This window comes from Colius striatus, chromosome 13 (genome assembly GCF_028858725.1).
Source record: "Colius striatus isolate bColStr4 chromosome 13, bColStr4.1.hap1, whole genome shotgun sequence".
Taxonomy (NCBI): domain Eukaryota; kingdom Metazoa; phylum Chordata; class Aves; order Coliiformes; family Coliidae; genus Colius; species Colius striatus.
In genome coordinates, this window is record NC_084771.1 from 21453315 (window position 1) to 21741672 (window position 288358).

Genomic DNA, 288358 nt, shown 5'->3' on the forward strand with positions numbered 1-288358 from the left:
CTCATCCTTCAGCACCTCACCTACGCAGCTTTGCAGTATCTCCAGGGATGGGGACCCCACCACCTCCCTGGGCAGCCTGGGACACGGGCTGACAGCCCTCTCAGGGAAAAAAATCTTCCTAATCTTCAACCTAAACCTCCCCTGGTGCAACAAGGCCATTTCCTCTTGTCCTGTCACGCTTTACTTGGGACAAAACACCAACCCCCACCTCACTACAACCTCCTGCCAGGTAGGACCCTTTGTGTCCCCACCACTGCGGGCCCAGAACATCCCAAAACAACCTGAAAGCTTCCACCTTGTAGGGTGGTTTAGGGGCAAGTAATTGCTGTTTATTGCTCATAGTTCTCCCTTGCTTATTCCTGAGGTCATTTTGCCACTGCTGAAGCTTTGACTGAAGCCACTCAGCCGGGCTCAGCACCCGTCCCCCCATGTACCAACACGCACCTGTGGCTGGTGGCTGCTGGAAGGAGCCCAGGGGCAGCTGGTTGCTGATGGGAACCACTGGGCTGGTGGGAGTGTCAGGAAAATACATCTGTACAGTCAACATTTAAGGGATTTATTTACCCATGCTGCTGCTCACTCCTGGGACAGGGCACAGCATCTTTGCCCGGCCATGGGCCCAGGGGCCCTTCAGCTCTGGCCAGAGTCAACCAGCTTCACTCACCAAGAGAAGTAAGTTTGCAGGGCAGCAATCCAGAAACACACATTTCCCAGCAGCATCCTCAGTTCAGTGTTGTGGGCGAAGCATCTGTGGCACCTCTTGGGCCCGAGGCACCACCTGGTGAAAAGATCCTCGAGCTCTTAAATTTTTCTTTACAGTTTTATTTACAAAATGTATTAAAACTCTTTGTACAACACCTCATTAAAATGAGGCTCAGTAATTGATGCCCACACATGCAGTTTATGCTTTTACAGCCATTAGTTTGCTTGGCAATTTTTTTCTGCTCACTGAAGTGCAGTTTCAACGACCAAAATTAGGAACTTAAATTACAAAAAGGAAAAAAAAAAAAAAGAGAGAGAGAGAAAAAAGAATCCAGAACAAAGCCCCAAATCCCCCAAAGCAAAACAACTGAAATGAGATATTGAAACAAATCATCGTGAGACTACTGCCGAACTTCCAATAGCTCGAAGTTGGAACTGGTAAGCACTCAACACGTTTTTGTTTTAGCTTTACATGCAAGTTTAAAAAATATCAAACCATTTACCAAACTCCCTTCACTGCTGTGAAGCCTCCACTCTTAAAAATTGATTTGATAAACATACATCTTTTATACAGCTTGTAAGTAAAATGTGTGTGTTTTAAATACAACTCGTGACCGCACAGCTTTAGCTCGCCCTTGCTGGGGACGGGATCGCCTGCAGAAGTTGAGAAAAAACAAATCACAGTTTCATGAAAAGAAAATGAAAACAAACCAACAGGTTGGTGTGGTTTTGTTTCTGGTTTTTTTGTCAATACCATCTTGTTAAAAACTCGAACAATAAATTATCCTCCTATGAGCTTTTAAAACGATCGTATATTACATTTTGTTGGAAACACTTCTTTTAACAAGACTTTCCCCATAAAACCTTTTTGTTTTGTTTTTGTTTTTTTGTTTTTAATCCTATTAAAAGTTCAAATCTATCATCAGCAAACTAAACGCCTACGGGTCAGACTGGTTTAAATGAGTTTCTTTTTCGTTGTATGTTACTGCTGAAATAAAACTCTACAGTAAACTACAGAAAACACACCTTGTCGATTAGAGGTAATTAGTATGCAGATATTCTGTTGACTGTTTCCCAGATGACTGACAATATGTTTAAAGGGTTTTGTTTGTTTGGTTGGTTTTTTATGGGTTTTTTTGTCTTTTTCTTTTTTTTTTGTTGTTGTTTTTCTTTTTGAAGATGAAGTTAAGTAGTTTCCAGGCAGAGGTTCAAGGCTGAAATGCTGCTGCTGCTAAGACGCTGGATGTGAGTAACAGTGAGCTCTGACCCGGAGCAGGGTCGGTGGGTGCGCAGTGACCTCTTAGAGAGGGGAAGGATGGGAGCATCCTCTCACCAGTAGCTGTGGAACGAGGGTTGGCAGGAGCTGGCATAAGATAACAGTACTAGCAGGAGTCATGTTAGATCGCTTAAAAACTGGACCTGCAGCTCTAATTTGAGTTACTATCCTCTTTTTTTAAACTTCTGCTTTAGAATGAGGGTTCCCAAGAAGCATTGGCTGAGCAGAGTGCTAAGCTGGGAGAGAACTGAGAGGGCCCGTGGTGGGGCAGAATGAACCTGTGCTCCTCTTGCTTCCTCGCTTGATATTAAACACTGAGTGCAAATGCAAATGCACAGCAAGAAAAGAACCTAAACAGCAAGTAGCTTTTCTTTCTTTTTTGTTTTTAAAAGCCACCCAATGCCATTTTAATAAAGCACCTGTAGGTGTGCCTGATGAGAGGTACAAACAACACAACAGCAAGCAATGCACTGTTCTGCCTGCGCTCTAGCTACCTCCTCCAGGAACTCATTTCCTGGTCTGGAAGCCACACATGCAGTTCCACAAATGACTGTCTGCTGGATTTACAGGTTCACAGTCATTGACCTGAACTGGCTGTGATGCACAGATTCTTTTCTTCAGGTGTTAACCCTTTTACTGCCATACAGACCGCTCAAATTCATGGGAGAGTTTAAAGTGGCTTGGGAAAAAAAACAACAACCCAAAACAAAAGTCACACCACTGGTAAGTAAATACTGAAATATCTTGACATCAGCTCATACAAGCAGTGACAGGCCAGTCCATTCGCACGCAGCAGATTTCTGAGGCTTTGTGTCAGGAGGACTTTCATAATTTGATACGATTGGGGTGGCTGATGAAACCGGCTGCGGTTTGCGCTCAGGACACAAGTTCATTTGCTGTGCAGTGGTATCAAAGAATGGCTTTTGTTGCACTGATTTTTTTACAAGATTTTTCTTTTCACATACTAATATCTTGTTACCAGTCCTTTGTTTTTCCCTTTTCTCCATTGTCTTCTTTTCCTTCTCCTTTTCTTTTCTTTTCTTTTCTTTTCTTTTCTTTTCTTTTCTTTTCTTTTCTTTTCTTTTCTTTTCTTTTCTTTTCTTTTCTTTTCTCTTTTCTTTTCTTTTCTTTTTTCTTTTCTTTTCTTTTCTTTTCTTTTCTTTTCTTTTCTTTTTTCTTTTCTTTTCTTTTTTCTCTTTTTTCTTTTCTCTTTTTTCTTTTCTTTTCTTTTCTCTTTTCTTTCATTTCCTTTCCTTTTCTCTTTTCCTTTCTTTCCTTTTCTCTTTTTCTCCTTTCAAGCAAAGCAAGAATATTTCGGTGATGGTTTGCATTGTTGTGAGTCTCAGAGTCTTCCATAAGGCACTGAAGGAAAAAAAAAATCAGTTTTTCCTATTAAAAGTACATTGCACCATCATCAATGTGTGTCACACCTGACACCTCGGAGAGAGTACAACTGGCTCAGGTGGTCCGAATCCATGAAGTAGCCACATTCTCTGCTGCTTCTCCTCTTGCATGCTGCCAGGGCGAGGACCTATAATGAAACCAGAAAGATGTCATCACTGCCTGGCAGTGAGGGGAGGGAGGGTCAGTCTATGGCTGATGGGCTAACCAGGCTTGTCCAGAGTCCTTTTTCAGCAACTCCACTTTTCATGCTTTAGAAACCATGATTTCTAGTGCAGACTTCTTTTGGTTCTGTTGTAGACATTCTGAGACTTCCTAAAAGCACTTACCTGACGTGATTACAGCTTAAAAAACAAAGGGGAGAGGTGCCTAGCAAGAGACACATGAATTCTGATTACAGTATTTTGTTAAAGCAATTAACACAAAGCTTTTACAAGAAAGTAGTGAAGCAGCTGGAGAGAGAAGTTGCTCACTTCAGCATGAAGCCAGCACTCCCTGTTTGCAATTCAGAATGGTACCAAGCTTACTTCCATTCAGGGAAGAAATTGAAATCACTTATACCCCAAGACTGACATTGGATGATGCTTCAAAAACCTTTTTGCTGCAGTCTGCTGATGCACACCTCGAAGGGGAAGGGAAGGGAAGGGAAGGGAAGGGAAGGGAAGGGAAGGGAAGGGAAGGGAAGGGAAGGGAAGGGAAGGGAAGGGAAGGGAAGGGAAGGGAAGGGAAGGGAAGGGAAGGGAAGGGAAGGGAAGGGAAGGGAAGGGAAGCAACCGCAGAGGGTTGCAGGTCCCGGCCCGTAGCCGTACCCCTAAATTTTCACACTTTCTGTGCCGTACACATTGTAGCCTTCTCTGTACGTAGCATAATTCTGGGTGTTGGTGGCGGGGGCAGGTTTGAAGTTCTGCGTGTTCTTGGTGAGTTTCATTCGCTTGGACTCAGCTCGAGACTTGTAGCAGAACTCGATCAGTGCCACCATCATGGCCAGCCCGAGGCCTCCCACCAGGATATAGAAAACCCCAGCAACATTGCTCAGGCTCAGGGCACTTGTCTTGTCCTAAGAGAAACGAGTCAGGCCGTTAGTTTTGCTGCGAGGAGCAGACAGACAGACAGACAAACAGGCTATTCCACACTTAGCCCCGGCTGGAATAACTATGCTTGTGGTGTCCAGCGTCCTGCTCGGGGCTCAGGGCTGTGCCCCTGTCCCTGGCAGCCCAGGCTGTGCAGCAGTGGCTGCTCTGTCTCTCACCCTTTGGTGGGTGAAGCCCTGGCTGATGCCAAGGCAATGGTTTTGGTTTTTTTGGCCACTGACTTTGGTGGCCCAGAGCAAAAATCCACCTATGGCTGAGCATCTCTGGTGGCAACAGCACCTCGGGGAAGGTCTGACTGGGTCAACCCCAAGCTTTACAGAAGGCCACTAACATACTGGAAAAAGAAAACCTCAAGTTTTACAGAAGGCCATTAGAAAACTAGAAAAACCCCAAACCACTACACCCTTAGTGAATGCAGATAAAATTATGGAGATGCTGCTAAATTGATCTACTTCATTTTCTTTTTAAAAACAGTTAGGAATAAAAAAACCCCACCCTAGGAAGATGGTCAGTGAGTCTGAGGGCAGGCAACACAGCCCCTAAACTAGCACCTTTGGTGACCAAGGGAAATGGGCTTACTGAATAAAACCAGTCACTGTAACACAAAAAGTGCTGGCCAGGGTTTCCCTTCAATACATGTCAGAGGAGCGAGAAGGCTTGCATTTTTAACAAGAGGATTCTGTAATCAGATTCAATAGAGCTGCAACCCTTTTGCTGCTGCATGGTGGGCTGGTGGCAGGGCAAGCACAGGGCAGGGGCCAGAGCAAGGGGCTGGCCCAGGGGAAGGCCTGGCTGATGGAGGTCAGTTTATGAGTACCTCCAGGGACAGCAAAACTTACATATCGTTGGAATAAAGTATTGTCTGCCTTGTAAGGGTCTGTGTGTTTCACAGGCAGTTTGGATGGGTTCAGCTGTAGCAAAGAGCCTGACTTTTAAACTAAAGATACGACTCATTTGCACCTCTTGTCAATTATAGTTTCCTTCTGCAGCTGCTGCACATTCAGATGTCCCATGATCTCCAATTTATCTTGTACAACAGCTACAGGGTTGAGCCCAAAGCAACTTTCAGTCCAGCTGAAATCAATGACTCTTTCTTATTGGCTTTGATGGAACTTGAAATTGTCCTCTGACACTGAGAGGGTGCTGCCAAAAGATACTCTTGTGTTTGAATGATTGCAGAGAGCACTTCCAAAGGCACCAGGGGAGTTAGGCACTCGACTGAGAATGGCTTCAGCTGGAGCTGGATTCCTCCTCCTTTGGTGCCTTCGAAAATGCCCTTTACTGCCACAAGCCCAGCACCCCTACACTGTCTTTTCTACTCAATGGCTCTATGAGCATTAAAAAAACCCCAACAACTGTGTTTTCATTTAACTGAATGGTGCAAATCAGTATTTCTTGCAACTGAAGTGTGCAGGTACTGTGTTGATCCCCCTGTCACCCCAGGGGCAGGATCTCCATGGGGTCCTGGCTGTGAAGGCTGTCTGGGATGGGGCAGTACAGCAGCAAAATGGTTCAAAGCAGAATAAAGATGAATATACAACGTTTCTGTAATGAGCTGATAATAGTATTTCCAGATTTTCTTTTTTAAAAAAAATCAAACCAGCTTCAAACTGAATTGGGAAATAGGGCAGGAAGGATGCTTTTTCCTTATCATGGGTCTGTCCTGAAATCATCCCCCCTTAGCAAGCATGTGACTGTTTCCCAAACTGACATGTAGAGAACCTAAGTCACAATTTTGAAAGGAAAATGTGTTTTTCCAATAAAACAAAAAAATAAGAGAAGCTATTAGCTGAATAAAACACACTGACTGTGCTGAAACTTGCATGTTTAAATGAAAAGACCAGCCTTGGAGGCATTGGGGGCTTCTCCTTCCATATTTTTATAGCAAAATACTCAAAGAGTAAAATCCACTTACAACTACAGTCTGCTACTGCACAAAAGGAAAATGCTGTCACCTTCAGAAAGTTATAGGGTTTTTTTTGCTACTCTTTTCTTTCAACCTTCAAAATGTAAATATCAATTTTTGAAAGTCATTCTTTGTACAAACAAACAGTGGGTCAAAATGTGATTGCTAATCAGTACAAAAAGACCTTCAGTGACTGACCTTACTTCCGGAGTCCTTGGCTCCACATTCACCCTTATCGTACCACCATTTGTTTTTCAGCTTGTCTAAGATGCCTTGTTCACTGAGTTTCAATACTGCAAGGTTTACAGGAGTTCTTCACGTGGGAAATAACATAAATAACATTATATTATGTTATTTTATGTTATTCAATCTTTAAACTACTTTAAAACTATACAAAGCGATAAAGCAGGGTTCCTGGCCACAAAGAATTTACACTGCAGGCAACTGGATCATCCCCTTAAGTTAACGCTAGAGCAACGCTACATTACCAGGTCCTGCCCATATCGCTTTGAGTAATCGGCACCCACTGTTAAATGAAGGCAGCAGAAACAAAGCAAAGCCAATTTCCCACTTTGGTACAGTCACAGGCAGTCACAGTAGCTCTGTGGGTCACAGAGGGTTGGATCGAGCAGGATCCCTCATATTGCACTAACAGACATCGAGCCCCGCAAATGGGAAAGCCCCACGGGGCTTCTCAGGGTAAAACGGGGCTGGCTGCCCCCGGGCAGCCCCAGCACCATCAAGTGCTCTGTGTGTGTGTATATACAGCTGCAAAGCTAAAACCCCAGGGTGGATGATGGTGGCATCATGGTTTCCTGCTCACAGCGTGTTCTGCAGCCCAGCTCTCGCTCAGGGCGGCTGCTCTCCCCTGGAGCAGCTGCAGCCCACACCACTGGCCCAGGCACCTGCAGCAGAGAAGCAGCAAATGCAAACCTTTACAGAACAAATTAGTGACCTCATGGTGGTGCTGCTGAAAGCCTGCAAGCCCACAGGGACCTGAGCCTTCCCTGTGGGGAAGCAGAGCTTGAAGAGCTCTCAGTTGGGTTTCATTGTTACCGTTTCCTCCCTGTGTGATGTCTTGGGGATTTTCTTCCCCGTTTCCATGAGACAGGCTCCAAGTGTTAGGGGCACCTTCAGCTCCTGCCCCTGTTTGGACAGCTTCAGTTCCCCCTCCATGGCCATTCAGGGCAGCTGGTGGGGTAGAAAGGGACGGGTCCTTATCCTCAGTGATGCTGTGTCACTGCCCAGGATAACAGCAGGCAGACCCATGCATGTACTGCGACATGCCCTGCTGTGAGTCCTTCCACACCTGCTGCCATGGGAGAACACGCAGGAGCTCAGCTGCCCTGTTGCCAGCCTCACTTCTCACTGCTCCCTGCCTTCCTCTGCACCCTGCAGAGGGGAAGAGACTGGGGAGAAAGAGCAGTACAACCTACACAAAGTACCGTAATGACAAGCTTAATTACACGGTGGTACTTAGGGAAACGTCCCCAGGCTGGGTGGGCTCGAAGAGGCTGAGCTCTGCCATGCCTGGAGATGGAAGAAGCAGCTGGTGAAGCAAACCCCAGTTCCCTCATTTCCCAAGAAGCTGCCCCCACGATGGCTGTGAGAGCTGGTGGTGGCTGATGCCGAGGTGCTGCTCTCTACGAGCGCTTTGGGAGGAGGTGAGGTGCCACCCTGCACTCAGCTGAGCCCATGGGCTACTATGAGACAAACGAGCATGTTTGAGATCTCCTAAGCCGAATGCCCCATGGGCTGCACCGGTGTGACCCAGTGGGCAGTAAGGAAAAGCCATCACGGTGGGCAGAAAGCAGCTGGTCCCTGCTGCCAGTGCAGCAGAGCTTCCCAGATGGGCAGGCAGAGGCAGCACTGCTCCTCCTGCTCTGCACAGGCCTCCCTCTGACACCAGCCAGCGTTTTATTTCTGTAAATGGCTATTTTAAGCAGCAGCTGTAATCTAATTATCGATCAGGGAAGGCTGCAGCGGACACAGCCGACGGGCGGCGGTGGCGGGCCACAGGAGATGGGCCGTGTTGGCTGCCTCGGCTCGGGCAGCAGCCACCGAGCCACTTAGCCTGGAGCCAGACACATCCTACAACACTGCATATGCTCTGGGTGCCACAGGGAATGCACCACCCTGCTGGTTTGTGGCAACAAAGCCTGGCCAGGTCTCGGCCAAGCCACCCCACGGACCCTCCTGGGCCATGGTGTGACGAGGCTCACTGACAAACCTGCTACAAGAAGCCACACGTGAGAGCCTTCACCCACCCCTCACAGGGCCCAGCACAAACAGTGCCGTGGATCATTGCTCAGAGAACAGTGCTCTCATTTTAAATTTCATTTAAAAACCATCCAGTTTGGGAGCGATTTTATGCCATACATCTCTCTGCTTTGAAAAGCACTGTGCAGCTGAGAATACACAAATGATGGGGAGAAGCTTATAAACACTTTTTCTCCTCTCTGCATATTTTATTGTGCAAATTTTCCCCTCCCCCCTGTCCTATTCCAAACCCTATTTTTAATCCTCAAGCGTTTACAAACCCCGTATGGAGTACGGAGCATTTGCATAACATCCAATACATTATAGATTAGCTTTCACAACATTATACAGTATTGGGAAATGAGGAGGCTTAACATGCTAATTAGGGTGCTTTATTTTTTTTTAAAGCAAAGATTGCGGTTAATTGTGCACACGCAACTGCCAGCAGGAAAAAAAAGAAGTAGTAAACTAAAATTATCTTAACTAAACAGATGGGAATTTGCCTAAACTGGGGTTTTCGCTATAGTTTGTCACAGACCTATTTGTCGGGTGAGGTACTGCACTACTTCAACCCAGGTAGGAAAGAGGCAATTTGCTCTGTCCATCTGTCCTGCGTGATAGACATCCTGCCTGGCACTGACCAAGGGCAGCTGGGACAAGGTGGGCAGGTCATGTAAGGAGGGGCCAGGGGAAGAAGGTCTGACATAGAATCACAGAACAGTCGAGGTTGGAAGGGACCTCTAGACATCATTCAGTCCAACTACCCACTAAAGCAGGTTCCCTTGATCAGAAGACACAGGAACCTGTCCAGGTGGGTTTGGAAACCTCCACAGAAGGAGACTTCACACCCTCCCTGGGCAGCCTGGGCCAGGGCTCCCTCACCTCAACAGCAAAGAAGTTTTTCCTCATCTTCCAGTGGAATTTCCTGTCCCCAAGTGTTATCCCCTGTCCTGTAACTGACCAGCACAGAAAAAAGACTAGCCCCATCCTCTTGACACTCACCCTTTAGGTATTTACAAGTGTTGATGAGGTCCTTTCTCAATCTTCTCTTCCACAGGCTAAACAGCCCAAGGTCTCCCAGCCCTTCCTCATAAGAGAGATGTTGCAGTCCTCTCAGCATCTTCTGCTGAACTCTCCCCAGAAGTTCTCTATCACCCTTGTGCTGGGGAGCTCAGAACTGGACACAGGACTCCAGATGAGGCCTCACCAGGGCAGAGTAGAGGGGAAGGAGAACCTCCCTCACCCTCCTGCCCACACTCTTCTTGCTGCATCCCAGGCTGCCATTGGCTTCTTGGCCACAAGGGCACATTGCTGGCTCATATTTAGCTTATTATCAATCAGCACTCCCAGGTCTCTCTTTGCAGAGCTGCTCTCCAGCAGGTCAATCCCCAGCCTGTGCTGGTGCAGGGGGTTGTTCCTTCCCAGATGCAGGACTCTGCACTTGTCCTTGTTGAACCTCATGAGGTTCCTCTCTGCCTGTTGAGATCCCACTGAATGGCAGCACAGCCTCTGGGGAATCAGCCAATCCTCCCAGTTTGGTGCCATCAGCAAACTTACTGAGGGTACACTCTGTCCCCTCATCCACATCATTGATGAATATGTTAAGTAAGACTGACCCTTATAAGGGCAGTAGCTGGTGTTTATCCTCCTCTGCCTTAGCCCATCCTGTCCCCCAGCAAGCAGATGACCCCGAGGTGTGCCTGAGCGAGGTCCTGGCCTCCCTCACTCTGCTATATTGCTGGCTGGGGCACTGGGATGATCAGTGCATACCTGAGTGAAGAACTCTCAAAGTGCTATAAAATTTCGTTTGTGGAGCATGAAATGCACCTTGTTTGATCAAACTTCTAATGAACAACTTTGCTTCCAGGAAATGAATCCTGGGCCCTCTTCACGCACAATCTGCCCCCACGCAGCAGGATTTGAACAATCTGATGACGGGAGGTGTGATGCCTCTGCACCCCCCAGTCCAGCACTTCACTGTGAGGATGCAGTGTCAGCTGGTGAAGGATGGACTCCTTAGCTCCCAAATGCCCGAATAAATACATTGAAAAGAGGGTGTGGTGACTGGTACATTTTCCAATTGCTCACCTCTGTGCAGCCGTGTAGCCTTGTCCAATTTAATAGGCATGGCTGAGGCCGAGATCCTGATGGAGGTGCAGAAGGGCACGTCTGGATCATTTTCCCCACTAAGGGCTTATTGAATGTGACTCCCCCATACCATGCCTTGGCTTGCAAGTCAGCCTGTCCCCAAAAGAGCCCTCAGACAGCACCACAACGGCAGGTTCAAGGATACCACGTTGAAAAGTGTGTTGTTTGCTATACAGAGGGAAGGGTAGGACTCTGCTGGGAGCGAGGGCTGTTGGCTGCAAGAAGAGGATTTTTCACAGCTTCCTCTGGCACTCTGTTTGAGGAGGGATTTTTTTTAAATTGCCTTAGAAACAGAGGAACGGGGAGACTAAATAACTCACCCAAGTCCCACGGCAAGGCTGGGTCCCGGCCTCCTCCTGCCTCCTTGGCCAGCCGCGCCACCCTAGAAACTGCTCAGAGGACCATCAGCTCACTTCCCGTGTCTGTCTCTCACAAGGCTTCCACTGCTTCATCTTTTTTTTTTTTCATTGTACATTCCAGCTGCTTTTTTAATTAGGTTGCTGTTGTAGGGCTGTACAGGATATCCTACGAGGTCCTTGTCCCTTTCCTGGGTGGCTTCAGCTGTTTTTCTTCTGCCTTTAATTTATGATGGGTTTCTTTTTCATCTCCTCCCCATGTGGTTTCCAGCTCAGCTCTCCAGTAGTTTGTTTTTATCAAAGTAAAATGTTCAGAGGTTTGAGAGCTTCTGCTCTCTTGTGCTCTGTATGCCCAAGAAAACAAGCCAAGGCAATTAGGATCAGGATGTCAGTGTTCCAGATAAGATGGTATTCTTGTGCAGAAACTTGCAATGTTTTTCTTCCTCACCATAACAGAAGGATTATTGTTGTTTGTTTACTTGCCTGTGCTTTTCATTCAGATGTAGTAGGTCTGGCTGATCCAGGCAGAACCACGTCAGGTTGGATGTACTAGGCACTTTTACCAAACCCTGTTAAGACTTTTCACGGTGACATCTACAAACGACTAGAAGACTTGAGTCTAGAGAAATGGTGCCAGTTGCCCCATATTGAATAATACTGTCCCCAACAGTAAATTAAGCTATTCACTACTACTAATGTATCTAAGAAAGGCATAATGTTAAGAAGATTGGTGCTCATCTATTCTCGCAGGCTTCATTTGATCTGTGTGCTGCAAACATGGTTTTACACCTAGGACGGAGGTGGGTTTTATCTGTGTTCCAGCAGTCTGGTTCCCCTGCTTCCCTGTTATAAGCCCCTGCTCGTGTGCTGCCAGCATTACCTCCCCTCTGCAGCCACTGCTAGAAAACAAGCTGTGTCAGTCTTTGTCCATCTCAACAGGAATCTCCTCTTCCCTTTTCCCCCCTTGGCCCTGGGGAGCCTTCCCTGCTGCCCTTGTCTGGGGACACCAGCCCCCAAAAGTCCTGCTGCATCCCTTGGTGCTGCTGGCCCCAGGTGACAGGACGATGCTGACACAGTGAAGTGAATTTTGAAAACTGATGTGACACTCATTAAAAAATGTCACCCCTGAAGTAGGTTCCAAAAGCTCTGGGCTCAGTTTAAAAACTCCTGCCAACTGTCCCTCCAAATTCAGGAATCACTGTTTTGTCACGAAGGTTGATCTTACATAAGACACAGCATTGCTCCCAGGCTATGTTCCCCACAGATGTGTGAGATCATACCCACAGATGAAAGAGCTCTTTGTAGAACATCCACTATGGTTCTATTCCATTATTATCTATTTTCCATCTACATCATTAATATGGAGAAGAGGGAACACAATGATGAGAGACTATCTGCTCTCTCACTCTCTTCCTCCCTTTGAGACATCCTCATGCTGTCTGAGGGACCTGCCCTGCCTCCTCTCACCACAGCACCATTTTCAGCTTAGCTGCAGTAATTTCATCTCTATTGAGAAAACTGGTGATCTTGTGATATTTCTGGCCAGAACAAGTTTGAAGTGGAAGAAAAGTAAATTAATCATATTAAAGAAATAGTTCCTTATCAGTACAAATATGACAGAGTGTGGCTTCTGCCCCTCTCAAATCAAACCATTAACAGGTTTTCATTAATGACCTTTTGGGTTCATGATTTCCCTTGCACCTACACAAAGCAGATCACTTGAAAACAGATATTTTTGTCTAGTGTTATCACTCTAGCTTCCACTGGCTTCAGAATGAGACTCAGCAGGTTAAAGTCCTCAGTATGACTGCAAAAGCTGCCCAGGTTGCTTTTTTGGCAATCTGGGTCCAGTTACTGGCCATCATATTTACATGCCAATGCTGCAAAAAACAGGATCCTTCCCTGAATGAACTGTGCAGAAAAGACTGAGAAACTTCTTGGAAAAGTGCTGTTAATCTATGAAAAGAACATTCTGATCTTGCCAAGAAAGGGACATTTTTAAGGAATGAGTGATAGGATGTACTGATGCTTGTGGCTCCATAGCCTGTGTTTGGGTTAGTCCTCACGAGTCACAGCAGATGACACAGAAAAAAGCCAGTGATCACTACAAGTGAGATTTAGGAGCAGAACTCACTTTGGGACTTGAAAATCTCACTCAATAACACACAGACTTTCATCATCTGTGTGTAACCAGTGTTTGAGGGGCATAAAGTCTCAACAACACCATAGTTATGTTTATTACTTGCAATCAATAAAGATTTAAGTGGTGATTGGAACAGCTCTGGATAATTCACATTGCATTCTATGCTTTAATGGATGTAATATAAATGTTATACCCAAAAATGATCATTGCCAAGGAGAGCAAGTGAACGTGGCAGACAGCACACTGCTCCCTCAAACCAGAGGAAGCACAGCTCAGAATTAATTTGGAATTTTTAGATGCAATCTTTCAAAAAAAGGGAGCTGCAAAGAAATGGCACAACAAGTAAAGTCTTCTTGAAGCACTAATTAAAGTGCCTCTCGGAGGTGTGCAGCACAGAGCAGGCAGGGCATGGGCTGCGCTACATCTCCCGTGCAATGAGGCTGCCCAGGGGCTGCCCTGGCACCTTTGGCCATCTGGGTTTGAAATACTACCTGCTGCAGGTGTTCCTCCTCACATCACCAGCCTGTTCTCATGTTCCACAGAACACCTGCTGTACAGGATGTGTAATGTTCTCGCCAGGCTCTGGGTCAGACACAGCTGCATCCCTCGCAAAGGGATCGTCACCCTTTTATCAAAACCCCAGTGACGTGAAGGAAGTGACAGACCATGGTGGGACCAGGACTTGGTTGGCACGTTATAAAGTGGGTTTTGACCTGATTTATTTTTAATCCCTGCTATTTTTCACCTAATCTCTTTAATTTAGGTATCTGACATAATTAGATCACTCTCACTTCTGCAGCAGAAATTGGTTTTCTCTTGTTTCTTATGAACAAAGCTGACTTTGCTGGCTGGAGCATCCCTGGGATTGCTGACATCAGCACAACCCAACGTTGTAATGTCAAAGAATGTGGATGTTAAGTGCTTGGGTTTCTAAAGTCCACCTCTTGGTGTCAGAGGAAAGGCAAGTGGACCAAGGTGCAAACAAACCAACATTTTCTTAATTCAAAATGCTTCCTAAAATCCTCCAGGGTAAAACTCCTGATAACACCAAACTAATTGTTCCTATTGGTATCACTGGCAAATCTCCACTGACTTCAGGGGAAGCAGAGTGGGAAGCTTGTTGCGGACATGTGGGAAGTGTCACCTTTTACCATGCTCTGAAAGGTAAATATCTAAAGGGGACAGAGAGAACAACCCCAAAGGACTGCACTATGGTTTTGCACTGAGATTTCAGTCCCACACATCCAGCACTGCCCGAGAGAAACCCCTCAAAGCCACCCATCCCCAGAGCCAGCCTGTGTGGGGGCATGGCAGCACAGGGCTCCGGCAATGGAGAAATCAAGCCTGGGCACTCTACTTAATTTGACAGGATACCATAAAAATCTCACTAACAACCATCTTGGTATCATTAAAATATAAAGATAGAAACAATCCAGGAAGAGATACCAAATCCAGCATTATTCTCTAGAGGGCATTGCTTGAGGTTAAAGATCCATCTAAATCTAATAAGGCACTTTATTCCCCCAAGCTCTATAAATCCCAGCCTGATCTGTAACTATCAAATGGACTTTTTGTCAGATCTTGTTACTGAAACAACTTCTGACTAGATACAAAACCTGCGGGTGAATGCATTGTCCAAGGGCTCTGCTCTTTCCAACATCACATCTATCTGCCTGTCATCATTTACCAATTCAGCAAAGTCTCTGTGCCACGACTTCATGTCTTGCTACGCAGCCATGCGTGAGGGATGGGGAAGATTCTGGATGGAAATGGGCCCATTATTAAACCCCACTATGTTTGCTTTAAGACTCGAGTTACCTGCTACTCCAAGCAGGATTGAACAGAACCCTGAAGATATGGGCAGAAAAAACACACAGTCACTCTATTCCTATTTAGAACAGAATGGAATCATTTAGGTTGGAAAAGACCTTTAAGATCGTCAAGGCCAGACATTATTTGTTACCTTCTGTCTCAAAAAGTGATCTTGTGTATTTCACACTAAACATTTAATATTAATGGAAAAAGCACTAGGCATTTCTTCCTTAACAAATGAACACTTGGTTGCTCTTTGCTACCCCTTCAGACCTGCCCCATTTTTTCCCTACCCTGTGCTACCAGCAGTTGCACATCTACAAGATTTAACATTTGAGGGACTGAAATGCTTTATGGGTGGGCAGAGGAAAGGACAAAAGCTAAAGCCATGTGGTTTAAAGAGCTTTAAAAACTAGAAGATTAAAACTTGGTGCCTCAAGCCCCATTTATCGCCCAGCCACTTAAGAAATACGCTGCACTTTGGTGGCTGGGATGGTGCTTGGAGGCCTTGGGCACAGACATAAATCCCTTGGCAGAAAGATGTTGTTTTTCCTCAGCTGCAGAGGCTGCAGGAAAAACATCTGCAGCTCTTTTGCTGTGCAGGGCCAGTGAGCAGGTCCCTGGGACCACAGCTCCCCACTGCCAGCACTGGCCACGGGGTCCTCCGTGGCCATTAGCTCCTCCAGGAGGACACTGCACACCTTGCCTCTTTTGTGCCTTTTGGTATGGAATGCTGCTGAGCTGTCATGGGATGAGAACAGTCTTACCCGTGACATAGCACACAAGGCTGTTCTTAAAATTTGCTGATGCTGTGGTATTGCCAGGAACAGAGTCAGCACCTGTGGAGACGAGGGCAGGTGGTGGCTCTGGACACGCTGTGTCAACCTGCCAGGACTGTCTCTGCTCAGAGGCATCACAGAATCGTTTTGCTTGGAAAAGATCTTTAGGATCATCAAGTCCAACCACTAACCTCATACTGCCAAGCTCACCACTAACCCACATCCCTCAGCACCTCAGCTACACGGCTTTACACTATCTCCAGGGATGGGGCAGCCTGGCACAGGGGCTGGCAGCCCTCTCAGGGAAAAAATTCTTCATAATTTCCAGTCTAAACCTGCCCTGGTGCAACTTGAGGCTATTTCCTCTTGTTCTGTCACTTGTTACTTGAGACAAGAGATCAACCCCAACCTCACTACAACCCCCTTTCAGGCAGTCGTACAGAGTGATCACGTCTCCTCTCAGCCTTCTCCAGGCTAAACACCCCAGCTCCCTCAGCCACTCCTCATCAGACCTGTGGTCACATCAGTGCTCAGTACAGAACAATCACTTCCCTGGTCCTGCTGTCCTTCCCTGGACACTATTTTTAACACAAACCAGGATGCCATCAGCCTTCTTGACTACCTGGGCACACTGCAGTGATCCCTGCAGAGGCACACAGGCTTCAGTGCCACTCTGATGGCAAACCCCTGTCAATGAGAGGCTTTGCAAAGGTGCTGAACACGAGTTTTGCAAGGCTCATTTGAATCCCATGCAAATAATCTATCAGGGGATGGGTTTCTTTAATTACTTTTGAGCATGTAGTGGCTGCAGCACTTCTCAATAACAGATGGAGATGTTCTAGTCTTGATGACTGCATCTTTCCACAATAGCATTCTTTTGGTCAGGCCAAGGTTTCTTGCCTGGTTCTTTCAGAGGCAGGTTGGAGCAGACATTGTATCCTTCTGGATTCTGGGGGCTTTTCCTCACAGTAACTCGGTATGCATTTTAAATTCAGGTGTTTCAACCGATGCTGTATTTGCCACAAAGTAGAAGACATACAGAGGTGCACAATGCCATTGCAACAACTACACTCACACTGAACACACCAGCACAGAGCCACATTTGTTACCAGCTGAGACTGCAAGTTCCTCCAGTCTTTGCAGAGAGATTGCAGCCTGTGTTTGGCAGCAGCAACTGTCTCTAGGAAAGTATATTTATATGTTTCATAAATGTAGCTCAAACAAATGAAAATCTGTACTAACAGGATCATAATTTAATAGAAGTGCCAAACGCTAATGCAATAATACAAGTCTATTGGATTAGGAAATGCAAGCTGTAACAAGTCACTCCAGTTCATCCACAGCAGTGCCCAAGACTTGACGTACAGATGTGTCGAGGGGGTGGGAGAAGGAGCTACCCAAACTGAGAGGCAGAATATGTCAGGGCAGATGCTTAATGTCATGCTCAAACCTAGATCATCTGAAACAGCAACGCTGACCGTTCCTGTCCTTGCCTGTATCCTTTCTAACCTGGATGGATATGAGCAAGAGACTCAACTTACCTTGCATTCAGGCCATTCCCTCACCTCTTTCTCTGGCCTCTAGACACATCCATTTCTCCCCCCGTCTTCTTTCTATGATTTATTTTCCTCTTGGGACAGCTTCTTCTGTGACTCCTGCTCTCGGGCTCTTCACCAGGTTTCAGGTAGGTGCTGCTTAGTCCAAGGGCTACATGAGACATTCAAAGGCTAGATGAGAACAGCTACGTGGCTTGTATAAAGCTAGAGGTGTTCAACCCATGGTTGCAGTGCCAGCGAGCACAGAGCAATCCATCAGAGCAGCACAAGTGCCTGCCTCCACCTGAGCTCAATGCTGAAACACTGAAATTACTTTGAAGAAGAAGAAAGGCATTTACTTTTCCCTTTGTACGTTAAGTGACAGCATTTACCCTTACAGAGGGAAGAGCCAAGCCCAGACCCCCAGGGAAATGTTCAAAGGAAAGGCCCTGCTCCTGCTGCTGAGAGCCCAGCTGCTGGTTTCCCTTTTTCCTTTTCCAGTCCCGAGGATGCTGCAGTCCCACACTGTTGCTCACAACACAGGATAAATGACTCATACAATCAATTTATGGAAATTAACTGCTAAGCACCACAGATATTACCAAAATAAGTGCATGAGTTACAAGTCCTTCTCTCCCATTTCTTGTGGCCACACAGGTAGGCTGCAGTGTCCCTGCAGAGGCCCGGCTCTGCTGCCTCTGCACAAGGATGTTTCCTTGCACACTCAGATCCAGCCTTGTCAGGGCAGCAAAGCTGGTCCCCACGATGCTAAAGGTTTTATGGGCAAAAAACAACTGGCTCTCAATGCTTATATGCCAGCCATGACTCCAGCAGCTCCTTCACAGTCTGGGCAACCTGCTCATCCCAAACTCTTGTTGTGAGTCTCCCAGTTACACTGCCAGGAAAATACCTTCAGACAATCTGCACAACAGCACAGGCATTTCCGTGAAACAGAGCAGCTCTCTGCCCTTCTTGACAGTGCTCTAAGCGAGATGCTCTGATGAACTCCTAGAGCATTAAGACTTCATTATTGGCACAAAACATACACAGTATTATTTCCTAATACGCTATAAAGGAATAGCTGTCAATTAAACAAATATCCTGATGTCTTCCTTCTAAAGTAGTATTTTGTCACTCATTTGCACAATACGATAATTTCATATTACCTTCCTAGCTCTGAGCATGAATTATCTCTGTGCTCCTATCCCTGGCTCTGACCAACCATTTTATCTTTTTCCAGCTCATAACCCAGGCCCATGGAATGGATGGCGAGTAAATTCACGCCGACGAACATAACCTCAAACAAATGGCTCGGATAAATTGTGCTGCATCTTTTTAAGATAGCCATTTCCTCAAACGTTCTCTTTAAAGCACAACACGCTTGGCAATGGTGCTCTTTAGATGTCAGGTATCATCTAAAATAATGCAGAACAGATTTCTTCTAAAAATATGCCACTCGCAACAACATTACGCCGCAAATGCCAACGGCTGTGCTGAAAACACAGCGAGGCAAAATAGCACTGAGGAGCGGGGGAACAAATCCCATCTGCTAATGGCCACACTCACAGCTTGGAAGGGCTAGGGAAAGGAGTGTGGCTCTGAGGGCAGGCTCAACAAGCACACCAGGAAAGCAATCCTACGATTAAAAAGAGACAACTGAAGAAACAGTTAGCATCACACCACGTGTCATTTCACAGATGTACTCCCAAAGAGATATCAGCCTAAAAAAAGAATATATTAATGAAATGAAGTCAAATAATTAGCAAGGAATCTTGGCATGTGAAGTTGGTGAGAGGCTGCATTCAATCACTCTCCTCCTGTGTCGGTTGTCCTTAAATGCTACCGTGAAGGTATAAGAATACAGCAAATGCATCAGCAGCAGAACTATAGAAATTTATCTTAGCAGAAAATTGTTCCTATGCAACTGAATAATTAGTTTCACTTAAGTCACTCAGCCTGCTGCTACTGTATGCATCCCCTTTTGTCTATTTCTTGTTAAATTCCTATTCAGCCATCACTCAGCTCTGAGATGACAGGACTGTATAATAAACAAAATAATTAGTTTCCAAGCTCGTAATGCACTGTAACATATTTCCTGATTTCCTGCAGTACTTTTTAAAAAAGCTCCTGTTTTGTGTTTGCTCACAACTGGAACTCAGGTCACATGCACAAGACAATTTGAAGACAGTATAATTTTGCCATGAATCCAACAGATGAAACTGAATCCAGGCTCGTTTAGGAGAGCTAATTGAACAAATTTTGATGCACCTGCCAAGTCAGCTCACATGTACTGACATGCATCACAGACAAATTACATATGGATGGAACATGCTCCACTTCAGACTTCTTAAATAAGGACTGCTACTGAAATGGGGTAACTCCCCTTGCCAGGGCAGGACCGACAGCCAAGATGCTGCAGGGCAGACTGGCACCCTGTGCTCCACACCAGCGCTGGCAGACACTGGTAGCACTGAAAAGGAGACATATGTCAGCCGAGGCCTTTAAAACAATCTCATTAAAACAGCACAAGCTCTTTAGTCTTAAATTACAGTGGACTCCAGGAGCATGGGGTGCTCACAGGACTAACCTTACAGTCTGTGTAACCAGAGATTAAAAAAGTCAGTCGAATTCCTCTTCCTTTTCCCGCTGTAAGACTTAAAATCCTGGTGAAATCTGAAGTCACTGTTTAACTTTCCAGTGGCGATGAAGAGATGATAGCAAGAGGTGAACTCACAACTCAGAATCACTCCTCTCCGAGCACAGGTGAACCGCACGCTAAAGCGCAGGGAGGATCAGCATGGGAGGGCATTTCTGGGTGACTGGGTCCTTCATGGTGCAATGGTGGGCACTGGCACAAGCATACTTACCTCTGGCTTTCAGCACAAGCTGCAATATCAGATTGCACAGAGGAATTCAGCTTAAGAAACTGGCACCATCAGTCTGCAAGGACCCGCAGCTACACACACGCTGTTGGCAGTAGGTAGGAGGTGGCTGATTACAAACTCAGAGCAGCCATTTCCCAAGGCTGGGTCTCTACTGGCAAAGCTGAGAGGTGATGTGTCAGCTCAGCCTGTAGAGAATGCTGCACTGAGTGAGTAATGGTCCCTGTGCCACCCCGTGTGACAGTGTGCAAGGTCAGCATCTCCACCTGAGCCACCTTCACCACCCTGTCCTCTCTGATTCAGTTTCCCCCTCCCCTCCTTTGAGGGGGAAAAAACAGGAACAGTTGTGAAGTGACCGCTCTGAAACACCATGTACGTAAAGCTGTGTTCATACAAACAATCAACAGGAGAGATGGGATAGGATGAGATGATATGAGGAGGGCAACTTAAACTTGTGGTGGGAGGAAGGAGAGGAGGAGCGAGAGACCAGTGAGACTGCAGGGCTGTAATGTCTGGAGGGCACTATCCGAGAGGGCAGCAGGGCTGGGGCACAGCCTGACCTTGGCCTTCGTGGGGGAAGGCACCAGCCTGGCAGGATGCAGGACTGTGGCATCACAGCCTGCAGCATTTGCTTCCTACAAAGTGCCATCTCAAAAGAAAAGGCACTTAGTAACAAAAAGAGCTCTTTGATTTACATCTCTATAAACAGCAGCTAACCCCTTCCCTGCCTCCCCTAGCTTTGTCTTCTGTGGGAGGTCTTCTCTGCCCCATGTTCTGCTCCCTGGGGGTTTCTGCCAGCTGAGCTGCTGTCTAGCTCAAACAGACAAGTAGTCCTTCAGCACAGCCCGTTATGACAAACTGCAAAGACAGTACTTTGTGATTTACAGATTAAAAAGGAAAACACACATCGTTGTGTTTGTTCCCCTTCCCTCTTCACTGGATACCTCTCCAAGGTATCACAGCACACCTGGCTCTCTCCCCTCAGCATTCACTGACCAGGGCCAAGGGCTTGCTAAGGGATGGGAGTGCTCTTGGTAAAAGGTCTTCCAGCACAAGCACAAATACAAGGTTGGCCCTACCCTAATAATGACCATTTAAAAACCCCTTTTTAGTATCCCCAGGGCCGGTGTGCACTGGTCAGCTGGGAACAATTCAATGAACTCGAAGCTATGAAGTTCACTGAAGCTGGTTTGTACAAAGAGTTAGTTTTCTTTCACAGAGGGAGCATTAGACAAGGAGGTGCTGGCTCTCAGGAGAATACTGAACGTTTAACATACTGGCAAGTATCGCATTACATAAGAATGTTGTGTGAAGGATGAGCAGCAGAGCTAAAAAAGCATAAAAAAGCTCAGGCTTGTCTCTAGGCTGCTGCTGAGCGTTGCAGACCTCCAGTTATTGAACAAACCTGAATTCAAGAGCTTTTCCTTCCTGTACTATTGCATAGTGGCTTTTGCTAACATCAGAGAAGAGAAGCTGAGCAACGTCCTACGTATTAAACTGTAAGCAACTCTTATTAAAAGAATGCAGCAGTAATTTGCAGTAATTGTCTGAAACTGCAGTTTACTGAAAATACTGTTATTATTGATTTTGGACCAAAGCAAAGCATTTTTATAAGAGAGATTAAGAGTTATTGCTCCCCGAGGAACTGGTTTTACTAGCTGTAGGAGCATGTCACTATGAAAATTAATCTCAGTACTTTTCAGTATAACAATGTGTTTGAAATGAATTTCCTTGGTACCTGCACTCACAGTGACCAATAGTGCCCAGCCTACTCTTCACTAGCTTAAAGGCTGCAGAAATTGCACCTTCACAGGGTAAGGCTGGCAATATGACAGCACGCTAGTTAACTTCTGCAATACATGAGCTCATTAAAGCTACTGTACAGGCTGCCTGAAAGACCAGGGGAAGTCTCAGCTTCCCCTGTGCCAGCTCTGCCACTGCTGTCACTGGAGCTAGGGTTTTAATCCACATCTGTAGCAAAGGCACAGCAAATATAGGCACGGTGTGTGCAGAAGAATGGGCAGTGGCATACAAAAGGGTACTTTGAATATTCTAGGCAAGACTTTCTTTCCAGTTTAGTGCATCAGTCACTTCCCTGTTCAAGCAACAGAGCTCATGTTTTAGTTTTGCCTCCTGCAAGCTCTAGTTCCTTACCCATTACCAGAATTGATATTATTTAATCATTAAAGGTGATTACTATCTCTGTGCAACATCAATGGTGACTACCAACTCTCATATGCCTTTGCTATGATGCTTAACCGTTATCTCTTGATATCACACCCTGCAATGAGACGAGCAGCCACCCTTTCCTTCCCTGGACTACAGATCCACGCAAGCATCTCTTCTCCAGAGACCAGACATCCTCTCAGTTTAGGCCAGCAAAACACTGTGTGCTGGTACTGGTTTGTTTAACCCCTCCTCAGAAGAGCAAAGGAGAAAGGAGCTCTCTCACCTCCAGGTCTGCGCTGGCACAGCTGATCCTGGCTAAAACCACTGCATCACAACTAAATCATGGAGAAGGACAGAAGCCTTGTCCTCAGGGGTTGGTACAGCAGCCAGATGGGATCACTGGTTTCTTACACAGTTACAAGTACTGATTTGCTCTGTGCAGGTCTCACCAACACTGGGCTTTCTATCTGTTAGTTAAACAAGGTTTCCAAGCGTGACCAAGCCTGAAGTTGATATTAAATAAGACCGTTTCTTTGAAAGAGCTACTGGGCCAGCAAATGGCTCTTTTTTCCCCTCCACAATTATTCAAATGGCTTTAATCTATGTTTTTTGATGCTTTTTTTTTCTTGAGAAGTAAAATAACAGCCTTGCCGATTACTCTTTGCTAAGGTACCCGATTGTGGTGACATTGAGGCTGACCTTGGAGTCACCTCCCCCGCTGCCGCACTCTCCTTTGTCGTACCACCATTTGTTTTTCAATTTGTCCAAGAGGCCTTGCTCATTCAGTTTTAATACTGCCAGGTTAACAGCATTTCTTGAAACGATAAAACATAACTTGTAAGAAAAAATGCACAAATGCTTAGGAAATCGTAACGTATAAAAAAAGGAGCACAAGAGGACAAATTGGCTAAAATTTCACAGAACGTGGAGCTATCAAAATGTCTGTACAGCAAATACAGGGTTAAATATTGGAAGGTGGCATGGAGGATAACACTTGCTCAAAACTGAAGTGTGCGGGATGGGGAAATCGTCTTTGAGAAAAAAAGTAACAAGAACACCACATCATGCAGTTAACATTCGTCACATATGGCAGGTTAACTCGGCTTTTACCATTTAAATTGAAAAAGCCACTGAACTGTAAAATTAAAACAGCAACAAACAATCAGAAAGGACAACACGAAGAGAACACTAAAAAAAAAGGATGCATTAAAGGAACGGAACCATAATTTACCGTCTTATTTAACTCCATGGAATATTGAAGGTTTTAAACTTTAAAGTTACCTCAAAAATCCACAAGAAAGAAAATGACAACACAATACATCAGGGTAGGTGGAATACTATAACAACGTGGATATTGTTATATTATTCCACCCACCTTAATGCTGAGCCTTTGGGGGTTGCTACACCATAGCCCTTGGAATCCAGGTTGCCGCCAACTTTCATGGTGTCGCAGGGCTTGCGCTGCTCGATGTACTCGTTCATCGTGGACTCCAGCAGGAAGGCAAACTTCCCCTTGGACTTCCGCACCCTCGCCACCCCGTCCGCTGTCGTCTTGGTGAACACCGAGGGCTCGGCCGACTTCATGTACGACCACATTTTCTCATAGACGGCTATCTTTGACCTCTGGCAGAGAAGAAAGGAGGGAAACAAAAGAGTGGGCGTCAAGAGGATGAGGTGACACTTTTTTTCCTGTAGCGTCCAGCGACAGGACAAAGCGTAACAGACACAAGCTGGAACACAAAAAGTTCCAATGGAAGATGAGGAAAAACTTCTTTGCTGTTCAGAGGAGGGAGCCCTGGCACAGGCTGCCCGGGGAGGGCGGGGAATCCCCTTCTCTGGAGGTTTCCAAACCTGCCTGGGCACATTCCTGCACCCCCTGATCGAGGGGAAGCTGCTTTAGCGGGGGTTGGACTGGATGACGTCTAGAGGTCTCTTCCAGCCCCCACCATTCTGTGATTCTGTGATATGAAGAGCCACTCTGACAAGGGCACAAGACTAAGCTCCTTGGGCTTAGTTGGCTTTAATGTATAATTAACACTCTGTAACTGATTAAGGCAAACAAATCAAAAAGTCAAGGTAGCTCAGAGAAAGACATGTTGCCCCCTGAACAATAACAAAACCAGAAAATGGTTGGGGAACGGGAAACATATCCCAGACATTTATTCTACTAATTGCCATGTAATTGGCAGCCTGGCAGGCAGAATGAGAAGCAGCAGGTGCCTGTCCCAGCACCTCAGCTCCTGCTCTGCAGTGTGTTCATCTGCCAGCGTGCTGCTCTGTTTTAGAACCAGAGGGAGCATGTTAAACCCTAGCTCATCCATCATGGCCAAAAGATGCAAAAGAAGCCTCTCCTCTTTGCACAAATCCTCGGCATTGCTTTTTTTGTGCTAACTCACAGCCAGGAAACACCAACATTTGCCTATTACAAGTTCCCAGCAAGGCAGGAGCCTGCTTTTCACAGCAGTGACGATAGATCTACGATACAGGAGACCAGGACAGTGGCTTCTAACACTAACAGTGGTGCTCATTGCAGGGATATAAATAATCATTACAAAAGCTTTTATGAATCAATACTCAAAGTTTCAAAATTAAGTTTGACATTTTCCTCACACAGAGTTAACACAAATATTAGCAATAAGCTGCAAAAATTAGCACTTGCATCTCACAGATATATTTTCCCCCACTTGCATTTCACACACATTTCCCTATTTTCCTCATTTTGAGGCTGAGCCAATCCTAACAGCCTCTAGCTCAGCATACAGGTTTTGTAAACCTGGAATGTTGAGAAATGTGTTACTTCCCCTTCTCCCTCTTCCTCATCACTAACATTTAAACCAGCTTCTCATCTTAAAGCCACCTCCAGACTCTTAAGCACTTGTATCCTGGACTACTGGTTAAACTTTCCTGCTTGGCTGACAGAAAGAAGTAATACCAACTCTATTTCTCTAAAGTCTAGAAATTCAAAGGATTTATATAAGGCTTTCGGTCCAAGCTGTGGGTATCTTGAATTTATGCCTCCTACTCCTTGCCAGTTCCCTGTCCACAGCTTTCCTTGCAGAAGGGGAATGAGGCAGGCAGGAGCTAAATCTAGTTCAAATTTAACAAACTTGTGGCAGAAGACGACTAATGTCCATCAGCTTGATGACTGAGACACGTTTCCTCCTCATTCAGGACAATTTAATGTGTTTTGAATAATGTAACGCTTAACAACCAGCCTCTAAACATTTCACAGGGACTAAGTCCAGCCTTCCCTGTTCTTCAGATTAACAAGCTCTGCTAGTGTCACTGCAATGGATGGAAAGGAGCACAGAGGGCAAGATTTTATTTTAATTATCTTTCCCGATGATCTGAAAACCAACTGCAAATGCAAACCAATTAAATCAGTCCAATCAACCACGGGAAATCACAGAGACAACAGCACAGCTTCATTAGGAGCTGGCTGCGGTAGGGTGCGAAAAACAAGCACGAGGGATTTCAGCTGAGAGCATTTCTCAGCTAAACATGGGCGTACAGCTTTGCCTGTCTGGCAGCAGGAGTGAGGATGAGGTGGGAGGAAGCAGGATATAAAAGGGCCGTACACAGGTAAAAGAAGGATTTGGGGGATTTGTCTGGCTTCCCCTGCAACAGCAAACACTGATTAACCTGAGATGGGGAGCGTGGCTCTGAAGCCATGGGGATGAGCAGGGCAGCCCAGGTGCTGGCAGGGAGGGTGTGCTCGCTGCTGCCCTGGCACCCACAGCGCTGTCTCCTGCCTCTGCCAGCCCCCAACAGCTGACTGTGGGGCTCTGGCTGATGTCCATGGACAGACATCTCACTGGGGCTCTCAGTCAGGCACCTACAGGCCAGCTGCCAATCATAGAACCACAGAACCATAGCCAAAACCTGCTGCTGGCTGCTTTATCACCTGAGAGACCCTCTCCCAGCACATTGATCCATGTCTCACTTTTCCAACTCCCCCTTGATGCAAGTGGGCATTTGCAAACGAGCATCGAAGGGACAAAAGGAAGATAAAAAATACAGCTTTACTCTTCTCTCTCAGCAAGCTAAAGCGGTGAGCCTTCAAAAATTGTGCATGCACTATGTGTTTTTGCTTGTTTTCCTCTGCAGAGTGTGCCTTTAATTACACAAACAAACCAGAATTTCTTTCCATCTTCCAACTCAGGGTGCAATATCTATCTTTAATAAGTTCTTTCATACTCTTTCCAGCTGGCCTGACTACCTAAAAGCAATTGCCAATACATCTGTGCATTGTTAATAATAACAGTTATCTGATGAATGCCAACAGCACACTCAGGGCTGCAAATGGTCCAAACAAAGCACGTTCCCTGCTCCAAGGGCAAAGGGTAAATATCATCATTCATGCTTCAAAAAACCAAATTCCACGACTCAAAACCAGATCTCTTTTCAACTTTAACAAATATCCTACGCTTTGCAGTTTGCTCCCTTCATTTAGCTCTTTGGGATAATGTGGCTAATAAAAATCAGTACATTTCTGTATGATCACTGCCCACCTCTTCTTCTGCCAAGTGGGATTTTCACAGTATCTTGTCATTATCAAATTAACTCAATGAGTACAGCAGTCTGATCTAGTAGAAGCAGACGAAAATGCAAGATAGAAATGAACACAGCAGGTGTTGACCGGGAAAAGTTCAAATAAAAAGCATCAGGGACGTGCTGGTTTTGGAGTGGCCAGAGACCCTCTGGGAGAGTCTGGGAAAGGACCAGAGCTATCCTGGGAGCAGGGACCAGGGAGGTGAAAGGCTCCAGCCACTGTGTCCTCTTTGGTTAGTGCTGCTCTTTGCAGACCTTCTGCTAAATTCATGAGGCCAAAACAAAGATGTACAATCAGGCCTCTCAGAGAAAGGGATATTGCCACCAGAGGAGCTGTGAAACCTGTAAAGCTGCTCAGAGTGCTCCAGGGGGTTTTTTGCCCCAGGAACCACATTTTACACCTGCTCAATGACATGAAAAGACCAGTTGACAGAAGCTCATCAAAGATGTAACGAGATGAAATGAAAGATGGTATTTTGAGTAAATATTTTCCCATTTCCAATTTTCCAATTGCTTCAAAAAACACCCCAGAAGCCCCTAAAAGACTTCAGGAAAATGAAAATGTCTTCTGTTTCTAACTACAGAGATGCAAATCCTTTGCTGAAAGACTGTTTTCACCCATCTGTCACCCTCTTCACTGCCCTTCCAGCCCCCACCAGCACCCGTGTGCCCCCCAGGAGCCTGACACCCCTAAGAGAGGGGCTCGACAGCAGGGGCAACCACAGAGAAGGGATTTACACTCCAAAATAAGGTAAGGTCTGACAGATCTGCACTGCTGAGAGAGTTCAGCTGCAATAAAACATCTTCCCTCTCATTAAAGTGTTACTTTTAAAGAGATGTTTAGAAAAAAAGCTTGAAAGCAAAGATTTAAACCAATTCAAAGCCCATAACTGCGGTAACTCCCTATGCTCTGCAACCCCTACTTCATTTCTTTGATATCGCTCTCCAGAAGTCTGTCACACACATTTCCTCAGCATTTCAAGGGGATATTATTATCATTTTTTTCTTAAAAGCAACATTTTCAGTGTTTCATCTAGGCCTTGGGACACATTAAAGTGTCTTTTCATTATCGCAGCCTCACTGCAGATATAAATAGAGCTGGCCTTTGCTTTGTCAATAGTGCTGGGCTTTCTCTGTATTTGGAGATATTTATGCAGGAGTATGAGCCACACACCCCCCAGTTAAAGGGTGGGGGCTGCTCCCTTCTTGTCAGCAGAGCCAGCAGCTCTCATCCTGAGGAGTCACCTCACTTGGCCCGTCACTGGCCGGCACCTAAATACACGTTGCTTCTGGGTGGCACTTTCAAAGAAGGTGCCAATTCAATCAGGCCACAATTTTAACACAGCCTTTGATTATAATTTCCCTAATATTGATGTGTGGTTGGTTCCAGCACTGAAATGAATAAATCAACCAAACTCAGGCTGTGCCATGGCATTGAAGCACGCTGGATGGGGCTGGGCGCGCGTCACGGGCAGCAGGGAGGAGGCAGCTGTACCTCTTGGTTGCAGTTATTTCTGCCATCCCTTCAACAGCTAAACCCAGCACCCACACACCTGGCTCCAGCTGAGCAGCGTCAGGTTTCACTTTTGCACATCCTCAGCTGCCTAGAAATACGCTGCAAACCCCAGCATGTGGACAATTCCTTAACAGAGGTTAAATTTAGCTCTGAAATATCTGTGACTGAAGCTCTCTTCCCTTGGCCACATCACCTTTCCCCTCTGCACACGTCTGTCCCTGCTACTGCTAAAAGCGAAGTTGAAGCTTCGTCACCTCCTCCACTTCTGAGTAGCTGTGAACCTGCTACATCTGAAACAAAGAGCATTCTTCCTCTACAGCTGAAGTATGTCACAGGGATGCCCCTTGTTATTTTAGACTCTTTTGCCCGGCCACCTTCTCTGCAGCTTGCAGGTCTTTTTCATGCCTGTCTCATGTATCCTGTTGGGATATGTTACTAAAATGACCAAAACGGTCCTTTGTTTCTTATGACAGGCACCAGGAGATTATTCCCCAGCTGTCAAGCTCAAAATGTTCTCTTATAGGTGGTTACTGTTGGTCGTCCAGTCATGAGCCAAATTCACCCAAATCAATTTAATATTTAAAATCCCTTTATATATTTCCCCCTTTTTACTCTGTGTGTTTAAAACTTTAGATTATACTGATGTTCATTTTTTTTTTTACCTCTGTCTTCAAAACTAAGAAAGTGATAAACGAGCTTTAAAAGCAGAGGAGGCGGGAGAGGAAGAGATAAGCCTTCCCCCAGTCAGTAATCCAGGATTTGAGGTATGAAGAAGAAAAGGAGAATTCTTCACACTGGGCAATATCAGTGTAAGAACTGGAATGGGAATACTGAAGAGGGACAAGACCCAGAAGGAAGCCAGCTACAAGCTGCTTGGTCTCAGGGCTGGGTCCAAGCTATGTAAACTTCAATATACTTTGGAGTATGTCAGCACTGAAACACAGTAAATCCAACTGGGAAGTGTGGCAAATGGGAGTGAGAGAAGTGCAAAGCAGACAGAGCATCCTGACTGCAGCACACACACAAAGGGAGGCAGAGATATCCATAAAGGACCTAAAGCAGCAGAGCCAACACACTCTTCTGCTACACCAGTCCTACAACCACTTTATAGCTCTTTAACAAGGGAAATTTATAACCCTAAGCCAGACAGATGTTGCTGATACAAAACACAAAGGTCTGTACTAAAACCAGTGCAGGTATTTAATCTGAATAATACATGCTGCCTTTATACAGATGCATGCCTCACTGATATGAACTTAGGTAGTTAAGTATGAACCTTAGCTTCATTATCATCACTCATTGCTTTTCCTCCACGTGTGCAATTAACTCTTCTACAGCAGCTAATGAATCCAGTAGCTTATGAACCATTGAAAAGTAAGTTATTAAACAGGAGTGAAAAAATGCCCAAAGACCGCCTCGGTACCACTGCCGTTGCCTGGCTTGGGCATCACTTTGAGATCCATCTGCCTTAGGCAGTTGCTTTCCCAGACTTTCAATGTGGCAAACTGCAAGGAGTGGCTACGGCAGGATTTGATGCCTTCCCGCTCCTCCACAACCCTGGCACCAGTGCCCCTGCCACAGCTGTCTCTGGGAGGAGTGAGGGAGGGCGGTCGGAGCCCCCGGCCCGATGCCAGCTCTGGAGCACAGGGAGATTGGCCTAATGCTGCTACATTAATTATAAGAATTTGATAAATATTACCAGTAAGGTGCCTCTGCCTGAGATTTCCAAGGTCTTTACTGAGAAGGAAAAAATAGGTCTCCTGAAGACCAGAGGGCACCATTAGCCCCTTTCCCAAGTGCAGACACGAAAGCAGAAACGTCATTTACTGAAGGTCATAGGACAAAGTCTAATAGATCAATGTCACAGCTTTTAGCCACAGATAACTTGTGATGCCAGCAATTTACTTACCTATATGGGCAGAAAAATCAATCCCATCATTATGTGAACCTCTTGTTTTTATTACATTCTCGGCAGAAGAAAGTAGGTCAGATGCCATGAGTGTGAGCAGGGCATTGCTCTTTCAGCAAGGCCAACCCCAAATCTATCAAACTCTGTCTACAGCTTATGAACTTGTGGGACACATAAGCACATGTATGTAAAGCAGTCTGCATATTTGTAGGGATACACAAATCTTTGATAAAACACACACGAATGCAAAAGAGAAGGTGAAGTGGGGGATACTTCACTTTCTGTCAGTGCTTCATAAATACCTAAAGGGTGGGTGTCGAGAGGATGGGGCCAGTCTTTCTTCTGTGGTGCTTAGTGACAGAGCAAGGGGCAATGGGCACAAGCTGGAACACAGGAAGCTCCACTAGAACGTGAGGAAAAACTTGTTTGCCGTTCAGATGAGGGAGCCCTGGCACAGGCTGCCCAGGGAGGGTGTGGAGTCTCCTTTTTGGGAGGTTTCCAAACCCGCCTGGACGTGTCCCCTGACTGAGGGGACCCTGCTTTAGCAGGGGGTTGGACTGGATGATGTCTGGAGGTCCCTTCCAACCCCGACCACTCTGTGATTCCATGATTTTCCTTTCCCAGCTGGGGTAAATGAAGCTGAGAGAGCTGAGATCAGGTCCACACAACCTAGGGCTGCCTGCTTTCCTCTTGGCTTCCCTAAGCCAAGACACAGACAATCTCCTCTGGGAGCTGTGAAGACAGTCCCTGTCTTCCAGAGACAGACTTTTGCCCCCATAGGCAGGATTTCTACACTCCAAGCAGGGCTGAGAGCCCTGCAGGGAGGTCAGGGAGCAGGCAGTGGTGAGAAGGAGGGTCAGTGCTGTCTGCAGAAAAACCCCTCCAGGCTGCTTCAGCACTAGTTTTTCCACACGTGGCCTGATTACAAAAGACACTTTTATCGTATAAAGACAATACACCATTGTAGGAGTTTTCTTTCCTGTGGATCATGGCCATTTTGAAAACTTGAGCTTTGGCAGCAGGCAGGTAATGTGATGTAGTTCCTTAAACAGACTTTTCTGGAGTGATCTCTCTGCTCACACAAACAGGCAAGCGAAGAGTCACTCTGTCTGTAACTAGATGTTGCTGACATGTCAGCAACAGTCTGAGCAGCAGAATGTAAATCAAAACTTTAAGATGTCCTTTCCTGGCACAACACTGAACTTGAGACTACGCCTGTGTTCATCTCCTCACTCTATTGCTGCCATCCATTCCTCCCCATTGCAATACTGATGGGGAAATTAAAATGAGAGTCTCTCCCAGGAGACAAGCTGCCTTTGTAAATCCTCTGTGATTCACTGACAGAGCCAGCACTCGGCCAGCGCTCACCCTGAGGAGGCTGAGGATCAGTACCAGTGTCCCTCTGTCTGTCTGTCTGCCTGGGGAGCAGGAGGCAGCACCAAGCACAGCTGGCTGGAGGGAGGGATTACGTCAGCCTTCAGGCTATGGGGCATCTTTCCAGCAGTGACATATTTAGCAGAGTAGTCTTGTCTGGGCAACTGAGCAGCTCATCAGCCCTGCTCTGGATTTGGCCCGTAATAAATTAACAGAGAATGGCATTTCCAGCACATGATCTGAACACTGTCAGGTCTGATGAGTTTCCAGCTCCAGACAGAACAGGCCGATATACAGGCAATGATGGAGAAATCCCAGTGGACTGCAAGAAGGGATGTTTCATATTCACATCATTAGAGTTTCTAAACCTTCATGTATTTTCCAATTATGCAAAAGTAACAGCAGCAGAAGTGTAAGTAATTTAGCAGCACCCATGTATTTTAAATGAATCCCTAACAAGCATGTATTAATGTGACACGGCAGCATTACGTAAAGTGGGAGAGACTTGAAAAACCAGGGTCCTCGCTGTCTTGAGCAATGTCATTATCATTATCATAGAGCTGCTCTCCAAAAAGTAGAGCATTCAAACAGCAAGTGATTTTTCCCCGAGGCACTCGCAGACACAGTTCTGGCGTTAACCCACTGCTAGCTGCTGGGCCAGGCTCCTCCACACACACTGCCCGACCCAAGGAAAGTCACCTCTGCACTACAGCCAGCAACCCTGTCCTTGTAGAGACTGACTTCTGAGCAGCACTGAGACACAGGTGAGCTGGAAAGCTTAAGCCCCAAACACAAGCACAGCTGACAGACAAATGCCATCTGTTATTGAAGACAGCAGAGAGATTTATTCAAATATTTGTTGTTGAGTGTTGACTGAAAGCTTTCTTAAATTTTGGCCTGACTGCTGAGATTAGTAAAATGGTTCAGCCACTTTAACCCCAGAACCATCCAAACGTTTCCTTTCCAAGCACTGGATGATGGATGAGCTGTTACTTTGAGTTCCCGTAAGGATACATTTTCTTCTCCAATCTATAGGCTTAAAGACATTAGATCACTTCATAGGAAACCATTTCTCTTTTAATTATGCCACGTTTGATTTCCTGCTGTCTTTCAAACCGCCTGTTAGCCATGTGGCAGAAAGGAGGTTCAACAGATGAAGAGAAAGCCCCCTCCCAGAAGTAGATCACCTATCATTCATGCAACGGAGAGGCTGTGCTCCCTCAGCACACAACACATTCACGTTTTAGTACTTGTACACACCCCCACCTACATCAAGCACAGAAGGGAAAGAGAGTACACAGGTGAGGAAGCTTTCTGTGCTTTCAGTGTTGAAAAATAGTTTAGCTACGGTACTTTTTCTGACTGATGCCATGTTGCCTATCAAAGATCCATACAGCTCACATCTGAAGCTATCACTGTTCTGTGATGTTCTGTACTTTAAAGCCCATAAATACGATCACACCTCAATATTTTTGTCAGGCATTTGTTATGATGACTGTCTTGTTTTGCTTGATGCCAAGAACAAGGAAAGCTTAAAACTGCTAATCATAGTTTTATCCAAAGGCAAAAGCAAAGCGTTTGTAGGAATGCTATGCTGGAAACAAGTCCTTCATCCTCACTAGCAAAATAAGTTCTGAAATTAAAAATCAAAGTGTTTAAGCACAGCTGAAGCCCTTTGCGCTGCGTGCAGAGCTCACTCTGGTGTTGTTAATAGGCTCTGATGCTGATCCCAACACTGTTTGATTGCACAGAATGCATAAAAATCTCATGGCAGCTATTGGTTCATAATTCAAGGCTTTTCCTTACCTAAACTGCTTGCTGGGAGAATTTATTTCCCTTACCTCTTGTCTTCACACAAGAGGTCTTATCATCAGAGGAAAGCAATAAGCTCTTTATCTCCCAACTGGGTGTAACACGCTGGTGCTTCAGGATGCATTACAGTCATTATTTTTGCCTGTCTCCCTCGAGGGCCTGGGCTGGTGCTGAGCTCCTGCCCTGGGATGTGATCCCATGGTGGTGGATCCCTCTTTGGAGCTGGAGGCTCTGGGGTCTATCTGTTCATTTGCTTTCAGATAGATGCTTATTTTCTGCTTCGGTGCTAATGTGCCTGGTGTTTTTTGTCTCTTGAACAAATTGCTTTCTAGGTGGGCTTTAGTTTCACCAGCTAAGCAAGTTGTACTTCATGTTCTTTTCAAGAGATCCCACACCAGTCTCCTTACCATATTTAAGTTCTTTTTCTGGCACTTGTTTCCATGTCAAAGCACCTTTCCTCAGCATGGGCAACCAGAGCTGCAGAGAGAAACACAACACCTTTCCACAGGGCACCTCATGCTCTTCTAGCTGCTCTTGTTGAACTACTCAGACTCGATGAAACCAAACAGAGAGAAAAAAAGAGACTATCTTACAGGTCATCCTCAACACGACTTCCTGATTCCTATAAATTGTAGTTTTTTATCCTATTTTATGTACAGACAAAGTCCAGAAAGGCTCCACATCTGAACCTGGTTTGGAAAGAATCACTTTTTGAGAAAACTGATGAATAGGAGTTTCCAGTGCTGAATGTGCCCACAAAGGCATAAAAGAACAGTATGGCCTTCTTGCAAAACATTAATTAAGAGCAAAATCTTATTGAAGTGTCTGGGCAGGCTATCCAGGTGCAATGAGAAGGGAAGCCTTCACACACAAGGCACAAGGAAAGCAAGTCAGCCATCACTCTCGTGTCCTGAACTAATGCTGACTTTAGCCTTAGCTGTGAATATTGTACCATGTTGAAAAAAAACCCCTAAAAATAGTATCTGAACTGTCTGTGCTTGAAAGCCTTCAGCCTGTTTGACTCCTCCAGGCACCGTGCCTGAAGTCTTTTATCTACAGCAGAAGCTATGTTAATGTCAAACTCTGCATCCAGTACTCATGAACATCCGTGCCAGGTAGCAGTAACCAACTGTACGAGCAGGAAGCACCATGTCCAAAGAATCTTTAGTCTTTCTACAGCAACTCCTATCAGGCCTGGCAATTAATGTCATTTACAGGAGAAAAAATTAGGAACTGACTTCAGAGTGGCGAGTCATTTAATCTGAGGCACGAGGGAGCCATTGCCCGGCAGAGTCGTTTTGTCAGGGACATCCTTGAAACTGCTACTGAGGAAAATACAAAGTACTGCAATAAAATACAAGTCCTTTGAGGCCTCCTTCTTCCTTAGTTTTAGGTAACAGTGATTAACTACACTGTTAATGGTGGGATATGACTTGCCTCCAATTTCCCACAAAATTAGAAGATCTAATGCAAGACCTTGCTACATTTTGCCCCTCTCAGTGTTTCAACCTGTGAAGCCTTATCACATCAGATCCGTTTTAAGGACACTTTCTGAAATTTCAGGTTTTCAGTGAAGTGTCCTAAACTGTGTTTGTCAAATGTCAGATACTGACTCTGCAAGCCAATTTACAGAAACCTCTTATAACAGGTATCTGCTATCAATTAAAAGAAACCAGATTAAATTCAAGAGCAAGTTATATTTCTAAATGTCTAGTAACATGTTCTGCTTCTACTGAAGTTTAAATACAGCCAAGTTTACATAAGAATTACTAATTGGTTGTAAAGGTCATGCCTCTTGAATATATGCATATTGGAGGTGTGAAAGTTATTATACTGGTATTATACTCAGGCTTAGTGCTGAATTTGGATTAAATGGTGTTATATTGATTTGATGAGCTGCTCAGATATGCTGATGCTTTAACTGAATGTATTAGAAGATGTTAATTCTGACATATGCACCCTTAAAAGCAGTAGCTTAGAGATCTGAGATCGCTTTCTAGTACAGGCCTTTGGCAGTTTTCAAGAAAGCGAAAGGTGTTTTGGAGTCCTTAATCTGAGATTGTATGTTAACAAATATCTAAGGAGAGGTTCTTTCTTGTCAATATGAATGAGTGCCCTTTACAAACCAAAAGGGAATTGATGTGTTCTATTGATTGCCACTTAAATGCCTTTTTAACCCAATTAGTGCAAAATGTAAAATATTTCTGAGCAGAAACAAGCAACAACCATGAAAACACAGGGAAGCTCATTCAGTTCTTAGACATCCTGGGGGCACAAATGCCCTGATGCAGAGAGCCATCAACAAGTGGGAAGCATGAACAGTGTGCCTACTGTGAATGTCATAACTGAGAGAGCAATGTCATACTGACGGCAGTCACCGTGCGTGCCTCAACCAGAAAAGGTGCATCCAGCTTTAACCTGCATAGCTGAGATAGTGTCTATCTGGGAGACAAGGTGATGTTGAGAGAAACAGCCAAGACTGTAAAATAGGTCACTACCTGGAGTCTGCCCAGGTCTGAAATGTCTGAAAGTCATTACCATCTGTTCATCTGAAATGAGGTGCTGATATCAGTCCAGTTCCTGTCAGATAGGTATCTACACTGTAAAAGAAACCTTCAAAAGTGATCCTAGTTGGAAAGAGGGTTGGCAGAAAGGAGCCATGGACTGAAGGCTCTAAAAGAGCTCTTTCTAGCACATGCAGACAAGACGGTGGGTATTTGAAGTTCGTTTATGTGTCATCACGCTATGATGCGCTTGGAGGCAATTCTTCCCTACTGCCATCAGTGTGACACCTTTCACTGCCCAAAAGCAGCCATTAAGATCAACATCTAACAACTTTGAGAAACATTTTAGCTCTACAGCTCTAGAAAGAGATATAACCATACAAGCTTCTGTATGGGACCTTGGAGAGACTATCCTGCGCCTCCTGCATGAAGTCATTGCCCAGTTACAAAGCCAAGTTACTGTTCTTGCTGCCTCTACACGTGTGCTGACCTACTGCACACAGCCAGGTAAACTCTCCCGTCTCTAGGGGCAATGCCACCCCACAGCCTGGATGTGTGCACACACACAGAGGCAGCCAGCGTAAGTAAGGACTGCATTGATCTGCTCACACAGGATCCCTTCAGACAGAAGCTACCTTTCTCACTGTGTAGATGATACTGACCCACCCAGCCGATTGCTGCCTAAACTGGTTAAACGCTAGTGGCGAATGGATCGAGGATGACATTCCCCTCATAGAGGGAATAAGCATCAGATTGTACCCAGGAGAACTCATGGCTTTTCCTGACTCAGATCACCTATTACTCCCACTGATGCTCTACAAGTTGTGAAAAAAAGAGCTTACAGGAGAAAAGCATCCCAACCCACAGAGCAGGCATAGTTTGTGCAGCAGGCACTCAGAAAGCAACTGTTCTCTAAGAGTTGTTTCAACTTTCAGCCATCATTACCACCTTATTAAATAGCTAATAAAGACTGTACAATGAAGTATTTATGTGAACATATGCATTTAATCTGAGGGAAAGCTTTCATCCTTCTCAAATCATCTGAAGACGACTCTAATTACAACAGTTTCCTGGCTGCACCACTATTCAAATTAATTACTCTGCAAAAGTTAATACAACTGAAATTATGTTGTGTGCCTTGAGAATGCTGAAGAGAGAGAAGTACCACTCAGGGCCCATTCTCCTTCCCACTTGGCCCATCCAAATCACCTAGAGCAGGCACTACGCCCCACTCCACCACTACCAGGGCTCTGTTCTCCTCCCCATCCGACCCCTCTCTCTGCTTGATGGAGCTGGCAGCTCCTTACAGATCATTCTCATGGTGCTTTCTGCAGCACCAGGAGAGCGTTGCAGCTCATTTTAGGACTATTAACAGCACAATAAAGTACTCATACACTTACTAGACTTTGTATCCTTTCACATGAAACACTCATTCCTTTAATCTCTTGGTGAGAAGGGATTTCCATGTTATGTGAAACTACTAAGGAAAAGAAGAAACACCCCCATAAAATCCTTCTTTCTGCATTAACAGTAACAAGACATTCAAAAGATTTTTTTCCCCTGAAGAAGAGCAGAGTGACCGTGAACAGCACCGGTATTTCTAATCAAGTTGTGCTACCTCTTCTGACAGGTCCTCTCAACCCCTTTTTGCTATGCAGATAATACTGCCAGAGGCTGATAATTAAACAGAATACAATTTTTTACACACTCCTGTCACCTTTACAAGGTCAGTGTTTATCTTACGGGATTTTAATACAAAGAAAAGCTGTTGTAATGCACCAGCCACCACACTTGAGAACTACTGAGTATTTTTATATGAAGACATTACATATAAGCCAGGCAGAGTACAAAGACTTCATCAAATGCCTTTGCATTCACTTCCAGCTCTACATCTGATCTCTACACCCACGTGTGTGGGTCTGGTCACGTATTGGAATTTTAAGCAAGTTCTAGAGGCCGTTGGTGTCTGTTCAACCAGCCCTCAGTATTTCATCAGCCTACAGCAACAAGGCTTTATTCTCTGCCTTCTCCCTCACGCATGCACCTGACCAGTAAGCAAGACAGGCAGTAATTAGTCCTGCAGCACTGACCACTTTTCTATACAACCCCCCCACAAGCTGGTTTCAAGGCATCTGATTGGCACCACTGTGAGAGAACTGAGAGCTCCCTGAAAGGGCTTGAGCACTCCAGTGCTCCCTTGGAAAGGCCAGAAATGAGAGCTTTTCAGGTCACAACGTTTTTAGATACATGAATGTGGTCTGAGGTCATATTTAAGAGTTTTTAATGCCCCTCACCAAACTCTCTGCAGTTCAGCTTGCGGCTTGGTGAGTACAGAAAGAAAGGATGATCTTTAAGAGTTTATACTCCCTTCTACCCCCAAATATTGCAAACGCAGCATTTCCCTAACCAAGGTGAACACACATCAGTGTTCTGGGGTACAGACATTACACCCCTGAATATTTCATACAGTCACAGCCAGAGGCTAGTGAGCAATGAAGGCAGAGCAACAACGATTGCAGCGATCAGTGCACCACATAGGAACGAAGGGCAACACGTGCCTCCCATCCCCTTTCTCACTCTGGCAACTGAACACCAATGTTGGATGGTATTAACGGCTGCCAGCTGGGCAAAGACAGCAAGTAGGTCAAGAGCATCACTCCTCAGGAGTTTTCTTTGCTAAATAGGATGCTAATGACTGCATAATTGCTCATCAGGCCGAGGTCCTGAAACTGGTATTAAAAAACCCCTTTCCATAATAGCAGAGGTCAGGTTTTCATTCTTGAGATGTTTCAGGTTGAGCAAAATCGCCCATTTTTGACAAAATGCCTTTTGATATTAAAATATGCACTCAGGCCTGTCCTGATTGCACAAAGCACCTTTCACCAGAACAACTATCACAGCTGGGTAAAAACAAATGACTGAAACTCACGTATTAGGCACTTACAGTTTAGAAAAGCTCAAATGGAGATTTAACAGACTTACTCTGAAGAATTCTTTGGTTGAGCCTGAATCCAGAGTGCCATAGGCTATTTCAGTTTGTTTAGCCAGGTCCTCTGCGCTTTCTATGGGAGAAACCATCCTCTCCACCGTAAGGAAGGCAGCGAGATTAGCAGTGTAGGAAGAGATAATGATGAGAGTGAAGAACCACCAGACTCCTCCGACAATTCGCCCTGAGAGAGATCTATGGAAAAACATACATCATTAAATTGCTTGGCAGACATTCTTTTATTTAGTTTTTCTTCACTGGAGAGAAATTCATATGCACAACCCTTTTGTCCAGATCCTCTAGGTATCATGAACAGGTGGACTACGAAGCAGTTCCCAACAACCTTCCTCAGGAGAGCAAACTTGGTGTGCACCTGGTCCTACCTAGTTCAACTCTTGCCAGTCTTTCAGTGGAAACAGTCAATTACAAATTAATTCATGTGAGCCAACCCTGCTAGAAGCTTGGAGAGAAACAAGCTCTCCTGACTCCCATGGACCCTTTGCTGAAGAAGTCTTTTGCCAGAAGACTCTTTCCTGTCCCGATGGGGGCTGCCCAGGTTGCAGGACACAAATCTGCTTTTTACTGCTTTGGCTCTCAAAATGTAAAGATGTAGTAAACTGAGAAAAGGAATCTGTGTAAACATGCAGAGGAATAAACCAAAAACGACCCAGTATCCTTCTCTCATCACAGCCTAGCAGGAGTTAAGGACTGAACCTGCATATTGAAGTGAGGAGAGAGGCTGGTTTGTTTGATGTTAATTAAAATTTGCATGTTGCACTGTTCCAAGTCAAGCGTGTTCTTGCTTTATAACCACCAGAGCAACACAGAAGGAAGCAGAAAATAATTAATTGTGCTCTGTTTCTGTTGTGTTGTAGAAAAGGATACTGTAAGGACTAAGAAAAGCCTGTTTGTAAGCATATCGTTCCAAAATGCCTAGCGGTCAGGAGGCCTAGACCCCATCAGTAACAGGTCTTGATGCTTTAAAGCAGTAGAACACCAGGCTCAAAATATTTGTTTGGAGCTGAGGGATGTCAGTGCCATGCTGCTCAGCTGGGTGGGGAATTCCACTGCCACGTACAGTGCTCATTCTTCACACACAGCCTGTTGACCAGGATTCATTTTGGGAGCTGAGACAATTTTCCCTTAACTCTACTTATACTGGTGGAAGAAGAATCCATCTCAGATACATGAAATCCATGGAAACTGGGTGCTGTAGTCCTCAATTTGTGTGGAGGGAAGAAACAGAAAGCAAGGAAACTCTTACCTGTTGGTTTCCTTCAAGCCCCTCAGTGCCATCCCCAGGCAGTGGGTACAAGTTGTCCTACCAACAGATGGAGACAGGAAAAACGCAAAAGTCTCACGACATGCCCCCACCCCATCCCACAGGGGAGCTGGCTGATAAACTGCCCAGTCTTGGCCAGAGCCTGAGATTGCCTGAGCCATTAAAAAAAAAAACAACATTAAATTATTTAGGAGAAAAAAGAAAGGAAAAATAAAGTCTCCATTCAACATTAAAGAACACAGCAAGGGAAAAAAAATCTCCAACAGAATAAAAACAGAGAGAGGAATCTGGAATAGATAAGAGGAATGAGGAGAAACAAGTGATGAGGTGAAGCATTACAATTTTCCACCCTCCCCTGCCAAAGACACTGAAGCAGCAGCTTGCTCTGAGTGGGAGGATGCAGGCTGGTTTCTGTGGGTTACAGCATGTGCCCCTTGCCAGCACAGTGAGCACACCAGGCATTGCTGCACCAAACCCAGGTGGTTCAGGTGGTTACAAAGCTTAGGGAAGCTTGAGGAGTAAAGCATTACCTCTTTGTCCATCAGGAAGCAATGACTTTTGAGGTGTGAACACTGAGAGCCATCACTCTAACCTGTGTGTGCTTCCTCAGGGTAGGCCACATCCACCAGATTGCTGACAAGTGGAGAAGGCTTCCCTGCATCTCCTGAGGGCCTCCCAAGGGGATAAAAGGCTTCCAAGTTTCATCCTGGGCTGTGTTGCAGCCACTAACAGAAGGCTACTCTGCAGCAGCAAGGGTAAGTTGCATGGATATACATCCAGGATAACACAGTAAGTCAAGGAATCTCTTTACCTCACTCTGCATTCTCTGTAGGTATCAAGTGAGTATCTTGTGATTTTACAGATGGTTAAAGTGCTCCTTGGCCAGCTCCCTTACCAACTAGTTAGGGTCTTGGCTTTAGCTGCTCTCTAAAACTCAATACCCTACACACAGTATCAGCCTCTTAGATGGGCCAATGTAATTTCAGCCAACTGCAAAGCAGTGCCTGCTGAACTCGTCATGTAAGGCTCCCTTTGGGGGCAGTGGAGGAAATGAGAGGAGGCAGACACCCTCAGAAAGAGATTTATCTCACTTGCTGTAGTGTGGGAGAAGTCTGAAAGTGCCCATATGTCTCATGACTTTGGAGGGAACCAAGATGCCTCACTAAAACAAAGCCTACTGCTTTTAGATGTCTACCTCAGGTGAAAGTCATCTCCCTTTTGTTCATTCCTTCACTACAAATTTCCTATCTCCTGAGAAGACCAGGAGATTAATTCCTCCTCCCTGCAGCAAGGTGGGACTGAGCAGAAGTCTGGCTAGCAGGTACAGCAGATGAAACATCCCCTTGCATACAGCAAGACTAGTTTTATTTGGGGTTTTCAGGTTCCCATGGCCCTCTTGCTTTGCAGTAGGTCTTGAAACAATAAGATGATAAAAAGACTGGACAGGGTGTTTAGATAAATTCCAGGCGAATATTGGGAACAAAATAGCATGTGTTCATTCTCTCTATAGTTTCCCATGAGAAATGTCTTTACTTGCATTGGTAGCTGCTCTTTATATTGGCAGGAAAGTTAGGTTGCTGGGATGAAGCTGTGCAGAAGACAAGCCTTTTTTCAAACCAATGAAACCTCAAGCTCCCGCTGTTTGTGTTGAGCTGCACACTCATAGAGCATATTACCCAGAGAAGGGTAAAAATATCTTGCCCCAGAGATCTTGCAACCTGTGTGAACCAAGTCAGACAGATACAGGACAAAAACCGGAGAAGAGATGAGAGGCAGAGGAGGGTAAGCACAGCTGGACCATTTGAGGAAGAAGGCACATCCCTGAGGGTCCTACATGTAAGAGAGGGGTCTTGCTAGATGAGCACTTGAGCTGTTCTCAGAAGAGTTGAGGTCACTTGAAAGAAACCTGGATGGCACTACAGAGTTGTTTCTCTGAGTCTTCCAATGAGCATGAAAAGGAAGATTCAGCATCTGCTGCTATGAACCAGTGTGGGCTGACACAGCTGTAATTGGTGATAGCACAGGATGGGGCAAAAGAAAACCAAAACAAACCACAAAGCTGACAATGAGGGAAAGACAGACACAGAGAGAGAGTCGAAGAACACGGATGAGCATGGCCTGGCAGTCTCCTCATCCAAAGGACCCCAGTTCCCCCCAGTCCATCTGCTGATGTGAAGACTCCTTCTACCCACTGCAGGGGCTGGTGTAGAGGGATGTGGGAGAAAAATGGTTAGTACATAAACATCAGGCTGGTAGTAAGAGAATACCTGTATGGTTTGTACTGTGAACCACAGAAATGTTTGTCCATTACTCAGATAATAACCTCAGAAAAATCAACCACAGCCTTTAATAGGAGCAGCACTTTTTCTGATCAAGACATACCTGTACAACTGTGCAGTGATGTAATTTAAAAACAAATCACTAATGCTTTATCCCGACATGTCATTTGCCAAATTACCTCAATAAATAGGTATTTTGCACCACATGATTTTAAAATGAGTTAGCATGTTAACGAATGAGAGGAGTAACAAAGACCTGGAATAACAGAATTATAACTCAATTATCAAAACAAGGTCAGATGGTGTTTCCAAAAGCAAGTAAACAGGAAGGATGCGTACCTTGAGAGGAAATTGAAAAGGAAGCATGCAGTCAAACGAGAGCAAATTAGTGACAAGAGAAAGGCAAAATAAATATTCAAATTCACATTCCGTTTCCAGGACAATAACACATTCAAATAAAACCTCACTTATTTATCAAAACAGCTTCAATTTTGTTTCTACTCATGGCCATCAAACATTTTTGATTTCCTATAGTACACAGGAATAAGTTTCTCATGCTGCTCAACTTTTAATTGGGCTCTTCTGATCGATAGGAGACGGCCGTTATATTGACAAATAACCCTGAATGGCTTTGGTGCAAATTCTCCTTGTCTAGAACCTCGTCTCATTCTGAGCACACAGCACCTGGTGCCCACCAAGCCGTGAGCTCCATCCCTCGCTCCCAGGCCCTGCCAGCCCTCTGCCTCCTGCCAGCCTCGTGTGGCCAGCCCGCCCTCACCTCGGCTACCCCGACAGAACACAAGAAACAAGAGCATCTAAAGCGCTGACTTGAGATGCTTCCATCACAGGAACTGGCCGTGGGAGTTTCAGAAATACCTAGTTGCCCAGGTCTCATTGCTCTTTTGAAAGTCCCACAAAGTCATTCCCATGGCCTTTAATAGGAGTCTCTTGAGCCTTCTGCTGTGAAAACAGGGATCTAGAAGCACGCTCTCTGAAATGACCAACCTCCTGAGATAATTTTTAATGAACTCTGTCTTTTTCCATCAGCAATTAATTAATCTAGCCTCTTTGTTCCACATGAATAAAGAGCAAAATGAAAATACATGCTCTCACAGAGATTTCAAAGACGCCTTCGCTCAGAACAATGTTACAAATTTGACCGTGTTTTCTCCCGATTCCATTTGCTGTACACATCTTACATTAAAGCAAGTTTGATAATCTATTTTTGATCCATCAGCAGAGAATTTTCAATGCTTTAGCTCACTATGCAGAAAACACAGCAGCCTTTGATAGCAGAACAAAACTGCTGGAACAAATGTTGATTCCATCAAGGGAGGCACTAACCCCCATCCTTTGGCTGCTATCTGATTCCATTTAGACGACTCCTATTAAATACAAAGAGGAGAGTATAGGGATATATCCTCTGGAATATCCACCCAGCATACTCACCGAGGATAGATCTAACTAGTCATTAGATGTCACAGCTGTTCCACACAAAGGCAGCTGAAAGAGCCTTTATCAGCAAGTACAAAAGTGATCTCTCCAGACTGCTTGTCGGCATCTCTCTACAAGTGCTGTACGCTCTCATATAAGAAATTTATTCAGACAAAACTCACAATGGAAGAATGAAGCCCCTTTTAATGGCAATAAAATAGTATGAAACATTCATATAGGCAATGTACTGTGAAAGGCATAACCTTACAAAGATAGGGATTGAGAATGGAATACTTGGGAATAGCTCCTTCTACGGAAAATAAATTTGACATTTAATCAACTTAAATCAACATATCGGTCACAGGAACAGTGCTTCTGGAATCTCAACCGAGGTATTACATTTCTCCTTTTCTTCAGCAGCAGTGCACGGAACTGCCTGGAATCTGTTATCCTGACAGATAACAACATAACTGGACAACGTCTTCAAACAAGGGCCATGTTTTAATACTGAGCTAATAGCTTCTGATGGATGGATAAAATAAATAGGTTTACTGCTGTTTCTCTTTCTTGGCGGGGATTTCCAAGGCACTTATCATGGCAGCATTGTGGGCTAACAAATATTATCTTCCACTAGTTATATAAAGCAAATGGCTGAACTTGTCAAAGGTTCACACGAGAGCTTAACGAAAATCCTATGCACTTCTATTTAACTGTCAATAAACAGACCTAGTGGAAACAGTGCAATGCCTGCAGCTTTCCATGTGATGTCCCAGTGCTTATTTCCCGGTCCTTTGTATTGGGCACACACATGGTCAACAGCAATTTAAACGTTATCACTACTCATCACCTTTAACAGGAAGCAGAGAGGCAAAGTTTCAACATGGAATTTCGGCATAAAGCAGGAACACAGTGTTTAGACGAGAGGAGAAGGCTCAGAGCTAAAACTATACAGCTAGGCAGCACACCCAAACACTGATAACTGCAAAAACCAACACAAGGTCAGAGTCAGGCCAAAATGTGTGCACCTTTTACCGAGGATATCTACCTGCATCTGTCCGTAAGTAGGGAATCTAATTGCTGCTGTCAAGACTTTTAAAACATGTGTGTGACTTGCATCAAATACCAACAGGCCTATGCCAGTCTCTCTGAAAGCTCTGGATTTCGAGATTGGAATGTACAATGACTGTGATCTTAAGGGATCATGATTACATTAGAACAGGTAAAACCATGACTCCATGAAACTTCACAGAAGTTTTGTCACTTGCTTCAGCGAGGCTACTCGAGATTCCCACCACTATATGCATATTTAGTTGGAAAAGATATGTCTCCTGTGCTTTAATTTGCAACCTTGTTAAAGGGGAAAACTGCTCCCTGTTTGTACTAAGCAGGTACATTCGGTAATTAAAACAGCTGGAAGCTGTTTTTCAAACCATTGTTGTACAAAATATAACTAGTGCTCCATCACTAGCAAAGTAGATAATTTCACTGCTTATCACAGGCACATCACCAAAGTACTTTACCAGTGTAAATGTAGAAACATTATCTATGATTATTATTCAGAAAACATTCCTGGTATGTGTTGTTCAGACAGAGAGAATTTTGCTACTCTCAGATGTTTTTTCAAAATGCTTCTTTGGAAAAGAAATACAATTTTAAAACAATACCAGTGCTGTCTCTCACATTGGAACTAGTATTAAATATCTTTTACTACAACCTCATTCAGAAAGACTGTTTTCATGAAGAAGAAAAACCTCGATGGAAACTGGCAATGCTTATTAGACCATATTGACTATGAACACAGGGACAACAGACAAGACTGGACTGAAATAACGATAGATATACAGGGTAGTACGCACCAGCTGTTAGAGGGGCACATATGGAGACCTGAACACATGAAAGACAGTGGTAAGCAAATCATTAATAGATGAAAGGATGGTTCAAGAGGAACAAAAATACAAAAACTGGGCACAAAAGAAAGTAAAAAGACTGACAGGAGCCATGAAGGGTGTGGAGGTGTTTTAAAGTGCTGTTGCATGTGGCTTTTTAAAATAACTCTTGTTTTGCAAAGCAGAATATGTTATATGCACCAAGGAGATGACCGTAAAATGAGATATGCAGCAAAAACACGGTAGCCCTCCAAGCATTGCTGAAAACAAAAAACCCTATGCATTTTACAGCCTCAACATGGTGTATATAAGTTTGGCAGAAATGCATAAACGGCACGATCAGGCAATGCCCCTCGCTCTGGAGGTGAGTGTTAGCAAGCATGGTGGCTCGATGATGATGCCCAGCATTGAATGGAATGTCAAAAAAAAGAATTTGGAATTAAAAAGAAATTTGAAAGAGTAACATATATGCACCATGCATCAGAAAATGACCATAAAATGCAAAAAGGTGATGGAGTGATATGGGACAAACCTTGGAGAAATATCGCATCCTTGCTGCATAAAGGCACCCAGGGAAAACCAAAGGCTGTTAAATATTCCAAACTCATTTGGAGGGTCAGGAGGATTCTGAGGGTCACGTGGCTCTTCATTGCTGTCTTCCAAATGCCATTCATAAGGGCTGAATCTGCTGACTAGGAAAAGAACTACGCTGACGCCAATGTAAGCAAAGACTATACACATCCAAATCTCATAAGCCAAAGGATCCAGGAAAGAGAATACGCCCGGTTTAGATTTCTGAGGCTTCTTGATCATGATGGAGATGCCCAGGCTCATAAAGGGTTTGGAAAAGTCTATGACTTCTTCTCGCACCAATGTTATGGTGAGGGGGGCAACAGCTATATCTGCTCTCTGAAAAGGGAAAACAAACCCAAGTTAGTCACAGAACAGTTGCAACAGAATCATAATCTAGTGTCTGAGGCTAATGAATCAGATGATACACTACAAGAGTGCATAGCAAACATTTTCTTTGCAGTCACTGAAGGCAAGGACTACATGATACTGATAGAAAATTATTAACATGAAAAATCACAAACACATCTGTTCAAGGACCTCATGACAGAGGCAAACACGTACCAATCTGTATTTATGTTTGTATTAAGTTAAAATGGATGAATAAATAGGACAGGAATTAAACAGTGAGATGGCAACTAAACAATGTCATTTTCTAGGCGTGGTCTGTATCCGTCTATCTTGAAGACATTGGGCAAATGATGTTACATTTTAATTTTCTCTTTTTCCACTCTTTCAACAAGTTATCTTGCCTTATATAGACAGAGTACTGAGGGACATGGTTTAGTGGGGGGCTTGGCAGTGTTAGGTTAGTGGTTGCACTTGATCTTATAGGTCTTTTCCTACCAAAGAAGTCTATGATTCTAAGGCACTGATTAGTCCAGGATCTTTAAAAAGAACCTGAGAAGTAATCAGTCACTGAAATTCAGTTGCATTTGGGTACTATCACTTGTACATTCCTTTGAAAATCCACTGCAGTAAGGGAGAGAAGATGCTAAAATAGTGGGGTGATAGGAACCAGACAGATCATCTGTGGTCACTGAAGAACAAGAGTATGGATTTGTGAGTCCTTAAGAAGCAAACAGCCTGGGTCATCTGAGAAGAACACAAAGTAGTATTTTATAGAACTTTGCTTTACAGATCTGCAACACAGACCATGCTCTGCAGCTGTGTCCTCTAGAAGCACAATCTCATCTCAGTGCATCAGACATTCACCAATGTGTTGGTATAGCCTGAATCAATACCCTTCCCTTCAAACAATAAATCTTTGCTGCATTCCATGAAGAGCTAAGAATGTGGAGTTAAAAAAAATAAAATAGTCACCTGATTAAAAAGAACATTCAAGAATAGATTTTCATCATATTTAATTGCATCTGTATTTCTATGACAGAAAGATTCAAGTCATATTGTTTATATAACCTAGCCTTGATTCAGTACACAGGCAGGTGTCAGCATTTGCAATGCAGGGACTGGAATGTTAAAAACCCAGTCCTTTTCATTTAAGAATTATTGTTATGAGAGTCTACATACCTACATACATTTTTTTGTAATCTGTTTTAGAGACCTGAACTATTCATGTTGTTGATACTTTTAAAGCTGGCCATTCCTTGGTAATTAAGAATTTCAGAAAGAAAAAAAATATATATTCTTAGGGAAAGTTTAACTTACCAATACCTAAACCTCTGTGAGCTTTTTAAATCCCCTTTTTGTTTCCCACTAGCAAGCACATAACTCCTTCTGGTGGAAAAACAAATCCCAATTCAGTAGAAATTTGAAGAAAAGTTGATAGGAAATGTTAAGAAGTGATTAAAATCTGTGCCATATAATAACTGAATGTGTCTTTATGCAAATCTGGTGGTGATGTACGTAATTTTCATTAATATCTAATTTGTTCCACCTCCTAGGTAGATGGTTTGGAGTTAAGTTTATTAGCAAAATGGCAAAGGCTTCTGATAAGGTTAATCTCAGTATGACAGGCTTTGTGCCAGCTGGTGCCTCAGTGACACTGTACAGCCACACTCCAGACACTTCCTGAGTCTGTTAAGGCTGAGGCTGATAGCAGACTTGTTGGACTGTGGACTGGCCTTCTCCAGCCTTTGCCACAGCAAGCCTCTCTCCCTGTGAAGTACCTGTCTGCATGCATGGCTGCTAGATTTGCTCCAGCCACTCAGGAGTGCCTCCCAGCAGTTTGCACCAGCACATGCAGCTACAAGGTACAAGCAGAAGTTCACTGCTTGGAATAATCAGGTGCTTGTGCACATAAGAAAGCCATGCAAAAATCACAGGAAGGATGTTGCCTCTCCCCTTGAGTGATTGCCTTAATCGAGGAGAAAGCCCTCAGCTGACTTGTGGTCACTTACTGCAAACGTCTATCATAATGTGGTTCAAATGTGAAACCTGAAAATGCCGTCTGCCTCTGGATGCCTGGGTGTTCAGGTGAATCTGCAGATTGATTCATCTTGCAGATGAATATGTCAAACTTGGTGGGGACATGGGTAGAGTGTGGTAAAGAGACTGGATGGTGCTGGAACCTGTTCACTGATGAATTCCCCCAAAACATCTATTTGTGTTGCAGCTGATGCTTGCTGAATGTTAAATATTAGAAATCTGCAGTCAGCAAGTAGGAGATGCATACAGAGTATCAGTTTTAAGTGTAGTCAGAGCTCATGACTGTCTGGAAGACAAAGCACTTTGACCATGGCTACTGTATTTCGTGTTGAACTAATGAGGTTAGTTCAAATTAATCCTTACTAGATCGAGCTTAACAGATCAGGACCCCTACAAAGACTTAGCAATGACTCCACATGAAGCGAAGCGTAGGTGAGTCAAATGCTTTACTGCCTGGCACTTCTGCACGTGGTCAGCTAGCCTCGGAACAGCTTGTCAAGGTAGGAAAAGGCTGGTTCAGCTATAAGAGCATTTATTTTCTGTCATGTTTTCCCAGACTTGGAGAAATTTAATTCTCCCAAAGTAATTTTTAATTGCCAAAGTAGACACAGTGGAGCTCTTCCTAAATGCTGATGCAGCATGCAGTAAAGCCTGGATTTCCTTTATTAACAGCTGAGTTCATGCAGGATGATCCTGCGGGGTTTTTTTGGGGGATGAAGCTGATGCTGTGCTGAAGCAAGTTTTTAAAGGCCTGATTGTTACCATGCCCTTGTTCATGTAATACAGTATGGACTTCTTCGATTTAAAATTGCATTTTAATATCAAAAGGGGTACAAATATTTCTTTTTCTGATACATTTCTGTCTTCCTGCTTTCCTGCCATTTTTCATAGGTGTTCAATATATTGGAAACACCAACAAACACTCTAATGCCTTAAATGAACATGGCAGCAATTGTTTTCTGCAGAGAAAACAAGCACAGGTTTAGACAAGAGGTCTCAACAACCAGGGCATTTAGAGTGGACCAGCTACAAGCCAGCACCTAAGCCTGGTTCCCTGCCACTTCCCTGTATATTAGCTGCACTAGGGAGGCTAAAACCAGACTGCTCTTTGCTTATTTATTTAGAGAGAGAGATAGTATTTGAAATAGAGACCTTATGGAGAGTTCTAAGTACCCTAAAAGATCATTAATAATTGCAGCACAGTTGTGAATTTCCCTCCTTATTATGACTGCAGATAAGCAGAACCCATAAAAATCGAGCTTGATTGAAAAAGAACACAGCCACAAACATGCCCTTTCCTGTACAGAACTGGAGGGAGGTTTAAGAACCTCAACAACTAAGCTTTGCTAATCACTCATGACTAATGGCGTTTCAAACATCATCTTCACTGCATTTGAGCCGGGCGAGAAATGTCATGGATTCCTCTGAGGCTTGTTCTGTCTTTGCCTACTAGTACGGGAGGGACGGATTTGGAGAGGACACGCAGCACAGAGGCACTACCCACCCTGTTCAAAGCTGACACCAGGGGCTTGCAAACCTCTTAAGGGAGGGAGAAAAACTAGCAACTGCAAGTATCCCTCTACATGGAGAAAGAAAATAAAGGTAAGATGTTCCACCTCTGTAATCCAAAAGGAGGGATCCATCTCTTCTGCTTACAGACCTACAGATGAGTGTCCCAAACTTCAAAGCTGTGCATGAAAGACAGCAGGAGATAGTGGCTGTGCTCCTGCCTGTACATACTTCTAGTGCTTGCAGGGCTGAACAGTTTCTTTGCTAGTGTGTTGCTTTTCAAGAAGCGAGTCTGGGTTACGGTCACTTTGCAAGACCTTTGTGTGGTGGGAAGGCAGTCAGCACTCAAGAGAACACGCAGCACAAAACTGAGGGACACTGCCTGATTTTGATTGAGAGCCAAAGCTCTGAGCACCCTAGAAAGGCAGAACGCAGGTACACAGCAGCATCAAAAGAGACTGTGCTGGGATGATGACTGAGCCCGTTTTTGGACTTGTCTGCTCAGTCTGAGGTTTCCAGGTATGAGAAAAGGATGTCAGACAGAGCAACACATCACCCGTGGTATCTGCTGGTAAAAGCTACCTTATAAAACAGTACAGTACACATAAAGATGTCAGGGTAAGTTGAGAAGTCAGGTCATAGGAGCAATATGTTTTTAACAATCAGGTTACTCAGGAACATGTCCAGGCAGGTTTAAAAAGGAGACTCTACACCCTCCCTGGACAGCCTGTGCCCAGGCTCCCTCACCTGAACACCAAAGAAGTTTCCCCATGTGTTCAAGTGGAACTTCTTGTGTTCCAGCTTGTGCCTTTACCCCTTGTCCTGTCACTGGGCACTACAGAAAACAGTCTGGCACCCATCCTCTCAGCACCTGCCCTTTGGGTATTTGTTGATGAGGACCCGTCTCAGACTTCTCTCGTCCAGGCTAAACAGCCCAGGCCTCACAGCCTTTCCTCTTTGAGAAATTCTCCCCTAATCATCTTAGTAGCCTTCCACTGGACTCTCTCCAGAAGTTCTCTATCTCTCTTGAACTGGGGAGCCCAAACCTGGACACAGTACTCTAGATGTGTCCTTACTGCCACACACACTAACAGCTAGCAACATGCTGCTGTCGTTTGTCAACGTTAAGTCCATGGCTGCTTTAAGTGTGTGCCCACAGCTCCTTCTGAGACCCAGCTACTGTAAGCAGATGGGGAAATTAGGGATACATCTATTTTTTGAGGTGCAGACACGGGTGTGCTTCCTCTGTCTGTGCTTGGGTGTGGGGCGGCCGAGGGCAGGGCCCAGCGTGGCTCGCTGCCAGTGCCACAGCTCTGTCCCCAGCCTGGGGCCGCCACAGCTCAGTGCCTGCTCAGCAGGGACTCCACAGGGCTCTGTGTGTGGGTCTGTCCCGCATGGCACAGCTGCCTTTGGGCACTTGGGCCTGGGCTTCCCTCCTGCAGAAACATGGGGCTGAGGGGCAAAGGGAGCGCTTATCCCACTCACAGCACAGGCTGCCTGCCACAGGTGAAGAGCACACGTTTAGAGCAGAATTAGGAATTGAGTTAGTCTTCCTCTCCACTACAGTTCAAAGGCTACAGCCATCTATAGTCTTCTGCTGCTGAGAGAGCCAGAGGCCAGTGCCATGCAAGGCTGGGGAGTCTGCTACAGGCTGGGAGATGTGTGGGTGGTCCCACTGACAGACTGCCGAGGCTGCTCCTGCTCAGGGGACTGTCTGTCCTTACATTCCTGCTTGCTTTCTTTATGCTATTTTACATACAGAAAGGTTTTTACAAAGACCTTTTTATTACCTGAGGAGAGTTTTAAAGGCTGTAAAGGTCTAGCTGCTCTCTCCACTCCCAAAGCATTTGTAGTTACAATTAGAATCTGTGTTAAACCTACTGTCAATTAGCCTGGGTGATGTGAAAAGCATCAGGCCTAGAGAGGGAAGGCTTTCCCTGGCTGAACAGTGAAGGAAGAACAGCAGCCTGCTTTGAAAGGGAAAGAAGAAATAAAAGCCTACAGAAAGAGGCTTACTCTTCAGAAGAGAAAAGATGATTGTCTAGTGCTCAGCAGCCGGTGGGTACAATGCCCTGAGCACCAGCCTTGTGGGGTGTGTGCAGCGGGAGATGCTGCTGCTCATCAGCCCCAGTGAAGGGCACCAGAACTTGCCTCGCTGGTCCCATTTAAATAGTGATTCAGTCTCATAGGCTGAGAATGATTTAGCTAATTTATTCTTCTAAAATGTCTGGGGAGAAAAAAAAGCTTTACTTATTTGCTATTTTTATTCTGTCAAAAGTTTCCACTACATTTTAGAAACTTCTCTGAGGTTAAAAAACGTTAGTGCTCGAATTGGTCTTTGTTGTTGTTGTTAGGAAGAAGAGTCTTATTTTGATACTATCAGAGTGAAAGAGCAAAATAAAGGTTTTCTCCAACCTGAACTGATTCATTGATTTATGGAAAATCAAACAAATTCAATTTTTATGTCAAACTATTATTAATTACTTCTGCTACCAACAACACTAGAGAATTGCTAACAAACCACAAGGTCCTTTTAGTTCCTCTCTAACAGTTTATCTGGGTTCTACTGTCTGAAGCAAAACAGTTTGGGAACACATGCTTGGCCAGAACTCCCTGCCTCCAGCACTGTCATCCCTGTGCTGCCAAACAGCAAACCCTTCTCTGTAACCAGGTTCATCCACATAGCCCATTGCAAGGCCTCAAAGACAGGTCCAAGAGTGCCAAGCTGAGATTGTCTTTCACTTTGGGGAGTTCTACAGCACAGCAGAGTTTTCCACCCTCCATCCAGTCCTGACGTAACATCACAGAATGGTCAGGGTTGGAAGAGACCTCTAGAGCTCATCCAGCCCAATCCCCTGCTAAAGCAGGTTCCCCTCAGTCAGGGGCACAGGAATGTGTCTGGGCAGGTTTGGAAACCTCCCAAAAAGGAGACTCCATACTCTCCCTGGGCAGCCTGTGCCAGAGCTCCATCACTTGAACAGCAAAGAAATTTCTCATGTTCCAGTGGAACTGCCTGTGTTCCAGCTTGTGTCCATTACCCACTAGGAACTACAGAAAATGACTGGCCCCATCCCCTTGACACTCACCCTTCAGATATTTATAAGTGTTTACAAGGTCACCCCTCAGCCTTCTCTTCTCCAGGCTAAAGAGCCACAGGTCTCACAGCCTTTGCTTGTAAGACAGAAGCTCCAGTCACCTCATCAACTTTGTAGCCCTATATATATGAGACAAAGGAGGAAGAATTTCTAATTGGATGTGTCTATCCTCAGGTAATGAGACCCTCAGGACTATTCCAGTCAGCCAGTTAATGCAGATCTCTGGCTGGTTGTACAACAGCATCAGGGCTGTGCCAGTCGGGTTCTGGACCTGCAGTGCTTTGACACAGCATCCCTCCTGCTCTTGGTACTGCTCAGAGTGCATTTAGCCCTCTTCCATCCCTCCCCACTCCGAGATGCAGTAGTCTGGAGGCTGCAAGGACACGGCTGCACTTCATCTCCTGACTCTACCCAGCATCCCATGGGAAGCAAGAGTAACAATGAACTTGCACAAAGTAAACATGAATCACAATTAATTAGTGGTTTGGCATTAAAATGACAGCCCATTCACTTCCTACAACTGTCCTAAGAGCAATGCTAGAAAACAGTTGCATGCACAGGGCTATGCAAAAACAAGGGCACGGCATTCAAATAGCCTGGTAGGGCTTCCCAGCAGTGCCAGGTGGTGGTGAGAAGCTGGTTGGGTCAGGAATACGCTGCATTTGACAAATGACTAGTCACAGTTTATCACTTGAGACAAATGCAATCTAAAATATTGTATTTTCTGCCACAGCTCATTCAACTGCTGGGTAACTGGTACCAAAACCAATCAGGCCCCTTTTATCCCCTGGTGTCTGCCTTCCATACATGCTAATAAAGGCATTTAAAATCTAATCTCCGTCTTGTCTTCCCAAAATGGAATCCAGAGGAGCCAAATATGACAGTCATTTTGCAGACAAGCCTCACAGGGGCTTTAGGGGCAATGTACAGTTTTAGCTCCCTAATAGAGTTTTAAGCCCCTGAGAGATAAAGGAAAGTCAGCACGTAAATGAGGTGCTTGCTCCAAATAATTAGCATTTCTAGAGCACTTTTCATCTTAAAAGGGGCTTGTGCACATCCTTGTGTGGTACACAGCCCCCTCTCAACAGATGGAGAAAGAGGCCAAGGGTATTTCACGATGTTTGCAGACAGGGCTGGGAAAGGAGTGCTGGTGAGGTTTGTACTTAAGAGTTCAGGGGCTCTTTTCCCTGATTACAGAAAGCCAGGTGGATTTCTGCCCAGCTTGCCAGCTCTGAAGTTCAGCTCAGCAGGACAGGGAGCCAGCTCAGCAGTGCTGGGCTGTAAGCATTAACCTGGGTCTACAGTCAAACCCCAAGGGATGCATCTGACCTTTGAATAATTGAGCATTGCGGTGAAGAGGCTTCAGTAACTGAGCTCACAGCATGAGAAGAGGAACTGTTGGGGGTCAGGGAGCGAAACAGTTCGCAGTTTGTCATTAATGAGAAAATACACAGGAAAACTGTGCTTCAGAATACAAAGGACCAGATCTTTTTTTTCCAGGGAAAATGACAATGGTGGGGTGGGCTTGGGGTTTATTTAAAGCACTGTCTATGCTGTTTACAAGGCTGTTTTTTGCTGGTGTGGAAAGATCACAAGTGTGGTTAGGTCAAGGGGAGGTGGCCAGGGCTCAGGGTGATGCTAAGGGGACAGAGCTCTCTCAGCTAAGCTCATTCAAAGGCGTTGTGGAAAAGGCAGCTGCAGCCAACCTGTTAATCATAGACACACAGAATGGTTTGGGTTGGCAGGGCCCTTTAAAGGTCATCTAGTCCAACCTCTCGCAATGAATGTCTTTAACTAGATATCAGGTTGCTCAGAGCCCCGTTCAACTTGACCTTGACTGTTTCCAGGGATGAGGCAACCTGGTCCAGGGCCTCACTGCCCTCATCGAAAAAGAGTTCTTATATCTAGTTTGAATCTCCTGTCTTTTAGTTTAAAGCCATTAGCCCTTGTCCTGTTGCAACAAGCCCTGCTAAAAAGTCTGTCCCCATCTTTCTTACAAGCCCTCCTTAAGTACTGAAAGGCCACAACAAGGTCTCCCTAGAGTGCTTTCCAGGCTGAACAACTCCATCTCTTTCAGACTGTCTTCAAAGAGGGGTGTTCCAGCCCCCTCATCATTTTTGTGGCCTTAAAAAGGCCAAACGGATCCAGACGGATCTTGCCTCATACAGCAGCTGCACAGGCTAATCTTACTTGGCTCCAGTCCCAAAGGCAACAGCCCATGCCACACCTTTCCTCCCCTGGTGTAGACATCCCTGTGCCCTAGCTGTTAGCAGTACTTTCAGGTTCTCTTTTTTCCATGCCTTTTGCATACAGTATGATTATTTTGTTAAGTGAATAAGCTGTTTCATTGCTTGCCACTTGCAAATATATCAAAAGCACCCAATTACAGCTAATGCTCTTGATACTTCTGAAACCACACACAGGGAAACTGAGGGTTTAGGTTCTCACTGTAATGTAATTATCCTTGGAACTAAACTAAACCTTTGCTTCAGAGGCTCTTGGTATACTTGTATTCTCTGAAAGAGGTAACACTGGTTTCCCAAATCATGTAAGTGAGGCATGGGGAGATCTGCATCATGTCAAACCTCAGTGCAACAGCGAAGCATAGATACAACCCAGGGGCCCAGAGTCCTATTTACTTTCTCTAATCAGTGTATTTCCCTCCCTCTCCTTAATACAATACCACAAAAACATTGTTGCTAATATAAATATGAGGTCTGATAGGCCACTGAGTATATAATGAGCCATGAGGACTGACTGCTCCAGAGCAAGAAAACGTTTGCAAACCCAGCAATTACTTTAAAAAGGCTGATTCATTTGAAAGAGAATTACCTCACCAAACATTTTGCAAGAATGATGACAGGTTATCCCAAGGAAATTTTGAGGTGACTTTTAGAAATTACACTCAGCCATGGAACAAAAGGAGGCAATGAGAAGATTCACTTCTGCTCTGATATTTTTAATAAAGGAAAGCTTGTTAAAAATACACTGTAAAGAAGATTTGGGTGGAATCACAAATCATCTCATTAGCATTTGGGGAAAAAAAAGGCAATGATCAGCTTGGAAAGTCTTTTCTGAAAAGCCAGATTTCTCCCCCTTCCATCTGGTTTATGTGTATTCCAAAATTCTAATTCTCAAAGAACTTTCTAAAACAGCAATTCTAGACTGTTTTTGTTCTTACTAAACAAAGCAATGTACACCCAATATAGAAATATGAAGAGGAATGCAAGGAATTAGTCTTTTTTTTTGTCTGACAGATGATTTTTAAAGCCAAACCCAGGATTTTAAAAAAAAAAAAAGATTTCACACCTGTATTGCTGCTTACTCTGAAAAGCAACCACAGGGCTGACTGAGTCTCTGGTCAAACACAAACTGACATCGGTGACCAAACAAGAGTGAGCACCACAGGATCAGACCTCTAATGGGGAGGACATCCTCCCAGCACTTATAAGATTGACAGAGAAAAAGGAGACACGGCAAATGCAAAAAAAGCATATGAAGGGCAAACTGCAAGTTCTGCCATAGACTAGAGTTTGGAATTTGCCCAATGCCATTTTTCAATGGACTCTCATTTGGAGAACAGCAGTAAAAAAGCAACACTTTCCTGCAATGAAACAATTAGAGACTATAAAAATGGCACTATAAAGAAATATCTAGAATTGTAAAGGTGGTATTCGGACAGACGATCTTTATTTTGCAGTTTATTAACTTGGAGCATAACTTTTAATAAAGAACATTAAAATGAAGGTTAAGAGAAACTTACCCCATAGACCAGTTCACCCACCATGCCATTCCATATCTTAGTCTCAGGGTCCCTAGCTCCATATTTCCCATCTCCAACAATTGACAGTTTGTACTTTATTCCAACATGTTTTGCTATTTCAGAAGCTAAGTCTACACAATATCCTTCATATCTCTCATTCCCTTCTAGTTGTTCATGGTTTTTCTTATACATTACATATGGTGATTCCTTTGAAACAAAAGTAAAGATCAAAAGTCTATGAATGTAAAATACAGCTTTAAAACACATCAAATGAGAGCTGTTATTATCCTTTATATTAGCAGCAAGTATGTACAACATTTCCTGCTTTGGTACACAAATTAGAAAGACAGACTTTGGCAATTTAAACATCCTCAGCTGATCCTACAGCCACACATATCAGGGATTTTATTCCTAGTATGGACCTGTTGAAGACAACAGGACTATTCCACTTTAACAAAGTTTCCCTTTTGTTTCTAGGATTAGGCTTGATTAGACAATCAAATAGTATTACTATTTATTCAGGTTTATTCAGGTAATAATTCAGGTTTTAGTGTTTACAGAACTGACATATCCAACACCCGTACCACCAAAATAATTTCCTAAGGCCCCAGTGGCCCAGAATAGGGCTCTGATTGAGATATTTTCAAAGCAGCCTAAGGGAAGCTAGGCTAAAATCCTCAGCAGCAATTTTTGTCACTCAATTCCCTTAGCCTTCTTGGAAAACTCTAGTTGAAATGGTGATTATATCTCGCTAAATCTATAGCAGTATAAAATACAGTGCTTCAGGAAATAGCATAAAATTGGCTCATGCTTTGTAGAACTGTAACAGGCATGAAAGTCACAAACAATACTGTACAGAGCACATCTGTGAGAGGCATTGGGACTGGCACAGGTGCTGCAGCTCGTGAGACATGGGAAGAGCTTTAGTCCTTTGGAATTGCAAGGATATAGGTCGCTTTTCGCCCAGTTCTAGAGCAGTTCCAGTTCTCTACATGCTTCATTGTGCCACCCTTACTCAGTCCACAGGGGTTGAGTTTACAGGAGCTGTACCTGAGTGAGGGGTGCAAGATATGACCCTACAGAGGAAGGCCAGATCCTGCACTCATTTAAAAACATGCACAATAACTTTGTGAGGCTTTTGATTGAGTTCAAGTGTCTGAGAAGAGGTAAAGTGCAACGTGTAGCTCAGTGAGCCCCTCCTGTGAGTTGTACACACGGAGGTTTGCAGGGTCAAGTCCTTGGTACATCTTTGGAAGATACTAAACTTTTCAGTCACTTGAATTCACGAAATATTCAACATTTGCCTCCTGGCAAGGTGTCTAACACACCTCAGGAGCCATGCGGCTTGTTTCCTAAATACAAACACATGAAGAACGTGAAACTTACCAAGATGGTAGTGACTACTATAGTTCTGTTCTCCACAGATGAAGTGTCATTAGAGGGCAACTGGTCTAATGCTGGCACAAATCTTTCATATTCATTCCAATAACCAGCCTATAAAAATGGAGATTGTTACCTCATTACATGCGTTTACCAGGAGTCTGATGCATGAACTTGTAACAGGAACTGTCAAAACACATGGCTTCCTAACACTTATCCATGCATTAGCTTTAACTTAATTTCCTTAAAAAAAACCCAACGTTCTCAAGTCTACCTGCAAATAAACACAAATCTAAGTGAAAACACATACTACATTCTCCCTATCTAAATTCACATCCTCGTGGTGCCGGTGCAATAAATTCCCATGTTCACAGCATCACAATATACTGCACACAACCAAATAAACTGCACAGCACTACAAGTAAAATTCTTTGACTTTGTAATTTTTATCCCTACCCTATTGCAGTTCAGCCAGTGGATGCAGTCCTTGCAGACGTGCCTGAGCTTTAGAGCAGATCCACAAACATCATTAGCAATGTGGGCACAGCACCATCACCTTCGGTACGGCACATGAAACCCTCTGTGAGCACAAGGTGACTATTTGTCAGCTGGCTTGTGCTGACCTTCACGGTGCTGTGGCTACATTGCTATGTTATTACACTGGTTTTTGTATTCCTGCATGACACAGATGTAACACTTGTGTCTGCACTGTAAAGCCAGTTGAACGGCGGGGCCATGCCCAGAGGTATTTTATAATCAAATATGTGGAGACGAGTTTAAAGAGTCTTGGTGGCAAATAAGCAGGTTAGGTACCTACTACGTGCCTCAGCCACACCAGACTCTTCTCTTGATACTCCTGAGAACCTGTCTATCTGATTATTTTTGAAAAGCTGACCTGAATTTCTTTTATAACAGTGATCTAGGCAACTATCCCAGTTAGGATCTATATTTTGGAGACAGGAGAATGATTAGCAAATCCTAATTAAAATCAAACTGATTTTCTGTTCATTTCACGAGGTGTCTAAAATACACTGGCTCTAGGTTCAGTACTGCTCTGAGGCCTGTTACAGAGAAGGGAAGAGAGGAGTTTAGGAGATAGGGCTGAGCACAGGACCACGACAGCAGGTATTATGCTTGGTGGTGGGAAAGCTCCAGAAGGGTTTTAAGGAAAAGGTATGGTCTCAGGTTGACATGGAAACCAATGAAGATGTTAGGCAGGGTGAGTGGTTTGGTCCAGGCACAGAATAGAACAAGGTTCCTGGGATGGAAGACAGCAAAAAAAGCAGGGTTTCCTCAGTGCCTGTGTGGTATTTTTGAATTTCCCTGGTTTGTTGGAATAAATATTTGTGAAGATGTGAAATCTGGATGCAAATCTTGAAGCTCACCTTCCGTGATCCAGCAGCTTTCATTTCATACACATCAATTGTATAATTTGTCCTCCGCCCATAGGTGTCGAACTGGATGTTCCCTGTCATTCCTTGAACTTGCACCTTAAGGGAATAAATAGAAAAAAAATCTTATTTTAATTCAAGATTCACTTTATTTTTCCCTCTGTTACATTTTGCAGGAACCCACTACCTCTAGCACAGTTTTTAGCTCTGTAAGAAACTTGTAGTGCTTTTAACACATCCAGTTATATTCTAACAAAACCAATCCAAATTCCTTCAGTTTCAGCTGTACAGCACCACAGAGTTAGCTGTGTTTAAGTGAAATCACCCCTGCACGTGTTCTAAATGTGAGAAAGGCTGATTTTGCTGTGCTCAGTCACGCTGGGTGCACTGGTACAGCATGGAATATCAGTGAAGCACATGTAACAATTCAGTGTCATTATACCCCTCATGATATGGTACAGAGCAATTTGTGATATGGGCCAGAATTCCCTATCGTTGCTCATTCCTGGAAGTGCTTTTAAGAGAGTCTCAGTGTAGGAGAAAGGAATGAATGCCTCCTCTGAATGAGCACAGGCAATTGTCTCTACTGCTTATGGAGTTTTGGTCTCAGTCTGGATGGATGGGTGTACAGACGGTAAGTCATTATCGTTACCTACTCACATGAATCATCTTAAGGGGAAGGATAAAGTACTTTGTTTCAAAGAAAAAATTATCTTTCTTATTTTCCTGTGTGAAAGGGGGAGATATTCCCATTTATCAACATTGACAAGCTGTCATCTCAGGCAGGAGGGGCAACAGTCTGAAACTTCCACAGGGCTAAATCAGCTTTAATATTTAACAAAATCACAGAATCATAGACTGGCAGGGGTTGGAAGGGACCTTTAGAGATCATCCAGTCCAACCCCTCTGCTGGTTCATCTAGATCAGGTCACACAGGAACATGTCCAGGCGGGTCCTGAAGCCCTCCAAGGAAGGAGCCTCCACAACCCCTCTGGGCAGCCTGTGCCAGGGCTCCCTCACTGAAACACTGAAAGAGCTTTTTCTTATATTTAAGTGGAACTTTTTGTGTTCCATCTTCATCCCATTATCCCTTGTCCTGTTGCTGTTTACCATAGAAAAAAGGGATGTCCCAACCTCCTGACACCCTGCTATAGAAGATACAGGAAGAAAGGATGGAAGACAAGTCAAAGGGAAACTGTTAAGGGCTACTCACTGATCTACTATTTACAGTTTAAAGATGATGTAATCAAACTTGTTATGGTGGATGGAGAAGGCTACAGAAACCAGTCAAAATTTCTTGGAATCCAAATTATCCAGTGAGCCAAATTCACACTGACATGTAAGGAGTGTGGTGGTTTTTGGTCTTCTTTTTTATCAGTATGTGGATTTGAATCTTTCTTAAAATAGTTCCTATCATTTCAGGTGTCTGGAAGAACATGCAAGTTATTTCTGTCTTCAGAGAACTGAATAGAACTTTGAAAGTCAAACGCACCCCTAAGAGGTTTTATTAACGGTGGACTGAGCAAATGGATTTGTAAGACAGCTGACATATAACTTGCAGCCAGATGTGTGCTGCTGGATGTGCTTTTGACACTTGCTGGAAGCTGCCCGGCTACCTGAGCACAGCAGTGGCTGTACATGTCCACAGAGCTTGTTAGGTCAGCTTCATCCTGATGTCTATTGAGACACGAGCACTGTGCACTTGACACCTTTTGACTTCAAATTTAATTTGTTTCTATCTTTGCTGGGAAAACTCATCACTTTTGAAAATCTGGCTGCACCAAGGCAGGGAGACTCACCAGGACTCAGAACACACCTGGTAGTATCGTGCAGAGTCAATCACAAATGTGATTGTTTATTACTGCCCAGATCTGTTCAGGTAAACTGAACAGTCTGCCATGGATCTGATGTTTCAGAATCAGCTTTAGAAATATAGACATGTAGAGTTTTCAAAGCTGTAGGGAAGCAGACTCAGGTAATACCTATTTCCCCTCTGCCAGCAGGATGACTACAGTGTGGCACTGAGCCTTCTGCTGGCACAGGATATTTCAAGGACATCTTGGAAAAAATCTTCTTATTTGATTTGTTGCTACAGAATGGAGATTAAACATTGTTAAATCTTTCTTTTTTTTCCCAAAGCACAGATTCAAGAGCATTGTCTGAATAGAGGAAGAGAGTGTGATGGACAGGATGGAGTCTGAAAGGCTGTGTGGGATTACCTTGTTGGAGGTGTATATAACTTTCACTCAGATGACTTTGAATAACTAAACCAATGCAAGGCAACCAGCTAAAGTCCTACTTCTTCACTTTCAGCCAATCATAAGCTTTGTTTTGTGTGTCTTGTGAATTATAATTTTAAAACAAACTCTCCTGAATGAGGGAGTGTCCTGTACCAGTGTTGGTTTCTTTGTTGATACAAACATGTCTCACCCAGAGGAGTTTGATGTTTTGCATGTAATGCAGCTCAAACAGACAGCACAAATTCTTCGACTGAATTCAATTAACTTCTCTTCAAAAGTGTGTTGTGTTATAATAGTGAATGTGCAGTTAGGAAGAGACTTAATGGCATAAAAAGATCTCTGCAATGTGAGACTGAACCATGTCTCTCACTCAAGCATTACATAATCAGATTATAACTTTCTCCAATTCATTGTAACCTTCTGATAGAAACCTTCCAATTTGGTAACTGAGAAAAAACAGTAATTAAGCTAACTGTACCAAGTCTGACCTAGGATTTGTTTACACCAAACATGGGCTTAATTCTGAGTGCACTCACTCCAGTTCTATGGCTGCATTAACATAATCGACTCTAACAGGTTTGGAGTTGTAGGAGCCAGATCAAAAGCAGACCATATTCTTGTCTCTTACTGTCTACAAAAATGTTATCCAATTTTTCCTGTTGTCACTTGCTTTAACATAAACAGCAGGTATAAAAAGAGTTAAAAATCAACAAAACCAAAGACATAAGTGAGCTAGGATCCCATGCAGTGACTAGTTTTAAGGATTAAAAATAGGCCATGCAGAAGGTAATCAGGCTGAGTGCAAAGTTATGCCAGGAATCAGAACCAGTTTGAGGCTAAACTGTGTCAAAGTTCAGGCTGGTGCTGAAATCCAGAAGTATTGCTATGACCAACAAGGTTTTTTCCATTGTTTTTAAAGCATTTTGAGTTGACTTTGTACTGTCAAATTATCAAAATCGCATACATGTGTTTAAGTTCATAACTACACATATCCCTGTAAGATTTACTGTACACATGCTGAGGACTCAGTCGTGTTCTGTTACTCACATGTGCAGCCTCAGCCTGACTTCAGAAACCCCAGTACATGTTTGTTTGAAAATGGCTCATACTCATGGGAAGTTTCGGTATGATGGGGGGGCAGTCAGACTGTAGGTGCTCTGGTGTGGATAATCAGGCAGCTGCTCCACTGGTGTCAGAGATGTGGTTTTGGGCAAAGTTTTGAGAGCTAATTTGTTATGCCTTGCCCTATATCGTACCTATTTTAGCCATCTTTTGCAGTTCCTTCTCCCTTCCCTTCCCTTCCCTTCCCTTCCCTTCCCTTCCCTTCCCTTCCCTTCCCTTCCCTTCCCTTCCCTTCCCTTCCCTTCCCTTCCCTTCCCTTCCCTTCCCTTCCCTTCCCTTCCCTCCTTTTGTTTTTCCCTGAGGAGCAGTGGCTGTTTGTGTGAGTACAGAAATCCTGTGTACACAGAGCAGGACATGAGCTCAGTCCCAGCAGAACTGCTGCTGCTGTGGAATACACTCATTCATTAGCTGGTATATTTGCCCTTACCATTTTCAGTGCTCTTTCGATATCAATTCCTTGGCTCCATGGTACTGCAGGGTTAGCCAGGCAGTCTCCAGCACTGCCTCTCCTGGAGACATCCACACGCTGTCTTCGGAGGTAACGGAAAGCCTCTGCTATGACTAAGACTGCATCATGGGTCAGTGCAGACGTGTACTAAAATTGATGCAAACAGAACGTGGTGACAAACTGCAGCCTGAAACCTGCCTCACATTTATCAGGTCTAGTTCTTCTCTTTGTTAAAATACTCTTGGAAGAATCATGCTTGTGAGTCTTTTTGCTTGCTCTCTGTCTTGCCACAGATGCTTTCTGCAGTTTAACAGTTCCATCTGTTTCAGTTGATGAATCTCAAAGACTTTTTGTTTGCATAGCGTATTTAGTTGGAAGTTTGCTCATCTAGATGGGGGTCACTACAAAAGCCTGCAATCCCATGCTGGCCCATACTGCTACTAAAAGCAAAGAAGAGCTCATATTGGGTTTTTGCATGGAGTATTCTTTTAAAAAAGATTGCCAAGACACAGTTTTGAATGGAAGTTAACATTCCTTTCTGTTTGGACCACAATCCTGATTAGGTAGCATTTGTGGCAAGGAATAGATTAGATTACTTTTCTTAGAAGACAGCTATACAAGCAAGTAATCACAAAATACACTTTAGGCATTACATCTCCTTGGAAATTGCCCATCTGCCTTCTCACACTCCACTGTAAAACCGAGGAGGGTGGTAAGTTTTGTGTAGCAGCAACTCTCCAACAAAACCTCCAGACTCCTTAACTACTTGTTCATGCTGCTGCTGACTTCATCCACTGCTTGTTGTATCTAGTGACACCTTCCAACACTATAAATTTAGTATAGAGCCACAGAATCATTTTGGTTGGAAAAGACCTTTAAGGTCACTGAGTCCAATCATTCACCTCACCCTGCCAAGCTCACCACTAAACCACGTCCGTCAGCACCTCAGCTACACAGCATTTAAATATGTCCAAGGATGGGGACTCCACTGCCTCCCTGGGCAGCCTGTGCTGGTGTCTAACAACTCTCTCAGTGAAAAATTGCTTCCTAATCTCCAATCTAAACTTCCCCTGGTGCAACTTGAGGCCATTTTCTCTTGTCCCATCACTCGTTACTTGGGAGAGGAGACTGGCCCCCACCTCACCACAGTCTCCTCTCAGGCAGTTGCAGAGTATCACCTACAAGATATAATGGAGGTGTTTTTTCCCCACATCTTCCACATTTGATGTGTCTGAAAGACCAGATTTCAAAATGTTTATACCTGACCCTTCTTATTTCCATGGTGTTTGTAAGAGAAGGAAGAAAAAATGAATGTAAAGGGCAAGTGGCACTCCTGCTGTCCTTTTGCCTGTGTGACACCACAGAATACCTGGCTCTCGATGAACCTTATGCTGAAGTTAGTGCCAGAAGACATGCTGCTCATGTGTGACTTAGAAAGGCCGAAATCCAACTTTCAACTGCACACTCTCTGTGAATAAGGCTCATTAAATTCAGTAGAAGTTAATTCTATGCTGTAGGGCACGAGAGTGCAATTGGTGGCCTGTATTTTTAAAAATATATGCGTTATCTTATTGCAAGCTCTTCAGTTTGATATAAAGCCTTAGGAAATCTGCACAGAACGAGGCGTGTCTGCATGTGCAGATCAAGAGAATTGTATCTGATAAAAAAAGAGTGGGTAGGGTTGTGAAGAAGGTTATACAACAGCTATTCTTACTGAGTTTGAAACGACAGCAGTTTATAAACTCTTAATGTGCATGTGGGAGCAGGTTCCTGCTCTGTCTCTAGGTACAGGCTCTCTCTGCCCACCTTTACCTCTTCCTGTGATGCTTTGCAATGATCACTCCCTCCTCTTTTAGTGAGTTAACAAAGGCTGTTATACTTCACATTCCACACAACAATATAGAATCAGATAGTAATTTTAAGGTGTTTGTTCTTGTACTAAAAAATGCCTTGTAATAGCTGTCCAATCTAGCCCTACATAAAACTTACACCCTGATAACTTTTTTCAGCAGACTGTGTCAATTGTCAGTAACCTTAATGCAGTCCCTTCCAAGTCATGCCAAGAGAGCTATCTAATTTTCTACTTTATTTGAATTCTACTTATAAATGCATGAGCATGAGAGAGGGAAGGGAAAGGCTGATAAAATACAGAATAAATTAAACATCAGGGCTTTAATCTCTAGGCAATTTTATTTCCTAATCAAAAATATTGTACATCCATTTTTGAGTCTGCTTTTTTGTCTGATTGACAAATACTGTACACATTTCTATAATGAGTGGTACATTTGTACAAAGTTAATGTAATCTTTGTGTTTGTACTATATATTTAAGATTCTTTTTTCAGGATGAAGAATAATTTTTCACTCAAGGTAAATTGCTTTCAGGTGGAATAAAATCTTCCCAGGTTAACTTCATCTATTTCAGAGCTTTTAAGATTAGTATGATACTTATCTTCACTTTTGCATCACTACTAGGAAGCAGACCTAGGTCCCAATTGACAGGGGACAATACACTAATCCGAGTTTTGTGGGTCTCTGCCTTTCTCTGCTTGCTCTGAAATGCCAGCAAGGCTGTGGGGTGGTGTGGGATTAAGGTAATTTTCTTTCCCCCGAGAAATCACATTATTCCAGGGATGACAAAGCATGTCTCCAAGTGGCATTGGCCTTCTGGCAGCACAACCTTGTAACTGCTCCTATTCTGCCTGTAGTCCAACACAGTGCCACCACCTACCCTGGTATCTCTCCCTGCACTGGCCTGGACTAGCTTCCCTGATTTTTTCCTTATTAATATCAACTCATCAATTTATCATAGTAATTTTGAATTTCAAATCCATTCCTCAATGTGCATGTTTCCTTCCCAAATGAAGCAGAAAAGGCATGAACTGTCTCATTGTGCCTGTGGTTTTTGGCTTCCCTAAGACAGTCAGTACACATGGTGTAGAGGACTGAACTCTCAAGAGTGACAGGATTTAAGATTCTCTCATGTACCACCAGTCCCAGGTTTTATTCACCTATATGTATTGATGAAAAAGAACAGGCCTCATCAAAAGAGGATGAAAAAGAAGGAATGTAATAGAAATGTTAATAATAGGCAGTGGTCCTAAAAGATTTTGTGACTTGCATCACTGGCCTGATTATCTTTGGTTGGACAGTGAATAGCCCTCTACTATACAGATGCTGAGGCAGAAAAAACATCTGGGGGAAGTATTACCAGGGTCACAAGTCCCTAATAAGGGTAGCCTCTAGTTCACCCAATCTACAACAGCTCTGGAAGTAGAACCTGGGGCTTTATTAAAAAAATTGGAAAATTGTAATGCTTGGAGATATAATATCCAGAGCTTTTAAGTAGAGAACAGTGGTGCAAAATACAAAGCAGAGGGCAACTGTCAGCAGTGCCTAGGAGGTGGCAATGGTTCCTCACCAAATCCAGAGCTACTTTAATTTGCATGTTAAATTCTCTATTAGCATTAATACCGACTAGTAATCCACAGTTTGCACCTAAAAAGTAATCTAACTGGCCCTCACATCCACCCCAAAACTAACTCCAGGAGTTCAAGTTTTTCTTTCTGTACAGTGACAGGATTTGCAAGACTAAGCCACTGCACACCGACAGCCTCTGCCTCTTCCTCTCTTCTGGAAGGGCACTGAATGTTGCAACATATTCTGACTAGGGATTTGCATCAAACACATGCACACACCTGGTTAAAAAAGCACAAATAATTGTTAAAAGCAACACATATAACTTCCATCACTGTCAGAGTAAAATAAATACCTTTAATGGTGAGTTTTTCGCTTCAGGGAATTCTCTTTCATCAAGCCTCACCCAGCGTTGTAGGAACTGTTGAACCATTGGGTTTTCATTATTAACAATCTGGAATCCAGTAATGTTGGCCCCTCCATGCATTACTCTCTCCAGAACAATGTCTGTGAAACCCTGGGAGGACACAGGTAGAAAAGGAGAATCATTTGCCATCCAAAGTCCTGTTTCTTTCTCTCGGTTCTACCTGCTACAAGCGCAGCACAAAAGAAACAGATTAACTTCCCTTGTAGTTGAAAATATTCTACCAAAGAGACATTACTATCACAAATGGGACTGTGACAGAGGCATGGAATGGAATTTAAAGCGTCTTCTTGTTCAGACCTTTGCGATAGAAAACTGGCCTGTTGTGTTGTGGCAGTGTGGTACGGAATAGTCTGGTCAGAAAGAGAACTCTGAGGAAACCTGAAGTACTGTTCTCTCATTTCTCCTCACCATGGTGAAAATTGGTCAAAGGCCTCAATTCTGTTCATATAACAAAGTGTGCACAAAGGTTCAGGGAGCAGGAAACCACCCATCACACGTGCCCTTCTGTGGAGGCAAAGCACACACCACTTGCTCAGCAGTTCCCTATCACTTCACATTTCACTTCCAAACGGAACGGCACGATTCTCTCCCACTCTGTTGTTATTTATACCTGAGGCAGTAAATTGGTGTCTTTTTGATTAGTATGACTTGATTGCAGTCATGTTTATTTGAATGTCAGTGGTTACGCATGCTAAAAAGGAACCCAGAATAAGAACGCCTCTATTGCTACGCACACGCTCATCAGCGAGATCATGACTGGTTCCTGTAATGCAAAGTGACACATCTTAAAGTTGTACAGTACTCAAACTAAAGAAGGGTATTTTAAAAGTTGTCTTTTCTGCCTTCATCACACCAAAATACAGATACAGAGAATGTTCTACTACGTGGGATTGCTAACTCAAAAGTGTGAGCTTCGGAAAAACGTTTTTCCACTCGCAGTAGAAACAGAACCCAAAAATCAGTGTTGCTGCAGGATCAATTAGAGTATAATACTTTTTTTTCCCCTAAAGTACTCTAGCAGACAGTGTTTCAAAGGCACCATAACCATCTCTGAAAGTCAATTCTAAAGAAGAAGTCAATTCCAGAAGAAGCTCTTATACCAATAAAAACGTACTGTCTTGTCCCAGTAGGTCAACACATAAACAGGTACAGCCCTGCACTCTGTACTGAACACAGCTAACAGCCCAACTGGTTTAGTCAATGGAATTGTTCTAATTTGCAGCTTTTTACCGTTTATTTTATACACAAATGTGCTGTGATTATTTTTCCTGGTGTGCTTAACTTTCTAACATGTTACATACAAGATTACATTATCAAGTAACTTCTGAGGATACAAATTAGTGGAAAATATATAATTAAAGAATTATTTTACAATTAGCAGAGAGTATGAGATTCTTAGACAAAAGACAGACCATAATTGAGTACAAGTGGCTCTAACATGCTGGGTCCAGTATTTACTGAAGTAATTCCTCAGAATCCAAGAGCTCATCCATATATTTCCTCTTTTGCTGATTAAAGTTGCTACAAACTGAACAGAATATATTACCCTCTAAAACTTAGTTACGCTTGTAATGAAGAAAAGTTCTTACCAAGTTAGCTAACATGTAGTGATAGCCTCTGGAGTGTTTGCCGAGGATTACAACCTGTGTGAAGAACAAAAAATCACATGTTAGTTGGTTTTGAGGAGATAACTCTTAACTAGTGAAAAACAGCCAGAAGGTGAACATTTTGGTAACCCTTTATGCCCAATGTACAGGCAGTATTAGTGTTACAGATCTGCAGAGCACTAAGAAGAGGAACTCAGGATGCTGAGAAGATTCTGCTTGCAGAGATGATCTGACCTGGCAAACTCACCCTTGTGATCACAGTATCTCCCCTGCTCACCAGGTTAATTTTAGTTATCAGTTCAAGTGCTTCTGCTCTGAAATGAGGTGACACTATATCTTTTTACTTAGTTCCTTGTTTGTGCAGTGTATGGGAGGTGACTGACACAGCCAGGCTACTCACTGAGTTTATTTAACCAGCACAGGGAGGCTGGTAGGCTTCAGGTCATACAGGAGGTTTCCTGCCATGAGAATGCTGGCCAAACCTTGCCATATATCAATGCTTAAACCTAAATTCCTAAAGCTACAAGCAGTGACCTTCAGTGCCTGTTGACAGCTTTTAAAGAGCCTGAAAACTTGTCACTTCCAGTGCATCTAAATGGACACATCTGACCTTACATGTTTAGCTAAAATGTATACTAATGGGGTGTTGCACATTCCACTAAACCAACATCTCCTACCCTCCCTGGCCCAACTTGTGCATCTCTCTGAACAGAGTCATTCAATGGAATCACTAAGAGACAAAACAGCAGTAGGATGAGCTGAGCAGCTGGATTCAGTAAGGGTAACGGGAAGGAGTGGGGGCAGCGCTGACTGGAAAGCTCAAATTCTGCCATCTGTATGCTCCCTACTCCAGTAATACTTCTGCAGAAAAGAGGTAAAACACCCCAGTTTCCATGTCTATGCAGCTGTCTGCCGGCTCACCAGCAATATCCCTTGTGCAAGACGCTGTCACCTCACTCAGCACCATTCCCTTGCCTTCAAATTATAATCTCAGTAACATCCATTCAGTCCCACAGCCATTGGGTGAAACAATATCCAGCATAAGTATTTCATTAATAACTGCACTGATTACAAGTGTGTCAGGACAGAACAAACTTACCCAACTTGCTGAGTTAAAGTAACCAAAGTTAAAAAAGTAAACATAAGGCAGACTATTACAGATACGGGTGTATCACTGGCATTATCCTAGCAGTCTCTCAAGCGAGCAGATGATGCTTTCTGAGAGAGAATCATCTGAAAATCTATACATACCATACTAACATATTTCTCCATGGTCACAGCTAAAGGCTCCAAATGCCATACTCTAAAAGACATCTTTCCAACAGGACCACGTACAACTTCGCTAAAACCAGACGACATTTGACTCATTGACTTTAGACACACTGCTGAGTCTGTTAAAGTTCTTGATTAAATTATTAAGTTCCCAATTGCCTCTTTGGGTTGTCTTGTCCTTAATAGATGCCATTTCTTTTAAATTCACATTTAATTCTGTAGGAATCTGCATACTTCCAGCAGTCTGAAAATAAATTGCTGTTCAGGTCCTCTTGAGAGCTGTATGTACACTCTTTTGGTAGAAAGCATCTGCTTTCTTACACTCACATTTGTTTTCTATGGAAATGTTCAGCCTTCCTTCAGATCATCTGCTGCACATGCTATTTGCATACCAAATTCTCGGTATGTTTTAATTTCACCTTGAAGGCAGCGATTTACTTTTAAAAGGTTAGAGACAAAGAACTTCCTTAACAACACTACCCTCCGTCACTGTAACCTTAAGAAAAATGTTACATTTCTATCCAGAAATGTGTTTATGAGTAGAACACCATGACAGACGTAGTCAGGGGCTGCAAGAAAAACACACATGGAGCTGCTACAGGCATCAGAAGTACTGCAAATAGGGAATGTAGGACTCTTTAGCATAGACCAGACTCAACTTCCATCTCATCTGTTGTCGTATCTCCACAATGGCCAGAAAGAATTCTGTTTAGTTCCTTAGAGAGGTCCATCACATTACAGTCAAGCTTTAATTCATAAAGCATCTTTCAGAAGTGTCCTGCTAGTATTTCTACTCACAAAACCATAATTGTTTAATTTGATATTAAAAATGTTTTTAGAGTTCACTACACATGCTGTCCTAGACCTTAACAGGCACAGCTCTCCTCCTCCCTCACGTTCCACCCTCTACCAACTGGCCAGCATTTTCAATGGAGCTGCTGGATTAGCAAGCCCAGCAGAAACAATCACAGATAACAGAGTTGCTCCTAAGGGAGCAAAGGGCCATACAGATAAAGCTTTTATTATGAAGAAGGAAAATAGGAGTATAACAAATACATCTCATCGACTGCTTATATATTGTGAAGCTTATATAGAATGTGGGATATTGAATACTGGTGGTGAATAGAAAGCTGGGATTACAGGACAAGGATTTCACAGACCTACATGTCTTTGCTAAGTTCCACTTCTGAGACTTAGTATTGCTTTCACCTTCGCTGAAAGAAAAGCTTATGAGATTTTATACTAAACAAAGGAGAAGGGAACAAACGGCTGGAAACTATCATGAATAATTCAGATTTCTGATCCCACATCATTCTCGCCTTGTAGCTAAAACAATCATAATGTCAGGTTTGATACAGAATCAAAGTTTGTGTTTGTAATTAACTCTTTGGATACTCCCAATTAATTAAGAGGAAATCTAGAGGGAACAGAATTAAAACGTATCTGATTTTAAAATCAAAGTTGAATCTGCTGGCCAGCACCAGGCTCACTGGAAGAACAGACCTATATGCCAGACTGGAGAAAGTAAGTCAGCATTGCCAATTTTAGTTTCTCATAGGCCTGGGGAAGTTACTTTTTGAACGAAAGTATACAGACAACTTGGCTTCCACTGCATTGGTCAGCATGATAATAAATAGGCAACTGTAGTTTTTTGCCTTAGCTTTTAGGCTTTTCTTAGTTTTGGAAGATGGCATTATGGAGATGAACTGGCTAAAATTAAACTGATGTGGAGTATCATTGTATTTCTAAAGCAATAATGATTCTCTGATGATGTAGTTCAAAGGCTACACAACACCCAAGAGGAAGGACAACAAAGAGGAAGCAACGTAACTTTAATACAAACCTCACAATTACTCTGTTAGCTTCTGACTTATTCCCTACTGAAATTACAACCACTGCCAGTTTCTGCTCTAGAACATAGATCAAGGTATTTTGGCCATGAAAATAAAGATGTTGTGGTTAAGAGTGAAGGAAGCATTACAAGGAGGCTGGTGAACTCTTGATAACGCTAGATCAAAGTCAAGGCAGGGAGACTGTTTATACAGTAGCGATGGAGACAGAGCCAGGGGGTTTGCTGGAATACTTCTCCACAGACTTGATGAGGAACTAGAACAGCAAGAATACAGAGTGTGCAGGTGAAATGCAGTAACAGACCAGAGGCAAGGAGAGAGGGGGCTAATGGAAAGCAAGGCTGGTCTCAAAAGAAATCAAGCAATGGAAGAATAGTACAAGTTCAGGAGGTGAGACTGAGCAGTTGTATTTTGTCCTTTAAAAATATCCATGGCTTGCCTCTGATTCATCAAAGAGAGAGAGATTTTCTTCTTTTACGGATGGAGGAAATGGTGAGGCTGGCAGAGGCCTCTAGAGATTGTGTACTCCACTCTCCTGGCTCAAAGCAGAGCCAGCCAGAGCAGGCTGCACAGGATCAAGTCTGGTCAGGTTTCAAATATCCCCAAATACAGAGATTTCACAAGCTTTATGGGTAGTCTGTTTCAGTGTCTGACCAACCTCAAGGTAAAATTGATTCTCTTATGTTTAAACAGAATTTCCCACATTTCATTTTTGCCCTTGCCTTTTGTCATTGAGTAGCACTGAGACTCTCTGAGAAGAATCTAGTTCCATCTTCTTCATTCCTTCCCATAGGTATTTTCAGACACTAATAATATCCCCTAAGCTTTCTCTTCCCCAAGCTATATACAGCCCAAATTCTCCTAGCCTTTCCTTGTATGTCAGATGCTCCAGTCCCTTGTTATAGGGATCCTTCACTGGACTTGCTCCAGGATGTGCATATCTTTCCTATACCAGTGAGCTCAGAACTGTACATGGCACTTCAGATGCAGCCTCGTCAGTGCTGAGTAGAAAGGAAGGATCACCTCTGTTGACCTGCTGACCATGCTAATCCTATGCAGCCCAGGATGCTGTTGTCCTTTGCTGTGAGAGTGCAGTGCTGGCTTGTGCTCAATTTGTCTGCCAGGATCCTGGGATGCTTCCCTGCAGAGCTGCTTTCCAGCCAGGAAGCCTCTACCCAGTCTGTAACAGTGTGTGGGGTTATTCTTTCCCAGGTGCAGGGCTTGGCATTTCCCTTTGCTGAACTTCATGAGGCTCCTCTCTGTCCCCTTCGCCAGCCTGTCGAAACATCGCTGCACAATCGCCTGGTGTATCAAACATCTCCTCATTTGGTATCACCTGCAAACTTGCTGAGAGTGCACTCCATCTTATAACCTTCAGATCATTAATAGAGAGGTTAAACAATATTAGCTCCCTTTGGGTACTCCAAATAGTAACCAGCCTGCAGCTAGCCTTTGTGTTGCTGATCACAACCCTCAAAGCCCCGCAGGCACTTTTAATCCACCTTACTGCCTCCAAAGGCTTTGATTTTAAAGAGCCATTGAAAAATACAAGCCAAGAGGACATGTTTGCACTTTTACCTAGAGAAGTTGCTATCACGGTTTTGGCAGTAGTGAAAAGAAAACTACCATGTCCAATTAATACCTGTTTGGAGCTCATTTTTCCCTCATCTGAATCCATTGCCATCTGGCCAGTTTAGTCTGTCTAATCAAAGTTATTTGTCATCCTTCCTTTAGAAATGAAAAATGAAAGGAAAACCAAAATCACAGAAGTACAGACTACCTCATCTACAGCTCAAGCCCCTGATATTTTATGAGTCTATTAGGTCTTTCCCTAACGTAAAATACAGATGCTGACAGGCAGTACTGCCACAAAGAAGGTCTAAAGAATTTTACTGTGCTTTTCACATCTGACAAGTGGCAGAAATATGCTACTTAAATGGAATGACAGGCAGAGATCTGACCTGCTGTGTCTTTCCATTTAGACCATATCTAGGAACAATGAGGCAGTTTAGAAACCTTTCCTAAGTTTTAAAAAGATGGCAAGAAAAATGAGATCTCCTATAAGCTCAGAGTAGTAAAAAAGGAGTTTTTTCTTCATTGAGGTTATTCATGCATTAATTTGGACTCCACTTTTGCAAAAAGCCCACATTTAACTTCAAGCCTTTCTACTGATTGTTAAGTATACTGTAAGTTTCAGAGGACAGAGGAGCTCAGCTGCCTCCAGTTGAGCAGTAATGTGCCTTTATATCTTGCTACAGAAATACAATAATGACACCTTTGCCTTCAAAGCAATGTGCAAATGCCAGAAATGACGGCACAATTCTTTCTTTTCCGCAGCAAACAAGCAAAACAGATAAAGGGACTTGTCCAAAAAATTGTAACGGCATCGTCAGGATCAGCTGTCAGTCTCCACTGCACTTAGTGGGAACAGCACGGATAGGAGGCACAGCAATAACTGTCTGGCAAGCCTAAATTGCTGTGGATCACACTGTCTTCTCTCCTGAGGACCAGGTCAGGTTTCCTAGTTTCTATCACTATTGATAGCAATTCTGTTCTGAAGATGGAGTTACTTAAAGCTTATCTCAGATTTGAGCAGCTCTTCCCTGATACTGGACCGAATGATTGAAAAGCTGTGCCCTGTGATGCAGCACCCCATTGGACCAGCAGCACTGGCTCATTTGGTCTTCAGGACACACTTAGGAAAGGAGAGGAACAGAGTACCAGGCCGGCAACTCAATTAATTCAATACAAGCTTAAGTCAAAAGCCCCAAAAGTTCGTGTCAGTATGTTAGCAAGGATGTTTAGCCCACTTTGAGGGGCATTTGCATCTCAGCTCTCTTCCTATTGCACAAACCAGAGAAACTTAAGAAGCCCTTCAGCTGGAAAACAGTTCCCTCTCCCTGGCTTCCCTCCCACTCCTGTAGAGCTCTGCTGCAGTGGGGGAGCTGCCCATGGGGCTTGCAGTCACTGCACTTCAGTTCTCTGGCATCAGTGCACTGTTAGCAGCAATGCAGTTCCTTTCTACAGCATGACCATGTGAGCAAAGGTGCAATATCATTTGACAGCCATACATAATCATTTCTCACTGTGTTTACTTTACACAGGTCACCCCTTGTCACGTAAATTTTCCAGATAGGAGTAGGATAAATAGGAGGAGAACAAAAAAATAAAAGCTCTCCTGAGACATAAAGAGCATTTTGCTCATCTAACCAGACACCACAATAAAAATAAGATCCTTTGTAATCTCGGTAGTTCCATTTTTACTGTAAGTTCTTCAAAGACCCACTCCCCTGTTTCCCAGTTTACACACATACTCCTGCAGAAAGAGTGAGTTCCTTTTCAGGACTGTGCACTAGACAAGGCTTACTCTTCCCTCAGTAAAAGTATAAAAAAATAGCTTTTATGGTGTTGTGAGTTTGTCTCTATCACACCAACATGGGCAGCACCAACACACAAACAACCAAAGAACTGCAATTCTGCAGAGGCAAAAGATATGTCACAGCTAGTGGTGATCTGTCACAGCCAAACAAGTGATATTTATCCTCCCTTTAATTCCACAGCAATAAAGCCATTTCCACGTTTGGTAGAAGCGGTTTCCCTCATACAATGGGTCAAAATCTCCCGAATGTAATTGTAGTGCAAACCCCAGGAAAGTGATTTATTCCTTCACTTAGAATTAATAAGATGGGAATCTGGCCACCAGGGATTGTGATGCTGTAAAATATGCAGTAAACAATGGTTTAATTTATATGAAGAATGAGTACTATATTAAAATTGAGTTAAATATTAAATGAAGAATGTATTAAATATTAAGATAAAGATTTCACACACATATTATTTGTTGCAGATAAAAATAACTGCACATATAGTTGAGATTAATTAATCCACCATTTTAGAGGCTTCATGTCCTTTAGGGAACATCACAAATCCACACACAGTCTCAGTCGTTGGATTTTGTACTTTTGTGCAGTGTATGGACCTAAGAATTTTACTTCCATGCAACTGACACCCTATACTCTTTGTGACTACACCTCATAAACAAAATTCTACTTCCTTTATAGCACAGTATCAAGACCATTTATTTGAGCTTATAAAACATTCTTCCAACAGCTTTTGGCTTTTCTGCAATGTATCTCTCATGGGAGACACTCTCCTAGAAGAAGGGGATAAAAATGCACGTGGTGGAAGCATGGATCTGAGATCTCTCTGAAGCATTTCATTAAAGTTTTTCCCTCTCTGGCCCCCTTTTTGTGCCCTTCTCTCCCTCGCCTCCCTTCCTGATAATAGTCACATCAAGAGTGAAATTCTACTTTTAGGCCATCTCCAGATAGATGATGGTTGTGCATGTTAGTCCTTGGAGGGTAATTAAATGCACCATCTGAAAGCTGTATTGTACTTCGTCCTTCCTCCATATGGCTAAACTTTCTTTTCCCATAACTAATCTGACATTCACTGCCTGAGGATTGTGGAGTGGAATATGCATTTAATTTGTGCACAAGAGGTTACATTAGAAGGAACTTAGGAAAAAAAAATACAAACTGCAACACAGGTTCCAAGGGCATGACACTTTCTCCCAATTTCTTTGAGCGTGATGACAAAGATTTCTGTGAGTTTTCTGTGCCCTGACACAATTTCCATTTTCCTTGGTGTGACTTAGCAACAATCACACATCTGTTGGCACAGTTATTGGTAAGGACACGCTCTACTGCAAAACATCAGACCTCAGAAGAAACTGAGATGAAGAGTTTTAAGATTCCTTGTAACTGATATTCATGACCACAATTATTTGCTCTTTAAGCCAAATAAAATCCACTAAATAAACTTTTCTTTACATCAAAGGGTCTTTGTTTATAAAGACATAACAGTTTTATATCTCTCAGGACTGCTTCTCTCTTCACAAGCCATGTCCTTCAATACAAAGACCTTTATATCAAAATCAATCAAAACTTAAGCTACCCTTCAACACTCGAAGCTATTTCACTAAAACCAGTATCAGATCTGGGGAGCTGTTACAATCACAATAAAATTCTTTGTAGCATGTGAAAGGGATACTCAGAATTGCTGAGACCTTTGGCCCCACTTTGCCAAGATATTCTCAAGAGAAGATACTTGTTTCCAGGGAGTTTTCTTGCAGGAATTTTTGCAGTTTTATTTATGACAAATGACTTTAATTAAATATGTTACTCTGCAGCAGCAATTTCCACATAAGTGGCTTTAGGAAGGAGATTTTAGTTGTCTATGTAATTCTAGAATATTCTTTGAAAAATATTGATATTGAAGTGATTTTACATCAAGGGTGATTTCATAGAGGTTCCAGTATTCTTCCAAGCCTCTGCGAAATCTTAAATTCCAGCCTCACCTGAAATTGCACACAGAGGCTTCACATCTCACAGAAAACAACCAAAACCCCAAGATGTACAGGAAATTTCAAATCACATTCAGCTTTCTGTGTTAAGTGCCAGAATTGCTTTAATTCAACACTGATAAACCATGCTATGATACTCTCCTCATTGGTTTCACCTTCTAGATCTATTCATCCAGTGTCCTGTCTTCCTACCTCTTTCTTGGCTACAACCCTCCTTAGGTCTGGCACCACCAAGAAGGTCACCAATCAGGACAGCAAGGCATTTGAGTTATCTTCTCCCATCTGACACAAATTTTTAGTGTGATATTCAATAATCACTTGGGTCTGAAGCTTTTAGATGCACTGTTGTCATCAAAGCTTGAATAACTTTTGTGAAGACAACTGACTTGGTATTTGGAACTTTGCAACTTCTATTTCTCTACATGGATCTTCCAGAGCCCAGGGAAACTGAAACTCATATTAGCTGATAAGAAAGGTACACAGAGAATCCTCACTGTGTCCTGTCTTCCTACAGCTTCAGATGAATTCCAGAGTATTCATCTTGCATCTCAGTCCATCAAGGACCACTGGTGTTCATTGGTCAAGGCCCTGTGGAAACACAGGTTCTTCTGCTTACGTCTCAGTTCATCATCTCTGAGAAGAAACATGAGGTTTAGCTAATCCAAAAGCGAGTAAATACCACTGCTATCTCTGCTCTGATACTCCAGAGAGCCCAAAAGAATGGGAATTTATGTTACCTATGCAGATGGGTAAGCTTCTCAGTAACCATCACATGCTTTTCACTGACACACAACTACCTTTTCAAGACACCAATATTTCTTAGTCAATTCTTGGCTCAGAAACACACACCTGGCTACACTGGTAGAGCTGATTGCCTTTCCCTGCCAACATTCATGCTCAAATTTCCTTCAATTCGTGTAACATGGTCCCATCACCATAACAACCTCATTTCCAGCTTCACCTCCTTGCTTCTCTGCAGTTGTGGATGCTCTTACTGTAGACCCACAAGTTCACGTCAGGTGTATCAAAATCAGCACTATAAAAACTGACTTCCAGAGTAGCATCCTTCACTAAGTTTCACAACACCTAAAGTCACTTTCACAAAGACTATTAATAATAGGAATGTTACATTTATTCTTAAGTTTTCCAAGCCTTCTGCAGGAATCACAAATGCCTCAGCACTGTCAGACAGTTTGAAGGCACATCCACATCATTAACAAAGTGATGCTTGCATTGTGTGCCTAATCTGTGACAGAGGAGATGGTATCTGGCCGTCTCTTTTGCCTTTCAATGCTGTGAAATTGTACATTGAACATTTTTAAGAACACACTCTTGCAGTCACAGACAAACAGAAACAATACTCCTTTCTTTGTATATCCCACAGGGTAAATGAAACTCCTTCAGTATTCACTGCTCAAAATATGACAGGATGTATATCCACTGGGGGAAGAGAGGAAGAAATTAGGTAAACTGAGGCATGCAGTTGTAATTTAAAAAAATACATACATTTCCCCCTTTGCCCATATCTCCCATCAACATGTCAGAGGAAAATCCCAGTGTTATTCCCAGGAATTGAACAAAAGTCCCTGGGAACAGAATTCTGCTTATATAAACCATTACTGTATGTCAGGATCCCTTCAAACTATTATTTGGATATAACCCAGAAGTGTCGCAGCAATTCAGTCCCAATGCTCACATGAGAATCTCTTGGAGAGGGTTTTGTACTGCAGAGCACTGCCTTCAAGCAGACTGAAAAATACTGAATAGTAGCCATTCTTTTTTATTTTGCCTTTTGAGTGTTTCCTTTTCTTTTAAATTCCCTATGAAATTAAGAAAAAACCCCAATGGTGCAACTCCCTCTAGGAAAAACAACCTTACTGTTTCTTACATTATTTATTAGAAAGGGCATTTCACTGTGTCTAGCACTACATTCCATTTGCTCTTTTCAGTGCTTTGAATGAGTTTGAGAGGTGTCCTCTGCTTCACTATAAACAGCAGTCTGCAATATTCTCCATATAAACTGGTGCATAAGCCACGAACCGAAAGAGATTATGAAGAGTTAATTTGTCTTTGCTAGACTGAAGCCTGTGCAGCAGAGGCCACTTTACACACATGAGGCAATAAAGTGACAGCAATATTTTTTATTTTCTAATTCTTTGCATGCATCCTCCCAGGGCAGAAGATACTCAGGGTGTTTTTAAGGGTCTATGTATATTGTTCATAATTTTATTCATTACATATTTTAGAAGAATGAGTTTCCAGTAGTATATAAATCATTATATATGTGCACACCCATGGTGGGACACAAATAAATGGAATTTAGTAACATGGGCTTTTTTAAAGCCTGGGAACATTAACTGCTCTTTTCCATCTTAATGGTTCATTACTATGGGATGAGTTTGATTTGAGGTTTAGTTGGTGACTTATAGGGCCTGATTCTTTATAAATTTAGACCCCCAGAAGCCTTCACCTGCTCCACAGAGGCCAGTGGAATTGCACTGCTACGAAGGTAGGATAAGAGACAGGAATCACACAGGAATGCATAAGTACAAGCAGTGAGTGATTTGCATTGGGGTGGTACTTAGCCATATTATGGTCTGATCCAAATCCACCCGTAGTCCAGAGCATATGCACCATAGCTCTGCATCACACCTATGGACCTCATATTTAGGGATTTCCCTCTGCAAGCCTGTAGCTATCAGCTGCTACTGTCTTACACATTGCACTGCCAGTATCTGGGCTAAAAAACCTCAGTGGGGTGGTCCCAACTCCAAAACTCTTGGGAACATCTTAGTGCATGAGTAGCCCTGAAAAGCACCAGTGGTTCTCTTCCTCCTCCAGATACTGATTCACATCTCACTGAAGTCATTAATCCTGACTTAGCTGTGGGAGAAAAAAAAAGACTTACGCTCTTGTATGGCTTTTCTTTTACTGAGTTAGGGCTTCTTCCCAACATGCCAAACTATCACGCTGTCTCTGGTGATGTACAACGCCTGTTTGCACAGTGGTATTGTGCTATTACTATTCATTTTGATAGTGTGTTTCCTTCCTCTCCCTGCAGTTGGTTCATCTGAATTGTTGCCAAGATGGTTGCCTTGGAAACTAATTAAGGAAAGCCTTTGGTTAGAAGCAGAGTTTCAAGCATTAAACTATTTGAGAGACAGATGCAGAAAATTAAGGTAATGTCTGCTTAGATGAAAGGGTTTATCCTTTATATGAAGAAGAAAGAACCACATTAAATGCCAGGATTGTAACAAAGCAACTTCTATACAACACTGACTTTTAAAACCTGGAAGAGATGTGTGAGTGAACAATTTTAAAATCAGCCAGAGGCTTTGAAGAGGTGACAAAGATTCCCAGAGCTATTAGAGATAGGGAGATGGACAAATAGAGTGGGACAAAAAACTCAGCAGATGACACGTTGAGCAAGTTCTGGACAGTTCTCCCTTTCCCTGAAATACTCTGTATCTTTAAAAGACTTCTTGTAAATGTGGCTTTTGAAAGAGACCAGTACAACTAATGACAGATCAGATCCTCTCCCCACAGTCCAGGTAAGACATGAGATGTATCAGTGTGTATGTTTGCTTCCAAAAGACACCAAATGCGGGAGCAAGAGGCTATTGGAAATGGCCCTTGGGCTCAGCTTTTCTACTGAGATTGTCAACAAGGGTAACAATTAGTGCCAAGCTGGAGAAGCAGCTTGTGGACACAAGCTAAATAATGAGTGGGACCCCCAGAAGGCTTTCTAAGGGCAAACTCACAAATGCACAAATTCTGTGTACAGAAAAGCTGCAAAGAAAGGTGAACTGTGCGGCAAATTGTGCTTTTATAGCTACCTAGTAACTGAAGTTCAAAGCTAATATAATCTCTCTGTGAACACAATGGTATCAATTTGAATATTGTCTCCAGGATAATAGTTGTCTCTATACTTGCAGCAGCATACTGAGAAAAGATATTGGTTCTCTGTAAGTTTGAATGGCAATGCAGAGGCTGCCATATAAATATGCCTGTGACCACATAAAAACATACTACAAACTGTGGCAAAAACGTGCAAAATATCACTAGCAGATGCACGTGTGTGCATTGCTGTGTGCATTTACACCCCGTGAATAACCATAAAACATGAGTAATCACTACCATCACAGACAAATAAAACCTCCAATGGTGACCTCAGGTTCATATGCCTCTGGCATACGAAACCAGGGTTGCTTGGCAGCAGTCTTCTACATCCAGCAGCTTGCACATTGATGGTGAGACATTTTGTATTAATTATTGTTATTACCAATCAGATATATTCAAAACTGTGCTTTAATGTCTTTTGAACACTTTTAAGCTTTGTGTGCCATTACCTCAGTCATTCTGCAGGATGACTAATGCTCTGACAAATTCCTGTCACTTGGAGCCTGCCTTGCTTTATGAAGTCTGGATGATGACTTTGGAGAGACATTACTGTTTACAAGCTAGAAATTCTCTCCTCAGGTATGTGTGAAATGTGGTGTATTGGGGGCAGACTAACCCAAAACATTACTTCTCTCTGCTTTAGCACTCCATCTTTGGCCCTTTGTTAGTTTTACAGTTGACAGGGGGAGGACCTTTAAGGAGGAAACAGCTGTTGCTCTTGGCACATCCCATCTTTTACTTACTGTCTGCTAGCTGTGGTGGCGAGGGTGACTGACCTAAGCAATTCTGCTCTTCTCCCCACACGTCTATACAGACACGTGAGCTGCTGCAACTCTGTACACGAAGGGAAAGAAGTCACCTTTCATTCTGCATTAGATCCTGGTTTCAACAATACTCATGGGTGCCTAATGAAGAAATGTCCTCAATTTTAAGTTTCTAGTTCATTGGAGACATAAAACTGAACTGTACCAGCTTCTGAGTTTCTGTACATGAGGTGCTCTCTTGGAGCCTCAGCAGCACAGCACCTTCAGGGGACACCGCTGGGCTTCACAAGCAAAGCAGAATCTGGAGCTACCCATCACTCTACTCCTTCAAGCATCCCACTGTGTTTATAGGCAGTTATTATATTTTCAATTGCTCCAGAGAGCACAGGCAAAGCCACAGCAGACCGTTTAGCAGGAAGCTTTCAGCATCAGAAAGCTGTATTGTTTTTTTCACTTACGTTTTTCCTGGGTTGTTTTTGGTTTTAATGACTGTTGGTCAACCAAATACTGCAGTTTGGTGTTTACTACCGTGATACCCTGATGTGAAAGCTGTTGTGGAGTGAGCACACTCCTCTGAGTTCTGAGCAGCCTTGCAGAGAGATGCAGCCGTGGCTGTAGTGAAAACCCACAGAACATCTTTCTAATCACAAAATTTCAGACTCAGAGGTCAAGTCATAGCCAGTGCTTGCACTGGACAGAGCTCTGTCAATCTGATTACCTTTCTTAAGCCTATGGACACTTAAAGACTTCTTTGAGAGTTTGAATGGAATTGTAAAGTTTTGGAGTCTACATTCTCTACTGTAATATTGCTTCTGCTTTGTGAGATGCCTTCACTCAATACAGAGCCTAACCTTTCTGACCACGTTTGGAGTTAGTGTCCTTTTGATGAAAGCGTGCAGTCTCTGGAATAAACAAGTCTTTTGTAAAGTTTCACCACTTTGATCCTGAATGGAGTTTCTTTCTCCTTATTTTCCCTCAGGAGCTTTATCTTCTAAATGGACATAAAGCCACTCTAGTCTGAAATACAGCTTGTTATCTTAGGAATAAGCAAAACATATCTCTTTGCTCAAAAACACGTCTCTCAATACGTGGTTGAACAGGCTAAAGCTTACTGTTAGTTCTCAGAAGAAAATTCTGTTCTGTTTACAAGAACAAATTTTATGTCTGTCTGTGAAGGAACACTGGAATATTTTAGCATCAAGGGACAAGAAGTGTGGGGAGCTTATGAATTCTGCATGACATAAGTGTTGCTATTTGTATCTTGAGAGGCCACTAGATGATTAAATTGGATATAGCTTTGTTGTGCAAGGAGGGATATGAACCCACATACTCAGTGGTTACAGAACTATAAGACAAGTGAACAAACAGATGGTAACTTACAGAGTGACTATCAATCTCTCCGACACCCCTTACTCCAACAGCTGAAGAGACACAGCCAGAGGTGATCTGAGCAGGGTATTCACATCCAGGACACAACACAGAGCCCATCACAAGATTCTCTGGAATGGGAATCAAACCAGACGTGCCACAGAGTAAAACCTGGCAAAAACCAGGTTCCTCGGGCAGAGCAGGAGCTGAGGTGTCCTCTTACCTCAACCTGACATTTACATACCAAGGAGAAACAGCTGGGAGAGATCCTGTTCTGGGTACCAGCCAGTCTTGAGAAGAGAAACACTTCGTATGACAGGTTTTCAGAACTTGGGAACATAGGGACACATGGATGTGCCAGATGCTAAGGGCATATCGAATACTCAAGGTCACTGACTCAATATGTCTGTATGTTGCTGGAGGAAGGCACAGAATATTCCAGCAGCACCTGAAGTCCGTAAAGATAATCCTCAGGCGAGCAATTGTCTTTAGATAAGTAACTGTCTTTTTGAAAGACAGGTATATTGTAGTTTGAACTGGTTGGAAAAAAGCATCAAAGGAAGAGAATTGTGCACACTTACCAGCCTGGTACAGAAGAAGTCACTCTTACTTAACCCCAGCACTAACACAAAGCCATGATGTGCAGTTTTTGGAGCAGAGAACTGACAAGCTTGCTGAATGGCTTGGCCGAGTGCCCAAAAGTCTGATAGCAAACTCAGCACGTGTGCAGACTGTTTAGTGGTTTACAGCCTATTTATTTCTGCTATGCCTTTTGTTCTCGAATAAGTCCTATTTAAGCTTCTGAAAGCCAGGGTTACTGGCAAATGCTGCTGTTGCCTCTGGGAAAGTGAAATGGCAGGTGCCACACATCGCCACAGTGATGACAGAAATCCCCTCCCTGGAGAGAGGCATTACTCCCTGCAGGTAATGGAAGGGTTGACCTTTGATGACGTGCTCCTGAGGAGGCCAAAATAGGAAGAGGGATGGAAAGGTAGTTCATCTGAGGCAACCTCTGCCAACCCTCTGCGGATTACTACGCCAAAACTGGTACAGTCTTGGCTTCCCTTTGCTCTCATTGGGAAAAAGCTCTTCAAAGCACCTGTAGTTGTGCAGTCAGCATGCTGTTAATGTCAGATGTTGCTAGCTCTTAGCTGAGTTTCTAGACTCCACACAAAGCACCAATTTGACTTTCCAAACTGCAAGAAAACACCAGATTCAAAACATCCAAATCCAGAGTTATCTTTCCCCTCAGTAGTATACTATCAGCACACACAATCGGCTAAAAAGAAGACAGCTCACCAGTCCCTTGAGCAAACTGGCTGGTTGAAGTACCACACATATTTTCGACATGTTTAAACTACTTTATGAGAAGATAACAAGGTAAGCAGAGGAGATGGAAAGAAAAGCCCCAAACCAGTGATTGTTCAGCTTTCAGTGTAGGGTCCACCACTACTGACTTTCCCCACAGAAACTGAAGTCATTGCTTTCAGTATCAGATTAAAACAAACCCTCTGGAAATTGTTGCCAGAAGATATTTTTAGCATCAGAGGCACAGTCCTGAGATCTGCTTGGGCAATTCTTTGTCAAGTATCAGTGAAATAAACGGTACCATACTCATTAAAAAGCGCTGCATAATCAGACTTCTAGTTAGACTGCTAAGAAGATGTGGACTAGATGATCTCTCGAGGTCCCTTCCAACCCACGATATAAGAAAAAGAGAGAGCAAAATGTAAATGGAGTTAGATGAAACAAAAGCCCCATTCCCAAGCTGAGGGTGGGCCCAAAGAGCTATTTAATCTTGGCTCAGGAGTGCTCTCCTGCACCATTTTCAGGGCGGTGAGCTGTGGGGATGGTGTTTTGCCTCTTTTGCAAGAACATGAGCAAATGAAAAAAGAAATCCTTACAGTTTGCTGTATGAAATTCCCTAAAGAAGGCACTCATCATATTGACTAAAAATACCGTGCAAAATGCAATGCTGGGTATTAACATCACAGCCATGCTGGCTGTCAGAGCTATGGGCCAGCATTGCTTTGTGCTCTGTTCTCGAGTGCCTCTTCCCTTCCCATTTCCCACTGTGACCAACACCTATGGGACCTGGCTGTGACTACAGCCCATCAGCCCCCATAGACTGTCCCTCAATGAAACACCTCAAGGCTTGACAAGAACTGAATGTTTTGAGAAGGAATTTAGTGAATACAGCTTTTCCATTTCCCAGGGTTTATGGTAGCGAGGTCAGTTTGCTACTAGTTTATAATGCCACATTTCCAAGAGATGTACTTATGCTTCATGAAATGGAAATGTCACTTCTTATTTATTCCATACTATAAACTCACAGTTGAATCTATGAAGGGGCAATAATCAGAGGGCTTTCAGACTTAAGGAAATTCCCAAATGCCTATGAATAAACAAGCAGCATGGATTTGGTTCCATACCAACACCATCGTTGCTGTAAGCTCAGGCAGTAGGGAACCGTTCTACTCCCTGCAACAGGTATCTGTTATTTCACCTCTCTTATCTGTTATTACACAGCACAGCCACCACACAGGTGTCTGGGCTGCACCCCGTGATGGCCAGAGGGTATGGCCATTCCTCTGGAGCACAGCAAACACTGAGAAGGCCATGTGATAGCAAGCCACCCAAAACTGCACCTTTCCCAATAAAAGTGTTTAGACTCTTACCACCCATAATTTAAGCCTGTCAACAGAACTGTCTGTGCAGAGGGAAAGGCTTTATGTACCAAAAACTACTAATGAGCCAATTGGACTACCCACTGAATTTTTCATTTGCAATATTTCCATTTGGGAATTCTTTAAGATGACTCAGAACTACTTCACTGCCTTTTTATTTCTTACTTCATGTTCCACTTAACAAATTGCACCTGTCTTGCAATCCCTACAAGCAGTCCTGATGCCAGAATAAGGCTCCTCTGGCAGCTGAGGTTTTAGGTTCTTAACCTACTTTAAAAGAATTCATTATTAACATTTGGGAAAAAAAAAATATCAGACAGACATTTCCTCATAGGTTATATGTAAGTGCTGCCACTATGTGCATCACTGAGGTGTTTTAATTTTACTAGGTAACTGGCCAGTTGTTGGGACTCATCTCAATTAATATTAAATTTATCACAGAATCATAGAATGGTAGGGGTTGGAAGGGACCTTTAGGGATCATCTAGTCCAACCCCCCTGCAGAAGCAGGGTCACCTAGATCAGGTCACACAGGAACGTGTCCAGGTGGGTCTTGAAGCCCTCCAAGGAAGGAGCCTCCACAACCCCTCTGGGCAGCCTGTGCCAGGGCTCCCTCACCTGAAAATAGTTTTTTCTTATATTTAAGTGGATCTTTTTGTGTTCCAGCTTCATCCCATCACCCCTTTCCTCTTGCTAAATATAATAAAAAAAAGAGATGCCCCAACCTCCTGCCACCCACCCTTTAGATATTTGTAAATGTTAATAAGATCTCCCCTCAGTCTCCTCTTTTCTAAACAGCCCCAGGTCCTGCAGCCTTTTCTTGTATGAAAGATGTTCCAAATATTCATAGACAAAGACAGTTTGAGAAACATTAATGATGTCTGTCACAGAGAGATCATAATTTCTGAAAAGCAGATACCTGTTCCAAAATAGTGTTGATTCTGTCTACTTCACAGTCAATTAAGTATCTTTTTTCTTGCCGTCTGTCCATCTCCTCTATAATTCTTCTGAACTCTTGAACATCCTTTATGCTTCCTACAGATCTGGCTGTCACTTGCCAGTTGTTCTGTACTGCTGCTTCCATAATCGCCTGAAGAATGGAAAATCCTGCAGGGGGAAGAGACAATGCAACCACATAAAACCAGAACAAAAATGAAAACCATTCTGACTGTTTGACAAAGGGTCACAAAAACTGGCATCGTCGAAAGGGATGCACACCAACTAACAGCCTGCAAGTGCTCCATCACTTGAGAAAGCAACTGTGCAGGGACCAGTTTCTTCTTTCAGCTATGACACTTGCAAAGTCACTGACTTCAGCAGAATCGCTTGGTGGTATATTACTGTGAGGCGTATCAGAATCTGACCACTATATCATATTATGATCCTCTCAGGGATGTTTATGGCCGTGCTGGGGTCTGTGCCAGCTGAGAATAGAAGCTTGCAGCCATTACTTGGGCAAAAGTCCATCAGCCTGAAGAGCTGGACAGAAGGGGTAATTTCCCTGTGCAGACTGCAGCAGCGGGTCATTAACTGGCAAAGATCCAAGCACTGCACAAGAATGCCAATTAAGTCATTGTACTGGTTACTGGAGCCACGAACCACAGGAGAATATTTTACTTCTACTCACTTTGATTTCAAAAAGTGTTTTTAAATATGGAGCCTAACAGCATTAACCACACTTTTGATGCTTTCATTAAGATAATACCAACTCATTTAGCATCTTCAACAGAGGACAGAAACATCACAGAATGACCAAAGATTGCACAGTGGGATATTACACAAGCAAACAGCATTTAATTTCTTGTGAAGAGCCATGGCCTCAGTGGCAAGCAGAACTCAAGTCCCTAAGTGAAAGATGGAAAAAGTGGTAATGGAAATCTCCTTCCAGTCAGGCTAGGTAGGAATCATCAGACGTTCATTTATGTGCCTTTCTTATAGTATGTAGCTGGGAATTTGGTGAATTGCCTGTTTTGATTTAGGAAGTTAAAATTTTTGCATAGTTCCAATTATTTCAAATCTGGGCAGATGCCAATCAAAGGCAGAGATCAACTGTTTCAAGCACACAGTGGTTTCCAGTGGAGTTTCTTTGTATAGAAGCATCCATGTGAACCGTGTTTCTGTCCAAATAATTTATCTGCAAAGCTTTCAGTCCAATCATTTAGTCACACCGTGGATTTCTTATCCACAGCTGGATTTGAGCAGCTCAGAATGTCTTCACATACACAAACACATAAATCATACAGGATCAACAATCAATTAATTGTGCTCTGTGATAACCAGTCCCCTACACTTCTGAAACTGAAAGGAGTTTGAGACACAGATGAACAACACATTCACTGCTTCGAATTATACCAATGGCTATCCTGAACTCAGATATTATCGTTGGGGCATACTGATAACAAAGGACTTGCACTGCAGTCCGATCTGCCGAAGCCTGCTGTAAATCTGTAGTGGCTGTCTGAAGCTAGAGGAGCTGCATCATTACCTCATTACAGACACAAACAAGGAAAGAGTGTGATTTTCTAGATTGCAGATAGATTATTCTAATTTACCACGTGACTTCCTTGAGTCTCACTCAAATGTCCTCATTTCCCCAGTGCAGCCTCCTTGATTCTTAATGCTCTTCTTTGTATGAATGCACTTTACTATCCCATGGAAGGTGGTGACAATTAATATGTACGCTGGTTGGGAATTCTTTCTGGCATCTTCTTTCCCCCGAGACTATTGAAAGGGAGGCATTTACATATGTATGGTACAATGAACTCAGTCTTCCTTAACATCATATTTTACAAAAATGGCTGTGATGTCTGTGACAGCGTTATGATTCCATTACATGTAGGAGGAAGATCTCAGCCTGGTTGGCTGTAAATGAGGAATTTGATGTGGGAACATAAATACCACTAACAGGAATTTACAGATGCTTTGTGTACAAAGATGTGCTTTTAAAAAAATATGATTCCACTAAGTAATGAATATTTACAACTTTGTTTTATCATTCATACAGTGTCGAAGCTTGAACCTTGAGCTTGCTGTACATAGAAAATAGGCCAGAAGTCTTTTTTCTACTCTAGATTTAACAAAATGGTTCAACATATAATAAAAAACCCTGACAGTTTAAACTCTACTTTGTGCTAATAAAACATACAAAACTTATAAATTGTCTCAGGGAAAGAACTGAAAATGGATATTCTGGAGAGTGTAGATGCCATTGGTTGACTGCCACGCACTCAACTTCAGTTAACGCTGCTGGAGTCATAGCTCGCTTTCTCAAACCTTCAATATCTCAGAAGAAAGCTGGGCAATTTTCCTAATTTTGTGCAATTTTCCAATTGTGTGGGTGTGTGTCTTTTTACATGAGGATGTATTAGTCAGTGGTTACCATTTCAAGAAAGAGAAGAGCAAGGTTACTCAGCAGCCTTTCTCCTATGCGTGGAAATATAACTACAGTAATCTTAGTGTGGAAAAGCTCCAGAGCTTCAGCATTCCTGTCTTCTCCCTGCTTCTCCCTATCACACCAAATATCTTTACAGTCACCATCTCCTCTACCCTTGTCAGTTCTTGAAATCATCCCCATGGTCACTGTGCTGTCATGGGTTTGTGTGGAACCTTTTCTCATAACGGGCAAGGGGCTGTAAAGACAGCTCCTGTAAGAAATTGCTTGAAACTTTCTCTGGCTCTGAGTCAGGTTCATTTCTGGGGCTGAGCCAACTGGGTGCCTCCCTGATCACTTTTTAAAAAGAAGTTGGAAGAGGAGCGTTCTTCCTGCTCTTTCTTCTTTTTCCAGGTGGTGGTGGTGGAAGGAGTTGGAGGAGAGAGAAGTGACCATGTGGATCCCAAGGTCAGCAAGGAAAGAGAGGAACGGGTGTGGAGCAGAGACCCTCCCGCATCCTATGGAGAAATGACAGCCATTCCCCTGCACCCTGTGGAGGAGTGATGAAGCAGAGGTTTGTTGGCAGTTCATAAAGGACTCCACGCCAGGGGCAGTGACTCTGTTTGGAGGAGGCTGTGAATTTGTGGGAGGGTGGTGTTGCAGCAGAAGGTGCCTGGAATGCTGCTGGTCACAGGAGTCCCATGCTGGAGGTGTTTGTGGGCAGAAGCTGTAGCCGGTGGGAAGAACTCATGCCAGAGAGATTCATTAAGGACTGTATCCCATCAGAGGGAACCCATGTTGATGCAGGGGAATAATGTGAGGACTCTTCCTCCTCTGAGAAGAGAGAAGTGACAGGGAGCATCTGTGAGGGACTGACCACATCTTCCATTCCCTGCCCCCCTGAGGTGGGAGGAGGTAGAGATATCGGGAGCAAGGAGCTGAGCCTGGGAAGAAGGGAGGGATGGGGAAGGAAGATCTTAAGGTGCTGGTTGTATTTTCCTCATGATCCTTCTCCCTTTTTGCTTTTATTCTGTTCTGTTTCTTTTAGGTAGTAGCATAAACTTTCCTATTTTCCTCTCTAAGTCGAGTACTGGAGTTTGTTTTGCCCAGAACCATAGTTGTCAGCGAGCCCTCCCTGCCCTTTTCTCAATCCATAGCATCCTTGGCTATCTTTTTTCCTCCCATCTTGCTGGGGCCTCTGTCCTTCTAACGAGGGTGGGGGTGGATGGGGGGCAGTGAGCAAGAGACTGTTGTGTTTTGTTGCCAGCTATGCCTAAACCATGACAGGTGCCAACTCATCTCTCTTGGGCTCTCTCCCATCCTCGCTTTGAGAAGTACCATGTGCCCTTCCTGCCATGGCTCGTTAGGCCAGTCCTATGATGACCTTTACAAAGCCTGTTCCCCTTGCTTTACAAAGGCACGGTTCAAAACAAGCTTTCAGGAAGGCAGCACACTCACATCTTCGCAAACAAGCGCTCGCTGCTCCCAACCTCCAGTCTCTCTGCGGGCCTGTTGCCTTCAGCACCACTTACCGCATTTTACGTTGTCACCCATTACGTGATATTTCTGTAAACAACATGTTCCAGGCCCCAGCTGTACTTTACCACTAAGAGAGCTGTTACATAAGCAGTGTGATTGTTTAAATAAAAGGATCATTTTATCTTCAGATGTGAACTTTTCTTTCTCCTTAGCATAACAACACAAGCTGTGACAGTTCGAGGGTGCTGCCTGGGTAATGAATAGGGAATTATTTCCCCTGTTCTGTGCATGTCAGAGATCAGACATGTACACTGAGCTTTTCCATTCCCTACCCTCCAGTAAACATGCCTTGTGAATGCTGCACAAGCAATGCTTGCCCCCTAGGTGCTGAACTCTACTGGGTGCTTCATCTCATTCACCCTAAAAGGAACCAGCCAGCCATGGCAACTATCTCTATTTTTTGCTATGGTCTACAGCAGATCTATCCTGAAAGACTAAAGGACTGACAATTCATCACAGGTCTGTGAAGAAACCATGCAGAAAAGGCTTTCATTAATACTGTTGGTGGTTTAGACTACTACAATTGATAAAGTCATAAAAGAGAAACGGACCTCCTCCTAGAAGACGACTGCAATGAGATCCTCTCGAAACAGGTTTGTAATACCATTAATAAAATTCAGAGGTTGTGTATTCTATCGTCATTAACACAAACACAAACAACAGGAAAAATTAATTCACCCCCCAATTTGATCTTTCAGCCTCTTTTTGTGAGTCGTACCTCGGATGTAGAAAAGCAGCAGGATGGAAGGCATGCGTTTTTCTGGAAGCACTGCTTCTGAGGCTTGCTTGTCTGATGGCAACACGTCCCTTCACTGCACCACGGTATTAGCACGTTGGCATCACTGATTTACAAATATATCTGGTCATCTGATGGCAATGTCCATCACGTCATGAACCGTGACTTGGAAACCACGTTAGGTTTTGCTCCCTTTTAGGTATGTACTGGGGAGGGGTTGCTCCTGTGATCTTCCAGTGCAACCTGACAGGTGAATCTGATCTGCACCTTTTGAAATCTTAGCCACTTCTGGCCTTAATATTCAAACATATCCTTGTCTGGCTTATTCTTAAAATGCTGATGATTTAAAAGAGCCAATCTCCATCTAAACAGTTTACAAAATGACTGGAAGTAGGTATAATAATAAAACAAGTACCCAGGTTACCTCTCAGTGAGATGAAGCAAGTGTTTTGAGTTTTGCTGACTGACTCTTGCAAAGAAGGAGAATATCCAACATAAGTTCCCCTCAAAGCAGGGGAAATATTATTTGTCGTAATGCTATCTCTGTTTTAGAAAGAACTGAAACAGAATCACATTCTAGACAGTCCTCCCTGCAGCTGGACTAAGGCACAAAGTACTCAGTATCTTCTTACTTCTGCCAGGAAAGCAAAGCTCTACCTCAGTCTATCAGATCCTTCCTTTGATACAAGCATCTCTATCTGACCCTGCTAACCCAGGTGAAGAGGACCTTTCACTTTTTTGCATCTGTGAAAGCTCACAAAACTTTTCCCACATCACATAAGCAAAATTCACCTGAGCAGCTTCCCCAACGACATGAAATTCATTAATGTGTCATGAATAAATGGACACACTGGCACATCTGAAGCATCACGTGAGCCCTTGCCGTTGCTGCCAAAGTATGTACTTAGATAAAATTGCCAATTATACAAACCTTTCTTTACCTGAACGTTCCTGATAAAATCTTGGACCCTAGCCTCCTATTAGAAATGAAAGAGCACTTGCTTGCAGACCCTCTTTTGCGTTGCTAAGTACCAAAGATCTTTGAGAGCGTATGTTTTCCCGGTGTGCAGCATGCTTGTGCCAAATGAATGATCATCAGCTCTGATCTGAATACTTGTGTTTTGAACTATGTATTTGGGACATGATATGAAGAACTAAACTTCCCGCCTTTGATTGAACTTCAAGGGTGTAAAATGGAGTTTTGTTTGACAAAGGCACAATGAACTCGCCAAAAAGGAGGCCACCAAGGCAAGTGCTTCCCCAAGACAAATGCAAACTGTGATGCCAGCCTACATTTCAAGCATACTAGAAGTCTATAAATTGACATATACTTGGATATTCTGTGTGTTTGGCACTGAGCCTAGCGCTAATTTAAAAGCAAACGGATCAACATGTTAGGCATAAGTAAGAAACAACTAGCCAACCCAAAACAATCCCCACCATTCCAAATCCAAACATGCCAGCTAGGCAAGTATGCTTTGCATAACTTATGTCTGCTTAACAATGTTATAGTAGGGGAAGAAGCAAGGAACAAGCTACTAAATCAGTCACCAGTAAGAGATGCAGCAAATGACTGGTACACTGGAGTGCCCTTTCAGAACCAGAACAAATGCATTTCATCTCTTTTTGACTTTTCTATCTGGTAAGCAGGGTGTAAAGTGTTACACTCTGGTAGCTGACAACTTTCTCAGCCAAGTAGTGAACACACCTTAATGTTATTTTTTAACTCTGCTTTTAAAATTCAATAAACCTCTAGGTTGGCCTGTACATGTATTATTACATTATTGCAACTTGCCGTCCATACAAATAGGTATGTCGGCTTGGTTGAGTGAATGTGAACTTGACTGTCTCTAACAGAGAATTTACAGGAACCATCTGGTCTGTATTTGCTGGGGATGGGACACAGCTAAACAAGCAGGAATTCAGATCTGCTGAATGCAAGACTGGTTTTTTTCCCCTTTTATTAGCTCTTTCTGAATGCATTTCACCTTGATCTCTTCTTTCGTAACAACCTTGCGTTTAGCTCACGCCTCGTTTTACTCAAGTTTTACATCAGTCCAACTCCAGGGTTTTTGAATAAAGCTGTGCCAGTGTACAATGAGAGTGATGTAGTAAAGGATCAAAGAGTACAGCAGCCAAGGGCAGATATAAAGATGTCATGAGCAATGCTGTCATTTCTGCGAGGGGACCTGTTCGTATGACTTTCACAATGATGTGGGCAAGTCTCTTGGTATAGGACAGAGTATGATCCAAAGTTTATCAAAAGAGTTGTGTTCTAGTTTTAGCTTTGCTATTCAAATATTTATTTAAATAATTTCCAAGGGAGTAATAATTGAGTGATTCCAGATTCTGGAGGCAGATGGGAAAGAAAACAGATGAGATGGAAATGCTTTAAAACCAGAGTATGTTCTACTTCAAGAGAATATAACAGGTAAATAATTCTGCAGAGAAGGCAGAAGAACTAGCACAGAAAATCAGAGAATGCAATAATGTATTTTAAGAAGTGACAGAAAGTGAAGAACGTTGTGCCATCCAGTGGGCATGGGCTATAGGGTATCTATCCTCTGTGTACTTACTATTAAGAACTCTTGATACTGATGCTATCAGAAACCTGACAGAGGGAATAGTGAGGGCATTCTGTGACCAGAGGATGCTGAGATCTGGGAGATGTAGGCTGAAGAGTAGTGGAGAGCCCTCCTAAAGGGAAATTTTCATATGCAAAGTGCAAATTGTAAAACTATGTTAGCATTAAAAATAGTTCATTTCCAAGCTTTAGGAGATTTGATTAAAACATAATAATTAAACTGCTTAAGCACAAAGGTATTTCATCTGTAAAGTTTTACACTGAGTCCCTGCTTCTTCTGTCCAGCAGAACTGAAAACCTAAAACCATGCAGTAAGCACAGTACTATTACACAGACAGTGGGATGAAAATGAAGGGAGTTCAATTCCAATGATATTCCTACCCAACACCAATTTCCCTGAATGCCCTGACTTTTCCAGCAAGGACATGCTCCAAATGACACCAGCAAATTCAAAATAAACTGGTTGTTGAGTACAGTCCTGCACCCTCCTGGTATCAGAAGCTAACACCATAACCTTCATACAGTATTATCACCTTGCCTACATGAAATCTACTGCAGCGATTTCCTTCCCTTCTATTCACCTTTGAGCACTTCTATCTCACAACAACACAGTTTTACAGCATCACTTACTGCCTCTTGTATGGAGCAAGCTAGAATGAGTCAGGAGCAAACCAGAATGAGCCCACAGCAAACTGTGCTGCCTGCAACACACCTTCAGCTGCAAAGCCTTTGAATGGTAAAACTGGAATACAAGTTTGAGTGAAAAAGAAGAAACCGAGATACCAAGATATTCTTACCAACCACTTCCTTCAGACCATGAGAGGTTTTTGGGGTTTTTTTTCATTACTCTTATGCATTAGTTACTGAAGAAACCAGATCTAGCTACCATGGATTCAAAATATCTCAGCCATAGTCCTTTTGCTGTCAGATGCCATAAAGCTGACCACAAGGAGGTCTGAGATGCTTGGGCCACAGTGTGTCCTTAACTTGAGGCATATTTGGATGACAGTCTCTCAGGCTCTTTTCCTAGTTGAGACAGACAGACATGTGGGATTTTTCTGCGTTTGCAACACAATACATAAAGGAAGGAGGTTGTGTAAGGCATCATCATGTAGGTACCACTCACAATCTTTACCTGCAATTGAAAAACTAAAAGAGAACAAAAATACCAATGTGTTGACTAGCACTCAACTGATGAGGCTAATTACTGCACGTTAAAAAGACATATCTAATTGTGTTTACATATTTATCTCAGCAAAAAGATTCTAATTAGGAATCACAGAGTTAGCAATTACCAGGCTGGAAAAGAAAACCTAACTTGCCTGCAAAACAACTGTATCACATTCCATGTGAATCCAGTTCTCAGAGGGAAAGCTTGCAAAAGCCAAAATCAGAGCGTGTGCAGACATGGAAAGATGTGAAGAATTTAACTCAATTTTTGGTGGCAGTCCTGACTTCAGGCAGATATTTGTGCTCTCGTGTGACTTGGAGAGAAATAGACAATGAAAAGCCACCTGATAAATAATGGAACAGTGTGCTGCTTCTCAGTGATGAGCCAAGCTGTTGAACTACCTTTCTCAAGGTATGGCAGTGGCTTGAGCAAGGTGGTGCAATGTAAACTGTCTTTCTTCCAGAAACAAAAGGTCTGCTGCTGCATATGATGCTAATGCTGGCCTTCCCAATGGCATTCATATGGTATATGGATTCACCTCCTCTCTTCATTGAGCTTGAAAAACTCTTACTGGCATATTTTAACCATTAGCTGGGGTCTCTTCTCCTAAGCTGCAAGTAACAGGGCAAGAGGAAAAGGCCTCAAGTTGATCCAGGGTAGGTTTAGATTGGATATTAAGAAAAATTTCTTACCACAAGGGTTATCAAGCATTAGGACTGGCTGCCCAGGGAGCTGGTGGAGTCTCCATCGCCAGAGGTATTTAGAAGACGTGTAGCTGTGGCATTTAGGGGTATGATTTAGTGGTGGACATCTCAGTGCTGGGTTAATGGTTGGACTTGATGATCTCAAAGGTCTTTTCCAACCTGAACAATTTTACGATGATTCTGTTGCAGGCAATAAATGTCCTGCAAAAATGAAACTTGCCCACTTATTAACAGCAGAGAATTTGGAAAATAGTTAAAACTTGGCTTTGCACATCACTGCATTCATCTAAAGAGCTCAAACTGTAATTTCAATTTATGATGCAAATTTGAAATTACCGATAACACGAGTTAATTCTTTGCCATGACATGTATAGGGGTTTTTTGCATGAGTGTAAAAGAGTATTGCTGACTGACTTCTCTTAAAAACATGTATAGAACTGCTGACTCTAAAAAATGATAACTTTTATTCCTTTGAAGGAACAATCACAGTAGATTATGGTAATCAGACTGTGAACCGAAATACATATTCATCACAAAAAAAAAAATCCCCTGGATTCACCTCAGATAAATGTCTTATAAAAAAAATGATGCTAGTTGAATTGTCCTCAAACATAGTAAAATTATTCTTTCTATCTGACCTTCAGTCAATCATGTTAGAAAAATATTTATTCCTCTCCCTAACCTTTATCTACATTTTCTGTTTCTCAAACTACCTGAGCAAACAAACCTTTTGCCTCTGAGAATTTTCATTAACAGATGCTATCAGCCTTTCAAAGTCTCTTCATCAACATCTCACCCTTTGGTATCCAGCATTTTAATTGCCCTTGCAGCTGGAATGTGTCTCATGTCTGAACCCATAAGTTAATTTCCTTTTATTTATTCTGAATACTTAAAAAAAGCAAGCAAAGGGTGAGTACCAATTTTAAAAATATTCTGAAATTTAAATGAGTTTTTATGATAATATAAATGATAATTTATGGATCCATACTCACAGTCTGCATAAGTGTTTCTTTTTAGTCACTCAGTTGGCTATTTGTGCTTTTTTTTCCCAATGACTGGTAACAAGGAGCTTGTATAATCCACTATTACTTATACTTTTCAGTACAAGCATTCCTTTTCATAAAAATGATATATTCACTGATCACAAGGTCTCATATTAATCCAAAAAAGGTCTGTATATGTCCTAGGCTACTTGGCAACATAGATTTGGTCTGGACTGGTCTTGAACATAGAGGCATAGTTCTACTGCTTGACTAGAGCACAGAAAATATCATCTAACCTGTTTCATAACGATTCTTCCTGTAGTGAGGCCACAGGGTGACAATTTACAAAGCTAGCAGAGAATTAGCATGATATCAATAAGTCCACCAGAAAGCTTGGGGTAACAAGTTGCCTTTCCAAACATTTTACACAGTTGAGAATGTACTGATTTGGTGCTCTGTAGCAGTGACCTAACACCATTACTTCTTGCACCATTGTGTTCTGTGTATCACAAAGACTTGTTTTTTTCTGCAGGGCAGTGACACAAAACAAGCTCATGAAACATACAGAGTAGAGACTACTAATTACCACTCTGCAAATTCCTAGTCCTTACGTGCTATTGAAGAAGGAGACTAAAGGGGAAACAATGTCTTGCTTTCATTATTGAACCTTATAATCCCATTTGAATGTCAGAGGTCTCCATTATATTAAAAAAAGTTGAGAATTTTAGCATTAGTTATCCCTTCTCTGCTAATACACAGTACTTTCTGGCTGCTGCTTTGTATTTTACAACTTCTAAATACAAGGGTTGGAGCCAATAACCTTAGGGAAAACGAGATTTAAGCATCTGTGTTCAGTTACTGAATATGCTCTTCCTGATTTAGCTCAGGAGGGCAGCTCAGAGGAAATGTTAGGATGGATTATACAGAAATGTGCAAACATTTCAGCATAAATATTCACTAAATAGAGACAAGAATGTGACTGAAAAGTTTAGGTCTGGCTTCACCTCTCCAGGTTTCAATGTGCTCAGTTGGGGAAAGGAGAGAGAAATTGTTCTTGGAGTTAGCTGCACACATCAGCAAGGATTCAGACTTTTCTACAGCACTGGAGATAGTTTGTGACTACAGCACTCCCCTTTCCAGGATATTTTTCCTATGGACTGGATTTCACCCCTATCATCATAACATCCCATTCATTATTATGGCCATAAATAGAATTGACATGATTTAACCACACCATATTTGACTACCTTGGGCAAAAACTGGTCCTGCATATGAAGGACCTGCTGATAGACAGGCACATACCCACAAAATTTGTTCCAAAATTAGCATAAGGGAAGTGTACACTCTGGCTCACCATGAACAGAGAACACTGGTATCAATAAAAGGTTAAACATCCTTCGAGAACTAATGGTCACTCCATCTTCCTTTGCTAACTGCTGCTGGACTATCCACCCATCTACATCCACAACCACACTGAAAAATCACTGAACATGTAAAACTAAGTTTCCTAGTTTTATGCTATGAATAAACATTAAAACTCCCCAAAGTTATTCCTGCATGTGCACACAGTAAATAGCAGAGGTTTCGTTAAATGATCTAGAAATGGTAATAACTGGAGTATTTCAAACAACTACTACTTTTGCCTGTGATCCTGTCAGAAAGGAGCTCACTTCACAGATGTGTCTTTCATTTTAAAAAGCGAACTGGGGAGGATGGTAGCAGTAAGTTTTCAGAGGTAATTGAGATGCATAAGCTGAAGAATCTCAGCAGGTGAGGTACTTGCACTCCACCACCTTAAACGGCAGCCAGGCATAGATGTCATTGAGGTGCTTTCACAATGTGACTAAATGTACACTGAAATCCTAAATACCTCTGAAAGACCTGTCCTGTATGCCTTTGGAAATCACTCAGGAAAATAGCATATGTGCTTCTTACACTATGTACTCTGTGGCCTGCTTAAAAAGTGGCACAGAATTCTCTACAGAATATACCATAATTAGTTATTTCATTGCAACATGCTCAACAAGTGCACAGATAAGGACAGCCTAAGTGGGCTGTATATAGATCTGAGACAGACTACCAATTATCAGCTGGAAGAAGGAAAGGGAGATAGAAAATTCCCCTCCAAGGCTGCAGAGTGCTAGAGTATCTATTACAAAAGGAAGGGGTTGCATGTAAACTGCAAACTCCGTTTTCATAGTTTCTAACTAAATTGCTAATGTTTTCTCAGAGCTGTTTTGTAAAATTAGGAAACTCTAACAAACACTGAGGCCAGTCAGCCTCAGTACTCTAGTTATGTTGGGCTTTGCACCCAATTACACTGCCAAGAGTTTATTATTGGTTAAAATGTTTAGATGGATATTCAACCCAATATTCAGTGAAACAAAATAACTCTTCTGTTCCATTTGTGTTGATATTATACTGATGCATGACTACTCTTCCATGACTCCGAAGCCTCCCAAATCTGGCTGTGTGGCTAGCAAATTACAAAGCCAAAAGATGCAAAAAGTTTAGTATTATCAAAATTGAAGAGGAAAATACACAGTGAATGGCACACACAGATAGAAGCACAAGCACTGATCGCTCTGATCACTCAGTTTACCATTACTGTAGTCACTGAGGCAGAGAAAAATTTCATATAACAAGGGAGGTCCTTGGTATATAGATTGGAAAGGTTGTACTTTAAACCAAAAAGCTCTCCACCGCTGTCCTCCTGCAACAGGGTGGCACTTGTTGTTTACTCCTTTTTTTTTTTCTTTCCCCTCAAGTAAACTAAATAAGATTTCCTCATTTTAACACCTTCTGCCACTGTAATTACCTCTGAGCAGGTATGAAAAGCAAGAGAAAACCAGGTCAGTCGCACCTGTGAGCAACTGGAATTGACTTCAATAAAAACTTTCTATCTAATCTTACTAATTATTAATGTACAGATGTTCCAGGCTCAAAATACAACGTCTGTGCTTACTTCAGGGAGCTGGCCCCCTCTGACTGTACTCAGTACTAACTTAACCCTTTCCCTGTAGTGAAATATCAAGCCAACATCTTTCTGTTTTACAGCAAAAAAATTTATTTGTGCTGTTTCTTGAAAAAAACCCAAGGGCACACATTTCAAAAGCATTTTCTTTAAACACTGGATTATTCTGACTGTGCTACATACCATAGTGTATCAAGAGATCAAGAATCACATTCTAACTGTGCTGCTACACTTAACAGCTCTCACTGAAGTCATAGCTCTCAGTGCCAGATTTTCTTGCTCACTGTTTGGAGCACATCCCATCACCTCATTGATTTCTTCTCTTATTTTCGCCTTTATGCAAAAAAAAATAAAAATCCCAGTTTTAAAAGGCCTGCACTCTGTCCTTATGCTTTGGAAAGCCCTTTTGCCTCTGCCTGCAATGGAAGTCTTAGTGCTTTAATTCCTATCTTTCAGAAACAGGACTATTGTCTCCCCTGCTACATTTCATGGCTTCTACTCATTTGCTTTCCCCACTGTAATTCATCTCTGTCCCTGTGAATGACGTGGAACTGAGGGAGGATTAAAAACAAAGGAACGCTGAAAGACACAGGGCTGAGAGCACGGTCCTACCACTATGCAGGTGAGCACATCTCATCTATACATCCACTGATAACACGTTGCACTAGTGGTTCAGGTACTCTAGTATGAACCACTTCAGACTTTCAGTATCATTGAAGCACACTCCCAAATGTCCTCTGTAGTCAGGACTCCTGAGATGAGTGGATTTATGCCATTATCTATCCTGAATAGCAGAAGAGAAACAACTTGACTTTCAGTTCCACGGCCTTCCACATGGCACCACCACGTAATTTTCTACATACAGTAATATTTTACTCTCTCTCTTACATCCTGGGACTATAACACCTTGGGAATGAAGAAGGAAGAGTGTCCAATTAACTCTGTATGTTCTAGATGAACCCTTCTCCATTCCCTGCAAAGAGTTTCACACCAGGAATTAACAGTAGTCTAAATCTGCTTCAGCCAAAGTCAGCTGGAATAGCTGTGGGAATGCAGAAATTACTTGTGACAATTCCAGTGATATCCCTGACCATAGTCACAGAACCTGTGAACAGCTATAAAAAGCCTTATTTACAGTCTAGACCTGCAAACACTTCTTTTGAAGCAAAGTAATTTACCTAATCCAAACCACTAAATGCCTCTCCAACACCACAGAGTTCCAGGGAGTTTTGCCATTCACTGTGGAGGGAACAGCATCAGGTGCTGTATGAAACTGCTTACACACTTAGACACACAAAGGCAAGGTGATCTGTGATTTTGCACGACACACATCATAGTTTTTCCACTGTGCTAGTATCTTATTATTTCTAGTTGAACACAATTGTATGGCTCACCTCTCAAAGGTAAATATTCACTTGTACCAGCTAATTGTAGTAAAATATTACAGATAAGGCAAAACAATATTGTACTTTGCTATACACAAAAAAAATCAGAAACCACACCTCTCCAGCTTCATTTATCGGCTCTACATACCTCAACATCTCTTTCTTAACTTCATTTGGATGGATGTCTTCAACCACCAGACTCTTAATTCCACACAAGGCGGAAACTCCAGTCTACTGACCAGAAATGAGTATGTACCTCTCACAACGTATCAAGAGTAACTTAGATCTTCTAGAAGAGTTGATTTTATAATGGCCAAAGGAGAGAAAGAGCAAATTTGAATCCAAATTATTATCTTTTAGGAATCCACAGACACCAATTAATGAGGAGACTCAAGCAGTATGGAAAAGTCTAAAGTATGTCACTAGACATAGCTCCCATTGACTTGCCCAGGAATCTCACATGGAGCCAAACATATTGTGTGGCACAGAAAAGCTCTTACTTGCTATCAGACATGTATTTTCTTGCTTTATTCTTCTCTTAAATAAGAATTCATTATTGACAATGTCGGTAAAGCTTCATTCCCTACAGAAACTTCAGTTCTTTTATCCTTCACAGAGTTCCTCACAGCAACAGTGCTGAGCATGACCCTCACACATACCCTGGGCGCACCTTTAATACTCTGGTGCCATGGGATTGCCTTGCAATACTCAGCGAGCTTTTGCACCAGCACTTGTCTTTCAATCAATGGCTCGCATTTTTTTTTTTCTTGGCATCTGAAGACTGAAATTGTGGCTTCTCTCCCAAGTGTTTCAGAACCCCATTACTAAAGGAAGGTGAGAGACAAAGCCTCTCATGTGGCATCACTCAGTCTGTGTGTTCCACGCTCAGGTGAAATGTGGTAGAAGCCAGCTTTCCCTCCCTTTGATGAATATACAGACTCCATGCCTTTATACTGCCTAGTAAACAAAGCTGTAACACCTGTATCTGACATACACATCCTGACCTCAGTGATACCGTGCTAAAAGGCTATTCCAAATATTCTGTATTCCAAAAGTCACACGTACCATACACTTCATTTCCTTGGAAAGAATCCAAAGGGAAAAAAAAAAAGAGAGATCTTAAAAGACAAAATATTGCTGTGATGTCTTTTCTTTTTTTTTTCTTTTCCCCCCAGAAGCCATGTGATTTTTTCTGGATGGCTTGTTCTGTCACAAACAGAATGACCTTTATTGAATGGTCTGCAAATGTGACGGTTTTAACAGAGCTATTGTTACAGTGAAACTGATGCACCATGATTGTACCCTTGCTCACAGAAGGTAGAGACTCCACTGGGTATTGTCAAAGCAACTCATAGCTGCTGAATGCAACAAGCCAATTAGTGAAACAAGCATAGTTCATGCCTAAAGTCACTTCCAGGCACCATTAGAAAAGAAGACTCCAATGTACAAAGGCTTGCCTCTCAAACTACATTGCTCTACTAACTGCAGAAGAAAAAAGTTGGGATTATTTTGCAATTTGACTGTCAAAAGAGGCCAAAAGTCTGGAAGGGGCCACTTCACCTTATAACATTGTGACAGAGACAGTTGCTAGAAAACAACTATACAGAGGTCCTTTCTGATCAGGGTCACAGCTGATAGAAGAGACACCGACTTCTCCATCCTCCACAAGGAGTACAAAAAAGGTTGCTTTCCTGGCAGGGTAATTTTTTGTTAGTTAGCTTAATGGATTTTGAAGTCCTTATCCTGTTGCTTAGAATCTTTGCTTTGAAAACTTAATAGGCCAAAGGAAAAGCTCTCATCATCTTTAATGGGGTTTTTCTCACGGTATTTTTGTCATGGTATTTGCAAGGACTAGTGTGAGAATCAGTGATATAAGCCAACAGGGCTAAGATGCAACTGCTCAACACTAGATATCATCTAGTCTCATCTATTCCACACACAAAAATACTTTCAGCACTAGAAGATGCACCTATGTACCACAGCTTCCTTTGACCCCTGTAGTGTCCCAACACTGGCTTCCAGATGAGATGAGACAAAAATAACAAGAGATTAGGCTGACTGTCTGGAAAGTAACATGTAAGAAATATGACAGTAAGCAAACCTGACTGCTTCTTGTCTGAAGGTTCCTGCACATGGGTAGATTCTGCTCTCAATAGTCTTAGCCCTTAAACACCTCCTTACAGTTGGCATAGTTCAGACATCCGAGTCTGATAATCATTCCTAATATAAATACAACCCAAGACCTGGGGCAAAGGGATAGCACCTCTCATTTACATCAATAAATTCATGTTATTATTCACTTTGGTAACTTCTTGCTTAAGAGAACAATGTTTCTAAAGTCTACGAAGTTAATACACGATCAATAGCATAAAACAGTACACAAAAGTCACTGAGACAAGATCATACTGAGCAGAAAATGAAAGAAACATGAATAAGTTTGCTCTGCATCTAAACAATTTTAACCAAACCTGTTATATTTATGTTAGCCAAATGTGTTAATGATAATTTCATGCTTTTGATTTATGACATGTTTATAAATACCTATAAATGACCAATGAATGCCATGAACAAAATGAACCAAATTTTCTTTCTAAGCCTTAATTCTGTCAGACAGGAGAGAAAATATACAGTTGCTATTTATGTTGAAGAATCAAGTGCTGTACTATCACAGAATAAAGTAGAAAGCCCTGGAAAGGACGTGAGAAAAGACTGTGAACAGTACATTGAGAAGGTGGCACTTCACCAAGAAATATTCCGTAAAGAACAATAATTAAAAAAGATTTCCCCTTAAATAAATACAACAAATGGCTTTTGCTGTCCTCTGAGGCATATTCTGACTCACACAGAACTGAACCAACTTGGTTACACTCAGCAGCAGTCTGAATTTCCTGCAGTATAAGTTTTAATGTTAAAAACATTTTGACAAAATACAGCTTTATGGTCAGAGGGAGATCACTAAAGTCACAAAAACACTATCTGCAGAAAAATGCAAATTATAATCTCATAAACCAAGGCCATACCTATGCAAAATCAACAGCACTTAAAACTTAAGAACAAATAACACAGTTGCTGCCATTATCTTTTTATCCACAATTTTCATACGAGACCAAATAAAGTGTTATGAGGATGCAGTTGGCACCTAAAATTCACTATAGGAGAGATGGTATGTTTACATTGCCTACTTTGACCAGGCTCTAAAGAAGGTCCATACAGAGATTACTTAAATTCAGTCTAAATTGTAATGGTATACAGCTGTGTGCAGTTAGTATGTTTAGCTTCATATATATTACTAATGAAACTCAGTGTAATTCTATACACTTCAAACCTTTGAAGCCACTGCCTTATTTACGCTTCCTGATATGTAATTTCACAATAATTGTTAAACTAATGGAAATTACTGCTATAAAATAAGGAATTAATAATGAAACAGGCCAGTTGAATACTTCCTTGTAAGGAAATGGTGGTTTAATGCATAATTACTATTATATAGTTCATGTCAAAAGGGAAGCATTGTTTGGTCTCATTCGTTATGGCTGCTATGTGCAGCTAGACTCTTCTCTGATCTGTAGCATAAGGAAAACATGCAAACCAAACTGGTCATTATTCAAATGTATGCCATTCACGTCTATTTGGTTGCTTTCTCTGAGAAGTGTAGCTAAACGGTTCCAGAGAGGACAACTACCATAATCACTACACTAATACAAGGCCACTGTTTTCCCTTTCATCAACATATCTAAAACCAGACAAATAAGCAATGAAATGACCCTGAACGTTCCTTCAGGGCACCCAAATTCCTGTTAAAAGACAGAAAATAACTATCCTTTCTACATTACTAGGGTTTTGGGTTTTTTTTACTGATACAGGAGAACTGCCACACTGTGATGAATGTGTTTCAAATGTTTGTGTTCATAAGGTCTCCATGATTTGTTGGTTTATCTCTAAAAATCAACACACACACTAATGTAATAGAGGCTGCTACTGTGTAAGGCTTTTCTAAAACAGCATAGCATAAACCCCAAACTGTCATTGCACAAATCAGTGCTGTCTCAAGGCTAAAATAACTTATACATCCTTGTAATTTGCCCCCCTCACGTATCCCCCTCACTTTCAAAGGAAAACTCAGATCTCCCCTCCCACCTCTTTCTTTCCACCTCTTTGTGGCAACCATTACAAAGTCACTAAAAACACGTAGGCTTGCCCAGTACGTGTGTGGGTGAGGGAGGGAGAGAACTGCATAATAAATGTCAGAAAAAAGAGGGTTTGGTGATTTATTTTCAAGAAATCTCTGTAAAAAAACATCTTATTGCAGTAATTATGTGTTCATGTAACTCATTATTATTTGTGTGCAGCCAGGCAAAATTGGATTTAATTTCTTTAGTTAAAATTTGATCCAATTTGAGGTTATCATTGTTGGTTCATAGACAAAACTGATCGATAATGCTACTACTGAGCTATAAGCAGTTCTAACTACAGAGCAGTTAGTGACACCAGTGTGTAGTCAGCTGAGAGGTTTAATCTTGCAGAGCCAAACAATGTCAGAAGACTGGCTTCTTTATTTTCCATTTTGCTTTTTTTTCCTTCCCCCCCCCCGCCTTTTTTTTCCTTAAAGAATAAAGCCTTATCTTGCTAATAAAAGATGTGCTCAACTGCACAAACTAAAGACCAACATTTGCTCCTAAAATCCTGATTTCCCTTTTATTAAGCAGGGTGGAAAAAGCCATCAAGAAATACAATTGCAGCAAATAGCACTCTTTGATCTACAAATGCACTTACAGTATCTTTAGTCTTAGGAGCAGATCATGACACAATCCAGTCTAGACTGTGATGGTGTTATGTGTATATAATGCTGGCAAAGTAATTAAACTGCACTGAAAGGATTTTATACTGCAGTTCTGACTTAAACTCATAAAATTAAATTCTTCATGAATTAATGCACACAAGTTGAGGTCAATGTAGTATATGGCTTTGACATTTCATAAAGATGAGTGACAATTACAGATCTTTCATATATTTTAGATGGCTCAGCAGGACATAAAACTGCAACTGAAAATTTAAACTCAACAGAGGAAATATCTTGTTTGTATCACAATTTTATCCAACATTTTGGTTTATTTGATATATTCACCCATTAGAATCATCCATACTTTGGTATTAACTACACCACTCATGGTGTATTGAAGGCACCCAAGAGTTTTAATAAATGCTTTCCCATGTTAATTCTGAGACTATATCATTATTTTTAGATCACCAAGGGGAATACAGTATAAATTTACAAGGCCATATATAGTCTTTGCCACAAAAATGACAGTATTATGCCCTTAGAGTGATGAGCATGAAGCATCTTGCTAAAAAAAGACAACCAAAAGTGTCTGCATTGCTTGCCAGATATGTCTGGATGGCTTCAGAGTGTTTAAAAGTATTCTAACTATCTTTAATGACCGCTGGCATGCATTTTTTTCTCTGGAAAAGTCTTCTTATCTATGACTCTGAGATCTAGATAGCTTAAGAACAGGGAACGAAAAGGCTTTTCAGTGATCAGTGGCCTTTTTATTAGGCTAAGCTAGAACAGCTAGAAGTGGATTTACTTTACAAATGGGAAAGAAGTCTCAGTTAAATGCTCATAGCACATGTGCTGATTAAAAAAAACCACCACAACCAAACAAATCAATTTGAATCTGTTTTTGGCCTTAGGCAGTATGGTTCAATACAGTATGTGGAGTGACTACACTCCTTTATAAACCAGTTCTCAAGTACAGTTGGGCAGGTTATCAAAATCTGACTGGTCAAAAATGAATTCTTGCTCTCCTGAACATAAATAGACAGAGGAGAAGTAACTTGTAACTTCACAAGCAGACGCAGAAATGCTATAAAAATATTAGCACTTCATGCAATAACAGTAGTCCTCTTGTATCTGGTATATGCACAGCCCTGGTAAGTCACTGCATGTTATTATTATTAGCATTGACAAAAACACCCCCAAAACAAACAACATCTCAGGAGCTCCTAAGAAACCTCAACAACCACTGCTGGGTATCTGTTAACCTTTCCAGTGTGATGCTGTTTCATCGTGTCAGCATGGAACTCTGATGCTCAGAGCTTACTGCACATTCACAGCTCTGGCACAGCCCACTGCACTGGAGCAGAGAACAGAACTGGAGGTGTGGTTGCAGCAGTCACGGTTCTTCACTTTCAGATATGATGCATTAGCCTCCACTGCTCACAAAACTACTTCTACCTTGGAAAAACCCCTCACCTTATTTAGACTCCAGCTCATTCACCCAGAGAGGGCACAGATGTATTTCAGGTGCAAATCCAGACTCCACAGCACACCTGCTTCACAGAGCAGTGCCTGAGGAATCTGGCCCTAAAATCTGAAGGAAAAATACTTCAGCAATAAAGGAAACCCTTTGCTGTCGTAAGAGACGACAACTCTGTGCTTAACCACTTTAACAAACTGAAGAGGGGCCCTGACTAAATGCTGCTATGCTGTGTAAATCACTGAGTAGTGATTTATTTCTGTGGGCTGCTGACAACCAAGGTAAGTCAGAAATACTTCTAAATGCAAAGCAACAGGCTGTGAGCAAGATGAGCTCAGGATCAGGAGGAATAAAACCTTAGGACACCTTTCTTTCCTGATGATTCTTTGCATCATGAATCAAAGAAAAAGAGGTGGCCAGGAAGAGCTATGCATCTAGAACTGAGGAAATGAACAATTACTTGTTACTGAGAATAAAATTCATGTCAGCAACTTTTCACTTTTTTCCTTTAGAGAGTAATACTTTTCATTGCACTGTACTACAGCAGTACACTGTCTTATATGCCTTCTGAAATGCATGCTCACAGTGCTGGCCTGCTGTGAAGTGTAAGGAGGAGAGTTTTAGGAAAAAAGGAAAAAGAACAAAGTGTGATTTTAAATGTCACGTAAGAAACCAGAGAAAAATCTATCTCTGTAGGAGAAAAATCCTTTAAAAACTCTGTAACCTAAATACAAAATGAGGTAATTTTACCTGCCAGCTGAATGGGTTTGCCATAAATGCATTCACATTTATTTTTCTTCAAGTCATCTTTATGCTTACTGACACAGCTGATATTTTCTGGGAAGAAAAAGGCACGTGGTCAAACTAGTTTGGTAAATTCTTTGAAGCCTGAAAGAAGAAGTTACATCTAAAATGTAAAAGTGTCACAGATGAAGGAAGGTATTGAAGCTACAGCCATTGGATTCCTTCGTGTAACCTTCACGGCGAACACCATTTAATTAACTACCTAAATGTAAAGCTTCTTAGCAATACATGAGTGTCTTTAAAGGCCTCACATTTTTTTTTCTAGCTGAGAAGGGAAATTCATGGTAAAATTTAAGAGAATTGTTGTCTAAGAATATGAAAATATGTTCTTCATTAGTAATCATGGCCATTGACTTCCAGCATGACTTTCTGCACGTTCCTTAGGTCAAAGCTCACTGTGCTTTCAACTTGCACAAAGGGATTTTCATATATGTAAACAGCAGATGAGGCTGTCACCCTGCTCATCAAATCTTACATCTGAAAAACAGGACTGAAAACCCTTGCATGCCTCACACAGATACTGCTGCCTTCATCATTGTTTGAGACCATCAGATGAAAATCACTTCAAAACCACAAACCTTTAACACAGCTGAATTCTCACACATCATTCATGCGATATAGTCCTGTATCCAAACAAACTCAACCTGCATTATGAAGCCTCTCTTTTGGTAGTGACAAAACAACATGTCATTGCTTAGCTGAAAAGCCTGCTTTGGAATATCTGAGGCCTCTCTATGAAAGAAGCTTTGATCTACAAACTTGTTGAGATACTCCATTTTACTCACCGATTCCTCAAGTATTAGAGAAATCTCCTTTGTGTTGGCATTTTTTACCACTTGCAGCTATTACAGTCATTCCATTAAGCCACAACAGCCTGTGCTCATTTCACAATAATTCTTCACCTGGTGAATGGTTCATTTTCCTGGGCTGAGGATCTCCTTCTCACTATCATTCCATGCTCTAAAAAGTGTGAGGTCTCTTGTAGCATATGAAGGGAATATGTTCGCTCATTGTGAACAAGAAAAAAACATTGTTCCACAGAATACCACAGGCCACTGACAACTGCTGTCACTCAGGTTAAGAATGAACTGCTTCTAAGAAACATGCACAGAAAGAGTAAACATACCATCAAAATCCATAAGCTAGAAAAATGGTTTAAGTGATTACCAAGGGTAAGCTAAACAAATAACAGCTAATGGGAAGGATGAGGAGAAAAACGCTGAAGGCTCTCAGTTCACCCAAAAAACAGCCAACATCCATTCTCCCACACAGGGTCTCAATGTTTGTTTGGGGAAGGATCAGTAAAAGGGCTTTCTTCTGTATCCATGTACCAGACACCAAGATAAAAGAAGTCTGTATGAGACTTCAGAGGAAATAAATGGGGAGTGATTATCTAAAGCTAGATTTAACTGTTCAGGCTCAGATTATTCCTGAACACATTTAGGCAGTAAAGTCAAACAGTAAAGCAATGCTGGAATATTTCAGTTAAGGTTCTGGCACGCTTCCTGAGTAGAGCCTTAGTTCATGCATTATACTGCTGAGTGCAACCAAGCAATGTGCCCTTAAATAAGAGTACCAAGATTTACCTCTTTGTCAGGGTAAATGACTTACATTTCATACAAACATTGCTAAGCAGTATCTATAACTTTCCATTCTATATAAACACAAATTCTGGGCATTCTAAGATGTTAAAATCACTCACTCCCAACAAGCTGATAGCGAAAGCCACAGATCATTTTCTTACTGTGCTTAACTGCATAAAGTATGATTGTTCTTAAATCTAAATAATGGATTTTCTACCATAAGGGTCTTTACACTGTGTGTGCTCTCTAATGTACCAGAGCTTGAAAACTTGAACCTACATCATATTCTTTCAAGCAAAGACACACAAAAATGCAACATTTTGTGGCCATGCTGCAAGTTGTCTTTTGTCAGCATCATGAGTTAGAAGAAAATTTGTGGATGGGGCACGGGATTGTTCAAAAGTACAGACTTGTGATGCCTGTTCCTGTCACATGAAAGCCAAACCTCAACGGAGGAGGTTTTGCCAAGGTTTTATTCTTTGCTGTGCATTTCCCAGTATATAAAGGAGAAAAAGGAGAACGAGATAGCTCATTTACATAGCTAACTAAATGCTAGCAACTGATATTGTCTACCTGTCATCCCCATGATCCTGGGCTGCTGTCCAAAACACACCTGCAGAAGAGCCAAAAAACTCAGAAGAATCAAGGTTTGTTGTAACTCTTCCTTGTTTTGTCACCTTTGGTGTTTTATAGGCTTCCAAACATACTTTGTATGTTCCATTATTCTTCACTACAGCCTGATATTTACAGAAGATAATGCCAAAATTTGAAATCCTTTCATACCTTCGAAAACGTAGGCAAAATACATCACATCAACCTTACAGGTACAACTGAGAAGAACTAAACAGGTGTAAAGACATGAGCAAACAGGATTTACGATTTTAAAAAGGAACAAGCCCATGTTTAATTCTGAGAAAAGTGTGAACTAGCCTTAAACCCTTTTTCCTTCATGCAATGGATTCAGCTAGTGGCATAGCTCCCCTGCTCTGAAGAAGAAACATGTTAATGAACCGCTGAACTATTGATTCTTTCAACATTTGACTGTTCAGGAGGTGCTGAATTCAGGGTTTGCTAATGCTGGCATAGCTGCTACCATCAGTTTCATTTTTTCCTCTTTATTGAAAAATGATCTTTATAAATGAAGATAAAAGTTCCTGACATGCAGAAAGACAATACAGAGTTTAACAAATGAGCCATGTGGAAGGAGGAGTTCTTTTGCCTATCTGTTGATGGACGGTGCTTATAAACAGGCGTCAGTCATTCTGTGTCGGATGGCATTATCCATTGCTGTTTTCAGCAACTTGGTCGAACAGAACTTAGCATTCCAAAATCCCTAGGGATCCAACAAGTACTAAAGCAGAACCTTTTTAGATTCCACAAAAATGTGTCTTACCCTAGATGTTTTGCAAAAAAATGTAATGTTCTACATACCAGCAATTTTCCGTGCAAGTCTCATTCCATCAAAAAAAAAGAATACATTCACCAATTTAATTTTTTTGAAGCTATAATGAGCCTGATTCTATATATTGCTTTTTTTTTATCAGCTCCAATCTCTCACTCTCCAGGGAAAGCAGTTCAGAAGTGGCTTGTCTTTTGATAGCAATAGATAACTAGCCTAATTTTGTAAACGCAGAACTTAACAGAAGAGTTATTCTTTGTCTTCAACAGAAGCAGTGAATCAGACTTCATTGCCTTGTACTGAATCCAATTTAAGGCAATTTGATGCCTTACATGTAATCATCAAGAAGCCTTGCAGTTGTACCTCTTTTCTTTTATTCTTTTAGCCTTTACCTGGAATCTCTTTACGGTACCAGAAGGTTTTATGTTTAAAAGGAATGAGACAGGTCATATTTTCTGAAGCTCTATTTTCAGGCCTTCTGCATCCTTACCCAATCTTATCAATTATGTCCAGATCAAATTTTTGGTTTTCTGTGGCAGTATGGATCAGAGATCTATTTGCCTTTAAAGCAGGTATTTTAAGCTCTTAGCCACATAACCTGGAGCTTTAGACAAACTCTTCTGTTCCTCAGCCTTCACCCAGCCAGTGCTAACCAACTAACATAAAAAAGTCAAAATTAGCCAATGATAAACCTACTTACCAAAGCTTTTTTCAATGATTTTTTTCTCCCTGATTTTAGGTATTGCTAGATACTTACTGACAGATTAAATCAAAACAAAATGACAGAAAAAAAATCAGATTTCGAGAGGTATTTTGTCACAGTGTCGTAAAGACTGTTATCTACCTCTGTACCTCTGCTAGACTGAGCTCCCATTCTGCAGGCAGGCATTACACAGTCAGTCACTTTCCTGTCCTGTAATGACTCCTATGATCTGAAGGAAGAGGAGGAAGACTTGATGCACATCACAGAAACCACTTAGTGGGATTTTGTTTAGGTGATCTACATGACAGAATCAATGTCTTTGTGCATAGTAGGTATGCCAAATCAAAGTAACTTAGGACAAAATGCCTGTGTTTTACTAACAGATGGAAAATGAACAGTCTGTACAAGACTGTTTCTCAGGCAAAAATAAACTGTTACTTGAGAAACATTATGGAAATTTAAATAAAGAAAAGCTTCGGCATTGCAATCTACCATGTCATTATAATATTAAATGAGAAGTACTTCACATTTTCAGGCAACATTAAGTCAACTCTGAAAATGACAAGCTTACCTCTCCACACATTCATACTGGTGTCACTGTGGTCCCCTGACTTCAGTGGACTAACATCCGATTTACAGTAAAGTAAGAGAAGAAACAGATCCAAAGACTGGAAATAAACTTGAGGCTTTTGAAGAAACATAATCCTCAGCATGAGATGCAAAAGGTGACTTTCCTGACAAGTGCTAACTGAATTCTTAATAGCTTTCTGTATATAACCCCACCTCATTTCATCCTGCCATAATCTTAATTAGTCTTAGTTCTACTGCAGAGGAGCCTACTGAGGCAGTTAGCACCATATAATTAATCAGATATTTTGCACGCATCACAGCAACCAACAGTGTCAACTTACTGATGTGAGTTAATACAAACAGAAACCAACCCTGCCTTTCCCTTTCACATGAACTAAAAGCATGTGGCATGGAATGAACATGTGACGAGTTCTTCTATACACTCTTTAATGTCCTTTCTTTCTTAGCAACCACTTCCTGATGCATCATTACTCTCTGCAAAATGTAATTTACTTTTCCTTTTGCTACTGGAAGAACATGCAATTCGGTTTTTCTCTTAAATTTCATTTTCTGCATAAAAGAATGTGTCCAGACACTGAAATAAGCAATGATAAGACATAATGCTTGCTGTTGGTATTCATAAATCTCACATTTTATTTTTCTTTCCGTGTGCTGTAGCAGTTTTTAAGAAATTGAATTTTGTACCTACACATAAATATGTATTTGAGAGCACAACCTGCAGCGCTCGGTCATCTCATAACAACAGAAAATAACGTACTTACAAATATAAATGTGCCCAGCGTACACACCAACCCACTCGATTAAAAGCTTCGCCACCTGTATAATTGTAGACCTTAACTTTATTCTATTGTTTGAGATTTATATTTTGTCTTCACTGCAGGAACAAAACTTCACAGTATTGTGCCTAATGTCACCTAGGGGGAAACCATATGATTACATGGTTTGACAGCAAGAAAGAAAAAAACCCGCTACTTAAGGAAAATGACTTTATAAAGCCAGTTCTCCATTCTCCCAAGCTTAAACTGAAATAGTCAATAAGCAGTACAAAACCACAAGAAGGTTTACAAAGTTTTGTGTGACATCTGTAATATGCTGTGGTATTTATTAATACTAAATGCAATGTTTAATACATGGCAGTGTTTTGCTTTAGCTGAACACTGTAAAACTACTGGGGACGAACAATTTAGTCTGTAAATAAATTCAACATAAGAAAGAGGAGTCTAACGTTCTATGATTTTTCAGATTCTCAGAACAAACCAGTGAGATAATAATTGTCATAGAAAGGCAGCATTTAAATGGTAGTTTATTTCAGGAATTGACAGTAAACTGCTTAATACCTTCTCTCTACAGTGCTTGTGTCCCAAAGCAGCTAAGTATCGAAGATAGCAATTATTCAGAATTGTGACAGCTCCAGTATTTTCATTTCCAATGGTCTCTCATGCACTGGAGCACCACCCAAAACAAGGAGTCATTCACTGTTAGTATTGTTCAGCCTCTTGGCATGTTCTTTTGTATTTGAAGGCCTATGAAGAAACCGGGCAGCCTACTGGAGCTGCCAAATGTTTCAGGTGCTCATCCATGTCCATTGCTCATCAAAAAAAAAGAAATGGAATGTCTATTTCTCAGTACCTAATTGACCTGCCTTTCACTCCTCTATGACTCTTAATTTATTTTAGAGCTGGAAGAATACAGCAATTGTAACTCTGACAAGACAGCTACCAAGTTTGTTTTAACCTAACTAAACTGTCAGTAACTGAAGATAACCAACTGCTTATTTTTGCTCCTGTTTTAGCAAATGGCAAATATATTAACAAACAGCAATGATAAAGATGAGATGTGGTAAGTTTATACCGAACAACTCAAAGCCTGTCATCAAACAACCTACATGCACTGATGCCTGTTCCATGCCCAAGACACAACTGTCCTTTATCCCTGAGCTATATTTTATAATGCTACAGTCACCTGCACTGTCATCTAACTCAGACTTCACACTCTGACAGCACGAATGTCTGACATAACATAGGGCTATCATAACATGTATGGAAGCCACAGCAGGCTCACAACACGACTTTGATTAGTAATTGCCAGATTGTGAGTAGGAAGCCAAGACAAGGGCCAGAAGGTAACAGGGGTCAAGTCAGATTCCTGAGGCTAATTTCACCAGCAAGAGTTGTGTTTTAACCTGTGATTAAAATCTTAGTATGAACAAGGCAGTATGAAGCTGAGATATAACCTAAATTGTTCCAAAGGGATTAGTCTTCATAAGCTCATGATTAGACTGTGTCTATCTAAAGATTGCACACACTGAGAATTGCAGAAAAATGCAAGTCTGAGGCTGCGAGTCCTCCCTCATGATAGCCTGAGCATTTAGACTAGTTATAGTGAAACTCCCGCTGATTTACATGACTTTTCCAGTCTGAAGTCCCACATTCCTTACTGGGCATGATCTTGGATGACTGATGTATCTCCTTCCAAAGCAAATTTTATTAGCCTTAACCATGATAAGTTCCATTAGTCCTGGAACATATGACATATTACTTGATCACATGCTGTAAGTTTATCACATTTGGTCACATCAAGTCTTTCTTACTAGGATAAATGGCACATTCACAAGAAATTTTATTTAGAAGCGGGCTAACCCAGAAATAAGCAGTAGTCTAGGATATTAGAACTTTGTTGTGGGAGCCAGGAAGGGTATCTCAACTTCTTTGGCTTTATCCAGATTAATTTGATTCGAAGGTAGTCTTGGAGTTGTTAATCACAAAGCTTGTGAGAAGGGCAGTGGCACATCTATCTGATGCAATAAATGCTGTCCAGGTGAAATCCATCATGAAACAAATTCTGTACACTCAGAGCAGGTGGCAACAGCTGCTCCACAAACACGTGCAAGATTCCTCACAGAAAATGGTTTATGATGCTCAGATTGCATTTTGACAGGATTTGCTACTTTTGGTGCTTCTTAGTTAACAATTGGCTTAAGCATGAAAACACTGGGTTTAATACTTTATCATTTAGTAAAATGTATTTCTAGTCATTCTTGTTATACATTGAAACTCACCTCCGGATATCCATGTGACATATCTAGAGCATCTTTTCTCCATCAGAATCTTAAAGCAACTCATGCATTACATTCTTAGGCTGTTATTGATTTCTAGACATCTCCAGAGTGTATCATAGCATGGATCATCTTTGTCCAGTGACAGGAGAAGTGTACATTTATGTGAAGTGATGTGGGATTTGCAATGTCATGCACAGTGGAAGGTCTTGCTTAACAACCTAGTTCATAGCACCGACTTTGTTTATTTTGCAAGGACTCAAAAACCCAGCAAGTGTTGAGTCTGCGGTTCCATGGAAACCAGGTATACCAAATTGAACGCTTGCACTGCTAACACTGTCTCAATCTCTGTAACAAGTGATCTGTGATATGAAGATGCTTTCTTTTCATTCATCCACGCATTTGAGTTTCCTCAGAATAAAGCTGCTTTCTAGGACCATCAGAACATGCTGCCTCCACCCAGAAGAAAGTTGGGATGGGCTGCCCATACCGACTCTGTTAATATTTATAGGAAGTTATGGCATAGAAAAATCACTTAAAATGATGGTGCTTACCCCGTTCTGTGTCATAGAGGTACACAAACTTTTCCCACTTATAATGAGACAAGAGGCTCAAGATGGCTCCTTTTAATGCTGGCCGCATCTGGATGACGAACTGCACATCTGCATCTGTTGGGAAGCTCGGTGTGACAAAGGATGTGTGCAGGGCTCCACAAAATGACGTCAGTGTGTTCATTGACATCTGGTCATAGAATCCAAAGATGGCGTAAACTCCTCTGGAAAACTGTGAACAGACTAACAAAGATAGACAAGGGTGTCAAAATCTGGCATTTAATGAACAAACTAACTTTCCAAGTAAAGAAGTAAGCCTTCTAGGCAATCCTGAAATTATTCCATATTATGTAGCAGATGGAAGGACTTAATGAGATAATATACACTAATTTCAGTATAGCTGCAAGTTGTACCCACTGTATCACAATTAAACAGGCCTGAGCACACTTCTGGTTGTGATTTGTCCCAATTTATTGTCAAAATATACTCATCTCTCGATATTCTTTAAAAACAAACACGGGATTACGTTGCTTGACTGTAAAATATCTTTCCTCCCTTGAGTAGCACCTTGAGACCTCTCTTTGCAGCTATGTAACAAATGGCAGGTCTGCCTAAAAGTCAAAACATTAACATGTAGTTTTCCCTGGTATCTCACCTCATTTCAGATTTGATTCAAAGAAATCTGGATGTTTTATTCCCTTATAGCCCAGAAATCTGGAATCTCTGTATGAAATCTGGGTGTGGCCTTTCAGTCAAACATTATGGCGGCTTCTGAACTGAGTGTTAAAATCTTTCAGAAGCAATTTGGAAAGTGTATGGCCCATTAATGGCAACACCAATGAGGAACACAATGTTGCTTCATGGGATGAAAGCTGCTGTCCCTTAACCTGGAGGCTCTTAGTCATTAACCACTCTCGTGTCCTGAGGAACTCATTTAGTCTCAGAAAGTAATCACAATGCAGTCAAAGGTGTCTCATTTCACATGCACCTCTCTGGGGAAACTCTTCATTTCCCATATTTTATAGAAATTGTACAATGATCACTTTGGACCAAAAATGAAGTATGAAAATTTATAAGCACTTCATGGGAGCTGTAGGGAAAAGAGTTTGTTGTTCAAATCCATAGGAACAACACAAACTCGTATCTCTGGGTTCTTTCCATGCAGTCAAACTGCATCAGAGATAGCGAGGGTGCCTGATCTATGAGATGTTCATAATAAAGACTGTACAAGCAAAAAACCACTACAGCATAGCAGCACTTCTAAATCAGCATATTTCTGGACTGAGATGAGCAAGTCCCATCTGTAATGAAAGTAAGTTTCCCAGAAAAATATTCATTCAACATGAACAATTTCACTTGTCAAGAACTGGATTTAACAACAATTTTCAACTAGCCCCATTAACCACTTTTGCCAAAACGCTGCATATTTAACTTTGCAAAAAGCAAAGGGGAGTAATTACCGGTGAAGGAGACATGACTTCTACACAGAAATATACAGCATCGTTACTTCCCAAAGTACCACCATGAAACATTTCCTACCATAAATGCTACCATTCAGAATCACTGCAGCCTGTTCAAGTAATTGTACAAAAGGATTCTCCACCATATCAGCTCATTGACACAGCATCATGGATAACACCTCAAATAGGTAGTCAGGTGTGCAAACTGGATTTTCTTCCTAGAGATCCAGATGCACAACCAGAAATGTTATTATGGAATTTCTGTAAGTGTTTGAGCCATTGTAACAGTTGTGGGTACCAGCAGCAAAGAACAGCTGGTGTAGACAGAAAGGAGATGCAAGAGGCACAGAGAGGGAATAAGAAGCAGTGATTTTGAAAGAAAAGTTTGTGGAAGTTCTCAGTCACAGTAAAGAAAGAATATAAAAGAAGTTTTATATACACACACACACATATATATAAATATATACAGAGAATTCACTCCCAGATGCATGACTAAGGAATTAAATACACTGTTTCAAAAGGCATTTTGTTTGTCAGTCTCCAAATCATTTCAATGGCGTATCAGGCCTCTAATTCCATGGGAATAATCAGTGAAGTGGGGCTAGCAGAGCTTGGGTGTCCTCACGTACACCAAGTCAGTACCTCACAGATGAGGATGCTTTTACATATTTGTTAATGACCTAGTTTACTAGGGGTTTTTGATGTGGATTCTGTACTGCAGAGAAGAGCAAGCGTTCCAGGAAACAGCCCCTCTTGCAATGCCAACAAAACATTTTCACAAATGTCTCCTGACCCTAAAAAAACAGAGTATTTCAAATCATCCTGGGTTCACTCATTATTTCTTATCAGGTATAAGGCTCAGGAGTACTTTTGAACTCTGACTGCTGAAATCTCTCAGACTCACAGGGACATAGTATCTGGACACAGCATGGATTAGTTTCTTTGCATTGTGCTAGGAACCTACTGAAAATTGGTCCACTTTGTGGTCTTTCTTTTTCTCAGATATATGGCACCTAAGCACTGTGGGCAACAGTTTGAAGATAGTTCCAGGTCTTTCTCTTCTGAACAAAATTCTGTCTTGCATAGGTGTTTTAAACCACTGCATTAAGGTGTGTCTACTTTCACAGCAGCCTGTGGTCATTTATGCAAAGAGCCCATTCTCACTTTGTGAGTAACGTGAGGAAAACAATCAGAGTCTGAACAACCTAACTGTAAACAGGATCTGCTCCAAACCATACCTAGCATGGAGCTGCTGCTTGCATGGAGCATCCCAGCACAGGTGGGAGCTTCTGATCTGGCCTTTTAGAGATTTGCAATTTTTTTTCCTGTAAAACCTGGAGGATCACCAACAGTATCTCCTAACAAGCACATCTCCCTGCCCAGCCTTATTTCCCCTGATTCAGGTTTGCAGCCACCGCAGATCTTTAAAATTAAACACTTTCACAGACTGTCTTCCATTAGTTTTGAAAAATCATCTCTTAAGCTCCGTTGCTCATTTCTAACAGCTTTTTCTTCTTGACTATCTATTCTGCATGCACTGTAGGGTGCCAGTTCAATTTTACTGGCCCATTTAAAAGGCAAATAAACCTTTGTTTTTATAATGAGAAGCCAAAAGGCCAATTATCTTGGTCCTCAATGTTAATTTGCATTTCTGAACTCACAATTTTGATACAATTTTGTACCATTAGGTCTTTTGTTTAGTTTGTGACAATCTCCTACATGGTCAGATGAATCTACTGAAAGTCCATGAACCCCTAGCCATATTTTTACCTGTTTTCTAAACAATATATAATTACATTCATTTTAATGATATGAGTGTTCTAAGATTGATGAACCATAAGCAAAATTTAAAAGAGGATAACTGAACCTCAGCTTTAAGCTTTTTTTCACAAATTACTTTGTACTGACAATCACAACAATCCTCATGTTCAAGTAAGATTTTGGGTATTTTTCCTTAATCACAGCTGATTTATGTTTGTTGTTCTCTATTTGAAAAATGCAGACGGTCAAACACATCCTTTGGCTCTTAAAGAAATGATCTGGACAAACCTTGGTGCAACCTCAACCCTCAGAACAAAAGAAACTTTTTTTTTCTGAGCTATACTTTTATGAAACTGCTCTTAATTACAGTTATTTAATCCTGTGGATGTGCAATTTGTTTCCAAGGTCAGGACATACCCAAGTTGCTTTATAAACCTCTCTGAAAAAGCTGCAATCTCCACAAAGAAAGGACAGAGGTCCTGAGCATGAGTTATCCAAGGGGGGGATCATAACAAGCTGTTATTTTGGCATTAGGTGCAAGGTGAGTGTTTATTGATGGAGACTTAACTCTGGGCTGATTCTCAGAGTAAGTTAGCTGCCACAGGCCATCATTTTCAGGAGAGGAAGGATGATATGAGTGAAGCCCGTGAATTCTCAAGCATGTCATTAGAATATAAGAAAGTTTCAGGTCATGACAGACTGGTGTTTCCTGCCAAGGAAGGAAAATGCTCAGAGCCAGAGTGACCACAGTGGCAAGCAAAATTTGGCTAAAAAACCAACCAACCAACAAAAAAACCCTACCCCTAAACCAAAAGATCCCCACAAACCCCAACTCAAATAAGAATCTTTATTTCTGTACTGACTAGCAGCTGAACCATCCCAAACACCAGTGTAACTCTACGAATCCCAGGCTTCTGTTTTACCGACAGTTCCATGCTCCTTTCGAGTCAAATTGCTCCCACCACAGAAACTTGCTGAGATTAACCAGATGTGATTTTTTTTTCACTCAGACAGCAGGAGAGCTCCCGGCCAGAATCTCAAAAGATGCCCCATTTCACACAAGTTATTACATGTTTTTTGTCGCTTTAAAGTTTACTTTTCACTTTCTAATGGCATTTAGTTCCTGTACATTTAGTGACTCTAAGTATTCCTGACACAGCAAGGTTGTACAGGCTCTGGCACTTCTACTGTCTATTGCCTGGAAGCTAAAGTCAAAACTTCTCTGACACCTTGGGTATTTTTTGACTTCCAGTTCTTACTATAAACAACTCAAGTGTTACTAGGAACGTTTACAAGTCGGTTTGGATTTTGCCTGTTTAAAGAAAACACGTATAAAGCCAACAAAAAACCATATGTCAATGGCTGGGTCTTACTACATCATTTCCACTAGATGATATCATTACTAACTGGCTTGTAGGTCAGCAGGACCCTCCCAGGCACGGTCTACAGCGCACTTCTGCCCAAGGGTGTAACAGCCTGGGAGTTTTGGGGTCAGGGGTTGGAGGTTACAATACTTCAGACACTATTCCTTCTTCATTACTGTTTGTATGGAAAAGTAATTTCCCCTTTGTTCATATCAATTTCTTCTAAATTAGGTCTGACAAAATTAGCTTATGTCAAAGGGGCACTGTAAGGCCTGCCTTACCGATAATCATCCAGCTCCTGGGGAGGAAAGGCGCCGTAGGAGCACAGTCACAACTGGCTTTACTGCACATTGCTCATAGCAGCTCCTCAGTTTTGTGTTGTGTTTCCCTCAGCTGTGAAATAATTTTATTTTCTCCACTTTCTTCTGCCAATTGTCTTGGATTCCAGACAATTCTCACTGCCAGCCTCTGCCAACAGACTAATGGCAGTACTTTATAATGGTATAATATGCAGCACATCTCAGAGCCGTTGCTGTTTTCCAGCTAAGGCTCCATCCTATGACTTCCTTGTTATAATAATAATGCAAGAGTTATCATTAATGTCACTACATACAGTGAGCATATGGGCTCTCAGAGAGACTGACAATGCCTCTACTGCTTTGTCTCCCTTTCACTTTAATACACTGAATGAAAAGGCACACTCCTGCTACCTTGAGCCCTGAGCAGACCAGCACAGCAGTGCCCCTGAATGCAGAGTGAGTTACTTTTCAAGGGCTCCAGGCAAGCAGACTGGAGAGCTTCCTTTAGAGATAAACTCATCATACAAAAAATTAAAATGGAACTATATTTACCTATGGCAAATAAAACTAGCTTTTACATTTAAATTAAGACACTGAATTCTGTCAAAAGGAAAATATTCCACTGAGCTTTTTTTTTAAATTCAGCTGAGAAAAGGAGTATTTCTGAAAACATCTATTTCTGAAATAGGTGATATGAATATTCTTGGGGATGGGAGGAAACCAAGGAAACTACAATTTGGAACTGCATAGAAATCTTCCTGAGATATTTGCTTTAACATCACTTCTCGTCTTACATAACAGAGGAAGTGCCCTTAAAAACATTAAAAATCCCCCCAAACAAACAAAATCAACTGGAAACCTCATAGCAGAGCTCAAAACACAATTACAATTCACTCTTACTTCACTTATGGCAGCAGCTTTCTCTGTGATATAACTGCAGTGTGGTTTATCTAGTTCTTTTTACAAAAGAACTCCTCATCTTGCTTTGTTCTATCTAGTGCCTTCTCCAAACATACACACTCCCTTCAGTTTGCATTTCTTTTTAGGAGAGCCAAGAAAATAAAAATCAGTATGTTCAGGCATGGGGAGAGGGGTATTATTAAATTGCAAATAAAAGACATAAGGATTAATCCATTCATATTTTACAAACCATTCACTGGAAAACAATCCAAAACAAACACCCAGATCCAAGCATCCCCAAACGCTCTCTGACCAAGACCCGCTCAAGATGACTTTTGCCACCTTATCACAAATCCATTATGCATTATGAAATGGTCTTTATTTCTTAACAGCTTTTCAGGTTGACTTTGGAATCCTGATCACAATTACAGCTCCTGGGTGCTGGGTGCTGTACAAACACATTACCACAACCTTGGTTTCCTTCAGTATGCCAAATTATTTATGACATACATGACTCGACTCATTAAACTTTACACATTTTGGCCTTTATATATACTACTACAGTCAAATAAAACCCTAACAATGTACATGAATTTGCTGCATGCTGGATCTTCTCTTCACACTGAAACATTCGTGGGAATTTTATGAGCATATGAAAAATGCCAGCTTGCAACAATAAAAATAAGCCACTTAGGCTGTAACAGTGCTAGCAGGACACCAGTGGTACAAAGCCTCATGCACACCACTACGCCAATAGGTGCCTGTTGAGACCTGCAACAACTGTTCATGACAAAGAAGTGCATATCCAAAGTCAGATCCTTTTAGACAGAAAGGCTGACAAAAGGTGCAGTTTCAGAAAGCCCTCAGAAAGGCAGCTGAAGGTCGTTCAGGTCTGATGTACTTTGTCCATTACTGTAACTTTGCTGATAAACTAAGACCAGAATCTGTGTCCCCAAACTGACAATTTCACATATATGCAAACAAAAGCTTTGGCATTTTAAAAAACCACCTAACATGTCTAAAATGACAATAACAAGGACATCCTTGAGCACCAAACTGTTAAGACAGAAAGTCAAGCTGAACACAACCTGGATTGTCTTGAGAAAGCTGTGCTTAGCTTTCTGAAAGGTGTTCTTCTAGTCAGAGAAAGTACTGCAGGTGGCCTAAGTACCATAGAACCGCCTACTTGTGCTATTACCTACTTACTATTTAGTTTCCAAGCCTAAGATTATGCAGTGTCTGAGCTGTTTTTGGGCTACTGGCCACAAAGTTAAAAAATACTAATTATATCGAACTCAAGCACAAAATGAGGATCTCGTCCTGCAAAGCTACCAAACTAAAGTCTATGTCACTTTTCTTTAAAAAGGAAAAAACACAACTTGCCATTCAGAATCTATTTCCAACTCATTTCTGAAGGTGGAAGAAAAGCAGGAGTCAATCCACTCAGTTTCCAGGAAAAGTGTCAGCCTCTTATCAGTAGGCTCAGATTATAAAATTGTTTTGTTTAACTGGGATCACCATTACACGCTGATTTTTTAAACACACAATGGAGTCAGAGTTCTGTGAGAACATTCCCCTAGAAAGCCTATGAATCAGATTATCATGGCTTGATTTGAAGTATAATCTATTGGAGTTTGAGGGCCACAAAACAAGGGTTTAAAGCTTAGAATGGATTAAATGTGAGAGGAGATATATATATATGGATAGATGTTCCATACAAATAATCTAATTTTTTTGGAGGATGATTTAAAAGATGTGATAGGTATTTCAGGACTACCCTTAAGTATGTGCTTATCAAAATACTACATTGTCTCACTTGTGTTTTTACAAATTGGAGTTTAAGCTCTCAGATCAGGCATCACAAATTATAGCCAATGTTTCTATTTTTAAACCCATCCTGGCAATCCAGGATCTTCTACTGTTAACAGACTTTCCATTTTGATCCCACCACCTCCACAAGCTGCTCACCAGGAAGAATGCCTTTTATTTTTAAAGGGAAGACATCAAATATATACCATGCATTTTAAAACAAAAGCTCTTAGGAAGAAGACTTTGTAATACTGTTGCACAACTTGGAGTTAAATGCTGTGGATTTGTGATTTTTTGCTCTTTCATTTACTGCCTCTGCTTGTCCTGACACCAAAGGAGATACTTGGAAGAGGAGCAGCAAGAGACTTCTCTTTGTAGACTGTTAAACTCACTGCTGGAGAGAAACAGAAAGGCATCACTATCTCCTTTTGTGCTTCGATGAAGAGACGTTTCTGCTGAGTTTCTCCAGAATAATCAATGCCTTGCCAACAACAGCAGTAGATGCAATACCACCACTCAGCTCCTGATCGGCACCTCCACAGTGCTGGATGATGAATTCTGATACTAGTCTCAAGTTTAGGAAGTGCTAAGAGACCTAACATGTGGATGTAAAGCAGTTCATAGAGCTCCTGCCCTTTAAGAAAAGGCTTAGTCTATCCCGTGCACATAACCATGCACTCCTTTCTCCCTGAAGCATGGAAGATGAGCTAACACCTGTGTGAGGGAGCCAGAGGACCTGGCAAAGTTTTCCCCTGGAGACTCTAAATATATTCACAGCAAACAATGATCATTTGTGTTATTCACATGTAAGACTCCAACTCCTCTTTCATGACTAATCTCTGCAGAAACAAGGGCATCGTGCATGCAACACAAATATGTAACGCACACTTGAGTTAAATAACTTGTTTCCATCTGCTGCACCATTTCAAATGCTTTTCATTTTAATCCAGTATGTTATGCCAGCATGCTGTGATCACTTTGGATTGTAAATGCGTTTCCTACTTTCTGAAGCATGTTTTTCTAAAAACATTGGTCAGATGAAAAAAATACCACCCCCCTCATTCTTTTAAAAAGTTATTCACTTACAAACCACAAGGAAATTTTGTAGCCATTTACTTACAAGCAGTAAATATACTTGGAAATACAGTAAATATACTTTTACAGTAAATATACAGTAAATATACTTTTGGAAAAGATGTGGCAGACGAAGCAGTATCCAAGTAGCTACTCTTACCCTCTTCAGAGAAGATCTATATCACATATTTCATCAATATTTCAAATAACAAGCTAACAGAAAAACAAGTGCTTTGTGGAACGAAGAAAAATTCAGTCAGTCACACCCATCAGCAAACAGCAGCATTTTGTAGCTGAAGATGTAAGGCAGAATGTAGGGCTGAATCGAGCACAGCAGTTAAAAATGCTGTGCCTCGGAATCAGCAACGAATCAGCAGCGGCTATCGCCAGCCTTCCCGTATTCTGAAGAGATTTCTTATTACACTGAAACATCCCAGTATGGAGGAAGTAAAGAGGCAGAGGCATATTATTAAATGTATGCTTGTTCAGCAGATCCTTCCCTAAGTGATTTCAGAAGTTGACTTCATTTTGGGCCACTGTGGTGAAAGGCAATAAATCAAAACAAGGCTCTGGCAGTGTGATGAAAGATGAGCTGAGTCTGCCGAGGTGGTGCCATTTATAGGCCTGTGGGGATATATTACAGGGGATAAGATAGAAGAGGCAAAATGGCAAACACACCTGCAATCACTGAACTGGGTAAAATTCACCACAAGGCAAAGGCCAGGATTAAGGCTGTCCAAGGAGAAAGGGGATGTAATTGCCAAACCAACAGCTGTGTAAGCAGCCTCTGGCTCCGGAGGGTTTCCAGTTGGCTCTGTGTATGCAGAGCATGGTGCTGGCTGACAGACAGCCCGCTTTACCCAAAGCAACAGTCTCTAACACTTTCCTGGAGGCTCTGCATAGTACTCCAGCAAGCACTGTCACTGCAAGAACGCCTCAGACCAGTGGACTGGATTTCACTTCTCTATATCTCCTCCCCTTTTACTCAAGGTCGATGGAGCTGTGCAATTCTCACTCACTCTTTGCATTCCACTGCTGTCAGCTTATCCATCTGAGAGACTTTGGATCAATTAACACAGAAGAGGAAACAGAATGGCCGTGAAAACTTGCCTTCAAAAGCCAGAGATCCTTTGAAGATGTTCCTTAGGGGTCCAATCAAGTACCCACCAGAATCACTGGTGAAGCTCCCATGGATTTCAGTGAGAGCTGGACTAGAACTGAGAAGCCTATTCAGTACATTGAAAGGGCAAGAACTGAGAATTCCAACTCCTTTTACAAATCTAAAAGCACTCCCTTGTCTAGTTTTATTCTTGTTATTATTTTTATTTGTCTTTCAATCCAAAGAGTCCTTCTTGCTACCAGCCTCCTGGACCTTCATGATCATATCTGACAGTAATTCACAGACCAGTACCCTCAGCTAAGCCAGTGCCTTATTTACAGGGAACAATAAGAATATTATTCTGTATAAATTATGCATAATCACTATTTATCAAGCTGGGTTAATTGGCACATAACAAAAGAGTTGTCTGGTGCACAGCTGAATAATGTGGAAGCCAAAAATGATAGAAATGGTACAGCAAAGCCTGATTGTGAAAGAAAAGTCACATTGCTACATGTTAATTCTTAACAGATTGAAGCCCTTTAAGAGATGGAGAGGGTGGCCAAGTGAGACAGACCTAGATTGAAATTATTCGCTAATCTCAGAGGGTTTGGACAGATTGTTGTAGCTTTAAATACTGGTTCAAAGTCTTTTCTCAGGCAGCTGTATACTGAAATGTAAACCCAGTGCAAACCCATTGCCCTTCTGTGCTCCATGAAACCCTGCTGCATTCATAAGCAGAAAAAACCTGGTTCATCATCAACAGCACGAGACTGTGGCCTGCAGGTGTGCTTGTGATGGTAACAGAGAACTGGGACTCTTCCCATACTTTCTCTTGACAGACAAGAGCTAAATGCCTCATACCAAAATCCAAATGTGCAGTCCTTTGCTATTACTCAAGAGACCCTTCTGATGCTTCTGATGTTTTAAGTCTTCATCAAGAATTCTGTGATGCTAGAAATCATCATTAGAAACCTAGTGTGTCACAAGATAGTGGCAGTGTGGGTCAGCACCTGGATTTCCCTAGAACCACACACATCTGAGGAACCACAGCTTGGTCAACCTTACTCTACGTGCACAGACTTGCTTCATTGATATCAGCAAGGCTTCACTAAATGTCCTAGATCCCAGAGCTGCATGTATAAATTTGAGCACATGCTTGGGTGTTCTGATGAATAGACTGAACATGCACAAGACATTGAATCAGAGCTGAGGGTCAAATTACCAAGAGGTTCACTCTGGTGGAAGGTCCTGCTCCAGTGGTGCATTACAATCTAGCTGGCACTAGGAGCATTCAGATGATTTAGTCCGATTGACACCATGGCACTTCCACACTTCCCTAGTCTCTTCTCTACTAACACCTACTAAAACCACAAAATCTTTCAAGTTTTCTACACTAATGACTCTGAATTCTACCTTGCAAACATCGGTGTCGACTTCAGTTTCAATCTAAAATAAATATCTTTATTTTGTCAAAACCAGTGCAACAGCCATCAAGAGAAGCATTCACAACAGTCAGCAAAAAGCTGCTCATCACAAACCCAGCTTGCAAACCACGAAATGTCTCTCTCTCTGCATGCATACACACACACATACACATATCTTATGCAATTCTATACTGCCTATCAAAACAGCAGACTACAGAAGGAATATGATAACATGTCTTTGTATTTGTTTAAACTAATACATGGCGTGGAGTTAACGATAGACTGTTGTCACTAAATTGTCCTACTCTGATCTTCAAACAGACTCTCTGACAGTGTTAAACTTTTCAAAGTGGCCCATCAACAGATTATTTTTGGACTTGAAAATTTTGTAGGCCTTGGAATAGATTTATTTGGTGAATTCAGGTAGTAAAGCATTTCAGATAGGTTAATGGACTAAGTGTCTCTCCTGACTATAATAGAAAGCATGAGACCTCATTTTCCAAGAAATGTCAGTTATAGGCACAGAAGACTTCCTTATACTCTGATTTTCTCTGTATATTTTCCATTTACATGAGCCAGTCTGAGCCCTCCTTCCCACTGGCAATGTTATCAGTGAGGCAATACCTTTCTATAATAAAAATAGCACAGAAACTTGCATAAGAAAAATGAATTTGATAACAATAGAATGACTTTCTCATAATAATTTAATAAATTGAAGACATGAAGATTTAAATCCTCCAGCAGAGCTGCATAAAAAGGACTGATGAACTCATCTGCTTTTCCAAGCTTCCAAAAGAAACCCAGGCAATATTTCTTACCTCTTGTTCTACAGATATCACCTATAAAAGAAAAACAGGCATTCAAGTCCCTCTGTTATGCTATTCTTCGCCTTGGGCTAAACTCACTGTTGAATCTGCAGTAAGTAAATGTGAAACATTTGAAAATGTTCCTATTTGTTTCTAATCTTTCTCATTAGAGTAATACACTTTTAACATCCCTTCTGCTTAGAAGCAGGGTTGTGAACTCTGAAGTTGCTGTGTAGACATATAACAAGTTACTGCCCTTTATAGTTTTACATTAAACTAAGAAAAGCTTGCAAAAACATGCCAGAAGTGCACGCACAGTTAGGCTGTCACTAGCTTTAGTTAAGCACTGTTCAGTCCAATGTTTCAAGAAGTCTTGAGACTTACAGAAACCAGATCAAACAAACCAAACAACAACCTCCATGAACTGAAAATTCCCAGATTGTGTTGTAGCCATCAAAAGAATTTAAAAGCAAACTAACTCTTCACTTATTCAACCCTATTTAAGCCATTCTATTAAGAAAAGCAACCAGGACTTGAGTTACTGTATTGGAACAGTGTATTTTCTTTTGTTCAAGTAGCTAACTTGCATGAACCCAGCTTCTTTTTCTCATGGTCATCAACGTATTTGTTCCATCCTCAGCTGGATACAAAGACAGTTTTTTACAATCACTTTCAAGGCAGGTTCAGGCCCCACCCTCAGCCCAGTTTGCTCAAAAATTTTCATAGATTTAACAACATACTTTTACCTATACTTCTTCCTCCTAAGATTTCTTGTTACTGTATAAGAAATAAAGACAGAAAGTGATAAGACTAAATTACACAGGGATGTGATCCTGCAACAAGTCAGAAGTTGCTGCTACTTGCAAAAATAAATGAGAAAAAAAGAAAAAATGGGATTTTATGTCTGGTTTCTTCCAATGACAGTCATGTTGCTGTTGTGAGAACAGAAAGGCAGTTTTACACAGAGTACATATGACACATAAATTCAGTGTCTCTTCAAGCTCAGAATCTTTGTGATTTATTCTATTTTAATCTACATTCTATAAAAATCTTTCAACTCACCAAAATTCTCAGGTTTTACGTGGATTCAGATGGTGACCAGCTGATAGTAACCTCTTTTTTACTCTGAAAGAATCAAAATACTCTGAATCTGTCCTGTTATTCTACTCAGGGACTATGGGTACAGAAACAGACTGATAGACGCAAGATAATTCAGTAGCCATGAATATAGGGATGTATACTACACATTAGTTTCAGAAGAAGCAAGTATAGTTTCTTTCCTGTTCTTCAGAAAAAACACTTCCCTTCCATAAACTCTACCCATGATATAGTAATTGAAATCTTTCAAAACAGCACCAGCAAACACACCCAGGTTGTGCCCTAGGAAGGAGTACTCTCAAGCAATTTCACATCTTAGGAAGAAGTGTAATTTAATTTCATTGGCTCCAGATCCTTTTCTAAGCTTGGCTTCCCTTCACTTACTTGGCCTTTTCTTTGCTCCCTCCCAGCCCCCCAAATTATTCTCAAATAAAAAAACATCCTACCACACAATTAACTCTGAACAGAACCATAACTAGGGGATAAAGAAAAACTATCTAACTGTTGCAATAACAGTTGCAAGAACAGTTCAAACAAATGTAAATAAGTACAGCATCAAGGATTTTCATGACTTCAGCTAAGCAGAATAAATGTGCTGGGTCAAGCCAAGAAGTGAAACTAATCACGCTGTGCAGAGCTGTAGTCTTCTGACAAGCCACATTCTGAAGCCTCTTTCTAAAACAGTTGTATCTACAAAGTCCATTCAAACTTCCTAACCGAGGGATGGGATCCAAAGTGTAGTCAGTTAATTAGAGCCAATGATGTGGGAAATGCAAGATAATTAAATTCTTCCCCTAAAAGATTTATTTCTGAATATCAGTTTTGGGAGTCTGGGAGGGAGCAAGTGATAAATTAATCTCATCCCATAAAACCTAACTCACCTTTGTGAGACTTTTCTCAGGAATCAAGCAATCATACGGTTCTATAAGCTTATTGAGAAACTGAATGTTACACAATGATGCTGCTGTACATACATTTCATTTTTTTATCCTTACTATAAGCAGATGTTGTCTGCACAAACAGGAGAGGTGCATTTCATCCTTTACACACGTGCAGTGGAAAGGAATAAAACCAAGTTTGACCCAAAAGAAAAAAAATAGCAAGACTTTTCAAAAATAAGGAAAAGCAGCTACAACAGGAAACATGATTTAGAAGATAAGTGTTCCTCCAAAATAATCAGGTTTCTGTGTTTAAAAGGTTAAATTGTTGCCTAAGATTAGAAAAAGCAACTTGAATAGATGACCCCTGAAAGACTGAGGGTGGAGAACTTGGGCTTGTGATTAACTAGATCGGAAAAGTAACCAGTTATTTAAGCTAAGGAAGCCCACATAGTCACACTGTCTTTGGAAGACAAAAAAATCCCATCCCGAAGCAGAGATTTGACTGACATCTAATGGAAGATCATAGTGGAGACTTCATACTGGCACATTGGCTCTTGCAAAGGATACTGTTACTAACCAAGAACAGGGGCCTGAATTAGAACATCCACCCAGTACTCTGTCCAGCTCACTGAGTGCTGAAACGCAACTTTGGACTTTAAAGTGCCCAGTTTAAACATTGGAGCTCTCCAACAAGCAGTTAATATCTTTATGGAGAAGTGTAGAGAGTATTGAAGAATATCACACATGAAGACTTTCAGCTATGAGCCATATACAAGCATCCTCTGAAATGACAATATTGCCCTTCCCCATTTCCTCCTCTGCCATTGCTTTCTTAGGAATCCAGACAACCATCACATGCAATCCTTATCATCACAATTGATCTTGCATCTTTAAAAGAGAAGCAGGACAGAATCAGTCATGTTGCAGCTCCACAGGGGAAAATACCTGAGAAAATACCTCTTAGGGAAGACCACCTTTCCTTAGAGTTTCCAAGAAAATGTCCTCTTTACTATGAAACGAACAGTGGAAAACATGACAGTTTCCCATATTTACAAAATGAAAAAGAGAGATTCACCACTGCACGTGTTTTCATCTCCAAGCCAAGGAAGTCAGAAAAGCAGAAGCACTGGAAGTATGTATCAAGCCACAATACCTGCTTTTTAACTCCCAAGTTAGCTTTTTGAGTAACTTGACTTTGCAGCTGAACAGTCAAACTTGCATCCACGCTTTAATTAGAGGTAAGGGGAGCACCTACTGTTTGCATTTACAGGGTGTCTCGTTCATGAGCAGCAGGAGCAAGTTCAGTCATCACAACTGTTCAGCTTGCGCTGCTCTGACGCATCATTTCATCAGTGGAGGCTTTGGTTAACAATTAAGCAGAACCATTCACAGCTGAAGAGACCCTAAATTTCGCCAAGTGAGGAAGTTAGTGCTTTATCCTCGCTACTGTATCTTGTCAGCCACTGTACCACACGAGTTATCATGAGAATTCATCTCTCTCAACGCTGACAGCATGTGGGTGGGGGTGTCTGTTCTCCCATAAACGCATAGGATATTTATTCTGCTAATCCACTTTTATAGAGGATGAGCATGTAAATATCCTGTCTCATAACAGGAGATTAAATTTTTAGAGAAAGACTTTAAAAATAAACCACCATCAATTAATATGGCTATATTACAGCAGCTTCATTGCAGAGACTGATACAAGGAAAAGAGAGCATTGAGCAAGAGGAAGTAGACAGATAAAAGGTGCCTTGCTAGGACCTGAACAACTAAAGACAAGAGCTGCTCAAATGAAGCTTTTTCATGGTTACAAAAGTATTACTTATTGGTAAAGAAAACTCTTGGACTATAATGAAAAAGGAAGAAAGAACAAGTGACAAAAAATTGTCTTCCAATTCAGGAAAGTGACAGTTTATGCCATGGAAAAATTAAATTATGATTAAAAAACACTTCATTTGAAAGCTATCATAGGTAGTGCAAGCAAAAGAAGAACATGAACCTCTGGCAACTGAACAACCCGCAAATCTGTAAAGATTCTATCCACTATACTGCCAAAATGAACTGCTAAATATGATTTAAAGAATCCAGGTGATGGAAATCTGCTTCCATTCACTTAGCTCAGGTACACTAAGTCAATCTACTCCAGGTGTCATCTGGACTTACAGATTTTATGAAAACTTAAATGCAGTTATTTAACAAATCTGCTACAATTGCAAATATATGTGAACCACACCTGAGCATTCTACCATTACATCTGTCACTACTGTGCACCACTGAAGTTATGCTCAGTGTAGAATTAGTTCAGGTGAACATAGGGAGAGTCTGCTCTCGGTGCAGCTCCTGCACACAATGGTGTTATTTCAAATATAAACAGGTAACCATTAGTAAAACTTAAAAAAAATGCTCTGAGCACTTTGATTTTGATCACTTACAACTACAGAGCAAGACCATGGAAATTTTCAAGCACAATACTTAAAATCCATCTAATCTTTACTTAACAATCACAGTTTTTTGGAACACAGATCCTTCCAACATACAGCAATGCATTGATGAAAGATCACAGAATCACAGAAGGGCTTTTATTTCAACTTTTGGGGGTTTGTTCTAACATATTTTGAGCTAGAACAGATTGTTCCCGTGGAGGGACAGAGGCTGTAGCCAACGGGTTGTCTGCTGAGCTTCTCTCCAGTGAATCCCACAGCAAAAGGCGACGTGACAGAGCAGCCCAGGCAACTGGGATACACACCATTAAGTAAGCGACAGAATGAAGGATGGAAAACTTTTGAGGGTTAAGTGTAAATGAACACGATCACTGCATCACTGCATTTTTTAATAATAAAAAAAAATCAGAAAGGTGAAGGTATTTGCTATGAAGCTAAAAGACTACTACTGTATGCACTGCAAACAGAGCTTGCCTCAAAGGGTTTGTTTGTTTGGGGTTTTTTTATTTATTTTAAACCAAATCTGTGGTAACAGAGTAGATGAAAATGCTCTCTTTTGTATCTGCATCTTCTAAGAAATCCTTTATTCATTTAATTAAATGAAATTTTCTCCATCCCCACAGCAGAAGATTGTTTAGAACTGTTAGCACCCATTGGGCTTTTGCTGTGTCAGCCCATTTCAACACAAAGCTGTTAACTAGTTGTTTCTAACAAAGGTACTATAATACTCTTCAATGTCTCATACTCCATTCAGCATTCCTTCAAGTAACTTCCAATACTTTTGAATTAGGACTAAGAAAACTCTATATATACAGTGACTTCAAGGACATAAAATTCAGTGTATCATTTCATAACCCAGCTGTCAACAGAGACAACATTTTTAGAATACATGTATTGTATGTGTGCCAGTATAAGATGAATAGTCCTGTAACTATAATCAATACCGTTAATTCAAACAACTGGCAGTAGCATTTCAGACAACTGGCAATTTCATCAGTTTCACTGGGCTGCCCAAAAATAAACAGCTTGAGAGGACTGAATGATCTCTGTGGTTATCTATAAATAATACTAATCTCGGTCATTTGTTTTAGGGGGTTTATCACTGCAGAAGTTGCAGAAGTCTCATTTCACTGCAAAAAGCCTGGCAGGCTTTGAGAAACTAAAGAAATGCTGAACAACTATACTGCTGGATCTTCATTCACCCAGTTACTGTATTTACATACAGGCTCCACTGAAAGCATCAAGATCCCTCCAGTGTTACGGCAGTTGCTCTGCAGGAAACTCACACGGTCGCAAGGATTTGTAACCACCTCAAAAGTCAATCTGGATTCAGAGAAAGCTCCAGTGATCTGAGCAAACCTATCCTGGGAATGACTAGCGTAAATTTGGAGGAAACGTGAGTAACTTTAGGATTTTTAACTACTTTAGTGTGAAACTTGCCCACTCTCAAAAGAGTTTTTGCGAGCAAAACAAACCTAACAGCTCAATGTGAATGAGACTGGCACTGAGGCTGATGGGTGCGAGGTGAACCTAGGCAGACAGGGAACAGAAGGTGCCATTCACAGGCCTGTTTGCTGTCTCAAAGTGAAATAGCTTTTTTTTAAAAAAATGTGGTCTATGTTCCCCTATCTGTCAAAGCAAGAACAAAAACCAGAGGAAATGGAATAGAGACAGTTGACCAAAAGGAAAAAAACCACACATATCTGCAGACTACAGATCCTGAATTAAACTTCCAAAGTCCTGAAGTAGAAAAAAAAAGTCTAATTGCTATGGTTGAAGTGACTCTCGTAGTCACAGCACTGCTGCCCAGCCTGCCAGCCTGCAGATGGGTGGGTTACGAGCCCTGAGGCTCTGAATGGATGTCCTGCTCCTGAAGGAAAATCTCCTAACTATTGGGAAGTATTATTAGATTTTCCAACCTATTTCACTGGTTAGGAATTTCAAAGTGTGCTCTAGGAAAAACAGAGGTATCATCAGTTCTCCCAAGGACCTAGAGGCTGGCATTCATTTGCTTCCAGGCAGGATTTGCACTGCCATGTGGCATCACTGCAGAGAGCTCTCAATACACCACCAGACTGCAGCAACTTTTCTCTTGCTGATACCATGAAGGAGAGCCAAAGCTATCACCTCAGCTCCTTCCCACAGAAGAGCTTCCAAAGAAACTCCAAACTCTCTGAATAGACTCCTGAGCAGCAGGCAGCAGCACATATGCATACATCCAGGTAACCAAACTGCTGCTGGACCAAGTTTAAAAAGTCACATTGTTCCATCTATAGCCATAAACAATCACCTTTCAGTTGTAGCATTATCCAGTTTACAAGCTTATTGCTAGTATAACAAGAACAATCAGCACAGCCACCCAAGAAAGCATTTCAGTAGAATGTTTGTCACATAGTGGCTGACAGCAAAGAGATTAATGGCTTCTTCAGAAAGAGAACACGCTTTCCAGTGGACAAAGGGAGGAAGCTCACAACCCACTTGGTCCTCCACACCTCTGAGAAACGAGATAGGCTGCACCGTGGTAGTTGCCCATGCAAACAGAAGGTCAGTGGCTGTTTTAGTCAGGCCTTTCATTTTAAAAGTAAAACTGTCTGCAGGACATTCACAGAGAAAAGCCAGCATTTAAGAATAGATCGAATTTATCAACCTGCAGATCCTTATTGCTTTGATCATATATACTGTAAAGTAACTACCTTTTATTCCATACTGGCAATAAATCTATACACACTTGAACTGTAATCAACACAACACACTTCTCAGAGATCTGAGGATGGACTCAGTCACAAAACACCCCAAACAAACTGGGTAGGAGGAAGGCTGAGCTGGTAAAATAAAGTCTCAGTTTCAGGTAAATGATTAGGTAGCAGTGTACACTGCTATTAACCTCAAGTCCATAATGAGAGCTTAAATGAACAGTTCTAAAGGGACATAAGCCTTTGTAACAGAGCTGCACTCCTGCAGTTGGCACTAATTGACCCTTTTGCCGGCAGGCTCAGCAGAGAAGGCAGTCAGGACTGTCTGAACAGCAGGCCCTTCTCCGTCATGCAGAACAAAGTCACTGTCCTGATTATCCAAGAGGTTTGATCTCAATGCTTTCCACTTTAACAGCATCTTTCATTCAGGAATGAGGCAGGAAGGATAGCAGGGGCGAATCTTAAATCGCTGTTGCCCTTCCCATACCCATTTTGCAGAAGGTCTCCTGTCTTTGGAGCTTTCTGACACTTTTTACAAGTGTGCTCTGCAGACCCTCAATCATACCACTGAATTTCTGAGAAACTGAAACGATAAGATTCGTATTTCCCACACAGCTTCACCCAGCCTTCTTGAAAACACAATTAATAATCGATTTTGATTAAATTACTTTCAAGAAGATTTTAATCCCCTTACAGAGAATGTTGCAATAGATTGTATTAAAACCAGCATACACAAGAAATACATGTGGCCGATACAAGCACTTTTAGAGACCCACACAATGGAAAAGAGGAATCATATTGATCCCACTTGCAGTTTTGTCCAGAAAGATGCCATTTTTAAATTCATGTGAAGATCCTGATTAAGGCAGACTATTCCAAAGCAGCACATTCTGGAATCAATTAAAAAAAACCCTCCTATTAACACAGGGAATCTCCAGACATTACCAATGACACACAGAGTCTTTTCAGAAAAGTTCACATGAAAAATGTACTTTAATATCAAATCGTCTCCTCCAGCGTATGCTGAGATTGACTCAAATCTCAAATGCATCTTATGCGAAACAGGGGCTAGCACTGCAAAACAACACAATAGGAATTTAAGACAGGAAGTGCAGATAATTTTCTGAATCAAGCTTCCAGAAGAATAACTCATTTATGTTGATAATGATCCAAGTTGGAACCTGACCAGGATGCAGGAGTTCGCAGCATCACTACTCACAATAGGTTCACTATTCATGACAAACAACAGTGTGTTTTTACAGATGAAAATAGGTTAAAATATTAGCTTTATGTTTCAGCCAAAAGATCTTGTTTTGCCAGAGATCTGTTCTTGAATTGCCTCTAGGGCAACTCATAAAAAGGAGTCAAGTTTTTCACTCTGGACTATAACTAGTCACGCAAGCACAAGAGAGACACAATGAGTTAAACTCCACCGAAGAGTCTGTGGTCTTTAATGTCACACAGTCTCTATTCACACAAGAACTGAAAAATCCATAAACTGATGTAGAAGGAGACAAAATAGTAGAGAAAGGTTTGTAGCTACAAAAATGCATATATGGTAAGGAAGGGAAAAAAGAAAATCTGGAAGTAGAGATGGTATAAGTGACTCCTGCTAAAACCAAGGTCAAGGTCAGCACTTTCTACTGAGGACTATTTGACTTGCACTATTTTGTTTCAATTGAAAAACAAAATCTTTCCTTGGCAGATTCTGCGCTACACAGACTATTCCAGATACTTCTGAGATACCCAGCTTCATTTATAAAAGGACACTTATTACTGCTGAACGTGAACATTTTCTTAAGTTTCCAAAAGTTCCAAGAGGAAATATGTGCAACACTACACAAGGGTGCATTCAGTTAGCTGAAGTCTAGAGCCTGGACAGCCTGGGTAGTCCTGGAGGAGAGGTGCTCTACTGATTAAGATGCTCTGAATCTCCCTCAAAGAACCCATTGGCTGTCCTGGACCTACACATCCCACTTTTTCAGAGGCTTAAAGCAAGGAATACCCCATGAGGGACCACTCTGTTTTTACCTCTTACTGTCTTCCCTCCTTCAAAGTCCCACAGAGCTACTTCAAATTTAACCTGGTGTAAATGACATCAGAGGGAAACTCTATTATGCATCTTGACTGCTCCTATTTATCTAATGGGACACAAAGAGATTTTTTTTTCCTTTCTCTTAAGGTAAAACAACGAAGCACTAAAACATTTAGGTCCCAGTGGTCACCGCAGATATACACAGCTAAGTACCACTGCCTGCAATTTCTTTTAATGTAATACAGCACAAAAAACCTGCCAGTGGAGCACATATGATGCATGTGAATGTATGTCTTTGAAACAGGACAATATGATTGTAGAAATCATCACTACATTCCCATACAGTGTATGCAGTAAAGCTATACTGATTCTTGCTTAAAACGAGGCAAACTCTGCACCTGGTGTGCCAAACTGGAATAGTGGATAATTTCAGGAGGGTTAACTGGTCTCATTTTGATCACATTTCAGCTTATCTCACTGCCTCTCCAGGTAATAAAGTTGCCTGTAGATGGTGTGGAAAGACATGCCATACATATTTTAACTGACAAAAATTGTCTATCCATAAAATCCATCACAAGTAGCTTGAACTATATATCCAGCAGACAAAAAGCAGACAGCTTCTTTAAAAACACACACTTTTTTCCCCCTCCACATCCATCATTTATATGTCATTATAGATATTGGACAGAACAGGTGCTTTTACAGTGAAAAAGGCAAATTCGTGTCTGCACAGGCAAGTTGCTAACTTGGACAGGTGTCATCAAATTGTTTCAGTCAAGGAAAATAAAGTACGAAATCCAGAAATCATCATTTCCAAAACAAAATATTTGACTTCAACTGAAATGGAGTAAATTTTTTTTAAGTCTGAAACTATTAAAAAAGTTTTATTTTTACCTTCTTGATTTTCTGGTTGATTCTAATCTAATCTATAAAAGTCTTTCGAACTCATGAAATGAAAGACTAGCAAGTCACACAAAGGCCATCATTTCCAGTCTTATGTGTTTTTGAAGTCATGCAGCTTGATGTCCTGGTATATGCACTCCATTTCTGGGATGCACAGAGCAGCAGTGAGATAATGGTTTTATGGAGGAACTCGGTCTGAGCTGGCTGAGCCACTCGATACAAATATAGGAAAACTACCATTAGTCATGACAATCACTCTGCTGACACGACTGAAATAGGAAAGAGATCAGATTAGCTGTCATGGGACAACCATGTATAATTTTTGACAATTTTGTATTATTTTATATTAATCAAAAAGTCAGAAGTAAATAGGCACAACAAGCATTGTTTTAAAAAGAAATTCAAAGTAGAATAGCAGCTATTGTGCTGATTGCTCACTCATTCAACACTCCCTTTGGTCCAACTCCTTTTGACATATTCCACTATTGTAGTGAAGCCACTCTGGAGATGCTACCTGACCACTGCACAAACACTTTGGAGAAAGATGGTCGAGTGCATGAAACTTGCTGGACAATTTAGAACCTTCCAAACAGTTTTAAGTCAATGCAGGGTTAGACCCTGGGTCAGTCCTTTGGAAATCGATGGATACTAATTAGCTCTCATTTAACTGCTGGGAAAAAAGAATGCACATGAACTTGAGTTTTCTGACCATCAGACTTCATTAGAACCCAAACTTAGTGACACAAGTGGTAAAGCCTGAAAAGAAGAAACCTCTGTAATCAGTAAAAAACAAGACATTACATGTTGTGCTGTAGAACGGCAACGGAAAGCTCACTGCTTGAAGAAAACTTGTCAATTACCATTTCTCTCCAAGACATCTCTTCCCCTGCATCTCCCCTCAGCAGAAAAACACAAACCACGACAATCACCAAAAGGTTTTAAGGAATTTAGTATACACAGCTGGGTATCAAGTTGTCTGTTGTGATGCAGCAACCCTGCGATTGGCAAGACCTGATCTGTGTTCACTAAATGGGCTGCAGTACCTATCTCAGACTAAGATCTCCGAAAGGGAAATCGCACAAAGAAACCATGGAAGGCACCAACCCCTGAAATGCACTGCACACATCTCTTGGATGTGTGGGGTAGGACAAAGGCTGGACTCTTCCAGCTGAAACTATTCTATGATTCTATGGAATGCTGACAGCTGTGAGATAGATTACAACATGTTCTACAGACCTCACTGGGAGAAATCCACAGGTAACATTGCTTCTAGTGAAGATGGTTCTTTCTCCCAATACTCAGATAACCAGTGTGAGTGTGGGTCGGGCAGGTGAGAACTGGGCGCGTGCTGTCCTGTCAAAGGGTGGACTGCACTTATAATAAAGATCCCGAGTGTGTAGGAGATAGAGAACTTTCACATATTAAATATGCTTTCTTTTGAACAGCTTTGCTTGTTTCAGGTAGTGCTGAAACGTTTCCTTTGTCAAGTGAAAGGCTGCCTTGCCTACAGCTGCAACGTGTTCTCCTAAGCCCAGCAGTGTGAATGTACATCACCTTCCAGCAAGGACAGGAACTTAGCAAGTGATAATTTCAGTTTCTTTTTCAGATGTGTGAAGAGTAAGGCTGAGTTTTGGTGGGTGGGGTTTTCTTCGCTTTTGGGATTTTTTGGAGGTTTTTTATTTTTTAGGTAAGGAAGCAGAAGAACTATCAATAAAATGCAAAAGGCACCGTCAGACAAGGCTCTCCAAGTTTTTCACTGCTGACAGCCTTGCAAAAGCTGTCTGAACCAGGGAAGTTATCCGTTACCCATGTATGAGGGAGAGTAAAACTGTCCCACCAAAAGCACAAATTGACTGGGCCCAAATGCTTGACGTTTGCATACGGCAGAACTACTGATGGTGAAATCAGCAAGCACCATTACACACATCAGTCCAGGAGAAAGAGGTGTGAAAATAATAACACATATGTGGAATAAAGTGAGTATGCATGGACCATATACCATCAGAGAGTGGATATACCCTTCCCAGACAGCTGCATATCATTTTAAAGAGAGTTCTTCTATTAAAAAGACTCAAGACAATGAAGTCACCATGCAGCCTTGTGCTTTTTCTTAAACTCTTGATCAGAATTTCAAATATCACATTTGAATGAACTCCAGAAAATACAAGCCCAACACAAGAACAGGACCAAGCATGCAAATGCAGTCACATAACTTACAAGTGGTCTGAAAGCGATGGTGTTGTAAACTGTATTTGAAAAAAACCTTAATTATATGCTGAATTTTTTTAATCTGATGTCCAAATAGTATAGCAAAATAATTACATACAAGTGACTAGATGGGTCAACTCCATTCCAGCAGATGAGTGCTCACCTGGGCTATTATCCAATTCTAAGAGAGCAATTCACCGTTTTTACAAGTGCCTGAGCAAGTTATCCACAGCGAAATGTCCCTGCAGGTTGATCCTCACGCCTAAGGGCTTCTGTGCCTCCTGTGCAATGTATGTGAGAGGGCTGCACGCTGTCACTCGCTTTTTTAGAAGCAGTTAAGATGACAAAACAGACCCAGCACTCCAGACACCATAAGGAGGATACGCAGGAATCACTGCTAGGTGGATCCATTGATATTAACTCCTTCCTACATTCACTCCTCCTCTAAACAGAAACCTTATCACTCGTTTCTCTCTTGCTGTGTGTAAATATGACAGTCTTGCCCTAAAAATTACATCTTGCTGAGATCAGCTAAAAAAGCCACACATTGCTTTTGAGTGTTTCACAAACTGATAAACAAACTCTGCATTTCAGGTGCTAAAGAAACGACTCCAAACTCCCAGATACAGTCAGTGAAGCTGCAGGCTACCTATCCGTGTTCACACTGGAACGACTACATCAGCCAAACACGAGTGTCTAACTCTGGAGTCTTCATCAGATGACTGCACATGAAAAACTCCAAGATTTCAAGTTTGAGGTTTCTAGGGCATCAAATATTCTGAAGATCCACAAGAATATAAAGCAGCTGACATAATGGAGGGATGGACGCCTCTGCCGGGAAACGCAACACATACACGTTTGGAAGAAAAAGAATCCTCATGGATGAAGTCTGTAAATTGCTTCACTGTAATGATGATCACAGTTTCATGGAAACTGGCTTGATCTAGATCAATCAATTTTGTATCTCTATTTTTAGATGGCCACATTGCTCCAGTGAAGGTATGAGCCCCAGAACAGCAAACCTCATGACAATCAGTATTGAGTTTTTAGGCTGGCTTGTGAGCTCCCTTAGAAAGGAGACCATGGCCTTCCAGTGATCTATACTTTACAGTAGCATAGAAAAGATTGATCTTAGGCTGTAAATGACATGTCAAACAGGAACTCAACACAACTGTTTTTCTCACCGAAAATGAAAATGAGTTTTCAGTGATATGGTTTGGCTTGGTTTGAAACTGAACTATGAAACCAAACAGTTGCTGCTTTAAAAATAACATTCTAAAACATTTTAAGGATGCCCAACTAAATCAGAAATAGCATTCCAAAATGGGTAATGGCAAAGTATGTACTTTAAATGGAAAAATATTAAATCACTGGATTGCGACAATAAACAATCATTAAAGATACCTCAGCTCCCTCATTTCACACCTTCTTGCATAACAGTCCTACACTTGCAGTAGGACAGCTTCCCACCTCCCAGACACTGAACACAGCGTACCCAGAGTAAAGGAACCCACTATTTTCTGTGGCTCTTGGAGAAGCTCCCAAGTCAGCCTTCAATAAAACTGTGGGGTTTTGTTGTTGTTGAAAGCTACTGTCACATGCTTGTTTCCCATCATGGCATCTCCATTTCCTCCCAGAGATAAACTACAGCTGTTACACATTTTATTGGAATGTGTAGTTAATCAGTAGCTCTCCAATCCTTGCCAAGAGTCTCATCAGTCCTCCAGGCCCAATGCTATACAGGAAAAGTGAACAATTTCATCTCTGCATCTGCACAAAATCTTTCCAAAACTGAACAAGTAAATGGCACTCTTCATTGTGCTTTATTCTTCATTCATTTGGTGAATTCAGAGTTTCTCAAAAAACTGTCCATTCATCTAAGACTATTTTCCCATCTCTACAGTGTTAATTAAATGGAACCTTAACATCTGAACAGTATGTAAATTCTGTGTAGGCAGTAGAGATGGAGAGAGAGAGAGCTTATTTTAAAATGAAGAAACAATAAAACCTCCTTGAAAGCAGTATGGTTGTTTCTGCTGACACTGAGATCACATTCAGCTTAATGACAAATCATCTGCTCTGACATGAAATGGAAATAAACTTTGGCTGGAACACATCCTTCACCTTTCTACCTAGCCCAATATTGCAAAAGCTTTGACCCCTAAGCTAAAGCCAGTTGATTTTCCTTGGCACACTGCAGTAACATACAATATCTGAGCATCTTCCACAGCATAAAAGGCATTTTCAGGGATCTTTAATCCATAGAGTTGTGTAGAAAGCCCATTTCCAGGTGTTTTACCACAGAATTCTGGGAGAACCCAGGGCACATTCTTTATCAGGACAGTGAGACATCTACCCTGTGGTTTCTACTAACAGAAAAGCACCAGTACATGGCCTAAACTTGGCAAGATTTTCAGAGACATGCTTATGCTTTTGGCAGAAAGGAGCCGACCACTTTCAGCATCAATGTCCTTTGCCAGCTGGCCAAAGAGTACACAGATGCAAGGGAAGCAAATTATCTGCCCACTGGCAAAAAGAAATGCTGAGCAGCACTGAAGGAAAAAGTGTGTGGGGGTGCATGTGTGCGAGCGAGTCTGCATGTGAGCATATATACCCACACACACATGCACCTGTGCTTCGGAAAAGGGACTCAAACTGCAACACCTGTCTGCTGCTAGCCCTGTGGTATTTTCTGCAATGTTCTCCCTACAATAAATAGGCACTTTTTCCATTTAATCTTCCAAGATTAAATGTAAGGACTGAAAAAATGCTAAAGAAAATTTTTCCAAGAAAGTCTGAAATTAGACCCCTTCAAGAAAGCATCCACACAGTCACTTACAGGATTTCAGCAACTTAAGGTAAGTCAGCATGTCACTGTATCTTCCCTCTCTTTTTTTTTTTTTAGTCTCTTAAAGAACAAGTGCCTGTGGAAAAAACACTACACATCAATATTTGGTAAAATAGAAAAAGCCTTCTGGGCTCAGAAGATGCCTGAAAAATGACTCAGAAAAAAAATAACAGGACAGAAATGTGCAGCTGCTAGGTTAGGTTTAGCTGAGAGAGGGAATCTGCCTGTAGATTAATTAGATTCTGCAATCACGGCCCCTTTTCACCCATCCACATCCCACCACTATCATTACATGATCAACAGATTTTAATGAAAACTAAGGCTTTCTTCTCAGAAATTCCATGAGGACTACGTGTAAGGTTGAGTTTACTTTTCTAAATATTTCTTGAAAATTGCACATAACGCAACTGCACATTTGTTGGCTGTAAAGGTGTACAACAGCAATTTTTTGCAATGACAGTGCAGAGAGGGAATATGAGATCTGTGTGCTAATGAGCTGACACTGCAGAGGCTAGAGTAGTGTTAGTATAGAGCACTACAAGTGCAGAGCAGAAAGACATACACTGGTTATTTCTAGGGAATATGATCTACAGAACCGTACACATATTTCAACATTAATACTAACATCCTTCATTGGAGGTTGTAAGAAAAGCACAAAAGACATTTCAGTGATGAATTCATACATTTCAGGTGTTAGATTATTATAACACTCATATTATTATGAAAAAAAACCCAGCTCACTCCCCACAGGAACATTTTTGAAGAAAATGTAACATCTGTGTTTTACTTGACTTTATGAATTCACTGGTCAAGTTAACTTTCTGCCTTTCTGATGGTAAAAAGCTGTGTATTTTAAAAGATGCAATAAATCACACTACAGCCAATTGATAAACTTCAATTCACCTTTAAATACACCGCAATTTTCATCTGTGTTTGAATTTGTTCTCTGTTAAGATCTTATCCAGCTAAATGAGTAGGTGAGCAGATAAATACAGAGTGGACAAATATTGTATGCATGTATGTAAATTGAATACACAGAGAGCGGCTCAGTGTTAGCAGTGAAGCAAGGAATGCATGTATATAAATCAGATTCTGCATCACTTAACTGAAAAAGGAATGAGAGGGAGGGGCTTAGGGCAGGAATTTTCTTTTGCTTCTAAAAAGTTTGTTCCCCTGTTGGGATATTGCCAAATCAGTTCTACCAGAGGTGGGCTTTTTATCTACGGCTCAGGAGGATACTTCAGAAGAGATTTTTTTCTTCCCTCTCCTGCCTCTGGAATGCACCAGATTGCACCAAGCAGGATGTGCAGCTGTACAGTAAGACTGTTAAGTCTTTCCTGAGCAGAGCCCCCTTCAATTCCTCCATGCATGAAGACATAATCCAGCGACTATCACATAAATCAAAGCAAAAGAGAAAGAAAAGTGCTATTTTAGAGATACTGACTAGCACAGGCACTAGGCTCAAGCTACACATGCTTCTTTCTCCTAATTCCTTTCAGTTCCTTTATGTATCCCACCATAAAGTCAGCCACAGTCTCCCTCTCCAGCGAAGGCAGTCAGAGTCACTGCAGGTTTCTCTCCTATGGAACCTTGCCAATTGTAAATATTGATCAAATGTCTGTGTGACAGCACTGGAGACAATTTATGCTTAGCTCAAAGAGAAGTAAAAATGTTGTGGAAAGAATTCCTTCATGGATACAGCAGAAATTATCTGCCATTCCACTGTGAAGTGAGGATGTGATTAAGGGTACTTAGGCCAGAATGTTTTTACATGTTGGCCAGGTACTATGAGCTACTTGTTCATCCTAATGCACTGATATGTATCAGCATTCAGACTTCCAAAGACAGCTGCTTCCAGATCCAAAAAGACCAACTGTTCTTACATTTTTTAATGTTATATTTTATCCTGAGCTCCTAAGACCTATACAGCTGGCAACTTGGACTCACTGTATTCTTCTCTTACCAACAGTATTACCAGATTGTCACAGCTATGGACAAGGTCACCTTTTCATTTTCTCTTCTGTTTCTTTTTTCACATCTTCTATTTTTAAATAGGTTGCTGTAGGTTGGAATTCTCTAGTCTATGGTTTCTCCTGAGATTTAAGTTTTCCCAGTTTTACTACACGGGTAATATGTGTTGGAACATGCAGCCCTACACTACAGAAAGCCATCTCATCTGACTAAAATCACCACAGCTTTCACTAAGCAACGACAAAAACTCATGGGATATCCTAAGACGAGAAGCACACCAACTAAATAATACATTGATTGTCTGAGCATGTGGTTCACTTGTCTTTGTGGGATCTGTAAAGAAGTGCTGGTAGAACTTGTAAAAAACAATTAATAATTAATCACTCCATCAGTTTAATGTATTTAGTTTAAATCCATGTAATTGATATTTAGGAAACTATGTTTGAGATACAGTCCCTTGAAGGGATTACACCAATTAAGGATTAATAGTCTGATGTTTGTTGTAAGAGCTGTTGAAGCTGGAGACAAGTAGAAAAATAAGACGTAAAGTACAAACATGCTATTACTTCACCTTTTTTTCCCAGTTTATCAAATATTTTCATTGGATATTATACAACTAACCTGTCTGCAAAAGTTTTAAAGGTCCCAATTCAAAGCCCTTTAAAAAGTGTAACCCTGCACTAGCAAGAAGCAGTCACATGGGGGATATGTTAGAATACCAATAAAAAATGTGTTCAAATATTTCCTTATTGTATATTTCCTAACCATCAACTTTCTCAGAAAATACATGAAATCCTAGAAAGATAACATATCTACTTGCCCAGCCTTCTGACTATATAGCGTGAGATGGGAAGATATGAACTATTCTATCCCCAACAAGCAAAAGAAAAAAGACATTAAAAACGTGAAATTATCTTAAAGCGGGAGATACTAGTTTTCTGTAGTTCATTTGTTTTAGTAAAAGGCTTCCTCTTTGAACATTTGACACTGAGTACGTGAACAGGATTCCCATCCGTAACATAAAGTTAGTTAGTACATGGCATTCAGAGGTCCCGTAGATCATGTACAGGCACATTTCCGTATATTGCAAAGTACGTGAAACTGTCTTGCAAGAAGATGTCATTAATTGTAAAAAGTTCACAATAAAAACTGTATAAAACTGAATCTGGACACTTCAGTAACACAAATGTTCAAGAACCACTATTGGTAAAGGAATGCTTTTTTAAATGCAGAACACGCATCAGCCTTTCAGACACGAATTTTGCATTTTAGCACCACATTAACACTACCCAAAGTTCTATTTTGCTTATTCAGTTAATAAAGGCTCCAATTATACACATGCACTGCTTGTGCAGTGCTATTTCTTGTAATACTAAGCATTCTGTGATTCTGCGATTTTCTCTCCCCTCAGCTTTAATGGTATTTGTCAGTTTACAGTCTCCTCAGCTTCTAACACGACTTTCACTGTAAGAAAACAACCCAGTACTTCAGGGCAGAGGAGGCAAATAAGCCTCTCTAGCTCTGTCCCCTCAAGGTCACTTGTAAACAGCTGTTTCTGTTTTATTCTCACACAGTATTATTTACAAATTATGCTGTTTCACACAGCTAGGCTGTAGCCTCAACAGAAAAGGGATGTTACTTCAGTGGCAATTCACTGATCACAGCTACACAGCTCTGCTATATAAACAACATGGTTGCTTTTCCGGAAAATAAAACTAAAGAGGTGAAAAGAAGTGGTGAAAGAACTTTCCCCAAGGCATTATTCAACCATATAATGCCACAAATCTAGTAAACCTCGTGTCAGTGCACACATTTGTTGCTCTGTATTGTAGGAACAAGAACTCTAGGCTACCAGGGAGAAACTGAATGGAAAAACAGACAACAAATAAACATTTTTTATATAAAAGCGTGTATTTACTTACAAGCATTTGTCACTGAAAAACTGTTGGAGGAGTCCAAGTGATCTACGTGATAGTTCAAATGGAAGGGCTTTTCTGTGGTATTTTGGTTTGTGTTGTATAACTGCACAGCAAATCGAAATGCACTGTGCTCCTGAACAGTGTTCCTCATGAAAAGTCCACCTAGGATGGAAAAAAAAAGAAAAAAAAAGGGAAAAGGTATTTCAGAATGAATTTTGAGGAGAAAAGATGGCAATAAGTTACATTTGCATCCTGCACACCTCAGGAAAGAATGACTAGGAGCAGGCTGAGCCTGAGCACATAACTGTGATGGAGTGTGTAGATGAAATACATACTCTAAGTCCAAAGTTAGGCTTTTAATGCCACACATCACATCCAGGTGCCCCCTGAGCGACCGGGAGTCACCGGGCACTGCAGGTGCACCTTGAAAACCAGGCCACTTACAACTTGCCTGCACATATCTACCTGGGGGAACTGTGGCTTTTAAAATATCTCCCGACTACCCGAATAACGTCTCTGAGCAGTTATTTGCTAAGGACACGGGTGGCATGCAGCGTGGGAAACGTGCGGTTCCGAACAGTCTGGGGAAGACCGCACAGAGCCGAGCGCTGCTCCGAGGGAAAAGCAGGGGGAAAAAAAGCAAGTTTCAGTCGCCTGCCCCTCAGCCTTACAGCTCACTCGGCCGCAGGTTTAGGGCACATCGTTACAGATTGACTCCGTTACTCTCTCCCATGATTTGCTACACGGGATGCGCAGCTTCAGGGAACGATGCCGTGCGAGCACGGACCGCATCCTCCTGTCGCTCCGGAGGTGAACGGCCAGCGCAGCACACCGGCACGGCTCGCAGCCGCCCGCCCGCGCAGCCCTGCCGCCCTTCCTGCCTCTGGCTCACGACAGCGGGCAGGAGCCTGAGCGGGGCTGGCCCCTGGAGCTGCCGGGGCCGCCCGCATCGCTGCCCGGGCTCGTCCCCCGCTCCCTCCCCGCGGCTGGCAGGGGGAAGGAGCGCGTCGCGGTGCCACGGCGGGCGCTTACCTATACTGATGGTGTTGGGGAACCCTGCCAGAGCCTCCCCCAGCAGCCCCGCCAGCAGCAGCACGAGGGTCCGGGGCGCACTTTGCCCCATTTTCTTCAGCCCCTGTGGTTCAGCCCCTAATACGAATCTGGCGGCACGGGCATGGGCGCAACTGGCGAGCCGGAGCAGTGTCAATGGTGGTGGCGATGCTGGCGGAGGTAGCGAGGAGGATGCTCCCCCTCCCTTCTTCCTTTTTTTTTTTTTTCCTTTCTTTCTTCCCCAAATCTCTCTCCTCTTGTCTTCACCCCAGCCTGGGAGGACTCATTGGCTGCGAGGCTGCCTTTCTCCCCCCGTCTCCAGCAGCCCCCCCAGCGCAGGGACTTCCCCCAAAGATGGTGGGTAGCGGAGCCGGCGAGGCTGCTCCGCCCGGGCCGGGAGGGGGTTATCGATCAAACTTGGCGTAAGGCGGGCTGGCAGCAGCTCAGCTCAGCTCAGCTCAGCTCAGCTCGGCTCGGCCCGCCCGCCCAGCCCCGGCGCTGGCGTCTCCCGGCCGCGGCGGCAGCGCTCGGGGCTGCGGTCGGAGGGAGCTCACCGGCCTCACGTGGGCCGGCCCCTGGGCTGCAGCTGGCCCCTTTAAAGCTGCATCGCTCGGCGTGTGTGTGTGAGTGCGTGTGTGTGCGGTGCGTGCGCCTGTCTGCGGGCGGGGGAGGGGCGGGGAGCCGCGCTGGAGCCGCGGGAGCGGGGCGGGGGCGATGCGCCCGGGGTCCCGCCCGCGCCCGGCCGCGGGGCAGCGCCGGCAACAGCGGGCGGCTTAGGGCCGGGGCGAGCTGCCCCCGTGAGCCCTGGTGTCGCTGTGCCCGCAGCCCCGCCTGAGGGGAGAGAGAGGGCTGGCGGGGGGATGGCAGAGGGAGGGCTGGGGAAGGCGACAGGGCGGCCGGCTCGGAGCGCTTTGCTAGAGGGCTTGCCTGCCCGGCGGCCGAGTTCTCCCCATCTCCCCTGCAGGGCTGGCGCCTGAGGGGAGAGGCTCCCGCGGTCGTCTGCCCACAGTACCATGAAGTGAAGACAGACAAGGACCAGTTTATCTCACACAAGGGAGTACTGGGTCCTTCCCAGCCTCCTGTAAAGGAAGGAAACCCAACCAAGTCTACCTTGCTTCATCCCTGGTGCTGGAAACAGACAGGGAACATCTCTGTTATGCTGTGTTGCCCCAGCACAGAGCACAAAGCACAAAGCATGGCCTACCTGAGGACTGCAGGGGAGCAGGCGTGTGGGTGTTGGATGTGCCATGTACCTCCCTGAAACACGCTTCTTGGCTGAGCCCCAGTCTTGATATGCCCCTGGCCTGTGTGTCCATTGGGAGCTACTGTGCTTCTGCTTCAAGCTTGGTTCTCCGAGGGGTTGATCTTGCACCCTGTTTCCTTGACACTTCACTATATGGATCCTGCAGCTCTTTTCTTTTTCTTGCTTTGAGGTTACAAAACTGTACAAAATGGAGACAGAAAAGAGATATTAGGTCACCTAGTCCATTGTCATAGGCCCAGGAAAGATTGTTCTTCACTTAATGTTTCCTTTTCCTCTGATTTCAGGAGGTCACTTTCCCTTGATCTCCCTCTGCTTTCTGTTTTGCTTTTTTTTTTCCTTTTCTCTTCTTAATCTCAGAATCTGATGTTCTTTGAATCTGTGTTCAGTTGAGGTAAGAATAATATCAACAGCAGTTGACTGTGCATTTGGAAATTAATCAACCAGTACCACTGGCTGTAGCTACATGTAAGTACTTGAGGTATCAGGTGGTTGCAGATCACCACACATATGCTAATGAATGACATCAGAGTTTCAAAACACTACTCTTGAAGGAAGCCAAAGGCACAGGTGAAGAACAGGGCATAACATTCACAAGGCAGGAGCATAACATATGTCAGTAGTGGGATTTATGTGATTCCTACTTATTGCTAGGTGCATGCATCTGTTGCTACATGTTGTGTGTTCTTTTATGAGAATCATGCTCAGAAGATGGAGTTTATTCCAGTTTGGGCAGGCGTAGGGATTAGGCTGTGGCATGGCTGGTAGCGTTCCCTGTTTAGATTGAGATGGCAGCTGTCATTCTGTCTCTCTGTTGAAAGAAATGGTTGGCTGTGTGGATACATCGGGTATGTGAAGTCCATCTTTATAGTACTCCTCAAGCTCAAAGTACTCCATAAATATTACCTTTGAATTCCTGTAAACGTTCACATGAAACATGGCTGTATTCTTACAGATGTAAAATCTTTAAAATCAAGGAAAGCAACTGGCCCAGCTCACCGAGGCAAGAAATTTCAGACCCAGAATTGGGTCCCAAGTCCCAAATCATGAAGAACAGCGTGGCTTCACTGTAGAGCACTCTTCTCAAATGTCCTCTGGTAAGCACAGCAGATCTGAAAGCTACAGAGAAGTGCGTGAAGTTTAGACATTCGAGAGAGTTGTGAAAAACGTGTTCCTATAGTTGAATCATTTCTGGTTGCAAACTACTTACCTTTCCCCATTCTCCCCAGCTCCAGCCCATTTCTAACACTTTCTCCACAAGCCCTGCTGTCCTCTTCTTTGTGTCCTTTCCTAGTGGCGCTGCCTTCTTCAGTTGCTCTCACAAAGTTCCTCTCCGTCCCCTCAGCTGTGTATTCCAGGCTGACTGCCACCTGCCACCTTGCCAGCTGGTGATGTACTGAAAAAAAAATGAAATGGTGTTTAACATTATAGATGTGAGAACAAAAGAAGAGATAAAATAGCCATAATTGAAGGTGGCATGTATCAGAAGCCCATTTTCATACACAGCTAGCAGGGTGGATACTTTGGCTCAAATGAAATGGTGCTTCACAGCCTCACCTCAAAATGAAGACGCTTGCAGTAATCAAAAATGCATCTGTGCTAAAGGCAAATAAGTTTTCATTATCACCCACATTTTTCCTCCTGAGGCCCCTAATATACATGTTATTATTAGCATTTTCAATACATTTGTGAGCACTTTGGTTTAGGCAATTAGTCTCATGGTACTGTTTGCAGATACAGATGGTACAGCAGCCATCTCATAGAGATTTTGGAGAAACTCAGAGACTCCCAAGTTTGCCTGTCTTAACCTGTGTCCTAGGACAAAATGGTAGGAGATTATTTGACTTTATTTGGATAGCAATGCCACACAAATAGTTTATATACTTTTCTAGGGATGTTCAGTGACTCAACTAATGAGTTCCATGGTAACCGAGGTCACACCAGATGCTTTCCCAAACCCTCCCTAACTAAATACAACCAAGATTTTGCAGGATAATCAGAGCTTTATGTTTAGATGATTTATAGTGTTCTGGGACATGAGGGCATTCTGAGTACCATCTACCTGAACAGGAGGTGCTAATGATTTATAATTAGCTGATGTGTTCTCATTGCAATGTCTAATAGGAGATTAGAAAAATGTATGGAATTTGGGACACAGCGTTCTCACTGAGCATTCTGATGTTACTAGGCTAAACCTATACACAGTGTTAGCATAAAGTCATGGCAAAATCTATGCCAGGATTCTGTGTCTTAAGCTTCACCCTAACTGCCCTAAGCTGACTTTATCACCTCTGTCATTCCTTCTTCTAATTGCAAGATAGAAGCTTGGGCAGGGAGTTTTCTAGAAGTCATTGTGCTTCTCCAAATACCATCCAAATCAGGTTATAATTACCAATGAATGTACTACCAATTGTTTCTTAACAGCCCTTTTTTGTTGTAAACTGATTATTTCTTCATAAAAAAAAAGGAGACAAAATTAAATGAACTTTATGTTCATATCAGCATTTTGATTAGCTAAACTGATTAATTGTACAATAGGCAGTTACCAGATAGAGTGATAGTGGGGAGAGACAGAGGAATCCTGGAAAGGGATTCAGGGAGAAGATGAAACTACAGATAGAAAGAGTCAAGGGGAAAGTGTAGTGTCAAAAGAGGGAAAATTAATACAGACATTACAGCTTCGTACATTTTGGAAAACAGGTCAAAGGGACATCTAGTTAAGATTTGATTATATTATGAGTGGGCAAAGAACAAACTACTGAAGCTCTCCTGTTTACCTTTCATTACCATGCAATAACAGAGACATAAAATGAAATTAAAAGGCAGCAGATGAGACAGTTTAACAGAAATATTCTGCTGCACAGTTTACAGCTAATCTATAAAGCTGTCTTCTGCACATTATTCTTAGAAAAAATAACTTTTTAAAAGTTTCAAATTTTATGTGAATTAGGAGAGTAAATGCATTATATTAACTGGTAAAATCCTGTGGAGATTAATGTTCAGAATTCATGGCAAAATGTAGTTTCTGGATGCCTCAAGAAAGACCCTATTCTTAGGCATGATGAGAGTTTACAGCATGTCTAATGTTGTCCAAAAGTTTTGGTCAGCATTAGTGACAGGATAAGAAACTACCCAAATCACTGATTTGTTGTTAGCATTTTTTTCTGAGAAGAGTTAACAGGTGAAATCCTGGAAGGACAGAAATGTATGGTATGTGTATTACCACTGTCATCAGAGCTAGTGTTTGACCCATTACATCCTAGCAGGATAAAATGGTCTGGCACACAGGAACATGTTCTAGTACATGGAAGAATGATCAAGATTTGTATAAGAGCATGGTAAAAGAAGAAACTTGTTGATAAGTAAAAGTCTTTATTCCATTACTGAAATCTAATTAATCCCCAGTAAAGTCTAATTCAACTTCAGGTAGCAGAAACAAATTCATGCAGCAACTTTTATCAGAACTGCACATGGGCTGTTCCAGTAATAACCTACATATATTACAATTGCACAACTAAGACACAAATGTGGAAACAGACAGTATGTGCAAATGTTTTCATTTTTCTTGGCTTTGTGGTATCTTCAGGATACATACTTCTAATTCTTTTAAGAGCGACAGAGCTGGTGGAAATGTAGTGTTATTATAGTCCCATAATGTCAGAAACAATTTATATTACCTTCTGCTTTCTGATTAACTGTTCACTAGGCACTGCTGGCATAACACAGCCCTGCAATTCTTATTTAAACCTGTACTTTTGCTGTGCTCATCTATATTTATTACTTAGGGAAACTGTAAATCAAATAAAAACATAATGGTATCCCCTGTATACTGTTAATGAAGTGAATCCTTTCTCTCCCTTTTTGTTTTAAACCCATGAATAAAGTTTTCAAGCAATTTTGGGAGTTATATCCAGTTTATTCCTCCTTCAGCTGTGCAAGATCTGGCCACTGAATATTTAATTTCTGTATATAATTACCGAAATGTGTTCTTAAAGACAATCTCTTTTAGCTCTAAGGAGTGAATAATCACTTCAGATGATTGTTTGCCAATCAAAAGTGTATTTTCTTCCCTTTGTGCGTGTGTGGGTGTGTTTGTTACTGTAACTCACCTCAGTTCAAGTCTGTAGTAATGTTTTTTAATGCAAATGTCTTTGGAAAATAGCACATAGATTCTCAGAAATGGATGTTTAAACGAAGATCATTTACATTTTTTTCACTGAGTTTGTAAGGATTTCAGATTTGTTCTGTTCTACTTGATCAGAGATTCCTACCCTCCCCTAAGGCAGCAGTCTGGCAGTTACAGCATTTTAAGAGTTGCACAGAAATCTGACATTCAGTTCTCTGCTAATTTCAAAGAACCTGCTTTACCTCTGGAGTGACTCTTTACAGTATTAGGATACGGAATCAACTCACTTTCTGGTTTTTTAGAGGAATATGTTGTCTGTGGAGGGTTGATCTCTCCCTTGCTTTGTCACTAGCCAAGAAATGTCACCTTGAATGTGAAAAGATTCCCTTATGTAACTTCAATAACAAGAATCCATTTCCTTAGAAGAAGGAAGTGCATATAGCATACACGGTAAGAATGAACAGCATTGGTACTTTATGACCCTTTTTTTTCCCTCTCACTTAGAGACCTGCCTAATGTAATGTCCAATTCCAACAGCATCTCAAGGTCTAAAAGACAATAAATGGAAGAAAACTACCAAAGATATTAGAAAAGTGTCACTATCGGGAATTTCCAGAACAGACCAGAATGTGAGAAGGCAGTATGAAAATCCTAGGGAGAGATATCCTATTGCAACACCTCAGTCTAATCTACAGGTTGAAGATGTTGATCCCCATGTACTAAAAGGTCTATTACACAGTCTTTAAATCTCATTTTGTCATATTGTGAAGGACTTCCATTGTCCTTCTGCACACAAATGAACTTCACCTAACTTGATTTGTTTTGTTGATTTCAATGTGATTAACTGAGAGCACAAAAATGAGCACAGTTGTACACTTGCACTTGATGTGACCAACACAGTGTGGTGATTCTGATAACCTGTAGTGGTTGGGAAGCAGACCCTTCAGAAAGCCAGTGGCTTATTTGAAAATATCTGGTATTAACAACATAGCCAACATTAACAGAAGTCTTCTCAGGTTTTATGAACCTTCCAATCCTAATTAAAAGTTGTTGGGCTAAGTCACACCTTGTTGCAATTGTGCTGGATCTATCAATAATTACAGTATACAACCGCCTCACTATTTGTTTGCTCCTTCAGCAAAACAGAAGGTATGTTGTGAAGCAAGAAGTGAAAAAAAACACATTTTCACAAAGGTTTTGTAATAGCAAATCTCACCTTCTATCAATTTGAAGAGTATTAAGCATTTTCCTGTGGGTCTGCAGTGGTCCTTGTACAGCAAGTTGAAGTTGGCTGACAATAGGTTTGTTTACTCTTCTTAATTACCTTTTGCAGAATCTTCAGAAGTAGCCCATGAGTCCCAAGGAGTCTACAGACCTGATTTGCAGAAAAAGAGAGATTTATTTATTATCATCTGTTAAATATTGTTTTAGTATCAGCTTATCTTGAAACTGCTCCTGAACATGTAAACTGCTGGAATCCTGTTTTGAGTTCTGTTGTGTCCTCATAAGCACTCAATAATAACTGAGCACTCAAGCACTAACATGAAGGTAAGATCCTTGTCACTGAACGGCTGTTTCTGGGAACTTTATCTAACCCTTGATGTTCCTTCTGTTGAGGAAGCTCTGTGTTGTATATACATTACTTCCAGTAGGTTTGAAAGCAGCCTTCACAGTGGGACTGACTCTGTCAAAGTCACGGAAGAGGCAACCATCTATCTGATGTTCATAGTTCCACAGTTCTTAGTATTGTTTTTCAAAACACAGCGGACCAAATCCAATGTAAAGCACCTCAGATCAATGAAATTAATTCTGCTGTGGAGTAGGATAAATGGATTCTATTTGACTTTTCTGCAGTGTAAATGCAGCTATCATATTTTGCATGGCACAAAGATTCTGATCAAGGCCTGCATACCAGTGGATGATCTATATATTTGATTTCGCTCTTTTTGCCCTTCCACGAGCATCGTTTAGGAAGTAGGTAGCAGATTCCACAACCCTTCTGGGCATCCCTTAAAACTAAAGTTTAGGCAGAAATTTAATTTCATTTAAAAATGATTTATAATCTTGAACATTTTTTTTATTACTATTTAGCTTAGCTGTGTGTGAAACTGTGAAGAACCACATTTCAAGAGTGGCAAGGAACTGAAAAAAGAAGCACTGTGGGCTTTTTGTTTGCTTTGAATTATGAAATTTAAAGAAATTGAAAAGATTCTGTTCTTTACAAAAAAAAATTCATAAAGAGCTCTTGAAAGATTTTTTTACTCTTATCATTTTATCTTTTGTTCTACAGAAAACTGTTTAAAACAGCAAACCATGACTGGTTATCTCAGATAGTATTTTGTGTATCTTAACAAATGCAAAACAATACATATAAATCGAGTCAAATCCTTTCCATGAGTCAGATGCTATTTGCTTGGTACTTCTAATGCAGCTGAATCTAAACCCCATTATATTTATTAAGCATCATTCTATTGGCTTCAGTGGTCTTTGAATAAAGCTAATAGCTTATTTTGTTCCTGCACATCCGTGGTCTTGAGGTGCAAGTGAGGCTGTGGAGCAACATGAAAGGCAGGATAGATTCTTTTAAATTTAAAATAGCTCATAAGCTATTTGTTCTTCATGCAACAGAAAGCATAAAGTAAAAGAGTATGGATTTTTATTGTTTTTTAAGAATGTGACAGAGGTCACCTTATAGTTCTACCTTGTTTACCAACCTGTTTACATTGAAAATCACTCTTTTCCACAAACAGTAGCTTTGCCTCCTGTACCTTGGTTACGACACTGACTGTGCAGCATCCAACTCCACAGTTATTTTCACAGTTAATTAATCTCTAAAAGCAAGACAAGCAGAATTGTCCTTAACATCATCTCGTTAATCAGCTGTGCATGATTATCAGAAGGGTTGCCTAAGAAGTGGCCAGTCTTACACAAGGCTTTTTCGGCACTGTAATGCTTCAAGTGTGATGTAGTGAGTTAAGGAGGAAATGCAAACACATAATTTTAGATTTAACTTTGAAATTTCTTGCTTTTGTGTTGCAAGGCAGACCTTACACATTACTTTGACATACTGTTGTTATTTGCAGGGTAATCATGTATAATAATTAACTCCTACTGATACACTGCAGTGCTTTAGCAAAGTATTGGGGCCTATTAAATTGGACTATGAATACACAGTTGCTTTCCTTATTTCTAACATAATTATGCTGTTGAAGAAAAAAAAAGCAGATTAATGGAAAGGCATTATTAAATAGGGCTCCTTGGTGCTGTAAATTTCTGGAGTGCTGTTACAAGGTTTTGAAGTATTAAGTATATATGAAAAGTGACATGCTGGAAATCTTTGGGAAAGTGGTTGTTTTTGTTATTCTTTAGGGAAACATTCTGCTGTCAAAGGTGAAATCCAATGACAGCAGCACCAAAGGGTATGTTGTCACTGCTAGCTTATTCATAGCTTTAGGGCCACCCCATTCCACCCAGCATCCCTTATGCCTAGGAACTTTGAACCTGGCTTTGCCGTTGGAGCTGAATTCAACTTCTAAGTAGATTAGCACTCCTAAAATTTTCAGTGAGGAGTTTGGCTTTAAGGCACATATGAAGTCAAATGTTTGCTATGTACATCTGATTAGATTATGTGCTCAGTCTGGAGGATAAGTATCTCTTTTATGGACTTACTAATGTACTGAGAGCATGAAAAGCAAATAAAATACCTGTGGTAAGCAAGAAGGATCAGGGAATCATTCTAATTCTATATAAATTGAACCATAAGGACCAGTTTTTCATGATTTGCATCTCCTGGACCCCCTAGTTTCTGAATCATTTGTCTCTCACTTGGCTCTTCCTAGTAGCTACCTGCCAGTGTATATAACTCTACTCAGCATTTGACCCTTTGTTCCACATGCTCTGACCCTTTTCACCAAAGAGTGCTGAAAGATGTCACCTCAGTGGGCTGCATCGTGGTAAATACAACAATGGCTAGCTGTAAAATACGGCTTTCAGTGCCAGGGGCCCTCTCAGCTCCTGCTTAGTCAGCAGTCAGTGGCAAGTCTGTGTACAGATAAATGGTAATTACCAGCCCAGTGATGTTGCTTTAACAGGTCAGTCCACATATGATTTTGGGATGAGAACCCTGCCTGACTAGAAAAAAGAGATATGGGGATGACAATGTAATTCGGAGGATGAAACTAATTCAAAAAAGGCAGAAATTGTTCTAGAACAGTCGATAAATCTCTATATAAAGAAACTCAATTCACTGACAATTAGCAGCCTGAGAAATACCCCTGCAGACCTACTGTCGATCCCAAGTAAATGCCAGTCCCTGAAGGATATATCTCTACATAGGCACAGAACCAGGTGAGTATGGTCATGTACTCCAGTTACCTTCTGCTGGTTTTAGTTCAGGCCACAACCTCCTCAACTGCAGCGTGAGCTTTCCTCAAGCTAAAGCAGCTATTTCACATTGGTGATGACATTGGGAACTTCATAAGTGCTGAGACTTGTATTTAAAACAAGACCAGAATCCAGCTGGTTTACTTCTCAGTGAATGCATTTTCCATACTTTGCACAATAATGAGCCAAAAGTCAACTCGTTTCTGCATATTTTCAATACGCAATATATGTACCAGCTTTTTTGTAAGAGAGTGTTCCTGTCGTTCTCATATTTACAAAAAGTCATTTGGTCAAATAGCAGAGTTCCCATAAGTTTACACTCACGTATGCCTTGATTATGGTACATTTCAAAGAAGCTGATAGTGATCTTCTAAAATAGACACATGAAAATAATTTTCTCAGAACTAGAGCTGTAAGCGGAAAACGCAAAGATCAGCTGACAGCACTTCTCACATCTGTCAGCAACGCTCATTTTTGATGACAAAACATAACTAAAACTTCCAAAATTGGTTCATCGGGGAAGATCTACCCTCTCAATTTAGTTGATGTTCATCAAAAGCCTTTTGCTGAATTCGTGAGGTTTTGGAACATATAAGACCACTTAGACTGCTGAAACCAAAGGGAAGCTGAATGGCAGCTCTTAGTAGCAACAGTGTTTTGCAAAGTTCACAGACTGCCTCAAGGTTATAAGACCATTAAGCCTAGAAATATAAAGATATGACCTACAGAGAAAGTTCTGGTCTCATGCACAGTGCGTAACAAACCCACACTGACATTAGTGGGCATCAGACGGGGCTCCAGGTCAGTAGACTACAACTGCAAAAAGGGGGAAATACTATCCTAACTTCATTTTGATTAGGCCATGATTATCACATCTTAAAAAGATGCAGTATGTATATGTGTACATTCCTCATAACAGGAAATACATTTCTGCTTCAGAAAGCTGAATGCTTCCAACTCACCCAGAAATTAACTGCTACTCAGCAGCTTTGTAAAAACAGCATTGTGGAGTCCTACGTAGCTCTTGATTGCTTGTGCTAAACATATTCCTTTTAAGATTAAAAATGCACTTTCAAGCTCTCAGTTCTGCAAACTCATTTATAGCCCTGAGAGTCAAGTCCTGTTTTCTCCCTTCCCTATCTCACCACTAAGTACAGTCTTTAAGGCTAAACAGGTCCTCAATGGTTTCTGTGTGATACCACTGCCTTCCGATTGCACCCCCAGTGACATCCTTGCAGCCTGATGCCTGTCAGTGGGGTTTATCAAGGCTAACACACTGAAACTTCTGAAACTTTCAGTCTTGTTGAAGCTGCTCATAAGATTCCAGCTTGCATATGCAAGCTGTGTTGGCTCTTTCTGAAAAATAGAAGCAAGAGAGCAGTGAAAGCCTATTTTTGGCATGAAAGCCAGCATAACTGATTCTTAAAAATGTAAGCAGGATTGCTGAGTGAGAATGTGCAGTAAACAGATTCCCCACTCTGGGCAAAACTGCTCAGGTAGGGGTTAGCATGTATTTCAGCTCTATGGCTTTTCCTTCTGTTGAGTACATGATTTGTACTCTAGCTCAAAAAATGATTTGGAGATGGAAGGTAGTTTCATCACAAAAGCAGCTCTGTTATTGCAGGAGCAGTATGGAAGGGAAAGCTGATTCACACAGACATGTCTATGTCTATGTTCTCCTCAATCGTCACCCCCCTTGCCTAATGCTTCTCAGTGTTTCAAAGATATCAATAGGTATACTCTATATAGGCTGTTTTCTTAAAAAAAACAAACAGAAAAGATGGAGCTAAATGCCCTTACAAATCTGGGGAATGTACTTTGTTCTTCAGCAGATATTTCTGCCACAGAAAGGATTACAGAGCTCAGGAAGCAGCCCTACACCATATGCAGAGTATGGAAATCATACCATAACAATTCGGGAGGCCAAAAGGAACACTGACACAAGCAAAGGTTAGTTAATATTGAAATTTGTTGGTTGTTCAGCTATAAATTCAGACACTAAGCACAGATTAACTGGATTTGGAGCTCTAGAAATGACTGTAATGCAGCAAGGTCAGGTCTGAATAAAATGACTAGGAATCGATCAAATGGGTGAAGTCCTGGGGGGAACAGGGCAGTTAATCATCTCAAAACTTTACTCTGTAAAGTGTGCTGTACATGATCGATGACAGAGGAGATAATAAAACAAGCACACTATACCTCTGTTCCATACATAAATATACTGGAATTGTGTTTGGTCTGATCAATTCAGGAAAATTTGGGTTGGTAATTAATGATGCTTTAATCCAAAGGTAGAGAGGTTAGCTCTGGGAGCCTAGGGAGGGACTGTACTTCAATCAGGCTTCTGAAAACCTGCATGGCTATGAAGTGCACATGCTTTGGGTGCAAGAAATGCTAAATGCTTGGCATTCATTTATTGGCAGTGGGATATGCATTTACAAGCCCCTTTTGCCTGCTAGCACCAAGGGATTAACAATGCACCAATTCTTTGAGCCTCAGGGCCTGATTCTGTATCGCTGAAGTCAATAGAAGCTTTGTCATTGACCTCAATGGGCACAGACTCAGACCCTCAAAGAACACATTATGTGATACACGTTTTTTAAAAGCAGGCTTAGCAGTTTTGTGTTTGCAGAGCCAGAGATGACTGACTGACTGATATAAAGAAACTGAAACAGAGAGGTGAAAAACAAACTCCCAGTTCCCCAGTTAGGCAAGTGACTCTACATCTCAAGGCAGATTAAAATCAGACAGAATCACTGCACTGAGTAGCTGCATTTTGCATTACATTTAAACTGTGAATAATTCCCTCTGAAATCGAGGCTCTAATTTACGTACCTCAAAACAATATAAATCAGTGAAAGCAGCAGAAGGTCTGACTGTGAGAAGCCTGGTTACTTTGTGGTGAAATACAGCTGCAGGAGCCTATATGTAAGCAGGTCTGGATTACAGGATTTTGAGTATTGTATACTCCAAGTAGCTCTACTAATTTCTCTGACATTCCTTCACCTGCTTGCAGAAGCCCATCTCTTAAATGACACAGTTATGTAAATGTGAGAAACTTAACTAAAAGCAACTGTTTCCCACCATATTGGGGGATGTAAGCAAGTTAGTGACTGCATGGAATGAAATACATAATTTGTAACCACATCTAGTCAATGGCTGCACTCTCCTTTTGTCGCCTCAGTGTCAGTAAGAAACTTTCAGTTTTCCAAAATGTAATCTATAAACAGAAGAGCAGGCCTGCATATACATATGCATGTGAAAAACCCTCCAGAGGAATTAAAGGCAATAGCACTGCTCATCTTCCTTACACATTGAATGAATGAATGATCAGCGCTCTAGTTCTCTATGTGTTCTTGGTCACCTCGGCCACATACCATTGTTTCTGATCCATATCTGGGTGATTTGCAATTACATCATCTCTTTCGAAACAGCTTTGTGAAGCACTTCCAATGAGAAGGCTTATTTGCTCAAATTCTTGTGATATTTACCAAAACCAGTCCTGGGGGAATGAACATTTTTCCTTTCACCATCATGTCAAAATACGGAAGGGAAATCTTCACTAGCACTTCCAGACAAAAGCTGAGCATGTCAGCCAGAACACTATCTGGGAGGTGGGGGGTGGAATGCTGCAGAAGTCTCCTTGTAGTAGTAAGGGTTAGAGCATCAACTCCCAGACACAAAGACCTTTTGTAATGCCAAACCCCAAAACATTTTCTCAAAAGTCAGTATGATTATCACATCCTAGTGGTGCAGAATTTTTAATGCTGAGCAGCTAGTACATTTTATGAATTCATCACTTTGCTGTTGAACACTGGCATGCACTGATAGCTAGGCACAAAAAGCTCCAGCGCTGTACAGAAGTGGCATTCAGCCTTTGACAAGCGAAGAGCTACTTTGTCATCAAACAGAGGCTCACAAAACCATGAAAGAATGAACCGCATTTAAAATAGAGAAGTGTGTGCAGGCAGTGGATGTGAGAGTTAATACCCTGCTCCAAACAAGTCAGCAAAATCTACAGTCGGAACAGTGTTTGTCAGAGCCCAGCCGAAGACCCAGGCTCGTGGGCTATCTGTCACCAGCCTCAGAACACCGTTGTGTGTAAGTCAATGCAGTCCATGTGTGTGTGGGCGCACTCACACCTCTATTTTTTGTTTCAAATTGCCTGGGGGCAGCTGCCATATCACCTTCAAGACACCCTGTGATGTCTTAATCAAATGTTAGTGAGGAGCTTGAAGCTGCTTAGAAGCCACAAATGGGATACAAAAACCAGTGCACTGAAATATGACATCACCAAGACAGCAATTATTAGCTTCATTTTGTCCTGTTCTTTACAAGCTTTTCTTAGGTAGGATGCTATCTTTATTGCTTATTTCTTCTGAGCTGTAATGAAAAGAAAGAACAAATACCTGTTAAGCAGATTGCAGCTTTAACAGGCAACTTTTGGTCTATTTTGTGTATCTTTATTCTGTCCAGCTGCCTGGATTAGAATACCAACTGAACAGAAACATGGGATTGCTGCATTGTAATCATCTCCAAAGCTTAGAGCATAAGCTTTTGCCATTTTTCAAATATGAGGTTTGGTTGCAGTCCAACCTTGTCATCCTTTCATGTGCAAACTTCCCACTGTGATCAGTGGTACTTCTGAATATTTAAGTAATACGTGGAAACTTGTTATTTTTCTCTTCAGTTTCTAAGCTGCTAGTGGAAAATCATGTCAACGATTTGAGGGAAGGAGGAGAATACGAGGGGATGTGAACGGAGCTAGGGAATGCTGTGCAGCCAGAAGTGTTACATTTGCAAGTGCAATGTCTGCAGTCCCTGATGAGGAAGTGTTTCAAAGGCAAATCCCATTCACAAATCCCATTACATATAACAAATACTATTGCACTATTTCAGCATGTTCATACAAACACACAGATGACTTTTCTTACTCTTCTTTCAAAATTGGAATGAAGTAGGCTCTGAATTCTCTCTACTGAAATATTTATGCTCAGCCTGAAAGGGTGAAGAGCCCGTTTTTAGTACCTGCAGTCTCTATAACATAAACATGAAACTCTAGCACAGCTGATGCTTGACAGAGGATGTATTTGTCTGTTGGGATTTTTTATTACGGAGATTCCTCCATTAGTAAAAGAACCTTTTTAGTACTCACTCTCAGATTGCTTTTACTACTTGGTTCAAAGCAGTACTTGTTACTACGTATGTTATCTTAACATATTAATTTCCACCAAATCTTAATTGTCAGTGGTGAAAGCCATAAATATTCAATTTCAGAGTTAAAGTCAGAAAGTAACAATGAGTTTACTAGTGGGAAAGGATATACAAAAGAACTTTTAGAACTTGACTGCAACAAGACCGATTCTTCTGCCTTATTATTATCATTATAGTTTCCACAAACTAAGATTTTTTCCCTAGCTAAAAATGCAGTTTTATTCTATAACAAAGCTGTACATGTTTCCTGCTCCAATACTTCTAGATTCCTGCCAACCATTGCTATTTTATTACTGTCCAATGACACCTGAAAAGACAGAAGTGCCACTTAAAACACATTACAAAGCCTTCTGTAGCTAGCTTTGAGATATATTACTGTGTAGAGTGAGACTGTATATTTAGTGACAGCATTGCAAAGGACTCTGAAAGATTTGGAAGAATACAGCCAGTTTATAGAAGTGAAGCATGCATTACTGTGAGTGTGGGAAAGAGTAACTGAACTTGTATCATCAACCCATATTATTAAAACCATTTATAATGAGACAGGATTTAGGCACTTTTGGTACTGAGATAAATAATTCATACAGCCAAAATGTTACTGGTCTCTACTACAGGGATAAGTCTATCAAGCACTTCAACTAGTCCTTTTTGTTATTGAAGCCATTAATTCATACAGAATCAAACACCTTTCACAGCTTAAGTGATGACAGTTTCTATTAGTACTGAGAGATAACAATTGGTACTCTCTCAGTATAGTAAGAGTTGCAAAATTTACATTCAAATCAGGACTTCAAAATCTCAGTGTGCAAATCGATACAGAGTTAGGATTGGATAAGATAAAGCCCTTTTTTTTGTTGTTGTTGTTCACACTGTGTGAGAATTAATTCTCTGAAAAATTCAACTAAATAAAGCAGTTACAGAGCAGCTGAAGTAAAGGACCTTTGGTTATTCAGTGACTGTTTAATACTTAGTTTTATGTGGTGCTTTCTTTTTTCATAGCCTGTCCCTTTTCCCTAGCCAAAGCCAAACAAAATAACACTTAGAATCTGTGTGATTTTGTACTGACATTGTTCACTTTGACTGTTGTGCCTTTACTTTGTTCCTCTTTGTCTTATCTACTCACATACTTCTCTCGTGTGTTTTCAAAAGGCTACCAAAAGTGATCTTTATTTCTAGTTAATTGGGGAGGTCCTATTGTAATTAATACGATTATTAGTAATGTAGTTAGACTATCTTCCACAGTTGGTAGAGGCTCACAAATATCTCAGGAACCACATGCAGGAACCAACTGAATCTCAGTAATGTGACCTGAAAGAAGAGGGAAGGCTATGATGATGGTCTTGAATGAATAATGCTGGAAGCTGGTTCACCTTTGGTTGAACTTTTTACAGGCAAAAAGCTTTCTGAATCTATTACTGAAGCCACAAGGAACTTTTGCAGTCCAGAACAATTTCTGCATCTAGCAAGACTTTAACAGCTCAGCCCTGTTACAGGTTGTACACTGGGTTTGTTTCAGAGTATTTTTTACACTGCTTATGCAAAATAATTCCTTGTTCTGGCAGCTCCCAAAGTTAAAGCTTAGCCTACAGCGCTCAGTCTGCAAAGCACAGGACAAGCATGCAACTCTGAAGAAGACCAAAACCACAATAATTTGGGATTCATTCACAATTATTTTAGGCTCTTAATCACAATAGGACTTAATATTGGTTAATAATTGTAGAAGAAGGCTCTTGGCTGGACAATTATAATACATGTCAGCTGCAACAGCATTGAAGTTAACAGTTATAACATTTTTAAACTGACTCTAGTACGTTTATTCTGTAAAGAAAGTTTCCTCACACTACACATAGTTGTAAGATTAGTATTAATCTGACTGAAACGTCCTGAGCCATCCAATTCTCTGGTTAATTCTATTAGGCAGAATATTCCACATGCTAGTTTGAAATGTTATCATATGATGACAAATGTAAGCTTTTTTATTGGATTTATGTAAATCCTTTCTTAACTGAAGCTGTTGGAGGGGTTCTGCCGTTGCTTATAGGATCCACACACTGAAAAGCATCACAAATACCTTGTAAGTGACTGGCTTTTCTTCACAAAGTCCAAGCTTTAGAACAACTTCTTTGGGTCCACTGCAGACTTCCAACCCTTTTCCCAATTATGGCAGCACATGAGGTAGCAAAAAGGTTTGTACCCCAGCACCGTCTTTAGCACTGTCTGCTCTTAAGAGAGAATCCACTTTGAGAAGAAACCAGGAATGAAAAGAACGAGTTTAAATCCTTACTTGCCTTAGCACTCCCAGTTGATTATTGCCTCATTAGATTGTTTAGACTTCAAGGGGTTGTCATCCAAATGACTTTAATTTGTTGCAGTTTCTACTTGAGAATTGGCAGATTGAAAAATTCAGTCATTCCAGCTGTATGGGTAAGTATGAGAGACAAAAAGGACAAGGAAATTCTGGCTGGGTGCTGCTTTCCGTACCTGGAGATAAGAGCAATTAGATTCTTTGATCTCAGAAAGGTCCTAATAAATAAAACCCAAACACTGAAATCACCATCATTTTAGCATAGTCTATTGGTTTTTTTCTTTGTTTTTGTTCATTACACAGCAGGGCCATACTCCATCTTGACATCCCAGTGCTCGACTACAACACTTAAAACTGGTGCTGCCTGCCTTCAAACACAGGAGTAGACCCATTGGCTGCAGTGGGGCTGTTCAAACTTAAGGTCAATCACATAGTAAAGTGCTTTGCTGGACTGGGGCCTCTGTATCTCAGATAAATAAGCTTTTCTTCCATGAATTTGCCAAATCTCATTCCTAAAGGTCAAAGAAAAAGCCTACTCTATTTCCTGCTAAACTTGCTGGACGTTTAAAAACACATTGTATTCCTTCTTAGAATATGTGCTATATAAGTATTGAACATTACTTGACCTTAGTCACAAGAGACTCAATGAAACAATCCTAGGGAAGTGTAAAAGTTAAGGGTTAATTACAACACCTTAGATCTAGACAATGTTGTAAAATGTCCTTGTTCTTATTTATTTAGTTGTCTTTAATTCAAAGACAATGTTCTACTTGGGTGTGGGGATTCAAGTAACACTTTCCAAAATATGAAAGGCTAAATGCCACATTTACAATTGTTTCTGAAAAGGGCTGACCTTTATTAAAGTTACTGAGTAAATACAATTCCGAAGGTTTTGTTTCTCTTGTAAATTAAATGGTATGTTTGTAGATGGAAAGGTCAATTTTCAGTAGAGCTGAGCTTCAGAAAGCATCACCTTTCTCAGCAAAATCAAAGGAGTTAATTAGTTTTACAGGTGGAATATAAAATATATAATTCTCTTATCTTTCCTTGAAAATCAATTGTTTATGGCATGAAAAGGATACACTTGTCATCATTAGGTGTGAATGTTTGCTGCATCAGCAAGTATAGGCTTAGTGTCCCACATACAGCTTCTTAAACGGGAAACACTGAGGACCTCTGAGAAGTTGTGTGTAGGAGAGTGTGTATTCAAATCCTGCTCAATATTAGGTTTCACACATTTAATCCATTCATTCCATCTTTATGAAACTCTCATAGAATCATAGAATAGACTCTTAGAATCATAGAAACATTTCAGTTGGAAAAGAGCTTTAAGATCATCATGTCCAACCACTCACCTCACACTGCCAAGCCCACCACTAACCCATGTCCCTCAGCACCTCAGCTCCATGGCTTTTAAAGGGATGAAAATAAAATGGCACGTTCCATACTATCAACAGATGCTTTCCTTCTAAAAACAGCTCCAGCCAGCATACATACAGAAGGTGCATGAACATGGTATGAGGGCTTAGGTATTACATGTAAATTCTATAGAGAGCTCTAAAGTATAGAGGAGATACAGAGAAGTTGTGTGAAAGCTATGGATACTGGGAGCTAAAGCGGGAGACATTAGATCCTAACTTTTCCTTCATCACAGTACTGCTGTTCCCAATCATCTCTTGCAGAGCACAGGTAGCCTGCTCGCTACAGACTCACAGCCAGACTATTAACTGCATAGCGCTCTCCTTCCACCTCTCTACCTTTCTACAAAGCAACCCTATAGCAAACTTGTGCTGTCTGGCTTATTAAATCACTCATTTGAAAAGTGTAGCCTCTCAGGTGATAACACAGATGTTGAAATAGATATAATGGATTTAAAGGATACTAGTATTTTGGAACTGCTATAGGTATTCAGTCAAAGTAAATAATCAGTGGACTCAAGTAACTACACTCTGACAGCACAGTCAATATATCATAGCAAAACACCAGGCTGTATGAATGCTGGAATCTTCAATCAGATACTACTCATTTAAAAATGGAGCTGTGCAACAATGGCCCTATCTCTTGTACTCATTTTTCTTAGAGAAGCAGTCTGACATTTCAAAAGATGAGAAGTACCTTTCAGCTTGAATAAACTCAGAAATCTATCTGTAAACACATTTGGCCTCATCTTGAGCAATGTCAGATCTCTGGAATGAACAGCATGGGTACAATATTTGTGTCAGTATTCAGACAGCCACATGTAAGAAAGCAGGCGCGGGCGCTACGTTTCATGCTGCACTGTTTTGCAAGTACAATAGCTATAAGAAGAAATGCACATCATACCCAACATCTTTGTCCTACTGTACCAAGAAAACCATTGCAAAAAACAAAAAAAAGCAAATGACTGAGTCAGAAGTGGGAGGAGAAATTTATCTCCCTTCCTTCTCTGCCTCATTGTTATCAGATCTCTGACTTGCTGGGTGTCTGTGGAGGAATCTTTCCTGACACCAGATGACAATCACTGTGTTCATTCATTACTGTTCTACATTGTTGGGGTTCCAGTATTGTCACCCGAAATCAAGTCTTTGCTGTGTTGAGCGTTATACACAGAAAATGGCAGTTCCTGCCCTGAGAAGCCTGCACTCCAGAGAGACAAATGTGAAGTGAATGACAGCCTACAAACAAGGTTGGTGCCGCTGCTTGATTTGTGTGTGTGTTTATAGCAGTGATTCTCAGCCTGCAGTTTGTGAGCCCCAGAGGGTAGCGGTCTATAAGGGATCCAAGAAAGGTAACTAAGCAGGGGAAGAAAGGGCTTAAATTCACCTCAAACAAACCTCTGCTTGCCCTGGAAAGTGTTTAGAGCCTCTATACTGAAAAAGCCTGAAAGTCATTGCACATGCGTTGCCACAGTTGTAACACCTCGAGACACATGAGCTCACCTATCTGCTTACTGCTGGGCAGGCTCCCACATCTGTTTTTTCCAGTCTGTTTTCACTCCAAGTAGTGCAGCATGGGGTAGAGAAGACCCAGCAATGTGCTTGCCACACCACACGACCTTGTGCTCAGATCCTTGCACAGATTTCAGTGCAGCACACTCACACCACAGCCCCTCACTCTACCATTAATAAACCCATCTCGCTTTTCCTTGTTACATAAGATTTACACACAGGAAAATACACCCTCCCCCCCCAACCATCTTGATGTATTCAAATGGAAGGGACTTAAGATCACCTTAGTATTTGCTTCCCTCCTTCTCAGGCAGGAAAATACCTGCCAGCAAATAGCAATTTCTCTAGCAGTAGCTACCAAGTTAACCTGCTTAAAAATACCTGCAGAAAAGCCTGTCTGTTTTAAGGCTGCTAGAGACCATGAACTTCGGCAACAGTTCTAACAGTGTGAACAAGGATGTGTACAACAGAGCTATTCACTCCTAGAGGGGAAGCATTTGGCATCAAAATGCTCAGGTTGTTTATTAAAGCCAGAAAATCTCACTGGTTGTGCATTAGCCCTCCAAACTGCACATGGTACTGTGCTGTATTCATCATAAAGCAATTTTATTCTCTTACAGTCTTTCAGAGAATAAAATTTTCTCCGACCCAATAAAATATGCTAAAATTGCTTACAATGGCACTGCTTAGGATTAGGTAGGAAGCCATTATATCATAGTTTACAGAGCTAATGGCCAGCATTGAGTGTGCATATTGTAAACTATAATGCAATGGGGAAAAATTACTTTCAGCTGTATTTTCAGTCTGTGTTTTGTAATAACAACGATATATCAACCTTTCTAATATTCTTTTCTCATGATTGAGTGGACCTATTTGGTTTGTTATTGTACACATGTAAATCTTACAATATCATTTGGCAACTGTTATGTTCCAACTGGAATGCTCTTATTTCTGATCTCTCTGCTTCCTCCTTTAAAATATCACCTTGTGTTAAGGCTGAGGAACAGTAATGATGACACAGAAGAAATCTGTATTTACTCGGAGAACATTCCTGCTCCCTCAAAGCACCTGCTTTGCCTTATGGCCAGAGTCACTGGGCTATTTATGCTGTAAATATGTCCTGGTGTGGGATGGAATTTTGATTCATTTTCCATTTAGCTTTCTAAATTTTCTGATCATCCCTGTAATTCCATAACTTATTTTAGCCAATGCTTCTCTTCTTTCTTGCTTTAGTTTCATATATATATATCTGTATATACACTCATACATGATTTTTCCCACAAAGTAGATAAGAATAGAAAGTCCTTAAGGTCTTTGTTGTTGGTACAACCTAAAACATGGCCTTGCTCAAATATATTCAGATCTAAGGAAGACCAAATGCTAACATTGACAGTATAACCCACCTTTATCAGTATGATGTCAGATCAAAGCTCTCTGTATACACATCTATAAATTGGAGATAGCTCACAGATAAATTGCATCCAACTTTTCTAAGTGCAGACCATTTGCTCTGGAAATGCAACCTGAAATCTTGATCAAATGTTTCTCATATTTATGCATCCATTGCACTTAAATGGAACTACCCCAACAAGAAAGACAAACAATGTGCAGGATTACAGGATTTCTTAAAACATCAAAATACATCCTCTCACTACCAAGATGGCAATACCTCACACAGTGTTTCAGAAACATTCCGAAAAGGTTAACAAATAAACCAAACCAAAATGTGGAATCACATCTGTTAAATCTTCAAACCAGAAATGTTTTCAGACCAACATACCCAGAGAGCTCCACCCCAGGAGTCTTGAGGTAGATGAGCTCTCTCACAACCAGTAATAACATTTTAACACACTTTGGCAATCTGAGAAAAAAATCAAACAGGTGGTAATTGTCACCAGGATCCTAATACATTAGAAGGATGATGTAGAGAACGACAGATTGGCTAGTCTGATATCAATAGGGGCTGAGATGGTAAACCGTTCATTCAGGACTGAGTCAGCAGAGCATCAGAACCAAAAAATGTCAGACAAGCCAGTCAGAATTCCTAGAAGGCAGCTCTTGTCATTTTGGTGGGAATGTGCCTGGTTCATAATGGCAGCTCTCTTGAGGTGGAGTACTGAATTCTTCAAGGCATTTGACTTAGTACCACATAAAATTTTGATTTTAAAATGCTTGTAACGGCCACATAAAATGGGACAGCCTAGGTGGATTACTGGCCCACTAACAGATCACAGAATATAGATTTTACCAAGGGGATATCAACTTTCCTGCTTCTATTGGTAACACTTAAGGACTCATTTGTGTTCCAACAAACTCCAGCGTTTTTATTAACACTCACGTTGGCAGTAACAAGAGGATGCTGTTGCAGTGAGATCCAAGTCACCTGATGAAATGATTGCAAGCTAACACAACGTTTTTAATTTTATACAAATATGCAGCAATCCAGAACATGGATGCAAGAGGTGCCTAATGATTAGCAGCTTCATCTGATTCAGAGAAGCTCTTGAGTTACCTGAGATGAGCTCTCACTGCAGATCTGTAGCAGCAGTATCTAATATGATCTTTGGATGAACAAAAGGAGGAGAAATTATCAAACTATCTTATCATTGTTATTAGCTATGGTAACAGCATTAGAGCCTGGCATCTGCATTTGAGAAAAGTTACAGAAAGGCTGAAACCACTTAAGAAAGTGCAGGGAAGCTAAGGGCCAGGACACCAATTCCTCCACCTCCCTCTTTTATTACAGGGGTAATTAAATGCTGGAACAGATGGTAGACTGTCTCTAGAGCCTTCAAAACAACATTAGATACTTCTTTAAGAATATGGTTTATTCCAATTGCCTTTCCTAAGGTGCTACACTATATGTTAGTGTGTGAGCTATCCAAGATATGGAGACTCTTCAAGATGTACATGCAGAATGTTAGACCAGATAGCATCAGGCTATTCAAAAAGTTTTTGAGTCACCAGAGGGTGGGGATCAATGGCACAGAATCAAGTTGGAGGCCTGTGGCCAGTGGAGTTCCACAGGGATGGGTTCTGGGGCCAGTCTTGTTCAATATCTTCATCAAGGACCCGGATGAGGGGACAGAGTGACCCTCAGCAAGTTCCCTGATGACACCAAACTGGGAGCACTGGCTGATTCCCCAGAGGCAGTGCTGCCATACAGTGGGATCTCAACCAGCTTGAGACCCCTACCGTTCTATGATTCTATGAACAGGAAAAATCTTTCCACAGAATATTGTTTACCTGATCCCATCTGCTCCATACACCTGCAAGGGCAGTGGGTCTGATCGAGCACTGCCTACTGCACTGCACTGCTGCCTGATGTAAAGCACTACTAGGTAAGCTGGGCACTTCGAGGGGAGAGGTAGAGGTTACACAAACATGACATTGACACTTCTGAAAGCATTCAAAAACTCAACTTGGCTTGGAACTAAAGAAGCCTCTTGCTCATCTCCACTGAAAACCAAATTCTGCAGGCCATAGAGGTGGGACGTGGACTTCATTTCAGTGAGGTGAATGCGTTTTTACAGTATTTACCTACCCCTAACATAATAAAGTTCCCTTTTCAGCCTTTAGATACACTTCATTCTGTACCTAAGATTTCAGTCCCCCTGATTTATTTGGCTTATTGGGTAATGAAACTTCTTTGATCCTTTAAAGCAAAACGAAATGGAAGACAGACTTGGAAAGCGCTACCCCAGATGAGATTTGGCAAGGAATCAATGTTTTACAGTTTAAATATGTATTAATCCATGGCAGAACTAAACCATTTTAACTTTTTATACAGACAGTATTTTACTCTTGTGAAAATGTATAACAAGTGTAAAAAAGTGTGTATTATGGAGTTATTCTGCTGAATGTTATTTATGATAGACCTATCTCACTGGGGAAAAGCAAGAGTTAGTTATATCTGCCCAGAGAAAAATTACTGGGTGGTAGTTTCAAAAGAGCTTGAAAGATTTAGACAGTGAATTCCAAGAGAATTGGGAGTTATGACAGGAGCTATGGCTCTAAATCATGTCAGAAGTTTTGAAAATTCAGCTCCTCCTTCTCCCTTTATCTTTAATTGAGTTCATTTGTCTTTTATTTGCTTATTGTGACAGTCTCAGGCAATTTGAAGCTGCTTCAGAAACAATAACAGGCAAAATATATATACAAGGTCTTCTGCTGTGGTACTGCATCATGGACTACAGTTAGGCTGTCTCTAGTTTTCTCCCTTGTTGAGCCCACAAAGGAAGCAGTGCTTTCATGCTATGGGCCATCAGGTGCAGGAGCAGAGGTAATAGATTGTCACCAACAGAAGGCAGAGTGTGAGAAAGCAGGATGAGCAACTGAGCAGAACCACTCCTGAGCTCCCAGCAGAGCTGCCCGATGTGGCTCTGCACTTTCCTGCCATGGAGGTAATAGGTCCATCAGAGTGCTCTCTGGTGACCAGCAGAAGGATTTTTGTCCTGCTTAGCTTTAAAACAAATGATCTCCTTTCTAAACTGAGCTTTATACACTTACCTGATACAAAAACAACAAAATTGTTCCTAGTGTCATTCTCTGATGGGCTTTTGTAAATGACAAAAAAACCCCAATCAGAAACACTCTGATATCTGAAAGGCTTTTGAAACAAAGCCAATTTAAAAAGTCACCAAAAGATGACAGCAGTACTTTCTCTGGTATCTCTTTCTTTAACAATGCTTATAGCATTGATAAAGTGATGAATGATGTGATTGTATGTTGAGGATAACTGAAATCAAACACAGGTCTTTTCATTTAACTATTCTACTTTGAACCAGCCAGTTCAAATCCAGTTTCCTTTTAGTAAAGAGCTCTAAAATCACAAGTTTACAAATAACTGCAGCATATCCTTTACTTCTTTTGAACAGTCCAGAACAACCATCCATACTGTACTACTAACACAACAGAAGAAAAAGAAGAGTTTTTTTATGAGAAGACCTGAGACTATACAACTCTGGCATGGAGAAACACCTGATCAAATTTCACATTCAGTCCTAGTTCAAGCTAGAAGCCAACAAAAACAAGTAGAACTTTTCAAGGCAAAGTGACAGACAGACAAACCACGGACCAGAGAAATGCATAACATGTATTTAAGTTCATTTTAGACACTGATTTTTCTGCAGTGCTGAAATATAAGCCTGGCTTATTGTATTTGTTCTATCTTTAACTTTCCCTCAGAAAACAACTTTCCTTTTTTGGACTCATTAAAAACTCATTTGCACACTGACTCTATACAATTATAAATATCATTATTGAACATTGAGGTAATGACAGTATGGTGGTATGAAGAAAACAGAAAATGGATCAACAGTATATCCAGAAAGAAAACAAATGCATCCTCAAAGAAGGTACCAAGCTCATATCTTAGTTTATAATATGTATTGAGTTATAAAGAACATCACAATTGTGTGCAGACATGGGAGATCTGAATAGCTGAGACATGCAAAGGTATGATCAGTGCCATTCCCATGTTACAGGTGAAAAACAGACTGAAAAATTGATTTACCCAAAATCATGGAGAGTGTAGGTGACAGGACAGAGTTGATCCTGGCTGAGTCCTAATCCAAGACAGTCTTAATATCAGGGTGAAGCATTTCTGTAATAAATTGTAACATTAAAATCCATAAGTCTGAAAAGATAGAAAGTTATTTAAAACAATTACACACTTTTCTCTCTCTTCCTATTAACTCTAAAGTACAGTTTATGGTTACCACAAAAGAAAAAAAAGCCTCCCAATTCGTATGTCCCACAAGCAAATGCACAGTAAACAAATGTACTCTTGTTCTCTACTTTGGATCGGTTTTCTAGTTTTGGAATAAAAAGTCCTGAATCACTGATCCCATCTTCTCCTTTACCTGACATGGGCCATCTTTATACTAAATCTCCCACTCCTGTTTCCTTGCTTGGTGCTTCCTTCAGCCAAGGAACAGCCTTGTCTGGAGGCGTTACACAGCGTGCACAGAGCCTGGCTGACTTTCTCAGGAGGGAGCTTTGTAATACGCTGTGTACAAACGCTGAGTTACAGGCAAGCTGGTCAGCCCTGCTGCAGAGGGGAACAGACAATGCTGCAACAAATAATGAAGCCTGCTTTGTGTCTGGGCTAAAATATCAATACTGTGGCTTCATTAGTTCTTACTTGCCCTAGTGCAGCCTGCTATGCTATTACATTCTCTGATAAGCCTTATTAGATCTCTTGTTCTGAAATCTTTGGATTGAAACTAGATATATTTGGTAATATATCTAGAAGTAGCTACTGTTATCTGGGTATCATCAATACAGATAACTCCATTGCCTTTAATAAATCATATGGAAGTGATCTTAACATTGTTCTATAGACTACCTGCCAAAGGTACAGCAGATTGGTGGGGTTGTGCATCCATCATGTACGGGGATATTTTACATTTTAAGCTACAGTGTATGAGATCTCGATGACAGTGTAGTGACTGGCAAAGCTCCCACCCATTTCAATGAGGTTGGGATTTCAGCCCATATGGGCACCAGCATGTCAATCTAGTAATATTTATAACAACCATGGTAAACTATATGAGCCAATGGTTCATCCTGGAATATACTGCTTTGACGGTTCTTGGTACTAAGTACTGCCGCTAGAAAGGGGAAAATGACACGAATCACACTCTGGGTAAGATGGGAAAAGGAGTTTGTGTGACTATTGCTTCCTAATGTGAAAGTGTTAGAACCGGCATGCAATTCTCTAACATGTGCCAGGCAGAATCTAGGAGCCTCCCTTGATACAGCAGTCAACTTCTGTATGTGCTGTCCTGTGGAAAGATGGGGTTCGGTTTTATCCCTTCCCCAGACAGGCAAATGTACATGGAGTGACAGATGGAGCCAATGTCCCCTTTAGTCTCAGGTGAAGGGACATTGAACTGAGTGTAGAAGAGTCTTTAGCACTGCTGTAACTTGGGACCAGTTGCAAATGGCTCACACTGGTTTCACAGGAGGATTAAAATAATTGAGGAGTAGGACTCCATGCATATCTTGGCATACTGTGCTCTTAGGAATACCTCTACAGAGCAGCTTAGGGCTGGAGAAGTCAAGTTTCATCTTAACAGCACAGTGTAAGAGTATTTGCTGTAGTCAAGAAAGTGAATCCATGCAATTGTTTCTGTGCAAACTGAAGCTAATGGACCACCAGACAACCATGAATTGAGCTTCTTTTGCCTTTGTGAAAGATATTTTGTCATGCTTTGTTTATGTGGTAGGTGATATTTATGTGTTTGTTATGTTTTGGCATATTTATCTAAGTGATATTTGTCTGTGTATTTTAAAATACATTTAGGAAAGATACAGATTTCTATATAAATATGAAATATGTATGATTTTGTCAGCCATTTATAATTACTGATATATTTCTCATACATTGCAATGAAGCACAATGCCAGACAGAAATACCAGATGAGCATCATGCGTCCTGCTCAGAACAGCTCTTTGCTGCCTGTACTTGTGTCTAATGACTTTAGTTCTTTGCAGTCTCTGAAAGTCGAGGCATGCCCGTCCCTAGCAAATGCTGCTGTTTTTTCACTTGAAAGCATACTGAAAGCAACCAAGTGCAACAGTGACTGCACTGAAAATTACCATTTTGGCATAGTCCTATTTTCTTAGCAGTTATTGTGCTGATCTTTAAATGCTATATATATAAATGAGCCATACCTAAGACAACTTGCAAACCACCATATAATGATAATACCTTGTAAAGTAACTGGTGGTGGTTTTTCTTAATACTTGCACGTTCTGTAACAGAAAAACAGCAGCTGGGTGAAATTTCCCAGTGATTAGTGACAGGCCTTCTCCTCTTCCCCATCTAATACTTTTAAGCAGTGATGACTGATGGGGAGGACTCTCCAAGCAGTTAATTACCAGATAAGCTAAGTCTTGGCACACTTAGCTGAAAAGAAACAGCCTCTCCATCAGTCATTATTGCTTAAATATAACCCAAACTGGTGCATTTTAAATTCTTGATTGACACCTGCAGGCAATATTCCTTTAAAATGTGCATTTAATAGGACATTTATATATATACAGAATATCAGGCGTATTTCTGTGAATACCATCCCTGTGTGAAATCAGCTGAAGGATCTTGTGTGTAGAAGAGTGAAAAGAAAAATCACAGGCTGATCCATCAAGGGGTTTTCCTGGAAGCCTTTTTTTTGATGTGGTCTGGGGAAGATTGCTGCTTTCTAATGACTGAAATGCTAACATGATAATCAAACATTTAGTGGTAGGTAACCCTGGGACTAATATTAAGTATTAGAAACAGGCAATGAAATGAGCTCTGGATAGTAATTTTGAATCAATTGAAGGAAGTATTTTTCCCAGGAGTTCACTTGTGGTATTTTGCTGGCAGACAGTAGTCAGCTGATGACATGCATGTTTCAATGGCTGCAGCTCAGTTCTGGCCAGCTTGGTCTGTTTCCATTTGTAAGGTTAATCTAAGACACTTGGGTAGACACTAGCAAGGCCAAAGACCTGAAAGATACTCCCTCTCTGTTTTAATTAGGAAGTGGTAACTTATAGTGATGGCACACAAAAAACAACAGTAATTTTAACTGCTACAACTTATGTCTGATTTCTCTCATTATTCAGAATATATCTGAGTTCTGAGGGCTTCAAAGTCAAGATCCTTGCCATGACAAAGCAAGTTGGTTAACCAAAGGATTTGCCATGAATCTCAACCAGTCAGGAGCTTCAACAAGTACTATCTTATATCAGCCTGGACAAGAGAACGCTCTGGGGAGACCTTACAGCAGGTTTCCAGTCCCTGAAGAGAACTCCAAGGAAGCCAGAGAGAGACTTTCTACAAAGGCATGTAGGAATAAGGGGGAATAGCTTGAAACTGAAAGAGGAAATGTTTAGAGTAGGTGCAAGGAAGAAATTCTTCTCCTGTGAGGGTGATGAGGCCCAGGCAGTGGTCACCCAAAAAGGCTGTGGATGACCCATCTCTAGAAGTGCTCAAGATTAGGTTGAATGGGGCTTTGAGCAATCTGGCTGAGTTGAAGGTATCCCTGTCTGTGGCAGGGAAGTTGGCACTAAATGATCTTTAGGGTCCCTTCCAACTCAAACTGCTCTATAATGTATGCTTGCATTTATCTCAAGCTGAATACTGAAATTCTGGGCACTAATTTGAGTATCTTCCATATTTTATATTAGCTATGGGTAACTCACTGTCAGTTTTTTCTTAGATCTTTGTTCTCGTTGCTCCTGTTGTTCTACTGCTTAGCTTTAGTAGGATGGGAACTAAAGATTTCAATCAGAACTAGGTCAATAAAAATTCTTACATTTCTATTTGCCATTTGTCAAGACCCAGAGGCTGTTAATCTTCCTTTTTTATATTACAGTTTTGCTAGGTGTTAATTCTCCATAAACTCAGATTTAAACAGCACTATTAGAGGTACTTTACTCTAGGCCTCTTACAGTACTTTTAAATATTTTATGTGGCTTCAGCAGTAAACCTAGTCAGAATCTGCTAAACTTCATGGCTTCCTTTTAAATTTTCCAGTCACTCTTGTCCTTGGTATGCCTTTTTTTAAGAATTGAAATGACAGTACCTCCAAAGGCACTGAAATCTGCTGCTTTTTTTTTCTTGCACACACATACACAGAGATTTCCTCTTACTTTAACAGGGAAATATCTAACAAATGTCACTTTCAGGATCCTTCCCCAGACACAACGCACAGCCAGAGCCATTTGCAGCACACAGTGAATGCCCAGCTGTGTGTTTGGACAATAAATACCAACGACATCAGGGATTCTATGACTGGAGACCTATTTTAAGCAAACTGTGCCATTGTAACATCTAAAGAAACCAATGTGGAACAAAAACTCAGCAATGACAGGTGGCTTGGCCTCTGTTAGTCCTCTGGCATGTATATGTATAGGCAATTCCAGCAGTTTTATAGCACTAGAAAAATGTTTTGCTTTCAGAAGCAACAGATCAGAGTTAATGACGAACACTCTCCTTTGCTTGTAATAAGAAAAAAGTACAAGACTAAATCAAGCCTTCTATTGCCTCGAGGGATTTGTCTTAGATAAAACGTGCATGTTTCCTTTGGTTGCATCAGAGCTGACAAACTAAGCAAGCACTGCCTGTCCTTTAATCTTTAACTGAGTGAAGACCCTGGACTCCCAGACATCACCCAGTCATGACACTGCAGGTTTGGTAGCTGCCTCTGGTCCCTCTGTCTTACTGCTGTGCTGACATCCTGAGACCCTGCTGAACAGACTACTGATACAAGCGCTGTTACAACTGAATTGCAAAGCTGGCATAGCGACTCAGGAGAACAGTGGCACACTTACACTCAGGAGAATAACTAGAAGGAAATTGGTTAAAAGTCTTGAATCTCTTACACATTCACTGGTTAATCTCTAGACCAGTAAAGTCAGGCTGAATCATTTTCCTCCAGCAAAAAAACTCCTTAGTGTCCCAGAACAACCTTAAGCTGCTAAGAAGAGGACTGATACTCTATTCTTTTTACTGCTAAAAGCCTTTTAAATGATAACACAGCAGATGTCAATTAACTTGGGTATCAGAGAGCTGTTTGTAGGCCATTTAGTGCCAGACATCCTCACGCAGTTTCTTAAAACTGTCTCTGCTTTACAAGTGTGTACTTTGGAAGGGATCATCTTGAAGAAGTCAGACTTCTGAAGGACCATCTCACTGTATTGTGGCAGCCCACCTCAGTATTAATTGCACCTCAATTGTTTCTTGGGATCTCCTTAGGAAAATTCAGTCAAATTATTTTAAATATATAGGTTATAATCCTCAGTATGCTGCATTTACTGCTACTCCCAAACTCTCTGACAGAAGTGGGAGAAGGACTACATAGATAGTACTGGTGGTGAAAATATTTCCTCTAAGCTTTTAAAGGGGATGCATGCATAGATGCACAGATGTCTAGCTAGAAACCAGTGCTGGCTGCCTGGTATAGGAAGTATCCAATATATAACAACCCATTTTCACTTGCATCTTCCGTTTCTGTTAGAAAATAAAAATTCCAACTTGTACTTTGAATGCACAAAGAATGCACCAGAGCTAGTCTTAAAAGCTGTCAATGGGCTTTTGATGCAAATGAATACATATAGTTTATCTCTTCTTATCTTACAAGAATTATTGAAGCAGATTTCAACTTTGCAAATGAAATTCCACATTTGCATATCCTTTTGCTGTATTATTAAAAGATTCCACATAAAATTATGCATATTATCAGTGTCTGAAGACTTAGAGTCCTGACTGGCTTTCCCCACTTTAAAAAAAACCAGAAAGAAACCTGATGTCAGCAAGCCCTCAGGCTAACAGCTTTTAAATCAATAATAGAGGAACCTACAAGTAAAAACATCTAATAACCTCTACAAATTTTATGGGTATATCCTAGAGTATGTGAATGTTGGGTTAAAGTTTACAATGATCCTACTTTGTAGCATGTGTGAGTATTGAAATTTTCATTTAAAACAATGGATTTCATAACAAACAAGTGTAGAGCTTAATGCTGGTGTTTATTTATTGCATTGATTTTCAGAGCTCCTTTCAAAGTAAAGTAATCAGTTAAATTCAAGCTCAAAATGAACGAGCATGCTGAAACAGGTACCAGTGAAGTGCCATTCACTCCTGAAACGCTGGCCACTGCTGCTGCTCAAAATTCTCAAATTTGATTGGCATTCAGCAAATTACCTTGAGTTGGAAGAAGATGAAAGTGGTAAGTTTACAACTAGCTAGTAGCCAGTCAATGGTCCAGGGGTTAGTGCAAGGCACTGGGGATATGGAAGCCCTGAGGGCATTGCTACCTGGCTACTGTCCTAAACTGTGCTGTGTTTTCTAGGCACAGCAGCATCCTCAGACTTAGGAGATGAGGATATTCATCCAGATTGTGGGGCCAAGCCCCTTCCAAGAGATGTGAAGCAGATCTTCCACGCTTCATGAAATGCTGGAACCCGGGAACTACCAGACATAAGAGACAAGAAGTGTGTGGTAACCCCTGTAATGCCTCATTTCCTTTGCTTGTCTCATAATGGCTTGATAGCAAACAAAACCTTCCAGGACAAACGTTTTTGCTGAGATTGGTGTGGCAAGGACATTTAAAAATTCAAACCTCATCCAAGAAGTCTCAGATATTTTGGTACAGCAGCCCTCCTGAAACACAGTTAACTCGCTGGCATTTGAGATAAATGAACAAATCTGTCTCGTGTCACATATTTCACATATTTTGAACTCTAAAGGACCATGCAGATAGATCAGGCTAAGCAATGAGAAGGATTTACAGCAGTTCCATAGACACTGAATCTGATGGTCCTCTGTTCTGGGCCTTCTCTCTTGGCAGTGGTCTTTGCCTAAGGAAAAGGCACTGCTCCCTTACTGGGAAGTTGGCAAGGAGATCAGATGGCATAATTATCTAGAAACTTTAAACTTACAGAGTATACCTGGGATGCTCCAATCAGTGTGTTCAACAATTAAGAAGTGGCTTTTAGGTACAAACAGTTCTCTACGCTTTTAAATCACTTTGCAGAAATTCCTTCTTACATGTGGTGTATTAACTTTACCAAGATGTATGCATCTGGAAATGGAAGAGGAAGCTTCTGCAATTGGACACCCTGTTTTATCAAATTGACATGGCTTGTTAAAATGTTTAATTAAAAAAAAATCTTTCCATTAAAACAGAACCAAGTCAATTTACTTACATTTTGAGGGGTCAGATTTCAACAGAAATTAATTGTGCTTAGGCTAGGTTAGGTTTTCATTAGTAATCACTTAATTGATATTCATTGCTCATTACAGTTAAGCGGTTTCAGGCTAACTGTGCAAATACTCAATGCAGTAAGGTCTTGAAAAAGCTGAATTGATCACAAATATGTAAGGTCTTTCCAATGAGAGATTTTCTCTGTTATAGTTCATACTCAGGAAAACTACTTGCAAAACCTGATCGTCTTCAGAGGTAATTTTGCTAGCCTAGGCATTGATATGCTTGAAAGTGTTGAGTTGTATGAAGTGAGATAAAATACAGAGGTCAGAAATCAAGTTAGTAATGGAACCAATCCTCATTAGAACAAATTTTATCTGGGATAACAGTATTTATGCAGATACCCAGGAAAAATGTTGGAGCTAAGTCATGATTGCAGCTGTAGGAGCTGAATACAGAATCTGGTTTATTTCATTTTATGTTGTATGCTGTACAGATGTGCTATCCACTGCCATTTTCCACATTTGGTCAGAGATAAATCTGAATTGGCCCCTTTTTAGTCTGTCTTTTTCTGGCATTACAAGTGGTAGTAACTGTTCTTTTTCAGATTCCCAGGTCTCTTTGTGCAAAAATGAGGTAAAGAAGCTTCCCAAGTCTCCAGTTTTTGTTAGCTACATCTGCACTGAATCCTTTACCAAGTAGTATTTTATACTTCCACGTTCATGATCCAGCAAATTTCTGTGATCATTGATAATATATATAATTCAATACTAGCATCATTAAGTATTATTACACCCACTGTGATAGTGTCTCATTGGTAGTCTGATACAGTAAGTGTGAAATTAGGAGTTCTGGTTCCTGGATTCCTGTCAGTGGCTTCCTTATAAACCTTGTCCAGTCAGAGAAGAAATGCTAAAACAAGCCTAGAAAACACAGCTCGTGAGCAAAGAGGCAAAAAAACCCAGATACAGTGGAAGGGAGAGATGAAACCAAGTTCAGAAACATGAGAGGGGTTTGAAACCAGGGAGTAATCAAAGATTCATACAATAGTTTGTGTTGGAAGGAACCTTTAAAGGTCATTTAATCCATCCCCCCTGCAATGAACAGGGACAATCTCTTCAGCATAATGAATGGAAAGAAAAAAGAGTGACTATATAGCAGGACTCATATATTATATTTTGCATCAACTTCACTTGGGTTGAGTGGACACCAGGCCTCAGAGCAACAGGAAAGCTGATACCAACAGAGATATGTGCTTTCTGGACCAAACCCCAAGTAAGCATAAGTGTTCCTGACTCTCCAAAATGTCTGCCTGAAGGATAAATGAGCACATCTATTCTGGTCAGTGGAACTCATTGAATATTTATATGCAAGTTTTCATTTAAGTGAAATATTTCAAGAACTGAAGAATATGGATCTTTGAAAACAAGAGTCAAGAATTTACATATTCTGCAGCTAAGAAAAGCTTGTTTAAAAACTATAAATAGACACACTTATACATACAAATCATATCTTTTTGAAACAGTATAGTCTGGGGTAACTGGTATCTTTTCTTCTACTTTTCTCTGATACTTTGTATAGCCTTGACTATCTGTTTCCATGCCAGCTGTGAGCTTGTGAAGCTTTGAGAACATTTAGTCTGAAATTCTCAGTCCTCCTGTTCTGCACAGAGATCTGCTCACCCAGGAGATGAATAACAGGAGAAAGGATGGTCTCCTGATTACTGTTATCGCAGGAGACATGGATTTGTTTCTGTGCAACCTCGGAGAAATAATACTCAGCATTCCTATATTTGGTGATGCAATGTCCTGCAGAAATCCTAGATCTACTGCTGAACCAGCTTTCTCTGAAACATTTAGCATTTCAGTCCTATTTACACCTGAGCCTGTGCTGCTCTACTGTACCATGCAGATCTAGCAATTTTCTTCAAGCTAGCTCCAGTACCTCTGCATGGGTCTGCAACTTAAAGTTGTCTTTTTTTCTTCCCATGCCTTAGCTCTCCAAACCTGAATTGAGAAAAGCAGCACTTCAAAATGGTCAACTGTGAATGTGTGCATGCATAATCAGGAGAGGCAAATTACTATAGCATGTAAACACCTCAGAGACAAGAAATTTTCCTCTAAAACAAACAAGTAAAATAGAGTAACAGGTAGAAGCAACTTCTTTGCTTAGTTTAACATTTGAGAAATGGAAGGAAGGGACAACTAGACATGTAATTATCGTGTACCAGTAAAATAGTGGTTCCACCTAATATCCTCGTGAGCACATGTTTTCGTTAGAATATTGGTATCAAACTTCTATTGGAGTTCTGAGTACTTGAGAAAAATCACATAGCCAGAAAGATTCATTCCATACAGTAAAAAAAGAGGAGCAACTGGAGACCTTAGTTGCAGTATCAAACTAAAGGAAGAATTGCAAACTGAAGGAAAACAAAACCTTGAAACAGAATTCTGAGACAGAACTCTGGGTAGAAAATTTGGATGGAATTACGAAATAATAGAACTCTTACAACCTGTTCCTGATTTGCCAGAGCAAGTGAGAGTAGTGTATGGTTTACATTTGAGCTGCAGAAAACTTTCTAATGTTGGTGCTTATGAGGCTTAATATGCCAAAGCTGTGAAGGCTGGCTTCTAGCTTCAGTTCTTTTGACAATGGCTAGGAGAACCAGAAATCCAAAGGGAGCCACAGGAGCAATGGAAGAACAGGAGGCAGGGTTCAAATACAATTTGGTACAGACTTCATTGACTGCAGTTAGACTTTGCCTCGAGGCAGAACACCTAAAAGGCTGAGCAGAAAGAAAGTGCTAATGTCCTCCTCATGTAGATTTAATTTAGTGGACAGTCGGGCAACAAATCAGATAAAGTCTCTAAACAGAAATACTGAGAGAATATCTGGTAATAGCCTTCAGAGAATGAGCTCATGACACAGTGATATGGTATCATAGAACCACAGAGTCATTTAGATTGCAAAAGACCTTTAAGGTCATGGAGTCCAAGGTATACCCCTACAGGCATTTACTGTGTCAGGAAGATGTAGGGAACATTCAAGTTTTCTTACTTATGAGCAGCAACAAGATCTCCAGCCACAAATCCCTGTGTGTGACATGTGACTCTAAAATACATTTTAACAAGCACAATTAAGGAAAAACTACCCAGAAGCACAAAACTCGATGCTGTGTAATTTAACACAAAGCTCTGACTTAAGAGTCTGTGCCACTATTGCCATATAGTACCTAAATCATTTAAACTGATACATAAATCAGAAAAGTTTTATTTCTCATTTTTTTGGCCTATAGCCAATGAGATCCTCATCAGATTACCCTGAATAGTGTTACTTCATTTGCACAGTGCTAATGAAAAATTACCAAATAGCTAAATCCTTGAAAACAGTTATTTGCATAGGAATGACTTTCAGCCACAGTTTTAAAGTCTACATGAAAAGGAGTTGCCAGCAAGCCACCTTTACAGGAGAACACTTTGGAAAGCAAATTAACATGAAAGGGAAGAATAGATGATGTGTCAAGAGAGGCATTAGGGATTACAGTTACAGTGCTAAACTATAGCAACTAAAATAAAGACAAAGTCTTCTCTTCAGCCTTTATCACACAGTGAACCAATGAGCTGCACACTGATGTGGGTGATCACTACACATGCTGAACTGTTTCTTGCAATGGAAGCAAAAATCATGGGTTATAGATCACTTCACTGTTATATACTTAAAAGTTTGTAAGGACAGTTGAAAATATGCATTCAGCTCTCAGCCTTCACTGATCATTTACTGATTTCAGGGTCTGCCAATTAGAGGTGCTGAAAGACTTTTCTATAGAGCACAGGTAGTCTGAGATTCTTCCTGAAGCAGAAGCAGCAGCTGACAGCTCCTAAGTCTCAGATAGGCTGACAACACCAGCTTTTAAAAATAGATTTAACATACATTTAAAACAGATAATGAAACTTTCTATGAATCTCAAGGCAGTTTCCTCATGGTTTCTTTTCTCCCTTAGATTGCTAATCAAGAGTGACAGTAACAGAGCAAGAAGTGAGGTTATTCTTTTAGCCCAAATGTTTGAGATCCAGGACAGAGTAGGTACCAATGACCAATGATGAACCTTAGAAATACATCTTTCTCTATTTTCTCATAATTTCACAGCAGCAGAAAGCAAGTCATTATATTCAGAGACATTTCATAGAGTTTCTTTTCTTTTTTCCCACACAGCTGGAACTACCAGTCAGAGGGTGCTGCATAGGACAGAAATACACACTTCTCTATGCTGGCTTTAGAAAACAAAGAAGAAAGCTTCTTTGAAACTGAGCAGAGATCATTCTTTGGGCCACAGCAGCTCTACAATATATACAATCCTGTGTCTTGATTAAGAAAATACCAAGTAAATGTTGCACACGTTAAATCAGTTATAAGGCTGGTCCTTTAATTGTTAACTCTGAAAACTGTGACTCCTTTGCAAGCATCTTCAGGGACTAGGACCACATCTTTGGACAGTTGAGATGTAATAAAAAATGAACATACTGTAATGGCAATTAAGAGTGAAGGGGAAAGAAATTGCTGATATGTAGTGTAAACAGATTACTTATCAGTGTGCCAGGTTGCATCCCAGGACATCCAAAGATAAGAGGAAATATGATTTCTTTATTTTATACTGGTGACACCTGAACTAGAAAAAAATGCAATTCAAAAGGCCTTTGCTAAATTGTATGGAGAGAGGCAGGAACGTTTGGAAGACTGGAGAATGTACAGGCACAAGGAACTTAGTCTGTTTAGTTTACCAATGAGAAGGTGAAGGACAAAGGGGACCATTGTAGAGAACATAACTGATAATGGTATCTTCAGTCTGTAAACAAAGCTTGTACAAAAGCTCAGTGGTTAGGTATGGATGCCAGATACATCCAGGCTAAAAATAGGATTCACAATTTTAACAGCAGGAGTTATTAGATCTTGCAACAATTTAATCAAGGTTGTGAAGATTTCTATCAATGGCAATTTGAAAATCAAAAGCAGATGTTTTTCTTAGAACTTCAGTTCAAACAAGAATAAGTTCATAGATGTTTAACACAGCTAGATAATAATAGTATAGAGGTTTCTTTTGGCCTTGTGGTCTGTGACCTTATTAACTAAAGGCACATTATTACTCAGGTAACTCTTAGGAGGAGTGCATTTTACATCTGGTTTGGCTGTGATGCTTACATCTCTCTTGTGCACTTGTACAAACAGATGGATTATCTTTTATTTACCACTTAAAGAAGCAAGTACTGCTGAATCAGCTTCAGAGCATTCTTCACCTCCTTATCATCCTATTGCTTCTGAATTTCAGAGCACTGAGAGGACCATGAGGTGAAGATGAGAGATGCCTTCCATCAGCTATGACATTTGTAAAGTGTTGATCCATCCACCTGTAGCCTCCCTGGGAAATGTTTCTTCAGTTTATTTACAACCACATTGATATATACAACAGCTTTGTTTTCTCAGGTTGGGCTGTGGGATGTTCAGCTGAGAAAATGAATTTCTGGATTCTGTTTGAGTAACCTACAGACATTTTCAGTTAATTTTCCTCTTTCACTGACTATGTTTGACTTCTCATTTGCACGTACAGAGTTAGTACATGAAACAGCAGTACTGCAGCAGGACACTCATTTTTCAGACTCCTGTCCCTGCCCCAGCACACAGAAAAGTTCCAATGCATTTTCTGTTACAGAGCAGCCTCTTAAATCAAAATGAATAGTTTCAAATAAAAAGCTTAACAAAAGCTCCCTCCTGTCCTGGCTCCCACATAATTAATTGGAGTCCTTCTAAAGAAAAGAGCAGAAATTTTGATACTAATAGAGCAGAGTGTGAAGTGGTTTTAACATCAAGGCAGATGCAATTATTGCGTGCTTCTTTTTATCATTATTATTAAACACCGAGGTAACTAGGAGGGAAAATCAATACAATGTGCCATCTTCAAATCATGTTCACATGTACCTGTCATTGAGGATTCACAGCCCGTGTTTTATTGTGCTGAGTATATGTGAATGTGAAGAGATGGTGGAAGGAGATGTGCCTTACTGAAAATGGTTCACTGTTTTGTGAGGCACATTGTTGAAATGCCTGGTATTAGCATTAGAATGGGTATATTTTGTATTCCAGTTTGAGTACTGGGGTGATCTCTCTGGCCATCCTGGATCTAACATGTTGCTTTATTTCTTTCCTTGATCTGCTAAATAATATTATGATCACTACAGGAGAACTATTATGGGTAATAAGGCATTTAGATTACTAAGGGCACTAATGCGCTTACACCGCTGTTTGTTTCTTTCAGTGACACCATTGTATGTTCTCTGAACGTTACCTGTTTGGCATAGCTCTGATTTGGTTTGGTTCACTACTAACCTATTTGGAATTGTAGCAAAATAAGTAGGTCTTACCTCTAATTGCAAATAAATGTACCCTTTAGAATAGTAGAAGTTCAATGACTTTGTCATCCTAACTCTTCACGTGTCATTGTGTACTTTGTTGCTTACCCTATTTAACAGTGCAGCTGCAAGCTTCCTGGGCTTTGATCTTTCTTTCCTGGTTTTTTCCTTTCTTAATTTACTTCAGAGGAGCATTACAAGCTTATTTAGGCTAACAAGGGGACTGTGTGTTTAGTAAATGTGCACAGCAAACAAAAATAAATACATCTCAATTATACCAACATATTTCAAACGTCACTGAAGTTCTACAGTGGAGAACTTGCAGTCAAAGGAAGGGCTCCTTATTGATTTAATTGATTGTGAGTCCTGGCTTCTCCTGAAATCAGCAAGCTGAGAGAAACAGTGGCCCAACTCATCACTAGGTTCTCCTCACTGCATGCACTTGGGGCAAATTCTGTAGTTTAGCAAAACAGTCATTTTTTGAGAGAATCAAGTCACGGTTTGGTAATTAATACATACCATACACCAGTATTGGTCATTGCTAATGCCTGCTTTACAACTGCAAAAAAAGTATCTTTACAGAGTGACATTTAAGGTGGAATACCCACAGTTGTGTAAAACCTTACATCTGGTAGTGACTGACCCACTAGAAGGCTGTGCTGCTATTCAACGAGACCTGGACAGGCTGGAGAGTTGGGTGGGGAGAAATCTAATGAAATTCAACAAGGGCAAGTGTAGGGTGTTGCATCTGGGAAAGGATAACTCCATGTACTAGTACAGGTTGGAGAATTAACTCTAGAGAGTGGTGTAGGTGAAGGGAACCTGGGGGTCCTGCTAGGCAGCAGGATGAGCCTGAGCCAGCAACGTGTCCTCATGGAATTTGTCTAAACCTACAAATTCAGTAACACACCTGAAATTCCATCTAAGACCTGAGAGGATCTTAAGAAGACTAAACCAGTGTGTGCATGAATTCATGCTGAAGTCATTGCCAATCATTTCATTAGTTCCTGTTTAAATCCTATCCCAGGGGTCCAAAAGGAAATTTTAAGTGCAGCATGTTTTACTTTAGTTTTTAAAAAATTATGAAGTAGATAGAAAGAAGTAGAAAACTGAAACAACTTTCTGGAGTACAAAGCAATCCAGTATTTCTGCCTGTGGTAAGAACAGCATACATGTCAAAAATGAATCAATCAAAATTAGGTAACCAAACTGGGTATATAATCCTGAAAATCTCTAATCAGGCTAGAACGTTACAGTACATTTAGTAATAGACTGAAGCAAGCTTGGGCTGTAGGTCATAGGCACAAAACTCCATTTCTAATGCCTCATGAACTACACCAGATTACTGTATTTCATTAAGATAAACTAAACTTTGTTCTAGAGATTTTACTATGAGACAATAAATAAAAGAATAAGAAGGACTGTGTATTGTTCAGCTGGTTTATAGATGAGCCTTGAGTGGCTACTTTTTCATTTCCCAGCCAATAGGGTTGGTTTAAAGCTTCCACAAAACAACAGTTTCTTGAAGATGTGTTGGCAGAATATAATTATGGAGTCCATACTCCAGTTTGTCAAATACCTCTGAAACATTCATCTAGATTACAGCAGTGATCTCAAGTGAGATTGTAATAGCACTGAAATGAAAAGGGTAAGCCCATAAATCACTCAATCTGTACCTTCAAATTATCTAACTTCTTGCTAATTTCAAGGTGACAGTTGCCATCTGGTATATTAGTAGAAAGGTTTGTCAGTTAATATAAGCAGGCTTTTCCAAGCATTTTAACTTTAAAAACGTGACTTCAGCGGAAATTGAGGTTTAGAGCTATTCAGATGGTGGTTTTGGCATTGTGGTGACAGAGACTACACCAAATCAGCACCATCATTTTTAAGCTACTGACCCTTTTGGTCCTCTCTGTCTTTTACTGCTACGATTCAAACATCAAACCAAGTGAGGCAGGAAGTGCTTATGAAAAAGACCCTTCTTAAAACTTTAGAGAAATTGGGAACAAACATCTTTGGCCCCCAAAGAACAAAGAGAGGTCCTAAAAGGATACTGGGGTGGTAATCATGTACCCACTCTCCCAGGAAGAAACTGAAATGCAGGAAGTGTAAAGACAGGATGGTGCTGAACACCATGCATTTTGACAACTGAAAAAATATTCACTCTAATGAAGCAAAATCTGTGGGATGACGAGAGAACTGAAGAAACAGAAAATATGTTTAGTACTAAATGCATTAATGTTAGAAGATTCCCCAGGGGAACGTGATTATAAGAACCAATACAATGCATTCTAGTTAGCTCCTAACTGACCTTTCAGATTTTTTGGTGCCTAGAATGAAATAGAGTGTTACTGTCATGTGATGCCTTTCCACATCCTGCCCCAAATTGCATTTGTCTTTCATGCTGCCGTATCAATTACAAGGACAAGTCTGACTTGCTGCTTGTGTTCTCCAGCAGGTCTCTCCCAGCATTGGTACCTTCCTCACTGCTGTCCAATCTATTTTTTATGGGTCATTTTTTCCTTTGCATTTTTAAAGCTGATAATTCAGAAATATCACTCAGGAGATTGAACTAACACAGATGTTTCAAACTATAACAATTAAATGAAAATGGAATCAAACTCCCTCATACCACCACCAAGCAACTGTGCTCAGAGCAGAATATTTGAGGAAAATTTTGGCCTTCAGAGCCTCTGTGCTGTCCTCTGCGGAGCCTGTTCTACACTGGCTTTAGCAGGAAACTTGCTCCTATACACACACTGCCTTCCTTCAACCTGATGAGAGTTCTGGTGCTCTGAGAGTTGGCAAGCCTTGGACTGAATCAGGTCAGAACTACAGTTCTACTCTGCTGCATGTAGGTGCAGGACCTCATCCACTTGTGGGTGTGGGAGGTTCCTTGTCAAGGGATCTGCTCGGTTCATGCCAAGAAGAGGCAGCGCAGCAGCCGCTGCATGTACCCCGTGCAGTAAATGCAGGTCCTCCCCAGACACAGCTGCACCTGTCACTGAATATCAGAGCCTCTGAATTTATGTTCTGTTGTTTGCTTTCTTTATCCCCCTTATAGACATTGTCTCCTTCGTTTGACATCTCTAAGAATTTTCTATGATGTGATAAGGGCTTTGGATCAGAGGAAAGGTTGTTATTGATCTCGCTCACTTTGATCGGTTTAGTGAAGGGAGACACTGACCCTACATAAATACTTAACGGTTCTGAGGAATAGCCAAAACCACCTTTGTAAGTGTTTTATGGTCTAAGAGAAGTTTCTGAGACCACTCCATTGCCTTTGCTACTGTGCACAAATGCAGTGTTGACTCCTCTATGCCTCTGCGTTAGTAAATATAATTCTGTGCTCCATGGCTAATTGACATAGCCAGTATGTGCTGCCCAGGGTTCCCTGGAACATCAAATGTTAAAAGTATGTATAGTCATGAAAAAATTTCTTAGCTGAATAAGGGAAATAGAGGTTTACAAAAGCACATACGTGGCTGAGCTGATTTAAAGTTTCCTGTCTCTACATTTCTGTGACAATGAGGCCACATACATCCCAAACCCAACGATAAAAGTGGGCAAAATATCAGTCCCAGCTGCTCTCTCCTAATGCTTGAAAAGAGTGAAAATCTAAAATTAACCAAAGAAAATGATGTCCTAAATTACCTTTCTCCCCCCACCAAATCTAAGGCCTGTACAGATTAGTAATGAATTTGACCTTTAATTCTTCAGTTTCATATTGTAATATTTATACTTCAAATGTTTCCTTAACTCCAACTATTGTGCTAGCATGGTTAAAAGGACTGTAACGTAATAAAAACACAACAAAATTCTGCTTCTATTAGTTGTCTCTGAAGCTGCTGTAACTGAGGAGACTAAACAACCTCACTGTCAACAATTCCTCAGGATTTTTAGCTCGAATGTTGCATACTCGCTTTCACTTTTTGCTGTCTAAAATCAGCAACACCATGCTGAAAAGCTTTCCATAAATGTCACCAGAGGGGCAGAAAAATATATATTTGTGTTATCTTAAAAAGAATGTTTTTTCAAGTGTAGACATTATAGCAAAAATTAGTTAAGGTTCTAAAAGAGGAACGTTCCATTTTTTGTTTCTGTTTTGAACCATGGATGTTGAGTCCTTGCTTGCAAGCACCAAGAGGGAAATAAACTCAACCAAAGAAACCCCAAGTCCTTAAGCATGTCCTACAAGGAGATTTATGTAGATCTCAGAGTGATTTATTTCTTTGGCTATGTTACATGTTTTCTGTTGTCTGAAATCCCGCCACAGAGACAGTTGGCACAATAATAATATAGATAATGCACCGAGACTACTTGTATTCAGAAAGGAATATATCACAGTGGTTTGATTGGATTTCACATGGAGAATCCTCATGCAAACAGTCAATATGTTTCTGTTACCAGTTTTGCTGATGCTGTTTCACCTTTAAATTATACATATGGTTGGATTTTAAGATCCCTCCAAAAGCAGCTGATAGCACTGCAGGAAAAATTTAAAACCCCAACTTAATAGAATACTACAGTCACTGGTATTTCTTTTTGATGCTGGCAGGGGCATTACTTCCTCCTACATACCTAGGGTGAGAAAACATCCCTAATTCTGAAACAGCTCACCATGACCCAAGCCACTCTCAGTAAATTTGCTAAAAAAGGACAAAATCTGAGATACCTGCTCACCAAGATTCTCAGTACTTGAGAAAGGATTTTTCTGGGGACAACCCAGGCAAGTTGGGAGAACCCAGGCAAGTCGGGAGAACCCAGGCAAGTTTGGAGAACCCAGGCAAGTTGGGAGAACCCAGACAGCTTTTTTGCCTTTTCACAGCACCAAAACAAAAAAATGAAGATGGTGTCAAAGAGCTAACTTCCAGTTTGCTCCTGCTTAAGACTCAGGGGATGGAGCAGGGCAAGGCTGAGCCTCAGAAATTAAAGACATAGAGAAACAGATGTAAGACTTGGATCAAGGGTCAAACCAATCAAAAGAAAATGGTAAGAGGGGAGCCAGAGCTTTTGGAAAAAGTATCAGTTAATCTATGACCAGAAACTAGATCTTCCTCTCATTTTTGCAGACACACTTAGGTTGTTTTAAACAGTAAAAGCCTGGAGACACACAGCTACATGTGAATTTTATTTATATAGAATATCTCACTGACAGCAATGGAATTATTCATATGAAGAATATGTGCTTAGTTTCAGTCTGAGCCAGGGTGCAGTGAATAAGTTTCTGGTTACTGGCTGAGCTAAGCACTAAAACCCTTGCTGTTCAGAAAGAACCTGGTAAAGATACTTGTTACTAGGAGAGCTTTACCCCCTTCTTTTCTTGTATATAAATCTAGTGTTAATGCTAATGATAGTCATCAAGTAGCACTGCTCTTGCTGATACATTTACAAAATAAGAACAGATAATCATACCTAAAGAATACTTTTATTCATGAATTGTTAATAAATTTAATATGGAGAGAGGCTTTGAAGCCTCAGTGAAAATGAAAAGCTAATACCATTAAATGGCCGAGGGTGATTATTTTTGCAAAGAATGTGGATTATGCTAGTTCTCAGTATAAAAATAAAGAGAATAAAATCATGGTTATAATTTCATCTTGGCAATATAAATAGGATAGACAGATGCTTGATATTGTACAGTAATTATAGATGGCTGAACTGAGAATAAACCTTTTTTGTAGATAATGGTTTCTGATTTGGAAGGCCATTTTTAAATCTATGCTTAGAGTTTTGTCTTCCTGCCAAGGACACGAGTTAAATATTTAGTATAAAGTATAGTGGCGGTTTCTGAGCTTGACTTTTAATTATAATTTGCAAGCAGGCTGATAAGTCATGGGTCAAACAACGTGACATTCACCAAATTGGAAGAGATAGGGATGGGGAGTGTAATGAGATTATACATTTATCTGATAATCAGAATCATGTAATATAAGTAAAAGGAAAAACAACATCTATGTGAGTATTCAACATCTTTGTAAGTATTCATTAACACTCACAAGTATTTGAAAGATGTATGCTGAGGGGAGGTAGTGTCCAGTGATAGGACTAGAGGAAATGGACAAAAGCTGGAACACAAAAAGTTCCCCTTAAACTTAATGGGAAAATTTATTTACTGTAAGGGTGAGGGAGCCCTGGCACAGGGAGGGTGTGGAGTCTCCTCTGGAGGTTTCCAGACCTGCCTGGATGAGTTCCCGTGTGACCTGATCTAGGTGGATCTGTTGGATCAGGGGGGTTGGACTCGATTTTTAGAGGTCCTTTCCAAGCCCTACCATTCTGTAATTCTGTACCACAAAAGGAGAAAAATGAAGGAAAACACTTTTGACACATTCCTGAAAGTCAAAGCTTCTTAGCATAGTATCTCTGTGAAGCTGTAGACTGTGCAATTGATATGCCATAGCTCTCCTAATCGGTGTTAGAAATGTACTATGGAAAACTGTGAGGGAAGAGACAAGAGTGGCATTGATGTGATCAGCTTTAAGGGAACTTTGTCTGAAAGAACACCTAAGGCAACAGAAACAGAAGGGGTAATAAATAATTCAGCAAGCAAATTACATTTCAAAACAATTAAGTTGTCTTTCCCTTCACAGTGAAAATCACTTGCAAAGAACTTGCTGCAGAAACTTCGGAGAAACACTCTCATCCAATTTGATATGGTGAAACAACACAATCCTCCTCATGCAGAAAGCTGTTGCCTGAAAGGACAGGAGCCTAGAATAAATCTAGCTTCATGATGAATTAGGGCATCAGCCACTACCCAATGTTCTCAGGCTGGACCTTGGCTGGGAGAAATTGTCATAAGTTGTCTGACTTCAGTGGAACCCTGAGCAGTCATCCTGGGGAGCAGTTGTTCTTGGAGGATTGTGAAAACTTTTGTTAAAGTCAAGTTAATGAAAATGTAAGTTCAGCACACTGCAAACTGACATGCAGGAGAAGGAGAAGCATGTTTATCAGCTTGACTTGGCTGCACAGGGAGTGAAAAGCACAGCATTTTCAATTACTGGAGGATGTGTGCAGCAGATAAGTGTACTGTACAGAGAGTTGGAGAAAGTGTGTGGAGGATTTAAAATAGGACACAGAAAACCTTAATTTAAAGACAAAAAAATAATGTAAGTTAACAAAGAAATGTCTGGATCTTTATCAGGTTTTACACTGATTTAAACATAACTTAGGATATGACAGATGAACAGGACTGCATAACTTTTGATTTATAGCATGTGAGTGACTGCCCCTGCAGCTCTGGTACTCGACCTACAAGCTTCTGTATCAAGTGTGATTCTGCCAGACTTTGGAAGGCAAAGATCTCAGGGCTGTGGGTGGCTAGAGAGAAAAAAGATAGGAAAAGATGGAGATAATCGAAGGAAAACACCAGATTCACATTTCTAAACTTATGACATCTTTTGCTATGCACAATCTGATAGAAAAGAGGCAGCTCCTGCCTATCTGAAAACAAAACATGCTTTCAAATGAATATTGTATATTTTCAGGCATCCATTCCAGCTCATAGCTAGTGTTATGCATTCTTCTATCTCATGTGAATAAAGGTTCCAAAGATCCTCTGAGTATTTCCCTGTGTAATTTTAAAGAAAGCTTAAAAGATGAAGAAATCTCAAACTCCAGAATGCTGTTCAAGTAACAAATTCACTTAACTTGAGTCTGATAAAGTGCTCAAAAGAGGTAATTCCCAGGAGGTTTCCTAATGTTTCTCCTGTCTTTAAGGAATACAGAATTCTGACTTGGTGTAGAAGAAAATAGCCTTGCCAAACTCTCCTTTTTGGTTAGTATCTACTGATTTTTATGCCACCCTAATCCTATGAAACTATAATGGCATTCTGTCATCCACTAATTTCTATCCATTAATAGCTTCTCACCCTTATTTGGGGATTCATTGCCATGACCATGTAGAAAGTGAACTGTATTTAACAGTGGAGATTACAGATAACACTACAAAGGAAAGGCAAGTAAAAGAGGATGAAACATTTAAACCCTTGTAGAGTTCCTACTGATGTCAAAAGGAGTCTTTCCACAGGTTTAGTGGAGTGTGAGCTGTGCCTTTATTTATCTGACATTTTCTCTGAGATGCAGTTAGATATTCACTAAAAGATTGCCTACTAAGAATAAAGAGTGAATGAAAGCTTATATAGTTATCTCTAAAAAGGGAGCAATATTTTATGCATATAAATTGCATATATTATGATTGCTGGAAATAAAATTAATTATTGATACTTGAAGAGGTGTGAACGCAATGATTTACTGGTGAGGATAGGTACACATGCAATTGCTACAACAACAGAGCTCTCCTACACTAAGTACTTTAAGCTCCTAAAAATAAACTCCAGCTCATTACAATTAATAGCTGAGATTTCACTTCATACCATCTAGTGGAGTCAAGTCAATATTGTTCACAAGGTGAACAAAAGTTACACGTGATGTACAGTTAAACAATGAAATCCACTGAAATGTGTGTTTGAACATGACACAGGAATGATTCTGCTGGATGACTAAAAGCCTTCTTTTTCCAAAAGCAAAGTAATATGGCTATGAAGCTTGGAAAGTGAATTGCATGTGGTGAATATCTATCTAATAAGAGAGCAAGTCTAACTGTTAACCTCACACTAATAATGAAATCCTCTTCAGTCAGTAAGGCTCTGTTCAGACTGCATGGCAGGGGCATTTTGTGGGGCACTCAGCTGCCAGGGCTCTTTGACTGCCCAGTATCTCAACTTTTAGACATAGCTTAAGTCCCCCATTATTGCACGAGTAAGATGATAGAGAATGCCACCAGCCCAAATGTCACAGCAGTACATTCATTCATACCCAGGCTATGAGCTGCCTTCAGCTCTTGGAAATTCTGTTCATGGCTGGGAGGAGGATGCTAATTCCACAGCATTCTTTGAGTAGGTTTTGCCATTCCGTGACAACTGTGCTCTGAAATGCCAGGTGGTATTCACCTCCCACCCCATTTCCCATTCACAGAAATGAAAACACGTGGCACAGAGACCTCATGTGAAAAATAATGCCATTCAAAGCAGCTAGGCTACTTCAAGGCTAGTTCCAGCTTCAAAGAGTGCCTGTAGGATATTGCAAAACAAGCCTAAATAGTAAAAAAAACCCCTAAATATTAACACCCTCCACATTTTGATAAGGCTATTCTTTGTAAACCCATTCCCACATTTGCTTCCACTCTCACTGCAGTATATGTCAACCAGCATTACTTGTTTCCAAGCTAAGCATCTTTCTACATATCTAGCCAAGGAAGAGAGAACAGACTTTCCAGAGGGCAATCCCTTCCTTAGGTAGCTAACTGGGAGTGTCAGACAAACATCTCCCACAGAGGCCTTTGTCTATGCCCTTGAAAATCACTGGAATACACAAAGAGGTTAGCAGGACACTTGAAGAAGTAATACTTTTATCATAGTTGCTTTTCAGAGTGCAATGGATTTTTATTATTTAACATTTGTTCTTTGGTACAGTACCTTGGCTAGATATTGTACAAAAACATAAGGAGTTAGTCTCCTTCAAGCTCTCCTTGTCTGAAAATCTAAGTGGCCTAGAAACCTAGAGTATGAATTCCTGACGCAACAAAAGCAGAAACCAGAGAACTGAGATGGAGTTAGGGTGAAATAATAGGAAAAAAGAACAATCCTTAGCTGATCTGGAGTTGAGATTAACATAGTCCCTTGTTATAAGGTGGTATGCTTCTGTATGAATCATGTAAATGGAGGTTGGCTCCTTTAAGAGTCAGAAATGAGACACAGAGTTTCTGTTAGAAAAACTTTAAAAATATACATCTAAATGAAAATTTTTGTTTCACATGATAAATGAGTCCTATACCCTTCTCCAACTGTATGCAAGAATCAGCAGGCTTTGCAGCTTGCTTTGTCTAAATGAGTAAATTCTTTAATTGTCTATCTTTACAGAAATAGAAAGGAAGGAATATCACAATGTCACATTACACATTTTTCCATCTCCATCCTTAAAGGTTTTAAAAACTTGAACAAAGCCCTAACCTGATCTAAGTTTGAAACTAGCTCTGCTTTAAATAGGAGGTTGGAATAAATACTCTCCAGACATCTCTTCCAGCTTCATTTTCATGATTTCTGTGAAGGTATTTTTACCACAAACTATATAATTTTGTAAATTAAATACCTTAATCAAGGCCACAGAACAGGATTTCAACACAATCCCTACAAGCAAGCGCCTTTGTGTCAGGAAATTAAGCAAGTATCTTACAACCATAGAAGCTATAGTTCCAGATGGGGATTGAAAGGTTTTCCAGCAATGAGCATAGGATACTTGTAAATACTTCCAGGTATGGTTTTTAAAGGTTAAACAGCCTCATCTCTGCAAAGTGTCTACCAAGTGTCTTAATGCAGCACACTGAACCACCACAGTGTATGTGCAACGGGTATTACCGACTTAGGCGGGCACCATCTCAGCCACATATTGCAGCCTGCCAAGTGAATTGCCCGTTGGCTTCATGCTGGGAAGATGAAGAGATGAGGGCTATGGAGAAGTTACTGTTAAATGTAGTTTAAACAATTTAATTCCATTCTAAATGTCAGCCTGAAATTTTCCAGAGTTTTAATCTGCCAAGAGTATGCAGGCTGGTGATTTCAGCTGAATGATTCCAAATCTTTATTATCCTGATCTTATTTTAAAGCATGCACCTTATTGGAACAGGCCAAGAACGCCCACATGGATAAGGTGGGCTGGTGCTTCTCTTTTGCTAGCTAAGAACTGACAAACAGGTTTTATTTCTTTTGCTGCTCTAGTTGTATTATTGTAAATCCCACTCAGCTTCAGAAAAGGAAAAAAGAGACACAGTGCAATTATGCCTTCTTCTAAAAGAGTAGGGGATTTGCTAGGGAATTCTGTACAACTGTGGGAGGCCAAATATATCAAAATATTCTCCATGAGGATGATAGATTGCTGTACTGAAAAGGTAATGCCTGGATGAATGCATCTGTAGGTAGCCATAAAAATGCTGAGAAGAGAAGGGAAGGAAATTAAATGAGTTGAAATGTCACCTGCAAAACAGAAATGGTTCCAGAAACAAATGCTGACACTTAGGAACACAGATCTTTTCAGAATAAGGCTCTAAGCTCTACGGCATTGTGCAAGAGCCATGGAAGTTAGCATGAGTACCTCATAGCTGAGTCTCGACAGGCCTTCTTGCTTCCTCCATGCCATGAGAAGAAATATTTATTTTATACATGTAGTTCTTGGCAAGTTCAGGAAGGAAGAAACCCTGACACATCCAGAGGGCAGCTGCTGTTAGCCCTGTGTCCTTCTAGGTGGGTATAATCACATTAAGCTGGGTAACTTTAAATAGAAGCTCTGGAGTACCCTGAGACTGTGAACCTTTTGGTGGACCTGTAAATCTATGTGGTGACATCCCATGGCTATGTTTCTTTCTTGGCACCATTACCCACTGTTTGAGACTCAACTGTTCCTTGGAGGGCTCTTTGCTGCCTGGAACATACAAATACTTTAGGGAAGAATTGCTCCCCTTCCAAACTTTGCTGAATATACATGTCAAAAAATATAAATTAGTCCTGAAGCTGAGTTTTTTCTAATTTTGTTTTTCAGATGCCACTGCAGAGATTTTCCAGAATCAAAGCACAAGGTCTTGAGAACAAAAAAAGGCCAACAGAGAGCTGTGTGAGTCAGAGAACTGGCAGCACGACGCGAGGCTGTTCAGTTCCAGCCTACAGGGACAAACCAAACTGAGAATACCTGAAGGTCACCTCTATCTGCTGGCTCTCAGATGACCTATGTGAAATGAATCTTTGGTCTCAGTCTATGTGTCAAGTGAAGAAAGGGCTGTCCAGAAACAACTGACAGTTCTTGAACCTACTAGTGTTGTGTAAGAGGTACCTTTTCTGTGCCCATTCTTATATAAGATCGGCCTCCCAATACTATTTGTCACCTTCTCCTCATCCAAAGCTGCGGCAGAGCAACGTCAACCTTCAGCAGAGGGTATTCAACGCTGGATCCAGCCCTGCTGGCACTAGGTATGCCAAACAGTTAAACAATTTGTAAATTATTGCCTCCAAGTTGTTCAGTCACTCTTTCTCCATCACTTCCCATTTCACCTCCTTAATTTACGCTCGCCATCGTTGCTTGTTATGGCAGGAAGTACAATGTCCTGGCAGACAGCTGCTGTCTCTTAGCTGGAACAGAGTCCCTTCCTTCTCCTAGGTCCCTGAATATTTTTATAGACTGTCCCAGGCTTTGATGGAGTACAGTGGGCTCCCCTTGCTAGTGCAGAGGCATGCTGTTGATAAGCTGTGCCAACACTGAATGAAACATCTCTTTCCTGTATATATTCCACAGTAGCTGTTAGCAATGGCCTTAAATTCATATCATAATATGGGTAGTAAATTTTGCCTTATATTTTTTATGAGATTGGATTTCTTTCTAGCATCAAGGAAATTAAATAAAAGTATCCATTAACACTTAAACTAACAACAGGAAAGCTGCAGCTCTCTTCGTGTATTAGCTTAGGCTAGCCTAATATAATCAGCCCTGAGAGTATGATACAGTATCATTTGGAGTGTCCTTTTTTGAAATTTCAAAGGACAGAAGATGGTATCATGGTTTCATTGTGTGAAATACTCTCCTTTGCATAATAATTTCCCGATTTTTCAGTATGATTTTTGTGCATGATGAAGTAAGGTCTGCATCTTTTTGTGTATCTGTGCTAAGCCTGGCTACATCAGGCTCCAATCTTCAGCTGAGTTTTTGAGTGCCACCAGAAAATGTTGGCAGTTCTTATTAGCAGTGATGGAATGTGGGTTTCTGCCTTGAATTTAGGCCATAGCTACTCAGGGAAGTGTGAAAGTGTTTGTGATGGAACGGATGAGGATGGAAAATGCAATTCTAAAAAAATCCTGTGGATTACTGGTCCGCAATTCCTGATACGCTCTCACCTGCTGAACATGGGGATAAAAAGATATGTCACAGATAGTAGTTAGCATCTATTTCAGAAAAGAATTTAATTAAATGCTATATAAATTTTACTACTGCACCTGAAGACTTCAGTATACCATTTTACAAGTGACAGAGGCAAATGTGGCCAACTGGCAATAAAGAAATGGTAGAGGAATGCTCTCAGTGACAAAACAGTACATGCTATAACTGCTGAGAGGAAGACAGTATTTGATGTGGACTCAACAAATACAACTTTCACTGGAAAAACCCAGAATCTTCAACTACAGAATATAGTAAGCAGTGTTGGTAGATGGTACAAAATGAGCTGGCAAGGTTTTCAAGTAGGGGCTAAATTTCCTGGTCTCAAGAATGAAGAATGCTGCTGTGAGAAATTCTGAGTGCTCTTACACGTCTAGGAAATGAGCTCAGCAGTTTCCCAGTTGAATCCATACTGAAGAGAATATTTAAGAAAAGATTCAGATTTGCTCCTGATTGCAAGCCTCAAGAAAAGTGAATGTTAGAGAAATTCAGATCCAGATACTACTGTGCTTCCTAAGGCAACCTCCACATCATTTCTCACTCTTTTGTTTCCGTGGCTTCTGGGAGGCACCCAAGAAAAGTAATGTTTCACAATTCCCAAATGCAGAGAGAAAGGATTCTCCAATGAGAAGGATAAAGTCTCATTTAAGGCACGTTTAAAATAAAAGAGAGTAAATGCTAAAACACCTCTAAGAACCTGTTGTCCTTTCAAAAGGATTAAAATTAAGGATAAAACTAGTTCATTATAGAAGTGATAAATTTGAAAGATCTCAAACTTAGTAGATTGTTCTTATGATCTATGAAGTTAAATAACGGATTTTGTGCTATGCAAAATATAAAATGAGAAAGAACAGAAATAACTGAGATGCATTACCCTGGGAGCACAGTGATCCTGACTCACACTGCCTTGCGTTTTGAGCTACCACCTCAGCCTGTGCAAAATGAGTTCACATGCTGCTCTGAACGGGCATCATTTTACGCTTCCCTTGCAAAGCTGACAGTCACCACATCATCTGATAATCGCAAAATGGACTGCACATATTTATCACAGGAATGTTTTCCATTAGCCCATCCTCCAAGAGACAAACACAATTACACATATTGAACATCACCACTTCGAGGTCAACACAGTTTAGAAAGAGTAAAAATAAATCATCATTGCTCTGGTAGGGAAATGGACACCTTGTCTTGCCAACGGTATGACTGTACTAGTGAGCAGAGATGATTTATCCTGTTGGGGCCAACTGTATCTGACACGTAACCATGCACAGTTTAGTCAAGATAAATTGGGAATTAATTTGGCAATCTGGAAGAAGATTGGCCTATTTTTTTCCATTGAGTACTTTGATGGGTTCAGGACAGTTGACCTGGTATTTATATGAACAGTTCATACATTTCCAGGGCATCTGTGCCCAATAAAAGTGTGTAGTTTGGTGTAACCTTGCCCCTTGCAGGCCAGAAATGGAACCAGGATTATTGAAGCTCAGTGTGCAATTTTGGTTACTATGAATAAGGTGGTAATTTATCCATCATGATATTTTAACAAGCATACATTTAATGGATGATATGACTTATTATACACATTATAAACTCTTAAAGATATTTCACACATCTTCTGTCTGGAATTCCGTATCAATCTACCTTATTGCTGTGATTATAAAATGCTGCATCAGGAAGAGCCCTAGAAACACAACTTACCATAAGCAGATCATTTATTCTCATTTTAATTTTCACAAAAATGGATTCAACTTGCACAGTTTCTCTTTTTATGATGCATCTTGACGTGACTGTGAAACTGGCAATATACTAAAGACTGAAATTTGGTGATGACTCATAACTGCTACAAAGATTAGAACAGAAAATAGAATAATTCCTATAACATTTTCATAACAATCTTTTAGCTGTGATACTAACAGAGTTCGAACAAAATTCACATGATATGAATTGCAATGAACATCTGTGGCTATTACACAATTAACTTATTACCACATCTCTGAGCAGTTTCACTGTTTTTTCTCAACAGGCAGTGAGAAACTAACTTTCCAAAATTGTCATCTTTCTGAATTACCTGCATTTTCTCTGCTAACTCGATAAATCAGCAGCTGTATATGACTCGCTGACTGTATCATTAACATTTTAGCATAATAATTGGCACGCTGATTGAAGAAAGCAGAACTGTGTGGTGTGAAACTCCGCATATCAATCACAAGTGGCAACCCCAGCTTTCTCAGTGCTATAAAAATCCCCCTCATTAGTGTCAGTTTCCTTATTTTTATCACATTTAAATCATTTTATTATAAGTGAAATCTGCTTTGTACTTAGCAAACTGTTATTGCAGACGGCAGAGCAGATGACTAGAAGTTCGAGGACATTACAAAATGGCAGAGCTGTATCTGTACTAGTAAAAACTTTATCAGGTGATCATAAAAAAGGAAAAGTTGTTGGAGAACGAATGAAGGAGCTATGAAGGTGTGCTGAAAAGTAATGATTTTGGATATGTGTGCACAGTTCTCAGAATCATCCTTATAGAACAGAATTCTGCCATGGACAACACTTTCCCCAAACTGGTCAGAACGTGTCTTTGACAAACTGGCAGGTGCAATATGAGGTTGGATAAATTGGAAATCAGGGAAAAGGGAATTGAATTGCAAAAAAAAGAAATGGGTCAAAACCCAAATGTGAGAACAGGGAAATGATGAACAAAGGTTAAGTTTCTGAGCAGATGATCTCTTTTATCCTCTGCTTCAGTGGGGTTTCTTTCTCCCTGCAAGGAGTATTTGAAGTTCAAAAGGTGAGCTGCAGGAAGCAGGCACAATAGCACCACCACTACCATCTTCTCCATTTCAACTTGTCATATATTATGTTTCTTTCCCTGCATGTTTGTAGCCAGAAGGCAGTTGCTTGCACTAACTCAAATCACCTTGAAAGGTCATTTTTAATATTAGCTGCTGCTTGCTGAGGGATCTCATCATCAGTCAGCTACTTCATCTATGGGCCAGCTTAAATCCGTTCGCCAATGCATGTTACAGCTAGGAGATGGAGAACTGGTACCACAGATGGTGTGACTCATGAGGCAAAGCCAAAACAAATAAAAAAGTACACAAAGAGAGGTAGCGATGCTGTTGTGTCACTGAAAAGAGTCACTTAACCAAAATGATGTTCAGAACCACACAAAACACAAACAAAAGATGACCCCGGGATAGTTCTGTTGTCTCCTAAAGAAGGCAGTTCAGAAGAAAAAGCACCCCAAACTTAGTCTACTGTAAACTCTGTAGTATCTCAGAGATACTCTCTATAGAAATAGCGATGTTAGGAAGGGGACTGCTGAAAATGCTCTCCTCAGCTGTGGATGGGAGACTTCCCAGGGAAAACTGAGAATGTTTTCAGAAGAGATTTCACCTCTGTAGTCTAGGCAACAATAAAGCTGTAATTTGGAAACTGAAGTAAAAAAATTCATGGCAGATTTACTGGTTATGGGTATGAAAAAAGTTGGAAGAAAACCAGCTATTTCACTATACAACTCCATCATCAAAAAGGCTAATTACTGCAAGTTATGCTTTCCTTTCTGTGCCTCAGCAGGTGTGCTACATTAAGATACTCAAGTTTTCACCTGCATATGACTAAGTGGACAGATCAGCAAGTCCCGGGGAACTTAACAAAATTCAAGCTATTACAGCTTACTCTAAATTTGATTCAAAACTTAAAAATACATCTCTGTGCTGTGCTTAAGAGCCAAGTGCAAGAAAATGTGTGTAGTGAATCACAAACTTAATGAAAGAGCCATTTGTTTTTTTCTGAATGAAAATTGGCTAATTATCTCCAGCAAGCAAGTTTTGTCGACTTGTATACAGAATAATACTGACACACCACAATACTTCTCCATTTCCAGGTTCAATTTAGGTACACAATAAGAAGCAGGAAAACAATCATTGTGACTAGTGTCTTTTACAACAACAATTGGCTCATTAACCTTAAGTATATCTTTCTGACCTTAGCATGAATGAAAAAAGGCAAACAACTGGAGCAAGAAGGTCTGTGCCAGGAAAAACAGAGGATTCAACTACCCTCTCACCATACCTGACATGCTCCACAGATTACTCTGGAACAAGACTGAGCAGCAGAACGGCTTAGCTGACACCAAATACAGTCTAACTGGCTGGAAACCAGACTATGACCACAACAGTCAGCAAATAGGAAAAAGCAAAATATTTTTTCTGATAAATTCTCTACTATGATATTTCTTCAGCCTCTCAGCTATAATAGGAAGGATGTTGGTCATAGCCATGCACTTAAATACAGGTTTGGTATCAGCCTCTAACACTTGGTATCGGTCTGTTACTGGGAACGCTCTGTGATGCTGCTATTGACTGTTTTAACAGCAAGAGAGTAAAGATTACCAGAGCCTATTACTGTGGCAGGAAGACAAGAGCACTACAATACTGCAATAATAGCCCTTTTCTGTAGAAAAGTAGCACAAGGTACTGCCTACACATAGCAAGTAGATCTGAGAAATGAGAATAAGACCAAATTCTTAAATCTCCTGCAGGTTAAAGAAAAAGCCATTCTGAAAACTTTTCTCTCTGGTTCTGATTTGAGCACCTCTCCTGAAAACTCAAATATTTTGGAAAAAAAAACCCCCAAACCCACATGAAAATGATGAGAGAATCTGAATGATTGCAGAAAGGTTTGTGAAGAAGATACTTTAAACTGAAAAGCAAGAAAACGCAATGGGACACAAGCAAGAACCATTTCCTCAGAAATACCATTATACCATCTGGAAACTCAAACAGTAGGAAATCCTACAGAGATATGCACATCAGGGAAACGCTGAACAGTCCCCACAGTTAATAAGAAGTATCTGTAGTGAGCTAATACGTAAATGGAAATAATGCATAAGATGATCATTTCTACAGATAAGATTTTTCCTATGCTATTTTTGGATGAATTGGTAAATTGCTTTTCAGTATGAGTAATAACTTCTCATGCCATATCATACCACAGATTAATTGTAGTGCAGCTTGATTATTTTTTTTTTCCTCTTTACCAACCAAGCCATAACGAAAGCTGATGAAACTGAAATAATGACCTGCCTGAAACCTGTCCTCAAGTATGAAATGAACTGCCCTGGATACTAGCATTGTTTCATTTAGGAACGTGTGACTTCCAGTAATATGCAGCTACCTCATTACATTTTTTAAAATGCCTTTTCTCCTGGTTGAAGGATCACTCATTCAACCAAAACACTGAGCTGCTACACCTGACTGGCATGCACAAATGCATCATCCTCACATCACAAGGATGCCTTACCCACTCTCTCCCTTATGCCTCTGACCAATTATATTAGCATGAAGACCCAAGGTTGTTTGATGAATGTGTTAACTGACAATTAGACAATATGAAACAGGTTCTGCATAATTCCATGGAAATGACCTGGTGACAAGGCTAGAGGGAACTGTGGAAGAAAGCAGCATTTGGGAAAAAGCCTCCTGTAGTCACTGAAAATTTTGTCGTGAACTTTCCTGTTTTGCTTATTGTACTAGAAAATGTAAGGTACAGATTTTGCTCTGATTTGGACAATATTTGTAGGTACAGCTAAGTCAGACAAGTCTTTACATATCTAAGAGCAGGAATTTTACATATTGTTCATAGTATTAACACAATATTCTGTCAGTGCAGAATGTGTGTACACAGTCACCCATTGAAAACACCCAGGGCACTTGGCAGTTACAGAAAGTGTGTAAGAACACAAGAAAATAAGTGCTATTGGTAGGTTGCTTTCACTAATTTGTTTGTACAAGCTGCTGCATTTCCAGCCTTTACATATTTACATGCTGACGCACAGGGCACTAAGAATCATCTACTGCAAGACTGAAGATAAATGGCATCTTTGTGACTGAATCTTAATTCATTCTGTGATTCAAAGTCATGAGCAAAATTATGCTTGCAATTCATTAATTTGAAGGCTGGCAGGTACTATTAGGCAGAAATTTGCATACAAAGGTGTTGCTTTTTAAATACTTATGACAGAAAAAGCAATGAGTATACAAATAACAAATCTTGTATGAATATGTATATGGCTTAATGGAACCACTACCTAATCTTTTTCCTAAATTTATCTAAACCAAGGTAGCTTACAGGTGGTTCTTAGTAGGCTACAGTGTCACCTAAATCAGCAGATTTAAAGCTAGCTTTACAAACTATGAGATGTTTGGTAGTCTACACTGAATTACTTGTTGGGAAGTTTTTCTAGGAGATAGCTCTGGAAAGTCTGAGTGTATGGAGCCTTTGAGGGCAGCATCAGGAATCTTCAGAACTGTGACAACACAGCTGAAAGAAGATTCACCACGTGTGGGCAAAGGCTCTCTAGGGCAGCTCCAACCAAAGCGGTCCCAGCCTCACTGCAGCCAAATTCAGAGCTGCATCTCCTACTCAGTCACAGGATACGTACCTTCTGCACTTATCAATTATTTTTGTCATGCTACAGGTTGATGAGTTTCTAGAAAAGCTGCCCACCTATAGAGAAGCAGTATCAAAACCAGGGGTAACTTGATGGTGTTGCCCCATTTGTGGCAATGAAAGTGAATAGCAAGGAATCACTTAGGTCGGAAAAGATGTTTAAGATCATCAAACCCAACCACTGACTCAGCACTGACACATCCACCATTAAACCACATCCCCCAGCCCCACATCAGTACTTCACAACCCTTTGGGTGAAAATCAGTTTCCTAATGTTATGAAAAAGAAACCTAAATTTCCCTGGGGCAATATGAGTATATATTTCCTTTTAGACCTCTTCTGCTTGTTTCCAAGATTTCTTCAGTAACTACCATAACAATGGACTTGATCCCACATAAAAACATTACTTGGTGCTTGTGAGTGCCAATCTTACGGTTGCATGACACCAAAGGCAACACGTATGGACTCTGTTTTGTGAGCTCTGCTTCACTATATGTGTAAGAAGAACATACTAGTTTTAGAAGTTCCTGTGATGCATTTACACAATGTAGCTGTTCAAAGTTTGGCTTAAGTGATCTGTCAGCCATTGCCAAAGGCAGATCCCCTCAGATGAGTACATAAATAGGGCAACATCGTTGCCATGGGATGATAGGAAAATCCCATGAGATTCCTGTAAAATCAGGAGAATCATTTGGAGGAGTTATCATTTAGCTTGCAGTGCTCCCACAGGCTCTTCAAAAACCAAATGGAAAAGTACAGTGTCTGGCCCAAAGTGTTTTCAAGACACAGTTGCACGTAATAGAGCTAAAGAGAGGCTCTGTAAGGACATTTTAATCTTGACCTTGTGCATACATACTCTAGTATATCCTTAGGGATGACTGTATTTGATGCCCTAGAAAACTTACATAACTATCATTTATTGTTTCTGCAAAAGCTATGTGTAGAAGATAGGTTCCAAGCTCTATCTCTTTGCATTTTTATATTCATTATTTAATATGCTTATTGTGGCCTTTTCATCAGGCCAGGATAAGAACAGCAAAACACCCAGGACACATATTATGTTACTGTGTTAACAGGGTCTTTGTATGACTATGAGGCACTAATTAAGCATTGGCTGATGTTGTTAAACAGAATTGCATGCCAGAGGTATTGATTCATAAATTACTGGCATGGAAAAAGTCTTTAAAAGCATATAAACAAAATGTGTTAATTTAATCAGGTAGAGTTGAGGGAAAAAGTATCACCTAAAACACTCACGTTATTTCCAAGACTGTAACACGGCATTTTAAAACAACACGAATAACTGTGACTGTAGAAACTGAAGTTAAAGTAGAATCCATTCTGTGGCAGATGCCCACAGGTCAGCACCGCTTTCAGCACAAAGTCTGCAGCATTGGACAGCGCTAAGAGAAGAGCTAAGACTGGCAGATGGAGCAGCGATGAAGCTCTATTTATTTTCACAGGTTTACTGGAATACAGGGCTGAACTACAACATGGACACAAGAACTACAACACTATTACAAGAATTTCTGGCATTTGAATAGTTAATATAAGCAAATCTTGCAAGGAATGTAAAACTCTCATTATTTAGAGACTAAATTGATAGGCAAATAGCAGACCAAGGCAAGATCTTGCCAGGAATATATTATCCTGTACCTACAACAAAAGCTTTAACACATTGCTGACTGAAGCTCTCCTTGCTTTGATGCTGGGTTACTGTACTGGGTGGTACTTTCACCTGCAGCTCAGACATTTTAAATTCCCTCCTTTCTCTAATGCCTGAGTGATACAAAATACCACAAGTAACTCCTTTTTCCTGTGCAATAGAGAACGTTGGAGCTGAGACTGGGTCTGGGAGTTTTTTCTCACAGCCCTGGAGAAGACGTAGAACCCAGCATGGTGTTAGCTGATGGGCTAACTTGGCCCAAGGCCAGACTACATCTTCTTGTATTCACTGACTTCAGTGGAAAAAAGCTTTTGTTACCTGAGATCTCTCATAATTTCTTTCTTCCTTGTGACTAGCAGGAATTGGCACTCTTTTACTCTGGACTGCAGTACTGAAGCTGAGAGAGAGACAAGTAGAGTTTGACTTTTTTTACTGATCTATGTTTTTGCTCCCACGTGCTTTTTCAAATATCAGGCAGCATCTTTTGTTTCTCCATTAATATTTAAACAGCATTTAAGGTATTCCAGCCAGGAACAAAATGAGCTGTACAGCCACAGGTGGAGTAATGAAAAGAGCACTTAAAAGTTGCATAGCCTGTGGGGGAATCTCACATGAAAGGGTAAGAAAAAATCTTTCCAGGTAGATGCCTAATCTGTGAAACTGCAGGTGTTGGGGCTGCCTGTATTGGCTGCAAAGCCTCTGAGCCCTTGGGAGGAGGAGGGAAGCAGTCAGTTATTTCATCATGAGGTTTCTAAACTCTTTACAAACCAAGTTTAACACTAGGTGTCCCAAACACACTCTGAAGGCTCACCAAACCAGCCTGGGACTTGTGCTCACACGCTCCAGGGCCGTGGGTACTCAACTGGCTGTGGTGCGAGCAGATCAGCAAAGGTTACAGTGAGTTACAGCAAGTGAGACTGAGAACTATTATCCTCATCTTTCAACTGGGGATGTCACAGCACAATGAGGTTGAGGACCTTAATAAAAATAAACCAGCAGGCTCAGACAGGGACAAATTCATTGGTCTTGATTCTGCAAACATAGCTGTTTGCTCTCCAAGCCCACATTAGCATCTTCCTGTCATTCACCCCTGTCATTAATTTCAAATTCATATTTCATATAAGACCACTTCACAAGAAAGAAAAATGATTCCTGCGTTTTATCAGGGCAGAGGCATTTAATTCCTGAACAAACTGCAGGAAATCTGCAGAATATATAAATCCTAAATTTCAAATGGTTACACACTAATACAACTTGTCAGCTTTGCATAGGGCTGTTAACCTGCACTCAATCTGGAAGCTGCTTCATAGGCAAACAGAGAAGGCCCTGGTTGTTTCTGTGCAATGTTTGTCTGATTTGTGGGCATCTGACAAAATATTTGTCACATTCTCAAGAAAATTAGGCTTCCTCTGTGACAGAAAAGTAGGGCTTTAGATACTAAAGTGAAAATGATGGTAAAATGTTCACCATGGGTCTTATTGAGCACTCTTCACTTATCCCAGGCAGCAGAGGGAAGTTCACTGGGACTGGCTGTTCAGGATTCAGTAGGTTTATTCATGTCAGTAAGTACCATTTAATGGGAGAAAGGGTTATGAGTCAGACCATAAAACAGTACATAAAACATTTTGTCTTTCAGTTTGTTTGATTACTCAGTGACCAGATTAGGAAAGAGTGCTTCCTAACGATATTGTTTGTGCAGCTCCATCTCCCAGTGGATGCATGAACCAAGATTTTTATCTTTTTGGGTTTTTTTCCCAAGAAAAGGGAAAGAAGACACATCCAAGGAAGTCTTTATTGCTGTGTGGGACTTCTCAGCAAGTTTTAAAGGACTTACCCCGTTTTCTCTCTTGTTTGTTTGTTTTCAGAATGCACCTCTGTTGGTATCACTGGTTCAGTTCTGGTTAAACCATTATACTTTAAACTATTTTCTGTTATTTAGTAAAACGAATGTGACTAAACACAAAATCACAATTTTTCTATAAGGAGTTCCAGATTTGATTACATTTTGGTGTTGTGAGAAAATCTGGGGTAAGGTTTTAGATCTTAATAGGAAATGAAGCAATTCTGATGACTGAGTTGTAGTGAAGTACCACCTTCTTATCAGTACCACAACAACCTTTGCCTGGTTTTGAACGTTGCTTGGTTACAGAAATGTGTTCCCAAGTTTAAAAATCCCATAAGCTTTGGTCAACTCTATTGTGTTAGTAGAAATCAGAACTGTCAAATGATCAGTGTAGATATTGAAAGCAATTTGACTTAAACTCTTTCTAATCTGGGTGATATAGAAAGACAAAGTATAGTAAGTTCACACCCTTGAAATGTATAGACAGTGGTTTGTAGCTTTATCCAAACATTTCAAAGGTAAATGTTGTTAGTATCACAAACTCAAAGAATAGAGGACTCTTACAAAATACCATCCTTTTGGCATGACTTATGATCTAGACGTATGAAGCAAATCAATATTGAAAATATTTGTTGTACTCTAAATACCACTAAATAGAGAAACATTTCCACCTGTATCTCTATATACAAAACCTGCTTTTGGGAATTACTGATAGCAAGATTAAAATTCTGTTCAGCCAACACTCTGATCAACCTTATGTTTAAAGGAAAGGTGCATGTTAGGTACATGAGGTGACTATCTCAGTATGTCAAAGGTCATTCAGTGAGTGCAACAGCAGAGCTCAAAAAGTTATAGCACGTTATTATTTTTTAATGTTATGCCTTTGATTCGAGATGATTTTTCACTATGGGAGAAAAGGCACAAGGAAAAATAGTGTTTTGACACTGGGATCAAATATTGCTCTTAATATTTGCACATAGCTTCCACTGACATCAATGTGAAGCCTCTGAAAACTAAAGGCAGAACGCATCCCAAGGAGGAAATCAAAGACAGTTATTTTGAGATGCCTGAAACATTCAGAAGTGGGAACAGTGGCACAACAGAGCATGTGAGCTTGCAAGGAAATAGGAATGGAGTTAAAGAGTAAACTCTATAGTCCTTGGGGATCATTTATGGTCTCTGAAGAGGTTAATGTGTGTCCCACAATCTGTTCTCATATGGAAGTTACTTAAGTCACGCTGAGAAGAAAAAAAGAGTTGAGCAGATGGCCATGACAGATGAAGACAGCAGCCAACACTTCTCTTCAGGCAGAAGGACCATTTAAACCTAAATGAACTAGTCACTTGAGTGATGTAGAGTGCTATCAGGTAGAAGATTTGGCCTCATTAGAAAGGGAAAACTACACAGCAGGCTGTCATTGGTGCTTCAGTGCACAACTTCCCTGTGCAGTGCACTATGGCCAAAGAGTGCCCAGACCTTGTTTTAGGCAGAGTATGACCTATGAAAGCATGCCAGCTCTCATGAAGAGAGAATCCAGCCTCAGCAGAGGACAGGCTGTGTCTTAAATCTGTGCAGCATGTTCCTTACTACAGCTTTTAGTATTTCAGTTCCAGTAAGATCCCTGTCCCAAGTCCTTCCTTTAAGATAGGCGAGTAAGAGCTCTTTTTAAAAACTGAGCAGGATTAAGAGTTGATAACGGTTGCTTGAACCAGGCCTACCAGAACTACCCTTCTGCAATTTAGTTTATTCCTCTTTGCTCTGTTTCTTAACAGGAGTGGGCTATGGGTAACATGTTTTTCCCTTGCCCTGACATGCTGTGTTTATTTACTTATTTATTTTTATCTCAGCTACTCTTATAACCTGTCAGAAGACTTGCTTCAGTTAATTGGGAAAGCTCTGAGAGTCCCATATTTAACTTTCTCATTTGCTTATGTGCTTTCAAACTTACGGTTTTGAGTTTGAAAGAAAAAAAAAATCACTCTCCTGCCAGGCAATAGATTATTCCAGGTGAGGGAAATTTTTGTTTTAATTGAAAAGACCAATAACTTGAAGGTTATCATAGAATACACTTTGGTCTTATTGGAGTGTATTGATTTATCTGCCAAGATGCTTCATATTCAGGTCTCAGCTGAAAACTAAGTGTTATTGAACACACTTGCATTATTTCATATTTATTGACATCATCTGCTGTGCATTGAAGCCTGATCTCCAGAATTTGTTGACTGAATTTTTGTCTTTGCTGTTTGGCCAGATGTAAACAAGACTGAGTCATGCACAAGGAAGGGCAGAGCATCTTCTCTAATGCTGTAATCCCTTGCTAGCAATCATTTGGCTAGGACAGAGAATTTTGCATTTAAAAGTAGTTGAGATTTGCTTTTCTGAATAATTACTGTGATTGCCTGAGGCTCTTTTGTTGAAATATCAGAAAGGAGATGGTTTCAGTAGCTTGATGATAAACTGGACAACTTTTGGCATTTTAATTCTGTTCCAAATCAATACTGACAAAGACTGACCTTGTGCAGAACTTGTAAGTACACATTTGTGATAGAATCACTTCACACATTCATTAAGATCTTATAAACATTATATGTGAATCTCTCAAACCTATTTTTGCCATTCCAGGATAAAATTACATGAGCTGAATACAATTAAGAGGAGAGATGAGTTTTCTTTGTTGATGCAACTCCAGGATTTGTATTACAGAAAACATTTGAGTTATCAGAAACAAGGCATATTGATATTCCACCATAAAAACCCCAAAGTTTCAAAAAGCACTATGAGAAACAAATGTACATATAATAAAATGCAAGAGGAACGTGTGTTATGTCAAAACTTGGAGCTGAAGGACTCGGGCTACTTTGTTGTAACCAATACAGCTTTTCAGAATGCCAAAGCTGTTCCAGTTTTGTGTTTTAAAAGGTGTACACAGCCTGACATACAAAATCAACCAAGCTCATAGCTTCTATTGTTGCCTGGCTTGAAGGGAAGTTTGGCTATTAATATATTGCCATCTCACCCTGGTAATATATTGGTGGTGTCACGATACGTTAAGAAGTGCATAAACTCTGCTTCCAGTAACCATCAGGTGCCATTGCCATCTAAATAGAGCTATAATTTAACACTGCTTGGGGCTTCCTAGAAATAGCAAGGTATTTCTTAGAGTGTATTCCTGAGTGGAAAAACACAGCATCATAAATAAATACACCAATTCCAATCTCATGCTTACCCACTGTGTGGTGCAGGACAGAATGTGTAACAACTGAAAAAGGCATTGAGTCTGTCCAGCAGACACTGAGCTTCTCTGTCAATACACACAGGAACCAGAGAGCTCGCACAAACAGGTAGGGCTGAGTGTGTCCTATCCCCTGTGAAGAAAAGGTTTCAAATGGTGGCATGTGTGCAGGGAGGCATAAGTCTGCTGAAGGCCTGACATTGCCTTCCCAGACCTCATCTCACGGATCAGGGCAGCTCTATCATACACTGTGCTGGGAAGGACATAGGGTGCCCCAGCTCTTCAGCTCATCTGAATTTTTGTATATTCTTGAAAGAGAATACTACTATTTTTGCACAGTTCACTGACTATTTGTATCTTCCTTTCTCTACTAAATCTTATGAACTAATGCAAGGGCACAACTAAGAGCTGGACGGTGCTGCAAGTCCCCTTTGAAGAGTATTTGCCTAACCTCAAGAGATCCTTGAAATATCCTGAAAAACACTGTCCCAAACTAATGTTAACTTCAGTTTCACTGTGTCAATATCATGCAACACTACATTGTTGTGCCTTGACAATATTTTAAACTCCTAATAGGAACCTACTGACATCTGGTTAGGCTTCTGTAATCACTTCTCTTATATCCCAGACCATGCTGGCCACACCACCATGTCCTATAAAAGCAAGGAAAGTGTCTGGCATATAGGTCTGAAAATGAGCACAAAGACCTAAGTTTGTGGTTCAATTAATTTCTGGATAGATGGGATTTTGAAATGCATATATAAATAATGACATCTGTCAACATTTTTGGAGATAATTTCTGATTGTATAGAAGATGTAAAGTTATTAAACTAATTTCAGATGTTCTTATGACTTATTTTACTTGATTCACGTTCACTGTGTATTTCAATTACCTTATTTTCTAGACTGATAAATGAGAACTAAAGATTAAATGAATAATTTGCAAAATTAAATTCGGTTCTAATTGGTTTCTATCAAGCATGGCACCTCTCATACAAACATAAAAATGACCCCATGACAAGAATAAAGTTATCTTGTGATGCTTTCCCATTCAATTAAACTTTAACTGTTTCAAAAATTAATTGCATTACAGGAAAAGTTAGCTTTTCATTTTCCATTGCCCAGGTGTCAGCTATTTTTCTTATCTGAGTTATATTCACACATTTGACTATTGCTTGATGCTCTTATCATGCCAAGAATGCATTTACTAGGAAAGGATAATAGAGAATTCATTACTTTAATGCTTCTCAAGTTGTTAAATGAAAAATTGTAATAGTTATGACTTACTTCGTGGCTATTGGTGACCTTATATCTCTACACTTAACCTTCAGCCATTTTCCAGACGGTTGAAGTCAATAGAAATTCTGAATGCAAGACCACTAGGGCTAGTGCCCTCTTATTCAGACAGGGACCCATATCCACAGCATGTTTATTTTGGTAGGAGTGAAGGATTCTTGAAGCCTAAGTATTTGCCTATCATTCATTTTTAATTACCTCAATCTTTCTCTTTTTTTCACTAGAAAAACCCCAGGCCCAGAATAAGTTTTGTGTGTTCACATCTACTTTATGTTCACTTTCCATAAATAAACATATTAGCTGTTATATTGGCAGGAAAAGGAAGTGGCCATGCAACACAAGTGAATCAATAAATACCCATAGGAAGTACAATTTGAATTCATAAGGGATGAAGATCATATCTTGAGTCTTGCTCATCCAGTTAAAGACCCATGCGACTAACCCAAAGAAAATTACACAGCTTCCATATTCATGAGCAAGTACTAGCTGCAAACAGCTTGGAAATGATCTAAACACTAAGAAGCATTGGTAAAGTAATTTGGTAAACACTTACAAATAATACATGTATTTAGAGAAGTCCAAGTGCTTTGGACAATTTACAAAGGAAAAACGTAGACAAAGTTCGTCAGATAAATTGTTAGAGCCAAGAAAATAATCTATCACAATTAGTTCCACTAGAGCACCTCTCAGTCATTAGAAATAAATAACTTTCCCATAAACATGCACCAAGCACATATCTAAATATTGTACTGATTAAAATGTACATTTTGCATCTTATGTCATTGGAGATTTGTTCTACTTAGTTATTCATACGGTAAATCATTAGGAGTGTACATACGGCACTGAAGTGGAACGTGGTGAGTAATTACACAGTGGTGCAGAAAGACACAGACTGTTGTGAGGAGGTGAGGCTGTGCTGTGAGCTCGGCTGCGGGAAGTCCGTCTGCCTCTGTCAAAGGTCTGACTCACACCCTTTACTGCTACAAAAGTATGTACCTAGCAAGACATACCCTCAGCCATTAAAGAAAGATCCATTCTGCTGATTGCAATAAAGGAGTAAAATATCAGCCCAGCACAGAACTGGGGTTTTTATTAAGGGGAAGGTGCTATTGATCTGTTAATTGCAGCTCACATCATTGTGGGTGATTGGTTTCCTTCCACTGCATTGTAAACAAGGAAAGGACACAATTGCTTCTCTGAGCTGGATGAAATGAAATTGAGCTATCAGGATGGATTTCTGATTAGGACTCATTTTTTTTTAGTTTGCAAAAGTGTGAACTTTTACTTGAACACTAAGCAGATTTTTCTTTTATATCAGATTAAAATTGAGCCATCTGAGAACAGCCAGTGTCAGATTTTGGAGCCCTTTAGAAATCACTCAGTATGATGGAGACCTGAGCCTGTGTGTTAAAAAAGTGAGTGTCCTCACTCTGCATTTATCCTTACTAAAGTCTTTATTGTCCCTCTAAATTTACTTCAAAAGCAAATCAGGGAGGAGGCAGCACCACAGCAACACAGGAGCAGAGCAGAGGGGAAAGTTACAGAGAGCAGGGGAAAAAAACCTGAGGGAATTGAACATTTGGGAAACCATGATCAGCTCAGTGGAGTTTCAACTCTGCCTCCTCAAGAAAGGAAGAGCTTCAAGATAACCTTCAATATGTAACTTTTTGGGGTGATTTTCCTAGGAAAGGAAAATGAGTGTTCTCTCTGGAATATCAAAGCCGTTTCATTCAACTTAAAAGGCATCCCTTTGCTTTTGTTTATATATATGTCCAGCCCCAGAACCTTAAACCACTCAAAGAAACTGAAAGAAGGGAAGTAGGGTGGGAGTGGCATTTTAGTTTAGGTAAGTTTAAAATTTCCTTTCCTTTGGAGCAAATCCATCCAACAGCTCCAGAGGAAACATTTTTCCTGTCCCTTCTCCACACATCATGCCCTTGATACCATTGAATCTGTAACAGATGATGACAAAAAAGTTCTCCTCCTGCTGTGTTCTGATGCTAGCTACAAGTTACCAGGTTGTGCTCATGTCAAAATACATGACCACTGCATAAATACCAGATACTCAGTCACACACCAAAGGTCCTCAGTAAGAAACAACAGCTGCTAAATTAATAAGACATTTGAATGAAATGTGGCTCTGTTGAAATAAGTAATGTTTTTTTCTCTCCAAATTAGAGTAGGAGTTGGGATTTTAACCTCAGCATTGCAGGTGCTGACTAGAGGCAAGTACAGATCCCCACAAACCCACAGTGAGCTGGGAGGGACACCCACACCACACGTACTGCAGATCAACCCTGTAAGATCGATTGCTATTAATTGTACTCTTAACATGTTGCCAAAATCCTTCCTAAAGCATCTTGCCACCCATGCATGAATGGGACATTTTCTGTTCCAGCTTTTTCCTCACATTTCATTTAAACACAATGAAAAGGCTTTTTTAGCTAAAAAAACCCCAAATCCAACCTTATGAAGGTTCACTGAAAGATGACTGTTTATTGGAAATGGAAACTAAAGTTTTGGCCATAAAGGAGCAAAGTTCAGAACTCAAGTCATTAGTGCTTATTCTTCCCATCAGCATTTCATTTATTGTTGCTGCTACAGTGCAATAGGTACAGCTAGAGCTTTGGGAAACCCATATGTCAGGCCATATCCTCCAGGCCTTCAGGCTAATCTTGACAGCTGCTGAGACTTATGTCAGATAAGCCTGTCATTTCATGCACCTAATATATATGGGGTTTTTTTTCCCCAAAAGGTGACCAACAAGTAAAAAGGAAAAAATGGGTTCATGCCCATATTTTCCTGTTCATCCTAACAGACAAGAACCTATGGGATCTGCACTGCTTTACTGCTGTTGTTTTGTTCCCAGACTGGGAAGGAAAGTTTTCTGTACCTGCAGCAGGAGAACAGGAGTCTGCAGGGACAAGAGACATCAGAGAAATGCAAGTACAAGTCGATTCAGGGATTTGCTATCTTATAAAATGAAAAAAAAAAGTTGTAAATTAAAACTTTGAGGAATAACAACAGTAGAGGCAAACTTCTCATGTCCCAGAGCAGCATCCCATTAAAAAAGCCAAAATCCTGTCTTACCAAGGTTTATAAATACAACACAAATGACCAATGGAATAATTACTATTTATAAAACCATAACAGTGTAGCCAAAATAGGTATTCTTTAGAAGGAAACTGAAACCTTTTCTTGGATAACACAGACAACTATTAAGGACTGGGAAGCAAGGCTAAAGGTAAATGGAAGATATGTTTTCTAAATGATTTTACTCTTCAGAAGCTCATTGTTCCTGATTAAGGGCTATTTCAAATGAAAGGCAAACCTTGAAGTTTCTGTAAGATTAGTCTGCAGTTCTCAAGTGGCCAGAAAGACAAAGTAATGTGCAATTCTGCATCATAGCTAACAACAATCACACAGACTCCCAAACTCAGTGCCTGCCCCACTTCTTACTTGCACTCTGAGTAATGCCCCCTTCCATTCTCCCCTCTCTCTTCCTCCATTTTGCAAAATTCCTCTCGGGACTGGCCTCTTAGCAGCAACATCTGCCTGTGAAAGAGAGACTAGAACTAGGTTATTCACATGCATCTGTGTTATTTTGCACATGCTGGGTTTATGAAATTCCATTGCAAAATCCCCATGGGTCTGAGCTATGATACGACCTAAGAAGCTTCTTAGTGCCAGAAGATGCCATTTTATTAAGCCTAAATATTCCACATCTGAGCATTTTCATGGAGGATGACACAAAACTATCATATAGCACTTTATGAGTTTTACCAGTACAGTCAAATACATTACTTTTTAAGGAGATGTTAATTACAATAATGCATCTGCTGCACCTGTGAATGCCACAACCAATTCTGTGGCAGGTTATCTGCCTCAAGAGAATTCAAGACAGCTCTTTGGTACTTCAATAAGTCGTAACAAATACAGCTTCTGCCTCAGCAGCACGAAACATACAGCACTGTCTTTCACCAGCTGACTTAGTGTTCCTTGCTGAATAGAGAAATCAGGGGATGTAACATGCCATAAGTGTAAATGCTCATTGCAAGCAGAATTCAGAATGCATTTGAGAAAATATAAGTACTAACCATTCCCAAGAGGGACTAAGTGGCAAGAGTTGGACCAACAGGCTAGAGGCAGATACTGATGGCAGAGAAACAGAGGCAGAAATGTGGACTGCAATAGCTTGGGTGCATCAGGATGTGAAAAGACTTGTAGATCCTCCTTCAGCACTGAAGAAATCATTGGAAATGCCAGTGCCAAATGAGATGAAGGCCATTAAGTCCTCCAGAAAGGTCGGGCCTATCTGATACCTGGCTCAGAGCACCAGCCCTACAGCCATTACCTCACTTCCCTGAACACTGCCAGAGCTTTGTGCCTGCTCTTCAGGTAAATCACTCCCCATTTTTGACAAAAGGCCACCTTCTCCCCTCAGTCCCCAGTGCAGCTTGGGATGAATTCAGATTACACACACAAGGCTGATCCTGGTCCCCAGCCACTGCTTTGTACAGCCACACTTCAGCAATCTCTGTGGTGAAGCAATTAGAAGGGACAGTAACTCTACTATTTCAGCAAGGGGAAACATAATTTGAATACTGTAAGTGGGGAAGGGCAGACGCATGGCTGGTTTATAAGCGGTTTTAAATGGTTGTCTGACTGGGTTTCTTGCTCTCAGGATAGCATTCTGTTCTCAGTTTGGACTAAAGAGATTTCACAGGCTGTGAATGATAGGACAAAGTGTCATTTGTTTTCTCCCCAGACATAACTGCTTCCTACTCAGCCTTTGCCTCAGAGGTATAATCATGGAAAGACAGAGAAGTTCAGCCTTTCTGCAGTTGCAGATTGACAACATTGAAACACAGTCTTGGCCCTTTCAAATGCCATCTGTCCAATGAGAGCAAGATCTTTTCTTCTCCTCACAAGAATTCAATATATTCTGTTGTGTAAGAGAAAAAATACAAAAACTTGCAGGACTTCATTCAGGGAGAATGGACATGACAGAAGAAAACAGTAAGATAAATGTGGGGCTCCTATCTACCTTTTACTAAAAGAATAAGGGAACAAGCAAGTGAAGTTGAAATGGAATAAACTTTGACACTAATAAATACTTTTTTTCCCACATCGCTTACCATTAACCTGTCAAGTCTGTGCTGCAGTAAGTCACTGAGACCAAACACTTAGTATTCACAAAAAGATTAGACAAATGTGGCCCAGTTCTCCATCTAAGGTGAACTTAGACACTAAGGGAGACACAGTGGTAACACATAGCTCCCTGACTTGTTCCTGAACAGGTACAAGTTAAATCAATAGTGCACTGTTTCTCTGATTCCTGCCACAAAGTGCTTTAGACCAAGAAGAAACTACTCTCATAGGAAATCATTCAGTGTGTGCTTGTGAAGGGTCCTACCAGCACTGACGTGTCTCCAAAGATCTGGATTCTCTGTCCAGTGCAGCTTCTTGTGTGCTGAGTGATGTCCCAAATGTCACTTCAGCTTCATGTCCTGTGTTCTTCCCATCTCACAGATCTCTGCAACAATCTGCCCTGAGATTGACTCATAAAATGTGGTAGTGTTATTGTTGTACCTTCCAAGACATGTCAAGGTGCTGATCACTTTCAGAAGTGATCTGTGGTTGAAAATTATTAATCTTCCTGAGTATGACAATCCATATGAACCTACAAAAACCAGCTGTTTTAATTTGTAAGGTGTAACCTTTGTAAGCCATGTGGTTTGTACTTTTGTATGCTCTCTCAATTTTCTTTTTATCCACTCAAACCTCAAAAATTCGGTTCCAGATAATCTCTCCAAATTGAGGTACATGATTCAGGGATGTAGGATTCAGTTTCAATACATCAGATAACAGATATAGCTACAAACTTCTCACAGAATTAAAAAAGAGGGTAAGAAAGTCCACACGCAACTGAGTTGAGAGGCCGAAAATCTCATCCCACTTTAACATTACCCAAATAATTAATTGCAGAGATGTGCCAAGTCTTTTTAATGACATGTAGAAATAACTTATGCCCTTGAAATGTGTCTCAAGCAGAACTTAAATAGATCAATTATTTCAATGATTCATCTCAGAGAGATTTTATTTTGTAAGGCTAAACACATTTCTGTGTTATCAGATGATTAAAGAAGGTTTGAACCAGTCTAAATTAGGCTAAGTAAAAAAAATGCTAGTGAATTACTTTGTAAGATCTATCTTAGATTTATCAGTTCTTTGTTAAATATTTCCTGCAACAAGACACTGTTAAATGAAGGAAGCAACTCACTGGTAAACTTAACGTGGTGATTTGGTACCTATATTTCCACCAGGAATTTAGCATCCTTTGAAGAGAAAATGCAGTTCTTCAAAGGCAAGAGAGACTCGCATCAAGCATCTATATTGGCATGGGCTTCTGGAGTGAGAAGTGACAGATGGCAGCAGGACTAGCTGCTTGCTAGTTACAAGGACAAAGCTGAATGCCTCTCTCCCCTTGACCCTTTACTTTCTCTATATTTTTCAATCTACTTTCTGTCGTCCCAATAACCAATTTAACAAGTAATACATAAAACCCCAATGAACTGAAACAATGTTCAAGTCTTTTTCGTGTTGTTTGATACTATACTAATCTATTTTATTTGTCTTTCAAGGTCCATGAGTTTAATGGAACTTGTCTCAGGTCACTGTTTTTTAAATTTTTCTCCATAAAGTTCTCACAGCCAGCAGCTCTCACAGCAAATAATGTTTTGTGTGAGAACACCACAATGTAGGACAGGACAGAACGTACAGTGGGGAAAAGCCTCTCACATAGCAGGGTGGCCAGTGACATTCAAGAACTCTTCCCAGTAAATGTGAGTACAGTGGACACACAAATCACTTCCCTCAGAATTCCCATAGATACTTCTACCTTTTGCACAATTCTTCTACTTAAAAAGGCCATTTGCAAGAAACAATATACTTGGAAACACTATGTAGTGTATTCACCTTGTTTCAACAGGTTATAAAAAAGCCCATTTCCTTACCTGTCTTATCTACCTGCCTACCTTCCTTAAACTTTCTCATCTCTAGACTAATAATCTGTACTCAAAGGCTACACATTCCCAATGTAATAAAACAGATACTACCTACTAATGAGTCAGGACAAATCCCACTATTACACTAAATCTTGCAGTCTTAAGACAGAGAAACAACTTTGAGACTAATCTAAACTCAACAAAAGGATTTCATTTGATTTACTTGGCCAGTCTACTGGCCACACATGGATTTTAGCATGAGGAACAGCCTCCAGCTCCTATATCAGCATTCTATTACAGCAAATTAGCAAAATAAACTCTCTATTGTTTTGCAAGTCTACTAATTAAGACTGGTTTCACTATTTTAAGGGAGCACCCATTACTTGTATCACACAGAAGCAGAACTGATCTAAACTGCAAAAACTTTTGACTATGTTATACAAAATGTCTCCAATATAAAAAGTAAGTAAAGTGATATCATGATAAACAGTGGCCTTAAGTTTTTAAATAGCACATAACACATCTCAGGGTTGCAGAAGGCAGCACTTACTGAAGAGATATGAGATTTGCAAAACCAAACATTACATTCAATACATTTTTCCATAGTTTAACAGGAAGAGAAACTTTACTTCTATCGGATGGTCTCTGGTTTTATGACAAATACAACTTTGGCCCTGAAGAGAAAGAAGAGCATTAGAGTACAACATAGAAATATGCTCAGCATAGAAAGCGTAGCACAGAAGAAAAGACAAAAGAGCTGTAAAATTTCTCTCCACGTAGTATAATTCAAAATAGGTTTGAGACAAAGAGAGAACACAACTAAGCATCTGAAGGGAAATAAGAAAAAGAAACGATACATAAATATGATAAATTAGCATATTACAGCTCTGTGCTTCTATTTCAGCTACAACAAAAGTGACCATTCTGTGTCTACTGGACTTTCCTCATGATTGAGCAGGAGAAACATCTCATTATTTAAGTGCTTTTAGATCTGTATTGTATGAAACAGCAAGATATTACTGTTATTCCAGACGCAGGAGTGGGGACAAAGATATATCACTGATAACAGCCAGGTGAATCTGATTCACAGCCTCAGTAATATCTCAGCTAACTACCTCTATTCATGTTCACTATAAGGCAACGCCGTTAACAGGGACAATTAAAAGCTCATTAAAACACATATAAACAGAGGAAGCTCTAGTATTCTCTAAGTTAGGTCACAAATCCTGCAGCAAGTCTACTGGAAATGTTTTCAACCATTATGGATCAGTGTTCATGTGGGAAGATAGGTTTGCTAAGCAGAGATTTCAGCCCACTGAGCTGGAAGACGAGGACACGGCAGAATGAAGCTCCCATAAGCCAAGGGGAAAGGGTGGGCAACCTACTGCTCCACTGAGACACACACAGATCCATGGAGCAGATGGGATCCACTCAAGGGTGCTGAGGGAGCTGGCAGAACTGCTCACCAAGCCACTCTCCACCATCTACCAGCAGTCCTGGCTCACCGGGGAGGTTCCAGGAGGTTGGCAAATGTGACATCCATCTACAACAAGGGGTGGAAGGAGGATCCTGGGAACTACAGGTCTGTCAGTCTAACCTCAGTGCTGGGGAAGGTTATAGAACAGATCATACAGCACATACAGGAAAACCAGGTGATCAGGCCCAGTCAGCGTGGGCAGATCTTGCTTGACCAACCTGATCTCCTTCTAAGACCTGATGACCTGCCTAGGCGATAAGAGAAAGGCTGTGGATGTTGTCTGCCTGGACTTCAGCAAAGTCTTTGACACCATTTCCCACAGCAGAGGAAGTTTAAATGGGATATTAGGAAAAACTTCTTCATCAAAAGAACTTTTAAGCATTGGGACAGGCTGCCCAGGGAAGTGGAGAAGTCTCCATCCCTGGAAGTACTTAAAAGATGTACAGATGTAGTGTTTAGGGACATGGTTTAGTGGTTGACTCGGCAGTGCTACATTAATGTTTGGACTTGCCAAACTTAAAGGTCTTTTCCAATCTAAATGATTCTATACTTCTACAATTTCTGTGGAGTATCTCCTTCATTTTAAGGTTCTTTCAATTTACTTATATCTTCAATTAAACTTTCCTTTCTGCCTACATGGCAGATACTATCATACATTTCACTGGCTTTTTGTTTTATATCATATCTCCATCAGATAACAAACTTGTCTGGGAAGAGGATACATTTTTAGTGACTTGTGAATTGACTGTTCTCACACTATATGCTGTAAATAATGCTGATGCCCACGCTGGATGCAAGAACCCTGCTTCACGAGGGGGCACAGAACACCTCATTAGGTAGGAAGCAAGTTTAGGGGATTAAGTTATGATTTGCCCTGCCTGGACTAAATGACCACACCAAAAAAGGTGCAATATGCTTTAAACATAACTCACTCTTCTAGCAGAGCTGTCATTTGACACAGGTTAGTTCCTTTGTTTCCACAGTCTTTCTAGGAGATAGAAAGGGAGCCAGAGAAGTCAGGTGCCAGGATATCATCTGACCATGTAGAAAATCTGTCTGTAGCTTTTAGCTTTTGAATACATAAACACCTATTTGAAGTGTTTCACAATTGAGATTTAAAAGAACAAATTGATTTTTTTCTGCTCTGTTCCATTCTGCACTGAACTTTATCTCTATGTTTTCCTTCTAAGTGATTAGTTACTGCCACACATAGCAGGTAGGCTGAAATCCTTTTTCATCCCTGCTTAGCGTCTCCCTACAAGGCTTACTTCCAAAATGATTGAAGACAAGAGCTCAGAAAGAACAGACGCTGGCAGGCTGCCAGTCACACACACCCACACAGATGCAAAGTTAAAAATACATCAATTCATACCTCATACAAGTGGGTACGTGGGATAGAGAGGGCTGATAGAACAGATTGAGAGGGAGAAGTGTATATTCACAAAGGGCAGTACACATGTATCTGTCAAGCAAAAGGCCACGAGGAAAGAACAGGAGCTTCTGGTACTGCTGTGCTATGGAGAGGATGCCTTAGTCAAAACCTTTATTTACTGGAGTTGTTTATGCTTAGAAGTCTATACCTGGACTGAGATTCTTACCTCTCCTTCCTTCATTCTATTAGTGTCACAGGACTTATTACCCAAGAATACTATGGGCATACTACTAAAGGTATGACACAAATAGTGCTGGAAGGAGAATGTTTGGTTTCAGCTGATCTTCTCAGGTTAGATTTGACTATGAGATAAATGTGACAGACTTGTTTTCTGTGATCATCAGTGTCTCTGCTGTGCTTCAATGAGTACATTTTTGCCTCTTCTTTCACTGTGGCTGAGTTGTACCTCAAAGGTGGCACACTCCTACAGAATTCAAGCTGAATTCAAGTCCTGGACAACCTAAAAATAGTAAATCATTTTTACCAAAACCCAAAGGACTCTACCTTAATTTCAGAGAGCTTGGATTTTCTCATTTGTTTGGTTTTATTTTGATAATTACCTTCTGCTCCAGATTAGACTCCCTAATTTGAGCAAATCAAGTCTTTTCAGCACTAAATGGGAGGAAAGTTCTGATGGAGTATTTGACTCCAGCCTGGAAGGTGCTACCTCCCAAGGACAACTGCTGGCTCAGGCTCAGCAGATATCATACAGTGAGGAAAAGATCTCCCTTGTTCTCCTACACCTCACACCTTTCCTACGTCGTGTTCTAAGTGTCCTCTTAAGAGCCTTTTATTCCACACTGACAAAAGTAATGTCAAGACTTTATTCTGATGGCAGTACTCTGAATTGTGTACTGAACCATTGTTAAAACGAGCTATGGAAATTAGTCGCATAATTAATTGTGCCAAACTGGTGGTGCTTTCCTGAATGCACCCCCTCAGCAGGGATACACCTTCTGCAAAATTGTTAGGATTTGCTAAGCCAGGAGCTTCTCCCCAGACCTGAGGTCAGCAAAGTTGATGGTGCACAAGCTGAGTGCTCTCACGGTAGCAACTGTACAAACAGTCACAGAAAGCATGGGTTTAATTTTATGCTGTCTTAGGACACATATATTTCTGATAATCAAGTCAAGCCCCAGGAAAAGTGTGAGGTTTTGAGGTAAGCAACTCAGGACTGGACAGGGCTAAGGTTAGCAGAAGGGTGTGTTTATAACACTAATAAACTAGATTCTGATTTCCAGCATGAAGGGGGTAAATTACAAACTGACGAAACTTCTCCACAAATGTGATTTCTATTAACATTAGAGCAGCCTTGGGCATATACTGAAGGCGAAATTGGTCTCCAGAGTTTGCTATTTTAATCATTAGTCATATAACGCCATTGCTGGAAGAAAATAAATGATGTAGCAATAGCAACTCTAAAGGCAGATAGAGGACAGGAGAAAGAAAATATTAAATAAGAACAGTCACTATGGAAACAGTTGGATTCTTAGTATTTTAATACCTGGATGACTCAGAGGACAGGCAATAAGAAATGGAGCCTTTTGCATTTGGAGGAGGTATCAGTTCAAACATTGCCCAAGCTAGGGCCAATTTAAAGATCATCCTAATAACAGTTAATGTAAAATGACTTCACAGTTTCAGTTACTTTTCAACAGTTAGTATCTGGCAATGAAATATCTCCAACATGCAAATACCCTAGTTAGAAGGCCCAGAAGAAGACCTGAAAATCTGATTGGAGAGGCAGCATTTTCTTGTTGCTTTTACAACAAAGATGGGACTTGAGAAAGTTTGTTTTGCTGCTGCTGCTAATGCAAGGCTTGTGGTTATCAAGATTTCAGTCTCCAGGCCTTACAACTGTGCTTCACCATCACCAAATTAAAAACTAAAGTATACACCGTGTTTGAAAAATGGAGAAAGGATGAAGTTAACAGAATGAAGAAGGCAAATCAGATGTGAAACTAAATCTAACACATTCCTAAACTGGAGAATTTTTCTAGATTAGTTTGCTCAATTTACAATTGCCTGGTCTAAAGCCAGCCTCACATCCAGCATAGTTCAAATAACTGAAATGCATTGGTGTGTCTGTAAAGTGCAGCAATGGCCGAAACATGTTCTCATTCACCCTTCAGATAGTTCTGTAAAAGAGCTAAACTGCGTGACATTAATTTGTTTTTTAACACTGGAGACATACAATAAAGGACTACTTCAACAACTATCTAGAAAAAAGTGTCTCTGATATATTTTCAGGCACACAGAAGTGAAATTCTTTCTAACGTTCTTTTAAGGTGCCCTACTTGCCTGTACAGACACTGAGACAAAAATCTAACACTTCTTCCTCCGTTCCTTTCCTTTAATGCCTACACACTAGACACAATGCAAATCTGGACTGCCGCCTTGGTAGTCTCGCTACCAACTGCTACTGGATCCTGGAGAACATAAAGCAGATGGAGCACATTACCAACAACTTGTTTTGCCAGCTAGTCAATCAGTTGAAAACATCCACGATCTAGCCATATTTTTAGGAGAAAGTTGCACAGGGCAGCATTAAAGCTTATTAGTAGATGCAGCACAGGAAAGTACAGATGAGAACACCAGAGAACCTCACCAGATTCCTGTTCTGCACAAGAGACCTTCACAGAAAGGGCCCCCACGTGCTTTAAAAAAGAAGTCATTCCTAAAAATAAACAGGAAAACAGCTCAGCTTCACTCATTGAACTTATCAGGTGTTCTTAATGACGACATGAATATTTTCAGGGCATACTACTGATTTCTATACCAAACCCATGAAATATTATTATCATGACTGAAACCGATTCAAGAAAAATGACAAAAAGTAAACGAATGGAAGCTTTATGGGACAGCATGATCTCCAACCTGATCAATAACTTTCTGAGAATAGTATTGAAACAGAAGCTTTACAGGGAGACCCAGATGCGCTGAGAGAAGCTATGAATGCAGGACAGCCCGTATATCTGAGTTATACATAGGCTACCACAGCAAGATCCATAAAGTGGCCTGTTCCTCCCTTGGCCCTTCACAACTAGAAAGCCACAGCACAAGGAGGAAATGTCTAAATTCTTGCTCACTTCTGGGTCTCTGAAAATGTTGAATTAGCAGAAGATGTGGGTTATAAGAAGAAACTCATCAGAAAAGCCAGACATTTGTGGGAAGTCTGTTTCCCAGTGAACCATACGGAGAAGCACGTTCAGCATCATGCAGAGTTAGCTTCAAAGGCAAAAGAGTTCCGGAACAAAATTCATTTATGATTACGATCTAGTCCAGATAATTTGGGTTCTTGTCTAGTCTTAGTCATAAATATTTATTTCCAATAGCTGGAATACAGAATCACATTTCATGTAACGATAATGCTGGATCTGATATACAAAAGCTCTACAAGTTGTTGCAACTGTCCTCAATTTTACAAGATACACAGCAGTACTTGCTAACAATGGCAAGGCAGCTTCACACCCTTATGCTTTGATTAAACAGCAATCATGTTGTTTTGCTCCCTATGTATCACACACATCTGTTATTTCAAAGAAAATTTATGGCTACACAAAGGCTCAAATAGGACTTGAAGGAGTGGGGGGGTTTGGGTACAAGATTTCTAATCTCCTCGTATTTTAACTTCTGGAATGACAAAATTCCCTTTTCGGTTAAACAGATTCTGTTTAAAAGCACGTGCACAGATACAAATCCCAAACAGTATTTCATCTTTTTAAATGAAAGCAATGAATTGAAATCAGAATAATTCTATGATTTTAAAATTTTGCTTGTAATTACCAAAAAAAAGATCAATCAGCAACGAAGCAAATGGAAAGGAAAATGAGCATCTTCGAGTTGCTCATTAGCCCAGACTAGTGACAAATATCTTTGTGCTTTCTCCACCAGCGTCCATTTTCATTTGGGCTCAGAGCAAGTTTTACAAATATGTGATCAAGAAAATGTATCCTTTTTTTGTAAACTCCTGGCATGATTCAGATGCCAGGTTTCTTTCTTGAGGTTCTTTTAATCTGCTCTCCAGGCCCTTATTTATGCTTTCCTGTAGATATATGTGCCTCTTAGCAAGATGCAAAATTTCCCATCGTGTCCTGCCTGGGTCACAAAATATTAAATTCGTTCCTTATCACAAACCCTGCGTTAACTCAGGCATTTAAAATGTTTATGAAAGAGTGCTGTGAATTCCTTCCTTTTGTGCATCAGTCAAACTCCAAACCCACTGCATTTCTGTGGGTGTACAAGCAATTTAAATTTCAGCAATTTTCTGTTAGTCAGTATTACTTTTTATTTCCAAGTAGTCGGGAACTCAACTAAAAATGATGATGGGCAAACTTCAAAGGCATCAGAGCTGCAGTTTGGTTTGAGTGTTGATTTGTATGCTGTTAAACACTGCTGCAGAAGTAACGTTCTCCATTGCATCAAACCACTGTTTTCTGAGCCTTTGAACATAAGACGTGTTGCAGTGTCCCTGCTCTTGTACATGGGTCTGTAGAAGGGCTGCAGAAGCCAGAGGTGGTTTCCCTGCTGCATTCCTGAAGCCCAGCCACTCTCACACTAGCACAGGGTGTAATGTCTGCCTGCTGCAGAATGGGATGGAAAACTGTGCTTCTGATTTCAGCTTTTGGTACACACACCTCTAAGTGAGGCTGGAGTAACTGAGGGGTTTCTTTTCACTCTCCTCATCAAATTCCCCTGGTCGTACTAATGACACATGTGAAAATCTACAGAGGGACTCTCACATTACCTGATTAAGGATGCTATAGCCCAGCAGGAGATTATCATCATCCCCATCTTTCAGTGAGGAATAATTGTTGTAATCAGAAGCTTACATCAATGTAAATTCTTAAAAGAACTGAAACAAGCCCCAGCTTTGTGATGGGGTGTATGTATGAAGACCTTATCAAGTTTGCAAATGCCTCTTTAAACAAGCTGAAATTGAGTCAGGTTCCTTCAGCAAGCCACTAACGAAAATATCATAAAGCACTCATCTAAGCTACTGGATAATAAAATTAAGTATCAAATTAAAGTGAGAAGAAGGCCATAGCATAAAATTAATGACTTTTGTGATGGCTCTGGTGAAGCATAGCTGTTTGTCAAACGTTATCTGAGGTGGTCACTTCAATGAGCTGGGGCTGGTCACCACTTAGCATTATTCTTAGTTTTTCTTAACTTAATTTTCAGCTTTAGTGCAATATCAGATCACCAGATTTAACTCCCCAGATACGATTTCTGGAAGGGGTAGATACACTCCACACTGTGTTAATACACAATTTTCTGCAAAGAAATAAGATCTGGAGCCACCACACACTGTATTCCAAAATAAGGCATTAGTTAGATATATTGCCTCACTTAACTCAGACCTTGGTTTCCTTCAAAACCTGGAAATTAAAATAAATGAGCTGGCTGACAGAGAAGGTGAGCATGAGAGCAAGTTTGCCCACTAGAAATACCATTAAGGTTACTCTTAACTAGCACAAATGGAGAAACCCTGAAACAGCCCACATAAATCCCTTCCAGCTGAACAAATCAGAAATACATGTGAAAGAATTAAAAGCTTTTCATTCCTCTTTCTTTCAGGAAATGCTACGGCCCTGTTAAAGAACTTCAATGGATATGAAAAAACCCAACCTCCTCAGAGTTTAGAGAAGGAAGATTAGAAAAGTTTTCAGTGAATTCACAGATGCTCAGGCTGTGCACAAGCTGCAGGATACAGGGGCTCCTGACAGCCCAGTTAGCCAGGCAGGCCTCAGCTTTCTGAAGAATTTGGATTTCATTTACAAGTTATTGAGGAGGATTCTCTGAACCAAAAACCAGAACAGAGAGAATCTGAAATAGTTCTGCTCTCTTAAAATGCCTCAGTGGAAGCTTTTCAAATGCTTCACACAGTCATGTGCACAAAGTCCTTATTTGGGAAAAATGTGGTGGAACAAACTACAGGGATAGAATTACGATCCTGAAGAAATCAGTTGTAAAGTGGGATAAGCAGAAGAAGCAAGAATCACCTTTTGGTGATTGACAGTGACTTTTAACAGCCTGAATCTTGACACAAGCACCTCAGCTACATGCTTGTCACTCACAATGTTTCAAAGTAATGACCCGCCGTAACCAGACTGATGACCAGAATTGGAAAGAAGGGAAGATAAAACTCACTTTTAGAGAAGTGCTCCTTGTTGGCACACTGTTGGTTGGTGTATTATCAGCAGAAGGCTGAAAGTATGAGAGAGGTCTGAACGTTATCCTTGCTGAGGTGGAAAACTGAGTACACCAAGAAAGTAGTCCGAAGCTTTGCATCACAGTGCAACTCTTTGGGAGTATTTCCCAAGAGAGAAACTCATTTGGTGTGAGTTCCTTTAGCTTTACTATGGAAAACATTTCAAGAAGAAAACTTACTGGTTTGCAGTTTGTGTTGGAGCTACTAAGACTGGACCACTAGAATTAGATTCAGACCCAACAAAAATGTCAGCTGAAGTCACTGCAAGGTAGGAGACCTTACACCAGGTCCTCACTGCCTTCTGGCTAAATAAGAAGGTAGAGGAGACTGTAATAGACTGCGATTTCATTCACTGTCACTAACATCAATCCTTAAGCAGCCAAACTCTTTTATGCTTGACGTCAGAGATGGGCTAGGTGGTTGCTTTGATTATTCCATTTAGCAAGCCAAAGGCAAATGGTCTTCTGGCAGCTTCCCACAGTAGCTTTATAATCTATTACAGTTGTTTTCTTCATCTTGCTGTTTTACTCAATGCCATAATTATTTTCTCATTTCAAATTTCACTATTAATTTTAATTAAGCTCATCTACACTCATTAATTCAGCTAATCTATCTTCACTTTTAAACACACACACGGACCAGTTTTCATTCTGATGTAGTGTCAGCATGGAAAGTTTTATGCAGAGGCAGAGAGATCCACATATGTAATGAAATGAAAGGGCTTATAACTACAGCTGGTTGGTTTTTTTTTTTTAATTAAGCTTTTCCTATTAAAAAAAGCCAATTATTTGAGAAAGAAAGTTTTCAGAGACTTACAGCCTGTTTAATAAAATTTTAATCTGAAGTTTTCTCTGGTGAAAAGTAGAGAGTAATCACTAGATAATACAAATCAAACTTGGAGGTCAAATCTCATCTACCACAGAGGAGGTACTGAACATGCTTCATTTGATTTCAAGAGCAGCTCTGAATCCACTAATGCTAGCCTCACAAGTCCCTCACTATGAAGCTGCTGAAGTGATCTCATTTTCATTAGATGCTTCATATTTCATTCAGCACTAGAGCACAAGTTTCAAATCTGTAAAGTCTTATTCTGAGTTATCCCTCCCTTTTCTCTCATAGTTATATTTTTCTGGAGGACTAAATGAAAGAGTAGGTAAAATGCATTCTTACTACTACTAATGTTGTTGTTGTTATTATTGTTTTCTGAGATCTCCTGCTTACAGACTTTAAGTTGTGCATCAATGTTTTAGATGGCCATAAAGTTTTGCAAGGAAGTTCTAACCTTATCTGTGTCTTGCAGCATAAAACCAAGTATTCCTGGTTTACTAACAATGCAATTGATACCAGTTAACCAATTCAGAAGCTGCTGAGTTGGAGAATACTGTCCATGGATTGTATCAGCCTGTTGTTCTATTTACAACATTCTGCAGTGAGACAAGGGGTTGCCAAGGTGGACTGTATTCATAGTATCAACCAATATCCTAACTATTGCTAGTACCAGATGTTTCAGAAGATGATAAAAGACCTTAAAAGAAGCACATTTGAGACAATCTGCTATGTCTAATACACATGTACAACCACATCCAGTCCACAAAGTTCTTCTGTATTTTCAGTGTGAACAAACAAGGTATATTTCCAGTATCAGCACTTATGCACACATAACCTCAGCAATCAGAGCCTGTGAGTCTTTTTGGTTTTTCTCTTTTTTTTCCCAGCTGTTTCCACTCTCCATCCCAGGAACTCACTTCATCTAAAAAACATCTTTTCATATATTCAGAAGAATATTCAAGTATCAAAATAGATTTCAGCAGCTTTAAAGTGTTCTTTTTAACTGTGTATATACCTTTAGCAAAGATACAAGATTACCCAATATGAAAAGTACTGTGTTATTTAATAAAGCAAGGTAAAGGCAAATAGAAAGGTCATCTTCAGGTCTTGCTCTTCTGGGTGAATCTGTGAAGCTGCACGAAATAGACTTTTTCACAGATGCTACTGTTTATGGTGTTTCCAGGTTTCACTTTCTATAGACTCCATTTACTGTGAACATAAGAAAAATCTCTACAAATTGTTACAATAAGAATTCCACTTCACCTATTCTCTTTTGGAAGTGAGGGAATAAGTGGAGTGCATCTGAATGCCCTGAGGACTGTAGAGCTCACACATTCACGTTTTTAATTTTATGAACATCTCCAAAGGACAATAATGTAAAATAGAATTTACCTATTTTTACAGCCTATTCTAGGTCTTCTATATTTTCAAGTTCATCATAGGCTTTTGTTTTCCTAACATAACTTGGAACAGACCCAAGACTGCTTGAACATGAGCTCCAGCATAGACATTTGATTAAGACAATTTCAATGTGTTTTGGTGATACAGAAAATGCCCTTATATTTGTGCATCTTTGAGTTACAGATGTTGGTAGAATAGTATCCCCCAAGCTTAAAAATTATTACCCACTTACACAAACTCACAAACACAGAAAAAGAAAAATATTGCAGTCAGCCTTTTCTGGCCCCCAAATCCATCTCTCTGTCTTAGATTTACATTTATGTGCAGAGACTCTCAGAACTGGCCAAGAAAGGAGGAGCAAGCAGAAAGTGCATTGTGAACACTGGCAGAAATGTCAGCATTTCAACCTAAGAGCATATTCTGTTGTCATGACAACACAATGTAAAGTGTTTTCTTAAAGAAAAACATTGCAATGTAAATGGAAAAGAAAAACTCAGTTAATAGAGGAAATTCAGATGATGTGTTTTATGAGGTTGTGACATGGAATGAAATATAACATTTATTACTATAAACATATTTTTCTAGAAGTCCCATACAGAACAAATGCTTGCTTCACAGAAATGACATTCGATAAAAATCTCATTTATCATTAGAAATTGTGTTTAGAAACTACCCTTTTTTCTTTATTCAATTCAAATTAATTTCACATACTTTCTTCTAGATATTCAAAAAATACGAGGTGGACTGCTCTCTCATTTTCTGTGTAAGCTACTGATCTAAAGTGCCTTGATATTTTATGCAGCATCAAGGATATGTTAAGTGCTGTAGAAACACTTAACGTGCTACCGGTCTCCAACCCTATAATTGCAGTGGTCAGAGGGTAGAGAGAGGGAATATCATTATCCCATTTCAAAGTAGGAGCAAAGGCACAGGGCATGTGAAGCCAGAGGCCCAAAAATCACATGAAAAGCTTCCAACCGTGTTGGGAATTACATTGAGATTGCAGTAACCCAGTCACATAGTTTACAATTCTATTCTCATCCCCTCCCTCAAAGAGAGAAACTGGTGACTATTTTCCTTCAAACATTTACTGAGGTTTACAGTTATTAAAGCTTTCAACATTTAGTCCTTCCTAAAACATTAACATTTCCACCGTGGCTTGGAAGTGTGACCCACGCCTCGGGGCATGCATTGAAACAGAACAGCAGTGACAGAAACACTGAGGCAGCCCTTGCAGCCCCTTGCTCGCTGGCCATTAAATGAATAGATTACATCTCCCACAGAGGCAAGAGAGAATGTCGTTTTATGTCAGTCTAAGTGACCTTGTATCACTTAGATGGAGCTGGAGAATTTCTCCCTGCACCCCACATCTCCACAATAAAGACATTTAAAAAAAAAAGCAAAAAGTCTTGAGAAATGCCTCAAACTGGCTTTATTTTCTTCTTTGCCAGCACAGTGGTATGGCTAAAACTCTATATAGAAAGCAATGAATTAAAATGCTTGGATTTCAAATCGTACTTGACGGCTCCCAAACAAGGTGGTTCTTCAGAAGAAATAAACAAGCCCCTAGTCTGCGTGCTGCCTCTGCAGAAAAAGATCTCAGCAAACAGAGGCTCCTGTTGCCTACGTCTGACCACTAGAAATATGTGCCCTGGGATTTGGTATTACGATGATTTATTTGGTAGCTTCTAGGAATCAGCAGATAAGGAAGTCTTACAAGGGTGGGCACCACAAGGAGGTACCACCTGTCCTTCGGAGAGCACAAGGAGCATCAGAGGAAAGCAGCAGGCCATAAAAGCAGGTCTTGGCTTGTAAGCATCATGCTAGTGTCATTGTGTTACACCCTTTCTAGAAGCAGGAACACCAGAGAAGGGAGAGGGAGAACAAAGAGACCGTGTTCACTCTGGAAAGTGCAGAACGTGGTTTGAGCCCACTGCTCTGTGAGAAGTGCTCAGCTGGGGGACACTCCAGCACTGCCTGTTGATAACTACAGCAGCACTCGATGGGGTCCAGCATCCTACAGGATCAGATCAAACCTCAGTGCTTTAAATAAGCCTGCAGTATTTGTATCTGAAGTCTTGGAAAAAAGGGGGGCTCAATTCAGTTCTGTTTAAAATAGACAACAAGAGCGATTTACTGAAAGGTTCATTCTAAGAAGGTCCTACAGCATTTCTGATATAAAAGACCACTTTTCTTGTTAAAAGCTTGCAAGCTATTTGTCATTTCAGTGCTCTGTTCCCTACAATGTCAGGTTCTGGAAAGCTGTGAACTCTCAGTTAATGAAACAGCTCCATTTATGCTAAGAAAAGTATCTTATATACAGAATTATGGCTTTGCAGACCATTCTAGAAGGTGATGAACATGGTCTCCTTGCCTCTTTCAAAAATACGTCTGTGACCTCCATATTACATGAGCTATGAAAAAAATGGGATGTTGAGACTCCTGTGAGCCACCTTTGCCTCTGCAGTGAAGGGAACTGCCAGCCAAGTACATCAGGATTTCTGCCTACCCTGAAGCCCTGAAAAAACACCATGAGCTTAGAAAAGCTTCCTAAATGTGCAGCATGGGAACTTCCATTGAGGCTGCCTGTATGTCAGATATGGCTTATTCTGTACCTGTCAATCTGGAAATTGTCCTGGGTAATACCTTCACTGAAGGGACAGAAACTAACACTGCATTAGCTCTGGCACTGCTAAGGCTTCCCTAACAGTTTTTAGCAGGAGACTGCTATGTGCCACGGCCTCTGTACTACAATAAAGATGATGACAGGTCATTTCTTATTCTTCTGCTATCACAATATGACCTTAACCAAGATCCATTTTTGTCTTGCAGTTCTCTTCCTGAGTGAAAAGAGCCATATTTACTTTCTTCTACCCCTTGATTACTTTATGTTATAAGGATTATAAGCTCTGTCATGTGAAAATAGCGCTTCACCCATATTTGTACAGCTCCTAGCACAAAGGGAGTCTTGGGGGCAGATGGTGTCTCTAAGAGTTTCTGGAATGTAATAACAAACATGTGAAGTTTGTCTCTCCACACACTACTGAGACAAACAAAAAGATTTTAAGAAATCCAGAAAATTCTTAGTCAATGACACATTCCTTACTTGAGTTCAGAATCTTATCTGATATCTAGGACGTCTGTAAAGGAAGTTTTAATGTTACTTCCTCTCCAGAGAATGCTTTTTGTCCACGGAACAAGACTTCAGAATAAGAACCTGCTCCTCCAGCTGGTGTATACACTAATAATCTTCCTCAAAAGAGCAATACTGTTAACTGAACTGATCCCCATACCATTATTGCAATGGTGGTCCTCTACAGGTGGTCCTCTAGATCACATCACATGCAGTCTGGCTTTCAGATGCAAGCATGAGATTAGATCAAATTGGCAGGTAGAAAAACACACCTTTGTATTTGTAAATTCAGCCAATTTGATCACCACCTGCTGAGAAACAGCCCCATGACACCATTTTAGAACAGAAAATAGAAAGAAAACACTGACTGTTCTGTTTACTAGAGATTTGAACTTTTAAAAGCATAACTATGTGAAAAAGAGGAGAGAACACAAAATGGACTCAAAATTATCATCATCTCTATGGTCACATCTGTGACTCTGTTAACACAGGCTATATTACAAGAGATTATCAAAGTTGGAGGTAACGTTCGTATCCTCGTAGTGTCGAGTGAATGTCAAAGTCAGCATCACAGGCACAGAGATCCTATTTACTCTGTTAACTGCATCAGTAACATCTTTTCCACATATGTCTCTGAAATACAGCTTGTGGGAAGATTTCTCATTGGAACAAGTAAAGAAGTATAGAGATACCTTGCTAGAAATAGGCATCTTGAGTTATGCCATTGAGATCAGTGGAGATTCAGAGGAAAGCCTTAACAAGGGGTCTGGGCTTTGGTCCTAAACCAGCTTACACAAGTTTCAACAAATTGAGTTTTTACAATCTGGTGGATGCTCTAACTATGTTGTCATAAAAATCTCAGCACTGTTGAAATTTTATTTCTGAAGGTTCCCAAAAAGGCCTCCATAAAGGATTTTCTTCCCCATTTTGTTCTGATAACAGACAATGTATGAAATGTCAGACTAGAGAGAGCAATGGAGGAGGTGTCATCTCCATCATCTCTCTAACAAGGAAGACAATAAACATTTGACTGGCTTTTATTAAGTCATATTAAGGACCAAAGTCTCAAGCTCTTATTTTTCATTTAGATAAAGTTCTCACAGAAAGGGACAATTAAAAGGATGCATTTCATCCTATGCTTAAAAAGACTTCCCTCTCCAAAGATGAAACAGTTTTAAGCACCTTAGTTCATGAGATGACAAAAGTATGTGTTTAAAGGCAGCTGTCACAAACATCAGACTTCCATCTTGTGTCCCAGAAACACACAGAACTTCACGAAGACAGTGTAGAAAATTTCAGCAAGGCAAGAAAAAATTTCCAGCAGTTCACTGAGAACAGATGTTTTACAGAAACAGTTCAGCTTCAGCAAACTTCTGCCAAAGCACTGGGAATTTCCATCAGAAACCCACTGATCGCCTGGCAGCTCATCTGATGCCTTTTGGCAAAACTGGCCTTCACAGCCCCACTGCTGGGGACAACCCATGCACATAGACCATCCCTGAATAATAACTTCTAATCTGTGGCCTCCAGCTGGGTGGACACGTTGAGGTTTGCAGGCAGTAGCTAGAGGTCCTGCAAGGAGGACCAGAGGGCAAAATGGGGAGGACCTTAAGGAGCTGACTGCATAAATTACAAAATGATTGAAAAAGGATGGTTATATTTGCAGTTCAAACATGTCAAAGTGCTCAACCTTCCAATGAAATGGAAATTCTCACTTGAACAGATGAGTTCAAAGCCTACTGGCATAACAAGTCTGGTCTCTAACATTTAAACTATCAGGAAATCTTTATTACTAGCACCAGCCACTGTGGGATCAAAAAGACAGCATGTCTAGAGCAACACAGCATAAAAATAAAACACATACAGGAGAGGTAACACCTAATAGGTGTTGCCTACCCCCCCCTAAAAAGCTGAAATTACAGTTGCCATCTTCAGGAAACAATTCCTTTCCAAGGCTTGGTTTAATTTGTGAAAAACATTAATATCAAAATGAAATCTTTTCTTCTATGATTTTATCTTTTTTTAAAAAAGGAAAACATGCATTTCTGGTCTGATCCATTCAAGAAATTCCTTTAAAAGCAGAGCCCAACAGACCTTCATTTCAGACATGTTTTAAGGAAATGATATTTGAAGACTTGTCTGTTATGGAAGAGGCGATCGGTATTCATTGCCAGCTGAAAGGTGGCGGCTGGGCTGACATGTTGACAGTGCTGTATTTCCACATGTCTAGTTTTAATTCCAAAGCACAGATTGGTAATATAAAACCACATATTCCTAAGGCTGCACTCTCACTCAAAATTGGCCATATTTGGTCAGACTAAACTCCTTCTCTTGCCTGAGATGCCTAACAAAAAGCAGAGGAATTTAACCAACCAAAGCTTTGTTGGTACACTCTTCCACCAGCATGGTTTCCTGACCAGAGGCAGTATCACAGAATGCTTTGTTACAGCAGAACCTGGGTGCAGAGTACATCTGTAATTTGGGCTTACATCGTTGTTGCAAACATGAAGTCTTCGTGCACAGTGGGAGCAGAGTCTGGCTGTTTGCCCTGAAGCTTACAGTACACAGACAGGGTTTGGTAAAACAAGTTTATATAAATAAGCACAAGAAGTCATCCATTCACTTTAACATTACCATATTTCACCTCACACGCAGTGGATGATGAAAGTATCACAACAGAAGAGCAGGGAACATGAAGGAAGATTTACAGGAAAAATCAGATACTACATTTTGCTGTTGACCAAGGTTTTATAGATATGTCATTTATCTATTTGTATTAATACATTTTAAAGAACAAACCACTGACAGAAAGAGTCAGGAAGCATGCACAGGATAAGTCTTACACCTTGATTACATGGAGAAGAGCTCTAGGGGAGGAGTAGTGCACCAAAAGGAAAAATAAGCAAGAAGCAACTTTTGAGGATATATTATATTGAGGATATGTTGGGACTGTAGTATTTACACACAAAAGAAAATCAGAAAAAGCCTTAACTTCTTTCTAGTATTTCACGCTGTCTGTGCCAGCACCACTCCCAGGAAAAGGGTGATTGTCACACACCCCCCCCTTCCCATCCTCCAGCCCCGGCTGCATACAGCACCACAGGTACTGGAAATGTGTGGTGCCAACCATCCCATCAGGCAGAAGCAGAGTCTCTCCAAGCGCTACAGTCTTTCCCAGCAAAGAAAAAGGCTGGGGACCAGCTTCCTTCACTGTTGATAACTCCATGTCACCCATCATCCTCTTGAGTAACCAAGCAGCCACTTGGTCATACCACCTTAATGCACTTGTACCTGATGTGTTCTCTAGAACAAAAATCCTGCTCATCTTTAAAGTGTCACCAATTCACTATCTACCAACGTACTTTATTTTTGGTAATAGCCCTTCACCTAACACAATAAGACAAGTGCACTCACGCAGTCCTAGACACTGCTTAAATAGCATTCCTAGCAACAAACATCATTTGCCAGGAGCACAGAGAAGTGCCACCTGCTCAGCACACTCCTCCCTTTTTTTAGCTGACAGGCCCATGAAGATGCTGTGCGCAGCATCTCGCTCACTGTACCAGCACTGTGCCAGAATGGGAGGCAGAAGCAAGAAACCCCCCTTCCTTTGCCATTTTGGTATCACTGAGGAACGAAAGGCAAGTCCCTGTGGTAGGCAGGAACGTTCCCTCCTCACTCAGTACTTGACGGTGATGTCAATTCAGCCCCCAATCCCTATTTCCAGACTCCCTCCTCTCCCTCCAGCAGATTTCTCTCACCCATGTACCTGCTAAGACAGAGAGTCTTGCCCTTTTTATTACAGTTCAGTTCAAAACAAACATGGAGCTCCCAAATGTTTGACTTGTGATCAGCCATTTGCTTCATGTGACAAGACTGCTGCTCTCAGGCAGTTTCATTATCTCCAGCACAGATCAATGCAATATTCTACTTACCTGTGACATGCTGCATCTTCAGGCCGCAACAAAACTTATTTTATAAGGAATTTCTCAACGTTGTCTATATATCTAGCAGGTATAGACCTCTCATAAAATTAAGTAACCTTCACACTTCAACAATAAACCTAATACAGAGCTGTATACACATAATGCCATCATAGATCTCCTATCATTTATGGATTGCTCTTTCACTTTCTTTTATTTTAGTAGTGATAAAATGCTCAGCTATGTCCTGTATTTGCCTGCTGTATGTAGCTCCAGTTGCACCATCAGATGCAACATGGTTCCATTTCCACATCCTATATGGATAAAACATTATAAACTGAAATCTCACACAAATCCTATCCTTTCTAGAAAACACCCTTGAATACAGGTAGAAAGGAACTCCTCCAAGTTGGGAAACACAAGCCTCACTGCCTTTAGAAAATTATCTGAAAAATAAAAACATTGCCTACAGAAACACAGTGCAGGAAACCAAATTTATCTGCTGTCTAAATCCTACTGTTGTGCTGAGGTGCTCTCAGAACAGGTTCTTCATACATTGTTCTTCATTCAGGAGTGGAATTGCACCTTCTTTTTCCTTCCTTTTTATAGAAACTTCTCCACTTCAAAAGTTAAATGGCTCATTTCTTTCAGCGAAAATGTCAGTGGAAAACGTCCCATGCACCTGCACAGGCGGTGGCAGAGAAGGCAGGGGACTGAGGATTGGACAGATTCTAATCCTGGAGGGACTGAACCTTTGTGGAACCCACAAACAGTGAAGCAGAGTAGAAGAGCAAATGGATATCAGAAGAAAGGGTGAATTCAGGGAAGACTTAGCCCTGGGAAGGGTGCAGTGCTGCTGTAACAGACAAGGTACCTATCAGCACAGCTCACCAGCCTCACCAGAGGGGCTGTAATAGCTCTTTTCCAGGGGGAAGGAAAAAAACTCCCCAAACTACTCAGAGATGAAAAGCACACCAGTTAAATAGGCTTATTTATCCATCTACATAGCAAAGCAGCTTGGAAAACATGTTGCTTTTGTCTGGTAATTAAGAAAAGCAGTTTTTATGACTCCAGTGGATTATCAGAGAGTGTAAGGCCAGACCCTGTAAATGTCAGCATTGTTCTACCACCCTCCACATTTAACAAAGTCACAATGTAAGAAGGACTAATTAGCACATTATGAAAAGGCACATATCCAAAGATGGTATTTGATGCATTTTTGTATTAGAACCTGAAATTAATTAATTTGTGCCAAAGTTCAGATAGTGTATGGAAGGGAGAAAAAAAAAGCCTTGATTAACCTGCCTGCTTAAGAGTTCTTTAGGGGTCACTAGGAACATTGGTTTTGTTATTTTGACTGACATTTTACTTCCTTTTAAGGGTATTGTAATTTTGTTCTAAAGAAAAATGAACCATATGGAATGTTTCATTTAAAATCTTCAAAGTATTATTTAATCCTTTCCCCTTCGCAACACATCTCTTGTTCTGCAAGCTTTCCTACAACATGGAAATTAAAACCAGTAAAGCTATAAGAGCATTCATAATGCATCGTTTAGGTACTATGTTTAATTAATGTGAACATATTCATCATTTTATTCTGGTTATCAAGATGGTTTAAGCAACATAAGATTTTCACCAAGCATGAAATTGGTGTCATGGCCTTACAGAGCTCTGCTAGAAACTCAGTCAGATGCTTTACCCCACAAGTTGCCCTATGTGTTTACTTTCATGCACGTGTGGTGGTTTGTATGTACACTTGTTAGAGAGATAAAATTGTGACTGGTACCACAAGAACCTACATATACTTCTTGAATTACACATTTGGACATAAATGACAAATAGTGCTTTAGAAAGGAAAATAGTGTTGCCAGAGTTTCTAATGTGAAAAAAGTATAGTTACATTGAACAATTTCCTATCTCATCCTATCCCAATAGCCTGTCCTGAAATATTCATGAAAGAATAATTATCACCATTTGTGATCAAAATAAAACACTGTTAATGACACATGATTTTATAGCAGTTCCTAATATTTTCCTTTAGCAATTGCCCATTTATTTGACTTGCACTTAGCTCCAGCTTATTATTGCCCTCAGTGTTACCAGAAGGTCACATTTAAAGAGAAAAAATATGTCATTCGGATCAAAATTAATCTTAGGAACATTGCTTTTTAGAATAAACAAATAAAAACTTTTTTTTAAATGGAAAATATGTTCTCTGACACTATGTCTGAACAGCCTGAGATCATGTTTACCCAAATCAACCTTGGATATGGAACCACTTCTATGAAACAGATTTCACAGGGAGCTCGTAATAATCCTGCCCTGACTCTCCACAGCTGGATTCCCAAGCCACCGGCCAGCAGGGAACTATCTTTTGTAGAGATTATCTGTCAGAAGCAAAATGATGTTTAGCTCACAGCTAGACATCCAGACATCAGAATGCACTTGCTGTAGAAGACACCAAAGAATGACAACTTCCCTCATCCCTCTGCCTTGTAATTTTGTTCGTGTAATTTGGAGCACTTTAAGGGTAGCCCAGCTGTAACCTTATTAGGAAGTGGCACCAGTTACCCGCCAAGGCTCTGATGAGGTGCCTGGGGCCATCCACTCACATCTAATTGTAGTAACAGGACTAAGTACAAAGGAAAGTGAGGTAAATACATGATGATCTTTGCTTTGCTTTAAGCTTTTCTTTTTGTCTGAATGAAATGTAAACATCCTTCCCCCTACCAAGAAAAAGTCCTGCTTGAAATTTTAACACTAGAGAGTGTTGCTGGGCTTGTCTGTTCTGCAGTCCTCAGGCCTTGAAACCTTGCAGGCTCCTTGGCATTATAAATAGGGAAAATATTGCTTTAATAGGAACTCAATCTAGCTAAACTTTTTCAATTACTTCCCCTAAGTGTGGTTTTAGTGAAAATGAGTTTTTTGCTATCAAAAGAACAAGGAAATGTAAACTCCATGTTGTAGCATTTGTGCACTCATTCCCTGTAAAACAATTTGCAGTTAAATGTGACTATGTAAGAAAAATCCTGTATTGGACACATTATTATAAACTTAGACATTAATCTTTTCCCTTTGAAGTTTTGTTAATGCAAAAATGTCATTAGATACTGACAGAATTCAGAGTGATGCTGAGGTTACTCATTAAAACCAGGGAGCATTCTCAAACTCTTCACCAGTATAAGGTTTGTACTGCTGACACAGATGCATGAAGGATGCAGGGACAGTCATGAAATCCCAACCTGTACCCTATATTCTCAGAAACAATGTCTGTCTATAGTTGTACCACCCTCAAAATACACAGATGGTTCCTTCTGCATACGATAAGCTTAGAAGAGAGACCCTTTCTCATTTAAACAGGCAAGCCTTATAGTAACACCATCATTCTTTCTTTTGCTTCTCTCGTAGAATGAACAGTCAGACAAGAGTGGATTTTTTCAGGGTAATCTCCACAGCATGACTTTGCATATATATATATATTTCTGAGAGTAGTATACGCTCCTCACTCTTGTGAGTGATTTCAGCAAGGCTCACTTCATCGTCACTGCCTGACAACTCAGTAAGACATAGCAAGTAACAAACCCATCAATTTTCAATATCATGCAGGTTCACTCCAGCATTCCTTCCTAATTTTTAATGCACCCTATCCTTGAGAGTAGCTATTTGCTATTACAGGTGAGGCTGCACAAGCGTATGGTGAGTGGAGGCCCAGTGAGCTGGAACCTCCTGTTTCAGCTGATACTCTGCAGAACTGCTTGACTATGGTAGCTCAGCAATATATTTTGATAGTCTTGACTATGCAGCTATAGATCTAGTTTGCTTCCCACTCGGATATTGTTCATGCTTCAGTTATCATGCACAAAATTAGTGATAAGCAATATTAAGCAAAGCACTCTGTCTTGCAGTTCTGCCCAAGAGGGCTGATAACAGATCCCAGTCTCTTTATGCTTCTTGCCTTTACAGGAAGCTGAGTGACTGCTTCCCTGGGAAACAGAAGCAGACAAGTGTTCTGAGCTTTATGTTAATGCAATGTCTCTCACATCTCTCTTGCACCTTTACCAGGAGTTTTTAAAGCCTTGGTGGATAGATGCTAAAATGGAAGACCTTTCTGCTAGTGCCTTTTCAACAAGGATGCTATGAAGCAGAAATAAGTAGTAAGGATATTTTAGCAGCTTGCCATGCATAAAAAAAATGCATGATCTCCAGAACACGATCGCTGATAGCAATTAGCATGTGTTTATAATACATCTCTGAGTAACTGCATTCTTACCTGCTTATTGCAGCATACATAAATAACCTTTCAGCTCGATGTGCTACAAGCCCACAGATCCACAGATTTCTTAATTTAATGCATGCTCAGTCCATTAAGAACAGTAAGAATCACCTACAGCTATCCTATCTTTTACAGCACATAGTTTAGAATACCACTTAGGAGCCTATATTCTGGCTTTTCTGCTCTTGTCCCATTCTATCCAAAGCAGATGTTCTCAGAAAAGGCTTAATAAGCTATCTCCCGTACTGTTTGAATATGTTGTGTGCAGGCTTCCCCTTCCAATTTAATCCACATGGCCTGATATATTCTTTAAAATGTCTAGAGGACCTACTTGCCTCTGCACTGTCTACTCTGTGATGCTGGTACTGTCCTACACAAGCCCTTTGCCTGTACAACAGGCTGCCCTTTTGTTCCTTCCAGATGATTCAAGATTACATTAATAAAAATCTGTATCAAGACAGTATACTCAAAGATCTACAACAAGACATGGATACCTTGTCCCTTTCGCAGTAAAAGTATACAAAATAATTTAAAAATTCACCAAGAGCCACAGTGTCTGTCAAAGATTTTCTTGAGCATTGTCCTCCCCTCTTCCATCTTTGACATTCCTTTGTATTTTGCTTCTAAGGTTGATATTCCAAAGCTTTGTGTAGTCATTTCTGAGTATTTCACACTCCAGTTCCAGATTTACTGGGTTTAAAACTTTCTACTTGGAAGGATTTGCTTTCAGCACTAAAATTACTGGGCATTTCAGAGGTGGAAATCAAAGGCATGTTCAGATAAGAGAGTGAAGATAAGGAATCAAAGATAAGGAACCACAGGAGAACAACACTATTTGTATCACTACAGCATAGGTATATTTTATAAAATTAAGGAGAGTATCTGATTAAGATGGATAAGGTGAGAGAGTCTGTTGCCTACACTTCAGCCCACAGCATGACTGAGGAAACCATTTCTCATGACGCCAAAGGAGTTTATTTTCTGAACCTTTGCTCTCATCAAAACAATAAGATCAAATGGAAGCATTTCCAATGGTTGCTTTACATTAGAGCACAGCTGCCCTGTTACAAAGGAACACAGAACATCATTCACTTTCATGTGTACCTCTATTTTTTCAGCAAATTACAAACTGCTAAACTCACTAGGGATGTAGAACAAGAGTCTCAGCAGATGCAGGTATGCTGGCTTACCATAAATGAAGATCTAGTTCCTGCTAGGAAATGAAAACTATCTAAATCATTCAAGTGTACTCTCTAAGGCTCATAAAACTATCCTGAGTCATCTGACTGATAAACTATGCTAATTTAGCCTGATTGTTCTATTTAATCTTAACGATTGCCTGGAAACCTTGGAGGATAGTTTGTTTGGCATCAAGAGAACAACATACTCACACAAATGCCAGTTGCTTGTGTAGTTCGTTGTCGGTCCTCAAAGCCTCAGAAACTCACGTCTGCACCACTGAGCAATCCTGAACTCCTGTACAAGGAAAAATGGACAAAACAGTCATATGTTGGGTCTGCTTACTTCAGCTTTATTTTTCTTGATAGTCTCCTTAGCATTTTGGATAAGACAATGTCCCAGGTGGGTTATTAGAACAATACACATTAAGAACCAGTAGGATAAGATGAAGCACCACTCAAATCTCTCACAACAGTTTAACAAAGTTAAAACAAATAAATCTATGAAAAAGTTATTGGAAAGGTCACTATTATTCATATAATATTTTTTTTCAAACTTTGGCCACTTTGTAAGCAAGCATCCTCTAACTTTCATCTGGATTAGCACCATCCCTGGAGGAGACTGAGAGGTGATCTCATTAACCTTTACAAATACATAAAGGGTGGGTGCCAGGAGGATGGAGCCAGGCTGTGCTCAGTGATGTCCAATGGTAGGACAAGGGGCAATGGGTGCAAGCTGGAACACAAGAGGTTCCAAAGAAATACAAGGAAGAATTTCTTCACTGTTCAGGTGAGGCAGCACTGGAACAGGCTGCCTAGATGGGTTGTTGAGTCTCCTTCTCTGGTGACATTCAAAACCCATCTGGATGAGTTCCTGTGGGACCTACACTAGGCGGTGCTGCTGTGGCAGGGGGTTCAACTAGATGATCTTTCAAGGTCCCTTCCAGCCCTTGAGATTCTGTGATTATGTGATTCCCCCAGTAAGAGAACAATGTGGTCACTTATCTGAAACCCATGCAAGAACTGTGAGAAACTGAAGAGCAGCAGACTCTGGGGCCATACAATCTATTGCCTTGTAAAGGCCTCTGAAATGTCTTAAAAAGATTCTAATGGGATCCAACAAGGGAAACTTTGATTATCCCAGCTGCTTCAGAGATGTAGCAACCAAATCACAGAGACCGTGAATCTGAAAGGCAGCTGACACAACTAGAAGAGAAGGAGAATTTGCTAAGATTCAGAAGGAAGATTTATATGTCAGATGGCTGGCTATGTTTCAGAAACTGTCATTTCTAGGAACATCAGTTGGAGATGATATTATTTATTGCTGCCTATACTGAGCCCCACACATATTACAATGTATGTGTAGACATTAAAATCAGCATCAAATAAGACAGAAAGAAGGGAAGTAGGAGGGAAGGGAGAGCAGTTTCATGTATGTAAACAACGTGATTTCTGAAGACTGAAGACTGGATGAGTTCCTGTGTGACTACTCTAGGGGGTCTTGCTCTAGCAGGGGGGTCAGACTAGATGATCTTTCGAGATCCCTTCCAGCCCTTGAGATTCTGTGACTTAATTTGAATACATGCTAAGTTTTGAAGGTTTGGATTTACTTTTGCATCTCAGTTCACAAGTTTCTTTGCAATATTCTCAGGAATTTATATTTGGAGGAGGGGGGGAGAGTCATGCTATTCACAAACAATTACTACATTTATAGTAAACTCTTTACAAATAAATTCCAGAGTTGCTCTTGAGAGCCTTCCAGGAACTCTGCTATCCCTAATTCCCTTCTGACAGTGCAGCCTGTTGCTTAGAGCCTCTCACAACCCAAGGCTTCTTTCTTCCTCAGAGAAAAAAATCATTTACATTAGTGAAAATGCTACTGCAGAAATAATACATTACTTTTTACCACACTGCCTAATGGCTTTCAAATATGTTATAAACACATCATAAATATCAATCTTGAAAAGATATTAGAAATTCAGCACAGAGTAAATTACCCCATGTAGGTGATATACAGTGATTATAAATTAATAAACATGAAGAAGGTTAAAATTCAAAAGTTCTGAACAGGTAATTTAAGTGTCTGAAAACTTCTTAAAGCACCAGGAGAACAGACATAGGCTCTAATGTCACTATCTTATCTCATTCCTGCAGAGTACTAGTACGTGGCTTTGTCAATAAAATATATATCTGTAAGATTTCCGAGATAATTACTTCTCTGCAGCCCTAGCTTTGTTTGTCTAATCATTCCTCTCATTTGTAAGCAATCACAACTAGTTTTTTCTCAGTTTATACTGGACCTCTAAAAATGAGAAAATGGTTTCCTGGGCTGAGAGAAAACTCAAACTATTTCCCTTGTGTTTCCTCAGCAATTCCATGGGCTGGGCATTGCTATAGTTTTCATTTTGTCAAGTTTCTTGTTGAGGGAGTTATCAAGCAATCAAAAAGTGGGACTCTCCTATTAATGTCTATTGAGAAAGCTGTAATTGTGCCCTCTTCATGATGGGTTTGTGGGTTTTTTTGGCAGGGGAGTGTGAGGACGACAGAGCAGCATCCCCTGTTGCATCCTCCCCCCATTCCCGTCATGGACAGATCTGGTTTTCAACAAATTCCATGTTTTGCAACTGAGGTGAACAAGAAATAAACCTATTGGCCAGAACACAAGCAAAGACTTCTGATTTTGGTTTAGTTTCACATACAGGTAGGTAAACAGGAGAACTGAATACAGTGGGATCTTTATCACACACACGTTGAAAAACTGTCCATGTTACAATAAATAAATGCCACAGATTGCTGGGTCCTAATAATGACTTTCTGTTCATTATGCCGTAAGATTCAAAATGCAGGACTGTGCTCAGCACCCCTTAGAGAGATTAGAAATTCATATCCACTTCTTTCATGGTGACTAAAAAGCATTTTTCTCACTATAACAACTTTTAAACTCATATATAATTCTGGCCAGTTTCCAGCACAACATCCTTGGTGAACAAAGGTGTTCACATCCAGACTTTGAATCACTGCAAGGATTTAGCAGCCTGCAATCCATTGATTTTGGCAGATAATGGGCTATTTGCTATCAATACTCTGTCAAACCTCACGTATTAATGGGGCATTGACATCTAAAGTGAACGCACACACAGATTTAGCAATAGCACTGTTGTAGCTATTTCAGTCTAAGCTACAAGAAAGGCAAGGTTCAAAAGCAGATGTAATTACTGTTATTAGCCTAGGTGATACAACTGAGGGGAAAAAAAGATATTAGAATATGTAAGGTATACTTTAGGTCTTTTCTTTAGCGACATTGATTCAAAGAAGTAAAATAAGCTGTGTGCAAACCTTATTTCTAACCCTAACAGTTAAGCTAAGTTAAATATATGGACTTCTCTCAACAAACCCTGTATGGAACGTTGCTTTCAGCTTTAAAGATGTGATCTCTCTCTTCTGCAGAGCCAAAATATTCAACATAGGGACACATTATTAGTTTGTGCATTGTCTAATAAATTGTTTTAAACTAACTGGATTAATGTGTTCTGGTAGCATTCACTGGCCATGATGCCTTGTTATCCTGAAATCTGTGTGGTGAAAACAGCAATGAAAGAATTACAATGCTGTAGATCTACTGCTCAGCTTCTGTAAGTACCTAACCAGTGCACAGGGCAGGAAACAACCAGGCAAGTAAAGGCAATCCAATCAGGTTTTGACTCTGTTAACTCTAGTTATTATTAATGGTGATTGTGAAGTGTAAATAGAATGTACATTTCTTAGGAATGGATAAAGATCTGTAGCCATTAAATTAACTAATGTACCCATTTTGTTGGTCTTTACTCATCACCGAAGAGCAAATCTCACTCTTTCAAAAACCTAAAGCCTATGCATTTCCATCAACATGTTTGCTTTGAAACATTTTTAACTGAAAATAACGGATAGAATATCACAGAGCATTTGTCTTGCTGCAGGTGACACACGGCACAGAGCGCAATGTTTTAACAAATGTTTTATTTAAAGACCGACTTGAAAAGTCTGTGGGAGTAATTGCCAGTTTGTCAGCTGAATCACTTTATCCTTTGGAAGGGCTTTTTGTCATTAGATTAGTTGATTCCCAATGTCACTGCAGGTCAATTTATGGGATAAAAGCACCTCAGTGTCACTGCATTTCATTAATGAGTATTAAACTGTTATTTGGGGGCTTGTTTTTACAAAATTGTTATCCTTCTTATCTTGATGGGCGTGCTCTTAAATGCTATAAGCATTGAAAATGTGTTTCTATGACAAAAAGAACTAACATTTCTTTTTCTAATTCTCCTTTCTTTTCCATTCATTAAAAAAAAATATTTACCAATTAACTTTTTAGTACAAGAAAATATTTACACATCGTTTATCAAAGTCTTAATCCTGCCTGAGAAATTGTGTTTATCCTAATGGGATCAGCTCGCAGAACTGGACTCTGTCCTCAGTATGCACTATTTACACAATAGACCCTACACCAGGATTTTGCCAAAAAGCAGCCTATATGAACTGCATTTCTAATCATTATAAATCAGTCCTGGACTCTCTGGTATTTTTAAAATGCCTGTATTCCATTGAAAGAGACAGACATTCTGCTTACATTTAAGAGACTGACATATACTCATCCTCAAAATGTGGCACAACACTATGCAGTTCTGAACATGAGAATAAAATTATCTCAGTGATGTTGTTTCTTTGGTTTATCTGAGCAGAAATGTAAAAGATTTACTGGATCAATTAATCCACTATGAACTTTATTCCTTGCCAAACTATTTGAATCTATATATATAATGAGGATTATTCACCTATCTGTCTACAAGAAGAAAATGTGTGTGAGACTGACTTGCACAGATATCTGTAGGAGATAATGTGTCTTGTATTTTCTGTAGGAGGGCAGCAGTTGGGAGATGAGCAAGAAATACATGAATCATCTTACAACTACAATCTACATACAACTTCCTCCTCACAGGAAATAAAGTTACCTGACAGTTTAACCAGTCGCGTGGGTTTCTGACAACTGTGCATAAAGTTTGTTTGAAGAATCCTCGTCTTTTTAAAACTCTGTAAGAACATTTTTTTTCTAAATATATCCTAAGCATTGATCTGAACAAAATTAAAACTGGAGAATTAAAAGGGAAGAAAAGTAAAAAATTGTCTTTGTTATAGAGCTACAGTTTATAGCTGAGAGCTACAGTTTGAAACACAACTTCATCAAAGTTGCCATCTGGTTCTGATTTACAGTTTGGTCACATTTCTACAATCAGCACAGGCAATTTCACTTTTACACCCCTCTTTCCTTTACCTTCCTACTTTCAAGTTCATGTGGATCTGATTTTAAAGAACCTCTAAACTAATCTTTTCTTTCCCTACTCTGGTACCCACTATACTGATGAATGACCATATTTTCCCACCTTGACATTCAAATGATTATGGAAACACAACAGACATGCTTGTAGAAGCTTTTCTTGGACTCATAACTGTTCTTTTATCTCCATCCCAAGAGGTGCTGCCTTCCCCCAATGTCCAAAGTGCTGAAGCCAGCAAAAGCAGGTGATTCCACAGCATGCACAAGCATGTGTTTAGCTTTGAGAATCAGGACAATTCAGGCTATTCATTTCTAGGTTTAATCCCTACCAGGTAGGCTTCTGAGAACTATGCCACTGCTGCCCATTCCATACACAGTTAAGAGCTCAGGATTTTTTCAGGATCGAGCTCACAGCTTTACTTGGAAGGGTTGCAACTTTGCAAGTTGCTATTGTTTTCAATATTTTAAGTTTATTTTAACCATATAATTCTCTTTGCTGCTTCAGTTTTATACATTGTTCACTACATAAACAACAGATAAATGTTGAGAAAGAATAATCACGCCAAAGAATCCAGTTTTGGGAGCAAAATGAGTAGTTTGTCTCTGGATGCTACAACGGAGTTGCAGTCACTCACTCCCATGAAGCTTATAAAAGCTTCAGTCCAATGATTTTTAGATGTTTCCTTATAGTCAGATAATTCATTTCCCATGACTCAATGTTTACATTAGACCTGAAAATTTGTTTCCATTTTACATGACAGTTGAAATTTTCAACCTGAAAAGAGACCAAACCTTGTTTACAAAGGTTTACAAACCTTCTTCCAAAGAGCATTAAGAATGTTTGAAAACAGGGCTTCTCAGTGAGAAATATATTTGTGTTTAGAAGACAACAAAGCCTGGAAAATTTTGACTTGAGGGCCCAGAAATCTAACCTTCAGAAGAGAAAGTCTGGGTCAAAGACAGGAACTAAAGGAGTCCCTGGTTCTCTAGGAAGAAAAGCAAGAAGAGAAAAGTAAGAAAAGCCAGAGCAGCACAGACTCTTCACTCATTTGGAATACTCTAATAAAGAAAACAAGAAAAAAAGGTTCAAAAGCACTATTCAACATGTTTAAGGCCTTCCTTACAGCTATTACATTTAACAAATAAATCCTACTTTTTAAAAATCCACTGGAGTCAAGAGCTGTGCAACCAAAGCTGCTGATCAAAACCCACTTTTGATAACATTCAAATGCCTACTTCCTACTTGGGTTAACAGCAGGTACACTAACAAGCTTTCTCAGCTATTCATCTGCATTTCTGTTTGTCAGCTCAGTTCTGGACTTGTGCTGACAACAGCAAAATCATTACATTTCTACCTCGTGGACGTTCCAGGTGCAAACGTCAAATGAATATTGATTTGCTTTTTACAACTGAGAAAGCTTTAGCAGGCACCACAATAGTAATCCCTGGTAGATAAACCTGGAGTTGGGACAAAGAGCTGATGCTGTATTATCATTGTAAGTACTGTTGGAAATGAGAACTGGAAAAGAGCTGAATAGGCAAGTGATTCACAGTACTCTTTTATCTGTTAAAATCATGAAAGCCAGTGTCTTTTTTGGAGGGTTCTTGAACTTCAAAATACTCCAAACATCAAATCTCAAATACTCCAAAATGATGCACGACAGGCATGTTGCTGGGGCTTGGCTATCCAGCAGCAGCAAATGACAACTGGAAGCAGGTGGCAGGCCAAATCAATGCCTTCCCTTTGACTCATTATCTCCATCCTAAATCAAATGAAGTCACTCAAAATAGGTCTTTAACTGAGGGTTCAGAAGTTCTACATGATATTTTCCAGACAACTTGCTTTCACTCGTTTCTCTGTCAGGGTGAAAGCAAGGCAAGAAACATTGAAGATACTTTTAATGTCCTGGAAACTGTGGCTGTATCAGAATGTCAGCTTTCATTAAAATCTAAATGTTTTGTTTCCTTGTATTTGGAAAGAATTATCTGAACTCTTGCATAACCTTACCTCAGTCTTGTATCTAAAGAAACTCCTCAAATACTTAGATTGTTTGCAAGACAAATTACAAAAATCTCCTTAAGGATGCTCTTAATTACTAGCCAACACTACCTCTGTGTTTTCTACTTAGTAAGGAAAACGAATGAAATTAAAGGTAACACATCTGAGTCATTTTTAACACAGGTCTGTAATTAACCTATGTATCACACAATACTAGACAAAGAGCATCTGATGATTTATGAAGGAGCCACACAATTACAGGAATAAGACATCTGTCTTCTGCAGCCTTGCTAAGAGGAAAGATAAGAGATGCCTCCCAAGACCAATCTATATGATTTTATATTCCAAAACCTCCCTTCTTCAGGCCTTTCCCTAGCCTTCTTTATTCATTCTTTCAAATACAGCTAACATTACTTGACATGAAACTTTACAATTGAGGTCATTATTCTTAGATCATGGGAGAATCAACCCCTTCTCCAAGGAATAGTTCTGCCGCTTAAACAAGCCACAGGTAACAGTGAAAGGTGATTAGGTGGCTCATTTATCTTAAGTGTTGTCTAGTTAATCAGGACTCTTGGGGTCTATTTCCAGCTCAACTGCTTCATATATAATTTTGAACAAGCTTAAAATTAGCAATGACTGGGTCTCAACAGGTGTTACAAGGCTTTGTTAATTTAAACAAATAAAACGTGCTTATCATTTCCAGCAGAACCTTTTTGTGTAGTCTTGTAGGTATTGTAATCCTAACAAACTTAAAATAATAGATTCAACATTAATTGACTTATTTTTATTTAGAAAAAAGGTTAAATGAATTTTATCTGGAACTAAAAGGTGTTCTATAAGGTGAGTGGAAAGATGGAAGATGAGTGAGTTGGAAGATAAGAGGCTGGGCAGGTTTTATTTCCTTGACTGTCTCTGGTTGACAATCCTGCTGAGCCCACCAGGACATGTGCCTGATCTTTAAGATGTTGCACTGAACACTCCAAAAATCAAATTCCAGAAACCACCAGCTAGAAACATCCCAAACTGTGTTATTTCTTCCCAGCCAAAGACAGTGTTTAATCACACTGCAGGAAGATTTATGCAAATGTTGCAGGCAGTAGAGCTCCTCTGGGTACCAGCCCTCCACAGACATTTTATGCAACTCACTGGTGATGTGTGTTCTTTTCTACCATCTGGCCCAGGCTCCAGAGAGGAACTAAACAAGAACTGTTTGGTCCCGAGACTTCTCTAGCTCCTTTAGAGAGCACATAACAAGACAAATCAGAAAGTTTACGCTGAGATTACAGGGGGAAAATTGAAACACGGGTGGATGGGGGAATAAAGATACATATGCTTGAAAATATTGCAGCTTTACTGATTTAAAAAGGAATCATAATTGTTGTTAATGACATGACATCAACATGCTAGACAATGTGAAATGTCCCCTGATGTCACATAACCAAATTGACATTTAGTCCCCTAAGCAGACATTTTCAGAGTAACTGTGCAGCTTCACTTCTCATTCACATAATTTGGATTTACAGGTACTGAGTCATCCAAATAATGAAATGAAATACATAATACATTTCTGTCACTCTTATTACAAAAGCTGTAGACTGATGGCTGTTGCTGAACAAAAACAAAGCAGTGCATGCACAAACTTTGCAGTTAGTCTCCTGGTACTTAGCTACAGCACCTCACAAATATTTCCAGATATTAGAATGGAAAATATACTTTTTAAAGTATGGAGGTTAACTAATGGTGAAAATGTACTATGATCTTTATATAAAGTGTTATCTCCACAACTGAAGCACTGTCCAGAACTGAAGCAACATGAGAGAAAGCACGTGGATTGCCTTTCTGTGCTGCCAGTTTACATGTAAAGATTACTGTCTTCTGACTTTGTGGCACAAATACCTGTGCCAGTGAAGCTAGTGTTTTAACAGACTGACAGAACTCAAGCTTCTGGGTTAGTTTCATGCTCACAAGCACAGTTTGGGGCTGCATCAACACTGAGTTTCCTTCGACGTAGATACCATGTACCCATCTAAATAAGCAGCAAAGAAACCTCTCTTGTCTGTTACTGATCTGTACACAAAGTACTAAATTCATCTCTCTATATATATCTGTTTGTATTCTGCTTATTACTCTGCCTATTCAAATAAAGAATAAAATAGTGCTATGCTATTAAAACATATTTGTTACCAAAGTATAGAGAAGATTCCCATGCAAGAAACAACCCCCATTATTGACTTCAACACAAGCCAAAAACCTTCAACAGCTTCAGCAGAGCCAGGACGAGACTTTGGCAAAATGATAACATTCCAAACAACACAGTAATAGTCTCCTAAGAAAAGTTATTTACACAAATTTCTTCTCCTTCCTACTCATAGGAGTAACTCATGGGTTTCACCGAATTCATCTTTCTGAGGGTGTGATGGTAGGACCAAGTCTCAGTGCTTTAGCAAGTCACTGCTTTGCTTCATCAGCAGCTCTGCTTAGAGGAGCCCAGATCATCAACCACAGGGCCAGCAAGTGGCTGGAGGTGAGAAGTCTTTATTGTCTACTGTCTATTCCCTACACACTGGCAAATAACTTGAAGCCAGATGCTCCTAACAAAAATCTGTAGTTTGGTATTTACCAGTTGCTGTCCAGTAAAAGAGAAAAGCATTCCAATATTTAGTGGTCTCTGCTAGCAGCAATATCAGAGCACACAAGTATTATTACAAATTACTTGGAAAAAAACAATTATCTTTCTAGTAAAAAATGAAATTGCAATCACTAGTTACTTTAATAGAAGGAACCTACTGTTCCTACTTGCAGAAAAACTGCATTGTTATTATTTCAAAGTTATATTGGAAGGTCAGATGTGAGAATTTAGTGTAATCTTGCAGATGCTGTCACAGATGCCAAAACAACCCTTCATTGTTCAACTTTTCTTTAAATCTACAAACACCATCAGCTTCAGATCTCATCCAGAATCCCAGAAACAGCTAAATATCTCCTTGATGTTCTCATCATCAAGAAGATATCTCCTCTTAAAAATATCAAAACCTGATTAAAGGAAAATAAGGTAAAATGTACAAGTGAAATCTGGCTCATTTTTTCCCAAAGCATCAGTTCAGTAGCTGATGATCACAAAGGGTTACTTTCCACTGGAGCTTCAAGCAATACATATTGGATAGGAAAAAAAAATCAGCTATTGTATAGGGAGGCATCCAAAAGCCTAGAAAACACTGGCCATCAGTCACTCAGAAACTTTGAGTATTGAATTTCTCAAATTATGTGACACTGAAGGCAAATTATATCTCTGTATATTGAGACAGGTTTTAGTAACACAGGAGATATCAGATGTAATCTGCAGTATGCAGGATTGTTGACAATCACATTTCCAGCCTAGGAGGAATTTCAAGATGCTAACCTTTGAGCAGTCCAAAACAGAATGAATGTAAACAATGAACATTCCAAAAGTACCAGTCAGTAATAATGAAACCAGTTCTACAAATGTTGGTGAAAATTCTCAACGTTGACATTCTTAAGTTCAAATTACTGAGTTTGAAACCAGCCTCTTCACTTGCTATGCATCTGTTGAAGATGCATTAGAATGCTATCTTAATAATTCAGTTTTTTGACAAAATGCCAAACTTCCACCTCAGCTTTTGTTTTCACTGACAATGTTCATGTACTTCAAGTATCTTCTCCATAGAGTGTACTCTTAGTAAGCTTGCAGATGACAGCAAGCTGCGTGGAAGTGTTGATCAGCTTGAGAGTAGGGAAGCTTTACAGAGAGATCTAGAGAGGCTAGAGGGCTGGGCCAAAGTCAATTCCATGAGTTTCACTAAGGCCAAGTGCTTGGGTCCTGCACTTGGGCCACAACAACCCCGAGCAGCGCTACAGTCTTGGGGAGGAGTGGCTGGAAAGCTGCCCGGCACAGAGGGACCTGGCAGTGTTGATTGACAGCAGCTGAGCATGAGCCAGCAGTTGTAAGGCTTCCAGGGTCTTGGTCTCTAGCCACTGAGAAGGAATATGACTGACGTGCCTTTGCATTCCTTCCTGTGAGTCTTCTGTGAACTGCACTGTCCTCAGCAACATTTTATTAAAGTCATGTTAAAAAAAGTGGAAAAGTAGCTATTTGAAGAACAGACTTCAGACTCTACAGGCTGATCTAAAAGAGCAACATTAAATTTCAGGCAACAGTGCCCAAAGCCAGGGCAGAGTGGGCAAACTACAGTAAAGGTACACGTGTCATAGAATGGTCTTGAGTTGGACGGTACACTAAAGACCAGCTAGTACCAACACCCCTGCCACAGGCAGGGACACCTTCCACTCAGTCAGATTGCTCCAAGCCCCATCCAACCAGACCTTGAGCACTTCTAGGGATGAGGCAGCCACAGCTTCGCTGGGCAGCCTTTGCCAGGGCCTCACCACCCTCACAGTGAAGGACTTACTCCTTACATGTTATCCAAATCTCCCCTCTTTCGGTTTGAAGCCATTTCCCTTGTCCTACTGTTACTTTATCTCCTTAAAGAGTATTTATTCATAGCTACATTTTTTACTCCTATAAATACATATGATGCTGGTCTTACCCCAGTCCAAGCTTCTCACTATTTCTTTGTCTCATGAATTCTTTAATTTGGATTTAAGCTGAGCATTGCTGCCAGCACAGAGGATACTAATGACGTCATTAATGTATACGGAAAACAGAATTCAGGCAAATAAGGAAGTTTTACTGATCTGTCTATTTCCAGTTTATCACATTATCAAGCTGTGAAAGGTTGCTCTAAGCAGCAGATACTCTATTCCTAGTTTAGTCAGTAGAAGCACTATTGCTTGACTTCTTTAGCTCCCTTTATTTATATGATAGAAATAGGACAAAATAAGTACAAATAAAGGAAAAAAGCATTTCACTACGTATAGAAGGGCCAACTTGGAGATGAAAAGAGAATAAAAAGGAAGAAACTATGCCAGGGAATATAAATTAATTTAATAAAGGACAATAGCAGTCACAAAAATTGCTGGTAGCGTGCCTTGGGGAGAAAGAAACAAGGGGTTTTCTTAGAGGTGAGAGTGGAGGGCAAAAGAATTGACTGAGGGAAGTCACTGTCTCTAGTGACTCTGAAATGTTGGTCAATCAAAAGTTGGGCAGACACGGTCAAAAAAGGAAACAATATTTCTATGATGATAACAAAGGGTTCTAGCCTCAAGGCTTAGGTTAAAGCACTATCTCAAGGTGGAAACACTATGAAACCCATATTTCTAGACTGATACTCAAAATTTGGAAGAAAGTGTTTAAATGTTTTGTAAGAAGAAAGCAATAAACTGCTGCCACAGTCAGGAAAATCACTAAGATGAAGGAACTGTAATCACTGTAATTAAGTGAATATTTAATCAGCACATTTTGTGAATAACAAGGGAAGTTTGCAATGAAAGCCTAAGGCAGAAGATAACTCCTCACATGAGGGTGGCCATTGCTCACTGATACATGGATGGCCATATGGTATATAGAAAAAAAACACAGAAAGCTCTTAGGTGAGCAACAGTTTCTCCCCCAACATTCTTATTTGCTGGTCAATTGTGTAGCAAGACTGTACTGTGATGTACGTTATCTGAAACTCAGAACAAAATGATAACACCTTCCCCATGAGACTCAAGCTCTGCCCTCACCTAGAGCCATGAAGAATTGCTAATGTGAAGCATCAGGCTGGGGTCAGATGTAAATTCAAGGGCCAAAACATAGCACACAAAGTGGAATACAAGATCATATATACACAGTACACACGTTCTCTGCTATAACTTTCCCGATAACCTTTATTCAATGATGAGGCACAGTGTGCTGCATCGTCTCTGTAGGTGCTAAAAGACTAATTACATCAATGTGCTACATTAATATGGTTTATGATGGAAGGAGACTAATAGATGAGAATTAGCAATGCACACTTTGAGGACTCAATTGCTGGGAACTGGACTTATTTTCAGTGTAGGTGTAATTTTATTTCACTCTGAAAGTATTTGGGGATTAATGATAGAAAAGCAAAGGCTTTTCTCTTTTGATAAAAGGCAAAGCATATACATTGCCAAACAGCAAAGTTGAAATGAGCTGAAGTATTGCTTGCTAGCTGAAGTGGAATGGCAAACTTAATTCTGGAATTCTGGTAGAATTTCAGCCAATAAAACATACTCTAAATCAATGGCTGATTACAATACAGCCCAGTCTTTTATTTCTCAGGATCTACCAAACTGAGAACAGGATACTATCATGGTAAAAACATTAAATCAGTTTTATCTCTCTCTGACAGTAGAATTGTTCATGTGAGATTTAAATGATTTTCTCAAGACAGATGAAAAACAACTACTGTAAGAAAAGCTACAGTCACAGTTAGAACAAAAATGTCATTGCTTTCCTACCAACCAGAAATCTAAACTTGATCTTCTCACCAGCCCTTGACAATAACATGACAGAAGAAAGGAAACACTTGTGTTAACAGAAACATACCATTCTAATTAAAAATCAGATTTGGACCTAAATTTTGACCATTCAGAGTTCACTTGTCTCACATGTTATGGCCTTGTGAAAACTTTTATGACCACCTTCCAGGAATCAGTCATGTATCATACATTTAAGTAGTTGAGAGTACAGGAAAATGACGTGTCCTATTCACAAAGTTCACCTGCATGCTACTGAAGTCGTGCCTCAAATACCTATTCAACCTCATTCAGTGACAGATTTCACAGTTCCCACCACTCACTGCTATGTATTGTCTAGCAATGGAATAAAACCACACACACTTAGGAAAGGTTATGTTTAATATTTCGGTATATGCCCAATCAGTCAGAAATCATTAAGTCATTTGCTCATGAATACTTGTCTGCTCCGAGCTCTATTTTAAACTCGTCTGCATTAGGACATATTTTTAGTTCCATTTTATTTCTGTGGAGAGTGTAAGTAGAACATTTTATCTCCTGTTCATAAAGGAGATATAAATCATCCCATTCTAAAAAGGTGGAGCAATTTTAGCTCTAGTTCTTCTGCAATCAGTTTGATCTAGCCCAAAAAAGAGGCCTCATCCTGCTCCAACACCACCTCTCCTTGTTGAACTCAGAGCATCATAAGTGGTCAGCAATTTCCTTGCACTAAGAGAAATAAGGGTTTCTTGCTACTCATATTATTTCTCTGCTGTAGAAAATCGGAGCATTAATACAACAAGACAGGAGCTCCATTATGCTGGAATAACCCACTTGCAAAGAGATCAGCTGTGCTCACTCCCAATCCAGCATGCCACAGCAGATCACAGCGGCGGGTCTGCTTTGCTCAAGTGCTTACACACATGTGCTACTGGAAGCATCTAAGTAACACCAGGAAGTCGCTCAGGGCCTTCAGGGTAGAACTTGGAGCTGGAGAGTTTGAGACTGACCAATAAATATCAGTCACAGTAGTTTCACAAGAGGTTTTCTTTCTCCATTGAATGTGACTGGAATAACTAATCCAGCTTTCAGAAATGAGCAGTGCTTTCAAAATTAGGCTACTCTGCTCCTAGTGCCATCACCAACAGAAAATCATGGCATGGCAGTTAGTGCCTACATCCTAAATGAATTCTGAAGTTTACATGTGTTTTATTCTGACACTGATTCCTCTTAAGTATGCTAATTGTGACAATAATGATTTTTTCACATAAAAAGGTAAAGAAGGTCAAGATTTGTGAGGAGAAAATGCTTTGGAAAGAGTAATAACCATTTGATAGAATGCACTTTCTTAAAAACCCCAAACAACTGGAGTAGAGGGCTCCCTTCATACAATTGTAAAATTATTGTTGGTATGACTGATTTAATTTGAATAGCATTCCCTGGGGAAATACACTGTGCTATCAACTAGAAATGATTATGATTATTTGGCCTTCAGCAGTAGTGGGATAAAGTCAGCAGCAGAGCTGGATGGCAGTATGCCCACAGCTACACCTAATGAAACGAAGCACATCTGTGCCTCTGACAAGAGGAAATACCAGGGAAGGAGCTAATCTCGGAGCAAATCATTCCGCGCCTGATGCCAGCAGTCTCCAAGCACCCACAGGCTATACCCCAAGGTCCTTACTCAGCTTTATCTCAGAACTGAGGGAATTTTGATCAGACTGAAAATCAAGAGGGGCAGATGTTATGTTAAAAAATATGAATATACAGGAGCGGCTGACTCACTGCCCTGTTCAGTCTGGCAGGAGATGCTGAGTGGGGCCTTTCGTGGGCACAGACCCCAAAAGCACGAGGTGACCCTCAGGAGGTCAGTTCTTCTTACAAAGAGATGGTCAAATACAAAAAGTGGTATTTTCATCATAAGTTGAATGGAGTGGAACTTCATCAAGCTGGCAACAACTGCTTTATTTTAAGGTGCTCTTCTAAGATCATCAGGCTAATTTCACACCCTGCAACATTTGTGCCTTAGCAGTATCTTGCTCTGACATAAAATAGAGGAACAGCCCCAGAGAGTTCGTTCTTGGAGGGCTTCTGCTCCAGTGAGCAAAACCTTGGTGCAATTTAGAACATGGCTTTTAAAATTCCATTAACAGGTTGCACAATGTTTCTCTGCTGCTCTTGACTAACAATGTAGAGAGCAGATGAAAAGGCAAATCCCTGCCTTTGTCAGGTTTGCTGGCAGTCTACATGGGAGATCGAAGCAGGTGCTAAGAAGAGAGCCAGTACACAGCCAAATGGTGGGTCAAGACAAAGGAGCAGCCGCTTGAGGTCACAGATAGAAGGAGAAAACCTGATAGAGAAAGGAAAAATGAATCCCTAAACATATGCTGTGCAGGAAGGACACAATTTGCCATCCTTAAGCTAGACTCTGCTTTCACAATTCATCTGGCCTCCAAGGGTAAAGAGCTGCCTGTCCGGCGGCTCTGAACCAGCTCTGCCCTTGATTTTGTTAATGGTAGCAAACAGGGCAGCGTGGCTTCCCTGCTGACTGCCAGTTCCTCAGAGGAAACGGTAATAATGCCAGAAAAAGTAAATGGCTTGTTTTCTGTGTAACAGCAGACAGTGTTCTGACTGCAGCAAGCAGTTTTCCCTCCTTCCACGTAAAGCAAAAGAGATCTGTGCAAAAATAATCCCCTCTGTCACAAGATGAAAGGGAGACACAGTCTAAGAATGACTTCAGCTTTCCCGGGAACCTTATTCTGGGACAGAAATGATGTATTTGAGTTGTGCTGGACCTATGCAGCAGCCAGCTTCCCTGGGGCTCTTCGGAAGCACCCGGGCCAAATACATTAGCTGCTTATTGTTCCGATTTTTCATTTTCAGAAATCTGGTTCCCAGTCCTCCCCTCCTGGAAGGAGGTGCAGTTAACAGACACAATGCAAAACACAGACCATGATAGCGATGGGTAGAGCAATCTCATTAAAATGAGAAAACTGCCTGGAGAGGGGACACAAGCCAAGAAATGAAGGAAATCATTAAAAAGGTGAAAACCTAAATAATCTTCAAAAAATCATTTTTTCTGTAATCCCGTGATTCCAATGGCACCAAAACAGGAAAAGCAGCTTTTGCAGTATTCTTCTGTCTGGAGAGGAGGCAGAACTGATGTAATATTAATAATCACCATTTTGTTAACTTGACAGAGTCCCATAAATGTTTCTGAGAACACACAAAAACACCAGATAAAATATACCATCTGTCCTCAAGTTCTGCAGAAGCTGGTGCCAGCAGGATAAAAACGGAGCACCAGTTCAGGCAGAGGTGGGTGTACAGAACTCATTGGCAAGGAAACTACTGCAGGGAAGACTGAAAAAAGAATGCTTTATTGGAGGTAATGAGAAGTATGAAGTAGCAAGTACTTCTGTTCCAGGAGAAGAGAAGCATGAAAAAACTTTGAAGGCAGAAGCTGGTGAAGGATTAAGTAGGGAGGATCAGAATTCCTACAGTAAAGTTCTCATCTATAGCTAATATAAACAGGCATAACACATCATAAAATCTGTTAAAGCAGAGACTACATTACTGATGAAATTCACCAAAGCATGTCATTTCAAACCTCTGGGCGCCAGGCTGTGCATATGCCCATTGTGCATATGCAGCTTAAGCACCAGCCTAAGGTTTCCACATGCTCAGTGCAACACGTATCCCTTTGCAGAATCAAGGACATAAACATTTTTCCCAGATGGTTATGAAGTGTACTTTACAACACAAGCACAATGGCATGGCATGACTTAGCCTACTTCAGAAACAGTAAGAATGTCTTGAAATTGGGGGAGGGAACCCAAGAACACCTTTTATTCTTCAGAGCAACGTGCTCGTGTATTTTCTTCACTACTCAAATTGTCGCTTTTTTTCATGTGTCGCTGCTTGCACAAATTCCACAGGCTAAAAAGATATAAAATAAGCTAATACTTCTCTACACTCCCTTTCTAAATAGGGTACGTGAACTGCAAGTGAATTTCCCTGACCCAGTGTTCCTCTTTGCCATATGAATCAAAGCTTCAAAGAATCTTTTCAGTATGTATCCTCTTTGCTACAAAGGTATTCTGGAAGATTTTCAGTTGAACTAGTAGCTGCTCTTGTTTAGAATTAAATCAGAATGTAATGAATGTAATATCGATGTAATATCAGACTGGCTTAGGTGTTGTTTGACTGATTTATCTTGATGGAGCACCAATTCCTCCAGCCTTTGCTTTCGAAAATTCCTCTCTAAGGAATATTTTTTTAAAGACAGAAGTTATATTGCTATGGAAAAAAAAACATAGCTAACTTTCTTATAAACTGTTTTCAACTGAAAATGTAAGGACATATTTGTAAAGACTTATACACAAGGAGAAAGCTTGGCTAAAATATAAAATCCTTTTAAGCTGCTCAGCTTTCATAGCATGCTACGAATTCATGGAGAAAGGAATACAGGAGGATTGTAAAATTTCATGCCTGACACTTGCATGTTATCTTTGAAAATCCAGCCTGAATAGGGAAGGCATAAAAGCAAAATATAAGCTTGCATAGCTCCAGTGTGGTATTATATTTCAGAAATTCTGGGATAAAGCAAGCCGAGATCAGTAAGACAGGTCTCAGCAGTTGACATGTGTCCATCTAAATACAAGTTAATTATTTCAGATGTTGTCTTGTGTCCTGGAGGATGCAATGTGGGGTTGAAAGTAACATTCAACAGTACATATATTCTGATCAGTAACATTCATATGCATGGCTAGATACAGACATAGCAACTTGGAAGGATAATTAAGATTTAGCATCTCTATTTATAGAACAAAAGTGAAGCAGATTCATTGTCTTTAAACATGAAGGCTGGAGTGAGCACAAGGTGATATTGGTTGCTAGTGAAAGAAGAATTAACTCATTGCAAAGATGTGTCTAAAATATATGCAGGAAATGAAATGATAAAATGAAAGGACAGAAGCTACAATGTAGGAAGTGAAGAAAAAAATGTCCTAAGCCACTGAGACACGTATTTTGCTAAAGAAGTAAATGAAAACGACTGAAGAGACAAAAAATCTATAGAGACATGAGACAAAACAACAGGGATTCTGGTAATACAAATGTTTCCTCCTTAAATGAACGACTTGAAATACAAATATGAGCCACTTTTTCATTGCAAAGCAATTCAATAGCTACAATTATTTCACAAGTGTTAAAGAAAGTCTGCTGCCCAAGGAGGTGCTGGAGTCACCATCCCTGGAGATATTAAAAACACGCACAGATGAAGTGCTGAGGGATATGGTTTAGTTTAGTGATGGGCGTGGGGTGAGTGGTTGGACTCATTCATCTTAAAGGTCCTTCCCACCATAATGATTCTGTGATTCTGTAATGCTCAGGAAAGTCCACTTTTTACTGGTGATAATGAAAGATATTTAAATGAATACATAGCTATTCTGAGAGAGTAACAGCTGTTCTGAACGAGTGGCGTAAAGAAATCTAATTCTCAATTTTCCTGAATCCCTTATTATAATATTAATAATAATCAGGCAAAGTTAAATGATTCAAAGGCTCAATTTGCATTTCAAAACATTAAAATTGTACAGTAGAGCTTTTTTGGGCCTGATATTAGGATCAGCTCTTTGAAATATTCCTGTAGAAAACTTGTAGGCAGGTTTTTTTTCGTTTTGTTAGTATGGCACCTTTGTATCCAGCTTTCTATAGAACAGTCAAGAAAAGATGTAGCAAAAATCTTTCAAGACATTTCAGAAGGGATAGATTAGACTGCTTTCTACTTTTCTTTTAAGGGATTTACAAATATCTGTAGAATGCCACTGAAAACTCCCCATTGCAGCTTGTTTTCTGCATCTCAACTGCACCACACTCCTTTCAAATTTTTTTCTTCAAGAAAAAGGCTGCTTCTAGGCTTAAATAAAGTGTTAAGCACTCTCTCTACTCTTTGACAATTCATGGCTTTTGTTGAGAGAAGCTTCCTTCTCCAACTGTGAGTGTTTTTTACAAAGCATAAAAGTTCCATTTGGATTCGTTGCCTCCTGTTCACAAATTTGATACAAACATCAGTGATCAGCAAGAATTAGTCCAAGCGCTGTTGGGATCCTCCTGTAGCTTTTTATGTGGAGATGCTAATAAGGATGTCTTTAATGTGAACTTCCCTTTGGGGAAGGAAAGGTGAGTAGACCAAGCTCTCACTGGTTTTTTAATGCTTGCTAGCAGAAAAGAGTAGCCTTCAGGTTAGATGTAATTCAGAGAAAGCATATTCGGTGTGACCGTAAAGTGATGCATCAACAGCAATTTTGTCATTTAGATGCAAGAAGCAAAAAAAAAAAGAATCAAAACTCGGTGTTAATATTCTTTGCTTTAGCAAGCTGACCTTCTGCATATTGGTGATACAGTTCAGACATGGAAAAAAGATGCGTGGAAATTGAATCAGTCAACACTACTGGAATGAGGAAGGTTTTGCTGACTCCAAACTATAGACACTGACAAGAAACAGTAGTGGGAAATTTGTTCCAGCCTTTCATCTAACCATGAAGCAAGTGCATTTAAGAACATTAGGATAAGGTGAAAGCAAAATAAGAGACACTGTATAAAACGTAAATAAAATGAAAACCAGAGATACAAGGGATAAAAACATGCAAAATGTGAGAGGTTTTTTAAAGCTTCCTTTGGATGCATATTGGAAGGGTAGATGGATTTTTTGCATTGCTTTGATGTTTTTCCAGGCTGGACACTATTTTACAGCGTGTGAAGTTATATCATCACAACACATCACTATAAATGCTCTTCCTTCCTGTACAATGAGACTGCATTACAAAATGAATGAAAACCAAACTTTTGTTTCTCTTCTTCTAAAAACAGCCATCAGGAAACCTTCATATCATTGGCAATACTATTTTTTTCCCTCTTTTGTTCTTCACTATTGTCTGAGGGACTTTGTGAGCTCAGCATTAGCCACTGAAATGACATTTATATCATTTATATCTTAATGGCCATTAACAGCAGTATACTTGAGCTAAAAATATGAATGCTAAAACATCTTTTTCCCTGCTTTTACCCTAGATGCCAGAGCCCTGAACAAGGGATGCAGCAGGAGCACCACTGAGTGGTGGCCCTCAAACAGAACTGGACTGCCATTTCTCAGTAGATAGACAGTGCCTTCATTGTATTATTGAATTATAAAGCTGCACGACTGATGTTTACTTATGTAAATGGAAGTTAAGAGTAAAAGTTAAATTGAGTTTACTCAAGCAATATGAAAATCTGAGAATATAAAGGTCTACAAAATTAAGGCAGAATAACTCACAATGGTCACCATATCACAAGAAAGGACAACACAGAAACGCAGATGGCATATCTGCAGGCAAGCTGAACAGAAACTTCAGGATTTCAGTGAACCAGAAAGGCTAGGAAAACTGAGAAATCAATGCTCCCACTGGCACAGCAGGGATTTACACATTTAACTTCTATTAATGCTAATGGGATTTATGTCCATCACTACCCCATACATCAAGAGAAGAATTAACAGCTAGGTCTATCTTGTTTAGAAAAGGAGGGGATTAGCTGTATCTTTCTGCCTCCTAGTACAAGACTTACAAGCCTCACAGCTTGGGAAATTATCCACTGTGTAGCAGCTATAAAGTCTGGAGATTACTGCTTCAGAAAGATCCATGGGAAATATCAAATGGCAAATGTCAACTTCAGACACCTGGGGTATTCAGAGGAAGAGTACACATTTCTACAGACAACAGGAAGAGGAAATCCTAATTTCTCAGAAGAGCAAGGGAGTAACCAGTACCTTGCTGTATGACTGAGCTGCAGACCCCATACTGTGAACAGTTCCCTGCACTCATACACTCAAGCAGCCAGGCAAGTGGAGAGGGTACCTCACAGGCCACTAGCGAGAAGCAAGAACTCAACAGACTGGTAGGACACAGCTGGAAGAGTTATATTTCAGCAGATGTTCAAAGCCTAATTAGCTCCCCTTTGAGCTGCTATACTAGTAAAGAAGGGATTTAAAACTGTGTAGGAAGTAGACTAGCTCAAGGAAAAGGGTGTTTGGGTGATGTAGGAACACATTCCTACCAGCGGTCCTAGACCTACATAGCTTGCCATAGTCTTGAGGAACACAGCACTAAAAGTGCCTGAAAACAACCTTTCCATCACAGAAAAAGGGTGTTCTGGTCAATGAATCAGCACAGGATTTATCCTGCATAAAATGGGCACATTGAGATTCTTTATTTTAAGACAAGTGCACCATTAAATACAGTATATTGCTGTTCCTGGCACTACCAACTGCTTAGTGATGGCCCAGCACCTAATTTAGCCAGGAGATGAGGGGAGATGTAGGCACCTGTTTCCAGTCCTGCCAACAAGAGAACAAGAATATTAGAAACCAGACTGTTTGACTTAACATGTTCTCAAATTGCTTACTGTAGTGTTTGCATCAACTAACACTGTAATGTGTTTTACCCCCCTTTTCAGAAGGCATTGTTTACATTCTTATGGTTACTGCTTTGCACAAATTAATCTAAATTGAAATAAACAGGCTCCTCTCATCAGTCTTCTCTCAGTACTTTTACACCTTAGTATACACAAAGGGAATCCATGTTAAGAGCTAGAGAAGAGCTATGAATTCACATCTTTGTTTACTATATAGTGGTCTCTCTGCAAGGACCAAGCTGCAACAATATTGTGTGGCTCTATCCCATGTGAGTGAATGCATTGTAAATCTCCTTTTCTGGAGACACTGGAAACCCACCTGGATGAGTTTCTGTGTAACCTACTCTAGGTGGTCTTGCTCTGTCAGGGAGATTGGACTAGACGATCTTTCAAGGTCCCTTCCAGCCCTTGAGATTCTGTGAGTGATCTCAGTGGCTTTACCTGAATTCAGTCAGGCAGAAGTTGCAACATATGCAAGACTGGTGTAATGATATCATGAAAAGCTTTCACTGGGCATCATCAGAATACTATTATTTGGGCTATCCAAGATTCCTAGATTGTTCAGAAAAGAGGGGATGAAAAGGATTGAGTGGTAGGAGCTTTGCAATTTCTGCCAGCCTTGAACATGAGCCAGAAATGGGTGTCTTGCCTGGAACTGCTCCTGTAATGGTAAAAGCCTCCATTCCTTTGAAAATCAGATTAAGGCACATGTTTGAATACATTAAGAAAGAATTAAATGATTCAAATACAGAGATCCATTCACAGCTATCTCCACCCTGTACCTGTACCAAATCCTCTCTCCTCTTTACACATCCAGACACAAAGACATTGAAGAGGATAATTCAAGATCTGCAAATGCATAAATTCATGTGATGCTGGACTAACATTTTTACCCTTGTACTTAATCTATCTGCAAATATAATATATTCACTTATTAATGACAACAACAGAAGAGCAAAAGAGAAAAGAATGCTGTTTCTAGCTCCAAATTCTTTCATTCCTCTCCAGCTCTCTCTGCTACTCATACAGAGCTCCTGTTCCATTTAAATATCCATGCACAAACTGCAAGCCATGCCTTCATCCTTTCTAAGCCTAGTTGTGCATTAACAACTGTTCTTTGTTGTCATTAGGGCACAATGTGTACAGGCATTGATAACCATTTATTAAAAGGCATTAAGACATGCATGCAAACTCTGCATGTTTGAAACAAACCTCAAATACATTTCACAGGAATTGTAAACATTTGAACAGCTTCATCTGAGATTCAAAAGGCCACTGAGCAGTGAGTTGTTGAGGGTGAGGATCCAGCTCGGGAGCATGAACCACTTTGCACAGAAAAAATTCTACTGTACAGTTTTCTGTTCTTTTAAAGTACACAGGTCATTTTTAGCTAAATAACTTCACTGAAATCAATGGAGTTCCTCCAGCTCTGGTTGATTAACATCAGGATTAGTTAGTATGTATTATTTGATGAGTAACAGGGCTGGAATGCTGTTCATACATTTCAATAACAGAAACAGAAGTCAGTTTTTTATGCTTTTCTTCATCTCTAGAAACTACTCCATTGTTAGAAAAATGCTCAAGTACTATAATAAAGCATTTACTAATTTCAGTTTTAAATACCAATAGTTACAAGACCTCCCAAAACCTGACACACTTCTCAAAGCAAATACGCATGGTCAGACCCAGCTTGTGTAAATCAGTGTAGATCTTCCAAATGCAGTACAGAAGTCAAAGCAGCAGCATATCTATGTGCTCAGAAATCGAGGACTTAGAGTGAACTACTCATGGCAAAATGAATTTGTACATTATGGTTTTTCACAACTGCAAGACTGGATCCATTAAAAAAAGCCGGGGGGAGGAATCTGAAGTAAAGCACAATTGATCAGACAGGTCAGCTAGCTGATACTTCTCTCTTCTCAGGAAGGTAAAGTACTTAGCTGTTTGCTGTTAATTTCTGTGCCCATGGAGTGCATCCTGCATGAGCACAGAGAGTCTATTTAAGTGAGTAGCATTAGCTGGGAAGATGTGTTAGCAGAACGAGTCTCAGTAACCACAAACACGTTTCACAGTTTGAAATCTCTGTTAGATTCTCATTCTAAATTTGTAGTCTTGCTTTAAAAGACCTTAAGATTTTCCCTCCACCTTTCCACCATTACACTGATCTCTGGCCTGAAAGAGGTGGAAAATCAGAAGCAACCTGGATAATATCCATTAAGCTGTTTGTCTATATTTTCCTATAGTCCATGACGATAAATTTTTCACTTGTTTGATGTCACTTTCCTGAAGATCATACCTTCTGAAACAATTCCATAACTCTTTATTTACTTATGAACTGATTCCAAAACCAGGAAAATTTTTCTCCTCTGCCTCTACTTTTCAGACAAATAGCATCAAGTGGCTGAAATGATAAAGAATCCTAAAGCTATTATGTTCCTTCAAAAAGTCAGACCTTTGCTCAGGTATATCCTCACTGAAGCTGAGGTTAATGCCCCAAAATACAGTCATCTCTGTTTCTAGATTTGAGAAATGGACAGCATATACTTTGGAATGTGTCGAAAGGAATTTTACTGTACCCACCACTCTCTTACATATTAGTAAACAAGATTTAATTATAGCAGCTTCATTTGTAAAAAAACTACATCTATTCCACAAATTTTCAAAACTTAAATCATATAATTTGGTGGAATTATTTTAAGCTTTTAAATAGCAATCTAATTAGTTTAGCACAGATTTGGAAATCAGAACTTTAATTAATATTCACATTTTCAGGTCCTTAATTTCTGCTAAACTAACTGCATTACTTCAGTTAATAGCTTTTCCTTCCTGCAGTGTACAGTTTAACATCCCTAAACATTTCTGTATCAATTACTAAATTTAAATTAAATGTTTATTGGAGTTATTTACTTTTCAACATTCCCAGGCATGTCTATGGTCCATGGCTCACAAGCTAAGTTTGGAAGGTTTCTTATGCTCCAACGACTATTAATTACTTGTAAAGGTTTGAAAATGAGTGAACAGGTTAAAAAGAGTTTGGATACCACTTTTTACCTATCAATATCAAAACAGCTTTGATGAAGAAATGTGTACTGAAGATAAATTGCACTGATGTTGCTGTCAACTGAAAACGGCTAATGTGCAGCAGGAAAAATATTCTAATGAATTTCTCCTTTAACCACCAAGCTGGGATGCACAGAAAATTAAAGGAAAAGAGCAGCAAAAACTATTGGTTTTGTACAGTACAATCTCTGTCAGTAGTATGACCATTTAAGTGCAGGAAGTACATACATACTTGATCCTTTGAAATAATTTCTCTCTTACTGGCTTTACACAAGGGTTTAAATCAGTATCCAGTAACTAAGAAGTCTCCCTCCCCATACAAGAAGGTGAAAGCTTACAGTGAGCTTCAAGGCAAGGGCATGGCAGCAGCCTTTTCAATTCCGTTATCATACATAATGTTTCACAGAGATGCATACAGACCACAACAACATATGGTAAAGAACAACATAGTTTACCTCATAAAGAGAAGTTGCATATAAATCACATCAAAATGTTCAAGTAATTCATATCAATTTTTACCATATTTGGTATCAATTTTTACCACTGGTTTGGACCTTCCCCTAAGTGCTAATGCCTTCTAGAGTTTGTGGACTATAGGAATCTCACATTCCTCACCAGACTTTGGTAAAGGAATTCCAGTTTGAACACAATAGCATTTATTAGTTGATTTTTAACATCTCTTGCTGTGCATCATGCCCTATTTAATGTGACAATTGCTGGGATGACTGACATAAGCCACAAATACCAATGGAGTGCAACTCAGTGAATGTGCCAGCTGAAAAAATGTCATTTTGCAAAGCTGTAATTTTGAAGGCTAACCTCCAGTTTCAGAAAAACATCTTCCAATAACAAAGCTGCTACTGCAGTAATGCTCTTTATTAGCTGAACTTTCTACATTAAAGAATTGCCAATAACTGACAGCAATGTTCAGATTCATACTGACAGCACACACAACTGATTGCCTGTATCTCCATGCTCTAAATTTCTGAAACATCTTAATACTTTGATATCACCTCATGTGAACTTTCAAGCTTTGAAACATGGCAATATTTGTTTTCCAGATGAAATATGGGGCAAACGTACTGAAACATTTTTCAACCTGTGCCATTTCAGCTCAACCCCAAGTCAATACCATTCCTTTCAGGTTTATTGTAGCTTAACTTGGGTAGTGCAGACAATTTTTTCTAGAGATTGCTCAGCAGGTGCTACACGTATGCTGCTGGTTGTCATGCAGAAATTCTGCCCAGCGTTGACACTATGGCAAGAAACCAGATTCATGGAAGTGAATTCAGGGGAGACTGACAATTCAGCCCAGATGCACTAAAGCTAGGAGCAGAGCAAAAAGCAGCTAGTGCAAAATGGGCAGACCAGTCTCATTGGGTATCTAGACGTTAAAAGTTTACTTTGAACATCTCTTTGCCACTCTCCCCTTTCAAAGTCCTTTATACTGGCACTAGAAGCATTCAGCTTCAGCCGAGACAACCTGCTGAATATCAGGGCCTCTTGAACCCATTTCTGGGCTTACTCCTTAGGGCAGCCCTCTAACACAAACTTCCTACCTCCTCCCTTCCCACATCCATCCTAGACAACAAAATGGATGAAGGGACTCAGCTCATTTAGTTATCTACATCTTTAGATAACTGCCTGTCCTATATTTTGTTGCAAGAGAATAAGTCAATCAAACCCTGGCAGAGCAACAAAAAGCAGTACAAATGTTAATTAAACTTTGTTATTTTCAGTGTAGAATTCATCTTGAAGTAAACCAGTCTTTCAAAACAACTGCAAAGTTCAAAAGGTAATAAACTCACAACACCTATCTTGTTGCATTGTTAAAGTCTGCACTGAATTGCATATCTAAAGCAATCAAGGGAGTGAGCTTTAGCTTCCAAAACCTGAAATTAGTCCAAATCTTGGCTTTTGTACTTACAAACTCAGTAAAGAAACATGAGAGAAAGAAAGCTTCTGGACAGGTTTTACTGGCTGTGCCAAGAGGAATGGCTTGTCAGTTATAGGCACTCACGTTAAAAAGCTCAGCAGTGCAACCTAAGTGTAAGGTCTGGAAATAATGGTAGCAGGACAAGTTTTTATAGCCCTGTCAAAAAAATGTTGAGGTAAAGGCATTACTAGAATTGTCTAAAAACCGCCAGATTTACAATGCTGGTGAAGAAAGTGATATTCTCTTTGGAGCTTTCCTACACTGGACTAATTGTGTAACTTCAGCTGAAGAGATTGTAGGGGGATGTCAGAGAGACTAAATTGAAAGGAAACTGAGATAGGTTCCTTTAAGTTTCAGAGAAAGCCTGGATGAAAGCTTCAGGAGAGATCCGAAAAGGAAGAGTTCCTCAAAGAGCCCTGCAGACATTTCCTGCAATTCGACACAAGGCACTGTCTGAATCGGCAGGGGTATGGTAAAGACAACAGGAAAAGTTACTCTTCAAAAGAAATTGAGTTCAGAGCAGCAGAAGGTGTTGAGTAACATTTACTGAAGATGGTTTTGTTTTCCAAGCTTTTTCATTGTTTCAGATCAAGGCTCTGCAGACCTGGCCTTAGGCAACAACTGTAACATTTCCAAAATCAAACCTGAGGATTAAAATTATTCTAACAGTGCCTAAAAACAAAGTTCTTGAAGCTATTATAGTGCTAAGAAACATGTAAATACACAATTAGGAGGACGCTGCTATGGAAACAACCAGAGACCATTAGAGAATTATCTATACTATTCATATAGATCTTCTGACTGTAAAAGAAAAATCAAACAATGTTGTAATCAAGACTTAACCAAATGTGATAAAATGTTGATTAAAGGGCTTTTAGGGATGCCAACAATAAATTAGCTTCTCTTTCAACTGAAAACAATTAAGGAATTGATTGAAAATGGTATATTTTTCTATGTGGCCACTGATGCCTAAAACTTATCCGGATCTTCTAAAAGTTTTCTGCTAGTACACAACTGAAATATGAATAAGCCACTGTGGCTAATGAAACATTGTAAACCATTTCCAAAAATATAAAAGAAAAACCTAAGATCACATGCTGTAAGCTTTCACAGTATGAAAGAACATGCAGAAAAACTGGAACCTTTGATCTCAGGAGGCATTGCTCTGGTTTCAAATCAATAACAAATTAGGATGAATATTTGCTTCTATTTGATAGTTAAATGCATTATAAAGCAAAGTTACAGAAGACAAGTCATCACTCGATCTTCAGTAGTGTGTTGGAAAAAATTCCCTTCTTCTCTCTTCAAGTATGAGAAGAGTTTCATAATTTACATGAGAAGCGATTCTGACAGTCTCAAAACCAGAAGAACATGCCCTAGGACATCCAGAAGATTTTTATACATCTGCTCTGCATGAAGATTTCAACCCATTAGAAGTTACTCTTGTACTTTAAGCATATTTACCAAGTTGTATTTTTCAAAAGGGTAAGAATGGTAAGAAGCAGATGACAGCAAAATGCTTAAACCCTGATGGCTGAGAAGTGCTTGTGCATGTCTCCAGTGTGTTAATCACAGTGTTGAAACATTTACATCGGCTTCTTAAAATCAGAGAAATCGGATCTTACACAAATGATGTTTCTGCCATATGACATTTGTCAAATGCTTATCTGGAATACAGATTTTAAGACCAATTGTTTGACCAGGAATGTAATTTTTATCTAAAATTACATTATAGTAAAACGGGGCAAAAACTCCAACCCGTTTCCTTCACATCTTAGTTGTTAAATACCTGGCTTGAGCAAACAAAGTTACTGCGACCTAGTTATATTCTGTGGACAAAACCCCCTCAATGTTGGCCTTTCAGGAAATTATAAGGATTGTTTGAAGAGCTGAAGTGTGATAAAGGCCAGATATGGACTATTATATGAGAAGTATTCTGTTCTGAAAAACCCAAATTGGCTAACTTTCTTGCTTGGAGTTCTAGCTCGCTTGACTCCAAAAGACTTAGCAAGTTCCTTCCTCAGTGTCAGCAGTGGAAGAATATGTCCTTCAGACCTCTTCATATGGCAGAATCCTGACAAATATTAAATCTACTGGAGAGGTGCTTCAAATTAAATAATCTCTACACACATGACTGAAATAATTCAAACTGATAGATTAAAATAGATGAATCCTGAGACTGGTTTTGCATATGCCAGGAGAGTAATGTAAACATGAGAGAGAAATAAGTAAGAATCTTAAGGGAAGTAGTGTTCTAAATCTTTCCTTGTGGCAGTGCTCTGCATTTCTTTTTTGCTCTTTTTTTTTCCATGTAAGAAAGACAGTTTCTCCCACGTTCTTTCCCGTGGTCCCATATTACTATGAAAACTTGATTCCTAGAGGAGAGGCGCTTGAGGATTCAGGCTTTGATAAGGGCAACGAGATACACAAAGGATGGTGAAGAAGACATCTTATGATTCCAAGCCACCAAGGGTTAAACCCAAAAGTCACTACAGATGCAGCCACAGGTGAGAGAGTAGCAGCATTTAGAACTAAATAGCAGAGATGCAAATATCTACGCAGAAGCAACAGATTGGCTTCTAAATTCAGATGCACAAGATCTACTCACTCTGCCAGTGGGGCTGGATTACTCTCTCATGCAATCAGTGACCAAAGCCAGGAGAAGAGAGAGCATCAAAACTGATGGACCCCCAGTCAGTCTTCGCAGTGTGGTCACAGACAAGTAGAGCATATTTGCTAAGGAAAGTAGTAGAAATCTAACATTGTTTGTATTGTTGTAAGGAACAGACAGTATTTTTCTGTTCCAGTATTGGATATTTATGTTTTGGAAAAGATGGTGAAGATGAGCAGCACTGAGCTCATGTCGAATTCAGCCAAAAAAACCCAGAGAGCTGTCTCTGGCTTGGACTGGTGATAAGATGCAATAAAGAAGGTGTTCTCTAAAATTAGAGAGATTCCAAACCTGCCAAGTTCTGCAAAGGTCCTGTTTGCTTCCTCTACACTCCTACTGTGTTTGATCTATACCCCTGATGCGTGACCAAGATACTGCTGCTGGGTAGAAATACCAGTAATTCTCATTTTAGTAAAGCACAGAACGTATGGCTTCTCTTGCCATTCTGGACTATATATGAGGTAGGGAGATTTAGTACAGTTACCAGAACTTAAAGAAAATTGTGACAAACTGTTCCTGTTTTGATAAAGTACATTAGGTCATTAGGTGCCTAAAATCAGATGGAGAACAACAGGAATAAGAGGAAAGAACATGCTGCTGAAATGCTAAGCTTAGCTGACTCAGACAGGTTCCCTGGTAACAAAAGCAGTTACATTTATAAATATGCTGCAGCCCCCACAATATGGATTATTTCCCATTGTTTTTTAAAAAAATGTCTGCTTTAAAATTAAAATAAAAGAACAAACTTTTGCCAAGATATACTAGGAATTGTTTTCTTCCCACTTTGCTCACGCTGAACTATACAAGGACTATTGACTCTGAGAAACTAATTGCTGTGAGCACAAAGGGAGCAAAATCTCCCTTAGAAATGAGATGCTAGCATTAAAATGAAGATATCCAGCTTCCATTCTCACCTTAAGGTTCTTTTTAAACCAAATATTTCTCATAAAACTATTCTGCTTATTTAGTGCAGTACATAAAAAGGCAATAAAGTCCAGGATTGTAGGTGTTTTTACATAATTTTAATTTATAAGATAATAAAATTACACAATCTGTAAAGTACTGCTAAAAATGAACCTTCTTTGTCTCTGCCTTAAGATATTAAGAACCCTATTTGCATTTGGAACTCTGCATTTGTTTTCACTTTCTTATAAAATTGTTATCAGCCTAAACTATATCAAAATATTTTCTGTGCAAAACCCAATCTATTTTTAATAACACTATTCTTCCATATCTGAGTCATGTCAGTCACGACAGCTGTCTGCATAAAGCTTAAGTCTGCTCTTAAATCTTCACATTACTTTGGTGACTTAGATCCTTTACACTGCAGCCTCAGCTAACAGATCCATGTTTTACAGAATATCTTTTAGAACAATTCAAGCACTAGTTTTCTACCAAAGTAATGATAGAAATTAAGACTGCTCTTTGTAAAAGCATTATTGATCTAGTTTGCACAGTTGCAAGAAGGTTGCAAGCCTGATGTTAAAAAACCCAAAACAACAAGAGAAATAACCAAACCCAGAAGAATCCTGTAAGTCAAATTTCTCCTCCAGCTCCTGTCTCTTTCTAAAATTATGACTGGTAACAAAAAACAAGAATCACCAAGCTGGCTTCAGGCAACTTCATTCCCCACCTACACCATCGCTTCCTATGGAAAAGAGATGCATCTGTTCAGTGCTTTCCCTCTCCACCTCTCCCCCTGACTTTCCTCACTGCGTTTCTCCCTGCTCTCTTCAGTTCACTGAGCAAAGCGACTCTGGTCCCCTCTGCAACGGCTCTGATTACCCAACACTGCAGATTTTCTGTCTTTTCCCAGTACCCCTGAGTTCAATTAATTCTTTTCCTTCGCTCAGCTCAAGTCTGACACCTGCCTATTCCCCAGCTCACCAGTCTGCACCATAAACTTTGACTTCACCATTTCATATACTTATCCTGATATTCCGTGAACTTTGCACTCTTCTTTTGTCTCCTGGCATTAGAAGGAACTACTGGGCTCCTTCCACTGCCTCTTCCACATATGTTTTACTCTTCCACATATATGGCTCTGGAAAGGTGGGTGCTTTCTCCTTTCCTCTGTATCTCTGATCAGATGTCCTCCCTGCACAGCACAGGACAGCCAGGACTGTATGGAGAGAGCCAGAATCGACTGAGCCAATGAGGCTCTGCAGGGCCTTTACTGCAGTTCCTATTCATAATTACTGTGTAATCATACCTTGTTTATTCTTGCTCTTAAGTACACTATGAAAAAAGAAGTGGACTAAGCAATGTGCAGGATATTCTAAACTGAGATTAAGTAACTCTCAGGCACCCAAAGAGGTTTGACCCCAGGAAGGTCTCAGAGCTGCATCCACCTCATCAGGAGCATTGTGCATCCTTGCACCAAGGAAACAAGGGACCTGGCTTAAGGACAGATCACGGAGGGGGACTCTGCAAACCACCAGTTCAGCTTACAGGGTTATAAAGGAAGTTGAAACGTATCAGTAGCAACTGCTGTCACTGCAAAGACAGGTTTTGTATTGTCTGCACACATAACTTTTCTTTTTGCTCTCTAAACAGTTATTCCAGTGAGCTAACTGGTGCTGGTAAACATACAAAAATTGTTACTGTGCACAGTCATTTGTCACAAACAGCTTGTAATTATTGCTGGAAGAACATGAAGATTGAGTGAGAACAGATTGAGTGAGAAAACACTGTAGATGGCTCAAAAGAAGTACCTGAGAAACTGACACAAAATATGACAAGCTGGGACAAACCGTCACGATTTCTAAATTCCAGTCAGCTCATCAGTGATCAGAAGGGATGGCAGGAATGGCCCTGGGATGGACTTGGTTTTAGTTTACTGAATACAAGAACAATATTTTAATATATTGCTACTGCTGTGAGATGTCTTCTAACAAAATTATTATACTAACCCTTGGAGGAACTAGGAAAATCTTAAAAAACATTGAAATAGTCATTTTTCTCAGAAATTTCCCAAAGCCACCAAGTTATTAAAGCATTGCTGATGTGCAGCAGCAGCCAAGTTTTGCATTCTGATCCTTTTGCAACTCATAACTTGGTGCTTTCTTCAAGATTTCTTTATTTTTCTGTTTTGACAATTATTTTTTCACCTGTTGCATTTACTAATGAGGAAAGGTGAAAGAACAATAAAAAGACCTTCCCTGGGAAAGGCTTCACTAGTCTCTCCCTGTTTCAGAAATATTCTAGCAAAAATGTTCACTCTGTCAGGAAACAACACACTGGACTCTCAAGTGCAGATTGTGAGCCCTAAGTAGAGTCTTGCTGTAGCCTGTCTCTACTGAAGATGAGGGAGGTACGTGTTAGCCCACGACAAGAAAATTTTGCAGGGTTCTGAATGATTTTCATTTAACACATTTAATTAAAGAATTGCAAATGAATGGCAGCTTGTCAAAATGCAAAATGCCCTTGCCCACCCAACCCAACATTTCTAAACTGGAAATTTGGAAGCCAAAGCCCAGAACTTGCTCAGCAGTCACTCCCAGGCACAAGGCATAGAGGAGACAGAAGAGGGTAAGTCCTACCCATGTTTTCAGTGACCTATGCAAACTGGTAAAGAGCTTTGCTGATTCCTAACAACCCACGCTCATGGTGTGGCTACTGTGGGAGGGGATGTGAGCCAGACTCTTACTCATTCCTATTTGCAAGCATGGGTGCATGTGAGTCCAAAACCGCTTCACAGCGAGCTACTTAGAAGAATGAGAAGTATGTTTAAGGAAAATGACATTTGAGAAAGTCACAATCTGTTTGCCAGTTTTTCCTCTTCCTCTGTCTATCAATTAGCAGCAAATGTCTTATTCGCCGCCCATTCTTTGCCTTCTTTTTCTTCTATGTGAGCTTTACTTTTCCTTTCAGCCTTTAAAGCAGTCATTGATTTTTCTGTATAATATATTAATCTTTAAATTGCTTTAATATTCACATCACTGTCAAAAGCAGAAGTTCCTTTGCTGAAGGCTGTGGTACTGCCAGAAAACTTTAAATTTAGCTCAGTATATATACATATATTTTCCCTACTTCCCACACACATAAAAGCTGCACATTCCACTTGAAAGTTCCTTTAAAAACTCTTTAATTATACAGGTTATTTAGTCCAACTCTTTCCTTTCTGATTACTTTTTAACTAAATTAAATGTCTGCCTCTTGCTGTCCTTTCTACATTAGCAAGCCCATTATTGATTTTTATTATCTTTCCAAAGAGAAACTTTTGCAGCTGATTGCGATTTACACTGTAAGCAGTTAATTTGTGCTGAGAATCCATGCTGCCACTGAGAATGCTAAAGATGGTTCTCCCAGCTCAGCTATGTCCAGCATTGAAGTGGGCATTAGTGTGAACGTTCCCATGCAGTGGGAAATGAAGATGAATACATAAATGCTTCTGTAGCACAGTGAGGTTGCTCATTTGTGAAGCACTTTTGTACAAAAATAACTCCTCATGAAAGTTTGTCATTTACCAGCCAAGCTCCCTAAAGAGGTTCCTGTTTGCTCTCCAGTCTGCAGTGATGTTTGCAGAAGCAAATACGTTGCTACTTCTTCTTCACTGCAATCAACATGGCAAAAAAGCAGGTAAAAGCAGGAAGGGAGAGAATGAGGGAAATAGTTTGGCTCTTTGACATCCTCAGAGGTGATAACGAAGAGGCTGACAAAGGATGCTTCAAGTCCAGAAGCCTCAGGAAAGCTGGTCACTGGTGCACTGGCTAGAATTATCTGCAAACAAGGACAGGGTCAAGCTACAGATGAGGTTTTCTTTGTTGGATACACCTGAACAGCAAAGCTCTACACAGCAAGTTGCTTCAATGATAGCTATTGTTTATGATACATTCCTACCTGAATGCTTCAGAGACCTGATTTCTCATTGATTATGCCACTTTCCAATCCTAGCAGCATCATCAGAGCAGAGGAATCAGAGTGAAGCAAGAACCAAAAAAAGCCCAAGGTAGCAACACCGATCTGTTTTACCTTCCATTGCAAGTCTGGTTTGTTTTTGTAACTCAGCTACAGTTCTGAATTCCCAAAGCACTGCATAAATGGTCAAAACCAGATGAAAATGGAAACATAAATTGATGATTCAGAGACAAAGCTGGAGAGAAGCACATTTCAAGCAATATATGCTTTACAGTGGATTGAGAAAACAACTACAACTGAAATAAATACAAAGATCCCTGTCAAGCCTACCAGAATCCGAAGAATACAAGACAGTATCAGAGATGATAGATCTGATGACTGAGAATATACAATATGTTATAATAATTAGAATCGCTGCATTTGTCCCAGGTATTTATACAGTTGGATAAAAAACACATCTCACCAAAGAAGCAAATTGGTTTGCAATTTAAGCCTTCACAAATTATGGGATTTATAGAAGAGGATGCCAACTTCTCCTTCTAAATTGATCAGTATCCTCAAAGGATGCAGATAAATCTATTTGCTACTCTATAAGCCTGGAAACTCATTTTAATCATGGTTCTGGGTGTCATCACGAGTCACAGAAATAATTGCAGGTGAATATGAAGACATTTCTTGTAGTTACAAACTAAACAGCCAGGCAATGATTGTAGAGAGAGTTCAATGGCGATTGCCAGAACCCCAATGCAGCTTTCACAGCTTCCAGTCAAGTAGCTCTCAGCCTTCTGCTAGAAATGGGCAATGTTTTGCAGCCCTATCAAGGCAAGTTTTGAAGCAGTGCTGCCCATAAGATAGGCAAATCACATCAATCACACTATAAACAGGAAATGGAATTTTGCCTTTTCTGGAATATATACCCTCTACCAATAAAGTCTCCTTCTCAAACATATGGCTTGTGAGTACTGTTCTAATCCCAAGGAGCTAAAAAAACCCAGCTAATAATTCTTCTCCTTCCTGTAGAATTTCTAGAGTGAAAACAAATTTCAAAGCAATTTCTTTTACTGCTCCCCGAGTCACACAGATCATCCTCCCTTGTCTCACTGTGACTTTTTGCTTCACGGGCAACTGTACTCTCCACTGGATAGTGCATGGACTGTGCATTGCACTGAGCCCAAAGCATGGAACAAATATATACCTTTGGCTGAGCCCATCCATCACTGCACAACCACTCTGGAACATGTAAAATTAATAGGTTTATAGCATCAACAAAATGTATCAGATTAATGAAAGAAATACTACAGTCCATCACCTTTCTCTCCTTAGAATCATAGAATGGTAGGGGTTGGAAGGGACCTTTAGAGATCATCTAGTCCAATCTCCCTGTAGAAGCAGGGTCACCTAGATCAGGTCGCATAGGAACATGTCCAGGCGGGTCCTCCAAGGAAGGAGCCTCCACAACCCCTCTGGGCAGCCTGTGCCAGGGCTCCCTCACTCTCACAGTGAAATAGTTTTTCTTATATTTAAGTAGAACTTTCTATGTTCCAGCTTCATGTCATGTTGCTAGCTACTATACAAAAAAGGGATGTTCCCTTCTGTTCTATTATTAGCATTTCTTTCCACCATTTCCATGTCCTCCCTGGCTTTTGTTGGCATTTTGGACCATTTTCATCTTTTCCCAGTAACTGAAAATTAGACTACATCTAACTCAGTAGAGTTCTGCCCTGTACACCAGATGACAATTAATATATTTAAGAAACATAATGTCAAAAGGTCAAAGGCATCACACTTCACATACCAACCTTTATGTTAAAGTTAATCTGATCTGACTAGAGGACTGGGACATATCTCTGGGGTGATTTTGTGGCAGACCTTCCTTAATTCTCTCACCAGACACCTTATCCACCTTCGAAGCAACCTTAATGCCCCTATTCAGACCAGTACATTTGTTCCTATACCTCCATAATCCCTGTGTAATGTTCAGGCCAGAGGCATAAGATCAAAAGGAAGCTACAGGTTTCAAGCATGGCCTTCAAAATTTGGCAGAAATGCTTTCATTTCTTTCACTTGGTATTTAAAATTAATGAGAATAAATTTATCTTCATATTTTCAATCAGAAGGATTTCCATGCCTCTGAACTATGAAAAGGAACAGGTCATATCCCACACTTGAGTTTTCCTCCTCTAAAAGAAGGATTTGCAGTGTTGCAGAAAAAAATTGTTTGCCACCTAGCCCCTAGCCCTTGCTATTTCATAGAACCTGGTTCACAGCACTCTGCTTGTAACCTTCATTAAAATTGCATCAGTCATTTCCCTTCCAAGAGAGATGATGTATACATTTTTTTCATGCTACACCAAACACTGGAAGAACAAGACAGACACACACATCTGATTTTACATAAAGATTGCAAGCTGTTGTTCCAAAGTAATTCTGAAGTGGTGTGCCCTGTGTGTAGGCATTTGATTTGATCACATTTCTGCATACTGAGTGTAACATGTACAAAATCTATAACTGGAGTCTGCTTTGTGAAAAGAGATTAATGGCTTCTTTCTGGTAATGGAGAAAATGACACATTTTTGGAAAGGGTCTGCCATGTATTTTTTTTCACATAGCCTAAGTCTTCTATTTTATCCAATTGATACTCAGAATTTGTAACAATTTTACAAAGAAATGCTTAAATATCTTTTCTATTTTAAAATGGTTAAACTATTAAAATTTTCTTTCTTTCTCTCTTTTTTTCCCTTGAAGCTTCAATGCTGTGTTTTACTGCCTACCAGAGAAACATTTATATGTTCAGATTCATCTGTTATTGCATACCTACCTGTATCAATTTGCCACTTCTGGACAAACACTCCTATTTCTGGGGAGTTATGGCTACCTTCAGTTTTTCTGAGCACTAGCTTATACTTTTGCTAGTCTATATACTTAAAAGACATTACTTCATTTCAGATGGGAACGTTATAAGAAAAAGCTCCCTGTACAACATGGAACCACCCAATCAATCAATTTCCAGTGTTCTCTAGTCCCCACAAGCACTGAAATTCCAGAAGAAAAATGAAGAAAAACTGATGGATTTTGTTTGGGTTAAGTTTTAAATTTTAGTGTCAATTTTATCTGCTTGGAGAGATCAATTTTTCTTATGAATTGCTCATGTCCTCTCAGTCCATTTTTTTCTAAAGTGTGTAGTTCACAACAAACAGCCCACTCAGAACATTTCACCACTTCTTCTACTCCCAAAGCAAGCTGAAAATTTCCCAGGCTTGCTGACTTTTCTTGAAAACTACAGATGAATGAGAATCTAAAAGCAGACCTCATCTTCCCACTCTAAAAGTTCAGAACACAAATGCTGTACTTTTCCAAACTCTAAACCTAAGAAACTCAAAATATGATAGTCACAGCAATTCCAAAACATACAAAAGTATGGAATTACAAGTGTCTAATGTGGTAACCCTCTCCTCCTGTGGTCTCTAGCAAGAAGGAAATTGGCAGCAGGTCCCAAAACTGTGATCCTTCCACCCCCATTCCAAAAAGCAGCCAAATACAAGGAAAAAACAAAACAAACCAGAATAAGATGATTCTCAGATGAGATTGCTGTAGATGAAGGCCTACAACATTCAAAACACAAGGTAAAACAAGGAAAGACAAACAAGAAAATTCATGCAAGCTATGTGACAATAGGAGTAGAAAGAAGCCAGGTATTAACCTGTCCCCCTGGACTAAGAAATCTCCAGCAAGCACTGAGACATTCAGTTTGCAATTTTCCTAAACTCTGAGTATAACTGTATCTCAAAACCCCAGGTAAATCATACTTGAGTGCACAAGATGCGTGCCCTGCAGACAGAGGAGCAATACATCGGAGCTGGTGCTGCACTACATTAGCACACTTGGAAATGGCAAATTGTTGCAGATGTTGGCAAAGATGGAGTCTACCTCCAAATTGTCCCCAGTCTTGACCCTTCACCCTTACTGCTGAAAACAAGCTCAGGACTCCATTGGTATCCATCAGTCAGAAGTGAGGGATTGGAATGTGACAGTGACAAACCACAGCTTCTTACTCTGAAAGTATTAGACTCCTCCAGGCCATCAGTCTTGGCTCTGTCTGCTTTTCCCAATGCTAATCCTAGACCTGAATCACACCAAACCCTGCCACTGCAAACGGCCTCACTCACAGCACCCTTACATCAAATGATGCTGGCCTTGCACCCTTCTCTGAAACTTGCAGATGTTTACAGGCAAACAAACTCTGCAGCTTCACGTTTTCTTAACCATGACCTGACAAAGTAACCTTAACCCTTCAGGGTGTGATTGCACATACAGTAGCAGAAGGAAACCAGAGCCTGATGAAAATGCAGACTCCTGCCAGCAGTCAGCCTGTACAGATTTTACATTACTACCCCTATGTCTAATCCTGACCCTACAGCAATGCTTACATAGGTAAGAGTCTACCATCTTCCAAACAAAACAAAGCAAAAAAACCAAAATAAGACTGAGTACAGGCTCCAAAGGCTATTAAAAACTGTATCGACAACTGCAGAACGAGGACTAGGCTCTCACATCTCTGATGTTGTTTCACCAAGGACAACTGCTTTATTCCTGCAAATCACAGCGCCCACATGGCACCTGCCCACCTGCTCTTTTACACCAGAGCAGGCAGTGAATTCCAGAAAAGAGCCACTCTCTGTTCCTTCTAATCCCCACAAGCAGCCTCTTCATCTTTCTGTCTGTTCTTTCAAACCAACGTAGTAAAAACAGCACCCTCTTGGAAATTCAGGGATCTTACTGCCTTGATTTTTCCAAGAGTTAAAAAAAAATCTCACTCTAAAAGATGCTCCTCATTGCAGATTCATGTCATATTCCATCTTTCAAATAGTTTGTTCTCACACCTCTCAGTTACAATATTGAATAACAAGATGCGCAAAAGGAAACGGATGAGTGAGAAATAACCAGCAAGAGTTTTAATAAGTAGAACCATATTTAGAACCCTATGCATATCTCTGTGTATTTTTAATACATATGTACATGTAAATGCATACACACACAGAGAATGGGTAAATAACAGAATAGAGCTTACATTTCAATGGATCTACCGACAACATTTTCATTTGCTCTTGAAAACTTGCCATTTTTCACATTATTTCTCAAAAGCTAAAGTCTGGATGTTAACAAGCAAAGCGACTGAAAGCCAGCAGTTCCTCCAATCCATACTCATCCACAAGGTAATATCTTGCTCTAAAAATACTTTTTCCAAGACTTTTCCAGTTTTGTCAGAGAGCTCATCTGAAATGTCCCAGCCTTGTGCCCTGTCTCAGGAATTTCGTGATGAAAAAGGTTGAGCTAGAAGGCAAGACAAGCTTTAGCTCATCAGACTTGTTGGACAAACAGCATACCATGTCTATCTGTGTGATGAGCTGCAAAAAAACATCCTTCAAACAGAAGGCTAAGATGGTTTGTTTTCAGGACCCAGAGGGGGGAAAAATTGACAAAAAAATATTCTGCCTAATACATGATTTACAGGAAACAGAATTGTAACAGATCCAAGCTACTCAAACTATCAAAGCAACTGCACTCAAGTACATCTTCAATAAAGCAATATTAACAATTACAGAAAAAGCAATCTGTTTTTGTGCTTCCCAATTAAACTGGTGTTTCAATATTGGCCTTTATTATATTTTGTTTCCATTATTTCTGAGAGTTAAAAAGGTCTTTGTTGGCGTTGGGATTGTGATATATGAACATCGGCTACTATTCACATTTGGTATCCTGTATATGCCATTCTAACTAATGGGAAAAGCATGAAAATCAATATGTCTCAACTAAAAACTGAAACTATCCAAATTGACCTATGACATGCAACAAAATATACATTTCTCATAACTTTCTAAAATAGATTCTGTACTTTTCATCTCCACAGTAGTTTACACATTGAAAATACCTAAAATTTAGCTATTACATTTACGAGGAATGGTAGAACAAATGTACTATGTCCACTTTAGGACATTTTAATATCAGAGATAAGTTCATATTTTCCAGCAGGTCTAAGCAATACAGCTACCAGCAACTCAATTATGGTTGTTTCACATGCTTCAAAAAATTCAGGCTTCTGAGATCCCACCTTTCGTAGCCAAGACCTATGAGCCATCCCACAAAGACAGCAGACACTTTGGAATTATAAGCTGCTAGCTATAAATTGCCAAGTTATATTCTTTCTAGTATAATAAACTAATAATAACAATTGCTTTCTGCATAGCAGTCATTCCATGGCTAAAACTAGTACTTATAGGCTTGTATTGTCATGAAATTATTCATCATTCTCAAACAAATGAACAAATTGGATAGTTCATAATGTAGAAATTTGGAACTTAGTAGCTACATGCTATTACCAGAGCACTGTACTTTGATAGGTAAATAATGCCTTCTGCCTCTCAACCCCACTAAAATCTTTACTTCTCTGAATATCTGGGTAATGCCAATGACTAATGGATGTTAAGAGATGTTTAAATCTGTTTGCCAGGTAGAATCCACAAACTTCATATCCACTTCCATTGCTTCATCTGGAGATTCCGCTACATGACACCTACTGAATGTTTTTGAGGGCTCAATAGAGAAGAATTATTAGGCTTTTATTAGGTTTCTTTTTGTGTGTGGTTTCCTTGAATTCTAGGTTAAAGATTTTGGCAGAATTTTGCAAGCCCAGTCAGACAGCTACATGCAAATTGACCCAGATTCAAAGTTACATTTGTGCATAACCCATGACAAGCTCCAGGCCTACATCTTCCAGGAACAACTATGGATGATTTAAAAGAAATCTGAAAAAATAAGGTGTTGAAAAAATTAACAGGCCAAAATTAAGAAATCTTTCCTTTTATCCATTTCCAGGTAGGAAGTAAAGTCCAGAAGAAGAGTAAAGATGCCCAGAAATCAAATCATGCTATATACACACAGGAAGAAAGTGTCCCAGGTCGTACATTTCAGCACAAAGGAGCAAATGCAAACACTTGCCAGCAATTTATGTGTCAAAAATGAGAAGCCATAATTATAGGGCTGT

The 288358-nt window shown here is 40.6% G+C and overlaps 1 protein-coding gene across 1 annotated transcript; it reads right to left on the minus strand.

Annotated features, from left to right (window-relative positions):
• Nucleotides 1–3434: 3434 nt before the first annotated feature.
• Nucleotides 3435–149065, minus strand: GRIA3 (glutamate ionotropic receptor AMPA type subunit 3). The gene is made up of 16 exons (XM_062007039.1): nucleotides 148975–149065; nucleotides 147946–148104; nucleotides 116947–117186; nucleotides 87474–87661; nucleotides 69331–69384; nucleotides 67670–67831; nucleotides 63878–64045; nucleotides 60083–60187; nucleotides 58704–58811; nucleotides 57318–57524; nucleotides 46525–46901; nucleotides 39108–39306; nucleotides 23835–24082; nucleotides 23159–23273; nucleotides 4189–4436; nucleotides 3435–3509 (listed from the first exon to the last, which is right to left on the minus strand). The coding sequence occupies exons 1-15, from the start codon at nucleotides 149063–149065 to the stop codon at nucleotides 4191–4193; spliced, it is 2667 nt and encodes an 888-aa protein (XP_061863023.1). The 3' UTR covers nucleotides 3435–3509; nucleotides 4189–4190.
• Between the last annotated feature and the right edge of the window lie 139293 nt (nucleotides 149066–288358).

Coding starts and splice junctions, on each gene's coding strand:
- GRIA3 (XM_062007039.1), bottom strand. CDS start 149,065: ATGGGGCAAAGTGCGCCCCGGACCCTCGTGCTGCTGCTGGCGGGGCTG. Junction 148,105..148,974: donor CCCCAACACCATCAGTATAG/GTAAGCGCCCGC, acceptor TTTCCATCCTAG/GTGGACTTTTCATGAGGAAC. Junction 58,812..60,082: donor AAGCTGCTGGATCACGGAAG/GTGAGCTTCAAG, acceptor CCATTTTTATAG/GCTGGTTATTGGAATGAATA.